Genomic DNA, 288,358 nt, shown 5'->3' with positions numbered 1-288,358 from the left:
TTGTCTTTCTGACAACTTTACATTTAGAAGGTGACTTCACAGACTATGTTGTCTCTGAGGCAGAGCGATTGTGAAGCTCTCTGTTTTCTAGAGACCCCTCTTCCCTTCCTTTCTCACACGTACTCCTCTGCCAGTTTTCTTCCTCTCCTTCCCCATCCCTCATGAAGCCGATTCTCAACTATCAGGCACTCTCCATGACAACCTATAGGCACATTCAGTAACAGTGTAAATCCTGGGCCCACGAGTCAGTCTCATGACATGTCCAGATCTTTCTTCTCCTTGTTTTTCCGCTCTTTTTGAAAACAAAGGGCAATTTTCATGTGGAAAGTGTCCACATCAGTCTCTTTTATGAAAATCCATTTAGTTCATCATCTCCACTCATGTACACAGCCACGTCCTCAGTTTCCATCTCAGAGGGAACAATTCTGCTCAGATTTCCTTAAAACCATGGGTCGTATTCATCTTCACTCTCTGTCCCACTCAGTATCTTCTCCTGGAGCCCTCGGCTAAGTAATGAAAGGACTTTTGTCCCTAGGAGCAGGGAGGGTCTCGTGAGATCCCAAGCACCATATGGGTTCATGGAGAGGACACGTGGGAGGCGCTCAGTGGGTACTGGGGCATGCGCAGTCCCTGACACGTGCCGTGACAACTTATTTAAACTGATTTCTTCCCACTGGAATCTCCTTCACTTCTCTATGGATTCTCACACCCCCTGCCACGACTCACCCCACTGGCTCAGGCACACCCTCTCTTCCTCAGTTTCCCTGGAGTCCAGAGCCTGAATAGGCTCCAGGTGAGAGGACAGAGTGAATGCTTTTGTCTCATTCATGTTTTCCCTCACCTGGTGATTTCTCCTGCTGTCTAATAGGTTATTTGCTTCTCCCACATGGTTTCTTTCTCATGCTTCTCATGTTTCTAATTTTTTTTCCAATTTTGATAAACCAGAACAGTGATTGTTGCCTTACATTTAATATCTTCTAAATCCCTATCTAATATTTCTTTATTAGATTAATACATACAGATATATGCATTTATGTCATTTTTCATAGATATGATGTATATTTGGTGTGTGTGCTGCATAGGGTTTATATGTATATTCAATAGACCTTATAATGATGCAAGTTTTGTAAATTCTCCAGGTTTAGGCTCCCCCGGTTCCTTTCTCTCATCAGCTGCTGTAACCTCTGTCTGGTCTCACCTCTGTGTCCCATGGGCTGCCACCCTGCCAGGCCCTTCCATCCCCATCTCCTGTTTGCAATCAGCTCTGATTTAACTTTCACATTTATAATCTCTTCCCTCCCCAAAGCACAGACTACATACAGGGGGATTTCCTTGCTTTTGCCTTATCGACATGGAAGTTATTTGTTTCTTAATCTTGTGTTTCTTGAATATTTTTGTGAATCAGGAGTGCCTTTGCCTCCTGACAAACTTGTCCTTACTGAGTAATGGAAGAAAGATCAACAAAACAGAAAATATTAAAGTCACTCTACTGGCTTCCCCTCACACTTTGGACTTTCTTGTCCAAGGCCACATTCCTGATTTGACGTCCTTTGGGTGGAAGAGAAAGTCACAGTAAGATCATGGATGCCAGTGCATGCCATTGGTTGTCATTTTGTTTTCAGAGATGGTTGCGCAGCCCTCTGGCTGGCTGAAGAGCCCTCCGCAGCGGGAAGATGATCCATCCCAACACTCAGCTGACAACACACGAGGGCAGCGGCTCATTGGCAACATTCACACCTCAAGTGTTTTCAAACCGAAGATGATTAAAAGAGAATCCCGGTTCAGCAAGTGGAATCCCTACCCCTCACACTTGGGGTGCAGAGGTAATCACATCTATGACCCTTAGCTGCACTCACTTCTTATTTCACTCTGTCGATGGTGACAGCTCGTTCTCCTACTGCTTTTTCTCTTCCATTTGTTTTCTCCAGCGGCTGCTGTAACCTCTGTCTGGTCTTAACTTTGTGTCCCGTGGTCTTCCACCATGCAAGGCCTTTTCTGTCCCCATCTCCTCATTGCTCTCTGAACTCTGCCCTATGCCTTATTCTGCTGTCTTGAGAGTCCCTCTCATGGTCACAGGAGAGCCAGACCTCCTTGTCCTCATGCACGTCCACAGTTTAAGCTGCTGAGCACAGGGTCCTTTGACTGGAATTGCATACTCTCCTGGGAAGTTTACCTTTCCTCCCAGCATCCCCAACTCCATTGTCTCTTTCTGCAGGGAGCGTTGCTTTAATGCATCATTTACACATTGGTTTTTCTCTTGAGTCAGCTTTTGAGCATCCCGACTGATTCAACCCTTAACTGTCTCTTGTTCCTCTGAATGAGAAGTGTTAAAACTGAGCACAACGGTTCCCACTTAGAAAACTAAACTAGAACCAGGTGGGAGTTCCCTACTGGCCTGGATACACTTTAGTCTTCAGCCCCAGATGTGTAGCCTTGTGACAATGTAGCTGGAGTTGCCAGGGACTCGGTGTTCTCACCTCATGGACTCATTTGAGCTGACATTAACTGGAGGACATTTATGACATTCTCAAGGGACATCACTTCAAAAGTACATACAGAGGGCAGGACCTCAAAACTGCATACATCGTGAGGTACGTCATTCTAACCTCTCTCCTTTTTATTCTCATTTCCACTTCTACAAGTCCAGTTAAGGGTCAAAAATGCAACTCAGATGAATCTTAAGGCCAGTTTATATGAGATAGCATTTTCTGAATTAACTTTGATAAAAGCGACTCCACAACCAGCTTTATGCATACACAAGATGACAGGCAAGAATCTATCCACAGGACAGTCTTTGCTTTGGCCCAGCCCAGTTGATAAGAGAGAGATTTCACTGAAGTTGTCAGAGAGAGGACTAAAATCCATGGAACCACTGGGAACAAAGCCAATCATGAGATAAAGAGCAAAAGGAAAGAAAATGATGGGAAATGGGGTGAGATTCTCACTTCCATGGCCTGGGGTGTGTTTTGGGTGTGTGTAGTTTTAAAACAGTCCCATGTGACTCTAATCTGTGGCTAAAGATAAGAAGGACCACTGGTCTTCTATGATCACAGGTCACCAACATGGAAGTGCCCCATATGTGCAGCTACTCCAAAGGCTGAGCCTCCGTCAGCCTTTGATGGGACCTATATTCCCCTCTCAACAGCACTGTTTGTATAGCGTAGAAAAAATCAAGAAGAAAACCAAGAAAATGAATACATTAGACCTTTAGCCTCTGCTTGAAGCTCACTTGCTCAATTTTGAATACAAGACAAAGTGAGAAATAGTCATTACATTAACATCTAATGTACAGAAATAATACCTCCCATATTACATATAGTGGAATTTAGTATTTTCTTTGGCAGTTTAAAGTAAAACTTCCAGTTTACATTTAACCACACAGATTTTACAGCCCACTAATTGGCTCAGCACTGCAATGTGAACATTTCACTTTTGGTCATTTATTGTCCTTCCGCAAAGCCCTGAAAAAGAACTTACTGGTCTCACTCTCCTGAAGAGAATGCAATAACAAATCAAGACTGAAATTCCACAAGAGATTGTATATGAATACTTCTTTATGCCACTCTTGACGCTTGACATTAAGTATTAAAAAGTCAACTTTCCCAAAATGTACTTAAGGAAAATAATAAGTGGGAGGGGAGAATGTAGTAAAACACAGACTAATCCTTTCACTTTGTACTTCAGAGTTCTGTGGGTCTAGATATTGAGAAGATTTCTAGAAATCCCGTAGGGTGTAACCAGGTGTGGAATCAACTTCCAGGCATTGGGGAAAATAAGTAGGGTCATAATTACACTCCCTGCTCTCTCTTTGCTAACTCCATTTTGAGTGTCTTTTTTTCTTTTAATTTTCTTTCTTTCCTGATCCTCTTTGAAAGAATACTTATAAATATATTTGTTTTTTCTTTAAAAAAATTATGTTAACCAACCAAACCAGCACCACAGACATCATATTTCTCATTTTTTTGGTAAAACCTTATTTCTGTCCTAGCCAAGGTGACCCAGCAGTCTGCCATGACCGTTGAGACCTCCAGATTGGAGCCTTTCCTCTCTCTTCCTCCAATATTGATTGAAATGGCTTTAGTTCATGGGTCCTAATTCCTGGGTTGTCAATAACAAGTCATGTGGCCTTAGTTCAATCATATCCCAGTGGCATCACTACGCCTCTGTTTTAAAGGCCGGAAGTGGACGTGGATGTTTTCTGAGGTTCCTGCTGCTTCTTCTATCCAGAGTTCTTCCCATGGCCTCCTGCTCCTCCCTAGAAGACTGGGACATGGAGTTTAAGGGAGTGGGTTTCTCTGCAGAGGATCTTCCTTTTCTGCAGCCCTCTGTCTGAGCATGTATGATTGATGCTGAGCACATCCTCACTGGGAGGAAAAGCCATCACTCTGCTCCAGACAGAGAGGAATCAGGAGGAAAGGGGCTGATATTCCCAGCCGCCGGTTGGGTATAGGCAGGGTCCCTATATCCTGCACCGCAGGCTGACTGGAAGTTCAGGGAAATTCAGTGGTGTTTTCTTCTCACTTGTGAATGGTGCTTCCCCTTTCAGCCAGCCCGACCCTCACCCTCAGCTCAAGCTCCCAGGAAGAGATCAGTTTGCCCCTGGGATATCACCACTTAGCAATCCCTCTAAACTCAGCCTTCAAAAGGACCTGACAAAAATGCTGTTTTGATTATTTTCTCTCACTCCCCTACAGGTACCAAATACTACCAGAAGGCTGCAAAGGCTGAAACGATGCCAATAAAGCAGCTTTTCCAATTGATGAGAAAAAACTAAGACAGCAAACAAAGCAAGTTCAAGTACAAATATAATGACCCTGCAGGGAACCTTCACAGAGGATGGAATTTTAGATCACAAAATGCTCTTGATGATTTCAACCCACTAGGCTTCTTTGAGAAGCCACAGTCCATCCTAGTCCAATTGCGATCAATACCTAGGGAGACCAATCCTCAGATGGACGCACAGCATTGACAGGCTTCAGCCTTGCTCCTCTCAATTCCCATCCTGTAGAGAACAGAAGTGTGGAGCCACTGGCAGGAGACAGCATGTCATCCAGGACTCTACCAGGGTAGACAAGGAACAACGCCATGTTCTTGCTGAAAATGTTTAGCCTGAATTTCAGAGGAGGTAATCCTCGGGCAATTGCGGAATGCATGTCATCACCGAGAACACAACAAAAAGGTGAAGAGACATCTTGTTGGAACACTGCGGTCATGCTGTGAACTTCCTGCCTCAGCCCATCTGCAGGCAGAGAACATTCTACCAGGGTAGAGTCCAACAATGACATGTTCTTGCTGAAAATTAATTTCACAGGAGGTAATCCTCGGGCTATTGCGGAATGTAGAACATTGAACAGCACAACTGACCTGTCTGCTTCAAACAACCCACGCCACCGCAAAGAACACAACAAAAAGGTGAAGAGACATCTTGTTGGAACACTGCAGTCATGCTGTGAACTTCCTGCCTCAGCCCATCTGCAGGCAGAGAACATTCTACCAGGGTAGAGTCCAACAATGACATGTTCTTGCTGAAAATTAATTTCACAGGAGGTAATCCTCGGGCTATTGCGGAATGTAGAACATTGAACAGCACAACTGACCTGTCTGCTTCAAACAACCCACGCCAGCGCAAAGAACACAACAAAAAGGTGAAGAGACATCTTGTTGGAACACTGCAGTCATGCTGTGAACTTCCTGCCTCAGCCCATCTGCAGGCAGAGAACATTCTACCAGGGTAGAGTCCAACAATGACATGTTCTTGCTGAAAATTAATTTCACAGGAGGTAATCCTCGGGCTATTGCGGAATGTAGAACATTGAACAGCACAACTGACCTGTCTGCTTCAAACAACCCACGCCACCGCAAAGAACACAACAAAAAGGTGAAGAGACATCTTGTTGGAACACTGCAGTCATGCTGTGAACTTCCCGCCTCAGCCCATCTGCAGGCAGAGAACATTCTACCAGGGTAGAGTCCAACAATGACATGTTCTTGCTGAAAATTAATTTCACAGGAGGTAATCCTCGGGCTATTGCGGAATGTAGAACATTGAACAGCACAACTGACCTGTCTGCTTCAAACAACCCACGCCACCGCAAAGAACACAACAAAAAGGTGAAGAGACATCTTGTTGGAACACTGCAGTCATGCTGTGAACTTCCTGCCTCAGCCCATCTGCAGGCAGAGAACATTCTACCAGGGTAGAGTCCAACAATGACATGTTCTTGCTGAAAATTAATTTCACAGGAGGTAATCCTCGGGCTATTGCGGAATGTAGAACATTGAACAGCACAACTGACCTGTCTGCTTCAAACAACCCACGCCACCGCAAAGAACACAACAAAAAGGTGAAGAGACATCTTGTTGGAACACTGCAGTCATGCTGTGAACTTCCCGCCTCAGCCCATCTGCAGGCAGAGAACATTCTACCAGGGTAGAGTCCAACAATGACATGTTCTTGCTGAAAATTAATTTCACAGGAGGTAATCCTCGGGCTATTGCGGAATGTAGAACATTGAACAGCACAACTGACCTGTCTGCTTCAAACAACCCACGCCACCGCAAAGAACACAACAAAAAGGTGAAGAGACATCTTGTTGGAACACTACAGTCATGCTGTGAACTTCCTGCCTCAGCCCATCTGCAGGCAGAGAACATTCTACCAGGGTAGAGTCCAACAATGACATGTTCTTGCTGAAAATTAATTTCACAGGAGGTAATCCTCGGGCTATTGCGGAATGTAGAACATTGAACAGCACAACTGACCTGTCTGCTTCAAACAACCCACGCCACCGCAAAGAACACAACAAAAAGGTGAAGAGACATCTTGTTGGAACACTGCAGTCATGCTGTGAACTTCCTGCCTCAGCCCATCTGCAGGCAGAGAACATTCTACCAGGGTAGAGTCCAACAATGACATGTTCTTGCTGAAAATTAATTTCACAGGAGGTAATCCTCGGGCTATTGCGGAATGTAGAACATTGAACAGCACAACTGACCTGTCTGCTTCAAACAACCCACGCCACCGCAAAGAACACAACAAAAAGGTGAAGAGACATCTTGTTGGAACACTGCAGTCATGCTGTGAACTTCCCGCCTCAGCCCATCTGCAGGCAGAGAACATTCTACCAGGGTAGAGTCCAACAATGACATGTTCTTGCTGAAAATTAATTTCACAGGAGGTAATCCTCGGGCTATTGCGGAATGTAGAACATTGAACAGCACAACTGACCTGTCTGCTTCAAACAACCCACGCCACCGCAAAGAACACAACAAAAAGGTGAAGAGACATCTTGTTGGAACACTACAGTCATGCTGTGAACTTCCTGCCTCAGCCCATCTGCAGGCAGAGAACATTCTACCAGGGTAGAGTCCAACAATGACATGTTCTTGCTGAAAATTAATTTCACAGGAGGTAATCCTCGGGCTATTGCGGAATGTAGAACATTGAACAGCACAACTGACTTGTCTGCTTCAAACAACCCACGCCACCGCAAAGAACACAACAAAAAGGTGAAGAGACATCTTGTTGGAACACTGCAGTCATGCTGTGAACTTCCTGCCTCAGCCCATCTGCAGGCAGAGAACATTCTACCAGGGTAGAGTCCAACAATGACATGTTCTTGCTGAAAATTAATTTCACAGGAGGTAATCCTCGGGCTATTGCGGAATGTAGAACATTGAACAGCACAACTGACCTGTCTGCTTCAAACAACCCACGCCACCGCAAAGAACACAACAAAAAGGTGAAGAGACATCTTGTTGGAACACTGCAGTCATGCTGTGAACTTCCTGCCTCAGCCCATCTGCAGGCAGAGAACATTCTACCAGGGTAGAGTCCAACAATGACATGTTCTTGCTGAAAATTAATTTCACAGGAGGTAATCCTCGGGCTATTGCGGAATGTAGAACATTGAACAGCACAACTGACCTGTCTGCTTCAAACAACCCACGCCACCGCAAACAACACAACAAAAAGGTGAAGAGACATCTTGTTGGAACACTGCAGTCATGCTGTGAACTTCCTGCCTCAGCCCATCTGCAGGCAGAGAACATTCTACCAGGGTAGAGTCCAACAATGACATGTTCTTGCTGAAAATTAATTTCACAGGAGGTAATCCTCGGGCTATTGCGGAATGTAGAACATTGAACAGCACAACTGACCTGTCTGCTTCAAACAACCCACGCCACCGCAAACAACACAACAAAAAGGTGAAGAGACATCTTGTTGGAACACTACAGTCATGCTGTGAACTTCCTGCCTCAGCCCATCTGCAGGCAGAGAACATTCTACCAGGGTAGAGTCCAACAATGACATGTTCTTGCTGAAAATTAATTTCACAGGAGGTAATCCTCGGGCTATTGCGGAATGTAGAACATTGAACAGCACAACTGACCTGTCTGCTTCAAACAACCCACGCCACCGCAAAGAACACAACAAAAAGGTGAAGAGACATCTTGTTGGAACACTGCAGTCATGCTGTGAACTTCCTGCCTCAGCCCATCTGCAGGCAGAGAAGGGCCAGTGTCTTCAACCTCCCCATTATTGTGATACTAGGATGTTCCCTTGGTTAAGGAGGGGCTCTATCAGCTCCGTCCCTTTTAAAGACAATAGACTGCCTCCTTAACCAAGGGCCAGTGTCTTCATCCTCCCCATTATTGTGATACTAGAATGTTCCCTTGGTTAAGGAGGGGCTCTATCAGCTCCGTCCCTTCTAAAGACCGTAGACCCCCTCCTTAACCAAGGGCCAGTGTCTTCATCCTCCCCATTATTGTGATACTAGGACGTTCCCTTGGTTAAGGAGGGGGTCTATTGTCTTTAAAAGGGATGGAGCTGATAGACCCCCTCCTTAACCAAGGGAACATTCTAGTATCACAATAATGGGGAGGATGAAGACACTCGCCCTTGGTTAAGGAGGGGGTCTATTGTCTTTAAAAGGGACAGAGCTGATAGACCCCCTCCTTAACCAAGGGAACATTCTAGTATCACAATAATGGGGAGGATGAAGAAACTGGCCCTTGTTTAAGGAGGGGGGTCTATTGTCTTTAAAAGGGACAGAGCTGATAGACCCCCTCCTTAACCAAGGGAACGTCCTAGTATCACAATAATGGGGATGATGAAGACACTGGCCCCTCTCTACCTGCAGATGGGCTGAGACAGGAAGCTCAGAGCATGACTCTGCAGTGTTCCTTGTAAAATGTTTAGGCCGAATTACGAGGACCTTTTCAGATGAGTTCAGAGTGCGGAACCCAAAATGTCTCTTCACCTTTTTATGAAGACACCTTATTTATAATTTGAAAGTGGTTTGAAACAGCTTGAATATCCTGTATTTTAACCATCTCCCTCTCAAAATATCTCTTCACCTTTTTATGAAGACACCTTATTTATAATTTGAAAGTGGGTTGAAACAGCTTGAATATCCTGTATTTTAACCATCTCCCTCTCAAAATGTCTCTTCACCTTTTTATGAAGACACCTTATTTATAATTTGAAAGTGGGTTGAAACAGCTTGAATATCCTGCATTTTAACAATCTGCCTCTCAAAATGTCTCTTCACCTTTTTATGAAGACACCTTATTTATAATTTGAAAGTGGGTTGAAACAGCTTGAATATCCTGTATTTTAACCATCTCCCTCTCAAAATATCTCTTCACCTTTTTATGAAGACACCTTATTTATAATTTGAAAGTGGGTTGAAACAGCTTGAATATCCTGTATTTTAACCATCTCCCTCTCAAAATATCTCTTCACCTTTTTATGAAGACACCTTATTTATAATTTGAAAGTGGGTTGAAACAGCTTGAATATCCTGTATTTTAACCATCTCCCTCTCAAAATGTCTCTTCACCTTTTTATGAAGACACCTTATTTATAATTTGAAAGTGGGTTGAAACAGCTTGAATATCCTGCATTTTAACAATCTGCCTCTCAAAATGTCTCTTCACCTTTTTATGAAGACACCTTATTTATAATTTGAAAGTGGGTTGAAACAGCTTGAATATCCTGTATTTTAACAATCTCCCTCTGAGCATTTTATCATCAATTAATCACCCCTGCCTGGGTCAGTTAATATATTTCTGTTTTTACATTGGAAATTTTCTATCTCAAAATTTTACTATGTACTTGTTCTTGCTGGCATGCTTTGTGAAAAAAAAATAAATATTCCCTGCTCAAATTTTAACTTTCGTCCAGAATTAATTTTATTTATTTATTTATTTATTCATTTTCTCAATTACTGAATGACAACTTTATTTTTCTTACACTTTTAAGGCTGAACCTTCATTTAAATTGAAAAGTATGGTAATTGTATTTACTCATTAAATATTATTAAAGTTTTCTAAAACACAACTTGAAAACATCCAGCATGCATGTTTAATATCAGTACAATAAATTCAAGATGAAGTACACGCTACATGCAGCAAAGCTAGATTACAAATTATCATAGTCGTGGTCGTCATCATCATCATCATCTTCATGTTTTCTTTTCAATGCATTTGATGATTCATTGGCAGTATTTTGTGATGACACCATATTAGTGGTAATAAGAATGTTTCTGGGCCCAATTAATGATGGATTAATGAGAACATTCTGAACTGCTGAAGTTGCAGGAATTGAAGATTTTACAGCTGGAGACTGCGATGTAGGCATCTGTACTGTAAACCTTTGTCCCGTGAGGGACATGGGAGTCCCCACTTTAGTTGAAACAGACATGGTCTGTGGGGTTGGTGTGCCTAGTGTGGGAGTACTTGGTCTGCTAGTAACCGAACCAACACTTAACCGTGGGACTGTTATTCTTCCTGCAGAAGTTGATGCCTTTTTCTGTAAAGATTTCAGCCTATAGTTTGGAGCTGTTAAGCAATACCTATCAGGTGGCAACCTAGGACCTGAATATGGCTTGATTAATGGCAAAGGCGTTTGATTTCTTTGCCTTGCGATATCTAATACAAATTTCTTGGGGGAGGAGAGGTGAAAGACTGGTCAGCGCGGCACCGGATTGCCAATCGCACAGCATCTGCATCAACGGTAGCTTTCTTAGCATGGCTTGAATCAATTTTTGCATCATCTAGAATTGTGGTCACATATCGGAAGGCAAACTCCAACATCTGATTTATAACTCTTGGCTCATATTCTGTAATCCCCATATCCTTCAGGATTTGTGCCATCATCTGTGCATCTTTCGGCATGCTCTTGGGAGAAGCCATCTTGCCAGACTCCATGATATCTGATGATCAGACTTCTCGAGCTAAATCACCCACATTAATGTATTTCAGTCCGGATTTTGATGCAAGTTCTTTGCCTAGTGTGGTTTTTCCAACCCCTGGTGTACCGGTGAGCAGGATGTTCGGAAGCAACATGGTCCTCACTGCGACTGCTCCGATCACCTCGCTCAAGCGCCCTTTGCGCTACGGGGAGGACCAGAATTAATTTTAATTTGTTTTTGCTGGCATTCTGCTGTGATAAAGAATATCCTCTGCCCCAAATTGAACTTTTATCCAAAATTAATTTTAGTTTATTAGTTAAAATGGTCAAGTTTTGAATCTCATTAAAATTTTTTTGTCTATCACTCTGGACTACTGGATTTTTTACATACAGTGTTTTAAGCTTTTATTGTTATGATTGGTTTTGGCAGATAAGAATATAGATTAACAAAAACATTCTTATTTCCCTGTTTACATTCTAAGCTCTTCCATATTTAGTCTCTATTTACCATATGTGGTAGATTGTATTTACTCTATTTCTTTGTTGATGTTATATGTTTTCTTTTTGTATTTGTGTGTATGTGTGTGCCTTTTGTTTGCTGTTTAGGAAGGGTTGTATAGCTCCTGTTTAACATTGCACTAAAAAGCTTTTGACATCACTAATCCCCTTTTAACTTGATACACTTCTACTATTTGGTTTATGAGTTTTAAATTACATCTTTCAATTTCAAAATTGTACCACTATGACAATCAAAGACATTATTTTCCTCTTCTCTAACCTCTTTACCTGCCATTTCTTATTTGTTATTTCAACCCAAACATAAAGTGACAGCCTTTGTGCCCCACCTGTCCCCACCTTGGTTTTTGGTTTAGATCTACAATTAAATACATCGATGCACATGCTGTTCAAAAGTGTATCCGAAGCATCACTTGCTGAGTGGAATTTATCCTTAACAGAGGCCTCATGAGGGAATCAGGTCTCGCTGAGTTTTGCGTGCTTAATGAACTTTCCCCACTGTCTTGATACATAGATAGGATCACTGGATAAGGTACTTGCCCAAAATGTATTTTTCTTGTGATTTTAGGAAATATTGTTTGGCTTTGGGGAACAGGCATGTGTGTTCTCATACTGGGATTCCATTTTGTTCTACCAGGACCTTTAATTTCTACCAGTTACTTCATTCATTCTCTTCACCACAAGTCTCCTTCCTTTGACCAGGCCTCCCCATCTCCCAGCAATTCTGCCCTTTGAAGATTGGCCCCTCTGGCCCTCTGCACCGTGAAGCCCCTGCCTTTCAATTCCCCAGTAGCAGGGTTCTGATCCACCAGGTCTCAGCCATGTTCTGTGTTTCTCCACACTCAAATTTTTACCACTATGACACACATGTGTATATATATACATGTGTGATTTTTAATTTGTATATATATACACATGGGTAGATAAATTGTAGATCTAAATTAAATATATACATATGTGTGTGTATATATATATTTAAATTATCTTTGCATATACATAATCTTAGGGGTGGAACCAAAGTCTAAACACAGAATTCATTTAAGTTTTATATATGCCTTATACACACAGCCTGAAGCTAATTTTATGCAATATTTTAAATAATTTTGTGCATGAAACAAAGTTTGTGTGCATTGCATCTTCCACTTATGGCATCATATTGGCACTCAAAAAGTTTCAGATTTTGAAGCATTTTTGATTCAGCTTTTCAGATTAGGGATACTCAACTTATACACTTAAATCTCTGGACCATAAAATCATGAGTATTTTTTCCTCTGCGATCACCTATATTCGCTATATGATAAATATGTGCCAGTTTCATAATCAGAAATGAAATTACAAAGATAATTTAAAAAAAGAAAAGAGATTGGTATGGAGATAATTTTAAGGTTTCTGAAAAAATCATTCTAATATAACCCAGTTAACTAATGTAGCTTTTTTTCTTAAGATTAATTGCCTTAGACAGCATGTAATCAGAATAAAAATGTTAGAATGAAATAGGTGTATTTTAATCTATTTTTTAAAACTTACTAATTTTATAATAGTTGATTTTCCTAGTCACCACTGCTTTCACAAATAACCTCTGTTCTTGTAGAGGGAGCATGGTAATATTTCAATGCAAGAAAAGTGTTGTTTACAATGCTGTTCATTGCCTCATCCTGTCAGGTCGCAAAAGGCTACCAGGAAGTTTGCGAAGGATGCTTTGTGGGTAGCAGGAAGTTCTGAGGTTTAACAAATAAATTTGGCTAAATAAAACTCTGACAGGTGCAGTTGGTAGCCAGTACTCCAACTCATTCATGTGCAATTTTGATTACTGTAGCCAAGTCATAATTAGGTTGGTAATGATTTAATAATCCAAATAATTTTTCAGATTCAGTGATACACACGAAGAACAATGGTCTTCATTTTCTACTTTTATTTTTGGTAGCACTGCTAATGTTTTTAGACCAACATACCTTTTTTAAAATTTAAAAAAATATTGTTTTAGAGTTGATGTCTCACTCTGTCACCCAGGCTAGAATGCAGAAGTGAGATCATAACTCACCTCAGCCTCAAACTCCTGGGCTCAAGTGATCCTGTCACCTCAGCCTCCTGAGTAGCTGGGACTACCAGGCATACGCCATCAAATCTGGCCAACTTATGCTTATTTTTAAACATTGTTTCTTAAGAGAAGACATAATGGCATTTAGTGTGATAGTGTATTCTAAACAATTTATGATTTATGGTCCCCAAACAAATATTATTATTTCCAGTATAATTCTTTCTACAGAAGAATGGGAACAATAAAGTATTGCTCTCTTCCTCCAATATTAATATTTTTGAGTTAATATACTGCTTTAAAGTGTAGAGTATGTATCTCATGATTCTCTCAACATACCTTGGAGGAAGGCAGAGCAGGGATTATTAATTTGGTCTTGTACCTAAAGAAACTGGAACTTAAGAGATTTTTAGTTAATTTGCTAGAAGTTGAAGATGTCTAAGAGAAGGAAATGTGAACTAAGATGATATTTAGAAAGGACAAAGTGATTGGAACCAGACAAACATGGATATGAGTCATGATTCTGTCATTTGGGAAAGTCACTCAATCTCTCTGATAATCAGTTTTCACTTATGTACAAAAAGTATTAAGTCCAACTTTGCTGGATTGTTATAAGACTTAAATAGAAATAATATGTTCTGATTTTGGGTGCTTTCAGCCTTTTTGCACTGGTTTTTCCCATCTTTGTGGATTTATCCACCTGTCGTCTTTGTAATTGCTAACTTTCAGCTTGGGTCTCTGAGTGGACGTCCAGCTTGTTGGTGAAGAAGTTTGTTCTGTTTCTTAGTTTTCCTTCAGTGGACACCCCTCCCCCACAGAGCTGGACCTTCCCAGGTTCAGCTGTGCTTGCTGTGAAACTCTCAATCCTCAGCGTTTCCAATTGCTGTTTTTTTGTGGGGGTGGGACCGGCTGAACCTGATCACCTGGCTCCCTGTCTCAGAGCCTTTTTTTCTTTTTAGTTGAACGGTCAATTCAGTCGCCTGTTGAAAGGGCGCCGGAATCTGTGTAATTTCCCTCACGGTGACCCACTGCGCCGGCTGAAACAGTGGCATAAAAAGGAACAACCAGTATCAGCCATTCCAAAAACTTACCTTTTGGTAAGCATCACCATAATGAAGAACCTACATCAATTAATGGGCAAAACAGCCAGCTAGCATTAAATGGCAGTATTAAACTCACATATATCAATATTAATCCTAAATTTAAATGGACTAAATGCCCCAATCAAAAGACACAGGCAAATTGGATAAAAAGCCAAAACCCATCGGTATGCTGCATCCAGATCCATCTCACACACAAGGATACACAAAGACTCAAAACTAAGGGATGGAGGAAGATTTACCAACCAAATGGAGAGAGAGAAAAAAAAGCAGGAGTTGCAATTCTCGTCTCTGATAAAATAGACTTTAAAGCAACAAAGACCAAAAGAGACAAAGGAGGACATTACATAATGGTAAAAGGATCAATGCAACAAGAAGAGCTAACGATCCTAAATATATATGCACCTAATACAGGAGCACCCAGATACATAAGGCAAGTTCTTAATGACTTACAAAGAGACTTAGACTCCCACACAATAATAGTGGGAGACTTCAACACCACATCGTCAACATTAGACAGATCAACGAGATAGAAAATTAACAAGGATATCCAGGACTTGAACTCAGACCTGGAACAAGCAAACCTAATAGACATTTACAGAACTCTCCACCCCAAATCCACAAAACATACATTCTTCTCAGTATCACATCACACCTATTCTAAAAGTGACCACATAATTGGAAGTAAATCACTCCTCAGCAATTGCATAGCATTTCATAGATTTAAATGAAATATTGGTTGGCTGTTTGTTTGTTATTTTCTTCCCTTATTCGTTCTTGCCTCCATTGTTAAGCACAATTATCGGCATAAAAGAGGTTTTCAATACCCATTTCTAGACTGCATTCTAGCCTGGGCAATAGAGCAAGATTCCCGTTCTCTCTCCCTCTTTCTCTTCCTCTTTCTTTCTCTCTTTCATTCTATTTTTCTTTCTTTCTTTCTCTCTCTCTCTTTCTTTCTTTTCTCTTTCCTTTTTCAAAAAAAAAAAAGAAATAATATGTTAGGCATGTAGAATTTAGGATGTTTCTTTAACAGCTATCTTCATTCATTTCTCTTAAATATCTTTATGTTTAGGAGACAGTTATAGCTGAATATTTTAAGTATGGTAACAAGCATGACTTGGGGGATTCAGTTAGAGACAATTTTAACTCTTCGCCAGGGTCACTTTGAATTTATTCTGTAGGATTAATTCTTCCCTTGCTCTAGATGAAAGGGCAACTCCTACAACTTATCACTTTCAGTTAATGAAAGATTCTTCAAAAAAGTAATTCATATGAGGGTAGTCATCAAAACTTCAACCTCAATTTAAAGCTAAAACTTCTCGCTCCACTCAGGCCAGCTGCAGACCAAAAGCCTGCAGTGGAGAAGGTGGACGTGTTTGCTTTTTTCTTTTTTCTCCTTCTAGGATTCTTCCTTCTCTAGGTCGCTAACCACATCAGAGTCACAACAGGGTAGAGAGGAGAGGAAGCAGGCGGTTAGCAGGTTCTTTCTTGAGTACAGTTGAGAGCAGCACTGCGTTCTCTGCCCTGAGATCTTTTAAAGCTCTCTCTTTCTGTTAATGGGTCATTTTTGTGAGTTATCTGGAGACTCCCTACCCACCCCATTACTATGGATCTCTCATGTCATTTCTTCGTGCGTATCATGCACTCTCCTCCCCGGCTGGTCACTTACGCCTTCTTTTTCAGTTCCTGGACATCTGATGGGGCCTCTACATTTTTTCCCCCTGCTGAAATCTGTGTCATTCCAGACATCCCGTTCAGAAAAAAGTCGAAGACAACCCCACCCTGACTGTCTTGCACAGCTCACATCTGGTACAAGAGAAAAATTCATATACTCTTTGTTTCAACAAACTCTGAGCGAGGAATTTGCCCAAGGCAGCAGCTTCTCTTTCACCTTATTGTGAGAACTGTTAGCTGACATTTCTTAATTATATTTGCTGTGTCTTCAAAACCCATGAGACTTGCATCAAAGTTTGTTTCTGTCATGAAGAGGGGATCAGAAATGTGGTGTATACATGCAATAGAATATTATTCAGCTTTGAAAAAGAAAGAAATTCTGACATTACAATATGAATGAACCCTGAGGACATTCTGCTGAATGAAATAAGCCGGTCACAAAAGGACAAATACTCTATGACTTATTTCTGTGAGGTACTTAGAGTAGCCAAATTCATAGAGTAGACTGGGGTCGCCAGGGGCTTCCAGGAGGGAGGAATAAGGAGTTAGTGTTAATGGATACAAAACTTCAGGTTCATAACATGAAGAACTCTGGAGTTTGGTTGCACTAGTGGGAATGTACTTAATGCCACTGAACTGTACACTTAAAAATGGTTAAGATAAGAAATGTTATGTTATGTGCATTTTATCACAATTGAAAAATAAGACCAGGCATGGTGGCTCATGCCTGTAATCTAAGCAGTTTGGAAAGCCAAGGGAAGAGAATCACTTGAACCCAGGAGTTTGAGACCGGACAGGGCAAAATAGTGAGACCCAGTGTTTAGAAAAAAATTAAAAATTACGTGAGCATAGTGGTGCATGTTCGTAGTCCTAGACACCCAGGAGGCTGAGGCAGGAGGGTCACTTGAGCCCAGGAGTTTGAGGTTGCCGTGAGCCATGGTTATACCATTGCACTCCAACCTGGGAAACCCTGTCTCTATAAAATAAAATAAACTTTAACCATCTCATGCCATTTTTGCAGCATAAAGTTGCATTATATACTTCAGGCTTAAATAGATGACTGAGTCATGGATAAATCATTCACAGGGCTTATCAAAGTCCTGACTCAATATGAATCTTTAATTTTATTATTGGTGGAAGGATGCTGATGTATTTGCAATATATAATATAGTTTTAAAATATAAATGTATTACATTTCTTTTGTTGGTTTATTTTAGATATATTGTAGTACACAGTGAGTGAATATGGACAGAGAATTTTTTAAAACAAAAAAAAGTGTTATATTCAGGTTTTAAATCTAACATTTTAGTTCTGTATCGTTTGTTGGTGTATTTCAAGGATCTATAACTGTAATGATGACTTAAAAAGTAAATAAAGATCCACCTATCTTTTCTTTCCTCTTACCCCTCCTGCCTGCACTCACCTTTCAGCTTTTATAATCTAGCCCAAAGCCGTTCTTCATCTTTAAGTCACAGCACCCTCTACTGAGCTGTTAACAACATTACATTGTGGCCATTTTTCCATTAGTGGTTGCCTTTCTTTCAGAAGTAAAATATAATTTTCAAAATAATATGTTGAAAATGCACTACAGAGATGAACTCTGTGCAAATCCAATTGCTCTCAAACTATTTGAAACGTATTACAATTATACAAGTGCAGCCACATTACTGCAAAGATACAAGTAGTCATGAGTTTGAAGATACAATCAGACTTTAAAGGACACTCAGTTTTTTAGTATATTTAGCAAAAAACCATGAAAGAAAATAGCAAAAAGTCCTATTTAAAAATGAACAATAGATACTTTAAGAAATGTGCATTTGAAATTTTTGTCTGCAGAGTGTTAGCTGTTAAAATAAATATTAGGGGAGCAATTTTAATAAATTCTTCGGTTAATTGTTATTTATCTGACCCAAATTTCTCCTAGCTATAGAACCCTTTAGGTGTGATAAAGCTTTTCCCTGCATCTCCTGCAGATTATATGCTGCAGGAGGACTGAGAGTTTGGTTGGTTTTCTTCACTGCTGCATCCCCTGTATGAAGATCTGTGTATGGCACACAGTAGGCTCTCAAGGAATATTTAATAGTTGAATGAACAAAGTACATGGAAAGAAATGTCTATTCACACCTGCTTTGCGCTTTGAAAAGCACAAAAGACTTTATTACGGAACCACTTGTGATCAGTCCTTTTATTTCCATCTTACTTATGGCCCTTTTTTCTCAGAACTTTGCTCATCATTGTTATAATGTGGTACCTCACTCTTCAGTGTTTGGATCTGTGCTTGTAAAACTTTACACATCTAATATGATTGGGGGGAAGTAGTTTATATAAGAGAATCATGTAACTAGCCTTCTCTTTAAATAATCCTATGTAAACTTTTTCTTAATGTAGTAGCCATTCCCCTGTCTTCTCAAGCAAAGAATGTAGATAATCATTAGCCTGTTTTGGAATCACGCTTTCTTTTTGTTTGTGTTAATATTTATGATTGCCTTGTATTGTAATGAAATTCTAGCTTGGATGTTAGCTTTTCCTCCACCCAGTGGTCACTTCTGTCATTGCGCCTGGCTCAGACATTCCTGACCACACCCCGGCTACCCATTCGACTTTCCTGCTTTGAATTCACTCTTCCACTGGAAAGCAAGTAAACAAATATGACAAGTACCAGATATTAAATAAGATTGAGTATGTCTCCAAGAAAGGACCAAAAATCATGGTTTCAGTGCACAGCCTCTGTGCGGAGTTGAGAACACCATCTTCATATGAATGAGGTATTATCTCCATGTATCTATCACCTAACAAATATAACAAATTTGTCTCGTGGCACGTGATAGCTTATAATGAAAGCTGGGAAAGTTTGGAGTCTTTATGAACCTTTTCAGTAGAAATGTATTCTAAAAGTAGATAAGAAACGACATCAATTATACTCAGTGCACATTATATACATTGCATCTTGCCTGTCAGTGCTTATTTGAAATAAGCACATCTTCCTGTTTGTCGCCTACACAAACAAGAAGACGTGGGTATTAGGGAAAAACTTGGGTTATTTTTAATTCACCCTTTCTTTTATAAATTTGGCCCCAAAATAAGCAGAAGGAAGGTATTATACGGGAATTTTTGCAACCAATGCTAGCATAATCTTACCCTGTGATTCTATCTTGGGTTAAGGATGGGTCATACACTATGCACCTAGTATGCTATTTCCTTTTTCCTTAGCGACCTTTGTGAGTGTGGAATCATCATTGCTTCCACTCATCGTTGTAGCCCTCTTCATGCCAGCTTTCTAACCCCTCCTCCGTGATGCTGGCAGCATCAGAGACAGTGTCACAAGTGGAGAGATTGCAGGGAGGTAAATTATCTGGTGTAACTTCACTTTTAGCCATCAAACTAGGCAACAACAATGCATATTCCATCTGTCTAGCATCACTTTGACCACTTTTACTATACAGTACTGCTGATCTGATACAGTATTATAAGGTTGGTTTTGTTTTGATCACACAGGGACAGTTTGCAAGGGAACATATAACACAGGCAAACCTGAGGAGTGGTCCAATCTGAGGAAGTTAGGGAGGGCTTTTTAAAGGGTGTTAAGAGTTTTGTACATTAAAAACAATTAATTTACAAAAAAGTTGCAAGCACACTTTAAAGAATGCCTATCTATGTTCACCCAGAGATTCCAACCAAGTTTCACCAACTGTTCCAACAACATCCTTTGGGATCACATATTACACTTACTTGTCAGATTTCTTTAGTTTCCTTCAATTCAAAAAATATAGTCATTTCCTGATCTTTGTGGACTTTGTATATTTGAAGGTTACAGGCTGGTTGTCCTGCAGAATATCCTAATTTTGGTTTGTCCGATGTTTCCTTGTGATTAGATTCAGGTCATGCATTTTGTTGGGACCGTCACAGAACTGATGTTCTCTCTTTGCTGCACCACATGACCCCGATCTTATTTCCTGTTACTGGTGACATTAATTTTGGACATTAGGGTAAGCTAGTATTTGCTGAGCTTCTTCACTATAAATTCTTTGTTCCATGTAATGTATAATATTTTATTGAGACACAGTTTGTAACAAGGTAAATATCACATTTCTTATCCAACTCTTACCCACTGAGTGTTCGCACTGATATTTCTTGCCTGAATTTCTTTTACCATGCTGATCAGCAGATGGTGATATCCTAATTCCATCATCCCACCAACATTTATTAGTGGGCATTCAACTTCAGAGAAGGAATTTCTCTTACCACATTTGTATGACAGCCATGTGGATTGATGGATTCCTATTTCACATAATGTGATATAATCTGCTAACACCATTTATTTTGATACCCAAATTGTCTTAGGTTTGGCCAGGGAGAACACCTCAAGCTGATTCTGTGTCCTTTTGACACATCTACATTCTTTGAGCTCTTATGATCTGGTGGAACAAGATGTGTTGTGCTTCTTTCGTACCTTCATTGTCTCTACCCGGCAATCAGTTATTTCTCCAAGGTGCCCTCTGCCCTCTGGGTACTGGATGTGCTCATTGCTACTAGGCCCTATCAGTGGACAGAGGTAGAAAATACATGTATGTAAGTGTGTACATACATAAACACACATTACACACACACGTACACAAATCCCTTTATATTTCTGTATCTAAAAATAGTTAAAACCATGAACTCACACCAATACTACTAATTATAATCCAACACTATAGGGCTCATTGTAGCTTAACTCTTTTCATATTTCAACTCACTCCTCTGACTTAGCTCTCATTATCCTCAACATATTTATTTGTTCGATCTCCATGTGTATAACCAATCCCTCAGCGTCATCGGGCTATTGCTCTTCTCATCCACCTTCCTTCCTGAGTTCTGACTCTGGTTGGGCAGTTTTCCTCATTTAAACCTGCCTAATGACTTTAATCTGAGAAGAAAGGAAGGAAGGAAAGAAGGGAGGGAGGGAGGGAAGGGGAAAGGGGGGAGGTGGGGGCTTTACATATAAAAAATAAGTGTAGAACATCAATTCAAGTTCCATGATTATTGATTCTTGGATGTACAAAATGTGTTTTTTGAATTTTAAATATATCAGTCTTTAGGATATAATTGAAATAAATTCTGAAAACCTAGAGACAGTTTTAATATAGTCTTTTTAATATTTTCAAAATGCTGAGGTGCGTGGTTTTTAAGGCAGTTTGAATTTAACACAACTATTTTGAAATGAGAAGTATTTACATAATTTAGTAATGATGGTAATTTTCCAGTAACTAAGTGCCATATTTTTATGATTGAGAATTGTTTGCATTTATTTTGGGGGATGGAATGAGGTTAGTAGACAGGCAGAGCAAGAGACAGAATTTGTCTTACCTGGAATTCCATCTCCTAAATGACTTGGAAAACCTGATGAAATTTCCAATTAGCTTAATGTGATGTAAGTGAGCCAAAACTGAAAATGATTGTTTCACCAAAGACTATTAGGACACCCAAATTCAAAATTCATTACGCAATAAAATTAAACTTCCAGAGGTCTTTTGTGAGGCAAGACGGCCGAATAGGAACAGTTCCAGTCTGTAGCTCCCAGTGAGACCGAAGCAGAAGGCGGGTAATTTCCGCATTTTCAACTTAGGTACCCAGCTCATCTCATTGGGATTGGTTACCAGTGGGTGCAGCCACAGAGGGTGAGTCAAAGCAGGGTGCTCATTGCCTCACCCAGGAAGTGCAAGGGGACACAGAACTCCCTCCACTAGCCAAGGGAAGCCATGAGAGATTGTGTCCTGACAAACAGTGCTATGTGGCCCAAACACTATGTTTTTCCCAAGGTCTTTGCAACCTGCAGACCAGGAGATTCCCTTGGGTGTCTACGCAACCAAGGCCCTGGGTTTCAAGCACAAATCTGGGCAGCCGTTTGGGAGACACTGAGCTAGCTGCAGGAGTTTCTTTGGTACCCCAGTGGCACCCGGAACACCAGAAAGATGGAACTGTTCACTCCCCTGGAAAGGGGGCTGAAGCCAGGGAGCCAAGTGGTCTTGCTCAGCAGACTCCACGTCCATGGAGCACAGCAAGCTGAGAACCCCTGGCTTGAAATTCTCACCACCAGCATAGCAGTCTGAAGTCGACCTGGGACACTTAAGCTTGGTGGGGGAAGGAGTGTCTGCCGTTACTGAGTCTTGAGTAGGTTGTTCTCCCCTCACCGTGTAAACAAAGCCATCAGGAAGTTTGAACTGGGTGAGCTACCACAGCATGGCAAAGCCACTGTAGCCAGACTGCCTCTCTAGATTCCTCCTCTCTGGGCAGGGCATCTCTGAAAGGAAGACACCAGCCCCAGTCAGAAGTTTATACATAAAACTCCCATCTCCCTGGGATGTAGCACCTGGGGAAGGGGTGGCTATGGGTGCAGCTTCGGCAGACTTACACATTCCCATCCGATGATACCCAGGCAAAAGGAGTCTGGAATGGATGTCCATCAAACTCCAGCAGAACTGCAGAAGAGGGGCCTGTTAGAAGGAAAACTAACAAACAGAAAGCAATAACATCAACATCAACAAAAAGGATGCCCACGCAAAAACCTCATCTGAAGGTCACCACCATCAAAGATCAAAGGTAGATAAACTCACGAAGATGAGGAAAACCAGTGCAAAAAGGCTGAAAATTCCAAAAAGCAGAATGGCTCTTCTTCAAAGGATCACAACTCCTCTCCAGCAAGGGAACAAAACTGAATGGAGAAAGAGTTTGACAAATTGACAGAAGTAGGCTTCAGAAGGTGGGTAATAACAAACTCCTCCAAGCTAAAGGAGCATGTTCTAACCCAATGTAAGGACACTAAGAACCTCAATAAAAGGTTACAGGAACTGCTAACTAGAATAACCAGTTTAGAGAAGAACATAAATGACCTGATGGAATTGAAAAACACAGCACAAGAACTCTGTGTACCATACACAAAGTATCAACAGCTGAATCGATCAAGCAGAAGAAAGGATATCAGAGATTGAAGATCCACGTAATGAAATAAACCATAAAGACAAGATTAGAGAAAAAAGAATGAAAAGGAACAAACAAAACCTCTAAAAAATATGAGACTATGTGAAAAGACCAAAGCTACATTTGATTGGTGTACCTGAAAGTGATGGGGAGAATGGAACCAAATGGGAAAACACACTTCAGGATGTTATCCAGAACTTTCCAAACTAGCAAGACAGGCCAACATTCAAATTCAGAATATAGTGAGAACACCACTAAGATAGTCCTCGAGAGGAACAACCCCAAGATACATGATTGTCAGATTTACCAAGGTTAGAATGAAGGAAGAAATGTTGAGGGCAGCGAGAGCAATTAGGTTAGAAAATGATAAAGGCATCCAATTTGGAAAGCAAGAAGTAAAATTATCCCCTTTTCAGATGATATGACTTTATATGTAGAAAACCCCAAAGACTACACACATGTGCATGCATGCGTGCACGCACGCACGTGCGCGCACACACACACACACACACACAAAGTTAGAATAAACAAAGTCAGCAAAGTGGCAAGATGCAAAGTCAACATACAAAAATCAGTTGCATTTCTATACCCTAACAACTATCGATCCGAAAAGGAAATTAAGATAACAATGCCATTAAAGCATTAAAGGAATAAAGCACTTAGGAATTAACCTAACCAAGGAGGTAAAAGACTTATTTATGCAATGAAATAACACATTTCTGAACGAAATTGCAGAAAACATAAATAACTGGAAAGATGTCCCATGTTCATGGACTGAAAGACTTAATATTGTTAAGTTGTCAATATTAACCAAAACCATTTACAGATTCAGTGCAATCCCTATCAAAATCCCAATGATGAATTTGCAGAAGTAGGAAAACCATACTAAAGTTCACATGGAATCTCAAGGGACCCCAAATAGCCAAAACAATTCTAAAAAAGAAGAACAAAGCAGAAGGACTCACTTTTTGATTTTAAAACTTACTAAAAAACAAGAGTAATTAAAACGGAGTGCTGCTAACATAAAGACAGACCTAGAGACCAATGGAATAGAGAGCCAAGAAATGAATTCCTATGCATATGTGGTCAAATAATTTTTGACAACAGTACAAAGAACATTCATTTAAAAAAGGACAGTCTTTTAAAAAAATGAAGCTGGGAAAACTGAGGATCTACATGCAAAAGAATGACATTGGACTCTTAATTAACACCATATTAAAAAATTAATTCAAAATGGATCCATGACCTACATGTAACCTTAAAATTATAAAACTCTTAGAGAAGGCAACATAGGGCAAAAGCTTCTTGACAATGGATTTGGCATTGATTTCTTAGATATGACATCAAAGGTACAGGCAACCAAAACATGACGAATTGGACTTCATGAAAATTTAAAACTTTATGCATCAAAAGTAAAAAGGCGACTCATAAAATGGAAGTAAATATTTGCAAATCATATATATAATAAGGGGTTTATATATAAACTATATAGAAAACTCCTAAAACTCATCAACAAAACCACAAATAACCTAATTTGAAAATGAGCAAAGAACTTGAACATTTCTCCAAAGAAGTTATACAAATGGCTAGTAAGCACATGAAAAGATGCTCAACATCACTATTTATTAGGGAAATGCACATCAAAACTATAATGAAATACCACTTGATACCAATAAAGGTGGCTATTACAAAAAAGAAACAGAAAGTAACAAGTGTTGGTGAGGATGTGGAGAAACTAGAACACTTTTGCACTGTTAGTGGAAATGTAAAATGATACAGCCACTGTGAAAACCAGTATGGCAGTTTCTCAAAAAATTAAGCATAGAATTACCATACAATTCAGTAATTCCACTTTTATGCATATATCCAAAAGAACTGAAAGTAGGGTCATGAAGAGGTATTTACACATCCATGTTCTTAGCAGCATTATTCACACAATACCTAAAACATGGAAATAGTCCAAATGTCCACCAGCAAATGAATGGATAAGCAATTGTGGTATATGATAAAATATTATTCAGCCTTAAATGGGAAAGAAATTCTGAGATATGCTACAACATGGATGAACTTGGAGAACATTATGCTAAGTGAAATAAGCCAATCACAAAAATACAAATACTATATGATTCTACTTATATGAGGTACTTAGCATAGTCAAAATCATAGAGGCAGAGGGCAGAACAGTGTTTTCCAGGGGCTTGGGGCGGGGAGAAGGAGTTATTGTTTGATGCAGTCCAGTGTTCTACCACTCAGATATACCCACTGTTTAATGGATATAGCCACTGTTTAATGGATATACCACTGAGATATACCCACTGTTTAATGGATAGTTTTGTAAGGCGGAAAAAGTTCTGGAAATAGTGTTAGGCTGGGCACAGTGGCTCACACCTGTAATGCTAGCACTTTGGAAGGTGGTGGCAGGCAGATTGCTTGAGCCGTGTGACAGGTTGATACTGCAGTGTGCTGTGATCGTGCTACTGCACTCCAGCATGGGTGACAGAGTGAGACCCTGTCTCAAAGAAAGAAAATAGATGGTGGTGATAGCTGCATAACAATATGAATGTACTTAATACCATTGAACTATACATTCATAAATGGTTAAAGTGGTCAATTTTGTTATGTGTATCTTGCCACCAAAGAAAAATTAGAAAATAGAGTTAACACATGATGAATAGTAACAAGTTTCTACAAGACTCCATATATTTCTCAGCAAAAGATAGATACCCAAATAAAAGAATATGTCATGCTACAAAATTCTTGAGACCTTTCTACTTACTTGCTGTTTTAAGGTTTCTATTAAAAAATAAGGCCAGGCAGGGCAACACAGCAAGACCTCATCTCTAAAAACTTAGCCGGGTGCAATGCTGTGCACCTGTAATTCCAGAGATTCAGTAGGCTGAGGAAGGAGGATTGCTTGAGCCCAGGAGCCCGAGACTGCAACGAGCTATGATCACCTGGGCAACAGGGTGAGACCCTGTCTCTGAAAAAGGGGAAGAAAAAAAAAAAAAGAGGGAAAGAGAGGGATGTGGCCAATTAACCTGATTCAAATAAGGTGACTGTTTGAAAGGGGAGGGGAGATGTTTTGACTCCCCCCACCTTAAATACTTGTCTTACATGCAAAACTGGCTTCCTGTATCTGGCCATAAGACTATAGAGCAGTCCAGATGGTTTGGACTTCTAACAACGACCAACAACAACAACAAGAATCTCACTGATAAAGACCTTTACAGTCTTCAGATATTACTCCTATTGAATTTTGGAATAATACACGTATAGCTTTACAGTCTTCAGATATTACTCCTAAAATTCAATAGGAGTAATATCTGAAGACCCCTGCTAAGCATTGATGGAGAAGAAATAATTTTTTTCTGTTGATATCCTGAAACTTCCATCTAAATAGTTTAAAAATAATCAGGTCAACACTGGCTTAGAGGAGGAAGGCATTTCTAATTTAGGTGAGGGAAGAAGTATAATGTGTCCTGCTTTAAATGTGTCACTTCACCTTTGGAGCAAAAAGTGTACTTTTGTAAGTTAAAGGTGAAAGTGAGCAAAAACAGAGGGTCTCTCTGCTCCCTGGCAGTTATCCACTGGGCAGTCAAGTGGTGTCTTTCTGGTCAGAAGTAAGTTGTAAAAGTGACCAGGCATGCTCTCCTAGTGGGTGTAAGACCTGAGGAGACCCCCAGACGGTGGAAGTGCTGGGATGGGCATGCTCTGGTCTGCAAATCGACTGTGCACTCCTGAGGAGAGATTTGTCTTGAAACACACAGAAGAACTTGCCCTGAAGGGTATGTCAGGTGATGGGGAGATGAAAGGATATGTTTGCACTTCAGAAGGGCTATGTAGGAAAGAGAGAACAGGGGGAAAGGGGAGAGGAGAAGAGAAGAAAAATTAATAATAAAAGTAACTCGTTCCTTTTATCTTAGGAAAATGGGGGCACTCTGTTACAATTCATTCTACATAACTGAAGCTCTGTATCCTTTCACCACCATCTCCTCATTCCCCACTTCCCACCCCTCTTCTGGTAGCCACCATTCTACTCTCTGCTTCTATGAATTCATTTTTAGTTTCCATGTATAAGTGAGGTCATGCAGTACTTGTTGTTTTGTGTCTGGCTTATTTTCCTCAGCATAATGTCTTCCAGGTTCACCCTTATTATCACAAGTGACAGGGTTTCCTTCTTTTTTATGGCTGAAAAATATCACATTGTATATGTGTTATGTGTACAGACATACACACACCAAAAAAATATATATATATACACACAAATATATGTGTACACAAATATACATATATATACACACACACACACACACCCCAAATACACACTGTGCACTCTGGGTTTTACTTGTAATCATACAGCATGTGTTCTCCTGTTCCTTTGTTTCATTGGAAATGTAGTTTGAAGGGTTTTCTTTCATCCTCCTTTTTCTCTGATTTCCAGAAATAACAATTCAGCTTCTATCTCATTCCAAAGGAACCTGAAAATTCAAGTAAGACAAAATATATTCAGCTGAATGTTTAGATACTTTTTTTCTTTGTACTTGATTTTTTTAAAAATGTATTTTGGAGATGGAGTCTCACTGTCACCCAGCCTGGAATGCAGTGGCATGGCTTGGTCCACTACAACCTCTGCCTCCCGGGTTCATGGCATTCCCCTGCCTCAGCCTCCCGAGTAGCTGGAACTACAGGTGTATGCCACCATGCCCAGCTAATTTTTGTATTTTTAGTAGAGATGGGGTTTCATCATGTTGGCCAGGATGGTCTCGATCTCTTGGCCTCGTGATCCGCCCGCCTTGGCCTCCCAAAGTGCTGGGATTACAGGTGTGAGCCACAAGACCCGGCAGTGAGACTACATTTCTAACAATATCCCAAGAGCTGTGATACTGCTGGGCCAGGGACTATATTTGAGAACCACTGTCCTAGACATATGGGTAAACTGACTTCTGCTGTCTTAAAGAAACTGCAAAGGTTGCAAGAAAACAAACAAAACCAAAAACCCAGCATGTTCTATGTCCCCACAAATATTTACATATAAAAACAAAGTATTTCAATTAACTTTATGAAGATGCTTGATGAACATTTAAGAGTGTTGCTCTAAACACATTTCATAAAAGGGATATGATTTAATGAGAATTGTCATTATGTTTTCTAAAAATAATTACAGAGACATATAATATTAATATAAATAAATCAGCATGACTTAAGTAGTATCAGAATATTGGAGGGATTTAGAAAGTGATATTTGATGAAGGTTATATTGATGGAAAATAAAGATAAATTCTAATATATCAAATACTTAAGGGCTGATAACAATTTTAATGTCATCAATTATATTCATTGTCGTAAAGGAGCAGCTGAAAGAATGATAGTCATGTTTTTCTAGTCTTTGGTATATTTTCAAATATATTTAATAAGAGATGTTGAAATTATATTTAGAAACAATCTATGAACCTCATAAATTGAAAATGTCTACTTCCTTTGACATCAATTGTAATTTTATAGAGATTTTATCAATATTATAGCTAACAAATATTTTAAATGTAAGCTGTGACTCTCAAAACTCTGAAAATGTCAAGTAGAGAAAGAGAAAGAGAAGCTCTGACACTTACAGGAGGGCCTTTTGGTCCAGGGAATCCAGCTGGACTCCGTGGTCCTTGAGGACCCTGGAAATAAAAAGCAGTGGGGAGAAGTTAACACCATGCCTTAGAAGGTGCATCTTTATACTTTGAGATTGATTTGTATAGATGAAATACAATGTATCATCCAGCTTCTTCGTCACAGCGACAAAACTACAGGAATGCACCACGAGAGTAAGTGCTAATGCAAAAGCAAAATGGATAATTTTTCACACTACTCTACTCAAAACTGCACATCACATTCAGTGTTACCTCAGGAACACTGTCAATATTTAGAACTCATATGAATTAAAAGTGAAGAGAAAGTAGAATTGAGAAGTTCTGCAGCTTCTTTACTAAACATTGGCTAGAAACATTCATAGAAGGAAGATATTTTGATTAGATTCAATTCCACAGCCCTCTAAAAAATAGTTTTAAAACTTATTCCATCCATGTTCTGTATCTAGCCATATATTCTAAAACTAAAAGAGAAAGTATGTGACTATCACAGATAGACCACAGAAGATGCTATTAACTAGTCTCCATATTTAAAATAAATATATTTCTCCTAATGTTACTCCTCATGGCAAGTGTATACCTATGTAACAAACCTGAATGTTCTGCACATATACCCCAGAACTTAAAGTATAATAATAAAAAAAGAGAATATTAAAAATAAATAAACATATTTATTTTTGATGATGTCAGTATATTTTTTACTCGTGTATAAATTTGTTTTGTGGATAAGATGAAAATAACTTTATCGTATAGTTATCAACATTCAGTCCAAATATGATATTATAATATTTTTGGCTTGATTTTTAATTAACTATATTATTCATCTCTCAAATTTACCTGTTTTTAAAGTACGTAAAGTAGGTCCCATTACAGTGACTCCATCGTTGGCAGAAAAAGTAATCGGTAAGAGATAATCCTTTGGAGACGCCGCCGTGAAGCCCGGTCTCCGGCTGCTTGACCACGCCGAGCGGAGCGCGCGGCAGTCTCGCCTCAGCCCTGCGGGGAACACGCGCGCAGCCGTCCGCAGTCGCCCGTCGGTGCCTGCACGCGTCGGGCTCGCGGCCTTCGGCCGACCAGAACGAGAAAACAGAGGAGACGCCCCGTACCTTCGATCCGGCGCTGCTGGAGTTCCTGGTGTGCCCGCTTTCCAAGAAGCCGCTCAGATATGAAGCATCAACAAATGAATTGATTAATGGAGAATTGGGAATAGCTTATCCAATCATTGATGGGATTCCTAATATGATACCACAGGCAGCTAGGATGACGCATCAAAGTAAGACGCAAGAAGAACTGGAGCAGCCCTAGTTCATAATTTAAACAATTAAAAAACCCAACAGCTCACTTTTCTTAATACCGTATACCTTTTAAAACATAGTGGAGGGTAATAAGTGGACGAGAAGAATGTTTCTGTCTCTTCCTCCGTTGACTGTTCTTATTCCACTGGTTTCTTTAGCAGGACTGTTTTACTCAGCCTCTGTAGAAGAAAACTTCCCACAGGGCTGCACTAGCACAGCCAGCCTTTGCTTTTACGGTCTGCTCTTGCCTACTACCATACCAGTGCATGTATTCTTCCACCTTTGGACTTGGATGGGCATTAAACTCTTCAGGCATAATTGATGCAACTAGAGTCAATATGCTATATTTATTAATGATAGCTCTTGGGCATCTATCTCTGAAAGCTCAACTGGATGGAAGTTTGCAGGAAAGAGGCTTTGCTTTGTGTATATCATGCTGCTTTTATTGTACTCTTGCTCTGCCCTTGTGTTTTGAAGGCTCTGACTTATAACTGCTGTATCAGAGGAAACATTTTGACAGTGTCTTATTGGAGATGAACATCCCCAATTGTCATGTTATGACTATTTCTTATTCTATTCATCTAAAAGTCATTGAAATTTTGCTTTGCTTGTTTGTTAAGTTTAAGGTCTTTGGTAAAGTCACATGTTAGGAATGACTGAAATAATTCTAAAGGAGTGATGTTGAAATACTCTCTCTAAGGGAGACAAATGCATTTGAACAAGTGTGATATAAAACCATATAATCAAATAGAAATTTCAGGTACTTAGAGAAATCGAGTTTGTAAAATTACCTTCATTTATTTGACATTAAATGCTTATATTAGCAATAAAGATGTTGACACTTTACCATAAAAGATAAAATAAAAAAAAAAGAGAGATAATCCTTTATATGCCCAGAACAAAGTAGTTACATTTATTTAAGAACCTTTATGAAAAATAACATAAATAAAACTTCTTAATACATTTAGGGTAGGATTTATGTATTTTTCTAATCAAAAATATAGTTTACTGAAGTTGGCCTTCCACAGAATTTACTCTTTCTATTTACCAATCTAGCCTTCCCAAGAAAAATCTCATTACCATTCATAAGCCAATGTTAGTTCAGAAATCAACACACGTTTATACAGTTTGTACTATTACCAGCATCTTACATTAAAAAAGTAACTTCAAAGTTCTATATGAAGTTAACAAAAATAGATGTCATATCAGACTACCAAAACTACTGAGCAAAACTGAGGAACTTACACATTTTTAAACTCTTATTAAATTATGAAACTATGATTCCTAAACCAAAATTCACTTTAAACACAAATTTTTTAAAATAATATTCCTTCAGTTATGTAGCAAACTCTATTTTCCTGATTTCTTAAAGTGTCATTTTTGCTTTCTAAAATTTTGCTGCCTTTCAAATACAATTTGAATTTAAATTCTTTAAGAAAGAAACATTTCAAAATCATTACTTTAAAAACATGAAAAATTGAGTCTTTATAAAATTTCACAGAAAGTATTGACTTATTCTTCTTGTATTCATCAAAATAGGTTCCAAGTGGGATTTAAAAAATCCATAATGACTCATTGTATAGATGGTGTTGAAACCAAATCACCAGATAAAATATCCAGTGCGTAGTTAAATTTGAGCTTTAAATCCATAACGAATAATTTTAACATATCCTAAATATCACGAGACATACTTATGACAAAAATGACTTATTCTTCATATAAAATTCAAATTTAACTAGGTGTCTTGATTCTGTCTGTTGTTCCATTTTTTATTTCACTTAATTTGGTAACGCTAGACCTAACTAAAAGCTATATTCAACCTTTAATAACCAGCATCCATGATCTACAAATCACGATTATGAGGGATCACATTTAGTTTGTAGAATATCTTAATAAAAGTTTTTATATACATATATACATGACATATATAATTATATAGTTAAATATAAATGTATTGTTAAAGAGGGAGTCCATTGAAATAGGCAAAAATAGGTATTCTTTTTCTAATCTAATGATACTGCAGAATTAATTCCCTGAACTTTTCAGCTCACATAGAAGAAAATAGTTTATGGCATTACATTTGTCGTTTTTCAACTGTGTTCTTCACTATTTAGTTCACGATAATTAAGAACTCTTGGCAGAAAATGAAGGCATATTTGGGGTGAAATATCTCATCAATCACAAGGAACATAGGAAATATGTTCTTCCTATATAGATATTGGAAAAATGTATGAATATTTATTAAAAATAAATCTATCTAGATTACTAAAACAACAAAACAAAGCAAAAATTATTTAATCCTCAAAAGGTACTTTTCTCACTCTCATTCTCAAAGTGTTTTTAAAAGTAATCATACTGTTGGATGACAGTACTGTTTTTCAAATTAAAATGCAATATCAGCAAAAGTATATTCACTTGTAAGGAAATATTGTTGCTCATAACATTTTGGAAGACAAAACCTAATGCATGAGGAGAGAATAGGTGGTGTCTAAAAACAAAACTCATAGTTGTGATACTTTTTGTTAAATTGTTCTACTCCATTTAATCATTTAGCCATTTAAATTAATTTAAATGTATCTTATTAAAATGACTTTGACCATAAAATACTTCAAATGAATGTATTATTTATGAGCTCAAACTTTACAGGATAAATAGACAATTTGGGAACAGTTCATCAAGAGTGAGAAACATTTAGTGGAGAGTTAATTAAATATGAACCAAAAACTTAAAGCAACTCTAATTAAATGTTTATTCTGTGTGTTATCTACTCCTATTTTCTTCACAAATAGAAACTCAAGTTTTGCTCATTGCTCCTACTCAAATGAAAGTTATTCATTTTCAATTTTAGGTCATGCATTGCAAGGCATTTCTGTTTTCTGTAAAACACCTACTATATATTTCAAATAATAATATACAAAAATATCTTAACTATTAACCTGACTACAGGAAGCTGAAAATTATTATAGAGTATGAAGAAATGATTCTAATTTTTTAAAGGACTACAGATTCTAATATTTAAACTTTTATCAGGAGAATAGCTTTTTAAAAATATGGCTACAAAAATGCTATATTTTACCCAAAAAAAAAGCCAAACAAAGGGCATGCTTGTTCATATGTATTTGGGTTCATCTTATATCAATTAAAAATCAATTTACTAAATAGTTTTTCTATTTACTGAAATAGATGTTTTATCTTGAGTTGAATGTATATTGTTTCTGGCTTAATGGCTACTAGTAGCTTCTTTTTTACTGGCATAATATTGCTGCCAGCTCTGTGAACAAAATGAGTATCAATATGGAAAGCAAGTGGAGTAGAGAAGAGGGCAAAGATGTTTTACGTGCATTTAAAATTAAATATATATATATGTATACGCATGTGTGTATACATATATATATATGTATTTTTTTTTTTGGCTTGACTATAAGAGTGATATCTTGGTCCAGTTACACACATTTTTCTCATTTCTATAACATAATTAGAACATACTGTTTAAGCTTTTTTTATTGTTGAAGGGGAATAAATTAAAAAGCATTTTTAAATGTAGACTAGATTTCGTGGATAAATTTGCACGTGTTAGCAGACATACATCTTTTCCCTGAAATCTAAATGCAGAATACTAATTTTCATCTTCTATTATGTAGCTGTATTATATGTACTCTTTCACCCGGAGGGCCAGCAGGGCCGTCACAGCCTGAAGTGCCCTGACACCAAGAAAAGAAAAAGAAAAATCAGTTAGAATTCCTTCTCATAGCATGTGTCTGGAAAAGAAACTACAGCAATATCCAAAAAGAAAAAGTGCAGATGATACCTTTGGCCTGGGATTCCCAGTGGGACCTCTTGCAACTCTTGAACCTTGAGGACCCTGCAGATGAAAACAAAAGATGAACCTGAACTAGTGCCTGGCAAATCCAAAGGCACTGAATCAATTTTTATTTTTGGAAAAATAAGTTATCTTGAAAAACTAAATTCAATATGAAAATGCACATTATTTTAAATCGAGGCACCTACCGTTGGACCGCGCTGACTCTGAGGGCCTGGTTTGCCAGCTACTCCCTATCACAGACAGTGCAAACAATTTTAATATGCAGTATATCACAGTAAATTATGAGTCTGGTGCTGACACTGAGTACTCATGCAAGAACATCATTCATTCATTCAAAAACAGACTTTCTGCGTTTCCCACGCTGGCGTGGAACTACTGGATTCAAGCAATCCTCCATCTCAGCCTCACAAACGTCTGGGAATACAGGCATGCACCTGTCCAGCTAAGAACATTTATGTTACATAGCTTAAAACATTATATTTATATATCATACCTATGCACCTTTCTCTCCATTGGCACCTGGAAAGCCAGGGAATCCAGTGGAACCCTACAATAATAAAATTAATAAACAATGAACAAAGGTGGCAATTAACATTTTCAGCCACAATTTGTAATTTATTCTGGAACAGGCTGATTTTCACACAGCTGTTCATATTTAAATTAAAAATATAAATTTTAATATACCATACAGCTACCATTGAAGTAATTGAAAATTAACTTACAATGAAAACTGAAATCCTGGAAGCATTTGAAGCACAAATTGATAAAACATTTCAGTTTTTAACCTTCTAAGAAAATGAATTAATCAAGTGTTATTACATCTTTTGTTATAAAATAGTGATTACAGGATATTTTATAGAAAATGTATTTCAGTGTAAAATTCTACATATTTGCTTTAATTCTAAAGTAAAATCCTATTTTCACAGACAGAAATAGTCAAATATTAAAATAGGGATTTAGAAAATGTTCTTCCTGAATTAATATTATATGTCATAGTTACCATTTTTTAGTTGAGTATTTTTACACTTTTAAAACTGGATCAACTCATAGACTAAAAACCTCCCTCCGCTTTTTCTATTCGGTGTTTGAATACCACTATACCTAGCTGAAAGTCTAAGTCAGACAGCCAAGCCCTAAAATTCTGTTTTTCAGAATTCTGAAGACATAATTTCGAGATGTATGTTAGTTATGCACCAGCTAAGTAAGTTTGGTACATTACTTATCCTCAACAAGTATAGTTATTTCTTCTGCAAAGTGAGGGCAATAATACATACCTTACAAGTACTTTGAAATTTGTGGGACTGAAAAAAAAAAAAAGAATACTTGGTATAAAAATAACAATTACTTATAATAAATAATAATTATTTTAAAATGTTCTAAGTTTGTAAAAGCACAATTTCATTCACGAATGGCCACATTTTACAGATGGAATACAATATAATCCCCAATAAGTGAATTTCTGATATGATTTTGTACATATATATAGATTTTTAGCTGCTCAGACATTTATTTGATCATGATTGTGATTAGCTTCCCTCATCACTATCATAAAATAGAGAAGATTCGTGTTCAAATCCTTGCTGCTCAGCTTGGTAACTATGAGACCCTGAGAAGGAATGAGTGAAGAATTTTCCTGTTTAGACCACTGTATGGATTAAATGCAATAATATGTAAAATGTCTAGCAGAGAGTAGTAGACATGAAATTTTACAAACTTCCCCATACATTAAGGGAAATACAACAAAGCTTTCTTGGACTTGAATACATTCCTTTCTTTTTTAAATTCACTCATTTGCATCGAACTACCCCTAAAAATAATGTTTCTCCAAGTGAGTAGTTGTTAAAAATATGGATTGCCAAGGCACACTCCACATCTTCTGAAATGGAAACAGACTCTCTGGCTGTGAGGTCCAGGAATCTTCATTTTTAACAACCTCTCCAGGTCACATGTACTCTGAAATTTGAGATGTCCTGAGAGCTGTATTCTTAGGCATGTACAGTTAGAATAGCCAGGTGTAGAGTATTACCTACTCACAGGAGGTAACCATTTAGCCCTATTCCCAATTTGAAAGTAATGAATATTACACACTTATCAGGAAGGTAAGATGCTATCAATTTGTGTTTCCTATGCAATGTTATTAAAGCAGGTAAGGAAAATTGTATGTTATGCCCTATGGCAGCTGATAGTCAAAATAATAACCCGAAGGATGCACTCTAAGCGGCTTTTTATAACATGTTTTCCTATATATTTCGATACATGCCTATATAGCTAACTTGTGATCAACCTGAGAACAATTGTTAGGATGTGTAATATTCCCATACCAGGGGAAAAAAAGCACATTCCATTTGGAGGAGCTTTCAAAATCGCTTTTCTTTCTCTACTTAGAATCAGATAGTTCTGTCTAGCACAGTATTACTATGTGACATTACAGGGATGGGACAAATAAGTATAATCTAGTATAAAAACAAAAACTTTGACGGGGGGGACAAATATTCAGTTCTGTCCTGACTAGAAGAGATAACTAAGCATATTTATAGATACTTCATTTAAACAAACAGACATTATGCACCAATTTTGTTTCTCATAAATTTATTTTCTTACCTTGTTTCTACTCTAGGAAACTGATAGAAAATGTTCAACCCACCAATTTATCGGTTGAATATATGAAAATATTATTTTTTGTTTCCCACATGAGGAATTATCACCAAAATATATAATTTCTAGGAAAAGATATTACCTGTTTTTACATGAAAACACACAAAGGCCATCAAGTCAAAGATTAATTGTGAAATTGGCTCAGTCAATAAATGTGAAATTTAAAAATGTGAAATTTTTTAAATGCTGTCTGAAACATAAAAGTATCCTACCTTAAAATGTATTTTATTTTATGAAACAGCTATTTTCTAGCACATTTGGTGCTATATCTTTTAAATACCTTTATGGTTTATATTGCTACTAAAAAATTAATATGATGTCTAATTACAGTCCCTAATCTGCTTGAAAGAGACTGGTAATAGGATTTCACTTTAGTAAAATAAAAATTTAAATGTATTCAAAATTCATTAGCTTACACATAGGAAAAACGTGAACGATCTTTGATAGTTGATGTCCCAATCAGTTTTTCATTTTGGAACAGAGAAACTTAAAAGCTTTTTGACCATAGAAATAATAAATGAGTTATGAAGAGAAGCAATGTGAAGAAATTAAAAAGATATTCCAGACATTTTGGCAAAAGTTAAAAAATGTTGGATAACTCTAGGAGGAAACATTTCTGTTTAGTTATTCTGTTGCATTTTGTTAATAAAAGAATTCGAAGACTACTAATCAGAAGATGAACTTAGGGAAAGAAAAACAAAATTTTAAATAAACTCATAAAATAAAATTCTACTCATTCGTGTAATATTGTGACAGTTTTCTATGTTTTTAAATGAAAACAAAACAATTGCAATTTAACTTCATAAATAGATCAAGAATTCATGAAGTGCTGTAAGGATAGCTTGAGGTCCTGGATTATGCAGTGAATGGCTTCTTTTACTCATAATACTTGTGAAAATGCTTGACATTTGAAAGGAAGCTACCTGAGAGACAGAGCAGCATATAAGAGACAAAATTTAAAGGATAAAAAGTATTAATCGGTGTTCTGAATACAGCCAGAAAATACTTAAATCATGCCTGTATTGTTTTTAAATCGCAGATGGAATAAATCTTATTTTAGAAGGGTTCAAAAGCATTATATGTATCCCCTGCTACTCAAGGAAGGAAGGATTTTTTTGGAAACTGAATGAAAAAATGGTAAGACAAAGCTATACAGCAAGCCTAAGAGAGTGTTACCATGTGGCAGTGAGGGGCCACAAGGGCATGCGGTTTACAGATTCAGGGAGGACATTTTTGCCTCCCATAATTACATGTGGAATTTATGAACAGATAAATGTTTAAGAATGTTACAGAAGCAGGATTTGCCCTATCTATTGTGCCTGTTATGCTCGAATGGGTCAAACTCAATCAACAGATAGCTTGATGTAATCTCATGTGCATATAATTAAAAGAATGAGATAACTGAAACTACCCAGCATTTCTCTGTCCCCCTCTCATATCATAACTACTCCGTTATTAATAGTCATTTAGATATTAATTTAACAAGCTTAATTTAACTACTTCATGTATCAAGCGGATCCTTAACAAAGTTTTATGATTGGTTTGAGAAAAAATAGTACACCAAGGTAAATATGCGTTTTTAAAACCATGTTTTTTAAACTTAAAATATGTATATTTCAAATAGCCAAAAATGAGATTTGAGTGATACAGTGAATTGAATGGTGGCTCTTTCTCAAAAGATATATCCATATCCAAACCTATGAATGTTACCTTACTTAAAAAAAAAAAGTCTTGCCAAATGTTATTAAATTAAGGAAATGAGATCCTCCTGGACTGTCCAGCTGGTCCCTAAATCCAATGGCAAATGTCCTCATAAGAGAGAGAAGAGAAGAAGATGCACAGAAAAAAAGGCCATGTAAAGAAGGGAGCAGAGATTGATGTCATGAACCCACAAGCCAAGGAGTGCCTGGGGCCAATCTGCTACGTGTGCAGGTGTTATCCGGCTCTTCTTGCATTGATCTGTGGCGATTAGGGCTTAGGAAACTGGTGCAAATGACAGTAACTACTGCTATCGCTGTGAGCAATCAAATTTTTTGTTTATGACCCAGGGGTCTTCTGTCTTCTGTCAGCATCCATGAAACTGTGGCAGGATGACTTAGATTGTAAGTACAGCAAAATGTTTACAGTTCTTGACAGTCTTCGTGACTATGACACGATGTAGATTGATAAGGAAAAGAGGAATGATGAGGGCCTCATAGGCCAATAAAAAGTTTTTGTGGGAAGCCCCTGGCAATCATTAGTGAACACGTTGATCAGATTTTATGAGCAGGTAAGCATAAAATGGTTCTCTATTTTTTGCTAGTTGTGAGTTGGAATTGAAGAGTTGCAGACTCACTGTGTGAGTCAAGCCCACGAGAGCAAAGTGGCATAAACCTGGTGACACCAGGCCAATAACAGTGTGGCTACGACTCTGGGTCAAAGGGTCCCCAATGCTGAAATAGTGGGTGTTAGGCATGAGAACCTTGCTGCCCAATATTAGGCACTGGACCGGCCAAAAGCACTGTGACTTCATTTGGTTGAGCCATGAGCAGCCACCACGTTGTCTGAAACTGAAAGTAAGTGAAAAGCCTCCCTGCTGGAGAGGCTCTTTCCCCTTTTGCCCTCTGATCCCTCCCTCCCTCTCTACCCTGGCCTCTGCTACTGACAGCACAGATACTCGATTGACCTTCCAAGCCTCTCACCATCCACAGGTACTTGGTATTGTTTAGCAATGGAATGGCCTCGTAAAAAATTGAGGAATCAAAAAGATTCCTGACTCGACTTCCCTCACCTTTGCTTGGTCCACACACTTTAGAAAGGCAATTTGGTTACTGACTGCAGCTGCCCCCACAGAGAGAGCATCTCCTCTTGGCTGCTTTTTGGATAACAACCAGGACAAAAGGGGTGGAAGGCTGTGTAGACTTATTTTGAAAATGTGAGCTTTCTCCCTGACCATTCCTGGCCATGATGCATCTTTCTTTTCCCTAATAGCAACCCCAGGCCAGCCTAATTAAGGAGAGTTCAGCTTAATTCTGGTTCAGCCATCTGTATTCTCTCTTTGGATCAACATGGATTACAAGGCTAATTGCCACTGGGTTGAGCACATGCTCAACAAATCCCCTAAAGTGAGTGGCTTACACAGACCAATGTGGGGAGCCATAAAGGATCTCTATAACTTTTATAAACACGTCAGACCTTCTGAACAAAGGTCTGGGTGTGATGAGGGGACGATGGAGCAAAGGTGAATTGCACCAACTAGAACCAGGTGCACCAGTTTGGAAGCAGAACAAGGCAAACAACAGCACCTAAGATGGGAGTGCCTCAGCCCGAGAGACACGAAGGAGAGAGAGATTCAGGTGGTGTTTGTTTTCTAGAACCACACCCTGAGTGTTTTTAATGGAGGAAAACTCTGGCGAGGCTTTTCCAAACTGTCAGAAGGGCCTTAACTGCAATTGCCTGCTGAGTCTGCGGTCCTCTGCCAGATGCTTCTGATCATGATTTCACTGCCACTTCCCTTAAACTTACGGAGAAATCGATCAGAAACAACAGTGGATGGCCCCAGCTCCCGCACCTCCCACAGAAACATCTGCTAACACCTCCAGATGTCTTTCCTAGCCCCTTCTCGTAGTTGTCACTCAGTCATTTTCTCTGGTGGAAAAATGCCACCCAGGTGGTGGTGTGGAGAAACAGGCTGGGTCGGACTGACTGCCCTCAGGCAGTCTTTCTAAAACAAAGACTAAACTCATTCATTCAAACTAAGCTGGAAATTTTAAAGTTTACCAACTGGCCAAAAAGTCATGTCGGAAGCATGTCAGAATATGATGTAGGCTCCACTAAGGACCCCTGACAATCATAAACAACACTTTCTTTCCGTGGACATGATGTATACCCTTGGGACTGCACTTTTTTTTTAATAGAGCCCAGGCATTAACCTCTCTGCCTTCTGAAAATGCATTGACTTATGGCTTAGCAATGGTCATAAGGTGTCTTCAAATGTTTAAAGAAGCACCACCAGCAGATCACATAGCCCTCTGAACTATAGCTATCTCTCCCCAAAAAGGGCCACTCTTGGCTACGTCGGAGAGATTCTCAGAGGAATAACTGTATCCCTTGTGATTTATGAGTCCCCAGCATATAATTATCCCTATGTCAGGAGTCAGTTTAAAAACATGGTACAAATTCATGCCTGATTTTAGTTTAAATCATCAACACTATTGCTCCTTCCTGGAAGGCATTCGGGTTGGCCTCAAGTGGCCAGGATTGTTATGAAGACTATAATTGCCCTAGATTTCCATTTTGAGGGCTAAGACAGAGCCTATGCAATCACTGATGCATATTGATGTTCCTGGATTAATGTCTCAGGCCAAGTGGAAAGACCAGTACAAAAACTTATGAAGAAAGCTTTGGCCTTCCAAAAAGGTTTGTGACTATTTCCTGAAGCTATTTCTAATATTTTTCCTTTAATATTTTTGCCACTACCCTGAGTGAACCCCCATACCACCTGACTCTCTCAAGCAGATCCTGATGACTATAGCTGAATTTTGTTCAGCTGCCTAGGCCGGGCACACTGGGCAGCATGGTGAAGGTCAGACCTGTAGGTTGGCCTCATCCTGCTGATTTGAGTCCTCTTGACAATAGTTTAATTAAATGCTACATGAGACAAATGGAACAGATTTGCTCTTAGCCCCTGTTGTTCAGATTAATCAGAGTGGCTAATGGAGTGGCGTATTCATGGGAAATTTTGACAGACCCGAGGCAGGATAGATAGACACACTTATTATCTAGTCTAGTGTAATAAAGATAATGTTTGCTTCTGGAAAAAAGAGCAGACAGGCTTACATTTCATTGTAAAATATTTGTTTCTTTGTTTGTTTGTTTGTTTGTTTTTGAGACAGGGTCTCGCTCTGTTGCCCAGGCTGGAGTGCAGTGGCATGATCTTGGCTCACTGCAACCTCTGACTCCCAGGTTCAAGCGATTCTTATGCCTCAATCTCCTGAGTAGCTGGGATTACAGGCACCTGCCACTATGCCTGGCTAATTTTTGTATTTCAGCAGAGACGGGGTTTTGCCATGTTGCCCAGGCTGGTCTTGAACTCCTGGGCTCAAGGGATCCACCTGCTTTGACCTTCCAAAGTGCTGGCATTACAGGCATGAGTTACTGTGTCCAGCCCCCATTGCAAAATATTTGGATTTTTGAAGCTTAGGTTTTCCCCTCTGTGATGTAATCCATCACATGACGTCTGGCCCTTTTTGCATCACCCTGTGGGAATCAGGGCTTGGGGAACCAGCACAAATCCTCATACTTTGACTACTGTTATTTGCCTCTGACCCAGGAGTCTCAAGTCTTCTGCCAGGATCCATGAAACTATGGCAAGCTAACGTGTTAGATTGCAAGTAGGGTAAAATCTCAGAAACTTCACAACTCTTGGCATTTTTCCAGCTTATTCATAATGCTCCTAGTGAGCTAAAGTTTTCCACCAAGTGAATTTAGCATAATCCTAATCCTTTCCACCCACAAAAGAAGGACTAATGAGGGACTAGGGTGGTATTTGCTGTCCTCCACAACTCTCTCCCCATCAGTGGGCTTGGCCAGGCTCATTATCATTTTTGTTTTTAAGGCAAGGTCTCTCTCTTTTGCCCAGGCTGGAATGCAGTGGTGCAATCATAGCTCCTTGCAGCCTCAAACTCCTGGGCTCAAGGGATTCTCCCTTCTTGGCTTCCCAAAGTGCTGGAATTACAGGCATGACGGCCATGGACAGGCTCTTTAAACAGCCTTCTCCCAGAGAGGAAATTACCTCAAAGGGTCTCTCCAGGCTCTGCCTCTTGCACTCTCTTGTGCCCTCCTCCCTCCGTGTGTTCTTGGTCTCTGTCCACCATAGTTGCAGTGGTCATTATTGGTTGGCTGCTCAGTATTCATTCTCTACCATTTTCCCACCCCTTCCATGATGGTTCCTAATGGAACTGAAACACCATTCAGACATTTGCTTATTTCCAAGCAGCCAGAGGAACCTGATCCCACTCCCAGTTTCAGAGGTGAAATTGATCAGTCTAAGGGAAACTCATTCCCTTCCTTTCCCAAAAGACCAATTCTGGCCAATGAGAATTTAGAAGTCTGAGGAGGAATTTCTCTGAAATGTTACCCTCTTCTTTTTGTTTTTTGAGACAGAGTCTTGTTCTGCCACCCAGGCTGGAGAGCAGAGGCGCCATAACGGCTCACTGCAGCCTCAACTTCCCAGGCTCAAGTGACCCTCCAGCCTCAGCCTCCCAAGTAGCTGGGGCCACAGGTGTGCATCACCATGCCTGGCTCGCTTTTTTTCTTTTTGTAGAGATGAGGTCTCCCTATGTTACCCAGGCTGGTCTCAAACAACTGGGCTTAAGTGATCCTCCTGCCTCAGCCTCCCAAAGTGCTTGGGATTACAGGCATGAGACACCATGTCCAGACTTACCCTTTTCTTTTAAAAGAAAGCCACAGAAAGAAACACATCCTATCTCTTGTTGTGATGTTAGGAGCTTCTGTAGCCATCTTGCAACCAGCCTGAAAACGAAGCCCCCACTCAGGATGGCAGAATGGAGAGATGATGACAGTGTCGTCCTGCTCAGTCAACCAACCATGGCACCCACTCTGCCTCTTGGCTTCCTGTTAAGAGAAATATGTAATACATCTTCTAAATGTTAGAGTCAGTTTGAGTAGAGAATTCTATTACTTGTTAACATACATTGAGCTAAGTTCTGGGCACTCTTCTAGTACCTTAAATAAATCCATGTGTTTATGGCTTATAACAAACCTATCAAGTTCACTCTTTTCCTCATTTTGCACATAAGAAAACTAAGATACAAGGAGCTTAAATATTTTGCCCAGGTCACACAGCTAGTTAAGTGATAAAGCCAGGATTGAACCTAGATCTGGCTCAAAATCCAGACTTAACCACTACTCTGTCACTTTGCACCAGGCTATCACTTGCAACCTAAAGCATTACAGCTGATACTAACTACACTTTGCTTCTCAAGCCTGCCTCAACCAAGACTTAGGCTTTGGACCTCTTTAGCCTCCAAATCTATTACTTCAGGCAAGCTTCACTCTCCCATACCCACCTGCAGAGACCAGGAATCTAGACATTAATATCTAGTTTCATTTCCCATTTGAATACCGAGAAATGCAGCCAAAAATTAACGTATGAATTCTTTCCTCTTTTTTTTTTTTTGAGATGGATTCTCACTCTGTTGCCCAGATTGGAGTGCAATGGCGGGATCTTGGCTCACTGCAATCTCTGCCTTCCAGGTTCAAGCAATTCTCCTGCCTCAACCTCCTGAGTAGCTGGGATTACAGGCACATACCACCACACCCGGTTAATTTTTGTATTTTAGTAGAGATGGGGTTTCACCATGTTGGCCAGGCTAGTCTCAAACTCCTAACCTCATGATCTGCCTGCCTCGGCCTCCTGAAGTGCTGGGATTACAGACATGAGCCACCATGTCCAGTCAACATGTGGGTTCTTATTTCATATTCTGTGTATTTTAAGCACCTTCTTATAGCCAACCTGTTCAAATGTCATCTACTGTGTGGACCAAATCCTACCTTTCAGGAGAGACGCTCTTAAGGATCTTAAGAACTGGCTGGCAGCAACTGGGAGCTTTTTTACTAGTCCTGTTGCCATTGAGGAAATAGACAAGCAGCTCCTCAAATCTGTTTCAGGGACTATGTGATATATATATATGTATTATATACATAATACTTAGAGTCCATTGTTAGATTTTGATAAGTAGGCAGACTGTAGATAGGAAGATAGATAATAGCCAAACAGATAGACACACACACACACACCCCCTAGACACACACATCCACATATATTCACCAAAGCTTATGTTGTCATAGGAAACTCCTGAACCTAGCAAAGCAGTATATATTCTTCCTTTGATAATCAGCACTTTCTCCCTTCATTGTATAACATGGGAGTGGCAAGAAACATAATTACCAGACAAGATGAATCAATTTACCTCTGCTGCCTGTGCCCTTCGTCCTGAGAAGTCCCTTCCCCCCTCCTCATTGAGAGTTTTAGGCTGCTGATTACATTCTTCCTAGCCTGTGACTGGGAGAGGATCTGGACTTTGCCTAGGAACACTTCAGCAACTCACCTTTCCTGCCAGCCCTCCCATCCTCCACGCATATCACTATTACCAATGAATTATTAGCCAAATTTTCAGAATTATTTAAAAAATAATCAAAGCACCTAGGGAGAATTCTGAATCTGAGGCAGAGGTTATCAGTGTGTGGTTCTATTTGATTAAGTCAGCCATGTACTGTTGCTTAATCCTGAGACAGCACACTTTCAACACTAATCTGTTTGAAGTCACTTCATAAGGATCAAAAATAGAAATAATGTTAAAGAACTCATTTCTAGATTTATCTGGACAAGAAGGTGTGTTATCTTGAATGACGTAGAGAGAGGAAGATTTCACATTTGAGAGACTAAAATGCTAAAGGATCTAAAGTGTGATAGGATCTCCTTAGGTCTACACATGGAGGACTTGGGTTTCTTCTCCGAAAATCTTTTGTATTAGAAACATCTGAAACTTCCTTTTAAACATATCTAAAATGAAGCAGATGGTTCAAACTTATCTGAATTTAGAGTGCAAAAAAGTATAATGTTTCTTTTCCAACTCACACTGGGCTTTGAAGATGAAGGTCAGAGGCTTGAGAGGTCTTGTTTTTATGCGAATAGCTAAAGAAGAGAATCCTCATAGAAGATTGGGATTTTTCTTTGTGTGCACTCTTGGAGAAATTTTTTATTTTATATTTTAAAAATTTAAGTATTATTTTATCCAGATCAAAAAAAAAAAAAAAGATAGGGAAAAGTGATGATAGGGATGGGAAAAAAGCTGGAGAAGCTCCAATTATGAATGGTGTATGTGTTCTGGTAGAATGCTTTGCTCCCTGACAGTCCTCCTGATTTCTTAATGGATAGTTCAATACTAAGGAGATGGTCAGGGTGATGTGTTTATCTTTTGGAAATACCAATCCTCAATTTATAGATAAACATTTTTAGTTAGTCTTATAATTATTCTTTGTATGATGTACTATATGATATACTATAGTGCATGCAGTACAGCCTTTCATATTGGTGGTTTCCACATCCACGGATTCAACCAACCAAGGATCAAAAATATTCTGAAAAAAAAAAAAAGAAGTCCAGAAAGTTCCAAAAGCTAAACTTGAATCTGCAGCATGCTAAGCACTATGTTGAAACCATGAGAGTAAAGTGATGTGTAGGCATTGTATTAGGCCCTACAAATAATCTAGAGATCATTTAAAGTATATGGGAGGGTGTGTGTAGGTCATATGCAAATACAACACCATTTTATACAAGGAAAATCCTTGGATTTTGGTTTTTGCAGGGTGTCCTGGAACCAAGCCCCATGGATACCAAGGGATGGCTGTATAACAGTAATTTTTTCTGATTTTAAAAGTAATATGTTTACAGTTAAAAAAAATTTTAAATACTGTAACAATAACTATTTTTGAGATTCTATTGTATGTAGTCTCTAGGAATGCAATATCAAACAAAGATAGACACAGCCTCTCTTCTCATGGAGTTTAGAATCGAACATAAAGCACACAGAAGAAAAGTCATTCACTTACTCATTCAACAAATATTTATTGAGCATCTGTTCTTACAGTCATGTGAAAATTGCCTATAATGACGGTAGTTAGAGTTCATTGTTAAATTTTTATAAGTAGGCAGACAGTAGGCTGGAAGATAGATACATAGATGTAAATAGATAGATAGATATAGATAGATATAACTGGATTTGAACATTTCCTGAGTGAATGAATTGTTGAGTTAGGGTAACTAGCCTCATAATCTCAAAGTGAAAATACACTCATATCATTTTATTTTTCCAAGAAATTTCCTAAGCACTCATCTGTGAAATAAGCAGGAAGCTCAGTATTTTCCTCCAGGGATTCTCTCTCTTGTTGAAAAGTCTGAGAATCCAGGCACTTTCGAGGTTGTAAAGGGTGAGTCACGCTGATTTTCACCTGAGGCTCCACACAGTTGTCCCACTATCCCCTCAACTCACAGTGAGACCTGCATGATCCCACAGCAGATGCTTATCCACTGTTGACCTGAGGCCTTGCTGACACAGGTCACCATGCAGTTTTCTCAGTTCCTTCAGAGAGCCTGATCCCATGCCCTCACAGCCAAGGGCAATCAGTATTCACCTCTCCAGTGCTCTGACTGTTATGGCATTAAGGGTACAACATTTTTGAATTACAGGCAAATCCACATTCTAGGACATCACCAGCCCAATAAGAGCCAAGTCAGACCTGAGCCCTGATGCTCTTGCCTTCCTACAGATCCACCTGGAATAGTTTTCTCAACCCATAGTGAGAAACACATTTACTCAATCCAGTGTACACACATGTGCACAGGCACTTACATGCATAGATTGGAAACAAAAGTATCACAAAACTTACCTTTACTACATATGATCAACATTACTATAATCTTCCTCTATTCTATTCTGTCATTTTATTTTTTTTAAAATACTGGTGGTCCGTTAGTGATTCAAGGCCCATAGTTTAAAAAACACTGATATAAACATTGGCTACTTTTTCTATTTAAATCTTAAAGTCAAAAGGATTTGATTATGCCCTGTTTCCTTGGACAATAGAGATAAAGATGAACCTTTTAAGGCAGCTACCTTCAGAGATCCAGGTAGCTGCCTTAAAAGGGTTCATCTTTATCTTTAAAAGCTGCCTTAAAAGCCCTGTATCCATGCTCAGAGGAAGCCTTTCTCAGTGATCTAAAGAGACTGACTCTTCAGCAAGGCCTCACCCCTACCCCTGTGTAAGTGATTTCAAGGTGCTAACATGCCCTCTTCCAGATAATGAGGATCTACTTTCACTGATTGCAAATGATTTTCTGTCTCAACTCTATTTTTTTTTGAGACGGAGTCTTGCTATATCGAGATTGCAGTGGCACAATCTTGGCTCACTGCAACCTCTACCTCCCTGATTCAAGCAATTCTTCTGCCTCAGCCTCCTGAGTAGCTGTGACTACAGGTGCACGCCACCATGCCCAGCTAATTTTTGTATTTTTAGCAGAGACAGGGCTTCACCATATTGGCCAGGCTGGTCTCAAACTCCTGACCTCATGATCTGCCTGCCTCAGCCTCCCAAAGTGCTGGGATTACAGGCATGAGCCACTGCACCCTGCCACTGGCACAACTTTTGCTGGAGAAGAGAACATTTGGTTTTTGGATACCGCCAGGATCTCTTATGACCTCAACAACACTAATAGTCAAGTACTACTTTTACAAATTAAATAATACTCGAGATCAAAATAGCAGTTACTCTTGGACTGTACTGGCTAGAAGGGCACATGAGGAAGGCTTTTGTTTTTCCACCTCTGTGCTGTTCCCCTCTGAATGTTCAGTTTGTGAAAGTTCAGTATGTACCACCCACTCTTGAAAACAACTCCGGGGACTTAAATGCCCATCAAGGACTGAACAGATGAATACATTGTGAAATATTCACACAATGGAATAATATGCAGTAATGTGAATGAACAATTTACAATTACAAGCAATGTGTGGTTCTCAGAGCATATGGTTAAGGAAAAGGTGTCAGATACAAAATAGCAAGTCCTGAATGATTCACTGACATGAGTTACAAAGTAGGCAAAGCTCATCTATGCTTTCAGACATCAGAATGGTGATGGTGATTACACTGGGACGTGTTGACAAAGGGAGCATGAGGTGGTTGTTGAAAGCCAGGTAATGTTCTGTTTCACAATCAAGGCACTGGTTACATGGGTGTGTTAAGTCTGTGAAAATTCAGGACATATTAAAAATTGCAACAGCTCTGTAAGAAAATGAGTGTTACTATTTCCATTTGTAGGTGGGTACTCTGAGGTTCCAAAAGGCTGATGACAGTCAGGCCACATGTTCCTGTAAGTGGCAGGGCCAGGAATGGATCCAGGCTGCCTGCCTCTGGGGCCTAGGAGCATAACCAGCCTGAGGAGTGAGACCAGCCTGGCAATTACAGCCCTGGCTCTGTGAAGGAGCTTCCCACCAGGCTTTTCACATACGTTATAATAATGCTGCAGCAGGCTTCCCTGTGTCTATCACACTCAGTCTGTAATGGAAATGCTTTACTTAGATCCTAATCATGGTGTTTAATGTATAAAGACAGAAATCAGCCACACAGGAAGACTGCATACAAATAACCACTGTTTTGTACAACATGAAAAAGTAATTTGTATGCATAAGCCAGAATAAGACATTAATCTAAAATACATAAAAATAGAATGTAGATTCCAAACTTTTTTTATATTGAAAATCAATAGAATTTTTCAGAGTAGTTTTAGGTCTACAGATAAATGGAATACAACTACCAGTTTCTTCCACTAATATCTTGCTTATCTATTTCCTCAGTAGCAACTGGACAAATATAAAAGCTCCCAGTTGCTGTTAGCCAGATCTTATGAGTAAAGTGTCTCTCCTGAAAGGTAGGATTTGGCTTACACAATTGATGGCCTTTGATCATATCAAACTCCTTAAAATACACAGAATATGCAATGATAGCTTACATGTTAACTTTTGGCTGTCTTTCTAGGTATTCAAATAGGAAATAAGAGTAGACGTTAATGTCTCACCTCCTCTTCTGGGAAAGCAGTGGGCCCTGCAGGTGGGTGTGGGAGACTAAAGCTTGCCTACAGACATCTACTCAGGAGCCAAGATTGTTCAAATCCCAGGTCTCAGTTGAGTCAGCCTTGAGAAGTAAAGTGTAGTTAGTATCAGTTAGAATGCTTTAGGCTGCAAGTGACAGCCAGGTGCAAAGTGATAGCGTAATGGTTAAGCCTGTGGACTCTCAGCCACTTCTAGTTTCAAATACTAGCTTCGTCACTTAACTAGCTGATATAGATTAATATATAATCTCTTTCAACTTTTTTGAAATGGGAAATTACATGTATAATCAGTGTGTACATGAAGTAAATTCATCTGCCCTGGAAAGAAACCTTTGATGAGGTTATACATGGCAAGATGATTGTATTAGTCTGTTTTCACAATGCTGTAAAGAAATACCCAAGACTGGGAAATTTATAAAGGAAGGAGTTGTAATTGACTCACAGTTCATGACTGGGCAGGCTTCAGGAAACTTACAATCATGGTGGAAGGGGAAGCAGGCACTTTCGTCACAAGGTGGTAGGAGAGAAAAGAGCAAACTGAAGTGGGAAGAGCCCCTTATAAAACCATCAGATCACATGAGAACTCACTCAGTATCACAAGAACAGCATGGGGAAATCGCCCCCAAGATCCAATTGCCTCCCTCCCTCCACATGTTGGGATTACGATTCGAGATGAGATTAAGGTGGGGACACAGAAACCATATCAATGATGAATAGGAAGAAAGCTTCAGAAACTCTCGGCCTTGTGTCCCAGTCACTTAAACAAGCTACAGTAGATAATGGAGGCCATTTTAAAAGTGGTTTATGACCCGATTCTTTGGTAAGTGTGAAGTGGGATTTTATGAGATTTTTCTCATGATCACGAATAGTTTAAAGGCTTAGAAACACCTAAATTCTAAAAAGTGAAAGTAGGAGAAACTGTTATTGAGCACTATGATACATATATTTAAGGTCAAAAATAATATTACTATGAAAAAGCCCAATTTATAAATTCACTTTTCATTAAAAACTATATGGGTTTTGTGCTGTACTACTTTTTGTACAGTCGTTTGCTGCTGTATGAGTCTGTTCTCATGCTGCTATAAGGAAGTCCTGAAACTGGTTAATTTCTAAATGAAAGAGGTTTAATTGACTTACAGTTCTGCGTGTCTGGGGATGCCTCAGGAAACTTACAATCATGGAGGAAGGGGAAGCAAACACATCCTTCTCACATGGCAGCAGCAAGGAGAAGTGCAAGCAAAGAGGGGAAACGTCCCTTATAAAACCATCAGATCTTGTGAGAACTGGGTCCCTCCCACCACATATGGGGATTAAGGGAACTGCAATTCAAGTGAGATTTGGGTGAGAAGTCAGCCAAACCATCTTAGCTGTATAGTGATGTTTTGGTCAGTGATGAACCGCATATTCAACAGTGATCCCATAAGATTATTATTTATCCCAGAATAAAAATTTAATTGAACAATACAATAAATTATGATGATAGTAGGTGGGCTGCCTAAGTCTGTTTCCCTTCCTAAAGGCACACGTTCAATCAATAAGCAGTTTCAGGAAGCATGCAGCATGGTGCTTTGGTGGACATTCCCATCAAATTTATCCCTTTTTTGACTGAATTTTTTACTTTGAGGTAATTTTAGATTTACATAACATTGTAAGAAATAATACAAAGAGATCCCATGTATCCTTCATGTAGTTTCCCCCAATGTTGATATCTTTCAAAACTATAGTAGAATATCAACCTGGATATTTACATTGATACAGTGCATCATATTATTCAGAGTTCACCAGTTTGACATATTCATTTGTGTGTGTGCATGTATGCAAATTTTGTTCTGTACAAGTGTATTCCACTTGTGGTTTCCTGTATTAATTACTAGAGTCAAGATACAGAATAGCTCGATCATCACAATGCTCCCTCATGTCCTATTATCACCACACCCTTTTCTTTCCAGTCTCTAGCAAACACTAACCTGTTCTCCATTTTTATAATTTTGCTATTTCAATAATTCATACAAATGGAATTATAAAGAATGTAACCTTTTAGGATTATCTCATCCAGGTTGTTGAGTGTATCAATAGTTCAATCCTTTTCACAGCTGAGTGAAATACATCATATTGATGTACCACAATTTGTTCAACATTCACCCTTTGAAAGATATCTGGATTGTTTTCAGTTTGAGGCTGTTGCAAATATAGCTGCTATTAATATTTTTGAATAGGCTTTTATGTGAACATAAGTTTTCATTTTTCTGGGATAAATGCCCACTAGTGCAGTTGGTGGGTTGTATGATAATTGCATGATTCATCTTTTTAAAAATTGCCACAGTGTTTTCCAAAGTGGCTGTACCATTTTACATCACCACCAGCAATGTATGAGTAATTGAGTTTCTCTGCATCCTTGCTAGCACTTGATCTTATCACTATTTTTTATGTTAGCCATTTTGATAGGTATGTAGTAATATCTCATTGTGGTTTAAATTTACATTTTTTTAATGGCTAATAATGTTGAAAATATTTTTATGTGTTTATTCCCATCTGTGTATCTTCTTTGGTGAAATGTCTGTTCATGCATTTGTCCCGTCTTCTAATTGGATTGTTTTTTCACTTTTTTTTCAACATATTCTAGATATTAGTGCTTTTTCAGATACATGATTTGCATACACTTTCTCTCACTATGTAGCTGGTCTTCCTCCGCTTAACGTGGTTTTTGCAGATCAAAAGTTTATAATTTTGATGAATTTCAATGTATCAGTTTTTTCTTTTATGGGTTGCATTTTTAGTGTCAAATCTAAGAACTCTTTGCCTGGCTCTAAACTCCAAAATTTTCCTCTTACTTTTTTTTCTATATGTTGTATAATTTTATACATGGTAAGTTTATGATCCATTTTGAGTTAATTTTTATATACAAAGCAGTATATAGGACAAGATGCTTTAGATTTATTTATTTTTATTGTTTCATTTTATTTATTTATTTATTTATTTGCCTATGTATATCTGTCCATTTGCTTCAACCCCATTTATTGGAATGCTATCTTTCCTCCATTGAATTGCTTTTGTACATTTGTCAAAAATCAGTTGGGCATATTTTGTGGGTGTATTTCTGAGTTCTCTAACCTGTTTCCTTAATCTGTGTGTCTGTCTCTCTACCAATACAATACAGTTTTGATTACTGTAGCTCTATAATAAGTTTTGAAATTAGGTAAACTGAATACTTTCACTTTATTTTTCTTTATCAAAGTAGTTTTTGCTAGGCTAGTTTCTTTACCTTTCCATACACATTTTAGGATAATCTTGTCTCTATCAACAAAAACATCTTATCGTGATAGGAATTACATTAAACTTGCATATTAATTTAGGGAAAATCAATACCTTTATTAAGTTGCCTTCCATTCCATGAACACACTACGTTTCACCATTTCTTTAGATCTTTTTGATATTTTTTGTTGGCATTGTTTAGTTTTTGGGACATAAATCTTGTATATGTTTTGTTAAATTTACACCTTAAGGAGTTCATTTTTCTTGACAAATTTATAAATAGTACAAGTATTTTTCATTTCTGTGTCCCTGTGTTTATTGCTAGTATATAAAAATACAGTTGATTTTTGTATGTTGATCTTGTATCCCGCAAACTTGCTGAACTCATTTATTTCTTGGAGTATTTTTTTGATTACTTGTCACTTTCTATGTAGAGTCATGTAATTTTAAAATAGGAATAGTTTTATTTATTTCTTCCTTATTTGAATGCTTTTAAATTTTCTTTCCTTGCCTTATTGCATTGGTTAGAACTTTTGCCACTATTTTGATTAAGATTGGTGAGGGTGGACATATTTGCCTTATTTCTGATCTGAGGGCAAAAGCCTCATTTTTTCCCAATAAGTATAAAGTTAGCTGTAAGGTTTTTTTTGTAGATGTTCTTTATCATGTTGGGGAAATTCTCTTCTAGTCTCAATTTTCTGAGTTTTTATGATGAATGGGTGCCGATTTTGTCAAATGTTTTTTCTGCATCGATTGATATGATCATGTGGCTCTTCATTTTTAGCTTGTTAATAGGATGAATTCACTGATTGGTTTTCAAATATTGAAATACCCTTGCAACCCTGGTATAAACCTTACCTGGTCAGAGTATATAATTCTATGCTGAATTCAATTAGATACTACTTTGTTAAGGATTTTTGTATTTATATCATGAGGGATATTGATCTTTAGTTTTCTTTTTGTACTGTCTTTACCTGGTTTTGGTATTAAGACAATACTAACCTCCTAAAATAAATTGAGAAATATTCATGCCTCTTCTATTTTCTGGAAGAGACTGTATAGAATTGTTGTTAATTCTCTTTAAAATGTTTGGTTGAGTTCTCCAGTGAAACCATCTGAATGTGGAGATTTCATTTTTGGGAGTTTTAAGATTACAAATTCAATTTCCTTCATTGTTTCCTTAATAGTTACAAAGCTGAATTATCTATTTCACATAAATAGTTTGTGACAGTTTGTATTTTCTGAGAAATTGATCCATTTCATTTAGTCAAGTTTATATATGTAGAGTTGTTAAAATGCATGTAGACTTGTAAATAATCGGGGAATTCTACCTTTGATGTCTGTAGAGTATGTAATGGATCTCTTGTTTCATTCTTAATATGGGTAGTAATTTGTGATTTTTCTCATCAGTCTTGCTAAAGGTTTGCCTATATTATTGATCTTCTTAAAGAACAGGTTTTTTGTTTTATTGATTTTTCTCTATTGCTTTTTTGTTTTCAATTTTATTGATTTCTGCTCTTTATTATTTCTTTTCTTCTGCTTGCTTTGGATTTATTTTGCTCTTTTTTTTCTAGGTTCTTGAGGTAGAAGTTTAGATTCTTGATTTGAGACTTTTCCCTTTTTCTAATATATGCATCTGATACACGTATTAGGAAAAACAAACATATTCTTCTGAGTACTGCTTTATCTCTGTGCTACAAATTTTGATATGTTGTATTCTCATTTTTGTTTTTGAGATGGAGTCTTGCTCTACCACCAGGCCGGAATGCAGTGGCACAATCTCTGCTCACTGCAATCTCCGTCTCCTGGATTCAAGTGATTCCCCTGCCCTGGCCTTCTGAATAGCTGGGACTACAGGCGCGTGCCACCACGCCTGGCTAATTTTTTGTATTTTAGTAGAGATGGGGTTTCACCATGGCCAGAATGGTCTCGATATCCTGACCTCATGATCCACCTGTCTCGCCTCCCAAAGTGCTGGGATTACAGGCGTGAGCCACCGCACCTGGCCATATTCTCATTTTTATTCAGTTCAATGAACTTGTTTATTTATTTATGGTGTTAATGTTTCCACTGTAATCAATTTGTCTACTTCTCCTTTCAGTTCTGCCTGTTTTTGTTTTCCACATTTTGGAGCTTTTATGTTTGTGCATGTGACTTCTTTGACTCATGATTTACACAGAAGTATGTTGTTTAGTTTCTAAGTGTTTAGAGGTTTTCTTCTTAATTTTATGTTTTTAATTTCTAGTTTTACTCTGTTGTTTTTGGAGGACATCCTTTGTGTGTTTTCAGTTGTTTTTAATCTGTTTAGGTTTGTTTTATGGGTCAGGATATAGACTATCTCAGTAAATGTGCCGTGGATACTTGGGAAAAAAAATGTGTTCTTCTGTTAAATGGAGTGTTCTATAAATATCTATTAGTTCTTGCTGGTGGATGGTGTTGAGTTCTTCTATATCCTTGATTACTTTCTATTTGTTCTTCAGTTGTTGAGAGAATGGTATTCACGTCTCCACTCTAATAGATTTGTCTATTTCTCCTTTCAGTTCTATCAGTTTTTGCTTCCCATATTTTGTAGTGTTTATGTTTGTGCATGTGCCTGTTTTAGTGCACTGACTGAAAGGAGAGGCTTAGTTAAAATAAGGCATGAACTTTGTTCTGTGGAGTGACCAGCAGACACAGCTATGTCAGGTTCTGGGAAGGACCAGCACTGCAGGTACAAAGGGCAAACGCTTGCATCACTGGGCAGATCGCTCCTCACCTGACACCCCTCAGTCTGGCCCAAGTCCTGAAATGTATCTCTTAGGGTAGAAGTCTTCAAGTTCTCCAGTGTCACTTACTGTCATGACTGCCTTGAAATGAAGTCAACTCCAATGTTCTTTAGAAGGACTCTTAAAAATGAGTTTTTAAATGTGAACTGACTTACTTAACTCATAATTTAAAAAACAAAAGCTAATTTAAAAATCTGTCATGTGTTGTCATTGTTATATGTTATGTGTAACTTTTTCCATATTACCTTCCCTACTTCCTCACAAGAATATTTTCACCTTCATTGAAAAAGGTGTAATCTTAAAAGTGTGACCATTTTTTGAAAAGTTAGCTTTCCTTTCTTTTTATGATAATAACACAATAAATTGTTTTTAATACAAACTCGTATGTGTTAATACCATGTGCTATCCTCATGACTTTTTTTTCATTTTAAGTTTTTATCAAAGCTTGTGTCTAAGATTACTTTATTCCTGCATCTGCTCAATTGTTTCTTCCTTGTATTTACCCTTTTCCTTTACTACTTGGTGAGATTTAGCTTTCCGTTCAAGGATCTTTTTCGGTCTTTGTCCAGTTTTAGCCTAGTGATGACCACCTTGCTGGGGTGAATGCCTACATGGACAGTTGTGCCATTAGCCTTTTCCTGCTGCACCTGTTCAGTATAGAGAACATATTTCCTCCTGTAACCTGGACTACTTTGCCAATTTGCTGACATTTATAGGGTCCTCATACAACCCACACTTCATCATCCTTTCGGATGGGCATGGATCGCACATCGTACTTCTGTCTCAGCGCTTTGTAAAGAGGGGAAGACATAATCATTCTGCGAATGTGTGAAGGTGCATTGAAATGTCTTTTGCGATTCTTGCTTTGGTCAAAAGTCACAAAGGGATTGAACTTCATTTTGGCTGCTCTCACTCTGGTGATCTTTTGTTTTGTTTTGTTTTGTTTTGTTTTGTTTTTTGAGACAGAGTCTTGCTCTGTTGCCCAGGCTGGAGTGACTGGTGCGATCTTGGCTTACTGCAGCCTCCATCTCCCAGGTTCAAACAATTATTGTGCCTCAGCCTTCCAAGTAGCTGGGATTAAAGGCATGTGCTACCACGCCCAGCTAATTTTTGTATTTCTTGTAGATATGATCATGTTGGCCAGGCTGGTCTCTAACTCATGGCCTCAAGTGGTCCACCTCCCTCAGCCTCCCGAAGTGCTGGGATTACAGGTGTGAACCACTGCACCCGGCCTCCTCATGACTTTTTTGCTTTCTCATTTATTACAATATTCTGTAGGAAATGACTTTAAACCAGACAGTATTTGTATTGAAGAAGAAAGTTCTGAGTAGTGGAATTTTTTTGTTCATTATCACAGCTTCAGGGTGGCCAAGTCCAAGCTAGGGACTCACTGTTGCTTCATTCTAAGGAGTCCTTGTCTTTGGTTTCGTGTGAATGGAAAATAAATCTTGGGACCCCAAAATCACTAAGCCAAAGGGAAAAGTCAAGATGGAAACTGCTTCACACAAATCTGTTTCTCATTCAAAAATAAAAAGCTACATGCCTCCCTCACAATTTGCCCATGAGGAAATTCCTTGTGGACCCCAAGATCTTTGCTCTAAGACAGTTCTGTCAAATTTTATCCTGATGATGTAAATTGATAGTTTATCTTCACAGGTACAGGTCAAAGGACACAACTCAAGATCCTCAAGATCATACCTCTGCTCACCTGAGGAAAATGCATGTCTGATTGCTTCCTCTGCCCTATGCTTGTTTTATCTTATGTAAAAATGCAGATTCACTGAGCTATATGAATGCATAAGTGACTATTCCTCTACCCCCTCACATGTGAAAGGCTGATCAAAGACTCAAAAGAATGTAACCATTTGTCTCTCTTCTACCCACACCTTTTTAAAATTTATTCCCCTTTCTGCAGTATCTGCTCTTTCCCCTTTAAATATTGAAGCCCTCAAAATCATCTTTGGAGAAAGGCACAGACCTGTCTGCCAGGTGTGTGCCCTTAACCTTGGCAAAATAAACTTCTTAAATGATTGAGATCTGGCCGGGTGCAGTAGCTCATACCTGCAAACCAAGCACTTTGGGAGCCCAGGGTGGGCTGAGGTCTGAGATCACCCGAGGTCAGGAGTTCCAGACCAGACTGGCCAACATGGCAAAACCTGTCTCTACTAAAAATGCCAAAATCAGCCTGGCATAGTGGCAGGTACCTGTAATCTCAGCTACTCAAGAGGCTGAGGCAGGGAGAATTGCTGAAACCCAGGAGGCGGAGGTTGCAGCAAGCTGAGATCATGCCATTGCACTCCAGTCTGGGAGACAGAATGAGACTTCATCTGAAAAAAAAAAAATGATTGAGACCTGTCTCAGATTTTTTTTGGTTTGCACATTCCATTCAGGAGACCATATTTTTCAAAGTATTGGGCAACTACTTTGTGATAGCCTCAGAGGGAGGCAGAGATAGAGGAGGCAGAGGTTTTGCTTTCAAGCAGTTCACAATCCTAATGCCTCAAAGTGCTACCATTTGAATACTAGAGGTTCTAGGCAAATTCTTAACTGCTCTGGTTGTCTTCAGCCACTCGAACCTCAGCAGAAAGAATCACTGAGGAGGTAGAAGAGTGAAAAGATGGATTGTGATTATATGATGCTGATGCGTGATTCAGTGAAATATAAAGGAAGGAAACAGGGACTGTCTGCAAGCCATGCTACTTAAAAAGAAATGACATGTTTCCCAGTCCTTCTAGGGCACTTAAAATGTCATTTGATTATAAAGTTAAAGGTATAGACAGATCTCAGGTAACATATGTATTGAGTTTTCAAAACTCTTTTAATCCAGTGTGCCCAGCGGCTGATTTTGAAGAAGCAGAGTCTTGACGAGGTTGTTTCCTGCCAAACAGGCCTTGGGGAGGTGCTTGGGCGACGGCTTGCTTTACTTTTTCAGCAGGTGTTTTGCTTGGCATGTGGTCTCCCTTTGGGACATGGCTGGTCCTGCAGGCCCTTACATAACCTTCCTCTCAGACAAGTCCTGCCCCACCCTTCATGCCATGGCTGTTGCAGCCCACGGTCTGTTCATCTTTGACGTCTCTGAAGGTGCAGGGCCAGAGTCACAGCCTCCACAAAGAGCTCCTATCCCAATTCAACCTGCAGGGGTTTCCTTATTCTTACAACATACAGGTCTAGTTTAGTCACTGCCAGTGTACTGTGCATGTAGTCGGACCCTGTAAGTTACTGACAGCAGAGCGTAATGGTTAAGACTTCAGGCTCTTTACAGAGCCTCTGGATTCAAACTCACCACTTACTGGGACAGTTCTTTGATCTAGCTCACCCTCAGTTCCTTCATCTGCAAATGGTGACAGTAATCTCACAGGTTAATTCTTATAAAGATGTTTAGAACAACTCAAAGTTTCATCAATGGATAAATGATTAAAAACCTGAATGCATATATGACATTTTATTTATATATGTTTATATGATTTTTTGACATTTTGTTTATCTACTTATCCGTTGATGAATTCCTTCTTTGAAAGGAAATTTCTTCCTAAAAAAGAATGAAATTCTGATTCAGGCTACAACGTGTATGAAACTTGAAGATATTATGCTATGTGAAATAAGCCAGACACAAAAGGACAAATATTGTGTGATTCCACTTATATGAAGTAACTAGAATAGTCAAATACATAGCGACGGAAAGCAGATTAGTGGCCAGAAGAGTCTCGGGGAAAGGGGATGTTGGGAGTTATGCTTTAATGGGTACAGAGTTTCAGTGTGGTATGCTAAAAAAAGTTGAGGAGATGAATAGTGGTCATGATTACACAACAATGTGAATGTACTTAATTCTGCTGAACTATACACTTAAAAATGATAAATTGGGCCAGGTGCGGTGGCTCACACCTGTAATCCCAGCACTTTGGGAGGCCGAGGCAGGTGGATCACGAGGTCAAGAGATTGAGACCATCCTGGTCAACATGGTGAAACCCTGTCTCTACTAAAAATACCAAAAATTAGCTGGGCATGGTGGCGCGTGCCTGTAATCCCAGCTACTCAGGAGGCTGAGGCAGGAGAATTGCCTGAACCCAGGAGGCAGACGTTGCGGTGAGCCAAGATTGCGCCATTGCACTCCAGCCTGGGTAACAAGAGCAAAACTCCGTCTCAAAAAAAAAAAAAAAATGATAAATTATAAATTATGTAGGTTTTTGGTTTTTTTTTTTTTTTTTTGAGATGGAGTCTTGCTCTGTCGCCCAGGCTGGAGTGTAGTGGTGTGATCTCAGCTCACTGCAACCTCTACCTCCTGAGTTCCTGTGATTCTCCTGCCTCAACCTCCTGAGTAGCTGGGACTACAGGCGTGTGTCACCATGCCTGGCTATTTTTTGTATTTTTAGTAGAAGCAGGGTTTCACCATGTTAGCCAGGATGGTCTTGATCTCCTGACCTTGCGATCCTCACTACATCAAAAAATTTTTAAAAGTGCTCAGAACAGGGTCTGATACATAGTAACTTCTCTTTAAGTGTTATTTGTGGTACCTCTTGCTTACTGATGTTGCTCTTTAACGCCTGAACTTTCACTTGGCATTCAGTTTGATGTCATCTCTTCAGCTTCAGGGCAAGGACCTTATAATTTGGCTTGTCCTTCATTGACCTGCCAGTGTACTTTGCATGTAGTTGGACCCTGTAAATCATTAACTGGTTAGTGCAGATTCCAAATGGCCTGTTTTGTGATGATGTGACCCATGCTGTTACTTGAGTGCAGTTTATCTCAATGTTTTCTCTGTGGGAGGCTGTTAGCATGGTGACTAAGAGCTAGGATCTGAAGTCAAGCAGGCTTGAATTAAATTCCAGTTTTGCCATTTACTAGCTGTGTACCTTTGGAGAAGTCTCTCAGTCTGTCTCAGCTTCTATTCAATTGTGACAAGGATCAGTAATACCTACTTTCCCATAGTTGCTGTAACGATTAAAATGAAATAATTAAATAATACATGGCCCATCCTAGGGACTCAATAAAGGGTAGTTAATGTAAACATTTTTTATCCTAAGCAACGCTACCGACTTAACTTCATCAGTCAGAGAGACAGTTTCTGAAACCAACCTTTTACTTAGAGTGGATGCCAATCTCTGCACTACTGTGGATGTTTGTGCCCAAGAATAATGTCTTGAGACCCTAACTACTCGGGTGGATTGTGGGACTTAATCTGCTTCTTAGACCCAGCAGTGTCATATGTACCAGGAAAATTCTGAAAGCCCTAGCAGAGGGAGAGAAGAAGCTTTCTTAACTCAGAGGGAGTTCCCACTTAAAGCAGACAGCTACTCTTAGGGTGAGTGGTGGCTCAGAGTCTTCAGGGGAAGCAATGCTAAGCATAGTTAGAGGAAAAGGCCTGGGCCTTTCTCCAAAGTCCCTAAAAGATGGAGAGAAGAGGAATTACTGGCCTGCCCAGCCCTAAAGTGCACACATGAGGAGCAGATACATTGCTCAAAGGGTGAACCTACTTTTTTTAAAAAAAACAATGTCTGCTGTGAATGACTTTGATAGCAACCAGGAATAGGAAGCAGAGTGGCAGCTCACTTTCTTCTTCACACCTGATACATACTGTAGTTTCTGAGTTCCTTTCTTTCTGAGCCTTCTGAGGCTTCAACCCAGGAGGTCTGACGCCTTCCCCAGTGTTACTGCCAAGTGCCTGGGTGTGTGTTCTGACTCTGCCATCTACCATTCTGACACCATGAATGGGTCACTTCACTTTTCTGAGCCTCTATTTAACAATAGGACTTGAGTAGTTTGAAATAGTCCATACCATCATTACTTACTGTTGGTTTGGTGGAAACTAGAAGTAGTGATGGTGCCTTCACTGGGGCATTTAAAAAAAAAAAAAAAAGACACTAACAGGTAACCATTTCTATTTCTATAAGCTCTTGGATCTCCCTGCTCCATCCTACATGGCACTAGGCTACTGACAACCTTACTGTCTCCATTTTCTTTCTTTCTCTCTCTCTCTCTCTTTCTTTCTCTCTCTTTCTCTCTCTTTTCTCTCTTTCTTCTCTCTCTTTCTCTCTCTCTTTCTTTCTTCTCTTTCTTTCTCTCTGTCTCTTTCTTTCTGTTTGTCTTTCTTTCTATGGAGTTTCACTCTTGTTGCCCAGGCTGGAATTCAATGGCACAAACTTGGCTCACCACAACCTCTGCCTCCTGGGTTCAAGCAATTCTCCTGCCTCAGCCTCCCAAGTAGCTGGGATTACAGGCATGTGCCCCCCGACCTGGCTAATTTTGTATTTTTAGTAGAGACAGGGTTTCTCCATGTTGGTCAGGCTGGTCCCAAACTCCTGACCTCAGGTGATCTGCCTGCCTCACCCTCCCAAAATGCTGGGATTACAGGCATGGGCCACTGTGCCCGGCCCTGTTTCTCCCATTTTCCTCCTCATCCTTACCCCTTACCTTCTTGATGGTCTGAAGAACTCTAAACTCTTCTATTATGAAGAACAATTCCATTTCTTGAACCCTTTCCACAAACTCAATTCTGGGTTTACCTTAGCAAAACCAAACCATATTCCTCCTGGGCAAATAATTTTAAAAGAATCTGATTCCTTGCACTAAATCTCTTTCTTCTTGAAATACCCAAGGTGCTTTCTGTTTTCCTGCACTAAGCACTGATGACACAAATGAGGGAGTGAAGGCTCAGGTAGTTTAGGTCACTTGCTCAAGGTCACATAATTTAGAAGTGGTAGGTCTATTTGCTATCAAAGCCCACACTGGTCTTCAACTCTGTATGTTTCTTAATTACATTTTTCATACATGGCTGTATTTGTCAAGTACAATTTACTTACAGTTACCAAGTACAAGTAAAATCATTTCGTGGAAGCAAGAGACAGACATGAAATTTATTTAAAAATAAAACATAATTCCCATGAAGGAATTCTTATCTATGAACGCCTTTGAATTACAAGTAAAAGAAATTCAATTTAAACTAACCTCTACAAGAAGAGAAGCTTATTGCAACCCTCACACAGATATATTGTTGCATGACTATAACGGGCAGATGTAGCTGGGTAATGACTGACTGATGCAGAGCATTCTGGGATTATCACTTTATACCTTCCCTCCAATTTTTTCTGATGTCAGCTTTATTTTCTCAGACCAATTTCTTCAAGTTGTGGACAACATGCTACAAGTGGCTAAAAACCTACTTTCTTTCAATTCTATAACTAGAAAGGAAGTCTATTTTTTTCTGTAGCTCCAAATAGAGAAAATCTGGAGAAGCACCCTATTAGCCCCATCTTAAGTCCCATGTTCATCCCTTGACCAACTACTGTAGCCAAGGAGGTAAAATTATCTAAGAATATGGGAGTTCCCACTCAGATCACATGGCCACAGAAGATAGAACTCCCTCAAACAAGTGGAGTAACACAGACAGTGACAACGAAGCATCATCTTAGCCTGGGTCCTCCAGAAAGCAGAGTCTTGCATGCAGGTAGTTTATTTAAGAAGTATGCTAAGGAGAAGGAGTGAGTCTGGAGGAGTAAAATAGGGAAGGAAAAACAAGAAAAAATTTCATAATCCATTATTGATTTGGCAGCCACTATGGACAACTGTTGGTCAATCCAGACAAGACCTTCTGAGGATCTAACTTGTGAGATGCATCTTGAAACTGCCCATCTGAGTGAAGAGAGAGAAAAGCATTTTCCCGTCGGCTTCCAACCACATTAGATAAGCTTTGCCCCATGACCGTAACTACCTTACATTTCCATTTGGCTCATGGGTGGCAAGTAGCTTCCTATTGGTATCACACACTTCATCATTAAAGAATCTCCAGGGCAGGAAGCAACAAGTATAGAATGTGGTGGGCCCAGGTAAAATGCTATCAGATTATTTTTGTGCAAAACTATTTGAAGCCTGTCCAAAACTGGTTACTGCAGTGATGCCTAGGAGGGTTGGAGAGGATGTAAAGTTATGCATAAAAAGTGGTCTAATAAATTCCACTCCCTTCATTGCTATAGTCCTTATGGCTGAAGCTGGTCTGGAGGCCATCACTGATATCATCTTCCTTCCAGAACAGCCATTCTAGATTTCATGCATATGTCTTTCTAAAGGCTCTGGAACATTTGCTACTTCCTGTTCATCAGGTCCAATTAGCATGATGTTATTTATATGATAGATCAGTTATAGTCTGTAGAATGTTAAGATAGCCAGGACCTCTGCAGACTATATTGTGACAGAGAACAAGCATGTAATAAAAACCTGGGGTAAAATGGCAAATATGTACTCCCATTTTTTCTATTTATAAATGAACTCCTTTTGGTCCTTACTGATGGAAATTGAGAAAGAACAAACTCACCACATCAATAGCAGCATACCAAGTGCCAAAGACAGTCGTGTTCTGTTCTAGGAGACACCACATCTGACATGGCAGACCCTATGTAAGCCATCACTTAGTTAAATTCACCCTCATTACCATGGTCCAGAGTTTTTGTAGGGTTCACATGGGTAATCGGTTGAGAATATAATGGATATCAATGCTCCCGCACTTTTTTTTTTTTTAAGATGGAGTCTCACTCTGTCACCCAGGCTGGAGTACAGTGGCATGATCTAGGCTCACTGCAACCTCTGCTCCCCAGGTTCAAGCAATTCTCCTGTCTCAGCCTCCTGAGTAGCTGAGAATACAGGTGCACACGGCCATGCCCAACTAATTTTTGTATTTTTAGTAGAGACGGGGTTTCATCATGTTGGCCAGGCTGGTCTCAAACTCCTGGCCTCAGGTAATCCACCTGCCCTGTCCCAAAGTGCTGGGATTACAGGCATGAGCCACCATGCCTGGCACCTACTCCTGCACTTTTAAAGTGTTTAATGGTACTGCTAATCTCTGAAATTCATCCCATATGTATTATTACTTAGACATATTAACTTGACTGAGGGGAAGGACAGTTGCAAGTATCTTACCATGATGGCTCTTACTCTGTAGGTTGGAGAAAAATATGAAGGTTCTGCCAGCTAGTAACTATCCATATCCCAACAGCGTATTCAGAAACCAGAGAAATAGCCAAAGATTAGATCTACAGATCCGCTGAACCCATTATGAGACATACTTGAGCTAAACCTGCATTTATCACTTGCCCTCTCTATGCCCCATTCTAACTGGAGGATAACAAAGGTATTTCAGGTCCCTTGATTCAGAATCAACACAGAGCCATGTTCCTCATATACAACAGTTCTTGAAAAGTCTTGAGGATTTTCTTTTTGCCAGTTCACAATTACTCTCATAAATAGTCTTAGAGCCTTTTGGGGAATGTTTGTCATATATACTTGCAGTAATATTGCAAAATCGTTCCCCAGGGAACCCATCTCTTGTTCAAAGAGTGGTCTCTGAGTCTGTGAAATTACTCATCTGGAAACTGAATGAGGAACTCTGTTTTTCTGAATGAAAACCAGTAAATGTTTCTGTTCACCAGCTGTTGATGTTTTCTTCTTATTACATTAGGTTGGTGCAAAAGTGATTGCAGGTTTTGGCCATTAAAAATAATTTAAAATATTGACCAAGTTAAAAATAATGGCCAAAACCCGCAATCACTTTTGCATCAAGCTAATAAGAGTAAGAAACATTTTGGTTGACTCTCTGTCTCCCGTGTCAGAATGCCTGACTTGTCAGGCATTGCTGCAGATTTTTCAGGGTCAAGGCATTACTGAATCCTACTCCAGCCTTGCAGCAGCTGTCACAGCAGCTATGCCGCCATCCCTAACAGGCCTGCCATTCGGCCTCTTCTATTCCAGTGCCCCTCATCCCCTTGATACTAGGAATCTCAATTCCACGGCAATATCTTCTTCTGTCAACCCTAGCCTCTGTAAGAATGTTATCACAAAGTTGCTCAAATACTGAGTGCTCCTTAGCACCACATTCCTCGTTGCTTTCATGAAAGAGGTGTCTTCTGGGTTCTCCTGGGAAACATTGTCAAGTGCCAGCTTCTGTGATCACATATAATACATTCATTGTAACAGTTTTACCTCCTTGAATCTTTGGACCCTTTCCTCAAAAAACGTTACAAAGTTATATCCTATGCAAACATCTGATTGGTTGCAGAAAGAGACCAATCAGAGGTTGAAGTGAAGTTGCAAAGTTATACTCCTATGCAAATGAAGGCTTGACCCGCAACCAGCCTGACTGGTTGTGGGAGGGAACCAGTGAGAAGCACTTTCAATTTTTCATCTGCCACTCAGAAAAGGGGGGGAGTTGCATAGGGAGTAGCGTCTGGTCCTTTCATTACTTGGGCATGTAAAATTATTTTTTTTCTTTAGATTTAGTTCTAAGAAGTCAGTGTGATTCGGCCTTAGGTTTTTTGCCTTCAGACCCTATTCTCCTGCCTCAGTGGTAATTAGTGCTATTCAACAACATTTCTGTTTCTCCTCTGATGCATATGCTAGAATTCTTCTTCTCCCTCTTGAACTCAACCATGGCTTTGGCCAGTAGGATGCATGTGGAAATGGCATGTGTTAGTTTCAAGTGGAAGCCTTTAAAAGCCAGTGTGCAATTTGCCACAGTAACCTGAAAAGTTGCAGTTGAAGTTCCATCAGCCTGAGTCCTTGTGTGAAGATGATGCAGAATGGTGCCCACAGTAGGTCAACAAAAAATATATGAGCAAGAAATTATGTGTGTTGTGTTAGGTCAGTGAGATTTTGAAGTTGTTTATTACTGCAGCACAGCCCTAGCCTATCCAGTTAGACATTTTGCTTTACTTTTTGAAGAATTCTATCCAACTTACATTAAAATGATTGCTTGTTATAAGGGCGATCTGATGTTGACATCTGCCATCCCATTGATCACCAAAGGGCATGTGATTATACCTTCCCTCTGTTCCTGCTTTCCCAACAATGAGGGTTTAATGGAAGAGGATAGTTCTCTCAGAAGAGGACCCCTTTTTAATCAAACTAATGAAAATAACTGTGCCTTCTCCTAAAATCTGAAAACAAAGCAAATATGGCTCTTTATAGAGAGATTGGTGCCTTTTTTTTTTTTTAAAGAAAAGAGTCTGTCTAGAAAAATCCTATTGTAGATGGCTGTAATGAGTCCTTGACTAAAGAACTCAAAGAATGGAATGCTTAGCACAATCCCTGGCACATAATAGATATTCAGCACATACTCATTCAGAAAGAGAAAGAGTAAAGTGGAAGACAAAGAGGAGGAGGAAAGGGGAAGACAGCGAGGGAGAAGGAGGACGATGCAAAGGAGATTGAAAGAAGATTGTGGGCCAGCCACGGTGGCTCACGCCTGTAATCCCAGCACTTTGGGAGGCTGAGGTGGGTGAATCACCTGAAGTCAGGAGTTCAAGACCAGCCTGGCCAACATGGTGAAACCCAGTCTCTACTAAAAATACAAAAATTAACCAGGCATAGTGGTGCATGCCTGTAATCTCAGCTACCTGGGATGCTGAGGCAGGAGAATCACTTGAACCTGGGAGGTGGAGTTTGCAGTGAGATGAGATTATGCCACTAAACTCCAGCCTGGGCAACAGAGTGATATTGTATCAAAAAAGAAAGAAGAAAGAAAGAAAAAAAAGGGGAAAAGAAAGAGAAAGAAAGAAAGAAGGAAGGAAAGAAAGAAATGAGGGAGGGAGGGAGGAAGATTGTAATTAAAGACACACACACACACACACACACACACAGTCAAATTCAGTTGAGTATATATATTCAGTAAGAATAGTTTAAGTTTCAGAAAGAAGGATATATCCAGGTTAGCATTACTTTAATCAACCAGGTGACCTGTTATAGCATCTATATCTGACAGAGATCTTTAGAATACCATTTATCCTATAAAGTCATAAGGCCCATGTGGCCTGAACCTGATGCAGAGCCTTTTCTTGCTCTGGACATCACTCAAAACTGAATACCTTGTGTGTCACTTGCTTACAGAGTCAGAGAAGTATGCTCAAATATGGTATAGGTTGCCTCCAAATCCAAAGGTTTCTTTTCTTTGTGATGGGAGATGCAAGGTATAGCAACTTGTTTTTAATTTTTGGAGCAGTTATTTTAACATGCCTCAACCACTGGACCCATAGAAACTTCACCGATAATTCAAACGTTTAAACTTTGTCAGAATTTATCTTCTAGTCTTTAGCATACATGTGGTTTACTAAGGCAAGTTAGAGTGTTTGCTTCTTACTGCTCACCAGGCACAATTAGCATAATGTAACCAATGTAATGGACCAGTATGATAATCTGTGAGAGAGTAAAATGTTGATCATCCTCTGGATTCTATAGCCATGAAATAAAACAGTGATGGTGTGCCATGCTCCTTGCCACGTAAACTTCTTCTGACTACCTTTGCTAATAGAAATGGAGAAAAGGCATTTTCTGTGTCAGTATCTGCATACCAGGTGTCAGACTGCAAATGACATCATCACCTTATTAGGCTTGCAAAAATCCACATTCATATTCCAAGGCTGGTTTGGCTTTTGCCACCAGCTCAATGTACAAGTTAACAAGTTAAATGAGAAAATGTAGCCATGGCAGATTTTTATTAAGGGGGAGTCTGGTTCCCTCAGAGAAGGAGGAAGAAAATGCTTGTCCTGACAAGGAACGTTCAGGGGACATGAGGATTCAGAGTTCTCAGCCTTACCTCTTTCGCTCACGTGTCTCCACCGTGTGTCTTAGCTTCCTACTCCTTTCCTATCGACGTTGTAACTTACTACAAGAGATCTAAAGTGTTGTACATTTAATTGACATTGCAGCCTAACCAAAATAGTTCAGTTGGGAGTGTTAGACTGAAGATCAAAAGGACACTTCAACCCTGCAGCCCTTCCAGTGAGGCTCTGTGTTTAATTTTCAATCATGTCTGTGCTGTATCTATAGGACCAGAGACTCTTTTCAAAATGCGAAAGACACTTCCTGATTTCCCACCAATGCCCAGTGTCTGGCATTCCGTGCCTTACATTTGTCCTTTTCTCTGTGTATGCTCTCCAGAGTTATGAGACATCCCAGGCCATGCAATCTTTGTGCTTACTATTATCTTAGCCACTAATGCTTTGGCTATCCTCCTGAACCTTGCTGTGTGTGTGTGTGTGTGTGTGTGTGTGTGTGTGTGTGTGTGACAGAATGCTGCTCTTCTGTTGCCCAGGATGGAGTTCAGTGGCATGATCTTAGCTCACTGCAACCTCCATCCCCTGAGTTCAAGCAATTCTCCTACCTCAGCCTCCCGAGTAGCTGGGATTACAAGCACCCACCACCATGTCCAGCTAATTTTTGCATTTTTTTTTAAGTAGAGATGGGGTTTCATCACATTGACCAGGCTGGTCTCGAACTCCTGACCTCGGGTGATCTGCCCACCTCAGTCTCCCAAAGTACTGGGATTACAGGCATGAGCCACTAAGCCCAGCCGAACCTTGCTTTTCTTCTTCATTCCATTCCATTGTCTGATTAACGCTTGCCTCAACATTCTCCCTAGCAAGAGGGTTATCCATGTGCTCTGTTTCCTAGAGCCATCCTACTCCCTTTTAATTGCTTTATCAGTCAGGAGCCTGGCAGGAAAGAGAACCATGAAAGGGAGCAGTTAATGAAGGTGCTGTTCACAGACATGTGACAAAATATAGGAAAACCGTAAGAGATCATGGAGTTCCACAGGGCTAGCAACGGCAGGAGACCATTGCCATTTCTAAACTGGAAAGGTCAGGAGAGGGAGAGATTACTGAAACCAGTGACAGCACTAGTAGCAGGAGATGACTTCCCAGTAAGAACCGTGGCCTTTAGCATAGGAATGCATAAACTGTCACCACTCAAGGAGGCAATCAGGGGAATAAGTCCATCAGCCTTTTTCTGTCCTCCCATTTTCCAATCTCTTACCAGTGCTTCCCACTGGCTGAACGCACTGCAAAGTTGGTTAATGCTATTGACAAAGGGCAGGATCTTGGGATTCTGTGCAGAGTGCAGAGTGCCAAAGACATGGCAAATGGATCTGAAAGAGCAAATAAAAATAATTGGTGCAGCCAGGCTCAGTGGCTCACGCTTGTAATCCCAGCACTTTGGGAGGCCTAGGCGGGCAGATCACGAGGTCAAGAGATCGAGACCATCCTGGTCAACATGGTGAAACTCCGTCTCTACTAAAAAAAATACAAAAATTGGCTGGGCATGGTGGCGCGTGCCTGTAGTCCTAGCTACTCGGGAGGCTGAGGCAGGAGAATTGCTTGAACCCAGGAGGCGGAGGTTGCAGTGAGCCGAGATAGCGCCATTGCACTCCAGCCTGGTGCCTGGCAACAGAGTGAGACTCTGTCTCAAAAATAATAATAATAATAATTGGTGCAAAAGTAATTGCTGGTTTTGCTATTAAAATTAATTCTGCAGGTGTGCGTGGTTACCTGTAGTGGTTCCATTTCCATTTCCTCCTATGAGACTACGTGTGTGTGTGTGTCTGTGTGTGTGTGTGTGAGAGAGAGAGAGAGACAGAGATAGAGACAAAGAAACACACATAGAGACAGACAGACACAGAGAGAGAGAGAGAGCAAGAGAGAGAGAGAGAGAGAAGCACTTTGATATTTTTGTCTCCATTGCTATTTCCTTGTTCGTTCCAATCTTTTTTTTTTTTTTTTTTTTTTTTTTGAGGCGGAGTTTCGCTCTTGTTACCCAGGCTGGAGTGCAATGGCGCGATCTCAGCTCACCGCAACCTCCGCCTCCTGGGTTCAGGCAATTCTCCTGCCTCAGCCTCCTGAGTAGCTGGGATTACAGGCACGCGCCACCATGCCCAGCTAATTTTTTGTATTAGCAGAGACGGGGTTTCACCATGTTGACCAGGATGGTCTCGATCTCTTGACCTTGTGATCCACCCGCCTCAGCCTCCCAAAGTGCTGGGATTACAGGCTTGAGCCACCGTGCCCGGCCCATTCGTTCCAATCTTTAAACCTGGAAACCAGTCCTAGCAGCATGGAAAATGGATCTCAGGTTTTTGAAGCAAATGCTAAACTCTCTCACATTATTTTGCCTATCCTTTCCTTCTTGGTTATTGCGCCTGCTCAGCTCTAGACTCTGTACTGTGGTTAGGAACACAAACTCTAGATTCCAATAGAAGGCCAGATCCAATCCCGCTTCCTCAATTACCAGCTGTGTGAGCTTGGGCACGTTCCTTAATGTCTCTTAGCTTCAGTTTCCCCGATTATAAAAGGGGATAATAATAGTACCTATCACATAGGGCTGTGGTGACAATAAAGTGAGATACGCCACTATAAACAGAAGCTGTAATTACTATTCATTTTTCCCCCTTCACTTCTTGGACCTGACAACAAAATCTCACTTACTGAACTTTAACATTCATCATTCATAAGCACTCAGACTGCAGTTACTCTCAGGAGCTTCCAGCAAACACCTCATCCAACCTCGTTTTCTAGGACCGCCTGCAGGGGTCACCGTCAAGTCAGTGCCCACCCAGGGATACAGGAAGCTCCTCTTCATCCCCTTTCCTTTCATCTGCCTCTCATTCCATAAACTGTTTCTAATGTGAATAGAAGAGAGAGAGTATGTGTGTGTGTATGTGTGTGTGTGTGTATTTATAGAACAATTTTATATAAATTCTTCATTTTATAGTCATGTAAATATAACATTACACATTTCTGTCTCTGAAAAAAAACATGAAATTGTATTTAGTTGCTTTGTACTAATGTTAACATTTTTCTTTTGGCCTATAAGCCTGGATGGGAATGAAATGGTTCCCTGGCCTGGAATTGCATGATCTCTGGAGGTTCATTTAAAGATATGAAAAGCAAGCTAAAAGGCAAAATAATTAGTTCTAGTCTCATGTGATTTGCAAGCTATGTTCCCAGGCTTTGCTGATAGGCCTGAGAAGTTGTATTAAAAAAAAAAAAAAAGAGTATAATCATCTATATTTCTTTATATTTAAATCTTTAAAGGATTTTTCTATTTATGCTACTTTCTTACTTGATTTCAGGATGCGAAAATAAAGCTCTTGATTAGACACTTTTTCATTGTGGTACTGAAGACATTTTATCATGACCTTTTTTTAAACTTCTTATTTTGAAACAATTTTAGCTATTAATATATAGATAAGTTGCAGACAGTACAGAGAATCCTTGTACACCTTTCATCCAGCTTCCCCTAATGTTACCATCGTACCTAAGTGTGGCACATTTATCAAACCCAAGAAATCAACATTGGTCAAGCCTTACTAACAGCAGACTTTACTTCAGTTTCCCCCGCTTTTCCACTTACGCTCTTTTTCTGCTCCAGGATCCAGTGCTATCCTACATTGCACTCAGCCACTGTGACTCCTCGGCCTCCTCCAATCTGTGATAGTTTCTCAGTCTTTCTTTGTTTTTCATGAACTTGACACTTTTTTTTTTTTGAGACAGAGTCTCGCTCTGTCACCCAGGCTGGAGTGCAAAGACCTGATCTCGGCTTACTGCAACCTCTGCCTCCCGGGTTCAAGCGATTCTCCTGCCTTAGCCTCCTGAGGAGCTGGAACTACAGGCATGTGCCACCACACCTGGCTAACTTTTTGTATTTTTAGTAGAGACAGGGTTTCACCATGTTAGCCAGGATGGTCTCATCTCCTGACCTTGTGATCCACCCGCCTTGCCTCGGCCTCCCAAAGTGTGGGATTATAGGCGTGAAGCCACCACACCTGGCCTGAACTTAACACTTTTGAAGAGTAATGGTCAGCTATTTTGTAGAATATCCCTCCATTTGAGTCTATCTGATGTTTCTTCATAATTAGACGGGAGTTATGGACTTTTTGAGAGAATGCCATGGAGATGAAGTGTTGGTCTTATTGCATCGTACTGAGGACACATGATATCAACATGTGCTCATCAATTTATTCCTGGTGAATTTATTCCTCGTGATTTTAACCTTGATCACTTGGCTAAGGTGGTATGTGCCAGATTTATCTACCATAAAATTACTATTTTTTTCTTTCCATATTCTATTCATTAGAAACAAGTTATTAACTTCAATTAACACTCAAGGGCTGGGCAAATAAATTACACTGCCTGGAAGGAGGAATATCAAAGAATTTTTGGACATACATTAAAATCACCACAGCATTTAAAATATGTTTTGGGGAAATACTTTGAGGCTATGCTACTATTCTGTTTCTCTTTAAAATTTCACCCGGTAATTTTAGCATTTACCCCTGAGTCTTAACCACAATCATCATTACTGAGATGTTCAAATGTTTTTTACTGCAGTCATTCCATCTACATTTATTCTTTGGAATTTTGGGATTTTTCTGTGAGAAAGAGTTTTTACTTTGCCTCATTTATTTATTCAACCATAATTTTTATCAGTATGGACTAATGGATTTTTATTTTGTTCTTTGAGTTATATTCAATACTATCATTATTAATTGTGTTTCAAAATTGTTCCAGGTATGGCAAATGAAAGCCCTTTTTATTTTTATATCATCTATCGGTCAATCAATATGAGTTCCTACTGTTATCTTTGACTCTGTTCTAGCACCATGGGGTTCATTCTAGCCATCCTTCTGCTGATTTGTAACTTCTTTTTTCTGACAGTGAGAAACATGACTTCCGTTATCTACAATTTATTTACTTCTGTGTTCAACCCTAGTATACCTATAAAGTAATATCAGAATCACCAACCTGTCAGAATTGTTAACCTGTACTCTTGTTTGAAACATAAGTAGAATACACTGATTTTATTCAGTTCTTTTTGACTGTAGTCAAATCAGTTTTCAGTAAAAACACTCTTTTCCAAAATTACTTAGGTCAACTCCTCCCCTACCCCATGCAGTTGCAGTATATAGTTACATTCATTTGTCACAGTCTACATTCCATCTTGGGATTCCTGGTAGCCTGAAATATTTTTTAAAACTTGGATATAGGCCGGGTGCAGTAGCTCACGCCTGTAATCCCAACACTTTGGGAGGCCGAGGCAGGCAGATCACGAGGTCAGGAGTTTGAGACCAGCCTGGCCAATGTGGTGAAACTCCATCTCTACTAAAAATACAAAAAATCAGCCAGGCATGGTGGTGCGTGCCTGTAATCCCAGCTTCTTGGGAGGCTGAGGCAGGAGAATTGCTTAAACCTGGGAGGTAGAGGTTGCAGTGAGTCAAGATTGCACCACTGCACTCTAGCCTGGGTGACAAAGTGAGACTCCGTCTCAAAAAAAAAAAAAAAAACTTGGATATAGCAAATTCCACTCTTTAGTAGTATGTGGGGGTACTACTAGTATGGAGTAGTGTGCAGTTCAGTAGGTTTTACAAAATGCACAAAGTCACGTACTTACCACCCTGGTGTCATGCAGAACACGTCCATCACCCTAACACTCCCTTCTATAGCCCCTTGGAGTGAATTCCTTCACCCTGCCCGACACCTTACAATAACATTTTCAAGCAAGAAAGGATATTAGCAGTCAACTTGTTCAAAAATGTTATATTTTGTAACTTTTTAGTATTTTTAAATGTATAAAAATAATGCATACACATTTTTGTTTAACGATAGAGAACCGTGTAATATGAAAAACGACTCTCACTCAGTGGTGTTCGCATGTGTGAGTATGTAAGCACTTTGTCTACTGTCTTCATTGGTGCGTCTTTGTCCGGCCTGGTCATGAACCTCTAAATCTGGAAATCTCTGTAGTCAATGATTCCAAACCCCATTCCCAGAGGTAACCAGTATCGACCTTCTTATTTCACACATGAGAAAGTTGAGAGCCAAAGGTTAAAATTACGTAGTCATTTATGACAAAACTTGAGGTTAAACTCAGACTCATGACTCCAAGCTCATTGTTCTTTCTACTTCCTGGTGTTTTTGTTCAAGAGCATGTGCTCAGATCAATCTGCAACCTAAATATGGCTGGGTGTAGAATGGATAACTTGTGAAAAAAACAAAACAAAAAACAAACACACATCACTTTTGACCTCAGACGCTGCAGTGCTGCAGTTGGAAGGGAAAGGCATTTGTGTGTTTGGGGGAGAACTCCATCCAGATAATATTTACTTTCCACATTATGCCATGGAGAGCTGTGAAATAAAACCTTCCCACTCTGGTGGCTGTAGCAATTTAGTAGGGATTTTTAGAGAAGCTTGCAGACAGAAGCCCATAGCATCTGGAGGCTGAAGTGGTTTGATCACTTGAGCCCAGGAGCAGGAGGCTGCTGTGATCTGTGATGGTGCTGCTACACTCCGGCTTTGGCTACAGAGCAAGACCCTGTCTCAAAGATTTTCTTATGGAAGTTCTTGTTTTGCAAAGATTTGATCAGTAGTAAACAGAAGCACATCCTAGAACAATAAAAAAGTCACTGAGGCTGGGCGAGGTGGCTCACACCTGTAATCCCACCACTTTGGGAGGCCAAGGCAGGCGAATGACCTGAGGTCAGGAGTTCAAGACCAGCCTGGCCAACATAGTGGAAGCCCCATCTCTGGTAAAAATACAAAAATGAGTCCAGGGTAATGGCAGGTGCCTGCAATCCCAGTTACTCAGGAGGCTAAGGCAGGAGAATCACTCGAACCCGGAAAGCAGAACTTGCAGTAAGCAGAGGTGATGCCACTGCACTCCAACCTGGGCAGCAGGAGACTCTGTCTCAAACAAAAGTCATTGATAAAATATGTGTCTTTGAAATTGGACTTTGAGGAACTGAAGAGAATGAGAACCTCTGGAATTCAAATATTAGCTGTGATGACAGAAAGCACCCTCCTCTCTAGACCAGTGTGTCACTCTGAAGCAAAAGAAAACAGGAGAACAGCAGTGCCCGCCTGCCACAGTGTCGGGGGATAACACCACACTTGTGCCTACTGGCTGAAGGCTTCGACAGCACCTGGAGAAAGAGGGGCTGCAGCTCACTGTCAAACTATAGACGGATGATAGCTGAGAATCCTTGAAATACGGCACAGATATTTAAACTTGCATTATTACCACAGTGCAGTTTCATGTTTCTGAGCTGCTATGGTTTGAACGTCCCTTCCAAATCTCATGTTGAAACTTAATTCCTAGTGTGGTAGTATTAAGAAGTAGAGCCTTTAGAGGTGATTGGATCGATCATGAGGGCACTGTTCTTTTGAATGGATTAATCCATTCATGGATTCATGAATTAATGGGTTAATGAGTTATCAGGGGAGGGGAACTGTTGGCTTTATAAGAAGAGGAAAGGAGACCTGAGCTAGCACATGAGTACACTCAGTCCTCTTGCTATGTGATACCCTGTGCTACCTTGGGACTCTCGAGAGTCCCCACCAGCAAGAAGGCTCTCACCAGATGTCTTCCTTTGACTTTGGAATTCCTAGCCTCCAGAACTGTAAGAAATAAATTATGTTTCTTATAAATGACCAGGTTTCAGGCATTCTGTTATAAGCAGCAGAAAATGGATTAAGGACATGAACTAGTCATTTTATTCCCTTAGTAAAATGAATTATTTCATATACTGTTTAAGAGAGATACCTGAGCCTGGTTGAACCTGCTAGCATGTATGGTTGTGGTCCTGGTGCCCTGCCTGGGCAGACCAGGACAATATTCTCAATATAGAATGTTGCTCAAACATGCCCAGATTCTAGGAATGTGCCACTCATTATATGTGTGAAACAAAAACTCCAACCAGCAAAATCTAGAAATCTTTCCAAGTATAACAACATAGGCATCTTTCTGAATTACAAACTGGTTAGTTGTGTTTTGAAATTAACTGTAAATCCCACAGGGCATTCTTAACTATTCTAAAGGTTGCTTGGGAGATATTTGAGATAAATTATTTTCCTTCCATTTTTCAGATACCTTAGGTCTTCTTAAGTTATTTTTTCTTTCATATTTTTAGATACTCCAGGTCCTTCTCAGGACGTAAGGTTATAAGTAAATGGTCTTTAACACTGGAACAAATTCCAGGGATGTTTAAGTAGATGCTACTATATCCATCTGAACTTACCATTAAGATCTTTCTTTTTTAAAAATGATTAGTGCCAGGCACAGTGGCTCATGCCTGTAATCCCAACACTTTGGGAGGCTGAGGCGGCAGATCACGAGGTCAGAAGTTCAAGACCAGCCTGACCAACATGGTGAAATTCTGTTTCTACTAAAAATACAAAAATTAGCTGGGCATGGTGGCACATGTCTGTAATCCCAGCTACTCAGGAGGCTGAGGCAGAAGAATCACTTGAACCCAGGAGGCAGAGGTTGCAGTGAGCTGAGATTGCACCACTGCACTCCAGCCTGGACAACAGAGCGAGACTTAGCTTGTTCACTCATTCATTTAATTGGGGTTATGATTTACATGCAATAAAAGGCATAGGTCTTAAGTGTTCAGTTTGATGGGTTTTGACATTTGTAAATACCCATAAAACCACCACCGCAAAGTAAATATAGAACATTTCTGTCACCCAAGGGAGTTCCTTCATGCCACCTTCCAGTAGATTTTACCCCACTCCCACATACAACCACTTGCTTTTATCATACATTCATTCTGTCTGTTCTTGCACTTTGTATTCATTGAATCAAGTCGTGTGTGACTACTTATCTGTCTTCTTTCACTCTATGTTTGGGAAATTCATTCATGTTGCTCTACTTTTCAGCGGTTCTTCCTTTTATTGCTGAGTAATGTTTCATTGTCTGGATATACCACAACCTGTCTACCCATTCTTTTATTGATGGACACTGGATGTTTCCAGTTTTAGGATGTCATTAATAAGGCTGTCATGAATATTCTGTAATACATCTTTAAATTTTCTATTTTTTAAAGAAATCTTTTTGTTTTGAAATAATTTCTAACTTATCAAAAGTTACAAAGCTTAAAATGGCATAAAACACTTATATGCCCTTTATTCAGATTTGCCTATTATAAATATTTAACCTTTGCTTTACAATTTGTGTGTGTGCTCTCTCTTTTTATACATGTGTGTGTTTTTCCTCAGGGCCATTTGAAGGCTGTTTACTCCTAAGAAGTTGAGTGTATATATCCTTAGAATGTGAATATTCTCTAATATAATCACAGTATAGTTAGCAATTTCAGCAAATATAAAATTGATATAATATTCTTATCTACCAGTACTATTCCAATTTTGTTGCTTATTGACCAGGTAATGTCCTCAACAATGTCCTGTACTCTCTTCATGCTGTCATCCAAAATACTGTTCAGGGTCATCTACTCCTTTTAATTGTCACCTATTTAGCCTCCTTTAATCTGGAAGCTTTCCATATCCTTTCTTTGCCTTTTATGACATTGACTGTTTTGTTTAGTTTTGTTTTTTGAGATGGAGTCTCACTCTCTTGCCAGGCTGAAATGCAGTGGTGTGATCTTGGCTCACTGCAACCTCTGCTTCCTGGGTTCAAGCGATTCCCCTGCCTCAGCCTCCCAAGTAGCTGGGACTACAGGTGTGCGCCCCCACACCCAGGTAATTTTTTGTATTTTCAGTTGAGACAGGATTTCACCATGTTAGTCAGGCTGGTCTTGAACTCCTGACCTTGTGATCCGCCGGCCTCAGCCTCCCAAAGTGCTGGGATTACAGGCATGAGCAACTGCACCTGGCTGACACTTTTTTATGAATATAGTACTCCCTCCCTTTTTAAACAAAATGATCCTCATCATACGTTGTTCTGATGTTTCCTCATGATGAGATTCAAATTATGCATTCTAGGCTGGAATCCTGTGTAAGAGATGTTGAGAGGTATGAGATACCTATCTTTTCTACATTGGTGATGTTAATTTGGATTGACCGGTCAAGATTTTGTCCAATTTATTCTCAAATGACTGTTTTCTCCATTGTAACTGATAAGCAGTTATCTGTGAGATCATTTAAGATTATGAACATATCCTGTTTCTCATCAAAATTTCCTCCTAGCTTTAGCACCCATTGAGGAATTTTACCTGATTCAATTTCTACTATGATCAGCACAAAATAATACTTTTCCAACTTGCACTCCTCTCTCACAAGTTGGCCCTCAGCATTTACCTATAATCAAGAGACCTCTTTTCTCCACTATTATTAGTCTGTTTATTGTAGATATGAACTTATTAATTCCTATTTCTTTAATTGCTTATAATTTATTACTGGATTTATTTTGGTACACAAATTATCGAAAATTTGATCTGGAGGAGCCTTTTCAAGATGATTCTTGAGTTCCTGTGACATGCCCTCATGATTTTTTTAATCAACTTTTTAAATTTTCTGCCACAACTAGATTTTTGTCTTATACCTACCCTGCTCCATCCCTAGAATTAGCCATTTCTTTGAGGAGCCATGTTTCCTTTTAGTGGTAACTGGTGTTAAAAGACCAAGATCAGCCGGGCGTGGTGGCTCAAGCCTGTAATCCCAGCACTTTGGGAGGCCGAGGCGGGTGGATCACGAGGTCAAGAGATCGAGACCATCCTGGTCAACATGGTGAAACCCCGTCTCTACTAATACAAAAAATTAGCTGGGCATGGTAGCGCGTGCCTGTAATCGCAGCTACTCAGGAGGCTGAGGCAGGAGAATTGCCTGAACCCAGGAGGCGGAGATTGCGGTGAGCCGAGATCGCGCCATTGCGCTCCAGCCTGGGTAACGAGCGAAACTCCGTCTCAAAAAAAAACAAAACAACAACAACAACAACAACAAAAAAGACCAAGATCTAGGTATGAGGTATGATCATTGCTACCAAATTTTATTTGTTTCTTGGTTTTTCTCAGTGGACAGAACAAAGAAATATGTAAATGTATATACATCTATACACTAATGTATACCTGTAAGTAAATATAGACTCATACTCATCACGTATACACGCAAACACATAACATACACATATTTTACAAAGTATATGGTCACATCTGAGGTTTCCAATGGCAATCCATCTCCCTCAGGGTTCTTTTTGGTCTCCCCTCCATGTTTTTTTGGTCCCTTCCTCAGTGATAACTCTGGATACCAACAACATCAATACATTTTCTCATTTGATCAGTCCAAAATAAAATTCTAAAACAGTTTCAGAATTACTTTGGGCCAGGCGCGGTGGCTCACGCCTGTAATCCCAGCACTTTGGGAGGCTGAGGCGGGTGGATCACAAGGTAAAGAGATCGAGAACACGCTGGCCAACATGGTGAAACCCTGTCTCTACTAAAAAAAAACAAAAATTAGCTGGGCATGGTGATGCACGCCTGTAGTTCCAGCTACTCAGGAGACCGAGGCAGGAGAATCACTTGAACCTGGAAGGCAGAGGTTACAGTGAGCTGAGATACAGAGCGCTACTCTGTGTCAAAAAAAAAAAAATTGCTTTGCCCGTAATACTAGAATAAACAAGTTGACTATAATGAGTTCAGGATTCATGTGTAATTTTCCTCGTCTACGACCTTGCATAAGACTGAGGATGTATAGTCAAATATTATGTTCATAAGCTACTTAGATTCCTTTCTTCTTTCTTCTCCTCCATCCTCAGTTCTCTTCTTTTTTCTCTCCAGTTTGGTTATAATATTAATTTGAAATATAATCAGTTTCATTTGTTGTGGTTTGCTTTCAGTTTTTCATTTTTTCTTCTTATTCTTTTTCATTGAATTTAATTTCTTAATATGTAGAATGTAGACATGCTTTAAAGAGTCAAGCTTATGCAAAAAGATAGTCTCAGAGAAGTGTTACTCTTCTACATCCCTTCCACTCTATTTCCTCAACCCCTGTAGGTCACAAATTTCATTGTTATCTGATTTTTCACCTAGTGTTTCTTTTCACAAAGGTAAATAAATATATGTTTATATCTTTATTTTCCTTTCTTTCATAAGTTAAAGTTACCATCCTACATAAGCTCTTTTGATTTTTTTTAACTTAATTATACCTCCTCAAATGATTTCTTTTCAGTGTATAGAAATCTTCCCTATTATTTTTTGTACAGCTGCATAGAACTCATTGTGTGTATGTACCAAAGATCAATCAGTGCCTTATACTTGAACAGTTGGTTTGTTTCCAATATTATGCTATTTCAAAATAATCTTGTGCATACTGCATTTTTGTATTTTTGGGTGTGTATCTACTTCCTAGTATATGTAAATTTCTAGAGGCAGCACTCCAGGGTAAATGCCTATATAGTTTTATATTTGAATTTGAATTTTATATTTGCATTTGAATCTGTGCTGCCAAATTCCCCTCAATTGTTTTTCATTCCTACCAGCAATACATGAGGATATTTGCTTTCTCCATACCTTGCCACGTAGTAACATTATCAAGCTTTTGAATCTTTTTGCTAATGTTGTGGGTAAGAAATTGACTTTAGTATAGCTTATTTTGCATTTCTTTATTATGAGCGAAGTTTAACACCTACCAATGTGTTCGAAGACCAGTTTTTGTATCTCTTTTTGTAAACTGTCTGATCTTGTCATTTGCCTATTTTTCTATAGGATTTTTGGTCTTTTTTCTTCAGTTTTGTAAGTTCTTTATAAATTTGTAATACTCAGTTTTTATTTGCAATGTAGGCTCCAGATGATTTCTTCAGGTTTGTCATTTGCCTTTTGAATTTGCTTATGGTGGTATTTGACATGCCAAAGTTTAGAAATTTTAAAGAATTATATTTATCAACTTTTTATTTTAGTGCGTCTGAATTTATTTATTTATTTATTTTTGAGACGGAGTTTTGCTCCTGTTGCCCAGGCTGGAGTGCAATGCCACAATCTTGGCCCACCACAATCTTTGCCTCCCAGGTTCAAGTGATTCTCCTGCCTCAGCCTCCCTAGTGGCTGGGATTACAGGCATGTGCCACCATGCCCGGCTAATTTTGTATATTTAGTATAGGTGGGATTTCTCCATGTTGGTCAGACTGGTCTTGAACTCCCAATGTCAGGTGATCCACCCACCTTGGCCTCCCAAAGTGCTGGGATTACAGGCGTGAGCCAGTACGCCCAGCCAACATCTGAATTTTTAGAAATAGTTAGAAAACCTTTTCTGATATCTAGATTACAGAGGGATTTAGCCATGTTTTCTTGTTGTACTTGTGTAATTTTATTTTCACATTTATATCTCTGATCCATGTGGAGTTTATTCCCGTGTATGGTCTGAGGAAGGGATTTAACTTTTTTTCAAATAGTTATCCAGTGATCTCAATACCACTTATCAAAAAAAAATTTTATTTCCCTGAGTGAGAAGAGATATTACCTTCATTAAATAGTAAATTTTTATATGTACTTGACTCCATTTCTGGACTTTCCATTCTGTTGGTCTGTCTATCCATGTACCAGTACCACACTGTTTTAATGATAGAATCTTTCTAGTATTTTGTTTTGTTTTTTATAGTTTGGAGGTCCTTTTTTTTTTTTTTTAACACTTGTTATGCCATAAATTCATAGGGAATAGGTCCCAGCCCAGCAGCTCAGGTTCCTTTCCATTGCTTCTCACAAAGTGTGCTTCTCTCTGTGGAACAGGCTAGTGCTTCAGTTAAACCCAGGTACTTTTCTCTTTGGCTTCCTTCTTTTTCTGATCATTTTCTTTCTTGCATTTCAGGAAGCTATCTCAGCTCTTAGAGTACGGGCTCAATATGCACACTGATTCTCTTGATAATAATCTTGCCGTTAACTTGTTGGTTACAATGATGCCAACAACATGCTGAAAACGTCACAGACTTCCAGTTTTGGCATGGTAACACTTGTTCCATGTTCCTTTTTGAACAAGTGCCCATTTCCTTGATGTTTATGATATCACTTTCCTGATAGATTTGCATGTGTGTGGCCAAAGGACCAATTCCATGTTTTCTAAAAAGCCTGGAGAACATATATTGGGTGCCTCTCCTCTTTCCCTGTGTGTTCATCATTTTGGTATAGTATTTGTAATATCTGGTAGGGCTATACCCTGCCTTTTCAGTTACTCTTTGATGTTTATTTTCCCCTATAAACTTTAGGATTAACTTGTCTACCTTCATTGAAAAAGAAAAGCTCATTGGATTTTTTTTTTTTCTTAAAATTGCATTAAGCTTATAAATTAGCTTAAGGAGAACTGACATACTGATGATATTGAAACATCCTATCCAAGAACAAGGGGTGTCTTCTATTTGTTCAAGTCTACTTTTGTGTGTTTCACGAAAGTTTTGTAATTTTCTTCATATAGTTTTTGAACATTTCTTATAAGTTTATTCCTAAATATTTTATCTTTTTTGTTTCTATTATAAATGGGGCTTTCTCAACCATTATATCTTATAACCGATTGTTATTTGTGCATGTGAAGAGTGTCCAGCTCATCAAGAACACCAGGCTAGACTAAAAACTGAGGAAATCTTGATTTCAAGTTTGTTCTTGGTAGTTATTTTATAATCAGTTCATTCCTGCTCCTAAGGCAATGGTCAGCAAACTATAGCCTGTGGACCAAATCTGGCCTACCCTCTATATTTGTATGGCTTGTAAGCTAAGAATGGCTTTTACATTTTTAAATGGTCAATAAAGAAACAACAACAATGCGAAAACCATAGGGAATTCAAATTTCAGAGTCCATAAGTAAAGTTTTATTGGAACATAGCAATGCCAATTCATTTATATTATTGTCCTTGGCTGTTTTCATGATACAATGGCAGAGTTGAATAGTGGTGACTCTATGGCCCATGAAGCCTGAAATATTTATTACTTGGCCCTTTGCAGAAAAAATTAACAGACCTTGCCCTGAAGGAACTCACTCTCTAACAGAGGCAGAAGTTAAGTAAATAAACTAGTATAATAAAGAGCTGCCATTTCTATTATAGAGTAGCAGAGAGGGTTTTATTTTGACTTGAGAGTAAGCACAGATTGAGACAAGATAAGGGAAAGCATTGACTGAGCCAAGTCTTGAAAGGCAATACACACCAGGATCAGGGTAGGAGATTAGATTATTAGAATCAGAATGCAAGAGCTGGTGCAGTGGCTCATGCCTGTCTTTCTAGCACTTTGGGAGGCGGAGGTGGGGGGGGATCACTTGAGGTCAGGAGTTTGAGACCAGCTTGGCCAACATGGCAAAACCCCATCCCTACTAAAAAATACAAAAAAAAAATTAGCTGGGCATGGAGGCAGGCACCTGTAATCCCAGCTACTAGGGAGGCTGAGGCAGGAGAATTGCTTAAACCTGGGAGGCAGAGGTTGCAGTGAGCCGAGATTGCGCCACTGCACTCCAGCCTGGGTGACAGAGCAAGACTCCATCTCAAAACAAACAAACAAAATAATCAAAATGCAAAGAATGGGCAGAACCTGCCATACCAAGACGATACATCATCCATATGACTGGATGAGCAGGAGAAGAGCTAGGCTAGGAGCACACCAAGAAAAGCATACTCCCATGCTAAGAAGTTTGGATTTTATTCTTCATGAGATGGAGAGTAGCTGAAGAATTTTAAATGAGAGACCAACATGATCATATTTATGTTTTATAAAAAGAGCTTTGATGGCAATGGAAGACAAGGATGGAGAAACTGAAGTCTGGAATCAGGCAGAGAACACAAAGCTTCCTCCTATGTTAAACTGCAATAAGACCCTGATCAAGTCGGCTCCCACATTCATGTTGTTATACTCTCCTATGCTCTTTCTTTTCCTTATACTAATTCTACCCTTATCAATCTGTTTCTTTCTATAACTTGTATGGTCCTTTTTATACTTAATCCATAACATCTAGGGGGTGGCGGGAGGGGAGGAAGTGGGGAAGGTTGATGGGTATTAAAAAAAATAGAAAGAATGAATAAGATTTAATAGCACAACAGGGTGATTATAGTCAAAAATAATTTATTTGTACATTTGAAAATAACTAAAAGAGTACAATGGGATTATTTGTAACACAAAGGATAATGCTTGATGAATATCACATTTACCCTGATGCGATTATTATGCATTACATGCTTGTATCAAAATAGCTCATGTAACCCATAAATATATACACCTACCGTATACCCACAAAAGTTAAAGATTAATATAAAAGGTCCTCTTATATTTTTAGCTGTTTTGTATTTCATTCTTTTCTCCCTAATAAGATTAATCACTGATAAATCATTGGTGCATTTTATAACATAGGCAATTGAGACAATATAGTATGGATTTAGACTCGAATTGTATTAGAACCCAATTTACATTTTTCTGTTCCAGAAATTTATCATTACTATATATAGTTATATTGGTGAAACTTTACTTATTATAATTTTTAAAAATTATACAAACAGAAATAATAAAGACTCCATTGGCTTTTCATAGTTTTTTATTTTAGAACTTCCTGGCATTATTGTGGTGTTTCTGACACATCACATCAGATTTTAGCAATTTCCCACTCTGGTGGGTCGCATATAGTGGTACAGAATCCAGAATCAGATAGTGGCCAGTTGTCACACGAGGAGAGTGGGGAGCAGGATCTCAGCCTGGGCATGGTATCATGCAAAGTTCTATTTCTGAGAAGGAGACTTGATAAGTCTCAGCAAAGTATTCAATTACAGCTGGGTTCAAGGCAACACTTTGGTTCTAAAAGGGGAATGGGGCTTCTGGAATGAATAACCAGTCAAACTAAGCTTTATCAAGCCCTAAGAGCTGTGTCTGGTTGACTGGCTATACAGATAGACTCCATAGACAGATGGATGGCTGAGCACTGAGCTGCTGAATCGGGCAAGCCTGTATAGTAGCTGCAATTTGCTTTGTATCTGCAGAATTTTACAAACGAATGGAACTGAGCATGCAAGTGTGGCACACAGTGGACAAAAGAACCAAAATTAATGTAAATATAAAAGTAGATATATGTCATCAGAAACTTGCTTCCTTGCAACTCCCTAGCCTGGAAATTTTACTCTCTTATAGATTCCTATAGTACTTTGATTATATATCCAGCACAACTTTTATTACAGTGACCCTTTTGGTTATTATTATTTTGGTATGTAGATTATTCATTTTGAGAGGGTAGGACTATTTTATTTACTTTTGAATTTCTTTTAGGTGGGCTTTCAATCCACAAGTAGCAAGATAATTTTTTGAAATATCAGTTTTATATTTTCTCTCTAAAATTCTCCCCTTCTCTTTTCCCATTCAGAGAGAAAGGCCCATGTTTCTCTTTGCCTTCGTTGGGGTTGGTAGATGCCTTCCTGACTTTTGATCACCAAAGCTGAAACTGAGACTGAGTTTTGAGGAAACTAAAAAGACCCAGAGAGAGGCTGGAGGAGAACGGGGTTCTTTAGCTGAATGGTGCACAGGTCAGCTGAATGCCTACGTCTGAAGATCCCAGCCTCACCCCAAAATCTCACACCTCTTTAATGACATAAAAGGAACCATGAAGGCTGCGGCAATGACACTTTAGTCACAGCTAATGCAGACAGATGGTTTTAAATGGAATGGTCTCCATAGTGCCCTAGAGATATATAAGACCCCAGAACTTCAACATAACTCTTTAAGTAGGAAGGCCAGAGAAGATTGGAGTTTTTGTTTCATATTTAAATTTCATTTAGAAATGTAATTGGTTCAACAAATGGTGCTGGGACAGCTGGATATCCACATGCCAAATAGTGACATTGGGCACCTACCTCACACCATATGTAAAAATGGATTCAAAATGGACCAAAGACTTAAATGAAAGAGGTAAAACTACAAAACTCTAAGAAGAAAACCTAGGGGATAAATCTTCATGATCCTGGATTTGCAATAGATTCCCAGGTATGACACCAAAAGCATAAGAAACAAAAGAAAAAAAATCGATGAATTGTACTCTATCAAAATGTAAAACTTTTTAAAATTAAAGGACACTATTAAGACAGTCAAAAGACAAACTATGGAATGGGAGAAAATACTTGCAAATTATATATCTAACAAGGGTTTAGTGTCCAGAATATATAAATAATTTTTACGACTCAGCAACAAAAAGACAGTCAACTCAATTTATAAAAGGGCAAAAGAATTGAATAAACATTTCTCCAAAGATATACAAATGGCCAATAAGCATATGAAAAGATGCTCAAAATCATTAGTTATTAGGGAAATGAAAATCAAAACCACAGTGAGATACCACTTTACATCCATTAGGATGGCTATCATTTTAAGGTTTAAGAACCATTTTAATTTTTTTGTTATGTGAGCTATATCATATTCTTTGTTCATTTTTTAAATTTAGTTTTTGGCTTTTTCCTAATGATTTTAAGGCACTCTTAGAAAAATTAAGTACTTATCTGTAAAAACAAGTACAGTTTTCCCTTACAGTTTTCTTTCTACCCTGTTTACAGGTTGCTTTTAATCATGAAAAAATTATGTTTAAGTAGTCAAATTTATTTGTTTATTTTTTCTATGGCTTCTGGATTTTAATACGTAGGTCTTCCCCATGCCAAGATTATAAGATAAGTATGTCATTAAAAATTCTTTCATGTTTTCTTCTAATATTTTATGGTATCCTTTTTTCCTTTTTAAAAAATTTGGTCTTTGAGCAATTATGAATTTATAATTTTTATTTTGTTTAGAGTGTGAGGTGTGTATTCAATTGGGTTTTTTTTTTTTCAGATTGTATAGGATTAAAGAAAAATAAGATTTGGCTCTTTCCCTCATGATGGTTACTGCAATTTAAATAAATAAACATCTAGGAACTCTGGCAGAAGCCTGAACACGGTATAATCCAGACACAGTGGGGAGGAAAAGGGATCACAGAAGAGGCCTCACTAAGGAATACAGCTCTAACACTGACAGTCTCAATTAACATTCCTATACCCTCTTGAAAATTCCTTTTATCCTGATTCTGCGATTCACATGCCTCTGGGTTCCAACGTTATCTTTTTTTTTTTTTTTGAGATGGCGTCTCACTCTGTCACCCAGGCTGGAGTGCAGTGGCATGGTCTCAGCTCAACAATCTTCTCCTGCCTCACCTCCTAAATAGCTGGGATTATAGGTGCAGGGCTATCACATCCAGCTAATTTTTTGTATTTTTAGTGGAGACAGGGTTTTGCCATGTTGACCAAGCTGGTCTTGAACTCCTGGCCTCAAGTGATCCACCCGCCTTGGCCTCCCAAAGAACTGGAATTACAGGCCTTAGCCACTGCGCCCAGCTCCCATATTATCTTTTTAATTGTTCTCACGCTCCTTCTAGCTTCTTTTCTTTCCTGCATTCCTCCAAATGAAGATGTTTTGGAGGATTATATTCCACTTCTCACCTGCCCATTATTCTTTTTAAAAATTTTACTCATTTCTAAGACTCCATCTATTTTGTATATGGCAGATCTCTATATCTACATATATGTTTTATAAATCTATATTTGAAACTCATCATATTTGGAATTTATTTATTTGATTAATGTCTGTTTCCCTTTTAGCTTGTTCCAGGCAAGGACTATTCTGCTTTCCTTACCACTGGCCCTAGTTCTGGCACATAGTTAAGTTGTTAATTAACATTTTCAGTTGAATAAATATTTAGCACTGATCTTTTTCCTCAGCACTAGAATTTAATTTTCTGGTTATCTTTGAGGCAACCATGGCACATTCCTCTTAGCACCTCAACATCAATTTGCTCTGGCCAACACACATTTTCCGAACACTTGCCATGTACCCATACTGTATCAGGGCCCAAGGATATACCTACCACAAAGAAACAGAAAGTACAATTGTGTGGCATATGTGTTTTTAATTGTTATGACCTGACTCAACAGTCTGGGGTAAAAATCACATGGCATTTGTTTTTTCCAATTAGTTGCCCAGTTTGGGTCCTTATTAGGAGATCCTTATTAGGAAATTTTGAGGTTGCCTCTCTCACTTAATTTACCAAAAACTATTGGAGCTATTTAGCCCAAAGAAGTTAGACTTATTTCCAGACAAAATAGTGAACTGAGGCTTCCAAGTAGTCCGTCGAGGAGGTTTTAGGCTACCAAAAACCTTCAGCCGCTAGCTAGTGTTGCTATTGCAAGTTGGCTCTCCTGAGTCCCAAGTCTTTTTGCTCCCCTACTGTTCTGGAAAAGGGCCATATATGCAAAGTGACCCCCATGTCAAAGGAGCCAAGAAACTGAAGAAGGAGGCAGACAAATCCAGTTTATCAGCATAAGATGATTTATTTGGTGGAATTTACAAAGAGAAGTGTGGTCTGGCAGCCGTAAAGACAGGTAGATCTGTGCGCTGCAACTTTCCAGACCCAGGGCTTAATATCTTGGGGAAAATATATGTGCTCTGGAAGGAATGTGTAGATGGCTATGAGTGTCATGGCCTGTGATTTTTGCAACAGCATCAACATTTGTTTTGGAGGAAGCTTATAATGAATAGTTGCTATTACATAAAGAGTAGTATGTCAGCTAGACATTTTGGAGGCATTCCTGGACTTTGAGTTAGTCAGAAGTCACATGGTGGATTAACTTTTAAAGTAAAGTCACTCTCGTCCCCACACCTGTCTTGATGTCCTGGATGTATCAGTTGCAGAGGGGCTGAAAGCTTTGACTCCCAAGATTTCCCTTTGCTTGGGCATCATTCTAAAAAAACATGTAGTTCTTAGGTAACTGAATTGGGATGGCCTTCAAGGCTTAGCCATGTGCTGTGCAAGAACCAACTCTCCCCGTGGCCATCAGGGCTAGATTTTTCATTCTTTCTGAAGAGTTCCTCTTTGGGACCCTGAGCTAGTGAGACAGCTATCTGAGTCTATCAGAAAGTCTAGTAATGGTGAACCCAAAAAGGAAAAGGTTGAGATCTCAATCTCTTTCCTCCCAGGAGGCTCTCCTGTGCAAACTTCCTCAGTGCCAGCTTGGGCTAACTAGGGCTATTTGAAGAAATAGCCTTGTCGGGATGTCCTTTCCTTGGTGCACTTGGGTAGCTATTCTCCTTCCATTTCTATCAGTAAGAGGGGCTTTTCAAGTGACTCTTTTCTAAGCAAAGATGGTTTGTTCTCAGTGATTTGAGGTATTTACTGTCTCAGAGAAATGACTGGCTGTTTCTCTAAAAAAATTTAAGATCTGCCTCCCCAGACACCCTACTACATATTAATAGAATTATATATGAAAAAAGAAGAGAATACAAAGAAGAGAATAATTAACTTGGCAATGAGGTGAAGGGGTTGGGGGGACTGGTCAGAGATGACCGTTCAGAGTAGGGGACCATCAATGCTTCATTTTAAAGGATAAACTGAGTTGAACGTGAGGATGTTAGGGTAGGAAGGGATTCACGTAGAAGGAATAGGATATTCAAGGGAAGACTACAGAAATGAATAGCAGCAGGCATCTATCTCCTGGGGTAGGGGTAGAACACATCTGTAGGAGGGGAGGACTGCCAAGATAGGTGTTAGAGAGGTAGGCAGAGCTTATATCATAGCTGGGTTTATGTGAGATGCTAAGGATATTGCAGTTTATCTTGGTGATGAGGAACTAGTAAGGAATTTGTTTGCATCTCATTGTCTTTCCTGACGAGCAGGTACCACTTCTTTGTCTCTGACCTTGGGTAAATATTATCACCCTCTTAGACATTCAGCCAGGAAATATCAGGATCAATGTAAAAGTTTTCTTCCCATGAATTAGTTATTTCACCTATTCCCATTTTATGTGAATCCACAAAGTCCTTTTCTTCCCATTTGATTTGTGCTGCCCTGACTCAGGTACTCACTACCTTTTACCTAGACTATTTCATGTGTCCACACTGGTCTCTTTGCTTATGGTTCCTCCTTCAATCCACTCTACACACTGCCACTAGCATGATTTTTCTTAAATAAAATCTGAGGTCACAACCCTTTCCCAAAACCTGCAATAGTGCTTTTTACATGCAGAATAAAAATCCTACCCGGTTAACTTGGTGTTTTAGATTCTCCACAAGTTGACTTCAGTTAAACATTTCAAACTTTTTCTCATTTCACATGCCTCCCTCAGCCTCCATCCACATCAGACTTAACCACCTTCCTCAATCTGCTTTGTACCTTCTGGTCTCTGCATCTTTGCTCTGATTGTATCTTCTTCTGAACCTTCTTTTTTTCCATCTGTTTTTCAAGGTTTGGTGCAAATCACACTGGCTGCGTAATAAATTACCCCCAAATTTAGTGACTTAATACAATAAACACATTACCTTCCACAGTTACTACGAGTCAGAAATTTAGGAGCATCTTGGATGGGCTGTCTGGTTTGAGATTACTCATGAGGTTGCAGTCATCTGAAGGCTTGACTGAGGATGGAGGATCTGCTTCCAAGATGGCCCACTCTCATGGCTGGCAAGCTGGTCTGGCTTCTGGTGGGAGGCCTCAATTCCTCTCCAGGACAGTTTGAGTGCTCTCTGTGGAAGCTGGCTTCCCCAAGAGCAAACAATCCAAGAGATCAAAGGAGAAGCCACAGTGCCTTTTATAATATGGCCTTCGAAGTCACATAGCATCACCTTCGTCACAAGACTCAGCTCTGATGTGAGGGAAGTTCCATGAGGGCATGAATAGGACACCATGATCACCAGGGACAATCTTGGAGGCTGGCTAACACAACCTTTCTTCCTGAAGCTTTCCAGATTCACTAACTTCATATGCCCTGCCTCCCTGTTCTCAATAGCTCAAATTCTTTAAAAATCAGAGCTCTTCGACATCTGCCCCATAAAATCACATTTTCTGTTTTTCTTAATTATTTAGTATTATAAAGTGTGAACTGGCAAAATTGCATTGTTAATTATCAAAAGACATAGTGCCAAGGAATTTTGTTCTCTAAAATCCTAGATTGTCAGAAAGTTGGTTGTTCTGAGAGTCTACCAGTGAGAACAGAATGTCCCTTTCTTGCCTGGCAAATTTGAACTCTTTGAGTCACTTTGACTTACAAAACCCGTCTTAATTTCTAGTGCAGAGGTTCAGATAAGGGATTTTCAGAGGCAATATTCTATGTTAATCTTAAATGTATGTTTCTAAGGAACTAGAATCTTGAATCTGCTTCTCAGTCCAGGTTTGATATTACATACAGCTCTGATTTGCTTTGAGCCTATCAAGCACTGCATTATTTAGTTTTACCTAAACTCCTCTCTTCCTCTAAATACTATAATGATTCCTCATTTCTTCCTTATTATTATTTTTTTTAAGACATGGCCACAATTCCTCTGCTGTATAATGTCCTTTGCTATAGCAAGTTAATAAACTTACCTTTTTGGGTTACAGATTTGTTCCTAGTGATCTTTATCAGATGGGCTTTATCAACAGCTAAAATTATTTGAGCTCAAATAACTAATGTAATTTTTTAGACTTTCCCACGCTTCTTGAACAAGGATACTTTCTGGAATGTTTTGTCAATGGGTCATTTCTATCTTTCCTCTGAATGTTTTGAAATCTGTTTTCTAAACAGACTGTTTTTGACTAATCTTGCTTTTACTTCCTTCATTGTTACAAACTCTAAGATGAAACCGTTACTTTCTTACACGGTTTCCAACTCTTTTTCTAGCACTTTGCAATTTATTACTGAATTAGTAATTTCCTCTTTTGTCCTCCTGAGTGATTCCTTCTGTCCTTTAGAATTTAGCTACAGAATCATCTTTGTCAAGCCTTGAGCCTTAATTGAAAGCTTTAGACAAAACTAAATATTTTGCTGTTTGTGATCTCATAGCACCTTGTTCATATCTCTTATATAGTACTTACTACATTTATGCTTTATTTTTTTACATGTTTTTCTTCTCTAACAGCCTCTGGGGAATATGATCTCCATGATCTGTTCATCCTTGTGTTCTCTGTGCCAGGCATGCCTAATTACTTAATGTTACTGAGGTCGTTAGGGCTCACAAGACAATACACCAAAATGAAGACCTCTGGAGCAAAAGTTCTCTGAACTTCTGCCCTACTCCAGCCCTCCTGTCTCTCAGTCCCATATTCCCTGAGGCTAGCCATAGAAATTAGGATCGCTATTCCTCGAGGCAAGACACAGAAACCAGAACCTCTATCCCCTAAAGCCAGGCATGAAAGCCTAAAAATGTTCTGCAAATTTTCCCTCCACCTTTTTGTGTGAAAACTGGCCATAAATTATCTGACCTACCTTGTTTGCCTGTACCCATAAGAGCTCCATTCCAGAGAGGGTCCTGCCCCATATCCAGAAGGAAGGAATGGTGCGTAGAAGGCCAAGGAGAACCCAGACAGACAGGCCTTGCTGGGCGTCCCCACTCACTCTATTAGCATTAGATTATACCCTTTTCATCCAATCATATTTCTACATAGCTGTCCATACTTCGTTGAACCTGAACATAAAAATGGACAATTTTCCCCGTATCTTTGGGTCTTCATTCGCTCCCATGTATACACGTTAAATAAATTTGTATGCCTTTTCTCCTATTAATTTTTCTTCTATTAATCTGCCTCATGTCAGTGATTTTCAGTGAACTTTCAGAGGCCAAGACCCTTGGCCACTCCAGGTAATGAAAATGTCCACAAGACAAATAGATAATTAGTAGGAGCTTCACTTTTGCATAATTTAGAATTCACTGTTGAGCGCCTCTACATGCATGCCATTATTGTACCTGATCTTTGTGATCCTCATAACCTGTATTAGGCAATCGCTCATTTATCTTGAGAAAACACCTAGGGCACAGCACCACTACTTTGTAGGCTACTTTAATATGTATGTGCATTATGCGAGGTTTTATGAACTTATTTTCTGACACACTTGCTTTTCTCCAGTTTCCTCAACTGAAAAGAGCGATTCACTGTTACAGTATATATGCTAGGCTCGAATGCTGGGGCTAACAATTCCTGCATCATAGGGTCAGGCAAGAGAAGAATGCTGTAATCTGTAAAGCCTTTCTGATTCTGGGAGTGAGGCCAGCTTTAATACAATGCATGATTGCTACTTCTGAATTTCTCTTTGCAAACAACAGTGTTTCTCCAACTTTTTGTTTAATCAGCTCTACATAAATACGTTTTACATCGCCACCAGTGATACATACATACAAAACAGTGAAATCAAAATTTCTCCAAACAATTCCTTTACTACGCGATGTACTGTGAAACTTTTCTACTGTACTCTAGTCTCAATTTTATTAAAAACGGAGAGTGGTGATCCCGATCTACGAAACCAAGTTCACAATGCGCTAGAGATTATAACCCGCGGTTTGGGGAACACTGGCTTGGAAAAAGCTCTTTGATCTGTGTCATTCTCCCTACGTCTCCCTACACCTCTGAGGACTTCCCAACTGTTTGGCTTCGTCCTAATAATCACTGTGCTGAGTGTTTTCCCTAAATGCCCTGTGAGAGGGCCGCCTGCCTCCTTCCCGGGCTCCTTTAAGAGGGTGGTAACGGTCCATCACCGGGGGAGTGCAGAGGCAGGGCCCACTAGGTCCTCAGTGCAGGCCGGGCCCGCTCACCCAGTTCTTGTGAAAGCCGGGTGTGCGCGCAAAGGGCGGGAGGGTAGGGGTGAGGAAGGGGCAGAACCGAGACCTCGCAGGGCTGAGGAGCCACAGCGCCTGCGCGCCGCCTTTCCGGAGCCCCAGAGGGGGTCCGCGCGTGCGCAGAGCGCGTTCCGGGACTATTCCGCCCTCAGAGGCTCCCGCGCGCGCTCCCGCCGAGCCAAAGTACCGGGTGGGCTCCAGCGGGCGGGCGGCGCGCGTCAGGGGGCGGTCCTGCGCTGCCGGCTCCGCCCTCTGCTCGCCTCCCAGTTTTCCCCGCGCTTCCTGCACTAAGGTAGCCGCTGTCGAGTACCACCCGCCGGCTCGCTAGCACCGGCCGTGCCATGGCGGCCTTCAGCAAGTACTTGACGGCGCGAAACTCCTCGCTGGCGGGTGCTGCGTTCCTGTTGCTCTGCCTGCTCCATAAGCGACGCCGCGCCCTCGGCCTGCACAGGTAAGAAGGCCCGTAGCCGCGCCGCCTTCCCGGGCCCGAGCGGGCGCTCCCCGCGTGCTCTCCCTCCCCCCGCGGCTCCCTTCGCCCGGCGGGGTCAGGCGGAGAGAGGGCCGACCGCCACTGCCGCGGGGCTCCAATGTCAGGGTGTCCGCGAGTCCCCGGTGCCGGTCTGGTCCTGCGATCTCGTTCCACCCCGGCATTGCGAATCCTGCGCCCGCTGGCGAACCGGCGCCCAGCCAGCCCCGAGCCAGCAGCCTCCAGTCGGGGATGGGAGGGGGAAGCGGTGTGTTCCCCACACCACCCCCTTCCCCACACTACCCCCTTCTGTGTCAACTTTCTGGGTGTGTTCTGGTTTTGCCATCTCATCTCCAGAAAGACCATGAAGGATTTGTTTTGGGGACGTGAATGTGTGATTGAGGATGGGGATTGGATTCACCAGGCTGGACGCTAGTGTCTAAGTCACTTGAACGAGGTTTGGCACGATTCCCGAGTAACTGCTGTTCAAAGTCGTGAGGGTGGCGCCTGTGAACTATCACCGGTCCACTTGGCAGGATTGCCTTCTAAAGTGGTGACCCCTTGGAGTCGGTGAACCCTTTGGTCGGTGAACGCCCTGGCATTTCATCCGGAAAGGCTGAATCGGTTCTGTCGGACTAAGAAGGCAATGTTTCCTTCCTGGGCTCTGTAGGTGAAAGGTGAGAGTGTGTTTTAGGTGAGGATCAAGCTCCTTTTAAGTGACACTCCACTGCGAGAGAATTTCAGTGCTTAGATTTCACTTTGGGAGGTTATCAGATCACAGAAAGGAAGAGAGAGCCCTCTGAATTACGGTTGTGACATACAGGTATAAATAACAATTTTTATTTGCTGGACAAGTGAATGAGAAAAGGCTGCTTCCCAACCATTCTTGCCAGTCATTGAATATTTCATATTAAATCTTGACATACTATTTTCATGAATTTTATTTCATTCATTCCTCTGCGCAGGTACTGTTGCCTACTGTGTTTGATTTGCCTAAAATATCTAATTAATAAAATTTGGACTAAAACACTGACAGGTAGACTTCTAGCTCATAGTACCCTTTCCATGAAGTTCTTTCTAGCCGCCTTCTGTTTTTATCTTACTAGAGTCTGAAGTGATGGTCTTTCTTTTCCTTCCTAAATCCGTTTAACAGAGTTGAAAATGATTTGCACATAGTCTGGGCAATAGAGTGCTTACTCATTTTTCTTCTATTCAGTTTGCTTTTAAAAGGATTAATTTGGGAAAATACTAAGCAGGTTTTTCTATTGGTTTGTATGCTTTCTGAGCTCCGAGTTGCAAATAGAAGTTACCTGTTAACTGGGAACATGCCAGTAGAAAGAAAATGTTAGGTCCTTTAACTTGAATTCTGTTTTTGCAAAGAAGTGTTTCAGGGCATAGAAAAGGTGTTTTAATATGGAGGAGGGAACTCGAGGACAACCCTACCAGTTCTGGATTACTTTTATGATTCTTTTTTAAAAAAATCTTCTTTACTGAAGTATCACATATTTATATGTATATGTGATATTATATCACATACATGTACACATAAGTGTAGAGCTTGAAGAATTTTTACAAATAGAACACACCTGTGTAGTTAGCACCCAGGTCAAGAAACAACATTATCAGCACCCCAGAAACTCTCCTCATGCCCCCATCCAGTCACAGTCCACACTCCTTACTAAACCAATTTATAAGACCATAGATTATTGGCAAGGGAAATTTTAAACATAATCTAGTGGGAAATAGTAGCAGTAGCAGTAAAATAGTATAATAGAATTTGTCTTATTAAATGATTTTAGCTGCTCGTTTGCCCTTGTAAAATGCTTTAAAAGTTACTCCTTTTCTTGAGAAACGTTGTGAACTTTTGTGGGGATTGAATTATTTAGCAGGAAATGTACTGAACAAAAGATTGTTGTTAGTCTTTTGCGTTGGGCTACGCGGGGAAAATCTCTATTTTACACATTATTTTGTGGGAGGAGATTGCAGATACCGAGTAGATAAGCGTGAAGTTTAAATTGTTGAAATGAAATGATTGAACTATTTTGAAACCATTAAAAATGGTATTGATGTATTTTTAAAGATATTATATGTCCAGAAGTCTTATAAATATCTTTCAGTGACCACCTTTGGTATCACAGTTTGAACATTAGAAGATTCTAATTTTTATATTATACTGGCCTTTTGAATATCTTTGGTAACAACTAATTTTAATATCTGGTGCTTAATTAAGGAACCTGTGGGTACTTGGCCTTCTTTTGTCTATGTTGTTAATAGTAGTTTGGTTTTAGAATTGGGTAGATAATAGAGCTAGTAAAATCACTTTAAAAGTTACAGTGTAACATTTCTCCAAACATTAGGAGAATGAGTAATTAAATGTTCTGGGTTATTTTAAATTTTTGTTAATGAATTTTTTTCACTCATTTAGATCTCATATATATGTGTGTGTGTTTCTGACCTTTTATTGTGAAAAATTTCACACATATAAAAAGTACATGGGATAATGTAAGGATTGCCCAACAAGAACTTTGTTTCGTCTGTATCAACCTGCTCTTCACTCCTTATTTTTGTAGGTTTTTTAGGTGAAATTTATATACATTGAAATGCACAAACCTTAGTTACACATTTTTTAGACAAATGAGTACACTGTATAACACATCCCTATGACAAATTAGAACATTTCCATCTCCCCAGAAGGGTCCCTTGTTTTCAATCCTGATCACCTTTTATTCACTCCGGATCCCACCACTGCTGTGCTTTTTCACCTTAGTTTGCCTAATCTTACATTTTATTTTATTATTTATGGGGAAAAGCAGAATCTTTTTTCTCATGGATAAAGAGGGCCATTTTAAAGGAAGTGTCTATTTCAGAATGTTGTATTACTGTGCTAGGAGCTATAAGATTTGTGTGTGTGTATGTATTACATACATTAAAAAATGTATGACTTCTTTTCTCAGGGAGCTTACCTTCTTGTCAGGGAAAAGAAACTTAAACACTGATAGCAGAATGAAATGTATAGACAGACATGTCTTAGAAGTTCTGAGAAAGACAAGATGAATGTGTTTGGGAAGGGTTAGGGCAGGCTTCATGAAGGATGTATGTTAAGCCTAGAAAGGGGGTAGGAGTGGATAACTGGAATAAAATGACTGTTTATAGCATCCTTTATCAGACTTTTGTTGCAGTTATGATAGGAAGAAACTTTATGGTGCCGTTTCAATCTATCTTCCCTGCCACCAGAGCTCTTTTTAAGAAACTCAGATATGATCATAATATTCCTTCATTAAAATCATTCAGCTACTCTAAAATATAAACTTCATGTATATTGTGGTGTGGTCCTCGCCTACTTTTCCCACTCATCCAGCCATATGGAATTACCTTACAGTCTCTCAGTATGACAGGCTCTGCCTAGCCTTTGCAGTCTGATTGTAATCACTGTCATCCTTCACTACCCCTCCCCATGCTTTGATATTTATTTATTTATTTATTTATGACAGGGTCTGTCTCTTTTTGCTGTGGCTGGAGTGCAGTGGCGTGATCACGGCTCACTGCAACCTCTGCCTGCTGGGCTGAAGCAATCCTCCCACCTCAGCTTACAAAATATAATAGCTGGGACCACAGGTGCCCGCCACCACACCTGGCTAATTTTTTTTTGTATTTTTTGTAGAAGTGGGTTTTCACCACATTGCCCAGGCTGGTCTGAAACTCCTGAGCTCAAGCTGTTGGCCCACCTCAGCCTTCCAAAGTGCTGGGATTACAGGCATGAGCCACCATGCTCAGCTGTTATTTATTTATTTTTCTTCAACACTCAGTCAACACTCTGTCTTAGGTGTTTTCTATCTTTTTCTGATCTCCAAAGTGATGTAAGTGTCATCTGCTTTTATGATACTGTAGGCTAGGGGTCCCCAATACCCGGGCTATGGACCGGTGCAGATCGGTGGCCTGTTAGGACCCGAGCCCCACAGCGTGTGCAAGTGAGCATTCTACCTGCGCTCTGCCTCCTGTCAGATCAGCAGTGGCATTAGATTCTCGTGGGAGCATGAACCCTATTGTGAACTACACATGTGAGGGATCTAGGTTGCACGCTTCTTATGAGAATCTAATGTCTGATGATCTGAGGTGGAACAGTTTCATCCTGAAACCATCCCTCACCCTACCCGCAATTTGTGGAAAAATGGTCTTCCACAAAACCCGGTCCCTGGTGCCAAAAAGGTTGGAGACTACTGCTCTAGGCATCTGCTGCTGTAGCACTTCCCACTGTGTATTGTACTAGTTTGTTTTCTTGGCTTTTGCCTACATCAGATCCTGCGTTTCTTGAGGGCATGAACTGAATCATCTTTAATTCCCTAGTTTGGCTATGTCATAGGTTAGAAAGTGTTTATAGAGAGGATAAATGACACAGGCAAGTTGAAGAACTTTGAAGGGTAATTGACAGGCAGTTGGAGATGCCTAGTACAAACATAAATAGAAACATTCTTTTCACAGACGTAATAGTTGTGTACCTGACCATATATAACCTGACCTGGGTAGTGGGAAATCAGTGGGCCAATTTTAGAAGGCAATGGTACCAATACTATAGCCACAGTATTTTATTATCTTTAAAAAACAGAACAGAACAAGCAGTTTCTTTCGCTTGTTATCAATGCTTGTCAATTAAAGTTCAGATTTCTCATCTTGGATTTCAGAGGCTCCCTCAATCTGGTCTCACTTTACCTGGCTAATCTTATATGCCATTGCCTGCCAGTGGGTACTGTCTGTTCCAAATAGGCCAGTTTCTGCACTGTTCTTTGAACAGGCCACACTCATTTTTGGCTTTGGGGCTTTATTCATGCTGTTACTTATACCTGGAATATCTTTCTATGATATCCCTGTTCTCCAACTCTTGTCATCCTTAAAGGGTTAGGTCAGGGTCACCTGGTCCATGAAGTGTTATTTAACTATTCTAGGTGATCTAAATGATGATCGCCTCTCTTAAAATTTCCGAAGCATGAATTTAAGTACCTTGTTGTTTTAACTATTCATTACTTGACTGAGTATAATCTAGCTAGGTACACCAAAGTCCACCTCATTGTGGGGTGATTTTTCTTCTTTTAAAAGCCCCAATCTATAAATGGTGGGAACACAGTTTCCTCTTCTATTTCTGAGGAATTTCAGGGAGCTTGCGTTTCCCTTAGTGACACCTTACTTCACTTCCTTGCTTCTGCTCTATTTTAGAAGGTACTTACATTTTGTCTCTTGAGCCTGTCTCTTTGGTGTCTGCCTTAATTTCTCTAAAGAATCAGTCACAAAGCAAATATTTGTAGTAGAGCTTTATTGAAAATTTGGGAGGAGTGGTAAGGATTATATCCCAGCATAGTGAACAGCTTAAAATGCTTTTATTTAGAAGTTTCGTGGACATTCCCACTGCTGGAAATTTCTTGACTTTTTTTTTTCCCTGTTGCCTGCTGCTGGGCCTTTCTTTACCCATTGGATGTCCTTATATCTCTAGCTTCTTACTCCCTGCACTGCCTTACTGCTAACCCCTCTACAACTCCCCTGCAAACTTCAAAAGTCAGCTTTCCTTCCTTAGATCTGCTCCTTTCAACTCATGCTCTAGAAGGGGCCTGGCTTCACTTTTCTCAGTTTTACAGGCAAACCGAGTGTTTTGCAAAGTACAAGCATGAGTCACGTGAGGGACAAGAGCTGCTTGAGACCCTTACAGTGACCCATGAGTAGATGTTATATGGGCTGGCCCCCTTTGCATCCTTACAATAAAGAGGAAATGCTTAAGCAACCTGAGATGGAAAAAAAGCATTGAAGAATTTGACAGCCAAAGTAGCTGTGTACTGAAACTAACTAAGGCAGATCAGGTCCAGAGCTGTTGTTTTAAGAACTGTATAGCTATCTGCGGTCTGCTAGGGGGAACTGAGTGCAGGTTGTTTAATTAATTATGTCTCCCAGTTATTGGTACATTCACACCCTTGGGTAGGCATTCTATTTTCAGGTTGCACTTGCTGTTTCCCCTGCCTGAAGTGCTCTTTCCTCAGATACTCACACTGCTTACTCTCTCCCCTCTTTCAGTCTTTTATCAGACATCTTAGTGAGACTTTTTGTTGCCATTCAATTTATTTTTGTTTATTTATTTTGAGACGGAGTCTCCCTCTGCCACCCATGCTGGAGTGTGATGGCACAATCTTGGCTTGCAACCTCTGCCTCCCAGGCTCAAACAATCCTCTCATCTCAGCCTCCAAGTAACTAGGACTACAGCCACACGCCACCACACCTGGCTAATATTATTTTTTGTAGAGGCGAGTTCATGTTATGTTGCCCAGGCTAGTCTCAAACTCCTAGGCTCATGAGATTCTCTGGCCTCAGCTTCCTAAACTGCTGGGGTTCTAGGCATGAGCCACTGTGCCTGGCCTCCGCCACTCAATTTAAAATAGCATGCTGTCTACCTTCCTGTCTTTACTTTTCTTCTTAGCACTTATCACTATAAAATAGTGCTCTACATTTTACATATTTATCTTGTCTTTTGTATAGCTTTGCAGTATATGCTTACTGCTAGCATGTAAGTTCCACAAGGGCAAGAATTTCTGTCTATTTTATTCACTGTTATAGTCCCAGTGGCTAGAACTGTGGCTGGCATATAGCAGACTCGTATTTGTTTGACTCTACAACAACAAATGAGATGTTCATTTCTTGGGGGCTGTGGTTACTATGTTTTAAATAGCAAATTCTTTTTCTACAAATGTACATGTTGTCTTTAGTATATTTATGAGCTCTTTAAGAGCTGGACCACTTATATCCCCTATATGTATGGGTAAAGCAATTCTCAGAAACTTATAAAAATGCTGTCATTATCATCACCTGCTTTTGACAGTTAATAATAGTGTAAACGTTAAACACAATTTAAGAAAATTAAAATCATCCATAATATCATAACCATAATACAGATGTTGTTTTATTATTTCCTTTTATCCTGTATTTATGTGCATTTTTTACATAGTTATATGTTTTGCTATTTTCATTTAAAACATACCTCTTTCCTATATTTCCCTATACATGACCTTAATAACTATACTTTTAAAGAAATACATAAATATTCCTCTGTGTAGCTATAGCTTAATTTATTTTATTCTTAGCTATTGAGCATCTAGACTGCCTCTGGAATTTTTATGGATTATACTGTGTATTTTTGCAAGTGAACATTTTCGTCTCTGCTGAATAGCTTCCTTGGAATAAATTGCCAGGAATGAGATTAATGATTGGAGGCTTATGAATTTCCTTAGTGTTTGTGGAAACAGTGTGGGCATTCTTAAGCTACACAGATTGATGTATTACTTTTCATGAGTTGTGCCAATGTGCAATACTATGAATGAATGCTAACTTAATTACCTGCTGATCATTAGGGGGTATTTTAATTTTTTTCTACTTTACAGATGTAAAATGGTGTTGAAAGATTATTTTAATTTACACGTATTTTATAATTTACAAAAATGAACATTTTTATATATAGCAACTTGATCTTTATTATGGAGGCAGTTTGGCATAGTGTTAAAGAATAGTCTTTAGAGTCAGATATGGGTTCAGTTTTTCGGTTAGCCATTTGCTGGATCTGTGACTTTGGTCAATTTACTTAACCTCTCTGAACCTCAGTAGAATAGGGATGGTAGTATTTATTCACTCAGCAGTTAAGTGAGGATTAATGGAGAAAATATCTTAACCCAGTAATCAGTAAATAAAAGGTAGCTCTCAGTCCGATGCTTGCTAAAAGAAAACTAAAAGGACAACAAAACATACCATTGTTAGCTTCTTAGAAACTCTGCAGCCTGGCTAATTTCCTCAGATGTACCCATGAAAATCTCCCGAAAGAAGTCTTTTTCAACTGATCGAATCATTTACTTTCAGAATTGGAAAGTGTTTTAAGTTAGTTTTATGTGACACGGTTTTAGGTCTCTGTATTTTTTCAGTTGCTGCTTCCTGACTATGACAGTATTTCTCCACCTTTTAAAGAGGTGGTACTAAATGGAATTCAGTATTCAAAGTGTCTTCTCACTGACACACTAGAAAAGAACTGTGACCTGCCTTGTCCTAAGCTTTCATTAAAGATCCTAAGATCCTAAGCTTTCATTAAAATAGCATGAAGTTACATTCATTTTTATGACTCGTTTCACTTGTATTTAGTTTACAGAATGGTTTTCCCTTCTTTCCCCCTCCTCAGCTTGGTGTGTTTGATTTTTTATTTTTTGAGACTCAGTCCTGCTCTGTTACCCAGGCTGTGGTGCAATCTTGGCTCACTGCAGCCTCCGACTCCTGGGTTCAAGTGATTCTCTTGCTTCAGCCTCCAAAGTAGCTGGGATTACAAGTGCCCGTCACCATGCCCATCTAATTTTTTTGTATTTTTAGTAGAGACGGGGTTTCGCCATGTTGGTCAAGCTGGTCTCAAACTCCTGACCTCAGGTGATCCGCCCTCCTCAGCCTCACAAATTGCTGGGAGTGGCCACTGCGCCTGACGTGTTTTTTTTTAAAACCTAGGTGCAAGTTTTTATACTTATTTTTGGTTGGGCACATTGCTTCTTCCTTCTGAAACTTTTTAGTCTGCACATGTAATTACTATTTCTTCTGTTTTCCTAACAAACTTAAAAAACTGATTGGACAGGACTAAGTATAGAACAGTATGTTTACACCACTATAATCTTTCTATTAATTGACACCCATTGGTTATTGTATTGGCTCTCATCTTTCACTTACCAGCACCTTTTCACACATTTCCCTGTGTTAGTAGACCTGGTGTTCTGACAATATCCATAACCTGATCCATACTGGGCCAGAGTCCTCTGTTGGGATGTTTCTGCTAGAGCCAGTGTGGGGAAGAGTCTTTCTTTCCTGGTCATAGAGGTGTGCAGATAGACCCTAGAGCTGTATGTGCACTGGTCTCTTACGTGGAAAGGTCAGAGAAACCCTGATTTTGTTTATCATCAAATGCTTTGTAGCATAGTGAACAAAATTTACAAAATGTTCTTGATTCCTTTCAAATAAAAGAATGACCTTAGTCTGACATGATTTTTGTGGTGATTCATATTTGCTCCTAGAATTTACCACTTCCTTCTAAGTACCCATGCCATACTGCCAATTTAGATAAGTAAGTTGTAATTTTTTCCCCGGGATCAACATCATACTCATCCATGACCTGATAAATATCATCACCTTCTAATCTGTTTCAATGTAATATGAACTTGAATTATGAAGGGGAAAGATAGGATCTTCCTAAATTTTCTTTGTAACAATATATGCTACATTAAATAAAATTTTATGAGAAGTGGTATTTCACTATGTTGACCAGGCTGGTCTTGAATTTCAGGCCTCCAAGCGATCTCCTGCCTTGTCATACCAAAAGTGTCAGGATTACAGGCGTGAACCACTGTGCTAGGCCTTTTTGGAAAGATTTTTATGTAATGATTATTTAAAATGACATTTATATTATTTCTACATAAAATTAGGCAACAGGTCTTTGCTTAAAAACATGGCTTTCATCATAACATTCTTTTTAAGAGTAAGTCACTTTTGTTTTAGGCATCTCTGTCAAGAATATAACCTTCCATAAGCTTAAGGATAAAATTCTTTGGATAACTGATATTTATGTCATACAGTGGACCTGTTATAAATATTAAGGTGGTTTGAAGCTTTTGTATGTAAAATAGAAGGAGTGTGCTAAAGGGTGTTTTCTTTGTTTATTTTTTTGTGTTTTTTTTTGCCGCAAGATTGAGAAATGGAAAAGTTTTTTTTTTTTAAACATACCTTTCTTATTGGTTTGCTAGATTAACAGGCCTGAGTGAATGCAGTTAAGTTAATAAAGCATAAAGTTGAAAATAAAGCTCATCAAAGCCTAATCAGCTAGTTTGAGATCTATAAATAGATGTGGCTATCTCACCACTATAATAATAGACATAATTATTTTGACTTTTTAGTATTATATTAATACATCTATTGACATTAAAAAGCACTGTGTAGAATGAGGCAACTGCTCTAGGTAAATAATAATTTAGTCACCATGTTATGTTTGTAATGTATCACTTCATGTCCCTATTATGAAAATATTTATACAGCTTCTTAAATGTATGAAGTAAGCAACATGAGACGTAGTCTGGTATGGTTTGGCTGTGTCCCCACATAAATCTCATTTTGAATTCCCACATATTGTGGGAGGGACTGGTGGGAGGTAATTGAATCATGGGGACAGGTCTTTTTGTGCTGTTCTAGTGATAGCAATAAGTCTCATGAGACCTGATGGTTTTATAAAGAGGAGTTCTCCTGTACAAGCTCTTTTTGCCTGCTGCCATCCACGTTGTGGCTTGCTTCTCCTTGCCTTCCACCATGATTTTGAGGCCTCCCCAGCCATGTGGAACTGTGAGTCCAATTAAACCTCTTTCTTTTTTAAATTGCCCAGGCTTGGGCATGTCTCTATCAGCAGCCTGAAAATGGACTAACACAGTAAATTGGTACCAGTAGAGTGGGATGTTGCCGAACAGATACCTGAAAATGTGGAAGCGACTTTGGAACTGGGTAACAGGCAGAGGTTGGAACAGTTTGGAAGGCTCAGAAGAAGACAGGAAAATGTGGGAAAATTTGGAACTTCCTAGAGACTTGTTGAGTGGCTTTGACAAAAATGCTGATAGTAAAATGAACAATAAAGTGCAAGCTGAGGTAGTCTCAGATGGAGATGAGGAACTTGTTGGGAACTGGAGCAAAGGTGACTCTTGTTATATTTTAGCAAAGAGACTGTCAGCATTTTCCCCCTGCCCTAGAGATTTGTGAAACTTTGAACTTGAGAGAGATGATTTAGGGTGTCTGGTGGAAGGAATTTCTAAGCAGCAATGCATTCAAGACATGACTTGGGTGCTGTTAAAAGCCTTCAGTTTTATAAGGGAAGCAGAGCATATAAGTTCAGAAAATTTGCAACCTGACAATATGATAGAAAAGAAAAACCCATTTTCTGAGGAGAAATTCAAGCGGGCTGCAGAAATTAGCATAAGTAGCAAAAAGCCGAATGTGAATCACCAAGACAATGGGTAAAATGTCTCTAGGACATGTCAGAGACATTTTGTGGCAGCCCCTCCCATCACAGGCCTGGAGGTTTAGGAGGAAAAAATGGTTTCATGGGCCAGTCCCAGGGTTCCTCTGCTGTGTGCAGTCTAGGGACTTGGTGCCCTGTATCCCAGTTGCACCAACTGTGACTAAAAGGGGCCAAGGTACAGCTCAGGCTGTGGCTTCAGAGGGTGTAAGCCCCAAGCCTTGGCAGCTTCCATGTGGTGTTGAGCCTGCAAATGCACAGAAGTCAAGAACTGGGGTTTGGGAACCTTTGCAGAGATTTCAGAGGATGTATGGAAATGCCTGATGCCCAGGCAGAAGTTTGCTACAGGGGTGGAACCCACCTGGAGAACCTCTGCTAGGACAGTGTGGAAGGGAAATATGAGGTTGGAGCCCCCACACATAGTCCATACTAGGGTACCACCTAGTATAGCCGGGAGAAGAGGGCCACTGTCCTCCAGACCCCAGAATGGTTGATCCAGCAGCAGCTTGCACCGTGTGCCTGGAAAAACTGCAAACACTCAACACCAGCCCATGAAAGCAGCCAGGAGGGAGGCTATGCTCTGCAAAGCCACAGGAGTGGAGCTGGCCAAGACCATGGGAACCCACCTCTTGCATCATTGTGACCTATATGTGAGACATGGAGTCAAAGGAGATTATTTTGGAGCTTTAAGATTTGACTGCCCCACTGGACTTCAGACTTGCCTGGGGCCTGTAACCCCTTTGTTTTGGCCAATTTCTCCCACTTAGAATGGCTATATTTAACCAATGCCTGTATCCCCATTGTATCTAGGAAGTATTTAACTTGCTTTTGATTTTACAGCCTCATAGGTGGAAGGGATTTGCCTTGTCTCGGATGAGACTTTGGACTGTGGACTTTTGAGTTAATGCTGAAATGGGTAAAGACTTTGGGGGACTGTTGGGAAGGCATGACTGGTTTTGAAATCTGAGGACGTGAGATTTGGGAGAGGCCAGGGGTGGAATGATATGGTTTGGCTGTGTCCCCATCTAAATCTCATCTTGAATTCTTATATGTTGTAGGAGGGACTATTGGGAAGTATTTGAATCGTGGGGGCAGGTCTTTTCTACTGCTGTTCGCATGGTAGTAAGTAAGTGTCATGAGATCTAATGGTTTTATAAAAAGGAGTTCCCCTGCACAAGCTCTTTGTCTGCCGCCATCTATGTAAGATGTGACTTGCTCCTCCTTGCCTTCTGCCATGGTTGTGAGGCCTCCCCAGCCCCGTGGAATGGTGAGTCCAATTAAACCGCTTTCTTTTTTAAATTGCCCAGTCTCAGGTATGTCTTTATCACCAGCCTGAAAACAGACTAAAACATAGTGTCTCAGAGGATAAAGACGATTCTGTAAGTTTAAAAATTAAACATTTTTGCATTATCAGAGTTAAATATACACCATAGAAATTTGAATAACTAGAAAAAGGAAGGAAGAAAACACCTGTTGTAATGTTTGTCATTAGTGTCATATTTTACTGATTCTAAGATGTACTTTTTTATATTTTAGCATCTCTTCACATTTTAACTTGTCTGAAATTTGGATGCAACTTGCAATGATGGCATTTACCTTTGATTAAAATCATATCATTATATTGATGCATTTCCTTTTTACTATGCATGCTTTTATCTTGCCTATAAAAATACTGCATATCACCTTGCATCAAACTCAAACTTCTATCAATTCAGTTGCCGTTCTTCAGTTTATCTTGGAGGTGAGGGTAAGAAAAATGCAAAAAAGAAGAATTTGAGATAAAATCAGATTTTTCCTCTTTCCAGAATGAGGGCTGGAGGGAAATAGCTTGGCCTGTGATAGGTAGGTGGAAATCAGTGAACTACTCAGTAAAAAAACAACCCAAAGATCATGCCACCACGTCAAAGTTGAATACTCGCTATGTATCAGATGGTGGGTTTTTAGATGTTAAGTTAAAAAGTAAATTAAATAAGAGTTTTGCTGTTGAGAAACTCATAGACTATTGAAAGAGATAATGTTGTATCTTACAATTTTATACCAAATTTCTAGTTCAAAAAAACTAACAAAACATTCTCTGGTAGTATTTTATTTAAAATATAGTTTGTTGTTATTGTTGTTGTTGCTTTTTGAGACAGGTTCACTCTGTGGCCCAGGCTGGAGTGCATGGTGCCATCATGGCTCACTGCAGGCTAGACGTCCTGGGCTCAAGTGATCCTCCCACATCAGCTTCCTCAGTAGCTGGGACTATAGGTGTGCACCACCATGGCTGGCTAATTTTTTAGTTTTTTGTAGAGATAGGGTTCCAGAGTGTTGGGATTATAGGCATGAACCACCATGCCTGGCCTAAAATAGTTCTTTATTTACCTGTGAATACAGTTGTGTTGCATCAGGGAATTAGATTTAAGGGTTTTTGTTTGTTTTTGTTTTTTTTTAGATGGAGTCTTACTCTGTTGCCAGGCTGGAGCGCAGTGGTACAATCTTGGCTCACTGCAACCTCTGCCTCCCAGGTTCAAGTGATTCTCCTGCCTTAGCCTCCTGAGTAGCTGGGACTACAGAGTGCATGCCACCACGCCCGGCTAATTTTTGTATTTTTAGTAGAGATGGTGTTTCACCATGTTGGTCAAGATGGTCTCAATCTCTTGACCTTGTGATCTGCCCACCTCGGCCTCCCAAAGTGCTGGGATTACAGGTGTGAGCCACCACGTCCGGCCATATTTAAGGTATTTTCAACTGTAGGACTCGTGATTTTTTTCCCCCACCAGCAATGCTCAAGATATGTTGTTTGATAAAGAGATGGGGTGGAGGAAGCAAGCATAGGACAGAATAAATGAGGTGATCCTATTTCTTAAGTATGTAATTTCTAATTTACCTGTTGCTAGATGAATACATTTCCATATATATTTTATCACTGGTTGAAGAAAATATCTATTCTCTCTTCCCCCATTGGCGGAGACATAAATGTGAGAAGAAATAATAACATTATCCAGTACATTCTGTTCAATGTTTGCTGTATGTCAGTAGGCTAGGCTTTGAGATAACAAATTAAATAAACATTATTTCTAACTTCAGTCTTGTGGAACTATTACTAGAAATGCATGGAAAATTTGTACAACTCAGTATGACTGGACCTGTGATGGGAACACAATTTAATTCTTCACGTTGTTAGCTGGGAGGGTTTCACATTTGAGCTTGACCTTAAGAAATATATAGTGTTTTGCTAAGGGGTAAAAGGCATTCCAGGTGGGCAAAACAGCTTGAGCAAAGGCATGGAGTTAATAGAGTTATAATTGAGAAGGAACTGCAAGGACAGGAAGCTGGAGATATTGCTACAAATAAAGTATTGGACATTTAAAATATTTTGGACATTGTTCTAAATGTTTTACATATATTCTTAACAACAGTCTTTTGAAATAGTTCTTTTTATTGTCTTCATTTTACAGGTGAGGAATCAGAAAAAATAAAAATAGTATCCAGTTATGAGAGTCCTTAAGTTTGAATTAATCATGTGGAAGGTAAAAGGCAGAATAAAGCATTTAAATCAAAGTCTTTCTAATGAATTTAGATTCAAAGAACTCGAGAATCATTCAGGGGTTAAAAAAGGTTTTATATTAAATTACAAGGTAAAGTTTATTATTAAAATTTTATTTGCTATATTAAGTCATGCATTGCTTAACAATGGAGATACGTTCTGAGGAATGCGTTGTTAGGCAATTTTATTGTGTGAACATCATAGCGTGTACTTACTTCTACAAACCTAGATGCCATAGACACACTCAGGCTGTGTGGTATATGGTATATATAGCCTATTGCTTCTAGGCTACAAACTTGTATGTCATGTTACTGTACTAAATACTACAGGCAGTTGTAACACAATGGTATTTTTTCTTTTCGTCTAACCATGTCTTTTTTTAGACAAGGTCTGGCTCTGCCGCCCAGGCTTTAGTGCAGTGGCACAGTCTTGGCTCACTGCAGCCTCTGCCTCCCAGGCACAAGTCCTTCTCTTTCCTCAGCCTCCCTCATAGCTGGGACTACCATGCCTGGCTAATTTTTTTTTTTTCAGTAGAGATGGAGTTTTGCTATGTTGGCCAGGTCTTGAACTCCTGACCTCAAGTGATCCGCTTGCTTTGGCCTCCCAAAGTGCTGGGATTACGGGCGTGAACCACTGTGTCCAGCCTCTAAACATGTCTCAACATAGAAAAGATATAGTAAAAGTATGATATAAAATATCAAAAACAGTATACCCATATAAGGTGTACTTACCGTGAATGGCGCTTGCAGGACTGGAAGTTGCTCTGGGTGAATCATTGAGTGAGTTATGAGTGAATGTGAAGGCCTAGCATATTACTGCACTCTACTACAGACATGATAAACACTGTACACTTAGGCCACACTGAATTAAAAAAAATACCACTGTCATCTACTTGCTCATCTTGTCCCACTGGAATGTTTTCAGGGGCAATAAAATGTGTGGAGCTGTCATTCATATGATAGCAATACCTTCTTCTGGAATATCTTTTGAAGGATCTGCTTGAAGCTGTTTTACAGTTAACTTTTTTAAATATAAGTAGGAGTACACTCTAAAATAATGACAAGAGTATAGTGTAGTAAATACATAAACTAGTAACGTAGTCATTTATTATTATCAAGCATTATGTACTGTACCTAATTGTTTCATATGACTGGTAATGCAGCAGGTTTTTCTTTACACTTTCATCACCACATACTTGTGAGTAATGTATGATGTCAGCTACAGTGTCAGTAGGTGAAAAGAATTTTTCAGCTCCATTATCTTATGGGACCACTGTTGGTTATGCAGTCCATTGTTGACTGAAATGCTATGTAGTGCATGACTGTAATATAATCATGGTGAAATACTCTTTAAGAGTTAAGGCACCTTTAATTGTAGATTATACCATAGACAGAAAACTGCATAAATACACAAATAAAGCAATGACATCTTTTACAAAACAAAAAACACCCTTTTAACCACTACCCAGATCAAGAAATAGATCTTCTAGCCACTGCATAAGCCTTCGACATGGCCCTTCCCAGTCACAGTCTCTTTTCTCTCACCTAAAAGTAATTGCAATCCTGACTTCTGTTTAATCGTTTTTGCATTTCTTATACTTTCATCACCCAAATGTGCATTCCTGAAAACTAGTTTAGTTGTGATCGTGGTTTTTTTTTTTTTTGGTCTAAGTCTCTTAACCTACACATCCTCCTGCCACCTCTCTTTTCTCTTTCTTACAGTTTATTCCTTGAAGCAGCCAGTTATTTTGACCTATACAGATTCCAGTCTGAATTATGCTGATTGCATAATTTTTCTTCATCCTTCGTATTTCCTATAACTTGGTAGTTGGATCTAAAAGCTTGATCAAGTTTAGGTTTTGCTTTGTGTTTTTGAGTTTTTTTTCACTTCCTAGGAGTTAGTGTGGTATATTCTGCATTAGGAGATATATAGGGCGAGGCATGGTGGCTCACACCTGTAATCCCAGCACTTTGGGACGCCAAGCCAGGAGGATAACTTGAGCCCAGGAGTTTGAGACTAGCCTGGGCAGCATAGCAAAACCCTGTCTCTATAAAAAGTAAAAAAAATTAGCCGGGCATGGTCATGCATGCCTGTAGTTCCAGCTACTGAGATGGGAGGATCACTTCAGCCTAGGAGGTTGAGGCTGCGGTGAACCCTGATGGCACCATGCATTCCAGCCTGGGCAACAGAGCAAGATCCTGTCTTGAAAAAAAAGAAAGTTATAGTGTCTGGTTTTCTCTCTTTTTCTGATTTTAGCAACCACTGATGCTTGATGCCTAGATCAGTGAATTTATTAAAGCTTGCAATATGGTGATAGTTGAATTCTGTTATTTCTTCATTTATAAGGTGGAATGCTTCCACAGAAAGAAACCTTTTCTACCGTCTGGTTAGTAGTTGTACCCATTGGTGCAGTTCAATTAATTTGCTTCTTTATTTACCAATTTTCAAAATAATATGTTAATTTTCTGTTCTTTTCTGAAAGGGACCAGTGAGTTCTTCATGTCATTATGAACCTTTTGATTTAATTATTTGTGCTTCAGTTCATTACAGTTATTGTCCTTATTTTTGCTCAGTTGTCCCATCTTGGACCAGTGGGAGCCTCTTTAAGCTGGCTCCTTAGTCCTTTTGACATGACTTTAGTGATCTTTGATAGCTTCCTTGCTGTCTGTAGTAATACATTCCAGGGTCCTCTTAGACATTTCCTGACCCAGATCTAACATCAGCTTTTTTTCCTAAGAAGAGGTTGCTTCCTTTTTTTGGGGAAATGGTATTTCAAGATCACAGTTGGAATTAGGGATGCCCATTTCTACTAGGTTGGCCATTGTTTCTAGGCTTTTCTTGTGGGCAGAGCCAGGGTATGCATACTGATGCTTCCAATCCATATATAAAATTTTGAGATTTTAAATTATCATCTTCTGTTTACATCTGTATCTCCTTGTATCCCATACTGATAAAGAATCTTGATTCTCAAAGACATAGTTGTTGGTCAAAATGAGTTATCACAAAAATATTCAGTTGCATTATCTCAGTTTACACACTCAGTGTTCTCCAAATAATAATACAAATACCTCTGCTGTTAATATGATTGCTGAAAATAGTTAAATTTTTTCACTCATGTCCTTTCCATTCTTCCGGTTGTACTGTATCTATGTTGTCAGACAGACCAAATAGATACAAGCATGCCTCATTTTATTGTACTTTTTTGTGCTTTGGAAGTAATGTGTTTTTTTACAAATTGAGTTTGTGGCAGCCCTGCATTGAGCAAGCTCTACTGATGCCATTTTTCCAATAGCATGTGCTCACTTTGTATCTCTGTATCATATTTTGGTAATTCTTGTGATATTTCAAACTTTTTCATTATTGTACCGATTATGGTGATCTGTGATCAGGCATCTGTGGTGTTACTATTGTAATTGTTTTGGGGTACCATGACATTCAAAAGCTAGGTTTCTTGTGCCTGGTAGCCAAGTTGTGAATGCAAAGGAAAAGTTCCTGAAGGAAAATTGCCCCTTCAGTAAACACAAGCATCATAAGAAACAGCCTTATTGCTGATAGGGAGAAAGTTTGAGTGGTCTGGATAGAACATCAAACCAGCTACAACATTCTCTTAAACTAAAACCTAATCCAGAGCAAGACCCTAACTCTTTTCAGTTCTACGAAGGCTGAGAGAGGTGAGGAAGCTGTAGAAGAAAAGTTTGAGATTAGCAGGGGTTGGTTCATGAGGTTTAAGGAAAGCAGCCATCTCCATAATATAATATAAAATTGCAAGGTAAAACAGCAAGTACTGATGTAGAAGCTGCAGCAAGTTATCCAGAAGATCTAGCTAAGATAATTGATAAAGGTGGGCTACACTAAACAAGTTTTCAATGTGGACAAAACAGCTATCTATTGGAAGAAGATGCCATCTAGGACTTTCATAGCTAGAGAAGAGACATAAATGATTTGCTTCAAAGTTTCAAAGAACAGGCTCTTTTGTTAGGGGATAATACAGCAGGCAATTTTAAGTAGAAGCCAGTACTCATTTACCATAGTGAAAATCCTGGGGCCCTTAAGAACTATGCTAAATTTACTCTGCCTACATATAAATCGAACAACAAAACCTGCATAGCACCACATCTGTTTACGCTTTATTAAAATGTGAATATTTTAATACCACTGTTGGGACCTACTTCTCTGAAAAAAGATTCCTTTCAAAATGTTACTGCTCATTGTCAATGCAGCTGGTCACCCAAGAGCTCTGCTGGAGATGTACAGGGAGATTAATGTTTTCATGACTGCTAATACAGCATCCTTTCTGCAGCCCATGGATTAAGAAGTAATTTTGACTTTCAAAGCCTGTTATTTAAGAAATACATTTTGGAAAGCTATAGTTTCCATAGATAGTTGTCCCTGCTATGGATCTGGGTTAAAGACATAAAAAACCTTCTGGAAAGGATTCAGTACTCTAGGCTGTTAAGAACATTTGTGATTCATAGAAGAAGGTCAAAATATCCACATTAACAGGATTTTTAGAAGAAGTTATTCCAACCCTCATGGATGACTTTGAGGGGTTCAGGATTTCAGTGGAGGAGGTAATTGTAGATGTGGTAGAAATAGCAAGAGAGCTAGAAGTGGAATCTGAAGATATGACAGAATTGCTTCAATCTCATAATAAAACTTGAAAGGATGAAGAGTTGCCTATTACACATGAGCAAAGAAAATGATTTCTTCAGATGGTATCTACTCCTAGTAAGGATGATGTGAACATTGTTAAATGACTATAGAGGATTCACAATATTACATAAACTTGGTTGATAAAGCAGTGGCAGGGTTTGAGAAGGTTGATTGACTCCAATTTTGAAAGTTCTATTGTGTAAAATGCCATCAAACAGCATAGTATGACACAGAGAACTCTTTTTGTGAAAGGAAGAGTCAATCACTATGGCAGACTTCAGTGCTGTCTTATTTTAATAAATTGTCACAGCCAACCCAGCTTTCAGTAGCCACTGCCCTGATCATTCAGCCATTAACATGGAGTCCTCCACCAACAAAAGGATAAACATTTTTTAGCAATAAACTATTTAAAAACCAAGGTATGTCCATCGGTTTTTTTTAAGACATAATGCCATTGGATACCTGATAGACTACAGTATAGTGAAATATAACTTATATACACTGGAAAACCAAAATGTTCATGTGACCCACTTTATTGTGACATTAGCTTTATTGCAGTGGTCTAGAACTGAATGCACAGTGTCTCTGAAGTACACTATTATGTATTCTTTCCCTTTTAACTCTCGTCGAGTCTTAGTTCTACGAGTAAATATGTATTTAGTGCTCACTAACTCTTTTCAGGTCAGCGGCTTTATAGTCATTCTTCCTGTCCAGAGCTTGTTGTGTAGTAAATTCCTCAGGAAGAGCTCATGGAACAGTACTCTCTGAATTCTTTCATGTTGTAAACAGTTTGTAACCTTTGTTTTTGAAAATTTGTCTGGATGTAAAATCCTAGGTTCACATTTTCTCTTCTTCAATATCTTAAATATGTTACTCTATTGTTTTCTGACATTGAGGGTTGTTAACGAAGTCTGTGGATAATTTCATTTGCTTTTCTTTTTTAGATGACATGGTCTTTTGGGTACCCAAAGGATTTTCCTTTTTTTTTCACATTTAAAAAAATCGTAGGCTGGCGCAATGGCTTATATCTGTAATCCCAGCACTTTGGGAGGCTGAGGTAGGCAGATCACTTGAGGTCAGGAGTTTGAGACCAGCCTGGATGGTGAAACCCTGCCTCTACTAAAATTAGCCGGGCGTTGTGGCATGTACATGTGGTCCCAGCTGCTCAGGAGGCTGATACAGGAGAATCACTTGAACGTGGGAGGCAGAGGGCAGTGAACTGATTGCACCACTGTACTCCAGCCTGGGCAATAGAGCAAGACTCTTATCTCAAGAATAAAAAATATTCTAATCTTTTTCAAATCAGAAATTTATTTTTTAACTTTTTTTGTTGAGATGGAGTCTCGTTCTGTTGCCCAGGCCGGAGTGTAGTGACACCATCTTGGTTCACTGCAGCCTCCACCTTCTGGGTTCAAGTGATTCTCCTGCCTCAGCCTCCTGAGTAGCAGAGATTACCACATCCAGCTAATTTTTCTATTTTTAGTAGAGACAGGATTTTGCCATGTTGGCCAGGCTGGTCTCGAACTCTTGACCTCAAATGATCCTCCTGCCTTTGCCGCCCAAAGTTCTGGGATTACTGGTATTTCAGGAAATTTTTTGGAATTATTTTTTCCATTTTTATGTTTTGGTTTCTTTTTTGGGAGTAACTTTAATAAAAAAATAAATTTACCTTCTTTGTTTATCATTTGTATTACTTTTCTCTATATTTTGTTTTGTTTGAATATATGAAATTGTATATTTGTATATAATTTGTATCTTTACTTTCATGTTTTATTTGTTGTGTTTATTTGCTCTTGTACATTTTATGTTTTCATATTCAATTTTGAAATGAATTTTCTTTCAAAATTTCTAATTATTTTATCACCACATTTGTAAGTTTAACAAGTCTTGTTTTATATTGTGAGTTTATGTCTAGCATTGGATTCTTCTACGTCTTTTAGAGACAAGCTCTCACTATATTGCCTAGGCTGGAAAGCAGTGGCTATTCACAGGCATGATCACAGCTCCCTGCAGCCTTGAACTCCTGGCCTCATACACATATATATATATATATATTATACATATATATATATATGTATAATATAGATATATAATATATGTATAATATATATATAATATATATATAAATGATGCTTAAACGTGATTAGTCTAACTTAAAATATGAGAAATGCAAATTTGATCTATACTAAGATGCTGTTTCACATATTACATTGGCAAAAACTTAAAAATGTAACAATATACTTTATTGGTGAGGCTGTGAAGAAACTGGAACTCTCTTACAATCCTGGTGGTAATGCAAAGTCACAGCCTTTGTGGAGGGAATTTGACTATAGCTAACAAAACTGCATATGCATTTGTGTATTGAGCTAACAAAACTGCATATGCATTTGTGTATTGACTCAGCAGTCCCACGGAGGATACAGCCCTGAAAGCGTGCAAATACAGATGTGTAAGGTCATTTATTGGAGCATTGCTTGTTATTGCACACTATTGGAGACAACCTAAATGCCCATACATAAGAGGTGGTTGAATAAACAGTGGTACTTATATGCGATGGAGTGTAATAGAGCGGTGAAGAAAAATGAAGATGCTTTCTGTGGACTGATAGAAAGTTATTTCTAGGAAACAGTAAGTTAAAAGGCAAAGTACAAAAGACTAGGTATGCTATCTTTTATGTAAGAAAGAAGGGAGCATCAAATAAATATGTATTTGCTCATTTTGTACAAAAATAAACAGTGTGGATAAATTGAGAAATGATGAAACTGGTTACTTAGAGGGTATGAATAAGAACAGGGTCAAAAGGAAGGGGTTGGTTGAACAGGGTAAGAGAATATTATTGGAATAGTCGAAAAAATTGGCATAAGGTGTGAATAAGGTCTGAGTAGTTTTAGTATTCTATCCATGTTAATTTCATGATTTTGATAATTGTACTGTAGTTATGTAAGAGAAAGTCTTTGTTTTTAGACTATAAACACTGAAGTATTTAGAAGTAACTTAATCTCAGATGGCTCAGGAAAACACACGTGTGTGTATATATAGAGAAAAGAATAATAAAACAAATTTGCTAGAACATTAATTGGGAAATCTAGATGAAAGGCATATGAGAAATCTTTATTATTTTAGCAGATTTTCAATACATGTGCAATCATATCAGAATTAAAAGTTTATTTTAAAAATACTGTGCAATTGCTATAAGCCATTTTTCCAGAATTCCCTTTGTAAGGTGACTTAACGTGGCTCTTCTGCCTTTATTCTAAAGGACTTCCATATTTTTATGGAACACTATTTTATAGTTGCTGTTGAGGAACCCAATTTTATGAGTGCAGTGAATCTTACAAAAATCTTACCAGCTTTTGCACTGGTATTGTGTATAATTTTAAAAATAGTCTTTATGTTAAAGGTGTAAGTGCAGATTTCTTACATTCATATATTACACAGTGGTGAAGTCTGGGCTTTAGTGTACTCATCACCCAAATAGTGAACGTTTGACCCAATAGGTAATTTTTCAACCCTCACCCCACCACTGTCCCACCTTTTGTAATCTACAATGTCTGTTACTCCATTCTGTATGTCTGTGTATACACATGTTAAGCTCCCACTTATAAGCGAGAACCATGATATTTGACTTTGTACTTCCAAGTTATTTCATGGGATAGTAGCCTCCAGTTCTGTCCGTGTTTACAAATCTGTAAAAGACATGATTTCAATTTTTTATGGCTGAGTAGTACTCCATGGTATATATACCACATTTTTCTTATCTAATTCTCTATTGATGGGTACTTAAGTTGATTCCATATCTTTGCTATTGTGAATAGTGCTGTGATAAACATACCAGTGCAAGTATCTTTTTTAATGTATTTTTTTCTTTCCTTTTGAGTATACACCCAATAGGGGGATTGGTGGATGGAATGGTAGTTCTGTTTTTTAGTTCTTTGAGAAATCACCATACTGTTTTCCATAAAGACTGTACTAATTTATATTCTCACCACAATGTGTAAGCATTCCTTTTTCTCCACATCCTCGACAACATCTGTTGTTTTTTGACTTTTTATTAAAAAGTTTATGGTTTTAATTTGCCTTTCTCTGATGATTAGTGATGTTGAGCATTTTTTAATGTTTTTGGCCCCTTGTATGTCTTCTTTTGAAAAATATCTGTTCGTGTTCTTTGCCCACTTTTTAATAGAGTTACTTGTTTTTTTACTTGTTTAGCTGAGTTCCTTGTATAGTCTGGAGATTAGCCCTTTGTTGGATGCATAGTTTATAAATATTTTTTGCTGTTCTGTAGGTAGTCTGTTTACATCATAGATTGTTTCTTTTGCTGTATAGAAGATTTTTAGTTTAAGTCTTATTTGTCTATTTTTGTTTTTGTTGTACTTGGTTTTGGGACTTGGTCATGAATTGTTTGCCGAGGCCAATGTCTAGAAGAGTTTTCCTCTTGTTTTATAAACAAGATATGAAATATGCTTCTCAACTTCTTGGATTTGTATAGTTTTAGGTCTTATGGTTAGGTCATTAATCCATCTTGAGTTAATTTTTGTATATGGTGAGAGGTAGGGGTCCAGTTTCATTCTTTTGCATATGGCTGTCCAGTTTTCCCAGCACTGTTTATTGAATAGGGTGTCCTTTTCCCAGTGTATATTTTTGTCAACTTTGTAGACGATCAGTTGGTTGTAGGCATGTGGCTTTATTTCTGGGTTCTGTATTCTGTATGTATAGAAGTTTTAGAATCAGCATGTTGGGATTTTGGTGGAGATTGCCTCTGATATGTAGATCACTTTCTAATGTTGGTTATATTGCCCTCTTTTTTTAGATTAGTCTTGCCATGAGTTTTTCTAAAAAATTAACTTTTAGTGTAGCTTTCTCTCTAGTTTCCTTTCTAGTTCATTATTTTTTGCTTCTATCTATATTTGTATTTTTTCCTACTTCACTTAGGTTTTTTATTTTTAACATTCTGAGATAGATTACGAATTTTCAACCTTTTCTTTTCTTCTTCTTTTTTTAAACAGAGTCTTTGTTGCTCAGGCTGGAGTGCAGTGGCAGGATCATGGCTTACTACAGGCTCAACCTCCCAGGCTCAAGTGATCCTCCCCTCACCTCAGCCTCCCAAGTAGCTGGGACTACAAGAATCCACCACCACACCTGGCTAATTTTGTTGCTGTCGTTGTTTACTAAAAAAGAAGTTCCACTGTGTTGCCGAGGCTAGTCTCAAACTCCTGGACTCAAGCAAGCTGTTCTCCTGCCTTGGCCTCCTAAAGTGCTGTGATTACAGGTGTGAGCCACTGCACCTGGCCATTTTTATTTATTTTAAATTATTTTAGACACTGGACAACACGCTGAATCTCCATTTTTTTAATATATGCATTTAAGATTATAAAGTTCTTTGTGAACACTGCTTTAGTTGGAGCCTGCAGGTTTTTTGTCATATAAACTTTTTCATTTTGTAAGTCTGTTGTTACGTATATTATTCATTTCAAAATATTTTCTGATTTCTTTGACTCATGGCTTTTACCCTCCCCAAAGTTCAGTGGTTTCAACGATCATCTTTTACCCTCAATTTTGTGGGTAGCTGGACAGTTCCTCTGCTGGGTTTGTGTAGGTTCACTTGTGAGCCTGTTGATTTCTTTTTTCCATTATTTCATTTTTAACCCTTCTAGTAGTTAATAACTTATTCTCTCTTTTTTTTCTTTTACAAGTTTTTCTAGAACTTTTAATGTGGGTTTCATTTTTTTTCCAAGTCTAAACATTAATCAGTAATACTTTATCACCCTCCCAGATACTTTAGAACACTACCTTCATTGACTTTTCTCCTGATTTATGTGCATTTGTCATGGTGTAATTTTTTTTTTTTTTTTTTGGCTGTGTGAAATCTCTTAAACCTATTGATTTTATATTTAATGTCAATTGCACATTTTATTTTTAGAAATTTCATTTGGTTCTCTCAGATCAGCGTTACTTTTTGTGACTTTTCTTGGTATCTTAAAAAATTTTTTGTGTATATAAAAATATATAATCTACATTTTTTTATAGGATGTATCTGCAAATGCCAACTGAAATCTTGAGTTTGTTTTTTGTTTTCTATAATTTCTGCTGGTCCTTGGCTATGGAGTCTAGTTTCATTAGTGCTTGATTATTTTTTATTATGGTCTGGACATTTTATTTAAAATTACTTGTCAGAATAATTTTGAGGCTTATAATAAACATACTTTCCTTTTAAGAGCAAAGTTTGCTTCTTTACCTAGGAGCATTGTCAGTCAGGGAACAACTTAAACCAAGTTCCTTCAGAACACATTCTAAATTTTTAGTACAGCATCTGAATAAACAAAAACAACACTCACATTTCAGATTTTATATTTTTGTTTCCCAAAGGATTTTTATCACTGTATTTCCAAATCATTGTCATATTAATGTCTTGCAAATCAATACCTCTGTTCATGAACTTCAAATCTAAGCATTTTTAAAAATTGCCTTCTGAACCTTTCCATATACTTAGCTTACTGGTATGTGAAATCAGCATGTTTACGGTGAATCCAATTGGTGTTTCTCTGAATGCTTCTTTTACTGTTATTCTTTATTGTAGTCAGTGAAATCAGTGTCCTTCAGTCACCCCAGGTGCAAACTGCCTTTAAGACTTGGGGAAAAATACTTTGCCTTTTGAGGTATCAGTTTGGAGTTGATGGCTGCTAATACTTCCTCTGTCTTTAAGTTTGTGGTCTTCTCTCCCTCTCATTTCCATATGTAGTTAGTTCCCAACTCTTATTTATTCCCTTACTTGTCATTTCTAGTAATTTTCATGCTTCTTTCTTCCACTCATACTCCTGCCATTGTTCAGGCATTCATCATTTCTGATCTTGGGGTAATCCTTAGGTGCCTAATATATTCTAATCACTGAGGGCAAAGATTATCAGGTAAATATTATTGTCCCCACTCGTAGAGATGAGGCTCCATGTTTCTTCAGTCCCACAGCCAGTAAAAGGTGTAATAATGATCACTAACATTTTTTTGAGTCTTTATGCCAGGTTGTATTATAAGTACTTTGCATGTTTTAGCTAATGGTGTTATTATCTCTATTTTTCAAATGAGAAAACAGAGATTACATAATTTGCCCAAAGTCACACAGCTAGCACACAGTTGAATTGGGATTCTGGTCCAGGAACTCTTTCTCTAGAGCCAACTTTGAACTATTACTAGGATTTGAACAGATTTAGTCTATTTTTGAAATGTGTAAGTTCTTTGTATAATCATACTAGAGAAGACTGTTTTTCTTTCTTCTAATATACTCTGCTCTCTTAAGAAATCAGTTCTGGCCGGGCGCGGTGGCTTAAGCCTGTAATCCCAGCACTTTGGGAGGCCGAGGCGGGTGGATCACGAGGTCAGGAGATCGAGACCATCCTGGTCAACATGGTGAAACCCCATCTCTACTAAAAATACAAAAAATTAGCTGGGCACGGTGGCACGTGCCTGTAATCCCAGCTACTCAGGAGGCTGAGGCAGGAGAATTGCCTGAACCCAGGAGGCGGAGGTTGCGGTGAGCCGAGATCGCGCCATTGCACTCCAACCTGGGTAACAAGAGCGGAACTCCGTCTCAAAAAAAAAAAAAGAAATCAGTTCTTTTGCTTATGGTGTTCCCTTATTGTAGAACATCATATCATTCTTTTAAACATCTCATCCTAAATCCTGTCTATTTTTTAAGTCTAAGTTTAGGTTCCACATCATTTCTGGAATTAAGTTTTCACTTTTTCTCCCCCTTGGGTTAATATTAGTTGCTCTTGCCTTTCATAGATAGCACCTTGTTTAGAACATAATACTTAACTTTGTCTGATGTGATAGTTGTTTATCTGTATTTTTCTCTAGGTGGATTGTAAAATCCTTGAGGGTAAGTACTTTACCTGTTAATCTTTAAGTCCCTTATGATGTACCTGGAGAGCCTGTGGTCCATAGCAGGGTATTGATAAGTTTGGAGAGTTTCCACTTTCATAGTTTTATTTTGCAATTCTGTTTCCTTAATTATTCAAAATTGGTGTTTTTTAAATTAAAGTAAAAGGCAATTTTCTTTATATTCGGCTAAAATCTTGTTAGTGTTAAGACCCTGTATAATTTATGCCTGCCTACTTCTTCCTGTTTCTAACCTTTCCTATCCTCACTCTATAGTCTGCATATTTGTTGGCTTCCTATCTTCTATTTCTCCTCTTTTTACCGTGATAGTACTTCTTAGTCTATAATTCTAGTAGATCAAAAACATCAACGTTTAACATAATCACCCTATGACATGGCTTTAACTACTTTTGAGCATTTTCAGTAATGAAGGCCTATTTCTAAAAATGAATACTTGCCACTATTGAGGACATTTAGAAGAATAGCCTTTGATCTGTGAAAGAATTCCCTAAGGAAAAACAGAAGTTTGGGATTAGGCCCCATAGTTGTCATAAATGCCTCCTCATGTTAATGGACTTAGATGTTAATGGACTTAGATACCTATACAGCAAACTAACGTTTGCTGTATAGGTATACATTATTAGAAAACCTGCATCATTATTACTAAATGTAGATATTGTCATTAGGACTTGGCTTTTAAGATATCTATACTCTTGTCCTCAGTTGTTTACTTCTAGATCTTCATCCTTATAAAGATATAAAAATAAGATTACTTTGATTTTACTTTGTATACAAGTGGTGTTTTATTTTTATCTGACCTTACTGAGTCAACATGTGTGTTTTTTTTAAACACTTAAGCTGTCAATTAAAGTAATATATGTCCAAGTAGGGGTTTTTTAGTGTGAAGTTCTGATTATATTCAAAATTAGATAACATATAGATAGTAGAAGAAATAGAAATATGGCAGTTAACTTTTTTTTTTTTAAAGAAGTGGATTCAAATGTAGCTGAATGTCTGAGCATTTATTTTGAAATGGTACTTTAAAACAATTGTCTTACCCAGTGTGTGTTGTGAGGAAATATATCCTTGTACTCCTCAGATTGCTTGTCATAGGCAGCTGCTCTCTTGTTAACTTGTTCTGGTTGGTTTACTTGTTCTGGTTGGTTTACTGCCTTGGCTCTGGCACGTTTCCTGATTTTATATCTGGTCATTTAGATCTTTCTGCTTTGTTGACAAAATCCAAAAGTCTTGGCCTAACTCAACTAAAAATCTTCCTTTAAAAAATGTTTTTGAAAGGAAATTTATTAACATACTAAGTGAAACAAAGTTTAGAAGGTACAACAAGATAGAGGTACCTATTATGTGTCAGACATAGTCTTAGGCATGAGTAGAGATGAATGAGACATGTCCCCTGCTCTCAAGAAGCTGATGAGGGGAGAGATATGATGTACAGATTGCCTAGGGAACACAGAGGATACCTAATACACACTGTGTGAGGGTAGAGGATGGACAGGAAGTTTTCTCAGACAGGGTCACCATGTAATTTATTATCCTAACTGGTACAGTTTTGAGGCTGAAAAGGTGCAATTAATTATTATATCAGGACAACAGTGTAAACAAGGACCATTCTGGGCAAACTACTACAGATGGCCACTCTATTCTAAGAAGATAGATAGGTGCTGGATTTTAAAGACAAGTGGTAATCAAACAGATTGATTGATGAAGAGTTCTTTAAAGCAGAAGAAATAGTATATGAGGAAATAGTGGGGTGAGAGAGAGCACAGGATTGGGTTGAGGCATGTGCAGTTGCCGTTTTATAAGTGAGAAATGGTCAAATAATTGCAGTTTCACGTAGTTTAACCTGATAGATGGAGGTAACTTGAGCACAGAGTGTTTGTGCTGAGTGGCAGGAGATGAACCTGAAAAGAAGACAGGAGCCAGATCGTGAAGTTCTTTGAGTACCATTCTGTGGAATTTGGAATTGATTCTGGAAGCCATTATGTGTATGTTTATGTTTAAATTTTAATTATAAGGTATTTAATTTTTGAATAGGCAATACATTCTCATTGTCTGAAATTAAAAAAAAATCTGCTGATGTAAGTGAGAACAGTTTGTAGTTTCCTTTGTGCAATTTTTGTTAGGTTTTTTTTTTTTTTTTTTTTTAAAGAGACAGAGCTTTGCTCTGTTGCCCAGGCTGGAGTGCAGTGGCACTATCTCAGCTCACTGCAACCTCCACCTCCCGGGTTCAAGCGATTCTTATGCCTCAGCTTCTCAAGTGGCTGGGACTACAAGCATGTGCCACCATGCCCAGCTAATTTTTATATTTTTGGTAGAGAGGGGATTTCACAGTGTTGGCCAGTCTGTTCTTGAACCCCTGGCCTCAAGTGATCCACCTGCCTCGGCCTTCCAAAGTGCTGGGATTACAGATGGGAGCCTGGCCAAGTTTGGGTGTCAGTGTTTTACTTGCAGCAAAAATAATGTGAAAGCTTCTGTTGTCTATGTCCTAAAACAGTTAAAGCATTGGAATTATCTGTTCACTCAGGGGTTTTGTTAGAATTTCCCGGTAAATAGTTTGAGTTTGTTTTTTTGGTGTAGGGGGCAGGGGGAGAATAGAAGGGTAGGAGATGGGCAGCTCTCAGACAACTTTCATAAGTTCAGTTTTTTAGTCTATTTAGTTTTTTTCTTGTCTCTGCTAAGGGTCAGGTTTGGAAAATTATATTTTTCTATAAAATCACCTATTTCATTCATACTTTCAAATTTCTTTACATAGAGTTGAGATAAGAAGTCTTACCTTTTTTTCCAAATTTTATCTCTTTTTGTGCTTATTTGTATGTGTGTGTGTGTGTGTGTCTGTGCTTTTGTACTCCTTTTAAAATTACATTATCTTGTGCTTTATTTTCCAAAGAATCGACTCTTGTATTTTAATTTATTAGTATTTACTGTTTTTCTCTTTTCTAACTCAGATTCTGTTTGGGTGGTTTTACATTTCTTCTGCTTATTTTTGTTCTTTGTAAACTTTTGGTTGAAGGCTTATATTATTAACCTTTTTTTTCATTTTTTTATTGAAATAACTAAGGTTCTGAGCATTGCTTTAGGTGAATTCCATAGGATATATATTTTATATGGATGTATGTGGTCTAACATACATGTATGGGTGTGCATATGTATGTCTACTTGTGTATATATATATTCAATATGTATATACATATACACATATTTGATGTGGTTATGCAAATAAATTGAAAGAGGACAGAAACTAATGTAAGGAACCCACTTAGAAAACAAATGAGAATATTATAATGGTTCACATGAGAAATTTTTATGGCTTGAATTGAAATCATAGTAGTAGAAATGCAAAGAAGAGCATAGAGAAAATTGGAAATGAAATGTATGAGAAAGAGAAAATAAATATCGTAGAATAACTAGCAGCTTTGTGGTTTGGGTAGCTGGTAGATGAAGGTGGGTTCGCTGATTTAGGGCTTATGTTCAGGATGGAATAATGGAAGAATAGATTTGGGATAGAAAGGTGAATTCAGAAATAGACATGTTTGCATTAAATCCAGGTACAGATACCTTATTAAAAATCAGATATTCAAGTCAGGAGCTCAGGAAAGAGGAGGAAGCTAGAGATTTGGCGGGGAGTAGGGGGTGATCAGAGAAAGGGTTGATTTTAAGGTTTCACTCAGGTGATCTAGGATAGTATCTCTATGACCTAGAGATAATAGGTCAAAAGACGCATTATTCAGGGTCTACATTTTTTTTTATATATATATATTTTATTGCATTTTAGGTTTTGGGGTACATGTGAAGAATATGCAGGATTGTTGCATAGGTACATACATGGCAATGTGGTTTGCTGCCTTCCTTCCCATCACCTATGTCTGGCATTTCTCCCTTACAGAACTTTTCTCCTTCCTTCCCCCCACCTTCCCTCCCTCCCTCCCTCCCTCCTTCCCTCCTTCCCTCCCTCCCTCCTTCCCTCCTTCCCTCCTTCCCTCCTTCCTTCCTTCCTTTTTTTTTTTTTTTTTTTTGAGATTAAATCTTGCTCTGTCACCCAAGCTGGAGTGCAATGGTGCTATCTTGGCTTACTGCAACCTTCGCCTCCCAGGTTCAAGTGATTCTCCTGCCTCAGCGTCCCGGGTAGCTGGGATTACAGATGTGCACTACCATGCCTGGCTAAGTTTTGTATTTTTAGTAGAGACAGCGTTTTGCCATGTTGGCCAGGCTGGCCTTGAACTCCTGATCTCAAGTGATTCTCTCGCCTTGGCCTCCTAAAGTACTGGGATTACAGGCATGAGCCACCACACCCATCCTAGAACTTTCTTGTCTATCTTTTTCTTTTTCTCTCTCTCTCTCTTTTTTTTTTTTTGAGACAGAGTCTCACTCTGTCGCCCAGGCTGGAGTGCAGTGGCACGATCTCGGCTCATTGCAACCTCCACCTCCTGGGTTCAAGTGATTCTCCTACCTCAGCCTCTGGAGTAGCTGAGACTACCAGCGTGTGCGACCATGCCCGGCTAATTTTTGTATTTTTAGTAGAGACGGGGTTTTGCCACGTTGGCCAGGCTGGTCTTGAACTCCTGACCTCAAGTGATCTACCTACCTCGGCCTCCCAAAGTGCTGGGATTACAGGTGCGAGCCACTGCACTTGGCCGTACTTTCTTTATAGAACTAATTTTGTTTTCATTTTGATGATAAATTAAAAATAAATTAAGCATATTCTGGGTTTTCTGAATGACTACCATACTATACAGATTTTAGTGCCAATATTGTGTTTAATGGTTGCTAAGTGATCATCTACAGACCACATGTATGATAAATTTGCTATATTGGAACTTATATCAGGTTAATGTGTATTAATGTAAAACTAAGAAAATCACCTTCCACTTTTGTACTCGTACTGAATTGTTTTGCCATTAAAGATGTCTTTTATAGTGGTAACTACAGATGGAAGGTGTTTTCATAGAATTTCCTGAGAAACAAATCTTATAAAGAAACTTTTAAAGAAACTTAAGAAGAAATTTTAATTGTCACAGACTGATTAAAGAAAATAGGACTTATATATAGAGTATGTGTTCAGGCCAGTTGAAGCTTTATAAGATGTCATGGTTCCCTCTGAACAAAGTATTTCATGGAAACTTGGAGAGAGAAAAGTGATGAAGTGATGGGAGAGCGACTGATCATGTGGCTCACTCATTGGTGTGGGTGTAGGGGTGTTTGTGTATGTGTGTACATGTATATATGTATTTTTATGAGCGTCGTACTGCATGAATCTCCATTTCTCTCTGTAAATATCAACCTGTAACATTTATTAGTGGTAAGCACTGTGGCATTCTTATTGAATATTAATTTTTTACTTTTTATGTTGATATACATATACATTGTGAAACGATTACTATTATCAAGCTATAGTCACCATCCTGTACATTAGATCTCCAGAACTTGTTCGTCTTAGGGTGACTGAACTTTGTACCTTTTGACTAACTTTTCCCTATTTCTTCCAACCCCTGAGCCCCTGGCAACTACCATTCTATTCTCTGCTTCTGAGTTTGACTTTTTTAGATTCCACATGTAAGTGAGATCATGCAGAATTTGACTTTTTGGGCCTGGCTTATTTCATTTAGTATAATGTCCCCCAGGTTCATCCATATTGTTGCAAATGACAGAATTTCCTTTTTTTTTAAAGGCTGAATTTATTCCATTGTATTTTTATACCACATATTCTTTATCCATTCATCCTTGTTATGAATAGTGCTGCAGGGAACATGAGAGTGCAGATACCTCTTTGAGATACTGATTTCATTTCCTTAGGATCTATACCCAGAAGTGGGATTGTTGGATCATATGGTAGTTATGTTTTAATTTTTAAGGAATTTCCATACTGTTTTCCATAATGGTTGTACTAATTTATACTCCTATCAACCAACAGTGTACAAGTGTTCTCTTTTCTCCACATCTTTGCCAACAGTTATCATTAATCTTTTTGATAGTAGTCATCCTAAGAAGTATGAATATTATCTCATTGTGGTTTTGATTTGTGTTTTTCTGATGATCAGTGATGTTGAGAATTTTTTCATGTATACTAGCTAGCCATTTATATGTCTTTTGAGAAATATCTATTCAGGTCCTTTGCTCGTTTTTTAAAATTGGATTGTTGTCTTGCTATTGAGTTGAGTTCCTTACATATTTTAGATATTAACCCCTAATCAGGTGTATGGTTGCACATATTTTCTCCCACAGTTTATCTCTTCACTGCATTGTTTCTTTTGCTGTGCTAAAATGCATTTTGTTTAACAGTTTTATAATTCATAAAAGATTTTAAACAGATAAATAATCTATAATGCAACTGAAATTAGAAACAATAATAACCTAAGTGCTTTTTAAAATAAGGGCATCTATTGAATTGTAGTTAGGTTTGACTTTCTAGTCTTATTTCGTGACCTGGTATCTTATTAATGAAGATGTGCATTCTGCAGATCCTCGGAGTTCAACTACATGTTGAACACAGAGGGTTGAATGATGTATGACCCCTGTAGTAAACTCAGATTCCCCTTTAAAGAAGGGTTTACTGCCTAGCTGTGAGAAATGTGAGATCCTGCAGCCTCTCTTCCACCGCCCTTGTGTTCCCCCCCCAACCCCCCACTTTCCTGCCTTAGAGTCTGCCTCAGCTCTAGAGACATTTCCCTCTCCTCATGTCACAAACTCCCTACATGCGTTTCCAGACAGAGCAAGGCAGAGGTATTAAAGACCTGGCCATTTCAGCCCATCACAGAGCACTCTGATGGACAGTGCTTGCTTTAGAAATTCCTGTATGGTTGGCTGAAGTCATGTTGGGCTTGCATCACAGTTTGAGTTCTGCCCAAAACTGGTTTCTCTGCCTTCCATTCACAGATACTGATCCCTAATGAACATTTGTACCCCAGATACCATATTACCTCAGCTAGAAACCAGCCTGCAATAGCTCCTGATAGCATGGAACTAGTTTCATGGAAGAAAGTATACATCAAACAAATTCAAAATGTGATCAGTGTTATGTAGAAGCATAGGGTGCCATGGTAGTGTGTTATGGAAAGGACCAATACCTGGCTAATTATGGTAGTGTGTTATGGAAAGGACCAATACTGGCTAATTAAACAAGACTGTTTGGGGAGGTAGCCTAGACTAGTAGTCAGAATATGACCCTTGGACATACTGCTTTCTTTCTCCAGGCCAGTTTCCTCATTTGTAATATGGGAGTGACACATATTCTGTCATCCTTTAGAAGACTAGCCTGGGATTGCTCATGTGGTTAGGGAAAGATTTCCAGCAGTAAGAGGAAGCAGTGCACATTTTTCAAGCTTCTGTTTGTGTTGGTTTGCTGATGTTCCATTGGCCAAAGCAGTTTACGTGGCCAAGCTGTGATTCAAGGATAAAGAAGTAGACTTGTATTTATGTTTGCATTTACACACACACACACACACACCCCCCTAAAAATTGCCAAACAAAATGTCTGTTACATAATAGTAGTAAAAATTTGTTAAGTACTTTTTGTAAATAATGCTTACTAAGAGTCAGCTGGACTATTTTTATTTAATATGTTCTATCTCACTATGAATGAAAAAGAAGAAACACTTTTAAATAATTTGGTATATTTGACATCTTAAACTCATTTTAAGTGATAGCACTTTGCACACAAAGTAAAGCTCTCTCTCTCTTTTTCCTCTGCAGTAAGAAAAGTGGAAAACCACCATTACAGAACAATGAGGTAACATTTTAAATCGTCTTCTTTTTTGGATTTCATGCATTTATTTCATTAATTTTGTTATATGATTTTGATTTAGGATAAAATTTTATTAGTAGAGAACTTAAAAATACCTCCAGTCTTCTACATATTACAGGAAGTCTTTCTGAAATAGGACTCCTGACAAGTGTCTCCTAGTATTTACTTGAAACTGTTTATTCAGTGGAAAGTGTCATTCTAGGAGGCACCCTTAACTGAATTAGTTCTAGCCCATGATGACATTAATTTCCCCCCTTCTAGCTTCTTAGAGGTGACTATTAACATCTTTTGCACTGGGATCCTGCCTCCCTCCCTCCCTCTTTCTCCTTCCTCTTTCCTTCTCCCTTTCCTTCTTTTCTTTTCCCCGTCCCCTCCTTTCTCTTCCCCTCCCCTTCCCTCTTCTCCCTTCCCCTCTTCTCTCCTCCCCTCTTCTCCCCTCCTTCCCTCTCTATTCTCTTTTATGTCTTACTTTTTCTTTAAAATTTTCTTTTTACTGACCAGGTCTCATTCTGTCATCCAGGCAGGAGTGCAGTGGCATGATTATAGTTCTGTGTAAAGTCTGCCTTCTGAGCTCTAGGGATCCTCCTGCCTCAGCCTCTGCAGTAGCTGGGACTGGGACTATAGGTGTGAGCCACCTTGCCTGGATGTTTTCTCTAGTAGACCCACATATATTTGAAGATAGTTGTATCTTATGAGTCTTTCCCTGTTCTAGGCAACCTTGATTCCTTCAAATATGTCTCATGTGACATGCGTTCTGATCCTTTTTCAGTTCTGTATGCATTCCTTTGGACTTACACTAGTTTCCTTCGGCATTGTGCTTAGAGTGGAATGTAATTGTCCAGATGTGGCCTGACTAGCGTGGAATATATCAGCCTGATTACATTCCTGGATATGAACATGATATTGCTAAAATTCATCCTGAAATTGCTTTCATTTCTTTCGCCCTATTTTTTACATTAAGTGGCGTTTATGGTAAATTATAAACTTCAGGTGTCTTTCTGACAAACAGCTCTATACCTCTACATGTTATATTCATCAGTTGATTTATTTCTTTTTTAATGATAACTTTATTGAGGTATAATTGATACACCATAAAATTTATCATAATTGATACACCATAAAATTTATCCATTTAAGTGTATAAATGAGTAGTTAGTATAGTCACAGAGTTGTGTGGCTATCACCACTACATAATTTTAGAAAATCTTCATCTCTCCAAAAAATCCTATACCCATTAGCAGTCACTCCTTATTACCATCTTCCCCCAATCCCTGGCAACCACAAATCTGTTTCTGTCTCTATTGATTTACCTGTTCTGGACATTTCAAATAAATGAAAGCATATAATATGCCTAGCTTCTATCACACAGCACAGTGTTTTGAAGTTTCATCATGTTGTTGTTATATCAGTATTGCATTCCTTTTATTGCTGAATAGTGTTGTTTGTATATATACACCACATTATGTTTATCAGTTCATCAATTGGTGGACGTTGAGGTTGTTTCTATTTTTTGGCTATTATGAATAATGCTGCTATGAAAATTTGTGCACAAGTTTTTATATGGAGATATGCTTTTATTTCTCTTGGGTGTATACCTAGAAGTGGAATTGCTGGGTCATATGTTAACTCAGTTGATTTCTTTTAGATAAACATTAATTTATTGCTGTAAATGTCAGTTTATTAGGTTTAATCCACTGTCTATACCATTAGTCTAATTTTTAGTGCATTTCTCACATCTGATATGTTAAATAGAAGATTATCTAGAAATTATCTAGAAAATTAATTTGCCTTTCCTTTCCTTCACATGCTGGTAGTATTGACTATGTAAGGGCCAAGGAGATTGCTCTGTGGCGTCTCTTAGTCTTTGTTTTTGATTATTCAGCTATGAATACATCCAACTACAGCAAAATCTGGTTCACATTTCTCCATTAAGGCCACAATAATTTTATAGGAAACATCTAATTTCTTTATTAATTTACTAATTCATTTAGTAAGTCAATCTTTCAATAAATATTTCTTGAGCTCCTCATATATGCCTGGCATTGTTTTTGGCTCTAGGTATATGACAGTTATAAAAATACGTTTCCACCCTCATAGAGCTTACATTCTACATGTCAGCTAGTATGTTATAGTATGGTATCCTTAACAAAGAAGAAAATTAGAATAGTTTACTATGATGTACTTTTAGTAAACTCATGCTGGCTTCTAGTGGTTAGTGTCTCTCAGGTCTTCCCCAGCTCTCCATGTCAGTGTCTGTTCTCTGAATATCCTGGTGATTGACATCAAGATTGTTGTTCTTTAGTTTCCGTAGTATTTCCTTCCCAGTATTTGAAAAATGTGATAAGATGTGCTTATGTCCACTTTTCTGATATATCTCCAGCTCCATGATCTCTCATATCTAAGTTATAGCTGAGTAATGAAATCTTAGTTATCCTATCTTACTCATATCTCTTCTTTGCATATCATATCTGCAAGTTTCAGGACAGCTAGATTCATTTCACTCATATTTTTCTTCTCATTTTTCTGTACAATATTGTTTTAGCATATACTTATCTGCTAGTTGCATAGTATGAGCAAGATAAATTTAGTTTATGTTAAGTAATTGGCAATAAAAAGGACACAAGATGCACACTGATACCACATTTGTTAAATTTATAGGAAGTGCACACATGCACACCTATGTGCTAAAATGAAATCTAATAGGATATGTAACAAAACAGTAGGTTTACTTTTCTTATTTTTGGTCGTCATATTTTTCTAATTTTTCTACAGTGAATATGTTATGAGGAAGGCAATTTAACATTTTTTTCATAGAAATTTTTTATATCCTTTGTGATGGAGGTGGGGTAGGGAGAGGCAATTTTCATAAGACATGAATTTTAAGGAGAAAAAAAGATTTAATTAGAAAGTTAGAGAGCAATATAATGAAGTTCAAAATATATAAAGATAAGTACTGTACTGGGTTCAGTAGCATTCCCGTGCATATTTTTGTATTTTGTGTAGGTGTGTGTATCCATAAGCAATATATGTAGAATTACTTGACGTATTTGAAAGTTTCATAAATTCGTGTGTAAAATGAATTGCATGTATCATTCTAATTTTTTCCAGCATACTGTTTTTTTAGATCAGTTTAAAGCTGTAGACCTACTTAATTTAACTGCTCTTTCGTATTCTGTTTGTATGTATGTGAGGTGCTTTCTTTTTTAGAGTTGTCTAGAATTTTCATTGAACAATTTTATTATGATTTATGTAATATTGGTGTACATTTAGGTTGTTTTTAATTTTATGCTATTATAAACAGAGTACGATGTTTTTATTTGTGTGGCTAAGCATATGTACAGGTATATCTGTAGGGTAGGTTTCTGAAAGTCAATTTGCTGGGTTATTTTACATTTTACAGTTAGTGTACATTTTACATTTTGATAAATGATATATAATAGTTGTACCAGTTTTCACTTTTCCCTACAATATACAGGAATACTTTACTCTGTCAGCACTACATGGCCTCTTATTTTACTGCTATTTCAAACATCTTTTTCAGTCAATCTCACCTAAGATAATTGACATCAGTAGGAATTTCCCATTGTACTTTGACTTTGTTACCTCTTGAATTTTAGGTATTTTTTCCGTCATTGCATTATTACTTTGACTTCTCAAAAAGCTTTTAATGATTTGTTTGCTTTTTCTATAATGTTCATGTTAAACTTATATCACCACAGTGGTCTTTTTATTTGTATTTAAAAAAATTACTGGGAAGTTTAGAAGTGAGAAAAGTTCATGGTGAATTTAAAATGAATTCTTGTAATGTTATGAAATGTACTGCCTCTATAGTTATTCTTATTTAGATAGGTTTCAGGTAGAGTTTTGCTGTGATCAAGATAGTCCAGTATTCCTGACATCTCTTTGAATTCAGCCCTTCTGAGCCATGTGCTCCCCCAACCCACAGGTGATCCTTTGCAGAAAACAGTGATAACTTTTGGAAGAATGTAGTTCTCTTCATGGATTGAAATGTAATGAAAATCTGTCAGCTTTCAGTCAGTTTAAAGATAGGGACAGTGACAACAGGGACAGAAGAAAATGAGGAATTTTATACCAGTTAGCAACTAATATTTTAGTGTTTCAACATTACTCTCTTGTAACTCTTTTTTTTTCTAACCTTCTTCATTGTTTGTTCTAATCATTTCTTTAGAGTAGCTAGAAACAGGTGATCCTCTATTTAACTGAGATGTCCATTTCACCTCAGGATTGTGCCACTTAAGTTTCCAGCTAGGAATGGAGAAGGGTGTTGATTACAGGTAAGGCAAGGTGAAGTGAGGAGGGAGTGGTGATGGTGACAGGAGGAAAAACAAGTAGAGGTTTAACTTCTTTTTTTTAAAGGTAATTAATATGGATCACCTTCTCTTTACTCTTTTCTTCCTATGTTTTCTGGGTTTGGGGAAATACAAAAGGAGATTAGGTTAAATGTGTAAGATTTAGCTTGAGGAGAATAGGCTAGTTCAACTAAATGGACTGTGAGTAGGGCTTTTTCTCTATTTTGTTTGCTGTTGTGTCCTTATCATTTAGAATAGAGTTTGGATCAAGTAGTTGTTTGTTGAATGTATGAATGCATGCATGTATGAATTAAGTAGACTAAGCCTATAACTCAGTAGGATGGGGTTTGCAACTTTATCTGAAAGACGTGAAATGCTGAGTGTGTGTTCCAGCAGTTGCAGGGTAAGTTGATTCTTTACCAGTTCTTCCTATTGTAGTCTTTCTAGTCTAACCCTATAAACACAGTGCCTTCAGACTTCCTTTCGTGGTCTACAGTTCTGTACTACACTCGGTGCCTATTTATTAGGATTATATCTATAAAGCACTTAGCACAATGTCTCACATATAGTTGGTAGTTATTATTCTAATTCAGTAGCCAAACAGTTCACCTGGTTCATCAAGTTATTTATTTAATCAAAGCATATTTACATTATATTTAACTAATAGAGTTACTCTACAAGTACAGGCATTTGTTTGTCAGGAGCACAGTAGTTAATCAGGGGATTGGGGTTTTTCTGGAGTGTCTTGCCTTTTCCAAGAAGTTTCTCCTGTCTGTTCTCCCAAACATTCCAAGAGTGATAAGTAAATAGCCTCTACCATAGGATAGTCTTGCCGCTTCTTTCCTTATCTTTGCAAATGGTTTAGTACTTCTGTTTTCACGCAGCTAGTGAAAATGAAAAAACTCTTGAGGGAGCTAAGATTATCTTTTAAATCCCTCTACACTGACAATAAGCTCTCCAGCCTTACTGTGGCTTCAAGGTTCCATCCTTTGTAAGCCCTGCCTACCTTTTCGACTTCTCTCATTCTTGTTCCCTTTACTATAGCAATAGTGTCATCTTGCTGTCAAATATGCACAGCTATTTTATTTCTAACACTGGATTTTTGTACTTGATGTTCCTTGTGCTTCACTTTCTCCACCCTGCAACCCACCTTAAATAATCACATGGCTTCACTTTATTTATGTCTAAGCTTAAATGTCAAGAGGCTTTTCAGACCATCCCGTCTGAACCGTTCTTTTTTTCCTCATGACCCTGCCTAGTCTATCTGTAATAATTTATGTATTGGTTTATTTTTTGTCTATGTTTCTCCTACTAGAATGTGAGCTGCATGAGTGAAAGAACCTTGTCTGTCTTTGAATTTTATGAGGAAGAGAGAATGAACTGATAGATATTGGAAATGTGAAATTTTCTGAGGAATAGAGAATGAACTGACAGATATTGGAAATGTGAAATGGTAAATCTAGGAATCCAGAAGTTTCCTGTATTTGATATCAGGGAAAATTCTGTTCAGGATTTTTTTTTTTTTTTAAGTATGGTGTTAATCAGGAAGTGGCTAAAGCAAAACTCAGTAAGTCCTCGACGTTTTTCTCAGCTCTCTGTCTGATGTCATCCTCTGTGACGGTACCTTCCTCACAGCTCCAGCCAGGTTGGCCATATTGTTCTTTCTCAGGCACATTACAGGCTTTCACCTTGGTATTTTTCAGTTGCTGTGTCTTCTGTTTGTAGTTTTCTTCACCCAGATAATTATGTGGTTCCAGAACTCACTTCCTTATTCAGTTTGTAGACAACATTATTTTCTCAAAAACATGTTTGAATATGAGTAGCAGTGTAAGTATGCAAGTCTATGTTCTGTAAATTTATTTATCTTGATAGCTGCTTATATTGACTTAGATGAAACATGGTTCTTTAATTTTATTATATATTTGTTACAGCTATCTTAAAAGGCCTTTTTTTTTTTTTAACGTAGAAAGAGGGGAAAAAGGAGCGAGCTGTGGTGGACAAGGTGTTTTTCTCAAGGCTCACCCAGATTCTCAAAATCATGGTCCCTAGAACATTTTGCAAAGAGGTAAGTCTTATGAAATTATAATGTTAAATATATTGGGCCGTTCTTGCATTAAATACGTGAGACTGGGTAATTGATAAAGAAAAGAGATTTAATTGGCTCATGGTTCTGCAGGCTGTACAGGCATGGCACAGCATCTCCTCCACTTCCAGGGATACCTCAGGAAGCTTGCAGTTACAGCGGGAGGTGAAGGGGAAAGCCAGTGTCTTACATGGTGAGCGAGGGAGCAAAGGGCTGAGGAGGCGCCACATACTTTTAAACAGCCAGATACATGAGAACTCAGTCACTATCTGGAGGACAGCAGCACGCCATGAGGGATCCACCTCCATGACCCAAACACCTTCCACCAGTCCCCGCCTTCCAATACTGGGTATTATATTTCAACATGAGATTCGGGTGGAGACAGATACCCAAATTATATCATTAAGTGTTGAACTTTCGAGGTTACGTAAGATTAGAACAATCAAATCATAACACTTCGGTTATACTGTAGGTCAAATGTTCTCTCTGTAGATAAAGAAGACTACTAAATTTTTGTCTTTAAATCATCACCTGTCATACAAACACCCTTGTTCAGTGCCAGTTTTTAAATAGTTTTCGCTTGTTTAGGACGTATCATTTCATTTTATTTTCTATGAAATACTAGGGTACTGCCATGCAGCTACCCTAAATGGTGTTGCTTTGTTATAGTTAATACTGTCAATAAAAATAAGGTTAAATTTCAAAAGACAAACCTTTTTATTATATTGAGATGTTAACAAGTCACATTAGTGTGGAATATATTTGATTAAATGTTTTTTAGATACCCAAAATGACATCTGGATTCATCAGGTATTTCAGGAAGTGAGCTGCTTGTATGAATAAAGTTTTATAAGTAATTCCTTTGCTCTTTTATCAAGATTATCTTTATAAACATTTTTAATGATTATTAAAATAATGCTGTGTTTTCAATCTTCCTCAGCATTCTCTCATTCTGTAACTAGAAATAACATTACCTTCAACTCTTTCTCTTTCCCTTGTCACCCTTTTTGGTCGCTGGGATCTGCTAATTTTTCCTGTACTTAGCTGTTATAAAAGCATTGCATTTCCCAACGACAATGTCCATTTCTCCATCATGCTGAATTTGCTCTTCTCATCCTTACCTTGGCATCATGTCCTGATGATTCTGCCCTTGAGAAATTCTTTTTAAAAAAGTAATAGCACTTGTTTTTTCCTAATTAGACAGACAATACATGTTCCTTGAAGAAAATTAGAAAATGCAGCTACATTTTTTTTTTTCTTTTTGGCACCTGTCAGCCTCTTACTCATTTTGATATATAGTCATCTTGTGCGTAAGCAATATTTTTAATTTAAAAATGGAGTCACACACTTTTAAGATCTGCTCCTTCCCTTATATTATAAATGTTCTAAGTGTCCTAAAATTTCTCATAAATGAGTCTCTCCCTTTACATTCCTACTGTTCTCACTGTCTCTTACCTCGATTACTATATTTTAATTGGCCTTTTTGCTTCTTTTCCTTTTTCCAATTTGTATTATTTCTTAAAATCCTAATAAAAACATTTGATTTCTTTTTTCTTATAGAGTAAATCACAACCTGACTTTGGCCTTCCTTTTAATATTATCTGCTTAGAAGATGTTGTTTTATGATCTGACTCTATGTCTTCAGCCTTTCATTTGTTTACAACATAATGTCTGTGAAATCCTGTCCCTCCCTACATCAAAAACAAATGTTTTAAAAAATTGCCTAATGGTCATCTTTTTCGTGACTATTTCCAATGACACTTTAGGCATAACTGTTTTCTCATTTCTACAACTTTCTGCCTTTGGAGAATCCTTATTTAAAATATAAGCTTCTCAGGAAAGATTTGTATATTACCCTCCAATTAGTTAAAGCTTAATGTTCATTTGAACTATTGCAGGGGTTCAATGAATGTAAAACGAATTTGAGACATTGAATGAATCCCTGGGAGTTAGTAAGGGAGGTAGAAGGGGCTAAATTGGCCAGCCTGCCACCCTCTGCAGACCTTCTTCCCTGACTTTAGCTTCTATGTCACTGTCTTATTTTTCCAATTAAGAAAGTTTAAGATCAGCTTTAAATGTGTGTGTTTAGGCTTGGGGTGGCAGGATTCTCATCTCATAGAAAGATAACTGATTCCTAGCCAATCACCCAGCGTCTCAACTTTCCCTGCTTCATAATCTATCTGGCACAGCATTGCTTAATAAACATCACTTTTTAAAAATCACTTTTTGTTCTACCGAGAAGCTTGCAAGAATTTTATATGTATAAACTCTGCTGGTTATACAATACCATAGTTCATATGATTTTAACCCCTTTTTTTCCCCATTACATCCTTCACCTTTTTTACCCTTAATCCTCATTCTCTTTTTTATTTTATTATTTTTCATATTTCTAATGCCATAACTGTCTTTTGCTACCCCAAACCTTCCCATCCCACAGCTTAGGACATGAAGTGATGCAAATATGTTTGCCTAAATTTGTCTGCTACTTTTTATGTGTAACTCTTCCCTTCATAACTAAATGGAAAGCCCTCTGAGGGCATGGGCACTATTAGAAATTTTTCTAACAAATTAAACCAAATTTATTCTACTTAGGCAAAATTTTAGGTTTCAATTTTTGTTAGTTGTTTAACTGTATATTTACAGTTACTGTCCTTTTTCTTTGTTAAAGTTATATGTTAGAAATATAAGAAAATCAACAATACACTATAATCTAGGTAATCTAAATTATATTCCTAGCTTCTGTCCTTGACTAGGTGTATGAAGGCAAGTTCTTTGACCTGCCTAAGATTCGCTTTTGAATTCTGAATGAGAAAGATTAAATGAGTCTATGAGACCTTTTCCATTTACATAATACTCTTGAGTTCCATTTTGATTATGTTTAAAATTGCTCATAGAAAAAATGTCAGCCAACTGTATTAAAACTAGCATAAAACTTTAGATTTGTAAACCAAAAATTGTTACCAAGGTAATATTTCTTTGAACTTTCTAAAATGCATTTATTTAATTTACTATACCTGGTTTATTTTAGACAGGTTACTTGATACTTATTGCTGTTATGCTGGTGTCTCGAACATATTGTGATGTTTGGATGATTCAAAATGGGACACTAATTGAAAGGTACTTTTTCATTCACCTTCCTCCTATATGTGTGAAATGCTAATTTGTCTCATATTTAAGCATTATCTTTATAAGCAAGAAATAGATTCCAAATTAGGTAAAAGATACTCAAGTCAAATTATGTGTTTGTTCATTTACTGAAAAAGTATTTGGTGTTTTCCATGTGCCAGGCAATATGCTATACACTGTGATAGGGGTCTGTATGCCAGCAACTAGGAGAAACTGTACCAAGCCTTACTGAGCTGACAGTTTATGAAGAGTTAGAGACAAGTAGACAGAAAATTAAAATGCAATATAATAAGTGTGGTAATGGGAGTTCTAAAAAAGCAGCAAGTTGGAATTTTGAAATTAATGAGATAATTTGGAGGAAAATTTCAAAGCATTTCAAAGAATCACATTGAGCATGTTTATTGGAAGGGAAAACAATTCTTTGACATTTCTGTCTGCATCTGCCATTAGTACTTTTTATATGTTTTTCATTATAGTCTTTCTACATGTTATTAATCACTGGAATTGCTAATTTTGAATGTAAAAACATCACAAATGTCAGTTGGGATATCTTGGGTTATAACCATTTACCATTTATCTGTTCCTAAAGAATTTTTTTTCATAACTAATTTGCATGTCAGAGTAAAAATTTTTACTAGGAATTTTATTTCCTGATATGTAATTTTTGTCAGAAAATTTCTTAAAATATTTAATCTAAAATAACTTTTTGAATGACAGTATTTAAAATTGTTAAATGCCCCAACAATTTGAAATAAAGGTTTTTTTGTCTTAGATTATTGATTTGCTTCTTAAAGATTTGTAGGAAGAGGAAGAATGCTTTATGACCATGCTCTCTAACTCATATCTCTAGGACAGTAAAGAATCTTGTACAGGCGGGATTAAAGCCCTGAAAGTATGTACCTCTGAATAGGGGTAAATTATGTAGGCTCGTATATTCAACCCAAGTTTCCCTGATCAGTCCTGTGCCTTTTAATTTTAATCAAAGTAATATATGAACATAGCTTTAAAAATAATACATGAACATAGCTTAATGTCAAATAGTCCTATAGCATTAATGACAAAACACATCAATCTCTTGGCTCCTCTCACTCATAACTGTCATTATCTGGAGTCAGTCATTTTCTGTTCTTTTTACTGTTTCATCTCTTATTTTGTGTCTGCATTTCCATATTATATATTTGTATTACTGTTTATAGATTTCTCATTTTTAGAGAGGAAGTGTTTATTTCCTACTTTGGAAGGTGAGAATTAGCCCTTTTATACTCTCCCATGCTCATCTTCTCAATGTTTTATATATTTAATAAAAATTACATAATTTTTTGTTAAATCAGAATGTATTGTTTACATGATTTTGACTGCTGCTTACAACTGAGCCACATGGCATACTTCGATCGTACCTTTTCCATACAACTTTTTGTTTTTCCTGGTGTTTATAAATTACCAGTTGTTATTTGTGCACATTAGTTTTTTTTTTTTTTTTAACCTACATCCCCCTAATTCAGCTTGAGCTTTTTGACAATACTGTAAAATCTTCTCAGTATTGGAATATGGTCAAACACCAACTAATCTATCAACTTCATCTTTCTATTTCCACCCCCACGTATACATTTTATAGTTTCCTGTCTTCTTGTTTTAATCAGGATTGGTTGCATTTTAGGCCCACTGAATAGCAATCATGTTTGAACTTGCTTTTATCATTATTTTGGGAATTTCTTTCATCTTTGCATTCTGAATTAAATAACCTGTTTCTGGACTTTTTGTTTTTCTCTTCCTCAGTTTACTTTCTTGTTTTGGCAGATGCACTCTTTTTCTGAGTAAGGGTGGAAGGGAGATAAATTTTTGAGACCTTGTAGATCTGAAAATGTCTTTCTTCTAGTCTCATACTTGATTGATAATTTAACTATGTTTGTGTATTCCAAGTTGGAAATCACTTTTCTTCAGAATTTTGAGAGTATCACTCTGTTCTGGTCTCAGACTTGGCTGCAGAATGATTGGAATCATCCGGAGAATTTTAAGAACTATGAATGTCTGGGCCCCACCCCTAGAGATTCTGATTCAATTAATCAAACCTTTATGAAGCATCCAGTAGATTCTGTTGTGCAGTTCCAGGGTGGGTATTGAGGCCTCTTGCCATTCTAATTGCTCAGCTGTAGCTGGGATTTGTTCCTCTCTCAATCTCTCCCTCAATCTTCTTTAAAAAATTGTTGCTGTTGTATTACTGGATGTTTGAAAATTTCACTGAACATTGGTATGAATTTTTCTTTTTCATTCATTGTGCTGGGCACTAGGCGAACTCTTTTTCTATCTGGAAACTCAATCTCTGATAAATTTTCTTGTGTTTAAAAAGAAATTATTTCTCTCCATTTTTTTTGGATTCTTACTAGCTGAGTGTTGGAGCCCCTGGACTGATAATCTGATTATCTTATAATTTCTGTTCTATTTTTGTCTCTGCCATTTTATTTTATTTTCTAGGAAATTTCTTTAACTTTATTATCTGGTGAATTTTTATTTGTTATAATTTTTTTTCCAAGAGTTATCTTTTGTATGGATGTTCATTTTTATGGCAATCATTCTTTTAAGTATGCAATATTTTTTCACCTCTGAAGCTATCTAATTCTTGTTTTTAATGTGTTTTTAGCTCCCTGCATTTTTTGTTTCCTTCATGGTCCTTTGTTATTCTGTTGTTTGTCATTCACATTAGAGGCTTTCCTCAAGCATTCTGTGACTCTTGGCTATGAATTCATATGTAAAAGTAAGTGCCTTAAACACTTACTAGAAGCTGGAGTTGAGAGCTTGTTAATTGTTTGGTCTCCCTTGAAGGGTGTTTGTAGGGGAGCGTAATCGAGCACGTGTGTGTGTGTGTGTGTGTGTGTGTGTGTGTGTGTGTGTTACTCAGTTTTAAAATGTAATTATGAGATTTAAAAATTCTTTTTTCATTTTTTGTATGAGTTTCTGAAAAATATTTTTAAAACCATTATTTCGATATACTTTACACTTACAGAAAAGTTGTAAAAATAGAATCAGGTGCTGGATATGGTGGCTCATGTCTGTAATCTCAACACTTTGGGAAGCTGAGGTGGGAGGCCAATAACTCAAGGCCAGCCTGGGCAGCAAGTGAGACCTCGCCTCTACAAAACCTAAAAAAGTTAGCTGGCTGTGGTGGCACGTGCCTATAGTCCCAACTCTCCGAGTGGCTGAGCAGAAGGATCACTTAAGCTTAGGGATATTGTATCTCAACAACAACAACAAAAAAGATTAGCATAAGGAACTTCCTTTTATTCTTAACCAACATTCACTAATTGTAAAATACTCATTTTAAAGTTGTTAACTTTCTCCTGAATAAATAGTTCTGAGCCTCTGCTATGTATGAAATTCTTTATTTGGACCATGTCTCAAAAAGAAGTTTTAAAATATTATACATTCATACAGTATAATTTTATTTGAAAAGTTAGCATTTATTTCCATCTCACTATTTAAGCTACAGTGTAAATTGATTTATCTGTTTTCCCTTTTTGCCTTTTCTAAAGTAAGTCTAGATTCATGTATTTCTGCTAAAGACAGCCTCAAAGAGACTTATTATGGTCCTTAATGTACTTCATTTTAATATTCTTTTCATATTTTAAACTTATTTGTTACGGTGACTAGTGACTGTGGAGTATGGGAAAATCTTAATAGGAAAGACACCCTTTTTAAGGCAGAAACTCTGCTAATTCTGTGACATGGAGGAAAATTCATACCCTGTTGCTGCTTTATCTAATCATAAAGATATATTTTATTTTCACCCGTTGGCTACAAGCAGCATTTTAAAATTGCCAAACTATCTTTTATAAAGATTCTTAAACATTTGGAAGTTACAGTGATAAGGGCTACTGTAAAATTGTTTTTTTGTTAATTATGTTTCTTTTGCAGTGGAATAATAAGCAGAAATAAGGCTTTATTCAAGAAACCATTTTTTAAATTTATAGCTGCTACTCCAATGGTAAACCATTGCTGAATGATGGCATGTTCTTGTGTGTCACAGCTTGAGCAGCACTAAAGCACTTTGGTTTTATGTACTTTGGTTTGATTCAAACAATTTTAACGTAAATTATCTGAACCTTTGTTACTATCTTGATTGCTTAATGTCTCTAATATTCTTATTGCTATAAACAACATTTTTGTGTGGTTCTATTTAATTTTCTTGTAGTTAGCCATTTTTGTTTTCAATTGTTTTGCTTTTTAGGGGTTACATAAAAATTGGAGTATTAATTTCTTTTAATCAGTCTAACATTTCCCAAAGTATGTTCTGTGGAATCTTAGCTATGATAGAGGAAATGCTTCATGCTACAAAGCCTTCTCAGAGAGTAAAAATGCACATACTATACATTAAAAGTTTTGAGAAGGTCTTTGGTAAAGACATTAGTTAGCTTTGTTTAACCTAGGGTTTCCCAAATTTATTTATCTGTTCCCTCAAAGAAAGGAAATTATTTCTCTTGTCATATATAAACTAGTCATTTTTGTGTGTATATGGGCAGCTAGGTTTAAACCAGTTAGTCCAGTGTTTCTCAAATATTTTATATAAATATATCTTATGAAATTTGGGAATATTATTAAGTATTATTTGAAAAAAGAGTTCTGTGATCAAATAGATGCTATTTTGTATTAGATCATAGACATATCTTACTCAAAAATCTTATAATGCTTTGTTCAAAATTTTAATAAAGTTTTGGAACCTTTTTAAAAAAATGTTAATGTATATTTTAAAAGCAGAAAAATACATGAAACAGATTAACAGTAGGCAAAAGCAGAGCTAGTCTAATTTAAGTGTGTTGAGGGACATGAAGCTTCTATAGATCCATTCTGGGGCTCTAATCTATGCATTAGTCCCAGTGTTGGCAAACTAGGACTCACAGGTCAAATCTTACTACCTGCCATCTGTTTTGGTAAGGTTTTATTAGAATACAGCCACATTTATTCTTGACTGCTTTTGTTCTACAGTGGCAGAATTGAGTAGTTGCAACAGAGTCCTATAGGGTCCACAAAGCCTAAAATATTTATTCTTGACCCTTTGCTCATCCCCATTAGTCTGTCTCCCTGCCATTAATTCACACAAATGAGGATCAAATTGTTAAAATATTTTAAAACAAAATACTACTTTGTTTATTCATAATAATGCATTCCTGGGGCTATAAAGTTGTTAATTGTTTTGCTATCTAAATTTCTTTCGTAGCCACTTAAGCCTTTTTTTAAAGTGGCCATTTTTACTAGGGAAATACTTACTTATCATTCTGTTTAATTTTGCCATTTGCAGGATGAGATGCAAGCAAGTTCAAAATGATTAAATTTTAAAGTTGCAAACATAGTTTTGCAAAAAAAGTGTTTTTTTTAAAGAATCGTTTTAAATTGATTATTTTGATTTAATAGAAGTTTCCAAGAGTAATTTTAGAGCTTTACGGTTTTCCTAGTGGTAGATTTTGCTTCTTTTGCAACTAATGCATTGCATGTGGTGGTTTGCAGTGGTATCATTGGTCGTAGCAGGAAAGATTTCAAGAGATACTTATTCAACTTCATCGCTGCCATGCCTCTCGTAAGTTTAATTCATTAAAAATCTTTTTAACACGAGAAATTTGCATCTTATTAAAATCTTGAAGGGTTTTTACTTAACAGAATCTTTAAAGATCTATGATACTAACTTCCTATTTTCAGTTTAGTTTTGTAATTTATAGTATAATTTTCAATGTAAATGTTTATACTAGATGAAAGGATTATGTTTGGTTTAATTTCATTTATAATGTACATATCTTCATATACATATGTATGTGGGTGAGGGGTTATTTGGCATTTTTTATTAACCCTTCAGTTTAGGTTTTCTTCAGTTTTTAGCATAATCCCATTAGATAGTAGTAGCACCCTCCTCATAGTTGTAACAACCAGAAATGTTTCCAGTCATTGCAGATGGGTACAGGTCGGTTACAACTTGGGGAGCTGGGGGAGATTTGGAGGGGGGAGTGCAAATCATCCTGGTTACTTTAGGCCATAAACGATTATAGTAACTTGAAGTAATTTAGTTTAAGTTAAATTGGAATTTCTGGTCTGAATTTTTTACAGATAAATTGTTAAGTCTAAAATATAAGTGATTATCTTAGTTTGGTTCTCATTTTAATCTTGGTACTATAAGAATTTAATGTTCTAAATTTGTGGGTAAAAATGAGAAAATCCAGTTAGATTGAAATTGTCAGAAATTCTTGTTTAATATAGCTGGACAATGGGGCTACATAGCTTTTAGACTTTTTAAAATAAACAATTGAAATAAGCAATATAGGTATCAAATATTAAGATTCAGCAAAGACCACTTGAGAAAATTTTTAATATAACAATGAAAAATGTTAGTAAAGATGGCTGTAGAAGTAATCTGGAAAATAGCATTAGTTGGTGTAAAACCTGTATTTTTTTTTTAAACAAATGCAAATGTAATATCGGGGTTCAGGGTGCCCTCAGCTCCCCTGAGAGGATGTTTCTCCGGGTTCTTGGTCTCCTGCCCTCTCAAGAATGAGAGAGGGACCACGGTGCAGTGTGCAGTAAATGCCGGACTCAAAAGTGTTTGTAGAAAGAGAGAAAAAGGAGAAGGAGAGAGAAACAGTGAACTCTCAAAACTGAGTGAGAGAAAAGAAAAGCTGCTCTCACACTGAGTGAGAAGGGTTCCCAGAGGGGGAAAACCAGAGAAGGAAAGCTCCTCTCACACTGAGTGAGAGAATCCAGAAAGATGGAAATTCAGGAGAGGAGAACAGCTTCCACACTGAGGGGAAGGGAGTAGAGAGAGAGATGGAGTTTAGGAGGGGAAGACAGGCTTCCACGAAAAGAGTGTGGAAGGGGACTCCAGAGGGGAAATCCAGGAGAGAGAAAGATGGCTTCCACGAAGGGAGTGTTTGTGGAAGGGGACCCAAACATGGAGGCTGAAGGGATGTGGAAGAAGAGGACTTTTAACCTGGGAGGAACCCCCACCTTCTCTAAGACCCCAGACCAATGAAAGGAGTTCCTTAGAACTTCTGCTGTAGTGATTGACTTTTGATTCTTCTCGTGCCCTTGAAAATGAAAACAGAGACCGTTAAATCTCCCGGATGGAGAGAGATGGGAGGAGGGCATAGTGCTGGGCAAGAAGTTCTTGCCTTAGAAACTACCCACCTCGTGGACCTAGTAAGAGTATACATTCCCTCATTAATACAGTGTATACAGAATTCCATTGGCTAGGGTTGTAGTGTTGATAGTAAGAAACAGAAGATATAAACGTAAATGTCTGAACTCCTAAAAGCAAGTCTTTATAGATTGGCTAGAAAGGGGATAGATTTGACTCTTTGCCTGTTTACCAAAAAAAGATGACAAGATACATCTGATAATTAGTGATATTAATATACTCCATGTAGAGTTTAACATAGAATTACTCAAACCAGGTACATTAGGTTTAGCTAAATGCAGTAAAGTAAAACAGAGCTAAATTGTATCAATTTGGATTCAATTATAAAAATTATAGGATTTGGGACACAGAAAATAAAATAATAGCAAAATAAATTATAATTTAGTAAGTAGAAATGAAGCATGATCAATAATATTTGTTTGTTTGTTTTAGATCTCTCTGGTTAATAACTTCTTGAAGTATGGGTTAAATGAGCTTAAACTGTGCTTCCGAGTAAGACTCACTAAATACCTCTATGAGGAGTATCTTCAGTAAGTGATAACCTATTTTTATATTAAAAATACTTAAGTAGAAGAGTAGTATTTATGAAGCTGATCAATATGGTGGCTTTTTTTTTTTTTTTTTTTTTTTTTTTTAGAAAACTGCTCTTTGATACAACAGCATATTGGGAACTGGCTCTTCCATTAATTGACAAGTCATCATTTTCTGGACTTGTGTCCTCCTCTCTAAAATCAATTAGGGCAATCAATAGGATATCCTCTGGCTCCAAACTTTTTTGTTTCTATGTATTTGAGCTAGGTGGTGTAATGTGAATTTTTTTTTTGTTTTTGTCTTTAAATCACTTGTTTTAAAATCACTTTCTTCTTGCTATTTTAGAGCTTTCACATATTATAAAATGGGAAATCTGGACAACAGAATAGCTAATCCAGACCAGCTGCTTACACAAGATGTAGAAAAATTTTGTAACAGTGTAGTCGATCTGTATTCAAATCTTAGTAAGGTAAGTTTCTCTACTTTTTAAAAGATTATTTGTTTAATTAGTTTTGAATCTAAGCAAATTTATATAGAATTGATTTTATGGATAGAACAGCAGAATGTAAATATTTAATGCTTTTGTAAGAAAAGTAGAGTTGTTATAATAGTTTTAATTACAATTATTTAATTTTTAAAATTATTTTTATGAGGTACTTTGGCCAATAACTGGTAATTTGGTGTCTTATAAGGATTTTCTAAGAATTTTGCAGGTTGACTCCATAAAAACAACAGAAATTTGAATTCTCATCTTTTGACTTGTGTGCGTCCAGCCATAATTAAATATTGACTGTCAATTTATGTTTCTAATTCCACATTTGTAACACTAGACTAGGACTTCCTTTTGGCCCGTTTCTCTGCTTCAGTATCTCTAATTCTAATAGATCATTAGTAAGTAGTAGTCAAAAAATTTCACAAGGTGCAAGTGTATTTCAGTTTTCTAATTACTGTTTTTCCCCATCTCAGAATATTGCCAAAGCTCCTGACTCTGATAGGCCTTAGCCAGTTTTCCTTCTTGCTGATTTCTCCAGTTCTTGTCTTAGTCATGTTATCCACTCTTACAGCTTTTGCAGTAGTCTTCTTATTAAACCCTCGTCTACCTTTTGCATTGACCTAGGAAATGTAGTAGGCTCCTATAAAATAGTCTGCCCAGCATCCCCTCCCCTTTTCATCTGAAATGCTTCAGTTCCCACTCCAATTCATGTGACTTCCCTTGGTCTTGGGTAGGAGCTTGTCTCATAGTGGACCAATGATAGTATCTTTGCCTCTGGTCACAGTTGACCTAGATATACAGTTTTGAAACATACATACATATATACATATATATATATATATATATATATATATATTACATTGTAAGAATAGGAATGTTCTTGCTTCAACCAGGTGGATGGACGGAAGGCAATTCTTAGAGATATATATCCACAAGAGCTGCTCTCCTCATGCCCAGGCCCACTGCTTTTCACTTCCAACCAAAATTTGTTATTTATTTAGCTCTCTAGAGCCTTTGCTAACTAATTCCAAACTCAGGAACTCTGACAACTACAAATGGTTCAGTAATTCAGCTTTTTTTTCTGTTCCCATTACCACATTTCAAAGTTTGTTCTCTCTCTCTGTGTGTGTGTGTGTGTGTGTGTGTGTGTGTGTGTGTGTGTTTACATGCATGCATGGTGGGAATGGGGGGTGTATATATACAACTTTCCATTTAATTTCGTAGACATTATTATGTATGCTTTTCATCTTGGCATTTGAGCAAGTCTGTAGCTCAGGTTTTGTCACATCTGGAATAGAGAAGAATATCAAGTTAATTAATTGTAATGGGTCTGTGCACCACTGTGTAAATTAGATGTTTTAAACATCTGATTGATCTTCAACTTAAATTATGAGTCATTATTTTTGTCAAGTTTTAACAGTTCTTGAATTTTACTAGTATCTCTAGCTTCTTGATAATTTATAAGGCCAAGAAAAAAAAAAAGGGAAAAGAAAAGATAGATGTTGACATATGCCAGTTAACAAAGCAAGTCATCTATCCTAGTAATAATGTGGATTAGAAAGCGCTGGCTGTTGGCTGGGCACTGGCTCATCCCTGTAATCCCAATACTTTGGGAGGCCAAGGTGGGTAGATCGCTTGAGCTCAGGAGTTCAGAACCATCCTGGGCAACATGCTGAAACCCCATCTACAAAAAATACAAAAATTAGCCAGGCATCGTAGTGCGTGCCTGTGCTCCCAGCTCCTTTGGAGGCTGCAGTGAGCCAAGATCTTCAGTCTGGGTGACAGAGCCAGACCCTATCTCCAAAAATAAGTGGAGGCAGGAGTGGTGGCTGTTGACTTAAAGTCAGTGAACACAATTTGGGTTTCTTGAAAAAACACTTCAAACTAATGCAACTGATGGTACGTAAGTTGAGTTGTCTGTGTGTGTGAAGAGCAGTACATTAATATATTATTTTGGTTCTAGAGACTTGAGTTTTATACCACAAAATTAAATTCAAAGGCTTACTTGATTATTTTGCCATAGAAGTGATAAAGTAATAGAGTCAAACAATATTGGAGCAGGAAGAGCCTCTCACTTTGCAGGTGAAGATATGTAGAAACAAGCTGGTAGCAAATTTGGGATTACATCTCAGGTTATTTTATTCAGTATCTTTACATTATGTGGACACATTACTGAGTTATTAGTGGTTAATTATCACAAAAGAGGTATCTTAGCTGATGGAAAGTGATAAATGTTTTTCCCACTTGATGGTCAGTAGAGATTGTTTAAGCTTTTCTTATTTTTCATATATTCTTTGATCTACATGCTATTACCCTACATTATACATTGTGGGAACTCTACATGTTGATAATTATGTATTAAATGTTTAATAACATTTTGTAGTTAACATGTTGCATTAGCTATCATTCTAGTGCTTTAGTTTTAATTCTGTGTATTCTAATGTTTATTTTACAGCCATTTTTAGACATAGTTTTGTATATCTTTAAGTTAACGAGTGCAATTGGAGCTCAGGTGAGTCTACTTTTATTTCACCTTTTAAATTGCTATAATACAGTATTTAAAATACATATTGTGAATAGCTTGATGGCCTGTTGTAAGACTTTTTGTAAATCTCAAAGAATGGATTTTCACATGATTTACCTAACAAAGTCTGGTTATAAAATAATAAGTTTAGTTGAGATTTTAAAAGTACTAATTTGTCCTTTTAATTTTCCTCAAGTTAGGCACTTGGAGAAATGTTGTGACATTAAAAACCAGACAAATGTAATGGCCGGGTGTGGTGGCTCACGCCTGTAATCCCAGCACTTTGGGAGGCTGAGATGAAAGGATCGCTTGAATCCAGGAGTTTGAGACAAGCCTGGACAAAAAGCGAGATCCACTTCTTTAAAAAACAATAATAAAACAGAAGTATTCAAACATTGAATATACTTGTACTTATTGTTTCAAAGTAATGTCTAAAAAGAGATATGGAGACATCCATTTTAATATGAAATTATAATGTTAAAATAATGATACATTTAGAGTGGGTATAACAGTTCCAAGAATATTTTGTAATGTAAATGATTGGCTATCCCATAGCCTTACTACCCAAGTCTCTGATATTTGTGATGGCAAAAGTCACTTTTAAATTTTCTTTGAGTTATCTCGTTGAAGTCTAACTTTTGTCCTTTAATGTGTAATGTGATTGTTATACATTTATAACACAACCATATAATAGTATGGTTGTTTTATATGTGTATGTGTATGTGTGTATATATGCATTTCATAGTTGGTTAATAAATTATTTCCATACTGGCTTTTGTTGCTTTCCGAAACACTGGGAAAGCAGGGTTTTGGATTTGTTTCATTTGTTTTTCAAATATTTCTGTTTATCTTCCTAATTCTTTGCTATCTTGTGATCCAGGTTTTATCATTCTTGTATTTTGTTTTACTGTAAGCAAGTGAATAAGTCAAATCTTTTTTATCTCCTTGCAGTCATATTTTTATGGTACTCACTACATTTTTGTAATATTTAAATATGACTCCATGTCTACCTGTTATCTGATTCTGCATTTCTTAAAGGCAGAAACTGTTTTAGTTATCTTTTTGGTTCATCTTTGTACTAGTTGTTGAAATGCATTGATCAGATTTAATTTTTTAAAATCTTGAAAACATTATATTGCACATATATTGTGCTAGGTAGGAGGAATAGTAAGATAAGTAAAATGCAGTTCCTGCTGGAGAGGAATTACAATGTGGCAAAACAGGTAGATAGTCAAACAATTATAATATGTAGCATGATAAAGTTCAGTAATAGAAGTTTCAATAAAGTATCTAGGGCCTGGAAGAATTGGAGGTGATATTTGAGCTGCTTTGGAGAGACAAGTAGGTATCCATTAAATACGTCAGGCTTGCCAAACATAAGAACAACCTCACTGAATGGCGGGTTCAGGAAACATTTATTGTAGTATGACAGAGCATAGGATATATAGGGGAATGAGGCAAGTGCCTGTGATGAACTTGGAAAGGTATGCTTGAAGCTTTTCTCTTGGGATGGTCAGTGGGTGATGAGGTCACCTACAAAGTTATTAATACATAGTACGGCAGCTGGAAGTAAGATGTATGTGCAAGCAGGGAAAGGCAGATAGAGCTCCTTTGGGGGGAATTGAGCTTGAGGCATTTACACAGTATTAAGGTAAAGATGTGTAATACTTATTTGGAAATAATTTATTGGGTTCATAAGAGTGATAGGAGTAGAGCTATAAATTTTAGGTGAGAAGAGAACTAAGGAAGGAGTTTGAGGGAATATTAACATTAAAAGAGTAGGCAAGAAAAAGAGGTCTGAGAATTATTGTGGAACCTTAAGAGATTATTGAGAAGAGTTCCAACAGAAGAGTGTTAGATAACATAGAAAAAGTGAGAACTGTAATTAGGAGTTATTAGGTGAGCAAAATGTAGGAGAGCTGAGGGATAAGCTACAGTGGTAGGAGGAAAAGCCCATGAGTGGTAAAAGTGTAGAGGCTACTGTGTACTTTTTCAGAAAAGAAGCAAGAGGAAAAAATTACCCAGTAAAGCAATTTCTTTCAGTCACATTGTACATGTTTGTATCCAAGTGAATTTATTATATCCCAGAACTTTGTGTATCTTTCTCTCCCAATAACGACAGGGCCCAGCAAGCATGATGGCCTACTTGGTTGTTTCTGGGCTATTCCTAACTCGACTTAGAAGACCCATTGGTAAGATGACAATAACTGAGCAAAAGTATGAAGGAGAATATAGATATGTTAATTCTCGGCTCATCACAAACAGGTAAGGACAAATGCATTAAAGCTGTGCTAAAAATTCATTTTTATGGATATTGATGTCATTTAAATTGACTCCAAAAAGTCTGGTGACACTGTTACTGTAATAATGTTCATGTTGTATTGAAAATATACATTATGAAAGAAATTAGTTTGGTAAAGTTGTAATCATCAATATTTTGAACTTTTTTTTTTAATTAACCGTGTAGTATTCCTGATTCACCTGTTCATACCTTCTGTTGATGAATTTTCTGTTAATTTTAATTTAGACATACTCCGGATACAATTCAAATTTCAACTTAGAATACCTGTTCTAAGAAAATTTTGTCTCAATTTTTCCACAAATATTTTTATTTTGACTGTTCATAATGCTCAATAATTCACTCTCACTGCATGTGCCTCTGCCTATTTTCCAGAGTATTTTAAATGTAAGGTAGAAAAAGTGTGGAATTTGGAGTCAGTCATACTAGCTTCAAAATCTACCTCTTCCACTTATCAATTGCCTGTATTTGATTTTAGTGAATTATTCATAGCTTCACTTCTATTTATCTTAGGTAGATAATATAGGGTTACAATAAGGATTAAATTTGATAATATATATAAAGCTTCCAGCTCAGTTTCTTTTTTTTTTTTTTTTTTTTTTTGAGATGGAGTCTGCAGTGGAGCGATCTCAGCTCGCTGCCAACCTCTGCCTCCTGGGTTCAAGTGATTCTCCTGTTTCAGCTTCCTGAGTAGCTGGGATTACAGGTGCACACCACCACGCCCGGCTAATTTTTGTATTTTTAATAGAGACAGGGTTTCACAATGTTGGTCAGGCTGGTCTCAAACTCCTGACCTCATGATCTGCCTGCCGTAGCCTCCCAAAGTGCTGGAATTACAGGTACGAGCCACCACGCCCAGCCCAGCTCAGTTTTAAGTGCTTAATAAATGTTCTCAAATATTGATCTGTCAACATTAAGTCATTTTGAGGGTTCTAATATCTATTGAATATTCTACTCTATAGGCATTTACCAATGACATTTCCCTCTTTCTTTATGTCTTTGGGTTGCTAAAATAGTACAAGTTTTAAATAAGATTTTTTTTGTTTTGTTTTGTTTTTTGCTCTAGGGAGGCAGTGGAATAGAGCTAAGAGGTAATTTGCCAAGTAAATGAAAGATGCCTTTTAGTGAAAGAAACAGAAAGCGTGACTCATGGCTTCAGTAATAAGAACACTCACAGCCTCGCATGAGAACCCTTAAAAGAGCACTTCCAGGCTTGGCATGATCAGGGCTTTGGCTCTCTGGTGTTCTGTTGGCTCTATCCTACTTTGTATGCTGCACCATTCCACTGGCTAATTCTTCTTGTGACTACAAGATGGCAATAGCAGTCACAAATTTCATTAGCTCCTCTCCTCTGCAGAAAGCTCAAGAAACAAAAAGAGGCCATCTTGCCTGGTGTATCTTTCTGAGAGCAAAGAAACCTTTCCTAAGAGTCCCACAGCTGACTTTCCCTCATATCTTACTGGCTGGAATTGTCACTTGACCATGCCTAAAGCAATCACAGCAAAGTGACTGGCTTATACCAGTTGGGACCCTATAAATGGGGTTGAGGCCATTCCCAAAGCATTAGGGTACATGGAAAAGAATAGGCAACTTTAAGAAAGTTGGTATTATTTTAGGAAGAAGGACAATGAAGAGAATAGATGCTGGATGGGCAGCCATCAATATTCTAGGATGTTTTATCCATTCAGATTTTCATTAAGGCTAAAATGACTCAGTTCAGGAGGAGAATCCTCACCTCATCTTCTTCCATAGGCTTAGGTGTACAGAGGAGGTAGAAGGAAGTTTTTAAAAAAAGCAATTAGAGGTATAGAATTGTAGGATTCTCATACTCTGAGGCTCTGTATCATTTTGTCAAGGAAACCATGAAACACGTTACAAATTTGTCATATCTTATGGAAAGTTAATTTTATTTGAAGAGGCTTAGGTAGGCAGTACCTTGTTTTTATGAAAAGTGCAGGTCCCTTTCAAAATAGAAATATAAAAAATAAATTGTTAAGAAAAAAAGAGATTTTAACTAAATAGTTCAACCTTGCCTTGTAGACTTCTCTATAAATATTTATTTTTCTCTGCCATTAGAGGTACTTTGCTGGGAAAGCTTACATCATTCTTATGTCATAGAATGACTATAAATGTTAGGGTCAGATCTGAGTTAGGATTTCAGCTCCCTGACTTGCTGGCTGTGCGACTTTTTACAAATTAACTACACGGAACCTTTGTCTTCATCTATAAAATACCCTTTTTTTTCTAGTCATGACCCCTGTGGTCCTTGTGGACCCATGCACATCTGCTCATGAAAAGTAGAATTGTTCTGAGGATATGATGGGGTTCCAGGGTTTCCTCCTGGGAGCTGGCACTTTGGAGCCAGCAGGACTTAGCCTGATTTTCTGTCTTTAAAAGGCTGTAAGTCAAGTTTTCACTATCCATCTTTTCTAGCTGTTGCTTTTTCATCTCCTTCTTGTTTGGGCCTATACTTTAACTTGAAGTCTGTAAATGTCGGTCCCAGCCCTGCCTTTCTGTGTATCACAGCAACTGCTTTCTCTGTCTAATTTTGAATTTCTGAGAATTAGTGCAGCATATCTTTTCCAGTCAGGCTACCTATGGCATAGATTGTAGTCCCGTGTATGATTCAGTCGGGGTGTATTCTTGTGCTCTGATCAGCTGAGCTAGGAACAGAATCTCAAGTATAGACTGTGGCTTGAGATGTTGTACCAGATAAGCACTTAGTAACAAAATGTTCATTTAAATACAAACATTCAGCCATCATATACTGTATTTCAATTATTTTTCAAGCATAAGTAACATTAAAATTAATTGCTAAATTATTTTCTTTAATAGTGAAGAAATTGCCTTTTACAATGGGAATAAAAGAGAAAAGCAGACAATCCATTCAGTCTTCCGAAAACTGGTAAGATAACACACTTGAAGTTCATGTGTTTATGGAAAGGGTTTTGATTTTTGGTTATTGTTTTTTTGTTTTTTTACCTGGGGCCAATACACACACACACATACACACACACACATACACACACACACACACACATCTTAAAGATATTTTGAAAAATAGCTGTAAAAGATTTTATACTACATTTCTAATAAAAACATGAGGTTAAAAAACTCATATCAATATATTTAACTTCCCATTTATAAAATTGCATAGATTTATTAAAATAATATTAAGTATATTTTTACAGTGATTGCTTAGGAGCCTTATTTAGTGATAAATTTAGTGATTCCCACAGAAAGAATTTGTTCCTGTAGCATTCATGAAAATACAATAAAGATTATTACATAAAGCAGGGGTCAGCAAACCTTTTCCATAAAGGGCAAGATAGTATGTATATATTTAAGGCTTTTCAGATGACATAGTCTCTTGCAGCTGTTCAGCTCTGCTACTCAAGAGTAGCTATATATAAAATACATAAATGAATGGGTGTGGCTATGTTGGCTATGTTCTAATAAAACTTTACTTACAAAAACAAGTAGCAGGCTAGATTTGGACTATGGCTCAGAGTTGGCTGGCTTTTGGTTTTAAAGAATATAAGCATTGTTTCTTGTGAAAGTTATCCTTCAGTTTTTTATTTAATTGCCACTTGGAAAATTTGAATTCAAATGCGTTTATTCCATTATTTATTCAAAAGACATTGAGTGCCATCTAGGTGCCTGTGCTCATTCCAGGTGCTAAGGATGATGGTGGTGGACATGATGGATAAAATCTTGCCTTTAAGGAGCATACATTTTAGTGGAAGTCTGAAGTTTGTGAAATTAAGTGTATATTTTAGATGAGTTGGAGAGGTTAAAGAAATTGTCATTTTAAATTATTTCAGAAATTGGATTTTTGCCTCCTCAGTGTTTAACGTGGCAGAACTTCTAGAGGGCTCAATGGTAGAATGTATTTAAGGTAATTTTTCAGGGGCCTGCAGTTTGCCAGCTTGCTCTTCACATGGCTTGCTTATTCTCATCTTTTAGATTTTCAGCCCACGTGTTAGCACTTTATTGAACCTTTGTCTTTTCTGATCAGCCTATTTGAAATGGCCTTCAAGAGTTCCTTCCTGTTTTAATCATCATCTTTCCTTAAAAATATTTCTGTGTGTATATATATATATGTATACACACACACACACAGTATATATATATAAAGACACACACACACACACAAACACACACAGTCAACCCTCTGCATCTGTGGTTTCTGAATCCGTGGATTCAACCATGTGAAGATTGAAAATATTCAGAAAAACAAATTGTGTCTGTACTTATGTACACATATTTTTCTTGTCATTATTCTCTGAACAATACAGCTATTAGAATAACAGCTATTTACATTGTATTAAGTATTATAACTAATTTAGAGATGACTTAAAGTGTATGGGATGAGCCAGGCACCATGGCTTACCCCTGTAATCCCAGTACTTTGGAAAGCTGAGGTGGGCAGATCACTTGAGGTCAGGAGGTCGAGATCAGCCTGGCCAGCATGTCAAAACCTTGTCTTTACTAAAAATACAAGCATTAGTGGGGCGTGGTTGCGGGCGCCTATAATCCCAGCTACTTGGGAGGCTGAGGCAGGAGAATCACTTGAACCTGGGAGGCGGAGGTTGCAGTGAGCTGAGATGGCAACCACTACACTCCAGCCTGGCGACAGAGTGAGACTTGTCTCAATCAATCAGTTAATCAGTCATATTGGATGTCATGCTCAGGTATGTGCAAATACTATGCCATTTTTCATCAAGGACTAAATAAATAAATAAAGTATATTGGATGTCGTGCTCACGTATATGCAAATACTATGCCATTTTTCATCAAGGACTTGAGCACCCATGGATTTTGGTATCCAGAGAGGTCCTGGAACCAATCCCCTTTGTATACCAAAGGATGATTATATTACAGTGTCTAATTATCTTGTTTACTAGGTATCTTCTTTCATTAGAATGTAAACTCCATGAATTCAGGGACCTTGTTTGTTCTATTCATTGTATCTCCAGCTTGAGCATAGTATGTGACACATGGTAGTCATTGAGTAAATGTTCCAGGCATTGTCTAGATGCAGAAGATACCAAGTTGTTAGCAAGGTGCCCTGTACTCAGGAAGCCACATTTTAGTGGAGAAGACAGAAAGTAAATACTCAAACAGCTAGATGTTCTATGTAATTTCAGATAGTAATTAATTCTGTGGCCAAAAATGAAGTAAGATAAGGGATAGCTATGAATAGGTCTGTTGCTCTGCTACTTTAGCTGGAAGGGACAAGGTCTTTCTTGAGGAGGTGACATGTAGTCAGAAATCCACATGAAAATGAAGGAGTCACAAAGTGTAAATATCTTAGAAGAATGTATTCCTGGCAGTGGGAACAGCAAGAGGAAAGCCTTAAGAAGGTGCATGTTTGAGAAACCATTATTTATGGAGTTTGGTGAGAAGAAGCAAAGTAGAAGCATATAACCTTAAAAATAGAGCCCAGTGCCAGATCATGCAGGACCTTGAATAATCTGGTGGATGGACAGCTTGAGAACACTACAACTCCAGAATAAAAAACAGTTTGAGAGAATTCATGCTCATGTTAAAGCTAAAACTGAGGTTGTGTGGCACTGATTTACATAAGCACTCAGTTCAGATTGGGTGTAATACAACTCTTAGATAAAGCACAGACCATTTGTCTCCACTCAAAGCAAAGCATTGAGTGCTTTGCTTTGAGTGGAGAGCTAGTGTTTCACTCAAACTAGTTGATCTCTCTATTCTTTTTGCTTTCATTGTTGTTCCCTTTTGGGATATATGTATCCAAAAGTATGGTGGCTACAATAGCATTGTGCTATTGCATGCAAGAGAAACAGCATTGTTAAAATTGTTTACATAATTTCCATGCAGTTTGCATAAAAATGGTTCCATGAAGTGTGTGTTGGGGCACCCGCTCTATGATGAGCATTGTGCTCAGTGAAGTGTGATGTACAAGATAAACAGAAATCACAGGCACTCAGTAAATATCTGCTGAATAAATGAACTATGCAGTTTGTTTTATCCTCATAATAGGTTCATTGTTTTATACATAGAAAAATACATTTTTTGTTTTTGTTTTCTGCCAGGTGGAGCACCTACATAATTTCATTTTGTTTCGGTTTTCAATGGGCTTCATTGATAGCATTATTGCCAAATGTAAGTATATTTTGAAAGAGATGAGATTTGTGGAAAAGGCGAAATAGTGTTACTGTTTTAAATCTTACCTGTTTGGTTTCAGACCTTGCCACCGTGGTTGGTTACCTAGTTGTCAGTCGCCCTTTCTTAGATTTGTCTCATCCTCGACATCTCAAGAGTACACATTCAGAACTTCTAGAGGTAAAGTGATGATCATACAATGAAAATTTAACAGTAAAAATAAAGCCAAATTTTTAGTCATAGAACTATAAGTAAAAACTAATATTTTTTTCTATTTAAGGATTACTACCAAAGTGGAAGAATGCTTTTGCGAATGTCTCAAGCTCTGGGTCGAATAGTTTTGGCTGGGCGTGAAATGACTAGATTGGCTGGGTAAGATTAGTAATAATGAGCAGTTGCAGAAAATAATTTTTAAAAATATATTATCCTTAATGATTGTACCCAGTTGAGGTTCAGGGGGAAGCATTTCCTACCCCAAGAAGGTGGTTTTGATAAAAAATTAAGGAAGATTTTTCTGATGGTGAACTTTTCTTGTTTCTCGAAGACAACTAGTCTGTGCATTACAGTAGATTAGAGACTCTCAAGTTGTTTGCCCCATCGACACTGGTATTTGCTAAGTTGGGAAATATTGAATCCTGACAGTCTTTTCTTAATTTATAGAAAACTAAGTTAATGAATAGAATTTTCTCATTTGAATTTTCTTATACTCTATCATACCTTTTTTTCTTAGAACTTTGATACCAGCAGCCTAGCAAAACATAAATAGAAGTGAAGTTGACTTTAATGGGGAAAAAAATGAGATATTAACTTGTATCTGTAGGTGTGTTTGTGAATGTAGTCCTATTGTCTAGTAGTAAAATTATCTTTAGATCATAGAATGGAATTAAATATGAAGATTTCAGTATTTTAAGCTCCAATATAAAGGGCATAGTATGGTATAAAGAAACACTATAAATTTTAGGTCACCTGAAGAAGTTTGATGACTTAATATCTTTTCGAGGCCTGTGATCCATCTTCGTATTTTTCTTTTTCCTCCTTCTTAGCTCCTGTGGCAGTTAAGGTCTTCTTGTCAATATAGAAGTTGTTAACTACTATGAGTAGAGTCTCTGTCATGAAAACATTAACATTCTTCCTACTTGTTAACTTATGCCTTTACAGTTCATGGTGTATAAGGTGCTTCTCTTCCTTCAGGGTGTTTCCTGTCTCTCTCTCTTTCTCTCTCTCTCTCTCTCTCTCTCTGTGTGTGTGTGTGTGTGTGTGTGTGTGTCTCCTTCCCTCCCTCTGCCTGCCCCCTTTCTTTCTCTTTTTTCTACTTTATTGAGGTATGATTGACATATAAGAAACTGTACATATTTAATGTATACAATTTGATGAATATGGGGATAAGTTATACACCTGTGAAACCATCAAAACTATAAACATATTAGTCACCTCCCAAAGTTTCTTTTAGGTTTCTGCTTGTTATTCAGAGAAAAATTCTGTTTCTTCTTCAATGCAGAATACTTTCTCTCTGATGATTGTGTCATTTTTGTTATCTCCAACCTCTTGTCGTTAGTTTTGACTTTTCTCTATTGCCACAGTGATTTGTATCTAATGATAGGAACTCTTCATCTTTCCCCTCCTCAGAGTAAGATAGAGGGAATCTTTCAGATTCTTCCGTTTTGAGGGGTGCAGCATGTATTTAGCATACATTTAATAAATGCCTTCCTTGGATAGAAAGACCAACATTGTACATGGCTTTATAGGTGACTTCAGCAACAGCTCAGAGATCATACTTCCTGGGTCTAAGGAATATACTAGTAGCAGTCATTTTGTAGTATCCAAGAGAAACCTCCTGAAAATTCTCTGCAAATAACTGTCTGACTTGCCTATTAATGAAGTTTCTGTTGAGTTGGGTATCCTATGGAAACCTCTTCCTTCGTCCCTATATTCCTCCTCTCCTACTGAAATATAATAAAACACACATGCCATCTTTAATACTTTATGTGAGACTTTTAGGTTACTTCATTTATACTAAATTACAATTTTAGGAACTTGAGTCAAGTTCATATAAAATAAAAAATGTGACAGTAGTCTGGAGTTTTGATTATGGTTTCCTTTTCTAAAATTTTAGTTTTACTGCTCGGATTACAGAATTAATGCAAGTACTGAAGGATTTAAATCATGGCAAATATGAGCGCACAATGGTCTCACAACAGGAAAAGGGTAAATATGAGTGTTGCAGTTTAAGGTCACAATTTTAAGTTTTTGCTGACATAATATGATACTTTAATACTTATTTTCCATTTAAGGTGTTGAAGGAGTACAAGTCATTCCCTTGATACCTGGTGCTGGAGAAATCATTAATGCAGATAACATTATAAAGTACGTACTGAAAAAGGTTCTTTAGCACCATAAATGTTTGTTAAATTTCATAACAACCTTTCTCTTTCAGCTTACAATTGCCTAGTATTTAAAATTATTTCTGCTTTTATTTAAAAAAAAACAGCTTTGAGGTATCATTGACGTAAAAATTGTATATATTAATATTTAAAGTATACAACTTGATGCTTGGATATCTGTATACATTGTGAAATTAGGCTGATTAATTGACCTATCACCTCTATATACTCACCATTTTTGTGTGTGTTTGATGAGAATTTAATTTAGATGTGTCTTAGCAAATTTCAGGTATATAATGCAGTATTTTATACTGTTGTCTCTGTGCTGTACAGTGGATCTATAGAACTTATTCTTCTGGTATCACTGAAATGTTGTGCTGTTTGACCAATATTACCCCATTTCCTCTCTTTCTACCCCCTGGCAATCAGCATCCTACTCTCTACTTCTATGAGTTTGACTATTTGAGATTTCACATATAAATAAGATCATATAGTGTTTCTCTTTTTATGTCTTGCTTATTTTGCTTAGCATAATGTCCTCCAGCTCCATCTATGTTGTTGAAAATGATCCAGTTTCCTTCTTTCTTAAAGGTGAAATAATATTCTCTTGTATTTTGTGTGTGAATATATATTTTGTGTGAATATATACAAACCATACAAACTATTGTTTATCCTCTCATTGTTTCAAGGACATTTAGGTAGTTTTCATATATTGACTATCGTGAATAATGCTTCATTGAACATGGGAGAAAGATTCTCTTTGAGATACTGATTTTATTTCCTTTGGAAATGTACCCAGAAGTGGGATTGCTAGATCATATAGTAGTCCTATTTTTAATTTTTTAGGAACATCCATACTGTTTTCCATAATAGCTGTACTATTTGTAATCCCACCAACAATGTCCAAGGTTTCCTTTTTCCACATCCTTGCCAACCCTTACCATTTGTCTCTTTGATAATAGCCACCCTAACAGGTGAGAGGTGATGTGTCATTGTGGTTTTGATTTGCATTCTCCTGATAATTAGAGATGTTGAGCACCTTTTCATATACCTGTTGGCCATCTGAATTTCTTCTTTTAAGAAGTGTTTAAGCCCTTTACCCATTTTTTAATCAGGTTATTTGTATTTTTGGTAGTATTGAGTTATATTATTTCCTTATATACTTTAAAGTAATTCTCTTTTTTAAACTTCCCTTTTAGGTTTGATCATGTACCTTTAGCAACACCAAATGGAGATGTTTTGATCCGAGACCTTAATTTTGAAGTAAGTTTTTAAATGATCATATAAAAGCTTAAATCATCTTTAAAATGTGAACTGAAAAAAGGTTACCTGAATATTTAAATTAACTTTAAGGGTTGATTTCGTCTCTGAATCAACAACAGAATTGCTTTAAAAAGTAAGTCTTCGAAACACTAACCTATTTTTCTTAATTGACAGGACTTCAAAATTTCAAACACTACTGCCAAAAAGCTTTTTGCAAATGAAGTTTATGTCAAGAAAGCCATAGAAAATATAGTAAATTGGAGTCTCCAGTGTAAAATGAATATTTAAACACACAAATATAATTTTAGTCTCTTTACATTAAAAATAAACTTACGGTGTGGTTGGTATTATGACTGTACAGGATGATTTGTACCTATAAAAACAAAATATAGACTGTTTTAATACTGATGAAAACAGTGGAAGAACAGCACAGTAGCACTTCAAATAGACACTCACCTAAAACAAGTAAAATCCCATGCCAAGTGAATACTGATGCTGATTGAATATACTCTGTTAGTGAAGTGGGATAGGCAGACCAAATTAAAAAGAAAAGACCAAAGATGAATGTTTTTGTATGATTTGTAAGACTTGCAGATTTAAGGGTTGCTAGTTTCTGTATGTTGTGGCTTTATGAATGGTTCAGACCGAGAAATCTTCATAATTAGTAGCATAATTCCTCCCACATAGGCTATCTTCCCCATTCTAAACACCATTTCTCTATAACGACACTTTCCAGTGAACTTTCTGCAATAATGGAAATACTCTATACTTTCAGGTCCAGTAAAACAGCCATGTGTAGAACACTTGAAATGTGACTAGGACAGCTGCAAAACTGAATTTGAAATTTAATTTAGTTATGATTTAAAATTAAATAACCACATGTGAGTAGTGGGTATGGTATTAGACAGTACAGCTCTAGAATTCCTCTCCACATGCTTATGTGCATGGCCATCTGCAGTTTGTGTTTTATGTGGGGATTTTTTTCCTACTGCTTTCTTTTAAGAAATATTGTCTGATAGTTTATAAAATAAAGAGTATAATTATTAGATTTGTTTTTAAATTATTAGAGACTTCAGTTACAGTAAGTCTTCAGTTTTCTGCTCTTAATTTCTATTAAGCACATGTCTACTTTCTTCTCAATGAATTATAAAAATGAAAATTGTTAGTTATGCAAAGTACTTTGAACTTATTCAACAGTGAGTATTCTATCATTATCATATTTATTCCAAAGCTAGGAAATACAAGATGAAGTACAGAAAATGTAAATATAGATGGTAAATATTGACTGGCTCTGCATATCACAGAAGTGTTTTCTCACATAGCTCCGGGTACTTCAGTCACTTGAATGTTCATTTGGCAAAGTAGGTAGCCAGGCTTGATTTCCAGTAGCTCCTTTATTGCCACCGTCCAAGGATAAAAAGGGACATGAAACTTCATTAAAGAATGGCTCTTGGCCCTTTCTCCCACTTACCCTCACCATGTCTTTATGCAGAAATAAAATATGTCAACAATATAAGGGCACACATGACTTGAAGCACAATGAGAAAGGGGGTTGGGAGTAGCTAGATCATGATTATGGCCCGTAAAAAATCTTTTGTCATGATGTTAACACACTAAAGCTGTCACTTTCTTTTTAGTTCAAAGCCTTTTCTTTTAAAGCCCTTAGGTTTGCATTTAATAGACTTCTGTCATTTCTATAATTTTACTTTTATAGCCTTAAAAACATCCTTAATTTTTTCTCTTTTTTGGGTTTCATTTGGAAAGTCCTGAGTCCCCACTTATGTCCTTACTTGTTGGAGTGTTTTACTTCATAATTGTGTTCCTTGGTGTTTATACTGTGATTCTTGTTTTCTCTTTCCCTGGGAACTGTTTGTCTGCCTTCTGTCTTCTTGGTTCACTCTTATGAATTCTTATCTCTTTCTGACTTGAAGTATTCTAAAGTAGACTTGGGTTTCTCACATTCATTCTGTCTTTTTATTGTTTTTCTTAACATAGCCTTTCTATAGTAGACAAGTATTCTTCAGTTCTTTGCAACCTCTCATTATTTTCTACTCATCTAACTTACTTGAAAATAAAGATTTCTTTTCTTGGAAAGAGGCATAATAAAACTGAGACTTGGCCCTTCAAATAAATGTTGACTACTTCATGATTTATTTGCCTTTTGGGTTACATTGTAACCAAATAATAAAAACTTCTTTGGGATATGAGATTTTGTACCATTTTCCACTATAAACTTCCTAGAAAGCCATATTTATCTGTCTAGATATTATTCTGGGAGTTATGCAGACTGGAGAGACCCGAAGAGGTAACAGCTTGCAGGTTACAATGTGAGGATTAAAATAATACTTTGTCCGAGGTGGGTGGATTGCTTGAGCTCAGGAGTTTTGAGACCAGCCTAGGCAACATGGCAAAACCCTGTCTCTATGAAAAATACAGAAAAATTATGTGGGTGTGGTGGTGCACACTTGTGGTCCTGGTTACACAGGAGGCTGAGGTGGAAGGATCCCTTATGCCAGTGAGGCAGAGGTTGCAGTGAGTGAAGACTGTGCTGCTACACTCCAGTCTGGGCTACAGAGTGAGACCCTGTTTCCAAAACTACTTCATAACTTATTAAGACTTTTACCTTTTCAGTAAGGCATACTTATAGTGTTTTAAAAAACTAATCAATCCTCATTAACACTTTTTTTTTTTTTTTTTTTTTTTTTGTGAGACAGAGTTTCACTCTTATTACCCAGGCTGGAGTGCAATGGCGCGATCTTGGCTCACCGCAACCTCTGCCTCATGGGTTCAGGCAATTCTCCTGCCTCAGCCTCCTGAGTAGCTGGGATTACAGGCACGCACCACCGTGCCCAGCTAATTTTTTGTATTTTTAGTAGAGATGGGGTTTCACGATGTTGACCAGGATGGTCTCGATCTCTTGACCTAGTGATCCACCCACCTCGGCCTCCCAAAGTGCTGTGATTACAGGCGTGAGCCACCGCGCCCGGCCCAACACCATACTTTTATATAATTTTTCTTTTACTTTATGTATAGAATTTTAGATGATTTGTTACGATAAATTTACAAGAAGTAGGATTTATCAAGGAGTATTATTTGGGGAGTATATTTTTATTGGTAAAAATGTGGTGGTTGAAAGCATTGGTTGATCCAGTAAAGCATTCTAGGAGCCTCAATAATACACTGCTGTTAAGAACTTTATTTTCAGTAAATGTTACTGTTGGCTTTTAGTCTTAATTTAACCCCACAAAAATATGTACTTATAAATTTTTAACATAGAAAAATTATCACTGGCTTATCATGGGTGACATCATAATTGGAAGTTTTGTTCAACACTGCCAAAAGCCATGGAGTAAAGTGAATGCTGAGTAGGTTAGACAGGCTTGATTTTGAGCATAAAAGAATAACTCAGAATTTTAGTAACTCTGGTTATTATTTATACACATCATTACAAACCTGGTTTTGGGATTTCCTGGTACATTGCAACAAATAATGTGTAAGGGTATTGTTGGAGGCAGGAACATTGATACCAGTGTAAACGACAAAGAGCAGTTAGGAGCAGAGAATTTATATATGGCCGACAGTACTCAAATAAAGCATGGTAGCAGGGAACCATTTAATTACCAACTTCCTGAACTTTAGGACCTTCTAATGGCATCGCTGTTACAGTAGAGTATGGTTATTTTATATGATAACCTTGCTTTATGAGGAACATTCAGTATATTCAATTTTGTATGGTAAGGAAATTATGTTATTTAAAAAGAAGTCTATGAAAATGATTCTTTAATTATCAGAAAAAAGTTTATTCATTTGGAAAAGTCATTTAGAATAGCTCTTTCTTCAACGATGATGTGTGTAAATTATGTTACTTTCTTTTCGATCAACTATGTTTTAGGCTGGTTCATTCTTTTTTCTTTAAGAAATTTTTAAAATGTAAAACATAATTTGCCTTTTTAACCATTTCTAAGTGTGTAATTCAGTGGCATTAAGTACATTTACAGTGTTATGCAGCCACTACCACTATCCATTTCCAGAACTTTTCTGTCATCCCAAATAGAAACTCTGTACTCATTAAACAAACAGTAACTCTCCTTCCTTCCTCTCCACAGCCCCTGGTAACCTCTAATTCTTTCTGTCTCTATGAATTTGACTGCTCTAGGTACCACATATAAGTGAAGTCATACAGTATTTATCCTTTTGTGTCTGGTTTATTTCATTTAGCATAATGTTTTCAGGGTTCATCTATATTGTAGCATGTGTCAGAGTTTTATTCATTTTAAAGTTTGAATGCCATTTCAGTGTGTGTGTGTGTGTGTGTGTGTGTGTGTATGTATGTGTGTGTATGCCACATTTTGTTTATCCATTCATCCTCTTGGGTTGCTTCCTTGCTTCCACCTTTTGGCTATTGTGAATAATGCTGATGGCTCTCCATTTTGTCACAGTAAAAGCAAAAGTTCTTTCAATGCCTACCACTACCCTACTTGATACCTCTCTGATCTCATCCTACTATTCTTCCTTCCTGTTCATTCTTTTCCAGTAAAATCAGCCTTGTTTCTGTTTTTTTGAATAGGATAGCTACATTCCTGCTTCAGTGCCTTTGCACCAGCTTTTTATGGGTAAAGGTGGGGGCTAGAACAATCTTATTATAGTTAAATCCTAATTCACTGCTTCTTTTCTGAGTTTTACCCAGTTGTCTTTTTCAATAGTCTACTCTGACCACCTTAAAAATGCAACTTCCTTCACCTACTCTGAAGTTCCTTTTATCTGTTTTTTCCTCCAAAGTGCTTATTATCTGATACACTATTTAACTTACTTATATATTATGTATATTCTTCATTGTATGTCTCTTGTCACTAGAATGTAAACCAGTAAAGATAGAGGGGTTTTTGGTTTCTTGTTTTTTGTCTCTTTTATTCACTAGTGTGGCCTACTTGCCTAGTACAGAGCCTGACAGAGAGCATTCAATAAATATTCATTGAATTAAATGATAGGAACAGAAGGTTCACCAGTTTAACAAATTTGTCAAAGACAGGTTACCAGCTGGGGTAACTCATATGTCTCTGATATTTTCTTTCCTATTGTGTTACATTGGTGTTTAATGTTGTAAACTAGAATTACAACTAAGATTTTCTGATTCTTTACAGAGTTAATTAGATACTTATAAGATCTTAAGCCTAGAACTTAACCATGCTTTACATTTTCTCTTCTATCTTTATATTGTTTCAGAATAATTTAGTGGCACTTGTCAATATTTAAAATGCACATATATTTTGATAAAACACTTGTAATTTCTAAGAATTGAATCTACAGAAACAGCGCTTACTGTTGTATAAGTTTACTTGCTGACTTGTACACTCATTGCAGTATTATCTAGAGGAGCAAAACAAAATACCAGCAACCTAAATACTTAACCAAAGGGGAGTGTTTAAATCAGTTACAGTATATCCTTACTATGGAAGATGCTTGAGGCATTAAAGGAAAATATACTGACCTGGAAGAATATCTGTGACATAATGTTAAATAAAAGCAAGTTGTAGAACAGTACGTTTTCATGTTTTTAAAAGTGACTGTGTATACACATGTATTTATTGTTTTCAAGAATTCCCAATTTTTTAAACTTTAGCTCTTCTTATCTTGATTAAGTTGATGATATCAATCAGTCAATAAATTTATTTATTTATTTATTTATACATACACATACATAGATGGGGTCTTGTTCTGTCAGCCTGGGTGACATCATAGCTCACTGCACCCTTGAACTGCTGGACTCAAGCGACCGCCTCAACCTCCCAAGTAGCTGGGACTATAGCTGCCTAATTTTTTATTTTTATTTTTTGTAGAGACAAAGGTCTTGCTTTATTTCCCAGAATAGTCAAACTCCTGGCTTCAAGTGATCCTCCTGCCTTAGCCTCCCAAAATGCTGAAATTATAGGTGAGAGACACCACACCCAGCAATAATAATTTTTAAGTGAAAAAAAAGTAATGGTAAAAATTGGAAGTAAACAAAGTAAAAGGTCCCTTCATAATATCTCTTCCCTGTTCCACCTAATGCTACATTTACAGAAAAATAGAAGGCTTATAATTAGCCAAGAGCTATTAATATTTGAGTCTAAGGAAATGTTCATTGAGTATATATTAATTTGACTGATTTTTTTTTTTCAGGTTCGATCTGGGGCTAATGTTCTAATCTGTGGTCCAAATGGCTGCGGAAAGAGTTCACTTTTCCGTGTTCTTGGTGAAGTAAGTCTAGTTGGTTTCAAAATTTTACAGTCTTATTTTGCCATACTGTCTACCACTTTGTAAATTTTACAGTTGTTCTTCTCCCTTCTCTCTCTCTCTTTTTTTTTTTTTTTTTTTTAATAGTTATGGCCTCTTTTTGGAGGACGTCTAACTAAACCTGAGAGAGGAAAGTTATTTTATGTTCCTCAGGTAAGACCTAGCTTCAGTTATCTTTGATTTAAAGATCTTTTTATTTATTTATTTTTTAAATGTTGCTTCTAATGACTTTTGCTCTACTACTGTCAGAGACCTTACATGACCCTTGGAACACTTCGAGACCAAGTGATATATCCAGATGGACGAGAAGATCAGAAAAGGAAGGGAATATCTGACTTAGTAAGAGAATGTTTATATCCTAGGTCCACTGAAAATACTCCATTTCAGATTCTTTAATCAGTTAAGTATTTTAAGTGCCGGGTAGTTTATCTTAATCTGTAAAGCCTTCCAAAGCCATCAATTTTGATTTTCTAAGTTGAGGTAAGATGATAATGCCTTGGCTTAAATATGGAGGGTTTAATCTTTTTTTTACACTATTGTTTGTTTTCTCATTGCCATCATTCTTTTATTATGTACAATAGTGTTATTCTCTTTAAGCTACTAGATATAGTTTGTCAAGTTTAGTGTAGGTAGAAGCTGAAAGGTTCAGGGCTACCTTGGGCCACATTCTTTTTTGAAATGTATCTTTTAAGTGGTACAGACAGTAGAAATGTCGTGATTCCAGTTTAAAAAACAAAGCAAGATTAAAAATGTTGGTTTACATCAAGTTTGATTTCACCTTGAATCATTTTGCTGAAAGGTACTGAAGGAATACTTAGACAATGTCCAGTTGGGTCATATCCTTGAACGTGAAGGAGGCTGGGACAGTGTTCAGGATTGGATGGACGTACTCAGTGGTGGAGAAAAGCAAAGAATGGCAGTGAGTATACACTGAAGAAATTGCACAAGAATGTAACTGGTTCCACGCCAGGCGCGGTGGCTCATGCCTGTAATCCTAGCACTTTGGGAGGCCGAGGTGGGAGGATCACCTGAGGTCAGGAGTTCAAGACCAGCCTGGCCATCCTGGTGAAACCCCATCTTAAAAAAAATAATAATTATTTAAAAAAAAAAGAATGTAACTGGTTCCAGCATTTTGATTGATCAAGACACAAAATTTCATCTTATATTTTTTTATTCAGCAGCAGTTTCAGTACGGATTAGTTTAAATGATCATAGTGCTTGAAAATCTTTAACTTGTGTGCAAATTTGGAATTCTGAAAAATTCATAAATATACTGCCAGTACCTATGAAAGGAAAAGCTGCAGATCCAGTATATATCAGTAATACATTTTTCTAAAAGTTCGGAGAAACTGTAGCTCGTTAGTCCTGGGATATAATGTAATCCTGGCTGGCTTATGAAATTTCTTCTCATGTCTCTTCCCTATAGACATCTCTTTTGTCTCACATAGGCTATTCTTTCTGAAATAGCTGAAGGTATTAGAAATGATCCATTCAAATTTTATCATTTTATTTTTATTTATTTTATTTTATTTTTGAGATGGAGTCTTGCTCTGTTGCCCAGGTTGGAGTGCAATGGCGTGATCTCGGCTCACCGCAACCTCCGCCTCCTGGGTTGAAGCTATTCTCCTGCCTCAGCCTCCTGAGTAGCTGGGATTACAGGTGCATGCCACCACGCCTAGCTATTTTTTGTATTTTTAGTAGAGACGGGGTTTCACCATGTTGGTCAGGCTGGTCTTGAACTCCTGACTCTGTGATCCGCCCACCTCAGCCTCCAAAGTGCTGGGATTACAGGCGTGAGTCACCACACCTGGTCTGTCATTTTATTCTTTATTCTGTTCTTGCCCTTTTTCTTCATTATTATATGTATGTTTTTGTTTCAAGGTTCAGTATCTACTACTGGAAGTTACTTCGAATTTTTAAGTTTTCCTAATATAAACAAGCATTTGAAAGAAACTACTTTAATTTTTATGATGACTAAACTGGTTCCAAACCAAAAACATGCACTAAACACTACATATTAAGAATGAGATCAGCCTGGGCAACATAGCAAGACCCTTTCTCTATAGAAAATTTAAAATTATCTGGGCGCGATGGCGCATGCCTGTAGTCCTAGATACTGGGAGGCAGAAAGATTGCTTGAGCCCAGAAGTTTGAGGCTGCAGTGGGCTGTGATCACACACCATGGCACTCCAGGGTAGGTGATGGAGTGAGATCCTAAAAATAAATAAATAAATAAAAATAAAAAAGATTGGTAGTTGAGTACCTTGTCAAGAGGGGCAACTTCGTAAGGAGTCATTTTTTTTTACTATATATTCCATAGTTTGAATAGATCCAAGCAAGAGATTCTCCACTCCCCCTGCAGATTATTAGCCTTACGTAGATTGGAGAAAACTATAGCCAAAGAAAGAAAGCAAAAGAAATGGCTAATGGCATAATTTCTGACCCATTATCCTCAGGTTATATTCCACCTTTTTGTTACCTCTGAGTCCCTGATTCTGCAGGTTATTGTTTTCCAAAATCATACCCACTCTACATGAAGTTAATATTAATAGGGTTCTTGCTTGGCTAGTGCTTTAACATGAGATGAATCTAGTGTGAAGAATAAATCATAAATGAGAGAAATATTAGCTATATTCAAAATGGAAATTAGACTGAAGGAGTGAAAATTTGAAATGATTAGGCATTTCTAGAGTGAATTTAGAAGACGATTATAGAAATAACTGCAAATCAAGAACTGTAAAACAACTTTAAATTTCTGTACTATGTCTTCAGAGAAAATGGAAGGATATGGTTCACAAATGGACATGATAGAAACTCAGAGAATGAATAATGAATATACTTCAACCAAGGAACTCTGTGTGTGTGGTATAAAAGTACAGAAGGGATAATTTTTGTTTGAAGATTAGGAATTCAAAGGTGTGCCTAGAGCATTGGGAGGTTATCTTGGAAGAGTAAGTGGGGCTGAGAGGATGAATCTTATAAAAACCAGATGATAGGCTGGGCGCGGTGGCTCACGCTTATAATCCCAGCACTCTGGGAGGCTGAGGTGGGTAGATCAGCTGAGGTCTGGAGTTCCAGACTAGCCTGGCCAACATAGTGAAACCCCATCTCCACTAAAAATACAAAAATTAGCTGGGTGTGGTGGTGCACACTTGTAATCCCAGCTACTTGGGAGGCTGAGGCAGAAGAATCATTTGAACTCAGGAGGCGGAGGTTGCAGTGAGCTGAGATCATGCCACTGTACTCCAGCCTGGGTGACAGAGTGGGACTCTGTCTCAAAACAAACAAACAAACAAAAAAAACAACAGATGATCCAGGCTGGGCTCGGTGGCTCATGCCTGTTATCCCAGCACTTTGGGAGGCCGAGGCAGGTGGATCACCTGAGATCAGGAGTTCAAGACCAGCTTGGCCAACATGGTGACACCCCATCTCTACTAAAAATACAAAAATAATCAGCTGAGCTTGGTAGTATATGCCTGTAGTCTCATCTACTCGGGAGACTGAGGCGGGAGAATCGCTTCAACCTGGGAGGCAGAGGTTGCAGTGAGCCGAGATCGTGCCACTGCACTCCAGCCTGGGCAATAGAGCAAGACCCTGTCTCGGAAGGAAAAAAAAAAGATCCATAATAGAGGTGTTTTGGAAATGGGGAAAGCTCACCTGTGACACTGCTGCTTATATAATTGGAGCATGGCCAAGCCATTGGCAGGGTGTGTCTCCAGATGTAAGCCAACATCTGGAGAATTGAATGTGTTATGTAAAAGAGAGACTGTTGTTTTGTTTCAGAGCAGGGAAAGGAGAAGGCTAATGCCACAAATACTAACGTTGGTGAAGTTAGGTAAAGATTGTACATGGGTATTCATTCTACTGTCCTTTCAGTTTTTTCGTAGGATTGAAAATTACCAAAGTAGAAAGTTGGGGGAAAAACAGACTTGAAAGGCCTAGCCACTTAAAACAGTGAATCAGCCAGGGTTGCGCCATCTAATGTCCCAAGTTGGGATATCTTGTGTTTCTGACCAAAAATCTTTTTCACTCTGTGTTTCTTGCTCTTCCTATTTAGTAATGAGTTTTCTTATTTTGAATTATGAAAAAGTACATATGATAGAAAAGTGGAATATTTATTTAAGTATAAATTTGGCCAAACCCCTTTACCAGAGATACCACTGTTATAAAATTTTTAGTGTTTTTTTTTTTTTCAACTATTTGAGGGCACTAATCTGCCAATTTTTAGTGTTTTTTAAATCTACTTTTGTAAATCTTTTTTACCTTAAATTGGCAACTATGCCCCTTTCTCAAATTCCCTGAGATCTCTGGAATCCCTTTTCTTACAATTGATCCGTACTTTTCTGTCTCTGTCTCCTTTCCTGTCCAGTACAGAGTTCATGATCCACAGCCTGGCACGTAGGAGATGAGACATAGATATATTTCTTTCTTTTTTTTTTTTCTTTTTTTGAGATAGAGTTTTGCTCTTTTTGCCCAGGCTGGAGTGCAATGAATGGTGCAATCTCAGCTCACCGCAACCTCGGCTCACCGCAACCTCCGCCTCCCAGGTTCAAGCGATTCTCCTGCCTCAGCCTCCCGAGTAACTGGAATTACAGGCATGCACCACTATGACCGGCTAATTTTGTATTTTTAGTAGATACGGGGTTTCTCCATGTTGGTCAGGCTGGTCTTTGAACTCCTGACCTCAGGTGATCCACCTGCCTCGGCCTCCCAAAGTGCTGGGATTACAGGCGTGAGCCACCATGCCCAGCCAAGTTATATTTTTAAGGAATGAACAGTTCATCCCTTCCCCTTAACTTCCTTTTCCACTTTTTACCTAAATCCCAACCCAGCTGTTTGCCATGGCACTTCTCCAACTACTTTTCTCAGCACAGCTGAGAAACATCAGATGGGCTTACAGCATGGATTAGCAATCATTTTACTTACTTTTATCCTTCTCTCATTTTTCTAACAATCATTTTAAAACTACTGATCTTGAGTTTTCTACCCCATTACTTACTCCACTGCACTTGGCAGAATAATTCGCCTTCTACTTCTCAAAGAAAGATAGGCTATTATCTCAGTTAAATGACAGCTAATTTTTACTGAGTGCTTAATAGATGACAGACAGTATGCCTGGCACCTTACACAGTGATCTCATTTCATCCTTCTAACAGTTCTGTGAGGTAAGAACTGAGAATGCCCTCCCCCCACCTTTTTTTTTTTTTTTTGAGACAGAGTCTCATTCTGTCAGCCAGCCTGGAGTACAGTGGCAGGATCTCAGCTCACTGTAACATCTGCCTCCCAAGTTTAAGAGATTCTCCTGCCTCAGCCTCCCAAGTAACTGGGATTACAGGCACCCACCACCACGCCTGGCTAATTTTTGTATTTTTTTTTTTAGTAGAGATGGGGTTTCATCATGTTAGCTAGGTTGGTCTCAAGCTCCTGAGCTCAAGTGATCTGCCTGCCTCGACCTCCCAATGTGCTGGGATTGCAGGCTGAGTTACCATGCCTGGCCGGAATGCCCCATTTTGTGGAGGAAATTGAACTTTTGTGCAGTTCAGTAGCTGGCCAAACAAAGACAGCTAGTAAATGTTAAAACTGGTGAGGGGTGGGGCTTTGTTGAGCTTAGGCAAGCAGTATGGGAGCAGTGTGCATATGCTTATTCACTTTACAACAAGCTTGTCCAACCTTCGGCTCACAGACGCACGCAATCCAGGACAGCTTTGAATGCAAGCCAGCACAAATTCATAAACCTTCTTAAAACATTATAAGATTTTTGTGTGTGTGATTTTTTTTTTTTTAAACTCAGATATCATTAGTGTTAGTGTATTTTATGTGTAGCCCAAGACAATTCTTCTTCCAGTGTGGCCCAGGGAAACCAAAAGATTGGACACTTCTGCTTTACAGCTTTCTTGTATTGTGGCACTAAGTAACTGGCAGCTAGTGGGGCGGGGGGGGTGGGGAGAGAGAGAGAGAGAGAGGATGAGGAAATGTCCATGTCATTTGATAAGTGTGGTGATGAAGGTATGCACAGCGTCTTTTGGGAGCAGAGAGGAGAGGCATTGGTGGAATGCCCTCAGATAACCATTCCTCTTAATTAGCTGCGCACCACTCTGTCCTGACTTCCCTACTTCACTGTGTGTGGAGGATATGTCATCCTTCTTGAGAAAGGCTAATATCACCATCTGTGTTTATGGACCCTCTGTCCTCTGACTTTGTCACATCCTTTTCCTTCAGTTACATGCCCTCCCCCAGCCCTCACCTACATTTAACCTCTTCTAGTCCTTCTCTTGAGGAAAGACATTTTTCAGGTCTCTTTGATCTAAAAAGCAAACTGCCTTAGTCAAAGCTTCTCTGTGGTCTGTACCTTTCATTTTCTGCACAGTTGAACTTCTTCAAAGTCTATACCTGCTGCCTGCCCTTCCTTACCTCATACAAATGGGTAGAAATCTGTTTTAGTCATTCATTTATTGGATATTTGAGTGCTACCCATATATAAGTATTGAGTTCATAGTAGTGATTAAAACAGTCTCTGCTTTTCTGATTTTTTTTTTTTTTTGAGACAGTCTCGCTGTGTTACCCAGGCTGGAGTGCAGTGGCACAATCTTAGCTCGCTGCAACCTCCTCCTCTCGGGTGCAAGTGGTTCTCATTCCTCAGCCTCCCAGGTAGCTGGGACTACAGGCATGCACCACCATGGCTGGCTAATTTTAATATTTTTAGTAGATACAAGGTTTCACCATGTTGGCCAGGCTGGTCTCGAACTCCTGGCCTCAAGTGATCGGTCTTCCTCAACCTCCCAAAGTGCTGGGATTATAGGCATGAGCCACTGCACTCCACCCCAGCTTTTGTGAATCTTACATCTTAGGCAGGCAGACAACAAATATACAATTCACAATATATGAAGTGCTTCAGAGGTGTTACAGAAAGGACCCACTAGGATTGTGGCTAGGGATGAGGGTAGGTTTGCCTGAGAAGATGACATTATAAGCAGAAATTCGAAAGCTCTAAGGAGCAGAGAAAGGCATTTGAGACCCAAGGAAAGAGTGACACGTGCTAAGCCTGTAAGGCATAAGACATCTTGTTCCTAAGCAGTTGAGAGGAGGTGGCGTTGGCTAGAATGTTGAGGTTAGAGCGTGAGTAGGAATAAGATTGTACAGGTCTTGTAGAACATGGTAAGGAGTTTGAATTTTATTTTAAGTGAAATGGGAAGTTGTCGAAGTGTTTTAAGCCAAAGAGTGAAGTTCTCTGATTGATGTGTGTGAAAGATACTCTCTGGTTACATGGAGAGTGGACTGGAGAGGAGCAGCAGAGGTGGTAGGAGGTTCCTTATAGTCATCCAGACAGGAGATGAGGGTGCTCTGGACTAAGGGCATGTTTCTGGAGATGAGGAAAAATGAGTGAACTTGAAACTTCACATTTCTTACTTGAATGGGCTTTTTAGTTCATTCTAAAAACGGCGGTGGGAAAGTGAAAGGGAGGATGAGAAGGGAAGGACCTGACTAGGAAGGACTCCTGGCTTTCTAGCTGGAACAACTGTTTGATAGTCTCATTTGCTGAAATGTTCAAGATTAGGGAAGGGAATGGATTTTAGAGGGAAAATCTAGAAATTATGTTTGACTTTTAGACTTTTAAAGTTTGAGAGTCCTGTGAGATACCCAAGTAGAAAGTCAAATAGGAATTTTTATTTTTAATTTTTTAAATGTTTAAATTTTAAATTTTTATTTTTTGAGACAGCATCTTACTGTTTCAGCCAGGCCGGAGTGCAGTCGCCTGATCATAGCTCACTACAGCCTTGACCTGCTGGGCTCAAACCCTCCTGTCTTAACCTCCTGAGTAGTTGGAACCACAGGTGAACACCGCCATATGCCTGGCTAATTTTTTTTTTTTTTTTTTTTTTTTTTTGAGTAGAGGTGAGGTTTCCCTGTGTTGCCTGGGCTGGGTTCAAACTCCTGACCTCTAGCAATGCCCCTGTCACAGCCTCACAAAGTGCTGGGATTATAGATCTGAGCTACTGTGCCTGGACGAATTTTTTTTTTTTTTGAAACTGACTTCACCCTTGTTGCCCAGGCTGGCATGCAGTGGTGCAATCTCAGCTCACCGCAACCTCCGCCTCCCGGGTTCAAGCCGTTCTTCTGCCTGAGCCTCCCCAGTAGCTGGAATTGCAGGCATGCGCCACCATGCCCAGCTAATTCATATTTTTAGTAGAGACGGGGTTTCTCCCTGTTGGTCAGACTGGTCTGGAACTCCTGATCTCAGGCATTCTGCCGGCCTTGGCCTCCCAAAGTGCTGGAATTAAAGGCATGATCCATCACACCTGGCACGAAATTTTTTTATATCTGGAAATTAGAAAAATATGAGTGAGAGATGCATATTGCACGTTTTTAGAATGTAAATGGTATTTGAAATTAAGATTGGATGAGATCACTGAGAGATAAAATGCAGGAAAAAGAGAAGGTGGCCTAGAAATTAACCCTGAGGGGCTCCTGTATTTAATGGTCAAGTGGAAGAGAAAGTGCTAGAAACTGAGAAAGGATCCTCAGAAGTGGGAGGAAACTTAGGTACACGGTTTCACCGTCACTTTCTCACAAGGATGGAGTGGTCTTCTGAGTAGAATGTTGCAGAGAAGACAAATTAAGGATAGAAAAGTGCCCACTGGTCTTAAACAGGAAGATCTTGTCAGGGGGCAGATGCCAATAACTGGAATATCTGTTACACAAAAGATCAGCATAAACAATCCCAGAAAATAAAATACACAGGAGCATAAATATGGGAAAATGTTCATCATTCCTGATAGTTAAAGAAATGTAAGCTATAATTTTGCTGTTAATTTTCATTTATAAAATTAGCATCGGCCTAAAAAAAATTGAGCATACCCAGAACTGACAATGGGGATATAAAACAGGTACAATAAAAAATTATTGGTGAGAATATTAATTGGTACCAACACTTAAGCAACAAAATATTTAAAATAGAGACCTTATTGCATCGAAGTCGTCTGGTCTCAATTCTGAGATATGGTTAAAATATGTCCTCTCGAATCTTATTTGTTCAGTGAGCTTTCTTTAAACTAGTTTGAAACTCCCTCTCTCATCAGTTTTAAGCTTTTTGTTTTACTCTGAGCAATTACTATTTCCCATGAAGTACATTTTTCTCTTTGTTCAGGATGACAGTGAAAATAATTGTGTTTATATTGTTTCTGTTTCTGGGAAGTAGATTTTTTGAGTTTAGAATAATTTTTATACTTTTGCTTTACAAGACTGCAAATGCATATTTAACATAAGTTTGTTTGGCTTATTAATTTTAGTTCTGCCTGTGTTTTACACAAAATATTTTTGTATCCTTCAGATGGCAAGATTATTTTATCATAAACCCCAGTTTGCCATTTTGGATGAATGCACAAGTGCCGTTAGTGTCGACGTGGAAGGCTACATTTACAGTCATTGTCGAAAGGTAAGTGTGCAGGTGCTCAGTTTGAGGAGCCCTGGCTTCCTTCCTAGTGTATTGTGTGTCCACATCTCTCCAAAGAGAATATTCCAAGTCATTAAGTAATAAAATTTCTAACAAAAGATTTCTTGTTTTTTTTTTTTTTTTAAAGTCTCGCTCTTGTCCTCCAACCTGGAGTGCAATGGCATGATCTCAACTCACTGCAACCTCTGCCTCCTGGGTTCAAGTGATTCTCCTGCCTCAGCCTCCTGAGTAGCTGGGATTACAGGTGCCTGCCACCATGCCCAGCTAATTTCTGTATTTTTAGTAGAGACAGGGTTTCACCATGTTGGCCAGGCTGATCTTGAACTCCTGACCTCAGGCAATCTGCCTGCCTCAGCCTCCCAAAGTACTAGGATTACAGGCGTGAGCCACCACACCAGGATTTCTTGTTTTAATAAAGATTTAAAACATATGAGTAAAAGAAAAAGAATTATAAATACATTCTGTATATGAGTCTCTTTATATATAGAAATAGATTTAAATATATTGTTTTATATAAATGAGATATAAAACAATATCCATCACATCTGGCCCATTACCTCATTACTTAGAGTTAATAAACTGATCTTTTCTTAATTTATTCCATTAACTTTACCTAATCATCAGGTTTTTTAATGAGTAAAACTCAATGATAATTATTTGGCAATTTTTAATTTATCCGTTTTATTTTCTAGCCTGAGCAATATTTTACCAAAGCTGCTTTTAGTAGCCAAGTCTGAAGCTGTCTTTATTGGTTTCATTCTTTAATTATTCAATAGTATCGGTTTTCTTTCTTTGAGGAATTGTTACCAACATCTATACCATGGTTAAATTTTGGAACAAGTGTAGTATATCCTAGCTGTTTTATAGTTTCTGTATAAGTAAATGAGGTAGATGAAGATTTTTTAACTTTTTTTTTATTTTGAGACGAAGTCTCGCTCTGTGGCCCAGGCTGGTGTGCAATGGAACGATCTCAGCTCACTGCAACCTCTGCCTCTTGGGTTCAAGTGATTCTCCTGCCTCAGCCTCCTGAGTAGCTGGGATTACAGGCGCACGCCACCACACTCAGCTAATTTTTGTATTTTTAGTAGAGATGGGGTTTCACCATGCTAGTCAGGCTGGTCTCGAATTCCTGACCTCATGATCCACCTGCCTCAGCTTCCCAAAGTGCTGGGATTACAGGCGTGAGCCACCGTGACCGGCCGATTTTTAACATTTTGTATATGTTCTTTAGGGGTTCTCAATAAATAAAAAAGGTCATATTGAGTATATATAGTATGAATCCCAACTCTTCAAAGTGTGGTCATGTTCAGCAGCAGCAGTATCACCTGGGGGTTTGTTAGAAATGCAGAATTTCAAGCCCTGCTAAACCAGAATCTGCATTTTAACAAAATTCTGAGATGATTCAAATGCACATTAAAGTTTGAGAAGCACTGGTGTGATGATAAAAGAATAAATTTGCTGTTCTTTGTAGAAAGATTTTAAATACTGATTTTATCTTGTTAATGATTTATTTTCTGTTCTTGAATTTGTCTTGGTAATATATAATATTTATATGTTTGTTCATTTTGGTTTTCAAATTTATAGGTTTTAGAGATATTTATGGTATTCTTATATACGTAAAACCATGTAGTGTGCCATTGATTCAATGACATAGCGGCTCTTCACTGGTGATTTCGACCCCGTGATTTCCTCGTATGTTCTAGTTATAGACTTGAAGTTCTCACATAGGAGTGCATAAGTTCTATAAAACATTAGTTCCATTTAAAAGAAGAAAATTCATATGGGGCCTCATAGATAATTTAAATTACCGTAATAGCACTTAAACATGTGTAAACATGAAATGAGGCGTTGACTGCTTAAGCCTAGAGCTCTTTTACAGCTACAAAACTAATTTAAACTTACAAATTAAATACAGAGAAAACTTAGATACAATTTCAAATTTTCAACATTAAAGAGACCTATGATACCATTTAGATGGAACTAAACCAGTGGTTTGGGATTTAATTATGGAAAAATAGAATCAGAGGTTCAAATTTTATTATTTTGCATTTGCTTTTGTATTTTGATTTATATAATTTATATATTCTTTATATTCTCATATAAAGAATGTGTGCATTAAGTAGATATCTGATCCAATTATTGTAGAATCATGAGCAGAGAAATAATATCTGAAATGAGCTTTGAAAAATCAGAAAAATGTGGTATGTTTGAAATACATGTTTTCTTAATACTGATAATATGCTTATTTTGTTATGCAATTCCTAACCAATTTGAGAACCTTTTCACAGTGCAGCCAAATTTATTGCACATTAGAAGTTTTATGTTATATCATCTTGGCAATCAGAGCTGTAAAAATACAAACTTAGGCACTTAAATCTCTTGGTAAAAATGATCCAGAATATACTTACAATGATCTTTTAAAAATTATCAAAATGAAAATAAAATTAAGAAACCATGACGGAAATTTCCCGGATGCCCTAGACTTGCATTTGCCAGCCTCGAGTGATCGACGTGGAGTAACAGTGACCCAAAGTGGGGTTTCTTGGTCTTGGCACTATTGATCTTTTGACTGATAATTCCTAGTTGGGCAGGGCTGGGGGTTCCTGTGCACTGGAGAATGTTTAGCAGCATCCCCGGCCTCTACAGATGCCAGTGGTGCTTTCAGTTGTGACAATAAAAATCCCTCCAGTCATTGCCAAATGTCCCCCTGAGGGACAAATATCACCGTCCTCCCCACCTTGGTTGAGAACCACTGATCCAGAGCAACTACAGCTGTATCTATTAATGTTTTTTTTCTTGAGTCTGAAGTACAGATTTATAAATACATATTCACAATCTGAAATCCAGAAAATACTTAAATTCAAAACATTTTTCATAATTTTGTAGCAAGCTCACTGGGTAAAACCTTGTCTAAGCTAACGAAAGATATTTAAACTCTATTATTTGTCTCACTTGATTTCAGTGTCCATATGTGTTGCTACAGAAACGTGTGTTTAATTACAAAATTCTGTCTCAGAACCCTCTGGGGGTGTTAAATAATACATTTTCAAAAGCTGAATTCCAAGACACATTCCATAACAATAGTTTACAGTAGACGATTATGACCCTGTATTTGAGAAGCAAGTTGGCTGTCAGCAATGCTATACTGATTTAATTTTTCCTGATTTTCACCTTCGGCTGTTTTTATTCTTCTTATATTCCTCTCACGTAGTTTTCACAAAAAAATAGGAAACGTGCTAGGAGATATGTTTTTTGCCCAAAACGAAATAATATACTTAATGCCAGTACCTGGTAGTTTTTATTACGTGGTTGATGGCCAGTACATTCCATTGCTGTAAACATTTGCCATCAGTTGTGAATTTTTTCTCATTGACTTTGCTTTTTAACTTTAGTCACCAAAGACAGTCCTCTTAACAGATTAAAGTACATGGACTAGTTTAATTTGTGCTCGGTTTTTGATACAAACCTAAATCATTTTCTTCGTATTAGGTCGGCATCACTCTCTTCACTGTGTCACATAGGAAATCTCTTTGGAAACATCATGAGGTTTGTATTTCTTTCATTGAATGGTACAGTGAAACTTTATTTTCTTTAAAATATGAGTTCAGGTGAATATGGTTTTAGATTTTATGGTTTATATTCCCTTAAACGTATGTCTTAAGGAGAAAAAGTGGCTTTATAAAAAAAGATTTTCTTAAATATTGTAGTTGTCAGTTTTGAAAACAATAGTATAACAATTTTTCTCCAGTTTTATAAGTGACTGTTGTCTGTTAATAGTAACTTACTAAAATTTGCATAATCTTATCACAAATATGGTGAAGTAAACTTTTTCTTACCCAGTAGTAACAGAGAAGAAAAAGTCTTAAGAAGAATAAGATGGCAAAAAAATTAGGGGCATTTTTAATAGAGGTCAGGATTATAAGGGGGAAGATTGAATAATGTCAGCTATGCTTATCAATGCACTGTAGTAGGCAGGATTCATGAGGTAGTAACTATACTTTACAAAGATACTCTAGTGAGGCTTACATTGGTACAGATGCATTGTTTACTCTGGTGCTTCAGCAGTGCCGTTCTCACTGTGGGACTTCTTTTCAACTCTTAATGTAAAATGCTGAAAACCTGAAAGCAAACCCTGTTTAATTCTCTTTATTTTTTTTCTCCTCCCTCCCTCCCTTCATTTCTTCCTTCCTTCCTTTCTTCTTTCCTTTCTTTTTTCCTTTTTTCCCTTCCTAAGTGATATAGAAATTTTAGGTAAAAGCAAGGGGTTCAGAAAAGTTAGAACAATGGTAAGGGTATCTTCTCCCGCAAAATACATACCTGATTAAGCACTTTTTTTTGCCAGATGCTGAGCTAAGTGTCATGACGGATGTAAATTAATTACAGTCTTTACCTTCAGGGCTTTAGGATATAGATGATAGTCTACGAGTGATAAAAGGAAGAGCATAGGATTTGAAGTCAGGGAGCCTGGGTTCAGGCACCAGTGTTTCTAGCCTCAGTTGCTTCCTTTGTATGATGAAGTTATTGATCCTTACCTGCCTATCTCTTAGATTACCATGAAAATTAGAGAGGTAGCCTGTATGAAAGTACTTAATAAAACTCAATGAAATTCTATATAACTATGTGACTTTTAAAGATAGCTTTTATTATTTTATGGCATATTATAATTTGTCAATTTTTCATGAACAGGAAATTGAATAACTAGAAATCAAAGCCATTTAAAATATAACCAAGCCTTTGTGTTTTCTCAGAAGTTCTTAAGTCTTATAGCCATAGAACATTGAGAGGAATTGAGAGTATTTGAGGTTCACCCTTCCTCTTCTTTTGGAGGTATAGACAAGTAGCAAAATAGTCATCAGGCCAGTGATCATGTGAAGGAGAGGAACACAACTGGAATGTGAGAGGCCAGGATAGCTAAGAAATAGTAATACAGAAAATAGAAACTCAGAAAGCTTTCTGAAAATAAGCCACTAAATAAAAACAAAAGGCTTTGTACCTGCTGTTGTATCTTCAGAAGTTAGGATATATAAGCACTTTTTATAGCTCTTTTTCTCCTCTACTAAATTAAAAACAAATAAAAAGTCTTAAGTTAGAGATTCCAAGCTGATTAGGTAATCAGGCTACGGGAAGCAATAAAGACTAACCTATGGAACAGTCTTGCATTTAACACAGTTTAACCCACTGGTAGCTGAGGTCCTTGGTCATGGAGTTACGGAAGCATTCTAATTTGTGGGACGCTTAGAGATTTAGCTCCCTTAAAATAATGAAGTCTGTATTTTATTTTTATGAAGGACAGTACTATATCCACTCTTAGTTACTGACTTTCTCCCCTCTTCTTTCTCCTAGTACTACCTGCATATGGATGGCAGAGGCAACTATGAATTCAAACAGATAACAGAAGATACAGTTGAGTTTGGCTCTTAGAGAAATCTGGAGAACTATCCTTGCTTCAATGAAATAATTACAGAATACACTTAGAAATGCAAAGTACATTGTAAAATAAAGTTGAGCTTGGTTTTTTTTTAAAAAAAAAACAAAGCAACAAATTAGATATAGAATAATGGAGAACAAGTTGTTAAAACATTTAATATTATATAGGATATTGCTAATTGTGTATATGTTGGTTTAATTATTAATATGTACTAAGAATGTCCTTATTCTTGTGGTTAAAAACCTGCCTAAATTAAATTGGGCTTTAATCACTGTAACCTGATTCATCCTGGGATGTAAACCATTTGAAGTCAGCTAATTGGACTTTTATGGCTCTATCTTTTCCTTCAATGAAGAACCCTATTTAAAACTGGGTCATCATTTGTCTTGTTCTGGCAAGATAGTCTTGAGTTTCATTTTCCTGTGCCCCATGGTAGTGGGTAACAAGTCATAATGTATTATTTAAATGTACAACATCATTGCATAACAGCATTTATTACACAGTAGTAGATTTCTTTAGCTGCCACAGTAATACTCATTCTTCGTGTGTGTCTTGGAGTGCATTTGAGTCCAGGAAAGGCATTTCGATTTTCCTTAACTAAAGATAAATGTACCCCTCTCAGTCTACGGTAGAGTTGTTTGCGGGTTCTTTGTGGTGATGTAACAAGAGTGTATGTGCAGTCTTGCTTACAAGGAGGGGTTACCGTGTGTCACACCTAATCTTCCCAGTGTTTGAGATATTAAAACACAAAGTCCTTAAATGCCAGGCTCAAGGTCTTTATGAGAGTTTTAGATTTTTTGAAGAATTAGACAAATTTGTGTGTTAGAAGCTCATTAGAATCGTGGTAGTTATTTGGTATTAAACTCCAGATGAGCCATAGGAATGCACTACATGAAGTAATGCACTGAGTATGCAATGCTATCACTGTCTTTGACTGTGATTTTATGTTTAAAAGTATGTTCTAAAATTATGTATACATGGGTGAATCATGTTTCCGAGGCACTGTTTTATCTCTGTGAATCTTGAATAACTTTTTTATATTTGGTTATTATGTCGAGCTATCCTAAGAGAAGATGATTTCAGCTCATCAAACCATCAGTAAATGACTTGATGTGTTATTTGCACAGGGAGAAGTGAAACAGAATATAATCAGTAAGCTAGATATGAAATCAGTTTATCAAACCTGGGGGGTTCAGAAAGGGGCATTTTATATTCTTGTTTCTGCATAACTAGTTTTTTTTTTTGCAGAATTAACCATAACAATCACTGACTACCGAAGTAAACTTGATGTACTGAATTCCATAATACATAACATTGAATTTATACCACTTCTGTTTAGCGAACTTGTATACTTATTTTCTGTTCAGATTAAAAAAAACCTCAGATATCCTATACAACCTTTGCTTGTTCTTTTTTATTCTGGTATCTAAATACTGGGAAGTTCATTTATAATTCAGCCTTGACTTAAAAACATACACAGTTTAATGTTGACTTGAAAAACCACAAAAATAAATTCAGAAAATGCTTTTAGCACAGTGTCTCTTTATGTTAAAGTTTTGTCAAATGTGGTTTTTAATTGAATGAATTTCTCTTTTAGAGAAGTTCAGTAAAATCTGTGTACCTGCCAAATGATACCAAACAGCCAGAAGACATTAAAAGATGCTATTAGTCTTGGAAAAGATTTTAAGACATGGGGAATTTTAGGTTTTCAGTTTTCTGGGTTACTCTAAACCTACTAGTAGAAGTATTCTAGCTGCCTCATAATTGCTTTTGTTATGGATTCTTGCCATCAAAAAAACAAAACAACAATTTGGGCTTTTTTTCTTAATTTCTTAATTTTTTTCTTTTTTATGTAACAACTATAGTGCCTCACTATTTGAGGTGCAGAGGAAGATCTTTCTGGAGAATCACATTAACATATGGTGGTTCTTAGAAGACCCACAAACAGAAATCCAGTGATTGCAAAACATGATTGACCTTGGAACACCTTTTTCTATATAATTCCTATTAACATCTTCACAAACTGCACTAGGAATTGGTAGTTTAATCTGAAGAATAAACCAGAGAATAAGAACTTTCATCCATGGGCATCATGCTGCATACCAAGACATATCACGTTACTCTCATAACAAGTTTTTACTCTTATATAATGAGAAAATAAGTATGAAACAGCCATGGTAGTTTGTTATGCATTAGTAAAATAAAATATATCTAGCAATGGTCTCTTTCCCACTTTCTTTTTTTTTTTTTTTTTAAGACGAGGTTTCACCATGTTGGTCAGGCTGGTCTTGAACTCCCGACCTCAGGTGATCCGCCCGCCGTGGCCTCCAAAGTGCTTGGATTACAAGCGTGAGCTACCACGCCTGGCCCCCACTTTCTCAATGATTAACATTTGGCTTAAAAACGGTGATATGATAGCATCTGTCAGTTCCTTATGTAAAGTTTTAACTTTTAAACTTGATGTTTAAAATCCTAAGTTGTGCTGAGAAGCAGAATGAATTTTCTTCTAACAGATGAGCTTTGGCATTGCTGGCTGCAGGAAGCTGTCTACGTTTTTAAACCTACATTAGTGATGTTTCCTTTGTGAAGAATTGAAATGTTCTAACCATTTCTATATACATAACATATGCACGTCACTTTAAGAAAGTATCAAAAAAACTGCAAAACAGTCCCCTCCAAACCTTAGGAGCAACCATTTTAAACTCTTCTTGTTGGTGTAATTGCATCTCATTTTTTTAAACAATATGCCTTCATAGTTATTTCTCGATTTATCAATTTTAGACATTCCCTACCACCTTTGTTTCTGCCATATCCCCTCATGTAGCTAAATTCCTTTTTAAATTTGTAAACATTTTGTTGCAGTATAGGTACAAAAACATTGATAAATTTAAGCTCAGTGAATTTTTAAGAAAGCATACACACTCATAACCACACCCACACAGCAGATGAAATACAACATTGTTACAGCACTAAAGGCTCCTTGTTCTCTTCCATCTATTGGCTCCTGACTTCTGTCACATAAATTGGTTTTGCCTGGTTTTGGACTTTATTAGATACCCTTTTATATATGGCTTCTTTCCCTCAGTATTGTGAGGCTGATTGATCCATGGTAAGTGTGACAATAATTCCTTCACTTTTATTCCTGTGTGTAATGGTTAATTACAAACCATCCCTGACTTAACAGAGTTCAGCTTATTAGTTTTCAGCTTTATGATGGATTTATCTGGATGTTAAATGCATTTTTAACTTAACGTATTTTTGACTTACTGTGAGTTTATTGTGATGTAGCTCCATTATAAGACCGGCATCATCTGTATATGAATAGACTATTTATTCCTCTTCCCATTGATGGGTATTGGGTGTTTTCTGTTTGGAGCTGTTAGGAATACTTCCTAGAAATACTCTTATGCATGTCTTTGGGTGCATGTGTGTGCATTTCTGGAATGGAATGTGTTCAGTTTTTACACTGCCACATAAGCGTGTAAGAATTCTCGTCTCCCTAGTCCTTGCCAGTACTTGGTATTCCAGTGTTTGTATCTTCAGCCATCGTGGTGGTTTCATTTGTATTTCCCTGATGACTAATGAGGTTAAACTCATTTAATGTTTACTGGCTGTCTAGACGTCCTCTTTCTTCAGGTGCCTATTTAGTCTCTGGGCCCAGTTTTAAACAATGTGCCATTATTTCAGATATGGTATATTCTGGATATGAATCTTTTATTAGATAAATATTCTAATATCAGAAAAACTAGACTAAGTCAGTGAGCATTTCTAGAAATAGGGACATTACATGGTAAAGGTCAGTCAGTCAGTAATATAACAATTCTTCATTTGTATGTACCAAATAGCATGGGCTCAAACATAGAAACTGACAGGAATAAGGGAAAGTAGACATCCACAATTTTTAGAGTGATACTTACAGACCATCCCTGACTTAACAGAGGGTTCAGCGTACAAGTTTAATTCCTTGATGTTTAATTTCTTTGAAATTTCTGTTAACTCAGGTAAAGCTCCTTTTGCTATTTCTCAGAGCTCTAGGATCTGAAAATGCTTTTCAAAAGTAACAGTTATTCTAAATAAAAATAGCTATAGCCAATACTTTGAAAGCTATCTCTCTTTTTTAAAAAGATAATTAGTGCAACTCTAATTAGCCAGTCAGTTTGCCAAGTGACTGACTGGAATGCTCGAGGCAATACACAACTCCAAACTTTGTCAAACACACATTTATTTTTGGCATTATCTATGACCAAGATAATGTTTTAATGATGCTGGCATGCCCTCTTCCTGAAACACTTTGTACTTCCCCCACCCTGCCTGGTTAGCTCTGTGCCCTTCAGCTGAGATTGCAGGTAACCTTTCCAGGTCCAAGTTAGGTAGCTCTATGTAAGTTCCTCAGAGCGCCCTACTTGCCCATCATAACATTTATGTTCTATTGTAATTGTTTGACATTTCATTCTATAAATACATAAGCTGGAATTATATCTTTCATATTTTAATCAAATCTATAGTGTTTGGCATGTAGTGGGTGCTTAGTGTTAGAATAAATTACTGAGCAAATGAGTGAATTCAAAGGCATAAGCATGGTTATTGCCAATGAAATGACAACCAAGAAAAGGGGCCTCAATGGGTGGACAACCATTTCGTACAATATTAAGAGTTAGAGCGCATTAAGGAAGTGGGAAGAATGCAGTGGGAATCCAGGAGAGGAAAGCTCCCTGGTGAGATCCAGGAAACACTACAGTTTTAAAGGCTGAGTTGGTAGAAGCAAGGGGCATGATCAGTGGGATTAAGGCAGGAAAGCTTTTGGTGTTTAGGAAACTGTGGATTAAGACAGAAGTCCTCAAATTATTGTCTTTGAAAAATGTGTAATATTTTCAATATGATCATGACTGATTTTTCTTATGGCTTGGATTCATAACTTGCTGATATTCAAGTTTAATACATGGCATCTTATTAAGACTGTGCAGTTCTATCCATTGATGAGGTGTCTGTCTCTTTTTTCCATCCCACCTCCCCTACCCTCTTGGTGAAGGAAGGCATAGAGAGCAGCTTCTCAGACTTCAGCGTACATACAAAGTACCTAGAAAATGCAGATTATGATTCATTAGGTCTGGGATTTGAGATTGGGCCCAAGAATCTCCATTTCTAACTAGCTTTCAAGTGGCGCTAAAGCTGTTATCCCAGACCACACTTGAAGTAGCAGAATCTGGGGTGGGAGCTCTGACTATGAACTAGAGAGACCATCACAGGTAGAGTTGCAGAAACCTGGAGAATATTCTCTGGTTTCATTTATTTAGGCTTCCCTTTCATGTTCCTTCATTAATCACTTACAGGTATTTTGGATTTTATTTACAATTCCTTTAGTTGTTTTCTAATCCAGTCTGAACATTTCAGTCAAGTTACTTATCTTTCTCAGGAACTCAAGATGGCGCCACAATCTTAGTTGTAAACAACGCTTCCCGTCCCAAATGCAATTAACATACGCAAGGGAAAAAGCATTTTCTCCCACTCTGTCTGTTACATCTCTTATTCTCTGGCCTGAAATATACTTGGAGAAGACAAATTACTTTGCAAATGGAGCATAGTTTTTTTGTTGGTTTTTGAAAACCAGGCTGGGTAAAGATTGTCACGTCAAAATTGTTTTTCTTACAACTCCTTTAGGTCCCTATTTTTAGTTTATTAAATTGTGTATATTCAAGATGAATTTCAGTTTCTCAGTTTCAAAATACCTGGCTTTTAAAAAAGATTTTTATTTCACCCAGAAATACAGTGATTTTAAAGTATTAATTATTGGTGCTTTGATGTATAATCACAGGATTTAAGCGAAAAGGGGCTGAAGATCGTAGACCAATGAGTTCACCTGACAAAAAATAGGTCTCCCATTTTTGCTTAAGCTGTCTTGAGTTTCTGTTCCTTGCAACTGGAAAAATCCTAACAGACTCATATATAACAAACTTTCACAGGGAGTGCGCAGTCTGCAAATGGAGAATCTTGTCTATGGTCTACGTATTCTTAATCTGTTTTGGCTTCAGAGCAGGTTGCATTCTGATTTCTCCAAGGTCTGGGAAGTGCCATTTAGGTCTGTGGCTACTTCCAGCCTCTCTTTGCAGTAAATAGTAAATACATGTTGCTGATTGCAGTCATTAACAGATCAAGCTGGTTCTCAAAATGGGAAGTGGGCATTAGAATCACTTGAAGGGCTTCTTGTTAAAACCTAGATTGCTAATTCAGTAAGTCCCTGGTTAAGGTCAAGAATTTGCATTGCTACCAAGTTCTCAGGTGACTTAAATGCCGCTGGTCTTCAAACTATACTTTGAGAACCATTGGATTAAACGAACAGTGGAATAAAGCAATGGTTTGGATGCATTCAAGAAAATGAACAAAATTTCTTCAGAGACTCAGATATGCATACAAGATTTAATCTTTGCCACCATGCAGACAGCTTTTCTTTAAAAGGAAATAGTATGGCTTAACTGTTTATAAGGAACAAAAGAATATTAAAAATATGGATAATTGGGCCCCCAGGCATGGAGCAAAGTGTAGCAGGATGAGCAGGGATGTCAGGCACGGGGGTCTGCTACGGAGCGGCAGAACAGCATGTGGCTGGATTTGGGAGAAAAAAGACTCCTCCACCTTCGCACCAAATCCCCTCACAATAGCTGATAAGTAACATTCTACCTTTACTCTCTCATTTTTTTTTTTTCATTTTACAAGTATGACTCTGTTGGGAGGAGGTCTTGACGTGTGTGTGATGTTGTTTACTGAGAGGCGATGGCAGAGAACACCGAGCCATCCCCAGGCAGGAAACTGCTAGAATAAGCAAGCAGTATGTACCGGTCATGGACTAGTTAAACCAGCTCCCAAAACACAGGATATTTGACCTTGTCCCCATTGCTGACTCGCAAGTGTTCTTCAGCTTATTTCTATCTTAGCAGTGAACAGGCGCTATCTGCCTGTTTAGTGTATCTTTATTCTGTGAAGAAACACCGAGAACCCGCTTATTAAAAATAGTCACTTGTTCACAGAGAATAAATACGTGGGTCAGAGTCTGCCCTGGGCTGGCAGCTGGGAAATGCTGTCAGTCCCCTGACGGTCCCACTCTGATCCCACTTTTGCACTCTGTCTTTGTTTCTGTTTCTTAATTCCTTCAGCACCGCCTGGGTCGGGGTCTCTACGACTCAGCTGGTCTCAGCAACTCTTGGTAAAATATTATGAGTCACTGATACTTTCATGTGAATGATTTTTGAATTCTTTCATCAGTTGGAATGATGAAATGGTGTCCTTTGAAATATCCATCTATGCTTTTTTCCCAGGTCTGTCTTTTGACCCTTGACCCTTTCCCCCATTTAGGCAGCTCAGCAGTTCTGTGATCACTGTCTCTGGAAGGGATATGGCAGCTAAGAGCAGAGAAAAGTGGAGTCTCTGCTGGTTCCAGACAGTGTGAACAGCAGGACTAGTGCATAGACCACAGATTTGAAAGAAGATGGCAACAAGACAGAGGCTTCCCAACCCCAGGCTGCCACTCTCAGACTTGAAAAGGACTTCCCATGCTGGAGGGAGAGGTTAGCGGGGACGTGGAGGGATCTAGAGGGCAGTTGCAGTGGTCGTGGGATGTGCACTTGAACACAACTCCAGCAGAAAGGTAGGTGACCCAGAGGGAGTCACCAAATTGCTTTGAGTGGTTTCCATCTTCTGGTGGAAAGGAAGCCTAAATAAAAAACCAAGTGTTAGAGAAACGAAGAAAATTATTGCTGTTGTGTCCATGGACTCTGTACTTCTATTTGGACCACTGTGGGGACCTTGTGTATGGGAAGTCATGAAGTCTGCCGGCTGTGGAGTAGGGAGTTGCACTAAATGGTGAAGGGCTGGACAGGAAGCTCCTGGCGCATGCACTGGCCTGCGCTGAGCAGCCTTTTAGTCCTCATGCTCCCATTGGGTGCTCTGCTTTGGAAGCCGGCGGGACTGTAGAAGGAAGGATCATTTCTTCCTTCACAGCCACCTCTTCTTTGAAGCCTTTGTAGATCCCCACATAAGAATATGGTCATTTCCTCCTTGGACTCACAGAGAGAGAGAGAGAGAGAGAGAGAGAGCTGGTGAAGAAGAGCTGGTGGAAGATTGCTCTGCATCCAGTGTGGGGCCTGGGGTTCCTATTGGTCAGCAGAATGAGAAATGAGGTAGAAAACCTAGTTACAGAGTCAGGGAGAGCCAGGGCAAGCTAGAATCTGGGAGCATCCCTGCATTTGTCTCTCGCCACCTCTAACCATGATGACCAAATGGCTGCTGCTTCACTTCTCCTGTCCAAATCTTGTGAAAATTTATCTTTTGGTTAACTATAATCTAGAACCATACAGGGACGAGGACTCTGGGAAACGTAGTTCCAGATTAGCCAAATTGACACATTACAAAACTGCTCATAGAACCCTATGGGCATAGAGAGTTGACAGCAATACCCTGTAAAACATAATTTATTATTTTTAAACAGATTACGCAGGTGGGTGCGGGGAAAATAGTAGGGGAATAACTGTGGGAACAGGAGGCCAGCCAGGAGGCTATTGCAGTCATCCAGTGGGACACGAGAGTGGCTTGAAGTAGAGGGAGAGCAGAGGAGGTGACCTTTGGAATTGGAGTGTGTTTTAAAGGTAGAGATAGCAGGCTTTGCTGACAGATTGAGCAGGAGAAGAAAGAGAAGTCAATGACAAACACCAAGAGTTCTGGCCTCAGAAAATGGTGGCTGCTTCTTAAAATGGGAAAGACTTGGGGAGAAATAGGTTTTTGGGTTGGGAGAAATGAAAGATTCTCTTTGCATGTATTACGATTAAGATGCCTGCTAGATACCCAGGTAGAGAGGTTGTGTAAGTATTTGGATCAACAGTGCAGCTCTGGAGTTCAGAAAAGAGCTTGGGGGCTGTGAGAGGTATTCGGGAATCATCAGCATCTGGGTACTATGGGCATCTGGCATGATAGAGCTTGATAATAGAGTCATGGACTTGAATACATTACCTAGAGAGTGATTATTGATAAAGAATGAAAGAACTAATGAGAACTAATTGTCTTAGTTCAAGCACTAAGATAATCCAGTATTTAGAAGTTGGAAAGAAGATGGTGTCCAAGAAGGAGTAGGAAGTTGAGGAGAAAATCCAGATGAGGGATTCCAGGGGTCAAAGGAAGTTTGTTTTTTATAAGATAGAAAATAATACAGGATGTTTATCTTCTGCTAGGAATGATCAAATAATACAGGAGAAATTTAAACAGCTGGAACGAAGGGATAATTTTAGGGGGCAGTCATTAAGTAATTGAAAAGGCATGAAAATGAATGTGATTTTACACTGTAAGTTCACATTCTAGGCGCCTTCTCGGTGTGTTTATACTCCACGGTCAATGCTTATACAGCATATTAGGGTGCTTTTGACTACAAGGGACAGAAAACCTAACTCAGCTTACTTAAACAATTAGATAATGTCCAGTGAAAAGTCCATGGGTTGGGACTTTGAGCAAGGCTTGATCTAGCAGCTTGGTGCTGTCACCAAAGACTTCACTTCTGTTTTCTTTTTTTTTTATTTTAAGCAGCCATCTATAACATGTCTCAAAGAGCGATTACAAACACATGCGAAACAAATGTGAAATTCAAAGGTCTCGCCAAAGAAATGAAAAGCAAAGCCTTCCTTCTTACCGTTGCTCTGCACCGTTCTCCAGTATGTTAACTCCATGTGAAGCTGTCTCCCTTTGTGGTCTCAAGACCGCTGCCAGCAGCTCTTGGGCTATGTCTGTGCATTATGTTCCATCAAGAAAGAGCATCCTGCCATTCCCAGAAAAAGCCTTGAGATGCACTCTTCTTAGGCCTGGTTAGGTCACATGCCTACCCCTAAACCAATTTTTGCAGCCATGAAGGAGGAATATGCTGACTGGCAAAGCTGGAATCACCTAGATCGCAGCTGAAAAGCAAGCGCTGTGGGAAAGGAGAAGCATAAGCATTCATTCTAAGCATCTGAATGACAGTCAGGTGATATTTCAACAGTAATAAGCCTTCCAGGCAACTACTGGAGGAAAATCACACAATTAAATACACATGTCCTAGAACAGCTAAAAAGAGCATCTGGGAATGAGTTTGTTCACCATTTGATAAATACAGATAATTGTTTAAGGGGCAGTTCCTTAGATTATAAGCCATAAGCTGTAACTAAGCTAAAATGTCTTTGAATTTCATGAGTATTTGTTTCTTATATGTAAGCCAAATTCAGTTAATAATTTAAGATTGGAAAAATATCTTTAGAATGCATGAAAGGGCTGGGCACGGTGGCTCACACCTGTAATCTCAGCACTTTGGGAGGCCGAGGTGGGTGAATCACTTGAAGTCAGGAATTCGAGAACAGCTTGGCAAACACGGCAAAACCCTGTCTCTACTGAAAATATAAAAATTAGCCGGACATGGTAGCTCACACTTGTAATCCCAGCTACTCGTGAGGCTGAGGCATGAAAATTGCTTGAACCTGGGAAGCAGGTCTTGCAGTGAGCCGAGATCTCACCACTGCACTCCAGCCTGGTGACAGAGCCAGACTCTGTCCAAAAAACAAAACAAAACAACAAAAACTAAAACTAAACAAAGAATGCATGACAGTTTGGTTTACTAACAATTAGCTCTATGGGGTACATTACTGGTCAAGTAACGAAATACAATTTGGTCCACTAGGGGGCAGCAGTTTCCGGATAGCAGCCAACAGTCTGTAGTATGGTTTCTGCTCCACTGTCAATCACTGTGCTGATTTTTAGTAGCGGAGGTGAGGTCTCAGCAATTAGGAGGGATGTGGCAAAGTAGGGAGTGGTTAACATTTGCTGTGTGGAAGCTCTCTGATTACTGCAGTTCAGCCTCATTATGGTCTTTAATGAATCCCTTCCTTGTGATCAACCAGATTCCTCGTTAGTACCCAGGCCTGTTTTCAGTCTGTCAGTATTTTCCTTGGTGGAGTAATTCAAATTCCTTAGATAATGAGGTCAAGAAATTACATAATGCTATAATTAATCCTGGCACGAAAATTTCTGGACAGGCACCCTCTCCTGTAGCTTGTTCTGCCTCCTCATGTAATTCACTAAGCTCTTTGTCCCAGGTAGCCCCACGTGAGCAGGAATTCAAGATAATGGCTGACGCACCCTTCCTTGAGGACGCGCCCCCAGGCCAGTTTCTCTTTTGTTGACTCTGCTGCAAATGTATCCCTTTTCTCTGGTACAACAAAACACTACAACGGTGCAAGATTCAGCCTCTCCAGCATCAACACAAAAACAAACAAAAAACCAACCACTGGTCTGTTTTCCATAATGTCTCCAAAATGGCTATCATTTTTGTGAGGACGTCCAAGGTTTGTTTCAGGCATTCTTCCTTAGGATGTGGTGTTATATAAAACAGTTCATGTTTGGAATTTTACTGACAATGTTAAAGTCCTTTGATGCAAAGGAACAAAATAGACTTGAAATTTATTAACAGCTGGATAGTGAGCTGAGGCCACTCATCTGAATGCTTGCTCAATTTCTTTGTAGGACCACCTCTGGGTAGGTGTGCCAGCCACCTGGATGTTTTTCCTAGATGGTAAGTGCCCCCTTCCACCGTGGGAAGCAAAAGCAGTTTTGCGGCCCCGTAGGTGCCAAGAACCTCATTTTCATCTCTAGTTAGAATCCTTTTTTTACTACAGTTGAGAGAATAAGACTGTTTTGCATCGAATGGAGAACTACATTCTAGAGATAATAAAGTCAACTCCCCTCAGCCATGACTGAGTCCACTGTGCACAGTCACCCTGAAGAGGTATAAACCATGCACTAGACCCAGTCCCTGCCCTCCAAAAGCTCAGTCTAGCTTGCTTTTAATTGACTCTAGAGATCCACTTATATCTCTCCCTATCTTATATTGTTCTTTTACCTGATTTTCTTTCAATACGATCATCCCAAGAATATTTGTTTTCTCATCTCCAAGTAGTCAAACTACTGCCAATGGGAAGAAAGCTCTCGAAGACTGAAGTAGAGTGCCCTCTTTTTCCTTCGCTGTAAGATGACATCCCTATCCCGTCATGTGCCTTGTGGTGACTCTAGTAGGCAGAGTATCGTCAGGCTTGGTCACTTGCTTGGGGCAGTAGCATGTGAACAGAAGTGACAGTGGGCCCATACAGAGCAGAAGTGTAGGAGATGGGCTTAAAGCCTGAAGCTGCGGTCGCCTGTTTGTACCAGTTTTTTGTTTTCCGCTCTGCCTTCATCTAATTAAGGACTTCTCCACTGGTTTGCATGCTAGAATAAGAACTGAGAAGAGGTGCAGTCAACCTACAGTCACCAGAATGTATTGTAAGTGAAAAAGATGTGTTGTTCAAAGCCACTGACAATTTTACAGTCATTTGTTACTGTAGTCGAGCTAATACAAACACCAAATCATACATAAATCATAAATGAAAGGCAGAATAGTACAACAGTAACAATTCCATCACCTTTATTTATATAAAAGTATATTAAATAAATTATCTCAATATATACAAATAGAACAATATTACCTACATAAATAGAAAATCCCCACATAGAAAATATTTTTTAAAAATTATATATACAATGTCAACCATAGAAGCTTTAAGTACCTTAAATCATAAACTCTGTAGTTTGTACAGTAGTCTTATGAAAATATAGTTAGCTCTCAAAGGTTTAATACCACTTAAGTCAGTTAAAGTGCAGACTGGAAAGCATATTAGGGAGGCGCCCAAAATACCGATGTCTCCCATACGTTAACACATTCAATTTCCAGATGTACTCCTGAAAAAAGAGGAACCTAAACACCATATTACAGACACACATACGTTAGAAAAGTCCCAGAAATTCACCCAATTTCCATTTTACTTTCCTACATGATTTGAAGTCAGCCTCTCAAAAGCTTTTCAAAAAGTCCGCGCAGGATTTTTTAAGGCATTTGGTCATTCGTTTCTGCTTGGATGACATGGTTTCTCCTTGAGTGCGGAATATATAATCTAAAGTACATGTGCAAAAGGTGCCATAGTGTTGAAAATTAAAACTTGGAATTGGTTGTAGTACCGTTTGTTACATTTCAAAGTGACTAATGCTGATGGCAAAACCAGAATGCTAATGGTAATAACAGGTCGTATCAAGAGCTCTTTTTGAATCCCAGGGTCTTCCTGCTCTGAAATACTCATTTGTGTTTCCATGTATTCTATTTTCTTAAAAGTTCTCGCAGTGCAATATAGCCTTCGCAGTGGCACCAACGCTGCTTCCTTTATGCGACATTCAGCGGCGAGTTCTCCTTCCAGCCCCGCCCCACTCTTGCCTTTCTGCACTTGTGTAGAGATACAGCCAGGATGATGACAAGGATGAGGACCACAAATACCACAGCTCCAATGATAAAGAACATTTCTGAAAAATAAAAGGCATCCAGTCAACTTGGAGAGCTCAAATCCCATTGATCGGTAGGCAAAACTGAGGACGTAGCCCCAAATTACACCATCCTATTTTTGTGCAATTTGAAATTTCTTTCTTCCACTCTTTCTACCACACTTAGATTAGGAAAGAATTTGTTAAACCCTGAATGTTTCAGAGTCATTGGCAATGGCTAATCACATTTAATGGGTATTTAACAAACTGAATAACGCGCAGTCCAGAAAAGATATGTAGTTGGAGGTAAGAACAACGCTGGGAAGAAGTGCCTAAAAATGATGCTGAGATTGACGGCCATGATTATAGTAGAAGATGAACCCTGAGTACGAAATGGGAGAGCCAAAGTGCTACCAGGATTCAGGTGAAGAAGAAATAGCAACTAGTTGGTGCAGCAGGAAGGCTTCCTGGTGGGAGTGGCATTTGACATGCCTCTCCAAGGATGCATTTTAGCAAACAGAGAAGGGCCAGGGAAGCAGAGAAGTGTGTGCACAAAAGGAGAGGCAGTGGAATGAGAGCTGGGCTTTCGGATGATGACGGAAGGCTGTGGGTAGGATGGCTGAGAGGGGTGCAGGACCAGAGGTAAAGAGAAACCTCTCCTGTCAGTGGCAATAAAGAGGAGAGAATAGTTTATTTAAAGTGTTTTAAAATGTTCAAATCTCATCTTCACGTGGAGCTAAGCCATCATTTCTTTTTTTTTGAGATGGAGTCTCGCTCTGTCGCCCAGGCTGGAGTCCAGTGGTGCGATCTCAGCTCACTGCAGCCTCCGCATCCCAGATTCAAGCAATTCCCCTGTCTCAACTTCCCGAGTAGCTGGGACTACACACACATACAACCATGTCCAGCTACTTTTTGTATTTTTAGTAGAGATGTGGTTTTACCATGTTGCCCAGGCTGGTCCTGAACTCCTGACCTCAGGTGATTTGCCCGCTTGGGCCTCCCAAAGTGCTGGGACTACAGGTGTGAACCACCACACCGGCACAAGCCATCATTTATATCCCCTGACTCTTCTTCACTGAAAGTATTCAGAATACTTTCCCTGTAAGGCATGGAGTGACACGCACAGGCTTGCAGCCTCATGCATGAGTCTAAATGCCCACAGCACTTCTGGTTAGGGACTGTTCCTTACACAATGTGTCTGAGCTCCCCACGTATGCACATGCATGTACACACGTGTCGACCATATACACACAGGCATGCACGTGGGGATACATGATATACTCAATCCCTTCCCTTGACAGATTAGACTCCATAGCCTCTGTGGTGACAGCCCACAGCGGGTACTCACAAATGTCTACTGGGTCCTGCTGTAGCTGGCCCAGAAGCCACCCCCAGAATTAGAATTTAAGCCTGAAAGTATGCGCAGGGAAATCTGTGACTTGATGCCAAATCCTAAACATAGTTTGTGGATCCAGTGCTCAACAGGGGGCTTAGCAGCACACGGTAGGTGCTGCAGAAAACACTTGCTAATACGAGGACACAAACAACACAGAAACATTGCTAAATGTCCAAAATCTTAACAGTACCAAAGGCAAAAGCAAAACCAAACCGTCCCAGCCCTGAGGGTGGAGCTACCCCGCCCCCCGCCGCCCCCCCCCCCCGCCCCCCTGCTCCCCAGGGCACACACACTCCCAGGTGAATGGCCGGCCGAGCCACTCACCTCTGAAATCCCCTTTCTCACGGCTGGTACACTCGACGGTGCTCTCTACACTCTTCTGGTTAACTTTTCGGGATGGAATCACTGCTTGGACATTGAAACAGTAGCTTTCTCCTTTATCCACATCAATTGAAAACTCATTAGTGTTTGTTTTGGCTGTTTTCTGTAAAAAGATAGAGTTCTTAATTCATCTGGGCTCAGGGTGAACTCTTTCCCCTTTACTAAGTCACTGCAGAGTAAAAACCTAGGTTCTAAGCAAAGCCTACACAAACATAGCTGACACGTGAAGGATTAGAAGTGACTTCGCTAATCAGTTTCCCCTGATCGCTGCTAAAAATGCCTTTTCCGAGACTGAAAAGATTCAATTTAGGCATACTGAACCCTATTTAGCCCCTTTAGAAGATATTTACAGTAAAAGAAAAAGGAAGGAAGTATTACGCATTGAACCAAAACCAAAATTATTGTCCCTGGGATCCCAATAGAGGGAGGAATGTGAGCATGGCAGGACCTTTGGAGAAGATCTGATCCAGCCCGTTGGCTGAGGAACCTGGGTTTCCGAGGGGGCCCTACCCAGAGTCACATGCAGTGCAGAGTCACAGGTAGGACCAGGGCCTATCTTCCACCCCTCCCCACAGCGGGCGACCCCCGCCTCCACTCCACCACCTTCTCAACAACCTGTTCTGCTATTTTTTAATTGGGGAAGATATGGGCTGTAAAACCCAAGTATCCACAGTTTAAAACAGGTCATAAAAACAAATTTAAAAATGCTTACCTTTCCCGTACTTGAAGCTCTCCAGTAATAAAGTGTATAAATTAAGTCCTTGCCAAAAATATCCCGGAGGCTTAGGAATGTGTCGTTTATTCTGACTAAAGTCCGCGCATCCTGCACTGTCACATTCAGTTTTGTCTGGACTTGTTCAAAACTCTTAATTGTGGGCTGTCCGAGGTTTGCTGGAACAAAGGAAATGAGCTCGGTTGGAACCAAGGAATTCTGTACAAAGTTAAATCCTGTTTCATTATCACAATTGACAACTTAATTATCTCTCACATAAAACATCCGCATAGAACCAGCTCCCTGAGAAAAGCAGGTGTGGCGGCCCAGAGCCGAACCCTAAGACGTTCTGTGGCAGTGCTGCCCAAAAGGAAGACAGCGGAGCCTCAGATGTCGTTTTAAATTTTCTGGTAGTCACATTAGAAAAAGCAAAAAGGAACAGGTGAAATGAATTTTAATACATTTTATTTAACTAAAGACAGTTGACTCCTGAATAACACGGGTTTGAACTCTGTGGATCCACTTATATGCAAATTTTTTTGGATAAAAGTTACACCAAGTATGCCTGCCTGCCTCTACCTCCTCCACCTCTTCCACCTCCTCCTTCTGAGCCTACTCAATAGGAAGATGATGAGGATGAAAACCTTTATGATGATCCACTTCCACTTAATTAATAATAAATACATTTTCTCTTCCTTATAATTTTCTTTTTTTTTTTTGAGACAGAGTGTCACTCTGTCACCCAGGCTGGAGTGCAGTGGGACAATCTTGGCTCACTGCAACCTCCACCACCTGGGTTGAAATGATTCTCCTGCCTTAGCCTCTCAAGTAGCTGGGATTACAGGCACCCACCACTACACGCCCGAGTAATTTTTGTATTTTTAGTAGAGATGGAGTTTCACCATGTTGGCCAGGCTGGTCTTGAACTTCTGACCTCAAGTGATCCACCCACCTTAGCATCCCAAAGTGCTGGGATTATAGGCGTGAGCCACCATGCCCCGCCTCTCTTCCTTATAATTATCCTAATAATATTTTCTTTCCTCTAGCTTACTTTATTGTAAGAATGCAGTATATAATACATGTAACATACAAAATGTGTGTTAATCGACTGTTTATCTTATTGGTGAGGCTCCAGTCAACAGTCAACTAATAGGTAGGCTATTCGCAGTTAAGTTTTTGGGGAGTTGAAAGTTATACTCGGATTTTGACTGCACAGGGAGTCAGTGACTCTCAGCCATGCAATATTTGAGTCAACTGCATATATCTGAAATATAATCATTTTAACATGTAATCAATATAAAAAAATTTCTACACTTTTTGAGTTCCAGTGTGTACTTTAAACTTACAGCATTAGTCATATGTCAAGTGGTCAACAGCCACATGTGGAAGTGGCCACTATATTGAACAGGGTCGTAGCATAAACTGTATTTCAGGTTCAAAAACATGTAGGGCTGTGAAAAAGCCCAGAAAATGTCCTTGGTACCTTGAAAAGCCAGATTTAACTACTGGGTCTCTGCAATGGCTCAATTATCCCACGTGCTTTGCTTAAATGACAGTGAACGGACATCGATGCACAGGCCAAATACACGCGGCACATATAAAATGTTTCCTGTCTTGCACCAAGGAAGGATTTGAAGTAACTTACAAAAAACCTCAAGAACTATTAATATAAAAGAGAATCACAAGGATGCCATGAACTAGGGGGGAGATGAATGTCAACCATGCCGTAGTCACCAAGGGGTTGCTGACACAGCTGCGTTCTTGACTGGGGCCACAGCAGACACAGGCAGAAGCACTCTGGGGGTCTGGGGGGCTCTGGGAAGGCAGCCACGTTCACCTGGGGTCACGCCCCCGACTTCGTACATAGCAGAGGAGGATGGTTGGTGAGTTGTCCGTCCACCCCCTCTCCTCACCATTCCTACCTTTAGAAACTGTTCTCTCGCTGGGCCGGCTGGGGGTAAACACAGAAAACCCACTAACAGAACACCTGCATTCTAGCCAGCTGACCTTCCAAGAGAAGCTAATCTCACTGCACTCAACGTGCTGCAGGCGTTCACGTAAAATGCCCAGCTCAGAGCCACAGTCCTGGCAGAAGAATTTAACAGGAATTATCTGCAGTTTCTTACGGGCTCCTGGGGTCAGCTCATGGAGGCAAAGGCTGAGGAGGAACGTATTCCACCTTTCCAAAACCAGAACGAGGGCCACAGGCAGATGGCTGGGCAGGTGCTGGCGCATCATGGAACTCGAATCATGGCCAACTGCTTGGAAACGGTCAGCACGATGAGGTGATTATGGGCTCAGAGGGAAACCATGGACTTTCTCCATCGATTTGGGAAAAGTCCTCAACTGGGATTTTTGGTCTGATAATGGGACAGAAAAATCAGGACATACGACACATATAGGGAAAAGCTGAAAGCCCAGCCTCGGTGGATGTCCAGCCTTACCTCTTCCCTGCCCTGCCCTCTCCCAGCACACATTCAGCTGCTCACTGAGGACAGTAATAAGGTCTGAGGACAGACCAGGAAAGCAAGTCACTTGATGACACTGTCATCAGCTCCGAAGTTCACATTCTGTGACTCTCCGACCACATCTGGAATGTGTGAAGAGGGCTGTGGTACTTACCAGTTTCCGAGAAGAATAAATATTTTTTATTTAGTAGCCCCTAAAGGCACAGGATCACAAGAATATTCGGATGTTTACAACAAGAATAAAAGGTATTACAGCCCAAGCCACTTACTATCCAGGTAAGGTGTGAACTCTGGGGAGTTCACAAACAGAGGCTCCCCAGCAGAACCGGCGCTACCCACGTCCCCTGCCGGGTAGGAGAGGACCCGCGCCAAGTACTTCTGGTTCACGTCCTTCACTATCTCGTCTGTGAGGTCACACTCTGTGTCTGTTATGTGAAAGCATTTGTTTTTCCAGTCTCCTGACTTAGTGCTAAAGAAAGAAAAGAAGAAAGAAAAATAAGTGGAATGTTACAATTTACACCCAACACAACAGGCTGCTTCCTGGCTGTGCTGTTCTGTGCTAACCTCGGGACTCTACAATCAACCCTAATGATGCAGTTACTGTGCGGAGCACTTTGCTTTTTGTAAAACATTGTTTTGTAGAGATGGGGTCTTGCTATGCTGCCCAGGCTGGTCTCAAACTCCTGGCCTCAAGTGATCCTCCTGCTTCGGCCTCCCAAAGTGCTGAAATTCCAGGTGTGAGCCATCATATCTGGCAACACTGAGCACTTCGGATGCATGTTGAGTCCTCATAGGGGACGGCTCTGTAACTTGCCCTGTTTTTACAGATAAGGTAACCAAGACAAAGTGAGACTGGGTGACTAGCTCAAAATCACACAGCTGGATTTTGAACCAGACAGCTATTTGACTCCTGGGTCTGTACTCCCAACCATTTTGTTAAATATCTTTCTTAGAATGTAGACACTCTGTCATGGTTCCAGGGGAGAAAGAACAGTTTTCCATCAAGATGAAGCAACTAAGACAAAGTGAGATTGTTTACTATAGTCTACTTATTACATCATATAATATTGTTTGTTATGTCATGTTCGGTATTCTATGCAGCATAGTCTATATAGTGAACCTACATAATAACATGTTATACGTATATTCTCTCATGACCACTATTAATGCTATTATTAATCATCCATTGACTCCTCTATACGCCAGGTACTCGACTGGACCCTTTACGCATGTTACTTCATTTGAAGTAATCCTTCCAAGAAGGTACTGGAAGGTACATGGATGAGGAAATAATCCTCATCCATGAGGATACTGAAGCTCACAGACACTAAGCAACTTGCACGAGGTCACATACCTGAGTGGCTGGGTCTGTTTGCCCATTACACTGCATGCCTCCCTGCTTTTGCAAGGTGTGAATCCATCTGAACAGAATAACAATACAGATACTATCTGTCTAACAAAGTCTGAGACTAAAAAGCTAAAGACAGATCGTTCTTTTGTGAGACATCATTGAAGGGAAAAGGATTCAAAGAACTTCTACTGAAAAGGAAATTCTTCTTCTAAATGACCAAAATAATAAATAGGTTAAGTGTCACCGCAATTTGATTCACACATTTCTGCCCCATGGAAAATGACGGTCATGCTGCTCCTCCCTTTGGCATCACTGACTGCCAGAGTCAGACCCAACGTTCAAGGCCGGTTCCAACTCCACCTGCTCCAGGAATCTTCAGATCTCCCGGCTGAGCATCCACCTCTCCCTCCCCTGTCCCCAGCATGAGTTTCTGCATGATGCTTTTCATATGAACACAGTCTGCCTGGTATGAGGGGTGCACGCCCTTGTGCACCCCATCAAGCAGCAGGGCTGGAGGGTCTCGCTGACTATGCCATCGTTTGCACTTACGTCATCTCAGGGAAAACCAGGCACCGTATGGAGTCCATTGTCTAAATTCACACATAAAAGCCATAAATATATTTTCTTTCAAAATCTGAACTAAGGAACCAGGCCAAAATGGATATGGGTAAGAATATCCTTTATCTTAAAGTGCATAAACTAAGATTAATATTGAAATATTTTTGGTTTCTATTTATTTAACTTTATGTGATAAAAGTAGAGAGGCTATTTTGGTCCAGAATGACCAAAATGTGTTTTATTATATTATTTCCATTTCAAAAAGCAAAAGCAAATGAGACTATGCTGTTTTCTTTTTATCACTATAGCAAATAGCTGTTCAGATAACGTGAGAAAGTCTCCCACGGCTTTCTATGTATCACAGAGACACATATTCGGTTCCTCCCAGCGACCACATACTCTACAGCAAAGTTTAGCACAAGGTTATATACAGTATCGTGGTAACTAGGAAAACTGTGTAAACAGGTAAGGAAGGGACAATTCTGTAGAAAATCCCTCTGAACGTCATTAAGAGCATTAACACTTTAAAAGCCTCCAGCGTTCCTCCAGACGTCGCAAACCCTCTGATTTGACAATTTTGAGTTAACTAAAGAATTCCGACAGAAGACAGTCACTAATCTGGTTGCAGGTTGTTTTCCAGAAGCTCCATAAATTCAGCTTTAGAGTTCAGAACATTTCCACGGAATAAATATTACAGGTGATGGCTTGTGCTAAGGCTTAAGCCACGAACATTTCCCAACCACCATGGAAAACTGCTAGCAAAGGTGAAAAATGCACTTGGAGCTCCAAGGAGGGGCTTCTGCACCGGAACAATGTCCTGCAGCTGGAACCAGGCTGCAGCAGTGAGAGCAGTGGGGAGAGAGGAGGGGCAGCTGCTTCCAATGCTAACTGTAGGGAAGGAAAACAAGCAGGGAGGAGATGCAGTGGGCACGGCTTTCCTTCTTCCTCCCTGCTTTGGGGCCTCCCGTCAGCTGTGGCAGAGCCACCTGAGGGGTGGTGTGTGGGTACAGGGGAGTCCTTGGTTCCAGACCTGGCATGGGCACTCGCCATCAGTGCAGTCATGAATAAATCCCTCACTTCCCAGAGCAAGTTTCCTCATCTGTAAAATGACTGCTCTGGTCCTTTTTAACCAGGAATCTCATTTATTCCTGGGGTGGGCAGGAGAAGTGTGCAGATCTCAGGCAGAGGCTGATGAAAAAGCTCCCAGGCCCTCCAGCAAGAGACTCTCTAGTCCACAGGACCACCCTGAGTTGGCCAGCATCCCCTAAGCTGTAGCCCTGCGCTCTGATGTTTGCAGATCAGGAGCTGTGCCCATTAAAAAAAAACAAAGCAGTCTTATAAATATTAGACTGACTATATTTAGGAGGTAAGCATTCCTCCCAAAATCTAATTTTTATCATCTAGAAGGAAAGTGTTTACTAAGGTAAACTTCAGGCCTGTATCAGAGAAATTACTTACTAATTCTGAATTGGTGAAATCTGAATTGACAAGTTTGACCATAATTGTAATCATTATTTCAGGTTATGAAATCCCTTCATCTTTCTCTCTCCCCCTTTCTGTACACATCCACACATGCATGCATGTATGCACGCAAATTCTCCCTTCTGGCTTGGCAACTGTTGTCATGAAGTTCATTTTGAAAAATAAGAACATTCACTTAAAAGATCCATCGCATACCTAGAAGTTGCATTCCTAATGCTGTAAAGGGCTTGGCACAAGCTAAAACAAAACAAAACCGCAAAATACCTTTAATTTTAGCTGGTGCTACTTTTGTACCTTTATATAATTAGCATTAAAATAATTTCCACAGCAGCTATTCTCTATTTCATAAGATCTCTGCCAAGCCTCCTAGAACATTTCGAAAACCAAAAACTTGCCAAGAATATGGTGAGAACCATCAAAAAAGATACAACCTTTAGATTGAATATGCTGAATTATCAGCTCCTGGGGACAGCTGCCAATCAGAGTTGAGGCACCAGGAAGCAGAGCCACCCCAGATCAGGAGGGTGCAGACAGCAGAGTATTTCTGCTCTGCCGGGCTCAGTGAGTCACGCATTTGGCCTCCTCCATTGAGATCGTGTATGCTGCCAAATTTTGATTCACAGAGTCCAAAGATGAATGAATCAAACACTGCTTAAGGAAAATGTATACATTGGAATTCCTCCCCACCTCTTCCCTAAGGTGTTAGACATGGCTCACAGTCTAGACAGTAACAGAAAAAGACATCTGTGTTGAGATGAGATTTAACTAATCTAGCATGACCCGAAGCACACTTCAGTGTCTACTCAAGAAGGTACACCTCGCCACAGTTTATACTCCACTTAGGAATCTTCCCATCATTTCCAAAAACAATTAAAATGTCCACTCAGTTTAAGGTCTGGAAATGTTGCAGGCTTGACAGAGTATGACACCAGCCAGCAAACTGCCATGAATCCCTTCTTCTCTGTCATCTGTTAAATAATTTCATCCAGTAATCAGCTTTAAAGACATTCGTGTTCAGCATAGGAGAGTAGAACCATCAAAAACTTAATTTTCTTTTTTTGTGCCTAGCTTACCTTATCTGAACAGTGTAGACATGATTGATGGGTTTGGGTTGCCACTCCAAAATTGTCTTGAAATTAGTTGATTTCCAAGTTAAATTATATGCTGCCACAGTATCTGTAGTGCCTTTAAACAACAGTGAAACAGCTATTATTACATGCACTTCTCAGCACACGACTGTGTTGATGTATAAAACACCTTCCCACCTGACATCACTAAAAACCTCACTTTTTATTTTTCAACCACAAAAGCTTCATTAGTGAATTATCAGAGAAAAAGAATCTTGAAAATTTTCTAGATCCAGAATTTCTTCATGACAAGATTCACCTTGTGAATCCCAGGACACCGGCAAGTATCTTGACATTTTCGTTTGAAATTATTCATGGGGAAAGCCCTGTCTATAACTTGACCATGAAGAGCCCAGAGCCATCAACGTGCCAGTCCAGGACTCAGCTCAGGAAGTCAGGTTCAACCCGCCAGGAAGGGTCTTCAATAAGTTACGGAAAAAAAGGCGAATCCCACACGTGTGACAAGAGTTAGGACTGCATACAAATGAAAAAAAGCCAAACTTCACTTTTTCCATTTTTATCTGAAATGTCTCTATACTGAACTTCCACAGAGACCCATGTTGACGCGTGGCCTGGCACGCCGCCGGAGGTACTGGGTCAGGACAATGTATTATGAAGGTCTGCTTTGTCAGTACGAAGCAGGTCGCAGTTCCTACGCAGTCCCGAAAGCCGCATAGAAATATGGGGCATGGACAAAGTTGTACCTGCTCCAATCCAAGCAGCAACCCAGCCCTTTCGGATTGCCTCTACTCAAATCTAGAACAAAAGTGGTCAGGAACAGACCAGGGTCGCTCTTTATTAAGGGAAGATGCACATATAATCAAAGATAATATCCAAACCTCTGCACGCCAAGGCGTGCACGCCAACACGCCGCATCACACCGAAGGTAGCAACTCACTGGGAAGCCCTTTTCCCCAGTGTTAACGCGGGAGCCAAATGTCCGCTTATGCAACAACAGGCAAACCTCTCTAGCAGAAGGGGCAGCGGGGTCTGGGGCGCCAAGTCCCTCCCAGCAACTCTCCCCGGCGCCCGCGGGACTGGGTTCATTCAAGCCCGGCTGGGGGAGCGCAGCCGAGTCCCGTAGGCGCGGGGAGCAACATGGGCGCCCCGGGAAACCAGGGCGAGCCCGCTGCCGACCAGGACTGTCGCCTCCCTCCCGCGAGCGGCGCGCCCCGGGTTTCCAGGGGCGAGTGCCACTCACCTGTAGCGCCGGCCACCTGGGCGAAGACCCAGCCGAGCAGGAGCGTCCGAGCGACCGCGGTCTCGGGGCGCGGGACCGGGGGCCAGGCAGGGGTCGCCATGTCCACGAGCTGGCGGCGAGATGGAGCGGGTTTCGTGGCGCCCCGGAGGCTGGGGAGGTTGGCTGCAGGCGCCCTGGACCGGCCAGAGGGAGTGCGAGGGGGCGCGGGGAGCCCGGAGTCTGGGGGAGCCGGTGCCCCGCGCGCTATAAAGGGGCGGCCGCGCGGTCTCCCGCGCCTCTGCCGGCCCCCGCCCCCGCCGCTCCTCCGGTCTCCCCGCCCCCGGCCCGGGTTAGCCGGCGTCGCGGTGGGCGGCCCCCGGCGAGTCCACACCCCTGCCCCGCCTCCTCCCGGTAGGAAACTCCGGGACCCTGCAAAGGGTGACTCACCCCCGTGATTCAACCGCGCCGCGGCGCGCGGAGCCGGCCTGGGGGCGCAGGCGGGTCCAGGTGCGGCGGGGTCCGGGTCCCCCCAGGCACCCAGTCCCCCGAGGTCCCCGAATTCACCCAGGCCCGCGACTCCGACGTTATAGTTTAGGTGGGCTGCAGGTCTATGGCGAGAAAGGGCGGGCGCCTTGGAAGATTCTTCCCCTTACATTTGGTGATAACGTGGGAGCGGCGGCGTTTACATCGAGTAGAAAGCACGGGGTTTAGGCTCCGCTCGGGCGCTTTGCCCACCTGGAGCTGAGGCTCGGGACCTGCAGCGGAGTAAAGGTGTGGGTTAGCGGGGCGCTCTCCCAGACACGGCGGCCTCTTCTACCCCACGAGGGTCAAGAACACCTGTCCTGCCCACCTCGCAAGGCCCCTAGCGGGAGAAAGGCGTGCGAATGCCGGTGTCAGCCATGGATGTGACCGGCTCGGCTCACAGGTCTGAGGGTCAGTTGGCCCAGGCACCGCCCGGTCCGACCAGAGATAGAGCAGCCTCACATCTGGCAGTTTGCCTCTGGGAGAATTCCAGCGTGACATCTGCAGCTCTGTGGTTCCAGTTCTCATATTGAAGAAGACATCTGTGGGATTGAGTTCCACCCAAAAGCAGAGAAACCAAAAATGAAATTGAAAAATGCAGCCAGACTTGTGTGCCACTGGTTTTAAGCTTTGGTTTTTCTAAATTATTTCTTGGCTTCTCCTCCTGGGTTTTGCTTGTAAAGTTGCCAGGCAGGAGAACAACTCTTATTCTATGGAGTGGCATGGTAAGCCATCATGTGAAAGGATCTCCTGTCGTTTATTTTTACTGTATATTGCCTGCAAGACATGACTGGAGGAAGAGTTCTTAGTGTAAGAATGGTTTGTTTCCTCTCTCCTACTTTCTCACGTTTTCCCAGGGAAGTCAGTCTTAGTCATTTTAGTATTATATGTATTTTATATATATAGCTTGCTGAACCACTCTAACAGAATAAAACTGCAAAATTTAAATTTTCCCTCTTTGCCTGAACTGAAATAGCACATCCAGGTTTAGCCCTTGTAGACTTGTCCTTCCTCGAAGTAGAAAGTTGCCTTTGCTGGTTTCCTCTTTGAGCTCTCTACCAGCTCTGAAACCCACAAAGTTGATGTTTGCAGAACTAAGCCACGCAATCCTCTCTTTATGCAGACTCTAGTCTGAGTCATTTTCCCTGAGAGATCTTCAGCCGCACCTGGAATGAGATTCTTTGCTCTTTGGGATTGAAGGTAGCTAAAGAGAAATAGTTACACTTCAGGTTTGTTACAAGACCCAAGAAATTGTTGCAATTCCACTTGGAGTCACTGACTTTTCTGAAATTATATAGGGCTTTAAACAACGTCAAGATCAGCCATTTGATAAGAAAAATGTTTACCATTGGATTGTGATACAAAATGTGCCTTAAATATTGATAAATTAGATGAATATTTATTTTGTATACTATTAAAATTGTCAGGCAGGAAAAATAAGAATTTGTTTGATGTTTACACAGGTTTTTTTAGTAAATACGGAATGACATTCTTCAAGATTAAAAAATGCTAAAATCCTTACTATTTTCAAGAAAAGGGAGGAAGAAAACTTGGTAAATAATATTTCATTGCGAAGTGTTTTCTTTGACTGATCTAACTGCAGCCAGACCAACTTTTTAATGGTGCCAAGTGTACTTTTTAACGATGCCAAACAAGTTTGGCATCGTTAAAAAGTACATATCTAAAATTTCGCTGTTGATATTTACTGCACAAGAACAAATTGATTGTTAACATCATTCCCTAACGTTAACACAATTTGTTTTACTCCTGTCAGTAAAGTCAAGCTTAGCAGTTACCAGCTTCTCCAGCTACATGATGTATCTTGGAGGCTCTGAGAAATTCAAAAAGTTACTAAATTATAACAATAATCTCACTAGCTTGACCAATCCCTTTCTGATTAGATTTTAGGATGTCAGAGGGTGGGAGAGGAGCTCACAGACATTTTTTATGGATGAGGGCCCTGTGGCCAGCTGATCTGAGTGAACTGGCTTGCCTAACTACAAAGTGTGGATCTGGTCTTCTACCCCAGGGGCTTTTCTTCCAACACCAGGCTTTCTCCTACTCCCAATGAATGAAAGTGAGACTGAGTGACAAATCCATCAAATGCGTGATTAATTAATCCATCCATAATCACTCAAAAATGTTCTACATGTACAAAAAATGCAGAAAAGTACAACACTGCACAAAAACTACACACGGTGTAGAAAATACTTGCAGTCTGGGGAACTCATTGTTCTTAGGCAGAAATATCCTGATGTTTAGTCCATGAAATAGACAGACGTGGAGACATGCAGAAGAGTTTGAGTTCCCTTTGTATAACCAGTGATGAAATGTGGTTGATGAGAAGTCTGAAAATGATGAAGATGTTTCAGCCCTTGCTCTGCACTTTTATAGTACTTGCTGACAATTTTACCAACTCGATTTCATTGAGAACTTCACTTACTTTCACTTGTGTGTTTATCTATTAATCTTTTCCATTGGATTGAGGTTTTGTCCTTTTTTATCTCTCAACCCTTTGCACAGTTATCAGCACATACTAGGCACTTAATACCTTTTGAATCAATGAATACTTTATAAAACCATGTGTGCAGCCAAATAATTTCACTGGTGTTCAAGAGGTGACATCTGTCACTGAAGACTCTCTTTCTAGGGGTCAGGCAGTGAGTGTTTCATAATGCTGAGACTGGTGAGAAAATACAAACCCATCATGACTCGAAAGGCAGCAACCTGACAGCAAGCTCTAGCAGTCTAACCAGCGATAACTAGCTCTGCACCAGCAGAAAAATCTCATCAGGAGGAGAGATAGCTGAGGAGCAGAAACCAGATGCGGGAGTTTGGAAACCAGGTAGCATCTTTCCTTCTTTCCCTCCCTCCCTCCCTTCCTTCCGTCTTGCTTTTCTTTCTTTCTTTTGACAGGGTCTTGCTCTTATTGCCCAGGCTGGAGTGCAATGGCAAGATCCCAGCTCACTGCAACCTCCACCTCCTGGGTTCAAGCAATTCTCCTACCTCAGCCTCCTGAGTAGCTGGGATGATAGACATGCGGCACCACACCTGGCTAATATTTGTATTTTTAATAGAGACGGGGTTCCACCATGTTGGCTATGCTGGTCTCGAACTCCTGACCTTGTGTTGTGATCCACCAGCCTTGGCCTCCAAAAGTGCTGGGATTACAGGCATGAGCCACTGTGCTCGGCCTCTCAGCTAGTGTTCTTCTATAAGACTGGATTCCACGATGATTCAGAATATACTTCGTCATGTGATGAGGTTGTTGATAGTTTTTCTTGCATACAAAGGCTGAATAACTTTCTATAACAAATTCCTCAAAATGTCTGTTTCCCAGGAAAGAGATAGGTTAAGATATATGATAGCAAGTCAAATTGAGAATAATTCAGAGAAATCTATTATATGCATATGAAATGGTAAAAGAACAATGAAACCATTTTACCCAAAATTCAGGTAAAAGGCAAAGTATGTTAAAAGGCCAGAGGGAATTAGGAGTTACTGGGAACACAGAGTTCTTGTGGGGAGAAAAATGACTCAGCAGAACCTAAGAAACATCTGGCAGGGTAAAGTTAGTCATGGAAAAATTGGCAGTCATGATTATGCATTTTGTGGAAATAGCGATCTACTAGTCCAACAGTTCGTTTAGACCAAAATTAAATAGTTGGAAGACCATACAATGAAATCTGTTATCCTGGTCATTCAAAATACTTCTATCAACTGTCTAGAACAGCTTACAGGAAGCTTTACTAACTGAGTTATCACACAGCACCAGTATTCTGAAAAATGTAACTTTAGAGGAAAACCTTCCAATTCAAGTCTTAAACTAGGATTGGCATTTTCAGCAGACATCTATTTTTATAAATTTAAAGCTTATCAAACTACCTGTCAACTTTCATTTTGATTATTTTTATTATCTACATACAATGGTGACAAAACAGATAAATCATAAATATGCATTGTGGATATTATTTTAGTAACAGAAAGTCATTTAAAATGAAAACCCTTAACCTATATTCTTATTAATATAATATTTATGTGACTTAAAATTTTGTATATGGTATCATTTACTTAAGCATCTCTTAATTTCTCATTTCTGTAACTCTATATACCTGACATAGCCACTAAATTTGATGAACAGAAATGTATTCATTCAACAAATGCTTGAATGTCCACCGGATACTGGGTTCTTTGCTAGACTCTGGATGTACAGAGTAAAACAAAAAAGTCCCTTTCCTATTAAATATATCATCATTCCTACTTATGTCCAGATTTTATGGTTTGAATGATTTTCTGTCAGCATTTGAATTGGATATAAAACAATCTTAACAGTATTGTTTATTTATAAATTTCATTCTATCCTCCCCCAAAAAGATTTAGGTGTGTCATGATCGATTCATCAAATAGGTATCTTTAACTCAGAAAATGACTTACAGGTTTGAAATATACATTCTGTATCAGTGTGAATGTATTGATGAACTCTCAAAGTTTTGCATACGGAAAAAATATATGAAGCTTAATAAGAAAGACAGCTTTATAAAAGGGGAAGTCTAGCAGAAAAGGTATTCCTCAGGTGAAGAAAAAAACTAAGTAAAATAATCAGTTTAAAAGCATGTGTGCAAGAAGTTTCATTGTCATTTTTACATTTGTTTGTTGACATTTTATAGCCTAGTTCACAGATGCTCCAAAGTTTGAGCCTGTAACCCTTCCAATCCCTTGCTGCCTTTAATGGTGACGCGCAATCTTATTATACCAACTCCACATTCAAACAGAGCTCTCAAGAGAGAGGTAATTCCTTAGCAAGCAAAGTTACTTCCACACTGGAAACATGTTTATAACTTTTGACTAGTTGTAACTGTCATCTTAAACCACCATTACCCTTTATGTTACTACATTGTAGCATCTCACAGTTCTAAATCCAACACTTCTATTCCCTGCCACACGAGGAATAACAGGATGCTTGAGCCTCAATCCTAACCTCCAATGTGATGGTGCTAGGTGGTAGAGCCATAGGTAGGTAATTTGGTCTAGGATGGAGCCCTTATGAATGGAATTAGTGTCCTTATAAAAGAGCTTCCTCTTCCTTTCTGCTGTGTGAGGACATAACAAGAAGATGGTTCAGGAAGCTGAAGTAGGAAGCAGGTGCTTATCAGACACCAAATCTGCTGGAAACTTGATCTTGGACTTCTCAGCCTCCAGAACTGTGAGAAAGAAATTTATGTTGTGTTTAAGCCAGTTGGACTATGGTATTTTTGTTATGGCAGGCTGAATGGACTGAGATACAGGACATATACCATGGAGGATGCTTGTGGTACCGTGACAGTGACTGGCTTTTCAGAATATGGTCAGCTTTTACACAGCTATTAAAATGACTGATCTTAGACCTGGACCTTCTTTTAAGAATAGTGTTTACTTTGCATGTCCAATCATTATGGATTTGTTAACCAAGATCCTGCCTTATATGAGTTAATCAATACTTATTGAGGGATCACTATCCACAGGACAGTGTAGCAAGAACTTTGAGTCCCTTTGGTAAAATATCTTGCAACTAGTCAGGGAGAAGAGAAGAAAACATACACTTCCACAGGGGGACGTGGTGTGAGTGGCGTGGGGTATAGTACCACATCTCTCACTAGTAGATTGAGAGCCCTGCGCTGGAAGAGACTGCTTTATCATTAGGGGTATCTACAGTGCTAGGAACAGTGCCTGGCACACAGTAGGTCCTCTGTATTGATAAAGCTTTGTTTTGTTTAAAGATATAGAAGACGTTCAGGACCTCTATGGAGAGAGTTTGGTTCTCACTGAGGTGATGAGAGAAGCTTCCTTAGAGGAAAGCAGTTTAAGCTGTGTCTGGTCCATTTAGTCTGCTCTAACCAAATACCTTAGACTGGGTAATTCACAAGTAACAGAAATAAAACAGTTCTGGCAGCTGGGAAGTCCGTGGCAGAAGGGACAAAGCAGCTCCCTTCAACTTCTTTATCAGGGCTCAAATCCCATGCATGAGAGCAGGGCCTCATGCGTCACTGCCTAAAAGGCCTCACCTCTTAGTATAATCACATTAAGTTCCAACATACGAATTTTAGGGGAACCCAGCATCAGACCATAGCAAGCTGGACCACAGAGGAACAGCAGAGAGGAAGAGGAGAGTTTTAGTAAGAAAGGAGGTCGTGGCTGCTAAGAGTGAGCAGAAAACCAGTTACATGCAGACTCTGGAGATAATGAAGATTCCATTCCAGACCGTGGCAATACAGCAAGTATCACAAGAAAGCAAGTCCCACAGGCTTTTCTGTTTCCCAGCGCATGTAAGTTATGTTTATACTACACCGCACTCTATAAAGCAGATAATAGCATTATGGCTAAAAAACTGCAGGCCTTGACTTAACAATACTTTATTGCTAAAAAAAAACCACTAACAATTATCTGAGCCTTCAGCGAGTCATCCCTTTTTTGGTGGTGGAGAATCTTGCCTTGATGTCGCTGGCTGCTCACCGCTCAGGGTGGTGTCTGCTGAAAAGTGAGGTGGCTGTGGCAATTTCTTAAAATAAGGTAACACGAAGTTTGCCACATTGATTTTTCCTTTCACAAAAGTTTTCATCGCTCTATACTGAGGTTACACGTGATGTCCCTGTGTTCTGCTCTAGTCTAGCATCGTGCAGGCAGGAACGTGTCTGCCTTGGTTCTCCGTCGAAGGCCAGTACCTCGAATGCTTAGATGCTACAATCAAGCAGTTGCCAAAGAAAAAGGCTGATAACAAAGACATAGCCCTGACATGGTTCCGACAGGGTCTGACATGGTTATAGTTGTGACAAAATTCTTATGAGAATTCAGGAAATCTGCAAAATGGCTTTGTTCTCGCTTTTATTTCTTCTCAGCTGATGTCATGATGTCAGTGGAAAAGCAAATGATCATTTGGAACTACCCAGTGCTCTCAGTACCAGTCTATTTCTACTACTTGCTGCCAGTGAAAATGGCCAAAAAATACTGTCCTAGCATCGTATAGGTATTAACTTACTTAATGCTCACAACGACCTTGAGAGAAGTAGGTGGAACTACACTTTTTTTTTTTTTTTTGAGACAGAGTCTTGCTCTGTCGCCAGGCTGGAGTGCAGTGGCGCACTGGGTTCAAGAGATTGTGAACCTACAATCTCCTGGGTTCAAGCGATTCTCCTGCCTCAGCCTCTCAAGTAGCTGGGACCACAGGTCGCACGCCACCACGCCCGGCTAATTTTTGTATTTTTAGTAGAGACAGGGTTTCACCATGTTGGCCAGGATAGTCTCAATCGCTTGACCTCGTGATCCGCCCACTTCAGCCTCCCAAAGTGCTGGGATTACAGGCGTGAGCCACCGCCCCTGGCCGGAACTACTATTTTACAGATGGGCTAACAGAAGCCCAGAGAGGTTAAGTAACTTGCCCAAAGTTGCACAGCTGGAAAATGGCTGAGCTGGGATTTGAACACAGGTAGTGGAGCTCCACGGTGCACATCCACAACCTATGTTGCTATGTTGCCTGTCCTCAGTCGTGACACTAACACATGCACATTTCCCACGAAAGCTCAGTGAAAACCACTGCACTGAATCGAGTCCCTTTTTCCTTTTTCCTGTGAAGTTGATCCTCTACCTACCTGGTGAAGTTGATCCTCTCTGATGCTCCTGGCTTCAAAATATGGGGACTTTCTGAGAGAAAACTAAGCCGAACCTGGCCTAAATCAAGAACAAAGGGATCTTTCTTTTGCTTTGTTTCCAACTGATTTCCTCCGCATCTAGATTGCTTTCCTCTCCAAACAGGAAAAAAGAAGCTGTTTCTGAAAATGGCTTATTTACCCCCGACAACATGAGATAAACGCTCCCCAGCATCTTGTTATTTATTAACAAATGTGGGTCATGATTACAAGTCATAAATGTTAATCTGACCTACTTCTTGCTTATGGCACAATTGAGCTGATGAGTTAGTTTAGTCCATAATCACTTCCACTTATCTATCAGCCATTCCAGAGCCCTTTTCTCACCCTTGAATTAATGTCCTATTTAACTTTTATTTCCCTGGACTATTTGTGCAATGATTTCTTCCTACTTGAGAGCCCTACACGGAACCTCTGCCGATGAGCTCCCTCCTATGGTATGTAGGGTGGTCTCCACTACAACCTGACTCCTCCACGGTCAGTCACTTCCCCAGATCTAATCTCGGGTTGCCTGGAACCAGCCTCAGAGCCTGCCTCTGGGAACAGGTTAGGTGACCGGTGCCTGGGTGTCACCTAGAAAAATGTCGGCATCTGCAGAACCCACAACTGAGGCTGATCCCAGGAAAAATCACCTCGTGCCCTTTTCCTCCTTCCCATCAGAAACATTTCATCATTTGGCAACCAGGTTACAATAATCATTACAAGTAGCCATTAAGGAAAAACACCCATGGGAGCAATGGTAGTTGATTGAGACGAGTGTGTGTGTGTGTGTGTGTGTGTGTTAGAGAGTTGTTGGGGAAGGTGGAGAGGATTTTATTTTATTTTATTATTTTTATTTATTTATTTTTGAGACAGAGTTTTGCTCTTGTTGCCCAGGCTGGAGTGCAATGGCATGATCTCAGCTCACCACAACCTCTGCCTCCCGGGTTCAAGCGATTCTCCTGCCTCAGCCTCCTGAGTAGCTGGGATTACAGGCACGTGCCACCACACCAGGGTAATTTTGTTATTTTTAGCAGAGATGGGGTTTCTCCATGTTGGTCAGGCTGGTCTCAAACTCCAGACTCAGATGATCCACCTGCCTCAGCCTCCCAAAATGCTGGGATTACAGGTGTGAGCCACTGCACTCGGCTGAGAATTTTATTTTTATAATGAAGAGGAGTTTGAAATTGATTGTATGAGCATGAAGCACAAATACTTACCAGCTCTCTCTGAATATCCCTCGAGTGTAAAGGAGAGCTTTGTACCCATATGTGAGAAAGTCATTTTGACTCTGTCTTTATAGGCCAGAAAGATCATGCTGTAACTGGAGATAGTACACCAATTATATCAAACAATACCAGTAAATTCTTAGTCCCAGCTGCTTTTTAGCTGAGTGGGGTAAGGATGGTTTCTCACAGTCTCATACAGCGATGAGTTACAATAACAATCGGCATGCCAGAGCTGCTATCCCTGTCGTTCTGTTTCACAGAGAACTGCACCCACTCTCAATTACCCAAGAGAACTGCTTCCTTCATTGCAGTTTCAGCTCCAGCCACAGCACTTTATTGACAGTATCTGACGTCTGGCCCTGCTTTGGTCTCTGCGTTTTGTATGCTGTATCCAGTGTGGGCCTCCTGAAAATCTGATCCCCAGATATCTGATCCAGGCCTTTTCTGTTGCTAAAGAGGTGTGCATGCTGGCTCTTGGCTTTCTTACGTGCTTGTGACCTGTTGGGCAGGGTACTAAATAAATATTCTCCAGTCAGCATTTCAAAGAGAAGATTAGGAACAAGTTAAGCCTTTAGTTTAAGTGGTTCAGTTAATCCAGGAGCAAAGCAGACTGAGGTTTGAGGCCATGCGAAATAGCTGACGTCTTAAGATCAAATGGAAGCATGGAAAAGTGGCCCACACTCCTTCCATAAAGGGAAGGAAATGTGAACGCATGCGCTGCCCATATGTGTCTAGCTATTTGATTTCCCAGGGGGTGTACTCTCTGTAAAAACGGGACGAGGGACCCGTGGTCTGGATCTCATATTTTATGCTTTGCTACTTAAAGACTTGGACATTTGGGCCACAGCTTATTATCATAGCAGATCTATGCCAGTCATATTGAATAATTACTATTTCCAATTTTATTTTAAAGTTTTAATTGACATTTATCTTCTTCTAATAATTGTAGTTCATAGTTTCTGTGTACCTACTTTCTAAACTGTCTTTGTTCAAAGCATCCAGTATATCCAGATATAAACTGGTTATGAGAGTTTAACACCAAAATCAGACTGATTGTTTCTTTTCACTGGAATTAACTCAGATATTAGGGCCCTTTGCTTGTGGGTCTGTTTGCTTTAGTCCCGCATTGACACATGCAGTAATTACAGTTACTGTGGTCTTAGGACTGCATCATTACTGAGGCCTGGCCGTGTAGTCGGTGCCCAGTGAATGCTCAGTTCCCAGGGCTGGGTCATCTCATCAGGCACGCCGATAGGGCAGTCACACACCCGGGACAGGGTAGGTAATGCCCGAAGGAGAAGGCTGGGTGGAAGCAGGTTGCGTGACAGGCTCTGCACCTGCCATCAGCGTTCATCACTTCCCGTACTCGGCAGGGATGTGCTGTTCTGGGAAGAGCTTTGGGGAGGAGAGAACTTAGTAGGGACAGGTCAGAGAGTGAGGCACGAAGCAATCTTCTGGGATTCTCCTATCACCAGTAAGATCCTCTCAGGCAAACTCACTGAATTTTCCCTTCAACTAACAGCCTGGGACCTCTCGATTCTTCAAAGTCTTCTTGATGATAATGGACAAGTATTGGTGGTTTCCCCCAGCATCCGCTTTCTAATCTGCCCACCTTCCCTAAGCACCTGTCTCCAGGAGTAGGTTTCCCTTTGCCTGAACACTTCACAAATAAACCATCGTTTCACCAGCATTTGGTGCGTAGTCTGCGTAGGGTATTACTGTTTAGTCACTGATAACATCTTGAATATTTTGAGTGCCTGCCATGCACTAGGACTCTCTAATTTACTGCTCATGAAAACCCTGGGAAGCAGGTGCCACAACCTTCCCCATTGTACCCTTGAGAAAACTGGGACTAAAAGTGGCTAAGATCACACACTGGGGTGTGGTAGAGCTGGGGCCCAAAGCAGGTTGTCTGGCTCGAGTGCACTTGGCCGTGACCCAGCAGGTTAGCACCCCACCCCAGCACTCACTGTGCATCTCAGAGTGAGATTCTGCAGCGGCGTCGGAACAAGATGTTCCTCCTGCCCTCGAGAGGGCCTATGGAGGGGAAGGCGGAAGTTTGCGATACAAGAGGACGAGGACGTGCCGTGCCAGGTCCACGACACAGACAGAACGAGAGTGCCGCAGGGGCCTGGGAAAAGAGGCGTCAATTCTAGGTGGGAAATTATTTTATCTTTCAATTCACCTGGCTAACATGAATTATTATATATTAAAACAACGACTCAGACTGAGAATCGGGAAGAAGTGCCTTTTACACACACACACAATGGTTGTAAGGCTTCCAGTAAAATTTCAGAGCCCGTTTTCTCGTTTGCATTCCCTGAATATTTGGATGCCTCTCTGTTCACTTTTGTTTTTTCTCTTATTGCCAATTCTCTTCAAGGGTGGGTTCAGCTTTCTTCAGCAGCTTACTTCATTCCTTCCCAAGGTGTTCATGTTGATGTAAAATCTTTTGATTAACTCTGAGGAGGAAGAACAGTCCCTTAAGCTGATCTGCCCCTCCCACACCTGTTAAACTGCCCCAGCTTAACGAAACCAAAGAGTCAGACAAACCCCACACGCACCCAGCCCTCAAGTTCATCTTCCGGACAGTGGTTTCATTGATAGGTAATGTTTTGACTCGGCTGCTCAAGCCAATGACAATAATGACAGTGTTTGATCTTGCAGACAAAGTCTAAAGTTTCGCTGATGCCTTTAGGTGTTGAAAGGAATAAAAACTTGAGATTAGCATAATGATCAAAACGCTACTGAGGATCAGATCCAGGCAGATTTTTTTTTTTTGCTGTATAAATTCACTCAGAGTGAGGCAGCAGGAAACCCTGGGATGGGGTGGGTGAGGAGGACAAGACCTGACGGGGTGGAAGGGTGGCTTCCCAGTAGCCCTGCTGAGCCCCAGGCTGCAAGCCCCCGTGAGGGTGGAGGGTGGAGGGTGGAGGCTGGAAATGTCCCAGCAGGACTCCAGCAGGCCTAGTCCTTTCTTGAAAACACAAACAGATGGAGAAATCGCTAGATGATACCCAACATCCTGTGGCTGAGTAAATTGAGACACTTGGCTACTTAAGTCCTTGCTTACGTTTAAAAATTTAGTATTCCAGGAAGCAGAGATTTTACACCAAGGATGTCCAGGTTTGGACATGACTTGGTTCCTCTTACAAAACAGAAACATATCTGGACTCCAAAGATACAACAATATCGTCCCCGAAATGCAGTTCTGAGCGTGTTGCCAGGAAAAAATGAATATCTAGAAAAACGAATAGAGTCTTCTTCTTCCTTATCAACCAGATAAACCCGTTTTTAAAGAAAAGTTTGCTATGCAAGAAATGTATTCTGATGTATTTTTCCTAATTATTAATCAACCAGAAAGTAAGTTATACCACTGAATTAACTTACCTAGGCACTTTTTGCAAAGCATTAGTCTAAGAGGAGAAAAATCAGACTTAGAAGTAAAAAAAATATATGTTTTTTTAACTCCCTGCCCCCTTCCAGATGGGGAGGGATAGATGGACAGTGAGGCCCCCCAGCCAAGAAGCCGGAAGAACTTCCTCTTCTGCTCAGAAGCTGCTCAGGGGCCTGTCTTGTGTCTGCCTGGCTGCTCCTGGGAGGTTGGAAGAGAAGCGGTAAAGGCTTTCTATTGTTGATCATCAGCCCTCAGAAGTACTGACTGGAGGGTTCCCAGGCTGGCTCAGATCGGCTTCACGTTGCCCTCAACAGTACCATCACTGCGTGGCCCTTGTGGGGAAAACCACTCTTCACCCTCTGCATGAACCTACGAAGCATGAACGTCCCTGGAGCAATTTCTGAGTTTGAAGTTGCTCGGATTTGCCATTGCTGCTGTGCTGAGGGGAAGGGAGTGCTTTTTAAAGAAAATGTTCATCTCTAATTCCAGTGACAGGCATGGAATAGACACATAATAGATGTTTGTTGAATTGGACCAAATAAATTAGAATCTGGGGCAAAATATAATTGTTCTTTATAGTTCTACGGCTATTAACAAAGCAGATATGTCCTTGTTACATGTTTTACTGCCATAAATATGTCTACCAGAACTAGGAATAATGACAGAGGGAAGGGTTGAGGATTCTTTCTGACACCCCCTCCTCCCTCCCTCTCGAGGTGGGGTGGACTGCAGTGCTCTGGCTCACAGGAGGGGCAGAGGTATTCGCATTGTCTGTCAGTTTTGTTCTCTGTAGTGCTTAGTTAGAATACTGCCTGATACATTGCAGGGGTTCAATGACTGTGGCGTGAATGAACTGACAGATGGTTACTTACCCTGGGGACATAAAGGCCTCACACAGCTGCAGCGTGAGTGGTGCCTTCTGCAGTCCTGGATCCAGAGGCATGGAGACTGAGATGTTCAGCCTTCCACCCCACGGCCATCCTGGAGCCTGGGGCCGCCTCTGTTCTGGTTTGGCTGCTTCTCTTCAGACACTTGTTAAACTCTGTCTTTTCTCAAACAGCTTCACTAAAATGAGTTAAAACTACAAGAAGTTAGTTCTATGCTGCTTCTAATTCTTCTATTTTGCAAACTGAACATGCATTCATTATTCTTTGATACTTCCTTGGAATTTACGCTTCCTGGATTTTAGCACATCTTTAGGACCCTCTTTCTCACTTTCCTAAAAATGCTTTAATATATTGATAGTATATTGGGGAGAACATCACTTTTCCAGGGATGAACAGAGGAAGTCCTTGCATGTTACCTACTCCTCCTTGATCAGTGGCCCCCAGTAATACCTCCAATCCTTCTTTCCCCGCTCCGCGCCACCTCTTGCCATATTTGCAAGCGATTCCCTGCTACATTGCTGATTTCAACATAGTGCCATTATTCACCTGCTTGCCCTTAGATTCATAAGTGGCCTCCCTCTGTCCAGCCCTGTATGTCAGGGAAGTCCACTTCCCAGGCTCCTTTTCCTTCCAGCTTCAGGTGAGTTCAGTCATTGGAAGAAACTGTCAGAACCCCGAGGACAGGAGAAAGAGAGAAGCCAGGGCATTTTCCCCACCCTCAGGCCCTGTGCTGGTCAGCACATCCATTGCTGGCTGTGCCTCCCTCTTAGACCCAGCTGGGTAGCCCTACACCTGGGATCTGGTAGCATCACCTCTTCCTGTTGCCCCTGTCCCTGGGACGGTAGCAGATGTCAGCTCTTGTTCCTCTCTAGAGCCTCTATGCCCTCTCTGGTTTCTCAGCATTTCCATGACTTTTGTAACCAATTTCCTGTAACAAATCCACTCTGTTTGAGAAACCTGGAGTGGCTTTCATATCTGATAAGACTTTAATGAATACAGCACAAAAATACCACTGCTGACTTCATGTGAGCCCCTCACTTTCCCTCTGACTGAAATGGGTGCCCTCACCGGATGCCTGTTAATCATTTCTCTGTGGAAGATCTCTGAAATCTTAGAATGGCTAAGTTAAGAGTAAGTACATATGTTATTAATTAGCAGTCATCCAAATATTCACTGCATGCTGAAAAAACATTTACTTTCTATTTCTTTTGGAGCAACAATTTGAAAGATTGCTGGCTGGAAAGAAAGAGCACTAACTTGGCGATGGTTCTGCTTGCCTCCCAAGCCTGGAGGCCGCTGGGGTACCTGACTTGTCACTCACTCAATGTCAGGCCACCTTCCGCCTCTGCCAAAGCCGTTTGTCCAGTGTGCTTTGGATGCCAGTGAGAACCGAAGCTAGAGCCAGCGTAGCTGTCCCAAGGAACCTGGCAGACGGCTCAGGGCTGCGGGTGTGTTGGTGAGGTCCGGTGGGAAGGGTATCACCATTAGAGCCAGACGTGCCTACTTTGAGCTTTGGATCTTCTAAGCTGTGTAAGTCTGGGAAAGTTACTTAAATTTTTTGTCTTTTTTTTTTTAATATCATTCTTCAAATGAGGAGAAGAAAGCCTGCTTTGCAGGGTTGTGAGGATTGCAGATGATGGGTGCCTGGCACCTCAAATGGGGCTCTGAAGATTACAACAGCAATTATTAGTAATAGGTGCCTGTCTAGGATGATCCTGTATTATGAAGTTGGTGTTCAGTTCTTAGTTGTAAGAAGTGTGGCTTTGGCTGGCAGTCTTAGCTCTCTGCTAAGTCATGAAGAAACCCAAGAAAACTGAGTTACGTTTGCTTTGTAAAACAAAGTATTATTAGTACATTCTGCTCAACGCTGTACTGATAGCATTTATAAACAATTCATTCTAATATTTTTTTTTCAAAATACTATTGCAAAACAAGTCTTGTTTCTTTTTTTCCTCTTTGCACAGTCATTAAATTCCAGCAATTCTAAATCAGAATAGCGTCTAATAGGCTGCATATAAAATGTGTTTACTATATTCAAACATTTTCTGGCATATTCATTAATTACTCAATATTTATTTATTTATTTAATTTTTATTTTTTGAGACAGAGTTTTGTTCCTGCCACCCAGACTGGAGTGCAATGGCACGATCTTGGCTCACCGCAACCTCCATCTCCTGGGTTCAAGTGATTCTCATGCCTCAGCCTCCCAATCAGCTGGGATTACAGGCACACACTACCAAGCCCAGCTAATTTTTAGTAGAGACAGGATTTTACCATGTTTGCCTGACAGGTCTCGAACTCCTGACCTTGTGATCTGCCCATCTTGCCTCCCAAAGTGTTGGGATTACAGGCGTGAGCCACCGCGCCTGACCTCAATCTTTATTTATAACGTCACATTACTCTGTCCAGTAACTCAACAAAATCGGCGAGTATGGATCTGTATCTTTTTTTTTTAGGAAAAGAATTCTGTCCTATATTGCTTTTTTTTTTTTTTTGCCTATTCGCCAAATTTAAATAACATATGAAAGTGTTTTTTATGGTACGTGTTACTGGAAATAAAAGCTCTTTAATTAGTCAGCTGAGATAGGTGAAATAAGATAATAATATACAAAGTTTTAAAAGTCCCAGGATTGGACCAATAGCTATATGGGCAATGATATCATGTGTCTGAATTAATTTTAATTTTAAAAATAATAAATATATTGTTATTATATAATCTTCAGTAAAGAATATATAGAAAAAAGCAACCTCTCCCCTTCATCCTCCCCCAGTTCTACTCTTCTCTGCAAAAGACTGCTAAGAATTTGACATCTATCCTTGAAGATCTTTTTCTATGTACGTACACACATACATATGGGGCCTCTGCAGATATTCCGTATTTGTTTATTCCATAAATGGGATTATACAGAATGTATTCTGTAGGTGGCTTTTTCTTCTTTTTCACAATGTTTTGGAGGGCTCTGTATGTTGATTGTTATTCTGTTTTTGTTGGTTTGTTTGTTTTGTTTTTCAAAGAAAGCCTCAAGGCCCCCCCACCGTAGGATCAGAGTGGCTCCTCCCAGGCAGTTAGAGTCCCTGTCTACTGAGCTTGGGGCAGATGTGCCAGGCGACTCCCAAGGCTCAGAGGCACCTTAGGCTTTATTGTCAATAGGCTTTATATTAGGGTGTAGACATCAGAGCTTTCTATCTGGTTTTACGTTAGGTTAGTTGCCTCAGAGACAAAGACCTGCCTCCTAGGACAACCCAGTGAGCAGTAGGGCCACGGCCAGCACGTGGAACTCTAAGACTTGGGTCCCGAGAGCTAGCTCTGCTCCCTTACCATCGACACAGTATGTAAGGTCAGCTCATGCCCCATTCCAAAGCCAGCTGCTGTCTGTTTCAAGATATTCTCAGAGTAACCCAGACCTAAGACCTTTAAAGAACACAGTAACCTTGTTTCTACTAAACAGTTGGCTTCCTTAATTGATTTCTTTTCTGTGCTTACTAATCTTGCCTATTTATTAAACACATTTACTAAGTCTCTGTAAGCAGGATACAAAAATGAAGAGATTCAGAATGCTTAACTTTGTATAGCCCTGAGCTCAGACCTGCTAAATATTGGATGGTGTTGATAAAAATACAGGTCCTGAATATATGACCTTGTGGAACTAACAGGTGTCTTTCCTTATGAGACATTGGCTAAATTCTGGCTTCACCAAACTCTAAGCTGGAGGGCATGAAAACCCTTAGGGTCCTGCTTTTGATTTGACCTCCTTTGAAAGGAACTGATTGACGCTGTTTAGACACTAGGTAACTACACTGTTAATTTTATTTAATAACTGTTAGATGTTTTTAGCCATTGCTTTTTTTACTCAAAAGGAAAAGCCAGTGATAGCTTACATTACGATCTTTTAAGAAGTAAAAAAGAAAACACCCAGGTAGATGGATAGGAGATGGGAAGAAGGAAGAACCTTGCATCCCAAACCATCCTATCAAGTGCTGATTGGCACTGATTTCAAAAGCATGGAGTGAGAATAGCCTGGAGCATAGCTTCATCAATCAGCACTTCGAGGCCTGAAGACTGAGTCGTGCTGAGAGTAAGAGCCAGAACTTCAACCCTCATCAAACAGAAGGACTTCTGCTATGGACGGTGATCAAGGGACTCATTTGGAGGCTGAAGGGAGCCTTTCTGCCTTCCTGGCCTTTGAGAAGAGGTAGGGGAAAACAGTGGGCCATAGGTGTGGGGAGACTGCTGGTTTGTCAGAAGGCAAACTGATAAACATGTCAGAGATGAGGCACTTCTGAGTCTTAAACAACAGTTCAGGCCTGGATGTGGTGGCTCACGCCTGCAATCCTAGTGCTTTGGGAGGCCAAGGCAGGGGGATCACTTGAAGCCAGGAGTTTGAAACCAGCCTAGGCAATATAGTGATACCCCATCTCTACAAAACATTTTTAAAAGATACATAGGCAAGCATGGTGGCAGACACCTGTAATCCCAGCTACTCAGGAGGCTGAGGCAAGAGGATCTCTTGAGCCCAGGAATTAGAGGCTGCAGTGAGCTACAATTCTGCCACTCTCCTCTAGCCTGGACAATTAGTGAGACTCTGTCTCTAAAAAGCAAAATTTAAAAAAATTAAAAAACCCAATAGTTCAGTAAGCAGCACATGGTGGTCGCGATAGGATTTGTCCTAAAGTAGCTCATAATGAGGACCCAGGTGAAACGGTCCTATTTAGAATAGATGTCATTAGCATACTTCTCTTGTCAGCTTTTCTCCCTGGTCTGTAGGTTTTTAAAATTAGCCTTTAGAAAGTTTGTGCAAGGCCAGGCGCGGTGGCTCATGCCTGTAACCCCAGCACTCTGGGAGGCCGAGGCGGGTGGATCATCAGTTCAGGATATCGAGACCATCCTGGCTAACACAATGAAACCCCGTCTCTACTAAAAATACAAAAAATTAGCTGGGTCTGGCGGCACGCACCTGTAGTCCCAGCTACTCAGGAGGCTGAGGCAGAAGGATCGCTTGAACCCAAGAGGCAGAGGTTACGGTGAGCCAAGATTGTGCTGCTGCACCGCGGCCTGGGAGACAGAGCGAGACTCCATCTCAAAAAAAAAAAAAAAAAAAGCGTGTGTAGTTACCTGTTTGCTCCCCTGTGCCTGTGCTGAAAGTGGAAATAAGCCAGACAGAGCCTACTGCAGCCTTTCAGTTCTATAATCTGCTTGTCAAGCACTTCCAATTCTCTTTATTCAATTTTTTATTTTATTTTAAGTAACACTTATCTCCTACCAAAATACTACGTAGTCATTTTGAAGAAAATTGTGTTGATTGATTGTCTCTTCCTTGCCTACCTCCTGGACTATAAATTCCTTGAGAGTAGATATCTTTGGGTGTTTTATTCACTTACATTTGCCCCCAGCTTTTAGAACAGGGCTTGAAATATAGCAGATATTCAATAAATATTTCTTGAATGCATGAATGAATAAACCACAATCCCGGTTTTATATTTTTATATGCCAAAAGGCTGATAATAGAAACTTTTTTTTTAAATGTTAGGAGCTGTCTTTGGGAAAGCAAAAATTCACCCCAACATCTTTCCTTCTCCAGATCTATAGTCTACACAGCTGTGCAAAGTATAGGGCTGTGATCAGCTGACTGGACAGGCAGATTCCAAGCAGGGCATGTAGCCAGACTGGAACGTGACTCACTGTGCTCACTGCTGAAGACTTTACGGAAAGGTAGTGGGATTTAGTAACACAGGGGGGTTTCAAAAGAAGGGATACAGGGGTTCAGCTTAGCGAATGTGCCACCTGAGTAAGTCTTGTGGACTTGGGAATGCAATTCATTTATATGCTTCATCATGTGAACAAACTCCAGGCTTAAACGGTCATAAGAGACTGCTGTCTCCAACCATAATTCCCATTAATGTGGCACAATGGAAAAATGTAACTCTTAGGTGGACTAGATCAAACCAAGCTCTCTAGCATAGTTTCTCCCATTGAAAACCTGCACGGAAAGCCCAGTTATCAGCTTAGCAATGCTGGAATTGGAACCAGGGAACATAGTTCTAGGACTGAGATGCTGGAGGGCCCAGGCTCTGACAGCCGAATGTGTCCTCCACAGCTGGGATCTCTATGCCCTGTGGGCCTCCAGAGGCTGTTCCGGGACAGCTGCCTCCAGGCAGGATATCCCCTAGTCTCTTGGGATGCAGTAAATGGCCAAAAGTTGTTTCTGAAATTCCCCCTTTTTTATGCTTCTATGGGTGATGCATACAGTACATGAAATATGTTAATACTTCAGTCAAGTCTTACTGTAACCTGGGAATCATTTTGTCCAGTGACTCCTAGATTAGACGTGCATGCAGGCAATAGATACTTCTTGAGTATTCACTCCAAGTCAACCAACACAAATGGCTCTTCTCTGACCCAGTGGGTGACTTGACTTTACAGTTTAACTCTTTGGAAGGTACCATTTCTCCCCCTTTGAAATGTTTGGAATGCCATTCTATTTCCCCCATCTGCCGCCTTTGCCTGTCAAGCAATCTCCTTTGTGGATGGATTTGTCTCCCCAGCAGCCTCTCCCATGGAGAGATGAGTGAAATTGTTCTCTGATCCAAACACTCCGATCCCTGGCAATTTGTTTCATCCTATAAATTAGTAAGTTGCCCTTTGAGTGTGTATGGCCATCTTTAGTGAAATTGAACTGTTCAACTTGTCTCTCTAGAGCTTGATCACTGTGGGTGATGAGAAGTGGGAAAGTCACTATGGGATTGAGAGAGATGCCACCTAAGATAGATTTACCCTGCATCTCTGTGAGGGCTCCTCAGAACATTCCCGACACCACAGCCTCTCCTGTGTGCTGAGGTTATCGGCCTTTAGAACGTCTCGGCCCTTGTGCTCTCCACCCTGTAGCTTTCACTGACCGCCCTTGGTTTGGGGCCCAACTCATGACATAGATACCTTTGGAAGGTGAAAAGCTGAATTAGCAAGAGGCCAGACCAGAATGACACAGAAAAGCCTGTCTTTCTGGAAAGCCATTGTTCTCATGTCAACTCTTGAAAAATGTGTCCCTAAGATTTCAGCCAGGAAACTTATAAAGCCCATACTCTGTACTTGTGGGGCAGAAGATCCCAAGTCAGGGCCTCCTTCAAGGACAGAGCCAGCATAAAAGAGCCGCTGTTACTATCTTCAAGACAGCAGGGCCACTGAGAAGTGTTTAGAACAGAGCTTTGATGATGCAGAATCATTCACACTTTTAGCACATTAATCAAAGGAAACTCAATTACATTAGCTATGCATTGTACCACTTTGTTTATTAAAATCAGGAAGTGAGCAATACATTTTAGAAAAATTTTCAGTAAGTCTTGAAATAACAAAGAATTTCTTTGTATAATTCAGTTTATAATACCAGTGCTGTCCAACAGAAATATGTGAGCCACATGTGATTGAAATTTTTTAGTAGCTACGTTTTTAAAAATAGAAAGAAATAGATAATGAGTTTTGAGCTTGTTTTGCTGATCCCAGTATATTCTAAGCATTATCACTTCAATATGTAATCAGTATAAAAATTATTACTGAGATACTTTTTTCTTTTTCTTTTTTTTTGAGACGAAGTTTCGCTCTTGTTACCCAGGCTGGAGTGCAATGGCACGATCTCGGCTCACCGCAACCTCCGCCTCCTGGGTTCAGGCAATTCTGCCTCAGCCTCCTGAGTAGCTGGGATTACAGGCACGCACCATCACGCCCAGCTAATTTTTTGTATTTTTAGTAAAGACGGGATTTCACCATGTTGACCAGGATGGTCTCGATCTCTTGACCTCGTGATCCACCCGCCTCGGCCTCCCAAAGTGCTGGGATTACAGGTGTGAGCCACTGCGCCCGGCAATGACATACTTTACAGTCTGGTTTTTGTTTTTGCTTTTTTGTTGAGGGGGATACTAAGTCAAAATTCAGTGTACCATTTTTAAAGAGCACCTCAATTAGAACTAGCTGTGCTCAAAGTTCTTGGTAGCCACAGGTAGCCAGTGGGTGGGTACTGCACAGAAAGAACAGCGTAGCCAGGAGACTTTTCTACACCACGGACTTTTTGCAGTTTTTAATTCTAATGCAAGAATTCATTGTTAACTCAACTTGACCTGAGTTTCTCAGTGTGGGTGGCAAAGCTCTTGTTCATGTGCTAATAATCTGCCACCCTAGTCTCCTTCCTGAGCTATTCCTGCTTCCACTATATTTTGTGTACACCATTAGGATGATCCCTATAAAGTCAAAGTTAGATACCATTGCTTCACTGCTCAAAACTCTTCTGTGGCTTTACATCCAGTCATATCCCAGTAAGCCTCGTGTGGGGCTTACAAGGCCCCACGCAGTCTGATCCCCGCCTGCGGCGTTGGTCTCATTTCCTACAATTCTCTCCCCCGTTTGCTCCACTTGCTCGTCTCGGCCACATGGTATTGTTGCCGCTCCCTGACTGTGCCAAGCACACTCCTGCCCCATTCGCTTCTCCCCTTCTGCTGGAGCTCTTTCCCCAACAGCTTCCCATGGCTTACTTTGAACTCCCTGCCAGTGTAAGACCCACACTTCTCAGAGAGGCCTTCCCGGACCACTCTATATAAAATAGCCCTTAAACAGGGTTTCTCTTAAGGCCCCTTCTCATGACCCTACAGCCTTCCCCTCTTCTTACCCGCTTTATTGCTTTTCATAGCACTTGCTTATTAGTTTATTTTCTGTCTTCCCCAGCCCCACACCAATAGAAGGTGAGCTCTGTGAAAGGAGGGACTTCCCGTGTTTCACTTGGAGTCACTGGGGACCCGACAATAGTATCTGGAACACAGCAGCTGCTCAACAAATATTGGTACATGAAAGAATAAAGGAATGAATCCAACTTTGGTGAGAGATGCTTCTGATCATTACAGGTTCCCATAACAATAATAGATTGATATCTAAGGTCCTTATTTGAGCTTAGTTCTCAAGCCAATCAACAGTTTCCCCCGTGGTAAATACTCCCCCGAACAGAAATGCAGTGGCCATTCATTCATTCATCCATGTCATTCAGACCCGCTTGGCGTCTCGCTCCCTGACCCCCTATTGCAGCCATTACCTCACCGTTTGCAGGCCGGATTAGACATGCTTCGTTTTATTTGATGAATTGTAAATTGATAGTCATCTCACACAGCAGTCCACAACCTTTTTGGCACCAGGAACTGGTTTCATGTAAGACAACTTTTCCACAGCCTGGAGTGGGTGGGGGGATGCTTTCAGGATGATTCAAGTGCATTGGGTTTACTGCGTGCTTTATTTCTATAATTATTACATTGTAATATATAGTGAAATAATTATACAACTTGCCATAATGTAGCATCAGTGGGACGCCTAAGCTTGTTTTTCTGCAACTAGACAGTCTCACCTGGCGGTGATGGGAGACAGTGACAGATCATCAGGCATTAGATTCTCAAAGGGAGCGGGGCGACCTAGATCCCGCACATGTACACTTCACAGCAAGCCTTGTGCTCCTGTGGGAAGCTAACGCCGCAACTGATCTGACAGGAGGCGGAGCTCACGCAGTGATGCAAGTGATGGGGAGCAGCTGTAAACACAGAAGATGCTTTGCTTGCTCGCCTGCCACTCTCCTCCTGCAGTGCAGCCCAGTTCCTAACAGGCCATGGACTGGTATTGGTTTCTGGCCCGGGGCTGGGGAGCCCTGGTCTAACAACCCTAAATGTGTTGCTTTGCTCGTGGCTCCTGCTTCCAGCACCTCAAATTGCTTAAAACTAGATCAATAATCTCTGTTAAGGAAGTCCAGCCCTGTGACTATCTGGTTGTCCTTTTCTTTTTTTTTTTTTTTTTTTTTTTTTTTTTTTTTTTTTTTTGAGGCGAAGTTTCGCTCGTTACCCAGGCTGGAGTGCAATGGCGCGATCACGGCTCACCGCAACCTCCGCCTCCTGGGTTCAGGCAATTCTCCTGCCTCAGCCTCCTGAGTAGCTGGGATTACAGGCACGCGCCACCATGCCCAGCTAATTTTTTGTATTAGTAGAGACGGGGTTTCACCATGTTGACCAGAACGGTCTCGATCTCTTGACCTCGTGATCCACCCGTCTCGGCCTCCCAAAGTGCTGGGATTACAGGCTTGAGCCACCGCGCCCGGCCGTCCTTTTCTTTAATAGTATGCACACATTCCCTTCAGAAACTTAGGGAGAATCCCTGGCATTTGTTTTTGGTCATTGGAATTCACATTGATTTCCTTGTCCAGGTTGGGTGCGCCTAGCCTTGAGGAGTTGTTACATAAACATCTGCTCTCAGCAGGGCCCTCTGAGGTCAGGCACAGCCGTCAGCCGTGGTTGCGTGCCTCTCATGCTTCTGAGTTACCTTTGTCCTGCTTCTGAGAAGATCAGTGGAGCCACTTCTGAATGAACCGATTGATACAATCCCTAGGTACCCTCCTGTAGTGCCTCTGTGAGGTTGTGAAGGACTTGGCCTGGTGAACCTCCACTCCCCTGTGGTTCCCCATAGGATCTGCCGCACAAAGCTGTGAAGGTGCTGGTCAGGCGTGGAACGCAACTGATGCTGTCACCAGACTCGATCTGAATACCTCCCAGATGTTCCACAGACACCACATTCTAACCAGATGAACTCATAACCTAAAGGGTTTGTGATATGTGGCTGTGGGACTGGACCAGTGTGAGCCCACAGAAGCCTGCATACTCGGAACCACTCGGTGGGATCAGTGTCATCAGGAGACACAACTATAAATGCTGTCACTCAAGCCAGCTTGAATGAGTAACAAAGAACATGCTCCAGGAAGATAAAGAACAGAGCATCTCCTTGGTAAGTATTCTAAATCTAATATACTAAAAGTATCGTGAATTCTCATTAGTCGTAAGATAAAGCTAAAAAAATCTTTTTTATATGAACGTAGAAAAGTATAATGGTCACAGGACATTGTGAACTACCTGTCAGAATTACGCAAATTATTTAGAATTTATTAAAGGCTGTGTGACTCATTTCTTTTTTGTATGGCTGGGTCTAGGCTCAAATGTCACTTCGTCAGAGAGGCTTTCCCTGACAACCCTAGGCAAAGGTCTTCCCTGGTATTTTCTGTCCTGTGCACTGTTTGTGTCTTTAATAGCATGTATTGTAAGCTATAATTATACCTTCTTTTTCTTGTTTCTTACCTGTGTCCCTGACAAGATTAGAAACTCCACAAAGGCAATAGAACATGTTTATTTTATTCACTTTTATATACTCAGGAACAGGTACTATACTTGGCACATGAAGTACCTAAAAATATTAATTGAATGAATGATTTAGTGACAGTCTTTCAACAAACATCCTTAAAAATGACTAAATCAAGATATAGTGTCATCATTATCAACAGTGAAATTGATATCACTGTTGTCAATATCAATTTCAAAAGTCTAAATTATTTTGAAAGAGGCAGTTGACTAATGCAGTCTTGGAGTTAAAATAGGTTAATTCTTGAAAGGTCAGTTATTGTAATTGGGCAAATAATTTGTGTTCTAGAATTTTACGTGCATGTGATACTGATTTATTAAAGTTTGTAAACTTTACCAAGTTTTACCCAGACAGGACAAGAGCGGTGAGGATGTTGGCTTAACTAGATCCAGGAGTGTGAGCTAATGTTAGATTAGAGGTCAATTAATGGATGACTCTACCTTCCAGATTAGGACACGAAGCTTCATTCAATTCAGTTCCACAAATTTTTATCAATGACTTACAGTACTCCAGCTAACATGAATTAAATAGGGTTCCTACAGTCAACAACCTTATAGTCTATCAGAGAGAGACAAACTTGACGATTTTGACAAGTACCAATAGAAGCATGGACACTGTGAGTTACTCACTCACAAGAGAAGCAGCTTGCTTCCCTGGTGTGCTCGGGGAGACTTCCCAGATGACGTGATTTCCGCCTTAGGGCCTTGGCATCTGCCGTTTCCTCTTCTAGAACAGATTTTGGCCCCAGATTTTCCAGATCATCTCATAACACTTGAGGTTACCTCCTCCATCACTATTTCTCTATCTGGTTTCTACTTGGCACTTACCATTATCTGCAATTATCCTGATATCTCTACTTGTTTACTTGTTTATTGTCTGTCTTATCCCTCAAGAACATAAGCTCTGTGAGAGCAGAGACATGGTTTTTGTGCATTAGGGGTTTATGCATGGTGCCTAGAAATGTGACTGAGACATAGGAAACAGAGATGCCTGTGGAGTCACCGGGGGACTCACAGCAATAGGAAGTCATTGGAACTTCTCAGTTGCAAAATGATATGATAGAATTGCTTTGGAAAAATTATTCTGGCAATGGGGTTTTCCAGAATGATAGGATGGAGAGAAATCCATTGAATGGGAGACACAGAATTGGAGCAAGAGAAACCTTTAGAAGGTACCTGTAGTGACATAGATGTGAGTGAAACAAGAAAGGATATGGGTTGTGGTGGGAAGCGCGAAGAGGCAGGTTGAATTCAGGACAAGTTCAGAGAAGAAACTGCACTCACACTGGCCTTCCTACGAATCCTAAGGCAGGCCTAGCTCACTCCTGTTCAGCTTCTGTAGTTGTTCCTTCTTCCTGGACCTCTTTCCCCCACATCTTTGCATTTTATTTAGATCTCTGCTCATGTGTCACCTTCTTAAAAAGTTTTCCTGACCCCCTTCTCATATATATATATATTCTCTGTAAAGTTTTATATATATATATCCTTTAAGTTCTGGGGTACATGTGCAGAATGTGCTGGTTTGTTACATAGGTATACATGTGTCATGGTGGTTTGCTGCACCCATCATCCAGTCATCTACATTAGGTATTTCTCCTAATGCTATCCCTCCCCAGCCCCCCACCCCCTACTATCTCTCCCCTAGCCTCCCACCCCGCCACAGGCCCCGGTGTGTGATGTTCCCCTCCCTGTGTCCATGTGTTCTCATTGTTCAACTCCCACTTATGAGCGAGAACATGTAGTTTTTGGTTTTCTGTTCTTGTGTCAGTTTGCTGAGAATGATGATTTCCAGCATCATCCATGTCCCTGCAAAGGACATGAACTTATGTTTTTTATGGCTGCATACTATTCCATGAGTATATGTGCCATATTATCTTTATCCAGTATATCACTGATAGGCATTCGGGTTGGTTCCAAGTCTTTGCTATTGTGAACAGTGCCACAATAAGCATATGTGTACATACGTCTTAATATTAGAATGATTTGTAATCCTTTGGGTATATACCCAGTAATGGGATTGCTGGGTCAAATGGTATTTCTTGTCCTAGATCCTTGAGGAATTGCCACACTATCTACTGTCTTCCACAGTGGTTGAACTAATTTACACTCCCACCAACAGTGTAAAAGTGTTCCTATTTCACCACATCCTCTCCAGCATCTGTTGTTTCCTGCCTTTTTAATGATTGCCATTCTAACTGGCATGAGGTGGTATTTCATTGTGGTTTCGATTTGCATTTCTCTAATGACCAGTGGTGATGAGCTTTTTAAAAATATGCTTGTTGGCTGCATAAATGTCTTCTTTTGAGAAGTGTCTGTTCACATCCTTTGCCCACTTTTTTATTTTTTATTTTTTTATTGTAAATTTGTTTAATCTTTTTGTAAATTCTGGATGTTAGCTGTTTGCCAAATGGATAGATTGCAAAATTTTTCTCCCATTTTGTAGGTTGCCTGTTCACTCTGGTGATAGCTTCTTTTGCTGTGCAGAGGCTCTTTAGTTTAATTAGATCCCATTTGTCTATTTTGGCTTTTATTGCCATTGCTTTTGGTGTTTTAGTCATGAAGTCTTTCCCTATGCCTATGTCCTGAATGGTATTGCCTTGGTTTTCTTCTAGGGTTTTTATGGTTTTAGGTCTTATGTTTAAGTCTTGAATCCATCTTGAGTTAATTTTTGTGTAAGGTGTAAGGAAGGGATCCAGTTTCAGCTTTCTGCATATGGCTAGCCAGTTTTCCCAACACCATTTATTAAATAGGGACTCCTTTCCCCATTGCTTGTTTTCATCAGGTTTTCAAAGATCAGAAGGCTGTAGATGTGTGACTTTATTTCTAGGGCCTCTGTTCTGTTCCATTGGTCTATATCTCTGTTTTGATACCAGTACCATGCTGTTTTGGTTACTGTAGCCTTGTAGTGTAGTTTGAAGTCAGGTAGCATGATGCCTCTGACTTTATTATTTTTGCTTAGAATTGTCTTGGCTATGCAGGCTCTTTTTTGGTTCTATATGAAATTTAAAGTAGTTTTTTTCCCAGTATGTGAAGAAAGTCAATGGTAGCTTGATGGGGATAGCATTGAATCTATAAATTACTTTGGCCATTTTCACAATATTGATTCTTCCTATCTATGAGCATGGAATGTGCTTCTATTTGTTTGTGTCCTGTCTTATTTCTTTGAGCAGTGGTTTGTAGTTCTCATTGAAGAGGTCCTTCACATCCCTTGTAAGTTGTATTCCTAGGTATTTTTTTCTCTTTGTAGCAATTGCGAATGGGAGTTCACTCATGATTTGACTGTTTGTCTGTTATTGGTGTATAGAAGTGCTTGTGATTTTTGCACATTGATTTTTGTATCCTGAGACTTTGCTGAAGTTGCTTATTAGCTTAAGGAGATTTTGGGCTGAGACGATGGGATTTTCTAAATATACAATCATGTCATCTGCAAACAGAGACAATTTGACTTCCTCTTTTCCTAACTGAATACACTTTATTTCTTTTTCTTGCCTGATTGCCCTGACCAGAACTTCCAATACTATGTTGAACAGGAGTGGTGAGAGAGGGCATCCTTGTCTTGTGCCGGTTTTCAAAGGGAATGCTCCCAGTTTTTGCCCATTCAGTATGATATTGGCTGTGGGTTTGTCGTAATTAGTTCTTATTATTTTGAGATATGTTCCATCAATATCTAGTTTATTGAGAGTTTTTAGCATGAAGGGCTGTTGAATTTTGTCGAAGACCTTTTCTGCATCTATTGAGATAATCATGTGGTTTTTGTCTTTGGTTCTGTTTATGTGATAGATTATGTTGAAAGATTTGCATATGTTGAACCAGCCTTGCATCCCTGGGATGAAGCCGACTTGATTGTGATGGATATGCTTTTTGATGTGCTGCTGGATTCTGTTTGCCAGTATTTTGTTGAGGATTTTTGCATCAATTTTCATCAGCCTGAAATTTTCTTTTTTTGTTGTGTCTCTGCCAAGTTTTGGTATCAGGATGATACTGGCCTCATAAAATGAGTTAGGGAGGATTCCCGTTTTTTCTATTGTTTGGAATAGTTTCAGAAGGAATGGTACCAACTCCTCTTTGTACCTCTGGTAGAATTCGGCTGTGAACCCATCTGGTCCTGGACTTTTTTTGGTTGGTAGGCTATTAATTACTGTCTCAATTTCAGAACTTGTTATTGGTCCATTTAGGGATTTGACTTCTTCCTGGTTTAGTCTTGGGAGGGTGTATGTGTCCAGAAATTTATCCATTTCTTCTAGATTTTCTAGTTTATTTGTGTAGAGGTATTTATAGTATTCTCTGATGGTAGTTTGTATTTCTGTGGGATCAGTGGTGATATCCCCTTCATCATCATTTTTTTATTGTGTCTATTTGATTCTTCTCTCTTTTCTTCTTTATTAGTCTGGCTAGCAGTCTATCTATTTTGTTGATCTTTTCAAAAAAACCCAGCTCCTGGATTTATTGATTTTTTTGAAGGGTTTTTTTGTCTCCATCTCCTTCAGTTCTGCTCTGATCTTAGTTGTTTTCTGTGTTCTGCTAGCTTTTGAGTTTTTTTGATCTTGCTCTTCTAGCTCTTTCAATTTTGACGATAGGGTGTCGATTTTAGATCTTTCCTGTTTTCTCTTGCGGACATTTAGTGCTATAACTTTCCCACTAGACACTGCTTTAAATGTGTCCCAGAGATTCTGGTATGTGTGTCTTTGTTCTCTTTGGTCTTAAAGAACATCTTTATGTCTGCCTCAATTTCATTATTTACCCAGTAGTCATTTAGGAGCAGATTGTTCAGTTTCCATGTGGTTGTGCAGTTTTGAGTGAGTTTCTTAAACCTGAGTTCTAATTTGATCGTACTGTGGTCTGAGAGACTGTTTGTTATGATTTCTGTTCTTTTGCATTTGCTGAGGAGTGATTTACTTCCAATTATGTGGTCAATTTTAGAATAAGTGCGATGTGGTGCTGAGAAGAATGTACATTCTGTTGATTTGGGGTAGAGAGTTCTGTAGATGTCTGTTAGGTTCACTTGGTCCAGAGCTGAGTTCAGGTCCTAATTTTCTGTCTCATTGATCTGTCTAATATTGACAGTGGGTGTTAAAGTCTCCCACTATTATTGTGTGGGAGTCTAAGTCTTTTTGTAGGTCTCTACGAAGTTGTTTTATGTATCTGGGTGCTCCTGTATTGAATGCATATATATTTAGGATTGTTAGCTCTTCTTGTTGTATTGATCCCTTTACTATTGTGTAATGCCCTTCTTTGTCTCTTTTCATCTTTGTTGGTTTAAAGTCTATTTTATCAGTGACTAGGATTGCAACCCCTGCTTTTTTTTTTTCTTTCCATTTGCTTGGTAAATATTCCTCCATTCCTTTATTTCGAGCCTATGTGTGTCTTTGCATGTGAAATGCGTTTCCTGAATACAGCACACTGATGGGCTTTGACTCTTTATCCAATTTTCCAGTTTGTGTCTTTTAATTGGGACATTTAGCCAGTTTACACTTAAGATTAATATTGTTATGTGTGAATCTGATCTTGCCATTATGATGCTAGCTGTTTATTTTGCCTGTTAGTTGATGCAGCATCTTCATAGCAACGATGCTCTTTGGTACATTTTTGCAGTGGCTGGTACTGGTTGTTCTTTTCCATGTTTAGTGCTTCCTTCAGGAGCTCTTGTAAGGCAGGCCTGGTGGTGACAAAATCTCTCAGCAGTTGCTTGTCTGTAAAGGATTTTATTTCTTCTTCACTTATGAAGCTTAGTTTGGCTGGATATGAAATTCTGGGTTGAAAATTCTTTTCTTTAAGAATATTAATATTGACCCCCACTCTCTTCTGGCTTGTAGGGTTTCTGCAGAGAGATCCGCTGTGAGTTTGATGGGCTTCCCTTTGTGGGTAACTTGACCTTTCTCTCTGGCTGCCCTTAGCATTTTTAACTTCATTTCAACCCTGGTTAATCTGATGATTGTGTGTTTTGGGGTTGCTCTTCTGGAGGAGTATCTTTGTGATGTTCTCTGTATTTCCTGAATTTGAATGTTGGCCTACCTTGCTAGGTTGGGGAAGTTCTCCTGGATAATATTCTGAAGAGTGTTTTCCAACTTGGTTCCATTCTCCCCACCACTTTCAAGTACACCAATCAAACATAGATTTGGTCTTTTCACATAGTCCCATACTTCTTGAAGGCTTTGTTTCTTTTCACTCCTTTTTCTCTAATCTTGTCTTCTCACTTTATCTCATTGAGTTGATCTTCAATCTCTGATATCCTTTCTTCTGCTTGATCGATTTGGCTATTGATACTCGTGTATGTTTCACGAAGTTCTTGTGCTGTGTTTTTCAGCTCTAATAGGTCATTTATGTTCTTCTCTAAACAGGGGATTCTAGTTAGCAATTTGTCTAACCTTTTTTCAAGGTTCTTATCTTCCTTGCATTGGGTTAGAACATGCTCCTTTAGATTGGAGGAGTTTGTTATTACCCACCTTATGAAGCCTACTTCTGTCAACTTGTCAAACTCATTCTCTGTCCAGTTTTGTTCCATTGGCGGTGAGGAGTTGTGATCCTTTGGAGGAGAAGAGGCATTCTGGTTTTTGGAATTTTCAGCCTTTTTGCACTGGTTTCTCCCCATCTTCATGGATTTATCTATTTTTGGTCTTTGAAGTTGGTGACCTTCAGAGGGGAACTCTGAGTGGACGTGCTTTTTGTTGATGTTGATGCTATTCCTTTCTGTTTGTTTGTTTTCCTTCTAACAGTCAGGGCCCTCTGCTGCAGGTCTGCTGGAGTTTGCTGGAGGGCCACTCCAGACCCTGTTTCCTGGGTATCACTGGTGGAGCCTGCAGAACAGCAAAGATTGCAGCCTATTCCTTCCTCTGGAAGCTTCGTCTCAGAGGGTCACCTGCTAGATGCCAGCCAAAGCTCTCCTATATGAGGTGTCTGTCAGCCCTTACTGGGAGGTGTCTCCCAGTCAGGACACATGGGGCTCAGGGACTCACTTGAGGAGGCAGTCTGTCCCTTATCAGATCTTGAACACTGCTGGGAGATCCACTGCTCCCTTCAGAGCTGTCAGGCAGCGACATTTAAGTCTGCTAAAGCTGCGCCCACAACTGCCCCTTCTCCCAGGTGCTCTGTCCAGGGAGGTGAGGTCTTATCTATAAGTCACTGACTGGGGCTGCTGCTTCTTTTTCAGAGATGCCCTGCCCAGAGAGGAGGAATCTAGAGAGGCAGTCAGGCCACAGGGGCCTTGCTGAGTGGCGGTGGGCTCTGCCCAGTTCAGATTTCCCAGCAGCTTTGTTTAATCTGTGATGGTAAAACTACCTACCCACGCCTCACCAACGGCAGATGCTCCTCCCCGCACCAAGCTCAAGTGTCCTGGGACAAGCTCTAACTGCTGTGCTGGCTGCGAGAATTTCAAGCTAGCGGATCTTAGCTTGCTGGGCTCTGTAGGGGTGGGACCCACTGAGCTAGACCACTTGGCTCCCTAGCTTCAGCCCCCCTTCCAGGGGAGTGAACGGTTCTGTCTTGCTGCCTTTCCAGGTGCCATTGGAGCATGAAAAAAAAAAAACTACCGTGGCTAGCTCAGTGTCTGCCCCAACAGCCGCCCCATTTCATGCTGGAAACCCAGGGCCCTGGTGGTCTAGGCACTGGAAGGAATCTCCTGGTCTGCCAGTTGTGAAGACTGTGGGAAAAGTGCAGTATCTGGGCTGCAGTATCTGGCTTCCCTTGGGTAGGAGAGGGAGTTCCCCAACCCCTTGCACTTCCCGGGTGGTGATACAACACCCCACCTTACTTCAGCTCACCCTCCTTGGGCTGCACCCACTGTCCAACCAGTCCCATGAGATGAACCGGGTACCTCAGTCAGAAATGCAGAAATGACCTGCCTTCTGTGTCGATCTCACTGGGAGCTGCAGTCTGGAGCTGTTCCTATTCAGCCAGCTACTCTGTAAAGCCTGACCACCTTATTTTAAAAGCATCCCCTCCCCATGCCCTGGTTTTGCTTTTCTTCCTGGCACATTCACCTCCTGCCATTACATTGTTTATACTTCATTATATTACACATTACCTGTATGCTCCCTGAAGCCAGGAGGGCAAAAACTCATTCTATTTTCAATGAGTGGCATATAACAGGAACTCAACACGTATTTGTTGAACTAATTAACACACAAATTAGATTGCATATGAAGATGGTTAATAAGAGAAACTGCCAAGGGAGACCTTGGGTCATCAGGAAATTAAAATAACAGAAATAGGGAGCTTGGTAGGAATTACAGGGTCTATGAGAGAAGCTCTTCATTAGGACAGATTCAGCTAAGCCTCTATTTTGCAGCATCAGTGTCTGAAACATGGCAGACCCTCAATCTAAAGTAAATAAAAGAATTTGCCCTTCAAATGACTGTATGTTGGGAAATTTGCCCTTCAAATGACTGTATGTTGGGAAATTAATAAAAATTACATCCTCAATGAATAATTTTCCTTCTTCAGGAAAGAAATGATTTAGTTAAATCTAGCAAAGCCTCACTATAGCAAAACCTCACTAAAACCAATGCATATTGGTTTTACTAGTGAGGCTTTGCTAGATTTAACTAAACCATCTCTACCACAGATTCTTTAAAACTCCTTCCTTTAGGGTTTCCTTGGGGAATACAATTAACATCGCAACTTATAACAATCTAGTTTGGATTAATAATGCCCTAATTTCAGTAGTATATAAAAGCCTTGCTTCTCTGGAGTGTCATTCCCCCACTCTCTTTTGTGTTTCTATTGCCATGCAAATTACATCTTATATATTTATGCCCATCACATAGATTTTAATTATTGTTTTATGTAGTTGTCTTTTAAATCAGATAGGAGAAAAAGGAGTTATAAGCATAAAATACTGTCTTTCATATTTACTACATACTCATCTTTACCAGTGCTCTCATTCTTTATGTAGATTCAAGTTATTGCCCAGCGTCCTTTCACTTCAGTCTGAAGGACTTCATTTAGTATTTATTTTCTGCACGATATATTTGCTAGTGACAAATTCTTTCAGTTTTATTTATCTGGGAATATCTTAATTTCTCCACTTTTGAAGGATGTTGAATTCTTGATTGGCAGTTTTTCTTTCAGAACTTTGACTGTGGCATCCCACTGATTTTTGGCCCCCATGGTTTCTTATAAGAAATCAGCTGTTAATCTAACTGAGAATCCCTGTACATGATTAGTCATTTCTCTCTTGCTGCTTTTAAGATCCTGTCTTTGTCTTAGCTTTCAGCATTTAATTATGATCTGTCTAGGTGTGAACCATCTTTAGCGTATCCTACTTGGAAGGACAAGCTATGTATGCTGGTTTTTTGTTTTGTTCTGTTTTTTGCATCTGGGATGTATACATTAAAGTGTTTTTTTTTTTGTCAAATTTGGCAAGTTTTCAGTCATTATTTCTTCACATATTCTTTCTGTTCCTTTCTCTCCTCTCCTTCTGAAACTTTCATTAGGCATATTTTGGGATGCTTGATGGTGTCTCACAAGTCTCTGAGGCTCTGTTCACTTTTTAAATTCTTTTTCTCTTTCTTTTCTTCAGACTAGATAGTCTTAATTGGCCTATCTTAAAGCCCACCAATTCTGTCTTTTGCCTGCCCATATAAGTTGTTGAACTACTCTAGTGATTTTAAAATTTCAATTATTTTACTTTTCTTTTTTAAAATTCCAACTTTTGTTTTAAGTTCAGAGGTACATGTGCAGGATGTGCAGGTTTGTTACATAGATACGTGTGTGCCATGATGGTTTGCTGCACAGCTCATCCCATTGCCCGGGTATTAAGCTCAGCCAGCATCTATTTGCTGTGCTTCCTGATCCTCTCCCTCCTCCCATCCCAAATCCTCTGACAGGTGTGTGTTGTTCCCCATCCATGTGACCATAATTCACATCATTCAGGTCCCAATTAAAAGTGAGAACATGTGGTATTTGGATTTCTGTTCCTGCATTAGTTTGCTAAGGATAATGGCCTCCATCTCCAACCACGTCCCTGCAAAGGACATAATATTATTCCTTTTTGTGGCTGCATAGTGTTCGATGGTGTATATGTACCACATTTTCTTTATCCAGTCTATCACTGAAGGCCATTTAGGTTAATTCCATGTCTTTGCTATTGTGAACAGTGCTGCAATGAACATACATGTCCATGTATCTTTATAACAGAACAATTTATAGTTCTTTAGGTATATACTCAGTAATGAGATTGCTGGGTAAAATGGTATTTCTGACTCTAGGTCTTTGAGGAATTGTCACACTGTCTTCCACAATGGTTGAACTAATTTACGCTCCCACCAACAATGTAAAAGTGTTTCTTTTTCTCCACCTGTTGCCAGCATCTGTTGCTTTTTTACTTTTTAATAATATCTCTTCTGACTGGTGTGAGATGATATCTCATTGTGGTTCTGATTTCCATTTCTCCAATAATAAGTGATGGTCAGCTTTTTGTCATATGTTTGTTGGCTATATGTATGTCTTCTTTTGAAAAGTGTCTGTTCATGTCCTTTACCTGCTTTTTTTTTTTTTTTTTTTTTTTTTTTGAGACTGAGTCTTACTCAGCTGCACAGGCTGGAGTGCAGTGGTGTGATCTTGGCTCACTGCAACCTCTGCCTCCCAGGTTTAAGCAATTCTCTGCCTCAGCCTCTTGCATAGCTGGGATTACAGGTACTTGCCACCACACCCGGCTAATTTTTTTATTTTTAGTGGAGATGAGGTTTCACCATCTTGGGCAGGCTGGTCTTCAACTCCTGACATTGTGATCCACTGCCTCAGCCTCCCAAAGTGCTGGAATTGCAGATGTGAGCCACTGCACCTGGCCCCTTTGCCCACTTTTTAATGGGGTTGTTTGTTTTTTCCTTGTAAATTTGTTTAAGTTCCTTATAGATGCTAGATATTAGACCTTTGCCAGATAGATATAGATAGAAAATTTTTCTCCCACTCTGTAGGTTATCTGTTTAGTCTGTTAATAGTTTCTTTGGCTGTTTAGAAACTCTTTAGCTTAAACAGATTCCATTTGTCAATTTTTGTTTTTGTTGCAATTGCTTTTGGTGTCTTCATCATGAAATCTTTGTCTGTACCCATGTCCTGAATGGTATGCCTAGGTTTTCTTGTAGGGTTTTTATAGTTTTGGATTTTATATTTAAGTCTTAAGTCTGTCGTAAGTTGATTTTTGGATGTGGTGTAAGAGAGGTATCCAGTTTCAATTTTCTGCATATGGCCAACTAGTTATCCCAGCACCATTTATTAAACAGGGAATTCTTTCCCTATTGCTTGTTTTTGTCAGGTTTGTCAAAGATCAGATGGTTGTAGGTGTGCGGTCTTATTTCTGGGTTCTCTATTCTGTTGCATTGGTGTATGTGTCTGTTTTTGTACCAGTATCATGCTGTTTTGGTTACTGTAACCTTGTAGTATAGTTAAAGTCAGGTAGTGTGATGCCTCCAGATTTGTTCTTTTGCTTAGGATTGCCTTGACTATTTGGGCTCTTTTTTGGTTCCATGTAAATTTTTAAATATTTTTGTCTAATTCTGTGAAGCATGTGAAATGGTAGTTTAAAGTGAATAGCATTGAATTTATAAATTGCTTTGGGCAGTATGGTCATTTTCACAATATTGATTCTTCCTATCAATGGCCATAGAATGTTTTTCATTTGTTTGTGTCATCTCTGATTTTTCTTTCAGTAGTGGTTTGTAGTTCTCCTTGAAGAGGTCCTTCACTTCCCTTGTTGGCTGTATTCCTAAGTATTTTATTCTTTTTGTGGCAATTGTGAATGGGAGTTCATTCATGATTTGGCTCTTGGTGTATAGGAATGCTAGCAACTTTTGTACGTTAATTTCGCATTCTGAGATTTTACTGACGTTGCTTACCAGCTTAAGAAGCTTTTGGGCTGAGACGAGGGGGTTTTCTAGATATAAGATCATGTCATTGGCAAAGACAGCTTGACTTCCTCTCTTTCTATTTGAATACACTTTATTTCTTTCTCTTGCCTAATTGCCCTGGCCAGAACTTCCAATATTTTGTTGAACAGGAGTGGTGAGAGAGGGCAAACTTGCCGTGTGCTGATTTTCAACTGGAATGCTTCTGGCTTTTGTCCATTCAGCATGATATTGGCTGTGGATTTGTCATATATGGCTCTTATTATTTTGAGGTATGTTCCTTCAATACCTAGTCTATTGAGAGTTTTTAACATGAAGAGGTGTTGAATTTTATAGAAGGACTTTTCTGCATCTATTGAGATAATCATGTGGTTTTTGTCTTAGTTCTGTTTATGTGATGAATTACATTGATTGATTTGTGTATGTTGAACCAGCCTTGAATCCCAGGGAAGAAGCCTACTTGGTTGTGGTGGATAAGCTATTTGATGTGCTGTTGGATTCGATTTGCCAGTATTTTGTTGTGGATTTTTGCATTGATGTTCATCAAGGATATTGGCCAGAAGTTTTCTCTTTTTTTGGTGTATCTTGGCCAGATTTTGGTATCGGATGATTCTGGCCTCATAGAATGAGTTAGGGAGGAGTCTCTCCTTTTCAATTTTTTTGAATAGTTTCAGTAGGAATGGTACCAGCTCTTCTTTGTACCTCTGGTAGAATTCAGCTGTGAATCCATCTGGTCCTGGGCTTTTATTGGTTGGTAGGCTATTTATTAGTGCTTCAATTTTGGAACTCATTATTGGTCTATTCAGGGATTCAATTTCTTCCTGGTTCAGTCTTGGGAGGGTGTATGTGTTCAGGAATTCATCTATTTCTTCTAGATTTTCTAGTTTTTGTGCATAGAGGTGTTTATAGTATTCTCTGATGGTGTTTATAGTATTCTCTGATGGTTGTTTGTATTTCTGTGGGGTGAGTGGTAATATTCCCCTTATCATTTCTCATTGTGTGTATTTGAATCTTCTCTTTTCTTCTTTATTAGTCTAGCTAGTGAAATATATTTTATTTCATTAATTGTTTCAAAAAATCAGGTCCTGGGTTCACTGATTTTTTGAAGGGTTCTTCACATCTCTATCTCCTTCAGTTCAGCTCTGATCTTGGTTACTTCTTGTCTTCTATAAGCATTGGGGTTTGTTTGCTTTTTGTTCTCTAGCTTTGTAACTGTGATGTTAGGTTGTTAATTTTGAGATCTTTCTAGCTTTCTGATGTGGGTGTTTAGTGCTATAAATTTCCCTCTTAACACTGCTTTAGCTGTGTCCCAAACATGATGGGATATTGTATCTTTGTTCTCATTAGTTTCAAAGAACTTGATTTCTGCCTTAATTTCATTATTTACCCAAATGTTATTTAGGAGCAGATTGTTGAATTTCCATGTAGTTGTATGCTTTTGAGTGAATTTCTTAATCTTGATTTCTAATTTGATTGCACTGTCATCTGAGAGACTGTTACGATTTCAGTTCTTTTACATTTGCTGAGTAGTGTTTTACTTCTGATTATGTGATCAGTTTTAGAGAAAGTGCCATGTGGCGATAAGGAGAACGTATATTCTGTTGTTTTAGGGTGGAGAGTTCTGTCGATATCTATCAGGTCTGCCTGATCCAGAGCTGAGTTCAGATCCTGAATATCTTTGTCAATTTTCTGTCCTGATGATCTGTCTAATATTGTCAGTGGGGTGTTAAATTCTCCTACTATTATTGTAATAGGAGAATTTGTAGAATCTAAGTCTCTTTGAAGATCTCTAAGAACTTGCTGTATGAATCTGGGTGCTTCTATTATGAGTCTTGGGGATGATCTTCTTGTGGAGTATTTTACTAGAGTTCTCTGCATATATATATATATGTACGTATCTATACACATATATATACATATATATACACATATATGTATACATATATATATAAAATAGCTCTTCTTGTTGAATTGAACCCTTTACCATTATGTAATGCCCTTCTTTGTCTTTTTTGATCTTTGTTGGTTTAAAGTCTGTTTTGTCAGAAACTAGAATTGCAACCCCTGGTTTTTTTTTTCTGTTTTCCATTTGCTGGGTAAATTTTTCTCCTTCCCTTTATTTTGAACGTATATGCGTTTTTGCATGTGAGATGGGTCTTTTAAAAACAGCATACCAATGGATCTTGGTTCTTTATCCAGCTTGCCATTCTGTGTCTTTTAATTAGTATATTTAGCCCATTTACATTTAAGGTTAATATTGTTATGTGTGACTTTAATCTCACCATCACAATGCTAGCTGGTTATTTTGCAGACTTGTTTATGTGATTGCTTCATAGTGTCACTGGTCTGTGTACTTTAGTGTGTTTTTGTAGTGGCTGGTAACAGTTTTTCCTTTCCACATTCAGCTTCCTTCAGGAGCTCTTGTAAGGCAGGTCTGGTGGTAACAAATTCCCTTATCACTTGCTTGTCTGAAGAATATCTTATTTTTCCTTCAATCATGAAGCTTACTTTGGCTGGATATGAAATTCTGTGTTGGAAATTATAGTTTTTCAGAATGTTGAATATTGCCCCCCAATCTCTTCTGGCTTGTAGGCTTTCTGCTGAGAGGTCCACTGTTAGTCTGCTGGTCTTTCCTTTGTAGGTGACATGGCCCTTCTCTATGGCTGCACTTAACATTTTTTATTTCATTTCAACCTTGGAGAATCTGATGATTATGAGTCTTGGGGATGATCTTCTCATGGAGTATTTTAATGGGGTTCTCTGTATTTCCTGTATGTGAATATTGGCCTGTATTGCTAGGTTGGGGAAGGTCTCCTGGAAGATATCTTGAGTATGCTTTTCAAATTGATTCCACTCCTGTCTCTTTCAGGTACCCCAGTCAGTTGTAGATTAGGTCTCTTTGCATAATCTCATACTTCTCAGAGGGTTTTCATTCCTTTCATTCCTTTTTAATCTATTCTTGTCTGCTTGCTTATTTCAGAAAGATAGCCTTTAAGCTCTGAGATTCTTTCCTCTACTTGTTTTATTCTTCTATTAATACTTCTGATTGCAATGTGAAGTTTTTATAGTGTGTTTTTCAACTCTATCAGGTCAGTTATGTTCCTCTCTATACTGGATATACTGCCTCAGCCCAGTTCTGACCCCTTGCTGGAGAGGTGCTGCACTCATTTGAAGGAATAGGAACACTCTGGCTTTTGAGTTTTCAGCATTTTGGTGTTGATTCTTTCTCATCTTTGTGAGTGTATCTACTTTTGATCTTTAAAGTTGCTGACCTTTGGATGGGGCTTTTGTGGGCCTTTAATGTTGTTGTTGTTTGTTTGTTTTTCTTTTAACCATCTGGCCACTCTTCTATAGGGCAGCTGCAGTTTTCTGGCTGTCCACTCGGACCCTAGTCACCTCGATTTTTCCCTACCTGGAGGCATCACCAATGAAGGCTGCAAAACAGTGAAGATGACAGCCTGCCCCTCCGTTCCTCTGCAAGCTCCTCCATCCCAGAGGGTGCTGACATGTTGCCAGCCCGAATGTGCCTGTAGGAAGTGGCTGGAGACCCTGGTTGGGAGGTCTCCCCCAGTCAGGAGGAATGGATCAGGGATCTGCTTAAAGAAGCAGGCTGGCTGCTTTTTGGTAGAGCAACTGTGCTGTATTGGGGATCCCTTCAGCCCGCGATTGGTTTGGGTTCTGCAACACCCACAGGCTGAATCAGCTGAGATGCCCAAATAGCCAAGGTGGCAGCCTGCCCCACCCCTCAGGCACTCCATCCCAGGGAGAAGTTAGAATTCTGTCAGCCATAGAACATGGGCAGGGAGGGCTGGAGGCCCCCACTGGGAGGACCAATCCCTTAGGAGAAGTGGATCAGGGTCCTGTGTAAAGAAGCAGTCTGGCCATGCCTCAACAAAACAGTTACGTTGTGCTGGGCAGCTGCCTCTGCACCTGTCAGCTTGGCCTCTCCAAAGCCTGCAGGCTGGAACGGATAAGTCATCCAAACAACCAAGGTAGTGGCCCACCCCTCCTTCCCAGTCACTCCATCCTAGGGAGAGATCAGAGCTGTGTTTGTAGTATATGGGCAGGTCAGAGTGGCTGGAGGCCCCAGCTGGGAAGTTCTGCCCAGTGAGGAGGAATGGATCAGGGTCCTCCTTAAAGAAGCAGTCTGGCCAGGTTCTGGCAAAGCAGCTGTGTTGTGCTGGGGAGACCCCTCTTCATCTGGACTGTCTGTACTCTCCAAAGCCAGCTTTCCGGAACGGCCAAGTAGACAAAACAGCAGAGATGGCACCCGCCCCTTCCCCTGGGGGTTCCTTCTTGTCTCAGGCAGGCTCCACCCTGTTGCTGGTGGCTTGCTGGAATTCCAAGCCAGTGGGTTTTATCTTGCGTGGTGCCATTAAAGTGGGGCCCACGACTGATGCTGCTCAGCCCTCTGGATTCAGCCCTCTTCCTTGGGGTATGCACAGACCCCCCAGATTGCCTCAGTTGTATACACCTTTATTAGGGATCCTGAGTCCAGAGTATGTAAAGCTCCTGGGTCTCTGTGTGTGCCTGAGCAGCTGCTCTGCCGAGACTCCACACAGCTCTGCGTGTTGAACCTAAGGCCCTGATGGTGTGGGCTCACAAGAAGCTCCCCTGATCTGTGTGTTGCAAAGATCTGTGGGAGAAGCACGGTTTCTCAGGGTTGCACATTCACTCACCACTTCCCTTGGCTGGGGGTGGGGCTCCCTTGACTCCGCGTTGCTCCCAGGGAGGCCATCACCCTGCCCTGCTTTTCTTCATTCTCTGTGGGTCATTTCCCTGATTAGTCCCAGTGCGAGTGCCTGGATAATTCAGTTGAAGGTGCCGTATACACTTACCCCTTTTGTTCCTCTGTGCGAATGCCACAGACGGCAGCTGCTTCTAATCAGCCATCTTGGACCCCTTCATTTTACTTTTCAACTCCAGAATTTCTATTTGTTTTTTCAAAAATAATTTTAATCTCTTTATCTGGTGAGACATTCTTCTCATACTTTCCTTTCGTTCAGACATAGTTTTCTCCAGTTCTTTGAACATATTAAAATAGCTGACTTCAAGCCTTTGTCTAGTAGTGCAGTAGCTGGGTTTCCAGGAATAGTTTTTATTGGCTGCTTTTTCCCTCTGAGCAGAGGCCATACATTCTTGGTTCTTTGCATGTTTCATAATTTTTACAGACATTTCTAAAAACTAGACTTTAAAAAATATAATGTGGCAACTCTGGAAATCAGATTCCCATCCCCAGGATTTGTCGATGGTTTGTCTGAACTAATTCTGTAAAATTTGCATTTTTTAATGTGTGGTTATTGAAGTCTCTGCTCAGTTATCTTAGTGGTCAGCTAATGATTAGACAGAAATTTATCAAATTTCTGGGACCAATAAGCGTCACGGTGTTTGGTCAGGGTGTCTGTGTGACTATTTGAGATACATCTTCAAAATTCAGCCAGACAGTTTCCAACTCTGCCTTAGCCTTCACTTCCTGCGTAGTTAGAACATCAATATCAATCAGAGGTGAGAGTTTAGGCTTTCTTAGTTCTTTCCTGAGCATGTGTGCAGGCCTGGGCATGCATGTAACCTTCTAGATTCCCAGGAATATATCAAAGCTTTCCAAAGATCCCTATGGACATTTCACTTCCCGGGTTTTCTCTTTAAGACTTTTGATTAGCTTATTGTTTGACCCAACTGTTATCTACCACTTGAGGCAGCTATAATGTTTTCAACAAATGCTTTAAGGAAAAGACTCTCCACACTAGGTAGGTATGCTCCAAGTCAGTTCAAATAAAGACATCCTTGCAAGTGGAGTCTCCCAGGAACCGTCAGACAGATCAAATAATGACACTTCTCTGGGAATGCGGGTTTGAAGGAGCTCTAATCCTACTTAACCTCCTCCAGTGTCTTCCTGGTTGCTGATGTTCACTATACTTGTGGGCTGTTGGTTTTCAAGGCTATTGTTGAGTTGCGGAGGGGGAAATGGGGATAGAGCAAGTTAAAATGTTACAAATATTGCTGCTCTTACTGATATGTAGCCATTTTTCCTTGGATAAACTCTCCTTGTATTGCTGTAAGCCTTTGTTTAATTTCCAATGTTCTGAAAAAGTTGATTCTGACTATTTTTGTCAGTGTTCTCACTCTTTCTATGGAGATGGTTTTCCATGATCCTCACCCTATCCTTTTCACTGATATCTCCCTACAGATTCTTTCAATGGCGTTTATCTTTTCCTTGACATCAACTCTTATTTTTCTGAATGCTGAAAAATCTAAAGCCCCAGAGAGTTTTCATGTGCTCTGTTTCAAGAAGTTAAGTTTTCTGAGGTAACTATTTATTCTTATAAAAACCACCAGTAAAACAAGGGAATTAAAGGATGTACAAACAGACAAGCCACAGAAAGAGATAAACTGTGGCTGTCTTCAATTTTAATCATTTGTTAATGTCTTTTTGCTTATCTCAGTGCGGACCTGGTTAACCTGAAAACTCCTGGTTAGATTTTGACTGTGTGGGTCAGCTCCTCCTCTCCCTGGGCCCACGCAATCCTGGAGGAGAAAGAGACTGAGGCAGAGTTGGTCTTCAGCAGCCCCTTCACTTTTGGCCAACAGTGTTGTAGTAGTCAGCTTGAATTGCGTTACAGAATGCTACAGACAGCGTGGCTTAAACGACAGAAATTTATGTTCTCACAGTTCTGGAAGTCTGAGACCCAGTTGCCGGCAGGCCTGGTTTCTCCTGAGGCCTCTCTCCTTGGCTTTCGGTGGTCACCTTCTTCTCGTTTCCTCACATGACCTTTGTTCTGTGTGTGCGTGCTCTTGGCGTCTCTTCCTTTTTTTAATAAGGACAACAATCCTATTGGATTACATCCCCACCCTTATGAACTCATGTAACCTTAATTACCTCCCTAAAGGCTCAATTTCCAAATACAGTCACTTTGGAGGTTAGAGCTTCAACATACAAATTTGTTGGGAGGGACACAGTTTAGTTAATAAGAAATGTCTAACACACAGTGAGTAAGTTCTCCAGAAACACTCCTTGATGATATGCAGCCTGTTTGGCTCCTTGACCTTTACATTTCTGCACCATCCCTATCCCTCTGCGGGCATCTCCCAAATTAGGCGCTGTGGCTTCTGGTCTATTGTGAGAGCAGCACCATGTAGAGTTGCCAGACTAGGAGTCCTGACGCCAGAGTTCAAATCCCCCCTCTGGTGTCAAACAGCTGTATGACCTTGGGCAAATCAGTTAATCCACCAATTTTCTCTAGCGTTTGCATTTTCGAGTGCTTTGGCACAATTATCTCACTGCTCTCTATTCCCTAGCCTCTTGATTTGTCAGCAACCCCTACTACTAAAACATCCTTGCTTTATCCTCTGTGTAGCATGTCTAGGGGTCAACTAACAAAATATATCCTGATAAACGCACTGACTAAATGGCTCTCCAGAGTGGTCTTTATCTCTGCCCAGATGTATTTCCGGAAATACTGTCCCTGTTCCTGCTGCTCAGGTATGAGTGGCATTAGCATCGCTGGGTAGTTTAGCCCCGGAAGAGAACATGCAGTGAGAGAAAGGGCTGGTGCGGGAGGTAAGTAGGGATGGGTAGAGTGGAAGCTGGGAACTCATTCACATATATTTGCTCAATCAACTTTTGCTGGGAATCTAGTTGTTCCAAGCATTGTGCAAAGTGATGAACCAGAGCTCACATCAGGGACTTCTCTGACCATAGATTTGTACTTGGCATGAACTATAGAGACGTAGATGAAGAAAGGTGACCTGGGTTCAGGTTTTGAATTTGTTGTTTATTTCTCTGTGACAACAGGCAAGCTGCGTATCTCTTCAAAGTCTCGGTTATTCCATTTTAAAAAGAAGGGATGGATCAAGTGTTTTTACAGTCAGACCACTTTGGCTCTCACCCCCTAGAATTCTGTTTCATTGAGAGTTGGGTGCGGACCCTGCTCAAAGAAAAATCTGTGCTTTTGAGCTTGTTTTCAGCATAAGGCTGCTCTGCTAAAAAGATGGAAGGAAAGAAGTGTACAAGTGGCAAAGTTTAGAGGGGGTGCAATTAACCCTACAGTTCACTCAGAAAACTTGGAAAGGAACCCTTAAGGGAACCAAGTACTTGCATTCTTACACTGTCCTTTGGTGGTGCTATTAAGGAATATATCTCGAAGATGGTAGGAAAGAACTCATTTAGCAGTGTAAACCACGAGGGGTCCGTTGTGGGTTATTCATGCTAAGGAGATTAGCCAGGTGTTAATCGCAAATGCAGACTAAAGGGACAAAACTGTCATTTGCCCAGTGTAACAGACACTATAGTCACATGATTATGTGTTTCGGTGCAAGAACCACGTTTTGTTAACTTCTCTATTTCTCGTACCCAGCAACACAAAGTAGACACTCAATGGACATAATTGTCTTTGTTCTCTAAATGAATATTTCTTCATGTCACCCGGTTAAAAGGAGAGACAAAACCAAAACCAATTTTTAAAACTGACAGTGTTCCCTAAATTGTTGAAGAGCTAGATTTCATTATCTTCAACAAATTCGATAGAAGTCGTCCATACCTTTGGAGTTAGCAATTTAAGCCTTTGTCTCTCCAGGACCCAGCGGTACTCTGTGTTCAGGCTAACTTGGTCTCAGTATCAGTCTTCACGGACAGCTTGGATGATACAAGGGAGGTGGTAAATCATAGTGGGTAATGCTTGGGCTTCAGGCCAGGGCTGGATTTGAGTTTGGACTCTACTACTCACAACCTTGTAACTTTGGCAAGGTGTTAACTTCTCTAAGCCCAGTTGCCAAGTCTATGAAATGAGGATGACACTATTACCTACCTTATAGAGTCATTGTGAAGATTAATTTTTTAAATGCATTAAACTATACAGTGACTGGCACAAAATTTAAAAGCACTGAAAACGTGTGCTCTTTGAAGAACTGATAGTTTGAAGAACTGACAGTCATGGGTAGGAAGGAGAACTTCTTATTTCTTTTACTTTTTCAGGATCCATATAGCATAGCTTATTATAATTATTAATTATTATTATTATACTTTAAACCTATACAGTCACTCTATCAGGAGACTAGGAGACTCTGAACCATGGCATGGGTACTTGTTCAACCTGAGATGTCATTAATTGGTTTTCCAGATGTTCTTTTAGAAAAGTCCCATAAACCACCGTCTCATATTATTAGCTTACTCACAAAGTTTAGAAGAAATCAAGTTAAAAAAAATGCAGTCAAAGAGAGATAGCAAAAATTTAAAAAATTTAAAATGATCTCATTTGTGTTTATAAATAGTACCATATTCTCTATGAAATAATGCTTAAACTCTTGAGGATATACATGTTATTACTTAAAAGCCATGCCAAGAAATAAACATACACAAATCCTCAATATTGATATAAATATTTTTAAAGTCTTTCCAAACCAATGAATCTAAACACTACACTTCCTTCTATTTTTCCCACCCTCCCTGTTTCAAATGAACACTTGTTTTCTTTAAGTCCCAAAGGCACTTGAATTCATATACTGGTGATCAGAGACTAAAATTTAAAGAGCTTTTCCTTCCAAGAACTTAGAAATATTTGAAATAATTGCACAGATAGACTGTCTGGAAGTTAGCTTTCCCTCGAATAACTAGAAAAAGTGAGTATTGGTATTTTAGAGTTTTTCAAAAGAAATCTTAACCAGGGCAACTGTTGTACTCTTGGAGAAGGAAAGTATGAGCTATGTGGTAGAGGAAGATTTTGGTCACAGTTACATCTAAAATAGGAAGATGACACTTCCAGAATTTGATGAAGCTTCGATGGATCAAATATGCAGCTCATGATCTCACTTCTTCTTGAGAATTTGGGGTTGGGAGGTGTCTGGATATCCATATCTGTTGAGGTACTAAAGACTGAAGTCACAATAATGAGAATGAATTAGGCATCCAGGGGTGATGAGGCATCCCAGGAGCTCTGAGATAATTTACAGGGATTTTTGAGTGACCAGAGAGCTTCTCTAAAGTTTATATACCTGTTCAGCTTCCTTAGTGTATTTCTTGAAGACCATTTATAATGCAGATGCAAGATTGTCTCTTATTTTTCTGGAACTCCAGATCTCACCCTCCTTGTAACAGTTATGTTCTCACAAACATAACTCTCAGTTTTCCTGAGGCTGGGGGATAAAAGCAAAACAGAATAAAATGGTCCTTCTATTTTCTTTCTGTATGTCAGCATAAAAATCTCCTATGTGTCTCTTTCAAATATGTGATTTCTTTTTTTTTTTTTTTTTTGAGACAGTGTCTCACTCTGTCACCCAGGCTAGAGTGTGCAGTGAGGTGATCTCGGCTCACTGCAACCTCCGCCTCCTGGGTTCAAGCCATTCTCCTGCATCAGCCTCCTGAGTAGCTGGGATTACAGGCATGTGCCACCACGCCTGGCTAATTTTTATGTTTTTAGTAGAGATGGGGTTTCACCATGTCAGTCAGGCTGGTCTCTAACTCCTGACTTCGTGATCCGCCCACCTCAGCCTCTCAAAGTGCTGGGATTACAGATGTGAGCCACTGCGCCCGGCTGTGATTATTTTTTTTAGAATTTCCAAATCCAGACAATAAATTTTGGTTCTCAGTACTTGGATCAAATGCCTAATAGAATGGGTAACTTGGGGGCATAATCACCACAGTGGGATACATTATGGCAATTAGAATGAACGGCCTGCTCTGAATGCAACAATGCCCATGACTCTCATAAGCAGAATGTTGAGTGAAAGAAGCCAGACAGGAAAGGGTGCACACTATGTGATTTATTTTGCATGACATATAGAAACAAGAAAACTAATTGGGATAGGGATAGTCCTTTGTGGGAGGAGGTATCAGTGTGTCTTCTGGGGTGTTTGTGACATTGTTTTTTGTTCTGAGTGCTGGTTACACAGCTGTGTTCCTTGTGAAAATTCCATAAATTGCACAATAATCATATGAACTCTTTCTGTATGTTTCACTTCATTTAAAAAATCTTTAAAAAAATGATTTGTGAAAGCAAGTGACCCTCAATGCACTGGCCAAAATCTTTTCTGATTTCAGTCTGATATCCCTCACTTACCTTTTGGCCCTTTCTGAATTTTATAATTTATCTTGGAAGAAAACCCTTTAAGACTTTTCAAAATTTTCCATGTTGGCATCCTTAGTAAACATAATCGAGCATTTGTGATTTTGGGTGGCCTAATGATTTACAGATTTCTCTATCAGGGATTTTGTACACGGCTGACAAACATGTTATGAACTTCTCAGGGGGCTCTTGTTGAGGTCACATGAGCTGTCAGCTAAACTATTGCTTTTGTTTGCAAAGATTTCAGAAAAATACATGTTCTTTTATGGCAAGATTGCAGTGGTGATTACCAGCTGGCGTGGTTTTGTGTACTTTATTTAGTGATTTCTTACAGTCACCTGATGTTAGAGGGCAACTGGAATAACGCAGATGCAAGGATGATGGAACACAGGCTACAAGACGTTGTTTTCTGAGTGTTATTAATGGTTTTGATTTATTCATTAATAAAAAGTGCACAGTATAAGCCTTTTATCCCAATCCAAGTACTCAGTAAAAGATTAACAATAAAACCGGCTGGCACAGACATGATTTGTTTGGCATGATTTAAACGTAGGAAAACAGCAATTAACATTTAATATACCACGTGGCTACTTTTGCTTTTAACAAAGTAATTATCATACATGGTAACAAATACATATGATTTTTTCATTTAGAAATATTATAAGAAAATCACACTTAATGTTGCAACAACAAAAATATAACCCATCAGCTATAAACTCTCTTCATTTTTCCTCAAGTTGCTGTTTTCTGTCTTAAACTGAGCTGATCATATTTGAGTACATATTTATTTAGAGTGATAGACTCATTCAGATTGACAGACTTCCGGGGTTCGCTTGAAAATTTAAGATATTGTTAATTCTATAAATACTATCACATCATATACCAGAAAGACACTAAAAGTACCCATAAATTAGCTATATCCAATAATTATTTTGGAAAGTCTTTCCAAGCTGTAAAACATGACTTACTGACTGTGGGATCGTGCTTGGATAGATAACAAGACCTTTTAAGCTCAGAAATGCTAGCAGTTTTCAAAGTGTTCTATTTGTTCTTCATTTTTACATTATTAGTTGATATTAGAGTTTTCCTAGATACTATTAATATGCAAGAAAGGAGAGCAGTTAAATTAATTAATTCACCTTTATGTTTGCTTAATGGAAGAACTAAAAGTTGGTATTAAGAAGGTGTTTTATGCCAGTAATGATATGGAAATCTGCAGGTATCTTAAGCTCATCAGAAGGAATATCTTAAAAACAATTTTAAAATGCTTGAGTCCTGAAAAAAAAAGTCAAAAGTTGTGCGATCATAGCTCACTGCAGCCCTTGAATTCTTGGGATGAAGCAATCCTCCTGCCTCAGGCTCCTGAGCAACTAATACAGGCATGTGCCACTACACTGAGATAATTATTTTTAAATTTAATTTTATTTTGTAGAGATGGGAGTCTCACTGTCTTGCTAGCCTGGTTTTGAACTCCTGGCCTCAAGCGATCCTCCTGCATAAGCCTCCCAAAGTGCTGAGATAACAGGTTTGAGTCACTGTGCCAGGCCCTGACTATTATTTTTTAAAAACTGCATTTAAAAGTTGTCACTGATTATTTAAAATAATAAAAGCAACAAAGAATAATAAAAAGGAACTCTTCCTAAATGGAAGGGCCTTCAGTTTCAAAATAGTTGACTTTTCAAGGCAACTAGTTAACTAGTTTTCCCCCAGCAAAGAAACACTTTCCTCTCTCAAGCAAACTTGAGTCTGATGGTCTATTACAAAGATCTTTCTCTTCTCCCAGGAAGCACAAAGATCCTCTTTCCTGGGTCAAGCTGAGGTTCTTGAGAACATAACTGTTACAAGGAGGCTGAGGCTTAGAGTCTCCAACTGTGATTTTTCTGCTAGAACAAACAATCACAGTCAAACCTCCCATTTTTTGGGAACAGATGAAATGATCTGAGGAAGGTGCATGCATGTGTGAGTGGGAAGGGTGATGAGGTGGAGGGGCCTCACCGGCCCACAGCTCTCCAGCACAGCAGCGTGATGGAGACAGAGAGAAGCTCTCCTGTAGTCAGATCCTTTGCTTTGACAAGGCTACAGTCCCTCTCCCTGGATCCTGACCCAGAGGTCTTCTTAGTACCTGAATTTCCTTGTATTTAAAGCAGAAATAAAGAGTTCTGTCCTGTAGAACCAGGACTTTCGGATCAAAAGCTGAGACACCCTGCTAAGCCTATTAATTTCTGTGTGATTTCATATACCCAGCACCTTGTTTAGATTTGGTCCTTCACAAAGACCTGAAATTCACTGAGTATTGAAAGTACTTCATCGTTCATCTATGTCTGTCATCTTGAACGTGAAACAGATTTCATGCAAAATATTAATAAAATAATTTCTTGGTATGCCTGCCTCTCCAATAGAGATTGCCAAACACTAGGGCTGTGTGGGTCAGTCAGAGCCAAGGAGTGACCCTACATTAAACACCACAGGACGGTCTTCTGCTGGAGGGTCCACCCTTCAGCACATCTGCTGTGCGGAATCCTCTTTCCCTCCCTCCCTCTCTCCTTAGAGTGCTCGTCCAGCCACAGGAAATGACCTGGGATGTGCTGTTGACCTAGGATGAGATAGAGGCCGCCCAGCCACTTATGACATGACCTAGTTCAAAATGATAGACTTGCCCAGGAATGCAACGACAAGTATCAAGAGGATGAAATTACTAGGAAACAACTCAAAAGTGGGGACATTCAGAAGCAGATAAAGCTGGGACCGTCCCGGGTCCATGTTCACGGCATCGGAAGTTACAGGGAAGTAAAATCCTAGGTAAGCGTCAGCCAAGAGACACAAGACTGGGCAGAGGGAAGAACATGGCAAAAGGTAGAAGGGCGATAAAGAATAGCTGAGAATGTTTTCTGAATTTCAGTTCTTTTCCTGGGTTTCTGTGCATTCCTCATAATAAACCTCCATTCTGTTTGTGTTCCTGTCATCTGCTTGTTGCACCCGAAAGAGCAAAGCCAGAGCTGTTAGATGCATGTGATCCTCCCTTCCTTCCACGGAGTAATTAAAGCCCGTGGGGGGAGAATCTCAGATGGCTGGAGTTGTGGATTGTCCATGCTAATGGGGCTCGCTAACTGATCAGCAGTACTACAGACATTGCAGGCCTCAGGTCTCTAAATTACCAGACGGAAGTAATTACTCCCTCTCCTCATTTCCTATTCTGGCCCACAGTTTGTAGCAGGCGGCTTTCTTTCCTTGCTGTGGGCCATCCAGGTCATTGACACCTAGTAGCAATCTTATTTCTACCTGACACCGTTTTTCTCCTTGGCGTTTTTAACAATGGAGTAGAGGGGAATTCCTCAAGGGGGTCTGTTGGCGGGGAGTGGGGGGGGACAGCGGGGGGGGGGGGTGGGGAGTTGGGGAGGGATAGCATGCGGAGAAATGCCAGATATAGGTGAAGGGGAGGAAGGCAGCAAATCACACTGCCACGTATGCACCTATGCAACAACCTTGCACGTTTTTCACATGTACCCCAAAACCTAAAATGCAATAAATAAATAAAATAAAAATAAAAGAAAAGAAGGCATTTTAGATTTCTGGTGGGTGGTAGAAGGTAACTAGAAAAGGCTCAACACCCATACAAATTATTCTTTGATTTCTGCATAGCCAGCTATTGGGCATTGAAAAAAAAGGCTGACACAGCAGCTGTGAACTTCAGGAGCGTTTCAGCTCATCTGTTACTGACCAACAGACTGGCATCTACCAGGGCTGGCTGTCAATTCTGTTCCTGTATGGGAGGAGACAGAAGTGCCCCACCCAGGCTTGCTGGAGGGCAGCACCGTTGTGGCCAGGACCACCACTGGAACCTCTCCCAGTGCTCTTTCCATCTATCGTCAACGCAGGATTTCATCGCACAACTGAATGCTTTTTTTTTTTTGAGAGAGTCTCACTCTGTTGCCCAGGCTGGAGTGTAGTGATGCTGTCTTGGCTCACTGCAGTCTCTGCTTCCGAGGCTCAATCTTCCTGCCCCAGCCTTCCAAGTAGCTGGACCTTCAGGCATGTGCCCCCATGCCTGGCTAATTTTTGAATTTTTTGTAGAGATGGGTTTTGCCATGTTGGCTAGGCTGGTCTCGAATGCCTGGGCTCATGCAATTTGTCTGCCTTGGCCTCCCCAAGTGCTGGGATGACAGGCGTGAGCCACCCACACCCAGCCTCAACACTTTATGGTGGTGGTTGTTTTCTAATGAGTTCACAGAAGTTGATTTCTCCCATTTGTCAATCTTAAAAAGAGTTCTCCTCTTACTGGGAACAGGCTGTGAGATGAATTTGAAAGAAGCAGACTCACGTGACTAGCTCTGTTGCTTTCATCGTTTTCCACCTTGAACAGCATTGGAAGCTGCTTCCTGAGGAAATCATACTTTCTTAAAATGTCGTAGCTCATGCCTTTCCATCTTTTTACGGAAAATCTGACTATCAAGGACTCACTTTTTTCCACCTGCAAAAGCAATTGGAATCTAGGCTATGGGCTGAAGGAATAATCGGTGTGTCCCCTCCAGAGAGTGCAGGAGCCCATACATCTTTGGGAGGCCAGAGCGACCAGCTTACTGGGAATAGTCCAGAAATTCCCCTTCCAGGGGAACTGCAATGCCATTGTAATTTACAGTGCTCTGCCTCACCTCTTTCACCTTCAGTTCTGAGAGGCTCAGGAGCCTAGTTCCCATTATGGTGTCAGCACAATGATTGGGACTTAGAAAGACTTAAAAGGAGAAAAAGGGGTCACAGGCTCTCCCTGCCAAGCATAAAACAGAGGCCCGTTTGTGCAGCCCCTCCTGCCTCTGTTCCGCAATGATCGGCTTCATGAAAAGAGTGGGCAGGAGCCCCAGATTGTAACTCCCATCCACCCCGCCCCCAGCCCCACATCTCACAGCTCTTCTTTCATCTCAGCAACAATTACCATCTGAGCAAGGTCTCCAGTTTACCTCCTTCAGAATAAAACCCCCTTCAGGAAAAACCAGCCAAATACTCTTCAGAACCAAGAGCTCTGATTGGCATGGTAGCATTTCCTCCCCGGTGGGAAGGGGCAGTCTTGGGCCCGTCCATCCCTCAGATGAATGAATACTGTCACTAAGCAACCATCTCTAAGCTCAGTCTAGAGCTAGCAAGAAGAGAAAGAATGAGGCCACCTATTCATTACTGGCTCATGGCTTTGTCTGGACAGGCTATGAATACACAAAAGTGTCCTCAGGCTTATGCTAATGGTCATGGTATATTTCAAGACAGAGTGACAGCGAGCAACAGTGGCCTTAACGCAGGCTGAAGTCACTTCCTGCAGTTCTAGTGAGTTGTCCCAGGCAGCAAATTGGCAACAGGGACCCAGTATATACAGTGTAGTTGTATATATGCTATTTCATTTGGGTCTCACAGCACCCCGGGAAGTGTTAGCTGTTTTACGATGAGAGACTGAAGCTCAGAGAGTTGAAGTGACTGGGTCAAGATCACACAGAAAATGAGCAGCTGAGTCAGGCCTGGGTTCTGGTTCTGTCTAGTTTAAACCACTCACCCTTTCCTCCGCGTGCCCTGCAGCCTCCAGACTTCTGGGAAGGAACAGCCAGCCAGGTGCTGGTGTTTATTCACAGTTAAATATTTGCCAATTAAAAAATCCGACTGAGTTGCTCAGTCGTGATTGGATTCCTTTCTGGCCACAGCAGCTTACTAAATGTTTATCCACACTGCTCTGCTCATCCAGTATTTCGGGAACATACAGAGGCTTCCTGGCTTCTGGAATGGGGATGGAGTCAAGTCTTCATGGTGGACACTGCTGTGTCCGCGGTGCAGCCAATGTGTGGTGGGGCGAGGAGGGAACTGTGCTCTTTTCTTGCCTCTCGGGATGCCGCTCCTCACCCAGCAGTCGATGGTGGCCCATACGCACCTTAGCTCAAATTCACTTCCCCCTTTGCTTGCCCAGAAAGCTCTTCTCATTCTCTAAGACACCTTCCAGCAGAGCCTTCACGAGTCTTCCCAGCAGCTGACTGCTCCTCCCCTTCTCTAGGGCACTTCACATGGCATGTGGGCCTGCGATGCACCACCCGAATCCTCCTTTATCCCACGACTTGTCGCCCCAGTGGCTAGAGTGCTGTGGGTAGATGGACTTCGGCTGTCAGCTCCTCAGGGATACCCCCAGCTGCCCACGTCAGGCCCGTATCTGGTGGCCCACACCCAGTGATGAATCGGTATAGCATGTGAAGGCTACCTCTGTTTAACCCAGGACAGCTCTGAAGGGCCGGAGCTCCCTGCGGAGTTGCCTTCATCAAGCTTGTATCACAGCTCAGGATTTCTGCGCACGCACCTGCTTCCTCCTTCTTCCTTTCACAGATGTTGAACCCAAGGGCAGCCTGGCTGCTCAACTGTCTCAGAGACGGTTTTCTGGGGAGCTCAGTGTGTCACTCTCCTTCAGACCTTCTCCGTATACAACTGTCTGGCCCATTAGACCGTGAGCTCCTCAGTGCAGGCAGGGGTCTGGTCCATGGCCTGTTAGAAACTGGGCCACACAGCAGGGTCGAGTGGCGGGCAGGACAGCCAGCATTACCACCTGAGCTGCGCCTCCTGTCGGATCAATAGCGGAATTCGATCCCCACAGGAGCGAAGCCTACTGTGAACTGCGCATGCCAGGGATCTAGGTTGCGTGCTCCTTTTGAGAATCTAACTCCTGCCTGATGATCTGAGATGGAACAGTTTCATCCCAAAACCATCTCCCCATCCCCCCGGCTGTCCACGAAAAAATCTGGAAAATTGTCTTTCGCAAAACCAGTCCCTGGTGCCAAAAAGATTAGGGATCACTGCCTTAGAGGCAAAAGCTGTACCTTATTTATTTCCAGACCTACAGGCCCGGCCAGCAGGTGCTCGGTAGATGTCTGTTGAATGAATAAACGTGGTCACTTAAAATGATGAGAGAGACTGAAAGAATGATACCTGTGGACGGACAGCTCAGTTAGAGTCTTTTGTCTACTGTAAAAACATTGCCTTTCCAGAAGAGTATGCAAGCAACTCTATTATCTAAGCTGGGCGGAGCATGGACTCCTTCTTCCTTTCCCAAACTCTGTCCTGCTGGACTAAAAACTGGGCTTGGGGTGTAGTCCTTCAGGGTTGTTGAAATATGGCGAGGAGCCAGGTACAGGAGCTGTGCCCGCAGTGCAGTCCACATATGGGCAGAGGCTGCTGGTGATTCCCAAATAGCAGCCCTGTGCTCTGCAGCTCCTTCCATGGGCAGACTGTTTTCTCCTAGTTTATTTCTGTTTTATTTTAACTAACTTTTAGAAGATGCTCTGTTTCAGGTGAGATAAATGTGTTGCTCACATCTGTCCAGGTGCCCTGTGCAAATGAGCCCCAGGGGCTACCTGGTGGTGGCGGTCATAGTGGCAGCCCAGACGGAATCGTGTCATGTAGAACAGAGACAATGAGACAGCTATAAGCCAAGGCATTGGGAAGAACAGTGATTCCTTTCATGACCCTTCCCTGAATGCAAGTCAGAGGCATAGGGTTCCTTTTTCCAAGGAAAGGATGGATTTATCCCCGACAGAGAAAGAAGGAACACGCAGTCCTCCAAGTGGGGAAGCTCTGGAAAGCTCTACAGGAGGGACCTCGGTGAACACTTTGAAGTTCCCGGTTCATAACCTCGAATGCTCTCAGGACTATTATGTCAGGGACTTCAGGATTATTGGCCCAAGTCTGCTTCTTTTTTTTTTGAGACAAAGTTTCACTCTTGTTGCTCTTGTATTTTCAGTAGAGATGGAGTTTCTCCATATCGGTCAAGCTGGTCTTGAACTCCCAACCTCAGGTGATCCAACTGCCTCGGTCTCCCAGTCCTGGGATTACCTGCATGAGCCACTGCACCTGGCTTACTTCTGTTTTTTTTTTGAGATGGAGTCTCCTTCTGTCACCCAGGCTGGAGTGCAGTGGTGCAATCTCGGCTCACTGCAACCTCTGCCTCCCAGGTTCAAGCAATTCTCCTGCCTCAGCCTCTGAGTAGCTCGGGTTACAGTTGAATGCCACCATGCCTGGCTGATTTTTATATTTTTGGTAGAGACAGGGTTTCACCATGTTCGCCAGGCTAGTCTCAAATTCCTCATCTAAAGTCATCCACCCACCTCAGCCTCCCAAAGTGCTGTGATTACAGGTAATGAGCCACTGAGCCCGGCCCCAGGTCTGCTTCTGAAGGAGCCTGGGTGCAGCCACCAGCAGCTACAGAGGCTGCTTGCTGGACCTTGTGGCTTAGAACAAACTTGGCCCAACGGAAAAATGGACAAAAGAGATGGAGGATCTCACAGATCTACCTCCTCTCCTGACTTGGGCAGGCGCATTCCTCCTGTCATCCCAAATTCAAAGCCGCTCCGTCTGCTATGACACTGGAGGCTGTCCTGATTTGCTGCCATGCAGCCACGTCTGTGCGAGCATCCACATATAAACAAGAGTTGCCGCATGTTGGACAAGCAGAGTCCTAAGGTAATCAACACGTGTCTTTATTTGTAGTCTCCCACCGCTCCTTCATGCTCCTTCATGCTGTGTTTACCATTGGTGATCTCTCCCTGCTGCTGGATGAGAACTCCAAGCAGGCCCCAAGATGCTTTGCTTACTCTTAGGTAATGGACAATTCCAGGGTCTTTTTAAGCAGCAAATATTGACTTAATTTAGCAATTAGAAAGTCCAGTCTAAGAGAGCAATCAAAACTCGGATCCCGATAAGACGTCAAACCCTCTCTCCTTCCACAGCGGGCCTGCAGAGGGCTGGGAGCTGACTGTGGAGGACTGCATGGTGGTCTGGTTGGCTTCTTCCAAGTGGGGCTGGCCCATGGGAGGGAAGAGGGGAAGTCTCCCTTCAACTGGGACTGTCATTAGCTGGCTTCACCCTCTAGTGCCTGTCATCTACAGCTGGGCCTCCATCCTTTGGGGCACTTTCATGAGCAATTCTCAGGTTCCCCATCAGGTAGTGCCCTCAACAGTGCTGCTGGACCCAAGTCAAGGCATCTCTGTTTTGAGGGGCTCCTGGCATTTCTTCTTCAGTCCCAAGCATTTACCTCCAACTTCTGCAGGAGGGCCTTAGGACAACATCCATGATGACCAGGATCTCTTTCCTTATAGTCCATCGCTGCAACACTGCACAGCCCTCACCTCCACAAACTAGGGGTGCTGCCTGGCCCTGCCAAGATAGCGGTCTGCTGACCCGGCTTCCAAAGCAGGAAGTTGGTCCAGCTCTCATCCCGTGGGATCCCAGGTGGGGGTCAGGCCTTGGTCCCCAATTATAGGGATCATATATAAAGCTCTTTGGGGGCCAAGGAAGCAGACAATCTTCCTTGCCTCAGGGAATAGAGGGGGTAGGCCCACAGCACAGGATTCTCCAGATAAATCCTCTCTCTTCACTATCCTCTTGGCTTTTTTTCTTTTTTTTGGAGACAGTCTCACTTCTTCACCCAGGCTAGAGTGCAGTGGTGTGATCTCAGCTCACTGCAGCCTCTGCCTCCTGGGTTCAAGTGATTGTTGTGCGTCAGCCTCCTGAGTAGCTGGGATTACTGGCATGTGCCACCATGCCCAGTCAATTTTTGTGTTTTTAGTAGAGCTAGGACTTCGCCATGCTGGCGAGGCTTGTCTCGAACCCCTGACCTCAAGGGATCCAACCACTTTGGCTTCCCAAAGGGCTGGGATTACAGGTGTGAGCTACCACACCTGGCCCTCTCGGCCCTTTTTTATTCTCTAAGCAGTGAGAAGATTAAACAGTGATGGAACAGGTTCTCTGAATTTCCTTTGAAACAAACATGGAGACTTGACACCTTAGTCCGGAATTACAAACATGCTGTGTTTTGTACCTCCTCAAAGCTTCAATTTAATATCCTGTTACGTAAACTTTCCAAATGCTGATTCTTACATTCGAATAATTTCAAATTATTTAAAACAAAAACCACACAACTCATAGGAATGTTTGCACAGTGGCATCAAAATCACTAGAAAGAGGACCGAGTCTCAGACTCAGCCATGAATGAAAACATTTTTCTGCAATACTTCTTACAAAATTCAAGGGCCCGAGGAGAGCAGATTCATGAACACACCTCTGCCCTCTGTGGAGAAAGGGGGAGAAGGCGGGGCTGGAAGAGGGTCCTGATGTCAGTTTGGGTGATTGCAGAGGCAGAAGTGGGGAGAGCAGCCTGGAAACCTTCCTGCTCCCCCAAGTCTTCTGCCCTTCAGCAGAGGCGGCAGCGTGGCCAAGGGCATGGATTCCAGGGCTGGCCAGACCTGGATTTGAATCCCAGCACTGCTGTCGATGAGCTGTGTAACCTTGGGCAAGTATTTTACTCCCTGAAATCTCAGGCTCTGCTTCAGCAAAATGAGGGTGTCGCTCACCTCACACTGCACAGTCATGGTAATGAGGTAAGATCTTCCGTGTAAAGTGACTGCGTGGCCCAGCGTATGGCAAGCTCTCCATGAGTAACAACTGTTGCTATTTCAGCTCCACCAGATGCTGTGTCTCGCAGCCAAAGAAGAACTTTGGAAAGAACATGCATGTTAAATCCCCCTGGGAAAAGTCACAGCAAAATCTCTCAAGCCTGAGCTGGCAGAGAAAAGAGTTAGAAAGAAGGTATTTACTGATCACATCCAGGTGTCAAGCTGCAACTTTACAAGTTATTTATTTACTTATTTATTTATTTTTATTTTTTATTGAGACAAGGTCTCTCACTCTGTCACCCAGGCTGGAGTACCATGGCACAGTCTTGGCTCACTGCAGCCTCAAATTCCTAGGCTCAGGTGATCCTCCCACCCCAGCCTCTCGAGAAGCTGAAACCACAGCTGTGTGCCGCCACGCCTGGCTAATTATTGTATTTTTTGTAGGGTTTTGCCATGTTGCCCAGGCTGGTCTCAAATTCCTAGGCTCAAGCAATTCACCCGCCTTGGCCTCCCAAACTGCTGGAATTACAGACATGAGCCACCACGCCTATGTGTCAAGCTGTAACTTTAGGAGTCTTTTAAAGAGCACTTTAAAAGAGATGTTTCATTTAATAATTGGAGTAACTCTATGACATTGGAAGTTTCGTAGAAAGAAATCAGAGCTCAGGAATGTTTCTGTCTGGTTTAGGTTTGGATGCCTGTGACAGAAAAACCCAGTAATAAAAACTAAAATAGGAGAGAACTATGTTTCTCTTTCATATGAAAGAAATTTGTCAATAGACAATTCAGAGCTTATACAATTTTATGTGGTGGAAGAACCCGAGCCCTCTTCATCTCGTCGCTCTCAGCTTTATGGTCCAGTTCCCGCAATCCCCGCCACATTCCAGCCAGCAGGAAAGAGGAAGGGGCAAAGGCGAGCACTCACTTTTTTCAAGAACACTTCCCGAAAGTAGCATACATTGCTTTCACTTATAATCCATCAGCTAAAACTTAGCCACAGGGCTACACCTAGTTGCAAGGGAGGCTGGGAAATGTGTTATTTATTCTGGGTGGTCATTTACCCCACTAAAGATCAGGGCCTCTGATACTAAAGGAGTAAAGAACGGCTTTGGGACGAAACAACCAGCAATTTCTGCTTCAGGTGTTAATAACATGCCCAAAGTTTCTCAGCTGTGTCCTGTCCAGACGGAAGCAGTGAGGACCGGGTGCGGGGCCAGAAGGGTGGGAGTTAGCATAATATCCACCCTCAAATTTGGGAGGTGGCTGTAGAGTCCCCTGCTGGCTCTCCTGCAATTCTAGTTAGTTTGCCAGGAGCCTGGAGGACTCAGCTAACTTCCTGAATCTTCACTGCCACCTGGCTTTAGCTGATGGACACTGGTACTGAAGCCTGTTGAAGCCTGCAAGCCAGAGCAGAGAGGAAAAGTTTCAATGTCAGTATTGAAATCATCAGGAGGAGTAAAAAGTAAAGAAAACTTAGAGCCATTTTTGCTTCCTTCCAGGTTCCTGACCCTGGTTTCTCTTTGAGAATGGTGGACTTGTGGGTCAGCTATTTAGTGAGCATCTACTTTATGCAAGACCCCCTGGGGAATACAGACTTGTGTGGACAGGGTCCTACCTTTCTGGAGCATAGATGTGTACACAGATAACTCTAAAGCAAGGCCCTGGGAAGGGTAAAGTGAGATGGGCGGTCAGAGTAGGGGGTGGGGGAAACATTCAGGAAAGAGAAGGCATTTGAGCTTGGCTTTGAGGAGCAGTTGGAATAGTGATTAGCATAACTTGGGGAAATGGTCCAAGGGCACCCACAAAGAAAGAAAAGAAGAGCAGAAAGGGCCTAAGAAACAGTAATTAATGTCGAACCACTGGAGTTTTTAGAGGCTGTGTGTGTGGGGTGTGTGTGTGTGTGTGTGTGTGTGTGTGTGTGTGTGTGTGTGTGTCTCTTTAGGATGGACATGGGCATGAAGATGGGGTGGAATGAGATGAGAAAAAAAAACCAGGAAAGTAGTTTGAAGGAAAGTAGCTTGCAGCAGGCTTTACATACTAGAATAAGAACCCCAGGCTTTATTATGTAGAAAGGAGAAAGTCATCAAAAATTTTTGAAAAGAAGTGACAGACACAATAAGCTTCCCTTTCTGTCCTGTTTGTTTTTTTAATAATATAAAGCAGCAGACATTCTCTAAGAGGGCCAGACACCAACACAAGTCACCAATAGAGAGGGCTTATTATCAGCATTTCAGTTTTCCATTTACAGACATTCTATAGTTAAATGATGACAAATCTCCATGGGAAAAACTCAAAGTGTGGAATGAGCACAGTTCTGTTTCCATATGAATAGGTTGTCACTAGCCAAGGTCATTGGGGAGGAGGCTCTAGAACCTTTTCCGGTCACAGCTTCTCTCTCTGTGGGTTAAACTTAGCCTGGCTCCCAGGAGCAGGGCAGCCTCACCTGAATGGTAGCTGAGCAGGGCACTGAGCAGGAAGGGACAAGAGCTTCCTCTGCCCCAACCCGGGGCACCTGGAAAGCCAACCTCCTCTCCTGGAGGAAATGCGGAGGTTGAGAGGGTGACCCTGGGTGGTGGGCAGGAGCATCCCTCACGTTCTCTGCCATTTCCATCTACACTGTTCTGGTATCTCGGAAACTTACCAGAACAAGTTCTCCTGTCCATTAAAGAGGGTTTAATCCTCTGAGGAGCCTTAATTGGGAATTAAGAATTGGGAATATGCTATATTTTACTCTGGAAAATATGTTTAGTTTTTTGGTACTCACTGAAAATCTGGTGCATGGGAGACTGAAAAAGGTAAAATGTTTTATGCACATGAAAGCAGCAAGTTACGTGAGTATTTCATCTGTTACCAATGATTTGGGAATTTCAGAGGCTCACCGAGAAAAAGAAGACTTTATTTTCATTTTCCTACACTGAAACGATATAGCGTCGTGAGAAATTTAACTGTAAATCTTTTTCATTGTTTAAAGCTGCGACTTTGAATACTGTGTTGGAACTTACATTTGAAAGATTAGCAGATCTCTACAGTAGCATCCCATTTGTCAAGGACCATCAGGGGATGAGGCATTTCACAGAAATAAAATAGTCCCGTATTTAAATCCTATCTCTTGAAAGTCTCAGTGTTTGTGTTAAACACTTTTTTGATGTAAGAGTTTCCCAAATCTCCAGCTAACCCTCTGCGTTGGGAAACGAGCGTGCCGTATCAGATCCCATTTGCCCTGCTGATTTAAGAACATTATTATGAAAACCAGTTATCAGATCATTCCGACGCATTGCTGTCTGAGGCTAGCAAAGCTTGCCGGGTGTTTACCCCTGTCCTCAGCGGACCCGTCTGTCATCATCCTCTAATTCTGTTAGCCATAAGTACTCCTGGTATGTTTTCCGGGACAGGAATGTTTTGTAAAGTGTGGTATTTCTGTCTGGTGTTGGCATTAGAGGTTCTCCCTCCAGAGCGAGCTGGCTTTGCTTAGTCTTGCTTTATTCGTCTCACTTGCTTGCGATGTGAAGTCCAAAGATCAGAATTCAAGTGCCATTTCTTTCTCGTCTCCTTGTAAGATCTTGGACAAGTCATCAGCCTCTCTATACCTGGGTTTGCCCACTAACAAAAATGGTAATAATGATACCCAGCCCAGGGTTGGGGGTGAAGCTATATCATAAACTATAATGTTATACAAATGGTAGTTCATTTCACTATAAAGTACCTGCTCGTGCCCAGCTTCACCCTAGCCATATAGTTGATCAGGAGTGAGTTGTTGAGAGCACTTATAAGCTTTAAATAACATGTAGAGGGGCTGAATATGTGAAGAGATAACTCTGGCAGAGGCAGCAGGAAGGTTTTAAGGGGAAAAGGTCTCCCCTAAATTTCCTCTTATGAAACTTAGTTCCCAGGCCACTGTGGTGGTTGAGAATCAGGTTCACACAACACGAAACTGCCTTTCCCTTCATCAGGACACAGAGAAAGAAATCAGCCCTAAAATATCTCTCAGAAGTGGCACTTGTTTACCATTTCCGTTAGCTTTGACATTTTTCAGGGGTTAAATGTCTCTGGCCAGGGCCATGCTATTATCTGAGTCTTACTAGCCCTTTAAGAGCCCCGACACCTCTGGAAAGCAGCCTGTGGAGCTGTTTCAGCACCACGTGAGTCTGAGCTACAATAGGGTGACCTTGAGTCCTAATTCTAACCCCAACCTGAATTTATGAGGTCCTGCTGGTACGCAGAGGGAGGACTGGAGGGACCAGTCAGGTTCGCCAGCTGGCTCAGTGGTGTAGGGAGCTGCCGGATTGGTGTTTGTCACATAAACTGGGACCCTGCTCGAAGCCCAGACTTTGTAAGATTCCCCTGTTTTGCACAACTCTGTAATAGTAGCCACATCCTTATTGCTTAAATTCAGGTTTAACCACAGAATAACCAGCCTATGTCTTGCTAGATGAGGAGGAGCTTAACTCACTGAAGAGTACCTTCTTTTAATAAGGAGAGAGAACTTAAAAAAAAAAATTTGTCAGGGACCCCCAAAATGTCAGATGAGGACACTATGAAGATTTTTAGTCTTGCAAGCTGTGTGATTAAAATGATCAAGTGATTAAAATGCTGTTTTAATGCTGTCATAAAGTGGTATTTTAGTTTGGACACATTCTTAGAAAAACTCAGACTCCTTCTGCCAAAAAACGGACACAGCAATTGCAGAGGAAACTCACAGGTGTTCCATGAACTGAATCAGCACGTGGGGGAATTTTAAAAGCTAGATTGAGGAAACAGTGGATGGCAGAATAAATCCTTTATCTTGAAGATACAGCAAAAATAAACACAAATTATTTAGCTTATATGATTAATGCTTCTGAGTCATTTTAAAAAACACACAAAATTCTTGTAGCTTGAGTTGCATAAAGATAAGCAATTCAAAGTCCCTTTTTTTTTTTTTGAGACGGAGTCTCACTCTGTCACCCAGGCTGGAGTGCGGTGGCAGGGTCTCGGCTCACTGCAACCTCTGCCTCCTGGGTTCAAGTGATTCTCCTGCCTCAGCCTCCCAAGTAGCTGGGACTACAGGTGCGTGCCACCATACCTGGCTAATTTTTGTATTTTTAGTCGAGTCGGGGTTTCACCATATTGGCCAGGATGGTCTCGAACTCCTGACCTCATGATCCACCCGCCTTGGCCTCCCAAAGTGCTGGAATTACAGGTGTGAGCCACAGCACCCGGTCTCAAAGTCCATATCTTTAATGATAGCCTTTTTCTGTCATAAGTAAAGACTGCATCAAGGAATTGATGCAAATATATTTCTGCCCACCATCCTTATATTTCCCCTTTCTTGCTAAAATTACCTCCTTCATAGGCCATGAGAATTGAGATGTGTGTCACTGTGTTCAGCACCAAAGAAACACTAAGTGTTGTCAAGCTGAAATCTGAGTAATGCTTTTCTTCTCCTCCCTGTCTTCCTTCTCCTTTCCCCATCCTCCCCTGCTTTCTTGGTGTTTACTGAGAACTGATGGTGTCCCCTGGGTTGGCACAGAGGTGGCCCTGCTCTCCAGGAGCTTTGCTTATTCATTTATTCAACCAGTATTTATTGAGCTCCAACTTGCACCAGGCTCTCTTCCAGCTCTGGAGACTCAGTGTTGAGCGTGAAAAAGTCCCTGTTTACATCCAAGGGTGAATACACCAGTACACTAGTCAATCCATAGTATAATTTTGAGTACTATTAAGTGCTGCAAAGAAAGACAAAGGAGGCTAAAGGGATGGAGAATGGTGGGAGTGTGTTGGAGGCTATTTAACGTGGAAAGATCAAGAAAGCCTCTCTGGAGAAGGTGGCATTTGGGCAGAGTCCTGAATGAGGTGAGGAGGAGGCCCATGGGATGATCTAGGCAGAGGATGGGGCAGGGGCAGAGGAAACAGCATGTGCAAAGGCCCTGAGGTGAGCACAAGCTTGGCATAGTCTCAGGAAAACAAAAAGATCAGGAGGGCAGAAGCATAGTGAGCTGGGGCTTGTCAGGAGCCTGGAGGTATGGCGTGGGGGCAGATCACATAGGGCCTCATGGGGCATGCTATGAAGTTTGTTCAGTCTGTATTCTAGGATTGTTGGGAAGCTATTGGAGGGTTTTGAGTCATTACATTGTTTATGTGCTTTAAAAGGATCACTTTAGCCACCGGAAAATACGGAAAGGCAAGAGCCGAGACCCCAGCCAGGGAGCTTGTATAAGGATGAGAGGCAGTATAACACAGTGGGGAAGGCTCCGGGGCCAGCCTGCCAGGGTTTGAAGCGTGTCTCTGCCATTGCTGAGCAGCGTGAGCATGGACACGTTAAACAACTCCCCTGCACTTCTTCACTTCTCTCATCTATAACATGGAGATGATAATAGGGTTGCCATGTTGTACAACTCCAGAATCTCCCCCTGGAGTCCAATGCGTGCAGTGTGAACAGTGCCACTTAGAGCTGTGCAATGCAGCGGTCTCGATCACGAGTCCGACCTTGTTGGATTACCATGAAGATTGAGGTGTAACACACATGTAAAGTGCCTAGGACAACGCCTGGCACCCAAGAACAGCGCAAAAATATTTGTTATTATTTGTAGCTGAGGAGAGGTGATGGTAAGTGGATTAAAGTGATTACAGTGAAGGTGGAGAAAAGTGATAAAATTTGAAATGAAATTTGAAGAAAGAGGCTGTGGGCCTCCCAGGGCACCAACACTAGTGATGATGGAACTCAGAAGCACATCCTTGCCAGGACTTTTATGCGGGTTTGTCAGTATGATCCTGTTTTGAAGCTGAATTTCTCAGAATCTTCCCCCACCAGAATGTTTTCCATCTGAAACGACGAGTGTATGTAATACATATTTTATAGGGTGATTATGAGGTTTAAACAGGATCCTGCATGCAAAGCCCCTAAGTTAGTGCCTAGTATGTCGTAAGTTTCAATGACAGTTAGCTGTCATTGTCATCATCATCCAAGCAGTTCGACATTCCTGCTTAATGCAGGCATATACCTACAGCTCCACAGAAGAGAGAGTGGAGCAGTTTTCTCCTCTTGAGAGGAGAGCTAAGGAGAACAGAGGCATTTGGGAGTTGAGGTCCTGAGGCCACAGGGCCCCTAAGGAGGCCTGTTGCTGTGCCCTCAGACACCCTTCATGGCCCTAAAAACGCCTGGATAGGAACCAGGCCAACCAGGAAAAGAGGCACCAGAACATAAATAAAGGCACAGGATTCAAAAGGCATGAGTCATCTTTATTTCATTGAGTTTACACTTCCAGAGCCCAAGTCAGCCATTTAAAGTTGAGATGTATGTTCTGTTCCTTTTTCTCACCCAGTTGGCCCTAATGAATCTCAAACATGAATATTGGAGGTGGCAAAGGAACCCTGTCAGGCCCAAGAGCTGCAGACACCCAGCTCCCCCCAGGCCTCCTCAACACCACCCACTCTGCTCTCCACCCCTGAGGCCTTGGGTTCTGGTCACATTGCTGTCTGACTACGCACACGCCATGAGGTTGCCTCTCTGTTTTATTTGTTTTTGGATGTGTGAGCCATATAATTCCTTCTTCAAAAGTCGTAAAGGTGAGATTCCAGCCAGTAACTCCGCATAAAAAGAGACCACCATTTTCTCACTCTCAGGCTTGGTAATGATTCCTGCTGTGAGCCGGTCATTATGGAAATGACTCAGTCTTTCTCTCCTGTGTTAATAAGATTTTATTCTCTTTGGTCCTGACTCAAACTCGCTGGGAGCAATGTGGGGATCACAGAAGCTGTACCAGAGTGTGTCACTATGTAACTTTTCCTGGCTTACCAAGATACCATGTAAATAAGGAGCCATTCCAGCCCATCGCCTTCGTTCCAAGTTGGCTGCAGGCTTAGCCCAGTTCACACAATGGGCATCTGTTAATCTCTTTCCTTACCTGCCAGGAAGTCGAGGCCAAAGTGCTATTTTCTCTCTAAAGGTAGTTAGGATGCAAAGATGGTTAGTGGGCTGAGCTCAAAATAAGGCAACTGAGCTCTCTTTGCAGCTCTAACATCCACAACACTTAGCTTCTTCCTAGGGGTCCCAGTGTGAGAACTTATCCGTCCCAGATGGCAAATAAAAGCTATTAGGGTGACTGTGGGACCCTCTGTGTCTTTTTCTTGGTTGAAATTATCCTTCTGGAGCACATCCGGAGATCCTGGCCATTTAGAAGCCATCCAGGAGCCGTTCATTTATTTGACAGACATTATTCATCCCTTACCTAGTTCCAAACAAAACTAGGCATTGAGGACAGAGAGACAAAAGGCATCGTTCCTAATGTCAGGGACCTAAAGGTGTCATGTAGGGGACTGATGAGAAAATGAACAATGAACAAAGAGAAAGGGAACAGCACATGCGACAAAGCTGGATAGCTGTGACCCCTAACACCCATTTCCCCCTTCCTAGTCAAATAGCTAGATGATACCTCCCAGCATCCCTTTCAGTTAAGGATGCTACGAGACTGAGTTCTGGCCAACGGGAGGTGTGCAGAGGCACCGGTGTCCTGGCCCACAGGATCCTCTCACGTGCTCTCTGTGTGCTTCCCTATCTCAGCTAATTGGGAACAGATAGAAATCAGATCACAAAGGGCTTGCGTGCTGCCTGGAGGAACTCCACATTACAGTGCAGGTAAGAAGCGGATGAACACAGCAAAGTGACCATACTTAGTGTTTAGAATAATGAAGGTGGCAGGATATTAGTGACAAGGTTAAACTTTACCTGAGCTTAAGAAATCCCCTACCTTTTTCTTTTCCAAAATACCCCCATCCTTTTATGTTTCATGGCGAAACCTCAAAGGACCATCCTGCCCTCCAATATTTCGAGTAAGACCTGCCTCCATCCTTCCTAGAGAGTCCTGTGAGACTCCCTTGTTTACCTGCCTGTATGAAGCCCCAGGCCCCTTCCTTTTCTTTGAGACATTCCCCTTTCCCAAACATTCTTCCTACTGCAATACCCTGAACAAACCACCTCCCTGATGGCCTGGTGCATTTTGTCTTCCACAAGAGCACTGGATGAGGAGTCAAATCTTCTAAGTGAAGCTCTGCTTCTACTTGAGAGTAGACCTCCACCTTGCTTTATTTTGTTTTGTTTTGTTTTGTTTGTTTGTCTGTTTGTTTGTTTGTTTTTGAGACAGAGTTTCGCTCTTGTTACCCAGGCTGAGTGCAATGGCACAATCTCGGCTCACCGCAACCTCCGCCTCCTGGGTTCAGGCAATTCTCCTGCCTCAGCCTCCTAAGTAGCTGGGATTACAGGCACGCGCCACCGTGCCCAGCTAATTTTTTGTATTTTTAGTAGAGACAGGGTTTCACCATGTTGACCAGGATGGTCTCGATCTCTTGACCTCGTGATCCACCTGCCTCAGCCTCCCAAAGTGCTGGGATTACAGGCGTGAGCCACCGTGCCTGGTTGTTTGTTTTGTTTTGTTTTGAGACAAGGTCTTGCTGTATCACCCAGGCTGGAGTGCAGTTGTGTGATCATGGCTCACTGCACCCTTGACCTCCCAGGCTCAGGTGATCCTCCCGCCTCAGCCTCCTGATTAGCTGGGACTGCAGGCATGGAGCACCATGCCTGGCTAATCATTTTTTAAAAAAATATTTAGTAGAGACAGGGTCTTGCTATGTTGCCCAGGCTGTTCTTGAACTCTTGGGCTCAAGCAATTTGCCTGTCTTGTCCTCCCAAAGTGCCGGGATTACAGGAGTGACCCCCACCATGCTTGGCCTCTGCTTTTTCTTCAACACATCTTATTGTATATTATTTATCAACAGTCCTCCATTAGAATATAAACTCCCTGAGGAACGGGCTGGCCTTCTTGACCTCTGTATATCCAGGGCCTAGCACAATTCCTGTCACATAGCAGGTGTTCAATAATTAAGACAAATCACAGCTTGGTGACCTGAGCCCGGACCACCTGAGCTTTCTACCACCCTCCCTCAGCACCTCTGGCCTTTCTTGCTCTCCGTCGTTTCTCTCCCTCTTTCTCTGTGTCCCTCTCTGTCTCCTCTGCGCTAATCTCTCTCTGCCTGCCTCTCCCCCTTCTTCTTCATGGCTCTCTTTCTTAATCCCTCCCTCCTTGTTTTCCCCTCTCTCCTCCTTGGGCCTGCAGTTCCCTCTTAGCCCTTCAGCTCCTACTCTTCAGCCGGGTTGTTTATTGGGAGGATGTGGGCCCAGGTGACAGAGCACCAGCTGTGGAATAAGGAATGACTCAAACATGTCTGTGTTCGTGTCTGCTGAATCACACAACCTTAGCACCTTCGGACATTTGTCTGCTCACAGGATTCTCCAATGTTAAAGATTTACCCAGAATTGGCCAAGTTCATGTTTTGGCAACAATCAATAAGTGATCCATAAGCCTTGCTCCAAGCAGATTGCTGAGTGCTGAGAAGAAAAAAGAACCCAGATGAGGCCCCTGCCTTCCAGGAGCTTCCAGTCTAGTTAGCCAGAAAGCGAGGTCCACACACGACCTTACAGGAAATAGAGAACAATGAAAGGTAGAATTCGGGGTGTAAGCTGTGCAAACCAATGGGATCTGGAAAGGATCGGCCGTTGCTGACTCTGGAACTTTGAGACATGTGGTCTGCGTGTGAATGATGAAGCAGGATCAGGCGGCCGACCGCAGACAGGAAAGCAACAAGTGAGCGCAGTGAGTGGCAGTGGCCTGTCGGTAACTGCAAGGCTCCTTCAGCCACTGTGGCCTCAGCTTGCCTGAGTGCATTTTGTCTTATCAAGGCCCCACACTGTGTCCTCCTCATCCCATCACCAAACTGAGTTAAGGTGCGGGACTGAGTGAATGGAGATTCCCTCAGAGCACAGTTAGAGCTGGTGAGCTGGGCAGTCGGTGTGGCTGCGCAGAGGGTCATAAGCTGTTGCATCCTGCAGCTGCGCAGAGGGGCATGAGCTGTTGCGTCCTGCAGCTGCGCAGAGGGGCATGAGCTGTTGCGTCCTGCAGCTGCGCAGAGGGGCATGAGCTGTTGCGTCCTGCAGCTGCGCAGAGGGGCATGAGCTGTTGCGTCCTGCAGCTGCGGGCCTGCTTGAAGTCTCTGCACGTGGAGACTGCACCTCAGTGCGTCTGGAGTGAACTCTCCTAGTTTCTTAAGAGCTATCTGCTGAATTGATTGAGATACTAGGAAATTGTCTGAAAATCTTGATGAAGAAACCCTGCAGTATGACTGGTGCCTTTTCCTCTGCAGGCTCAGAAATTTGCCCACAGGGGAGTGTGGCTCTGAGACACAGTGGGAGGTGGGCAGCCAGGTTGAGCCGAGGGCAGAACACAGAAGGTGGCGACTTGGTGCTGGTTGTGGAAACTCCAGGCTGATGGTGATCCAGCCAGTGTGAACTTGTTTATACTGACAAAGCTGAAGAGCACCTCGCATTCCTTTCGTTACTTCTTTTATAAACAGAGGGGCCTGAAACTTCCTGGGAAATTCTGGGAGCATCGTGTGGCCTTCTAAGGTGGTTCATTATGGTTCTATAACTTGGGGAGGCAGCAAAGGGAAAGCATGTTCTCAAATACGGTGGGGGAGGTGGCAGTAATAATTCAAGTGAGTAAATGTTCCTCCCAGAGCGGATGATTCTTGGAGCAAAAAGGGACTTGAGGGTGGAAGGAAGCAGTTAGCAGAAAGGGGCATGGGGGTGTGCGGGGCATCTCCCAGGTTCCTTCAGGAGGGGAGCTCTCAGCTTACAGTCTTGATGACTCCCGTCCTCTCTCCCATATAAACTTGCCCAAAATACATACCGAACATCAAATCCCCCAGGAAGGCTGTTTCATTTAGTCACCCCTTCCTTATCACTGAAGGTCTCCCTGCTGGCGTCTCACTCCCATTGCTGACTCACAGGTTTTTCTTAAAAACTGCAGTTTTTGCACTTTGGGAAGATAATTTTGTAATTCCATACCTGCTCTCCAGGTCTGACCTGTGTGCTGTCTGAGTTGGTGTGTCTGTGACAGAGATACCAACAACATTTGAAGCCAAAGTTCACGGCCTGGGTTAACGGATATTCAGGGCAAAGGCCCCCGTTCTGTTTTCAGATCTTCCTCCCTCACCAATTAGGACATTTAGAAAAGATTTAAATGGCAATGGAGCAATGATTAACTCAATTTATTTCTTTATTTTAAAAAATAATATTACTCAGGTTCCACATTTCAGTTTTAAGATGCCTTGAGTTATTGAAATTTCAATTGTAAATAAGCAATAAAATGAGTCCTGGAGTCAGGGGAGTGGGAAGGGACTAATATTTCTAATATTTGTTGACCATTCATCTGTGCTGCCAGGCATCATGGATGCTTTGCATATGACATCTTAATCCATCCTCCTAGAAATGGGGTGTCAAGAAAGTGTGATTTACTCTCATTTCATTTGAAGGAAGCGCAGCTAAGTGCCATGTGCAAGTTCTCACAGCCAATAGAAAATGCAGTCAGGACCAGAAGCCACATTTGCAGGACTTCAAAGCCAAGGTTCTTCCCACCACAAAACCAGGATGCCTTCCTCTGCCACTGGAGTCCGCTGGACCAGCCGACAGCATGGGCGATGGCTCTTGCTTTTGGTTGTAGCATCAACACAATTTCTCTAAGTTCTTTTTTTGTTTTGTTTTGTTTTGTTTTGAGACAGAGTCTCACTCTGTTGCCTAGGCTGGAGTGCAGTGGTGTGATCTCCGCTCACTGTAACCTCCACCTCCCAGGTTTAAGCAATTCTCCTGCCTCAGCCTCTGCAGCAGCTGAGCTGGGCCTACAGGCGCGTGCTACCACGTCCGGCTAATTTTTTTTTTTTTTTTTTTATATTTAGTAGAGACAGAGTTTCACCACGTTGGCCAGGCTGGTGTCAAACTCCTGACCTCGTGATCCACCATCCTCGGCCTCCCAAAGGGCTGGGATTACAGGCATGAGCTACCATGCCCTCCCCAATCTATCTAAGTTTTTATTTGGAAAAGTAGGATTATCTGCTTAACAGTAAAACACCTTTTAGATAAAATTGCATTACGATTTTCAAACGTCTTGAATCCACTTCTTTTTCTTCTGGCACCAGCAGGTCACCGCCCTTAGAGGGTCCCTCTTCCTCCATCCTCGATCCATGTGGTTTGCCTAGGGCTGACCCCAGTGACTGGCTCTAGGAGTCTAGACCCAAACCCGGCCAATGAGGGCACTGATCTCTGATTAGCTTAGGATGTGCATGGCCCCGTTGACCAATCAGAGGAAATGAGCGTCAGCTCCCGACCTTTTGCAGAAACAACAGGACACTGGAGCTTTCCTCCTGGTGGTGGTGCAAAGCTGGCAGGAAGTGCTGGTGGTTGTCTTTGCCTAAACTGGGGAGAGCCGGTCTGAGAATGGAGGTAATCCAGAAGAGAGCTGCACTAGGAGGAGGCAGGTCTCCGATGACATTGTCTGGCACCTAAACCCAGCAGTGCTCAAAGTCCAGGCTCTCACGGACTTCTTAGTTCATTCAACTAAGAAAATTTGCATTTGTTTAAGCTGGTTAGAGTTGAATTTCTGTCACTTTGTTATGTATTATTCAAATTATTGCTCTCTACTGGCAAAGGAAATTTGATTGAGATCACTATTTTTATTAACTAAAAAATCACAAATGTATAAATGTTGGAAGGAGACTTTATTTCTTATAAAGGGTTGTAGCCTGTAAGGTGGCCATCTGCAGGCTAGGCAGTGTAGCCTCTGACCAAGACCAAAGACGGGCACTTTGGAGGAGGATTTAGACAGGAATTTAAGCTGAATGGATTGACTGAGTACACATATTCAACAGGTTGTAAGAGGAGCTATGAATATTCATGAAGGTGATCCTGACACATGCATATTGAACAAACATACATATAACATACAACCCATGTTCACCTAGGGGTATTACAATTAGGTCCTCTATGTTAAAAAGTCTGTTTAGGATGCAAAGGCACTCAAGAGTGCATCCTCTGTAAACTGGCCAGAGTCGGTCAATGGTTGGTCGTCTTCTTATCAGGAGAAAGGTACTGAAATCAGTCTCTTGTCCAGTCAAAGCTGTAGTTATGGCTCGTGGAACAAGGGGCCAGTTAGTGCGAGGCAGTGGCTGCAAATTGTTTTACTGTTGCTTATCTTCAGGCCAGTGCTTGTTTAGCTGCTAGAGAAAAAGGTAAACCTTGTGGCAGAGAACACAGTTTAAGTATAGAGGTGAGTGACTCAACCCTTGTCTGGCATGGCCCTAGGTCTCATTCATGATTTGGCATTTTATTGCCACAGAGTCTCTTCTGTCAGTCTTATGAGCTCTATTTTAACATTAACGCTGCTCAGTTCCTTCTAAGCCATAAAAGGGAGAGGGGATAATGAGTCGTATCCGACCTCCTGTCCTGTCGAGGCTCAGTTTTTTACATTTTCTGAGGTCTCCTTGGGCAAGAGGGAGTCCATTCTGTCAGCTGGGGAGCTTAGGATTTTATTTTTTTTATTTTTATTTTTATTTATTTTTATTTTTTTTAGGATTTTATTTTGGTTTCATCCTTCCCAACCATCTTAGCTATTTATGAATTGTGGATTCTGGGGATACACAAAGCATCTAGCCCCAGAGCTGTTTCTATTTTGTCATAGGGCGGTGGAGAGGGTTGCTGATAACACAAGGCACTATGAGCTGAAGTTGTCCTGAAATCTTCTTTCACTTTCTTCTCAATTTTTCTCTCATGTGAAAAGGTGTGAGAGAGTCAGAGAAACTGACAGAATTAGGAAGGAGAGGGGAGAGATGGTGTTTGGGGACTTTGTTGGAAGGGAGATAGGGACTTCACGTCAAATGCACACTAGACAATATTAAATGTGACTCTAGGCATTTGGTGAGAGGTCAGAAATGAAAATGCAGTTTTAGGCAACCTAAAAAAAGGTGAGAAGTGACAGGTGAAGTTTCAGGAGTCTATGCGTCAGAGGCGTGTGAACCAGAGCAACTCTATCTTGAATAGGAGCTAGGAAAATGAGGCTGAAACCTAGTGGGCCGCAATTCCCAGATGGGGCATTCTAAGTCACATGATGAGATGGGAGGTCAGCGCTAAATACAGGTCATAAAGACCTTCCAGTTGAAACAGGTCACAGTAAAGGAGCCAGCCAAAACCCACCAAAACCAACATGGCGACAAGAGTGACCTCTGGTCGTCCTCACTGCTGCACTCCCACCAGCGCCATGACAGTTACAAATGCCATGGCAATGGCAGGAAGTAACCCTACATGGTCTAAAAAAGGGAGCATAAATAATCCACCCTTTGTTTAGCATATCATCAAAAAATAACCATAAAAATGGGCAACCAGCAGCCCTTGGGGCTGCTCTGTCTATGAAGTGGCTGTTCTTTTATTCCTTTACTTTCGTAATAAACTTGCTTTCACTTTGCGCTGTGGAGTTGCCCTGAATTCTTTCTTGTGCGAGATCCAAGAACCTTCTCTCGAGGTCTGGATTGGGACCCCTTTCCTGTAGCATATGCAAGGAAGAGAATGCAGAGGAATAGAACTGAGCCACGAAACAGACGTTTGGGGTTGGGGAGGAGGAGTCAGCAGAGAGATGTGCATAGCTCTGATCCTGCTTAGCACTACTGCCATTCAAGGTAGAACTCACAGCCTAAGAGCTCACTCTGGAACACAGAATAGGGTGTCTTTAGGTCTATACATATACATCAATGTTCAGAAAATGCAAGCTCTTGTTACAATTGTCAAACCTGCTATTCTTCCATAACTGATTCGTTTGTTTTGCAGTTGAAGAAAATGTGTTTAGGGCTAGTTACCTTTGGCATGTTTGACCATAATAAATAGTTTGTGTTTTTAAAACAATTTCAGAATGTCTGAGAATTAAATATTTTTTCTGTGTAATTTTGTATATGCTAAATTTAGAGGCAAAATATCACAAAATCCCCTTCAAATTATAAGACTGAAATATTTGAGTTCAGAGCCTTGTCAGCCTTCTGTGTACACTAGGGTCTTCTGATTATTTTGAGAAGTCTGCAGTCTTGAAAGCACATCATATGAGAAGATCGACACTGATATGGAACTGCTAATGGAAACTTGTATGTAAGAAGTTTGTTTTTTCTGGCTTCATGGAGCAAACCCTTATTTATAAGAAGAAAGAGGCAAGGGGATACATTACGTTTCTAAGTGGTTTTTGGTTTTTTTTGAGATGGAGTTTTGCTCTTATTGCCCAGGTTGGAGTGCAATGGCTCGATCTTGGCTCGCCGTAACCCTCACCTCCCAAGTTCAAGCAATTCTCCTGCCTCAGCCTCTCCAGTAGCTGGGGTTACAGGCATGTGCCACCACACCCAGTTATTTTTGCATTTTTAGTAGAGACAGGGTTTCTCCATGTTGGTCAGGCTGCTCTTGAACTCCCGACCTCAGCTGATCCACCCACTTCGGCCTCTGTAATCCCAAGTGCTGGGATTACAGGTGTGAGCCACTGCACCCGGCCCTACATTTCTAAGTTAAGTGCAAGCATCTTGGAAAATGTAACAGACTGAGAGTTGTGTTACTGAGTCCATTCCATTCTCAAAGCATTTCGTGGCCCCCCTGCCTTCCACGTTCCAGGCTGTCACACACACTTGTTGAGGACGATGCTGATGATGTCATCAGTCCTTCTTCAGCAAAGTCTCCTGAAAATAGAGCCCACATTGACAGTGCAGAGCTCCGGACCTGGTCCAGAGTAAAGCAGCACTTTGAGGGCAGGGACCTGCCCAGGGGCGCTGTTGACGTTTTAGGTGGAGTGGCTCTTCACAGCGTAGAGTGCTCCATCACTGCAGGACGTTTAATATCCCTGCGCTCTTCACTAGATGTTTGTTGGAAACTCCCCAATAATTCCGATGACCGTGGCACCATGATACCTCCCACATTACCAGACACCCTCTAAGAGATACTGCCCCCGCTTCTCAGGCGGTAGAAGATTGCCCCTTTGGTTCTGGAAATGTTAGTTTGGGAACCTCGAAGGCTTAGGAAGCTGCCGACACCTGAGATCTACGAACTTAACCTAATCTTAACCCATCATCTATTTCTGCCGTGGTCATGCTGCTTTCATCCTTTATCATTGCCAGGCAGAAATAACAGAGACTCGGGCTTGTTCGTGACCACCATCCACCCCAGCCTTTCCTAGCAAATCTCACGCAAGTGCTTTAAACCTGCTGCCTTAGAATGAAGGCTTTGAGTTATTCACTGGGAAGGAAAAGTTTTACAAGTTCAGAAACTTAGGAAGCAGTGTGGAGCCCGAGAGACCCAGAGAGCAGCAGCTCTTCTTTAGAGCACATGCAGCTTCTGAAATTCTTCTTCTGGGTGTGCATGTTGAGGAAAGGATGATCCCTCGGCTTCTGCGACCACCTTTGCCCTGCTCCTTCCTCCGAAGAGCTCCCAAGGAAGTCTCTCCGGGCGCCTTCTCCGCCCTCCAGACTTCCCACGCTCAGCGGTACCTGTACCCTCACCCTGCCTGCTTCCAACTCTTTCGTTTCACTTCCTGTTGTCCAGGGCAATCAACACACGTAAACTTTCAGAGCTGGGCTTTATGTTTTTGAGGGAAAACATTTTAAGGAATTTTTAGGAGAAGACCCGGGGATTCCCAGCACTGTTCTGCTATCCTAATAATATTAAGCTGTAGTTCGTCAAATATTTGCAAAGTCACATTGTCCTTTCCCTTGTTTCTGAAAAGGACAAAACCATGCAGCCGATGGCCGATCATTCCGTTTTCAAGTACACCTAGGTCAGAAAGCCACTGAGGGCAGTTGCTTCAAGGCAGCTTGTAACTGCTTCCATGGAATCAATTGTTTATTAAGAGAAGCTACTTGGCTTTTGGGAATATAAATATTTGGACTACCAAATGCAAGGAATTCATGAAGGTCTCTAGAAATTTGTAGTGTGGTGGTGATAAGACAACAGTCGTTGGTGTTCTGGATTAAAGTCCTAGCTCTACCCACCCACTGCGCTGGGCAAATTACTTGACCTCTCTCACCCTCAGGAGTCTCAGCTATAAAGTGGAATAATAATATTACTTATGATCGGGGTTTTAGAAAGGATTATGTAAAATAAAATAAGTAAAGAATTGAGCAAATTCCTGGCAAATAGTAGTTACTCAACATGTTGCAATCATGACGATTATGGTTTTTCCTACGGAAAGAACGGACTCTTGAGAAAATAAAGGTTTTGTGGCGGAGGAGAAGCAGGAGGAGAGGAAAGATGAGGCCAAAGAAGTACGAACATTTTCTCCAATTACGCATTCATTAACCCCCGAAATAATGTTATAGTTTCAGAGAAAATTAGGAGCATAGGAAAAAAAAAAAAAGCAAAAGATTGCAGTGACATATATGGCATTAATTAATTGAACAAGAAGTAAGAAGTAGGAATTTGAAAGCATTTGAATTAAGATCCTAGAATTCATAGCATGTCTCCCTGCCAACGAAGAAGGCATGTTAATCTGGATTCTTTAGCGATCAAAGAGATGTCTTAAATTCCTCTGGGAGCAGTAAAATGGTCCTAGCTTGCACCAGCCCCACTGAAGGTAGAGATTAAACTGGAGATAACCAAGACCCCTGTCATTCTTCCCACTGCTTTCTGGATCACCACAAAGAAACTAGGATTTGCCTTTTCAAAGAGCAGGAGAGCAGTAGCTCATGAGGCAGTGTGACTGACGTGCCCAAAGAAAGGTACGAGTGCTGCACTTAATTTTAACTTTAAAAAAATCTGGGACTTGTATTTCCTGTTAGAAACCCCTGCAGAAGGATGCATCCAAGGATTCTGGAGAATTAATGACAGACATATGGGTAGCCTCTTAGCAACACAGGAGGCGATGTGATGTGCGTATACCCTGCGTTAGGGAGGTAATGGATGTTTGGATTGAAATCGTCTACTGTTTGCTGAGCGCCACTCCTCCTTCAGAGCCCCTTTCAGGTCTCCATTTCTCCATGAAGCACTTTTAACACTGATCCACACTGAAAATAATGATGATAGCATATAAATAACAATAGTAATTGCCATTCATTTAATGCCTACCAGTTGCTAGGCACTATGCTAGGAGTTTAACATAAAATATCTATTTCTTAACAACGATTCAATCCTAAAAACAATCCAACAAGCTTTACGTATATTACCTCTGATTTTTATAACAAGTAAGGTAAGTTTTATTATCCTTGCTTCACAGACAAGGAAGCAGCTTAGAGAGCTCGTGGTGTGCACAAGGCCACACAGCCTGTTGCAGGCACAGCTGGCATTTGGACACTTTCCTGAGAGCTAAGGTCTGGATGTGCACATCTTTTGTGGCTCTCACAGCACAGCCATCAGTGCCCATTGTTCTGCAAAAGGTCCTCAGCATATGTTATGTGATTATATGAGTCTGTCAAAGGCGTTCAAATGAGAGCAACTCCATCTCGAATAGGGGCTCGGTAAAATAAGGCCGAGACCTACTGGGCTGCATTCTCAGGAGGTTGGACATTCTTAGTCACAGGATGAGATGGGAGGTGGGCACCAGATACAGGTCACAAAGACCTTGCTGATTAAATAGGATGAAGTAAGGAAGTCGGCCGAAACCTGCCAAAACCAAGATGGCAACGAAAGTGACCTCTGCCCATCTTCACTGCTCATTATACGCTGATTATAATATGTTAGCATGCGGCAGTGTGACGAAACTTACAAATGCCATGGCATCGGGAAGTTACCCTATGTGGTCTAAAAGGGGGAGGAGCCCTCAGTTTCAAGAATCGCCCACCTCTTTCCTGGAAAACTCATGAATAATCCACCCTTTGTTGCATATAATCAAGAAATAACTCTAAGTGTGCTCAGTGAAGCAGCCTTGCCGCTGCATTGCCTATGGAGTAGCCATGCTTTATTCCTTTCCTTTTCTAATAAACTTGCTTTCACTTTATGGACTTGCCCCAAATTCTTTCTTGTGCAAGGTCCAAGAATCCTCTCTTGGGGTCTCGATCGGGATCCCTTTCCGGTAACACTTCAAATGAATGTTTGCCATCTACACGTGGGAGTGACACTATGGTGTGTGTACATCCTGAAGCTGGTATACAAGGAGCCTGGATGTGGTCTCTGAGAGAGCTCCAGGCACTGGCATCTACTAGCCATGTGCTGCCAGCAGCTGGGCTGCCTGCCTCTCCCCGTACTCTTCCACATCCCAGAAAATGCCAGGATTTAGAGCTGGAGCTGACCCCTCACGCCATCTGGACCATTCCCATCTATAAACCTACACATATAGGGCCTTTTCTGAGTGAAACTCAGAGAGCCTGAGTCAACCAAGTTCACATAGCTTAAAGTGGCAGGGCTGGGACATGAATGCAGGTCTCCTCCTAAACCTCCATCCCACTCTCTTCCATTATACAACCACAAGGCAGGGTGTGAGGGAATGTCAGAGCAGAAGAGGGCCCCTCCTGGCTTAGCCGTCCATGATGGTAGTCAGTCTGGCCATTGGGCGGGAGTGGCGTGACACAGATCACGTGCTTGCCAGGGATGGTCTATCCAGCACCACTCTGCAGCAGCCCCAAGCGCACATGCAAGGCAGGCAGGGAACCAGCCTGTGGGGACCATTTTGTCTGCCTGGAGTGAAGCCTTGTCGGTGACTGACAATATGGACCAAGGGAGCAGGTCTATTTTCTGAAAGTTTCATGCTGGATGCTCCCTTAAAAACCCATTATAATGTTCATCTAAACAAGATACAAATTTTTGGCAGATTCCTCTAGATTATATTTAGCTTATTTTGCTTATTTGAGATTTTATCTGTTATACCTGTCTAAACATTCCAGAATAAACTACAGGTAAGCAAATCTTGGTTAACTATTTAAAAATAGGGATACATGCAGTTGAAAATACTTCTATTTTACAAAGAGATTTTTTTTCAAAATCTGTACCAAGTTTCACAGATTCACTGTTTTTTCTTTCCTGGAAAATTACCCTACACAATAAAACTATATTCCCTTCTTCTTGCCCCTTCCCTCAAAGTAGATCAGCAAACTATTGAGCATATGTTATGTGAAAGGCTCAGTGGCAGATGACAAAGAGCGATGGACATCAGTCTCTGTCCTCATGGGGCTTACACTTTATTTGCAGAAAAACAACAATAGCTGGCAGGTATTGGATACCTCTCGTGCGGCAGACACTGTACCAGGCCCTTTGCGTAGGCGATCACACTGACTCCTCCTAGCATGCTTAACAAGGTGGTACTAGTGGGTGAGAAACTGAGAGGCTCAGGGAGGTTTTGTGTTTTGCCCAAGATCACAACTACTGTGAGTGGCAGAGCTGGTCTGTGTACGTGGTGGCCTGACTCCATGCACACCTACCTATTAAGTGCTACAGCCAGCAGGTGCCACCACTTAACAGTTGCTGCTGTGGGTGGATTGGTTCCCCAGCAATCAGACTCCTGGTAGATTCCTAATATCTTACCTCTTTTGAATGCCCACAGCCCCAGCAGTGCTGTGCTCCCAGCTGAGGTTGACTAAACGATTTTCGACTGATTGCACAGGAGAGGAGAGACACATTGCCTTGTGGTGCCCTAAGAATTTAGATGGACCTTATAAGGAATAAACTCTCTTGACAGGATGAAATCAAGCTCAGAACATTTCCTAGGACAGGCCATGGCAAGCCTTGGCGCGGACCTGATCATCCAAAGCTGCCAAGAAGTGATAGCTTAGGTGTCATTATGTCCCATGTTCTTGAACAAGTTTACCTGTTGTACTGGAGAGCTGACTTTCAGTTCAGGGATCAGGAGCCCCTATATGCGGGTCCTTGCTTACAAACTCTGGAATTTTGTTGGAAACAGATTGCTTTGTGCAGCAAAGAATAATTAGCACTGAGACAAAGGATCTGTCAGCAATGCAATGTTTACTTCCTGGACTGCAGGAAGGGTACCCTCACCAGCCATCATGTCATGAGAGTACAGTGAACAAAGGAAAACACACACATTTATCCTTTATGCAGTTGGGGTCATCCTTACTGCTGTGTCTGATCTCTGTCAGCTGGAGCCAGACCTCACAACCTAAACTAAAACCCAATTGGCTAACAACTCAAAACTTTTCTAAACAGGTAACAGCAGTGGAGAGCTGGGACATGCCTGTGAGCAGGTCCAGCACCGATATCTTGGTTAAAGTACCAGGACATAGAATGTACTACGTGCCTGTAAGCATGGCGTATCTAACAGCTACATAGGATAGGACTTAATGAGGAGTTATTAGCGCACTTATGATTTATTCTTTAACAAGACAGGAAACTTTAAAAAGGAACTTTTCTACTTCCCACAGGCAGCATTGAGGAGAGAGAAGCTTGGAGCCCGGCCTGCCCACAAATGCTGAAAGTGGAGCTCTGAGCTGTAATAAAGCCTTGGTCCTGGCACCAGATAAAATGTATGTGTGTATGTACATTTATGCATTTATCTAGTCTTTTATTCATTTATATATTTAAATTTTACGTTTTGGTGATGAGGCCACAGACCCCACTCTGCTTATCTAGGTGCTGTGCTCTGAGCTCCACCTGGAGCTATCCCTGTGTAGATGTTACGCTGCTCAAGACTGAGGCTGGGGAAGGCAGGAATCAAAATAGAAGGGCCAAGTCTAGTGGAGGCTGATCCATGCTGGAATATGTCATCTGTGATATTTAAAGCCACCAAAGGCATTTTCCAGCAAACCTTCAACATCCCGGGCAGGGGGGCCTGGAAAAATGTTATTGTGTCCCCTCCTTCCACCTCCCTTTCCACCTGGTGCTTCCTTTTCCAAGAATAAAAGGGCGCTACCTGTGTGAGCTGGCCAGGCCACTCTGCAGCTAAAGAATGGGGGGGCTGGCTTAGTGCCAGGCAACACCACACCCAGGTCTGCTCTCCTGTGCATTTATCTGCAGAGGCCCTGCACGCTGCTGGGGAGGAGAGGTGGGCTTGCCTGGCTGACTCATGCCGAGGAAATGAAAAGCCCAGACACATTTGGTTCATCAATTCCTCCCAGGTCTCACCCTGTGCTTACTAACCCAGGCAGTGTTTACTGACACCAAGAAACTGGGAGTCTCTAAGAATCAGCTCTCTCAGATCTGTGGGTGACACACAAGACTTGCTGATTTGATCTTCATCTCAAGTGCCAACTGCTGTTTTCTCTTCTTTTACTTTGTTCTTCTTTAACTCACTAGGACATTTTTCAGTAGGATTAAATAAAATAGATGCCTGAAACTTGTTCCCAAGTTCAGACCCAACCAGGATTTTTCAACATCCTCTTGGTTCCCTGCCACATACAATAAATAAATACTATGGTCAAATATTATTACATCATGAGAGCAATGTCTAAGGTGAGCCTTGTAGAAACAGCATTGAAAGAGGCCCTGGATATCCTGGTCCTGGTCCTGGAGACAGGGGGACATTCAGTTCAGGACTGGGGCCTTCTGCCCTTGAGGTAGGCCCAGCTTCAGGCTTCTCCTGCCTGAATACTACACACAGTTCCTACCGGGAGCCCTATATTGGCTCACGAACCCAGAACTTAAAGCAGACTCCTCCAGTGTTAGAGTCAAATAGGAGGTGGCAATGCCTGAACTACTGATCCTTGACAGCTTTGGATGGACAGGGAAGGTCCTCAGCAAGTCATTCTCTCTCATCTCAGTGGTCTTTGAAGAAACCCTTCCAACTGAGCAGCTGTGGAGTGAACTAGCATGGCTGAGCATTCATCTGGAACCCACTAAGTGTTGTGTGGTGCCGGGTCCTGCAAAAGGAGAATGAATGTGCTCAGCTCCTGTCCTGCATGGTCTCAAAGGGCAAGCAAGCCTTGGTTTCATGATTCAGCCCAGGACAATGATCAGAGC

At 40.0% G+C, this 288,358-nt stretch overlaps 5 protein-coding genes, 1 long non-coding RNA gene and 2 pseudogenes across 15 annotated transcripts in view; 4 read left to right on the top strand and 4 right to left on the bottom strand.

Annotated features, from left to right (window-relative positions):
• Positions 1-5,450, top strand: part of LOC105707941 (neuroblastoma breakpoint family member 4-like) — a 21,849-nt gene extending 16,399 nt beyond the window's left edge. Inside the window, exons 15-17 of one of the 2 annotated variants that reach the window (XR_010340169.1) lie at positions 1,623-1,823; positions 4,695-5,125; positions 5,315-5,450. Coding sequence is in view for 1 of the 2 variants with exons in the window: in XM_064370186.1 (XP_064226256.1) it covers positions 1,623-1,823; positions 4,695-4,774 (281 nt within the window). In the remaining variant the exon portion in view is untranslated. Of the gene's footprint in view, positions 1-1,622; positions 1,824-4,694 lie in introns of both variants that reach the window. The other variant, XM_064370186.1, reaches the window with a different exon arrangement.
• A 4,378-nt stretch (positions 5,451-9,828) lies between these two features.
• LOC135272060 (transcription initiation factor TFIID subunit 9-like) lies at positions 9,829-12,411 on the bottom strand (annotated as a pseudogene).
• A 13,409-nt stretch (positions 12,412-25,820) lies between these two features.
• On the bottom strand, positions 25,821-30,033 carry LOC135272062 (uncharacterized). Its single transcript, XR_010340167.1, has 3 exons — positions 29,950-30,033; positions 29,089-29,142; positions 25,821-27,957 (listed from the first exon to the last, which is right to left on the bottom strand). It is a non-coding gene; the product is annotated as an uncharacterized LOC135272062 (long non-coding RNA).
• A 15-nt stretch (positions 30,034-30,048) lies between these two features.
• LOC135272072 (protein preY, mitochondrial-like) lies at positions 30,049-30,423 on the top strand (the record flags this gene model as incomplete). The annotated part of the gene is made up of 1 exon (XM_064370210.1): positions 30,049-30,423. A coding segment is annotated over one exon (369 nt), but the record flags the coding sequence as incomplete, so codon positions are not given.
• Positions 30,424-30,471: 48 nt separating this feature from the next.
• LOC135272073 (phosphatidylinositol N-acetylglucosaminyltransferase subunit Y-like) lies at positions 30,472-30,729 on the top strand. The gene has a single exon (XM_064370211.1). The coding sequence runs from the start codon at positions 30,514-30,516 to the stop codon at positions 30,727-30,729; it is 216 nt and encodes a 71-aa protein (XP_064226281.1). The 5' UTR covers positions 30,472-30,513.
• Positions 30,730-56,031: 25,302 nt separating this feature from the next.
• Positions 56,032-56,467, bottom strand: LOC135272067 (large ribosomal subunit protein uL24-like; annotated as a pseudogene).
• A 37,458-nt stretch (positions 56,468-93,925) lies between these two features.
• On the top strand, positions 93,926-182,557 carry ABCD3 (ATP binding cassette subfamily D member 3). Of its 7 annotated transcripts, none has more exons than XM_064370213.1 (23): positions 93,926-94,114; positions 128,932-128,968; positions 135,260-135,358; positions 138,405-138,493; positions 143,999-144,068; positions 146,106-146,203; positions 146,550-146,673; positions 149,153-149,209; positions 151,344-151,486; positions 154,356-154,425; positions 157,589-157,658; positions 157,741-157,838; positions 157,939-158,030; positions 159,772-159,863; positions 159,950-160,022; positions 161,239-161,302; positions 167,462-167,539; positions 167,663-167,728; positions 167,825-167,914; positions 168,375-168,494; positions 176,904-177,008; positions 180,516-180,572; positions 182,370-182,557. In XM_064370213.1, the coding sequence occupies exons 1-23, from the start codon at positions 94,005-94,007 to the stop codon at positions 182,445-182,447; spliced, it is 1,980 nt and encodes a 659-aa protein (XP_064226283.1). In that variant the 5' UTR covers positions 93,926-94,004; the 3' UTR covers positions 182,448-182,557. The 7 variants fall into 7 exon arrangements, 6 of the variants coding, with proteins under 6 accessions (XP_064226283.1, XP_064226284.1, XP_064226285.1 ...); XM_064370214.1 differs by lacking the exon at positions 143,999-144,068 and adding an exon at positions 142,412-142,481 and having other exon boundaries at positions 93,948-94,114; XM_064370215.1 differs by lacking the exon at positions 168,375-168,494 and having other exon boundaries at positions 93,948-94,114.
• Positions 182,558-194,889: 12,332 nt separating this feature from the next.
• F3 (coagulation factor III, tissue factor) lies at positions 194,890-206,574 on the bottom strand. Of its 3 annotated transcripts, none has more exons than XM_012458491.2 (6): positions 206,475-206,574; positions 205,220-205,331; positions 201,025-201,224; positions 198,288-198,466; positions 197,519-197,678; positions 194,890-195,840 (listed from the first exon to the last, which is right to left on the bottom strand). In XM_012458491.2, the coding sequence occupies exons 1-6, from the start codon at positions 206,572-206,574 to the stop codon at positions 195,704-195,706; spliced, it is 888 nt and encodes a 295-aa protein (XP_012313914.2). In that variant the 3' UTR covers positions 194,890-195,703. The 3 variants fall into 3 exon arrangements, with proteins under 3 accessions (XP_012313914.2, XP_012313915.2, XP_064226299.1); XM_012458492.3 differs by lacking the exon at positions 206,475-206,574 and adding an exon at positions 205,707-206,088; XM_064370229.1 differs by lacking the exon at positions 197,519-197,678.
• Between the last annotated feature and the right edge of the window lie 81,784 nt (positions 206,575-288,358).

The sequence above is a fragment of the Aotus nancymaae genome, unplaced genomic scaffold (assembly GCF_030222135.1).
Source record: "Aotus nancymaae isolate 86718 unplaced genomic scaffold, 86718_ANA_hifiasm-v0.15.2.pri h1tg000103l, whole genome shotgun sequence".
NCBI classification, from domain to species: Eukaryota; Metazoa; Chordata; class Mammalia; order Primates; family Aotidae; genus Aotus; species Aotus nancymaae.
Note: the sequence above shows the minus strand (reverse complement) of the source record. Positions and strands in the feature narration are given on the sequence as shown.

Excerpts from the sequence above, each read along its gene's own strand:
- LOC135272073 (XM_064370211.1), top strand. The coding sequence starts at position 30,514 with ATGTTTCTGTCTCTTCCTCCGTTGACTGTTCTTATTCCACTGGTTTCT.
- ABCD3 (XM_064370213.1), top strand. The coding sequence starts at position 94,005 with ATGGCGGCCTTCAGCAAGTACTTGACGGCGCGAAACTCCTCGCTGGCG. Across the intron at positions 94,115-128,931 it reads CGCGCCCTCGGCCTGCACAG|TAAGAAAAGTGGAAAACCAC; the intron begins GTAAGAAGGCCC and ends TTTCCTCTGCAG. Across the intron at positions 146,674-149,152 it reads TGTATTCAAATCTTAGTAAG|CCATTTTTAGACATAGTTTT; the intron begins GTAAGTTTCTCT and ends TTTATTTTACAG.
- F3 (XM_012458491.2), bottom strand. The coding sequence starts at position 206,574 with ATGGCGACCCCTGCCTGGCCCCCGGTCCCGCGCCCCGAGACCGCGGTC. Across the intron at positions 201,225-205,219 it reads GTCTACACTGTTCAGATAAG|CACTAAGTCAGGAGACTGGA; the intron begins GTAAGCTAGGCA and ends TTCTTTCTTTAG. Across the intron at positions 197,679-198,287 it reads GAGCTTCAAGTACGGGAAAG|AAAACAGCCAAAACAAACAC; the intron begins GTAAGCATTTTT and ends ATCTTTTTACAG.